The sequence below is a fragment of the Apodemus sylvaticus genome, chromosome 21, assembly GCF_947179515.1.
Source record: "Apodemus sylvaticus chromosome 21, mApoSyl1.1, whole genome shotgun sequence".
Lineage (NCBI taxonomy): Eukaryota > Metazoa > Chordata > Mammalia > Rodentia > Muridae > Apodemus > Apodemus sylvaticus.
The window spans coordinates 9,833,795-10,114,399 of record NC_067492.1 but is presented as its reverse complement, the minus strand read 5'-3'; the positions used below and the strand labels follow the sequence as shown (position 1 = coordinate 10,114,399).

Below are 280,605 nucleotides of genomic sequence, written 5' to 3'. Positions count from 1 at the left end.
ATCATCGTGAGGCCCTATTGATCTGTGGCATTTTTCAGGAATAGATTTTTTTTCATGGCCCTAGAATATTCTTTTGTAAGACAGTACCATCATATTTTAGAGATTGAATTTTAGAGAATAGTTTGCTTTCATGGTCTTTCTCACCTCTATCTCTCTGTCTCTCTGACTCTCTGTCTCTCTCTCATACACACACACACACACACACACACACACACACACACGCGCAAACACAGGATAAAGACATACACTATGCATAGTATACACGTGGGATTCCCTGCTTCCGCATCTGACCCTCACTTCGTCCTCCGCCTCCTCCTGGGTCTCCATCTGGCCTTCTTGTGACAGAATGAAGTCGTTTTGGTCCTGGCTAGCTGAAGCAACTGACACCCAGCCAGTTATCCCCTCCCTCCCATTCCTGCCTCCCAAGGGAACTTGTCCCTCTCCTAGGAGGACAGGGAGTCCTGTTGGCCATCTCTCTCTAAAATGCCAGCAGGGTAACTTTAGAGGTCTTGTTTAGGATCCTGGAGATCCTACGACTGACCGGGCATCTCTCTGAACCCTCTTGTACCCTGAAAGTGCCTCTGTCTGACTAACCTCTCAGACAGCCCATGACCTCAGGCTTGTTTAGCATCTCTCTCTACCTGGGAATGAAGGAGTCAGTAAGACTTAACCTGCTTCCAGATCCCTCCTCTGCCCACACTGAACCCGAGGCTGTTGGAGGACCTTGCTTGTGGCTACTGTGGACCTGCTGGGGTGGGGTGGGGGGAGTGTCTACCAAGGTCAAAGGGAGGGAGATCAGTGACTGTGTGTGTTACCCACATCTGCCAGACTCTCTTGCCAGTCACCTAGCCTGTTGTCCTCTCCTGCAAGCCCAGCAGGCCAAGGACTCCAGGCCCCGCTGACCCAGACCCACAGTGTTCTTCCTGACTTTTGCAGTCCTCCTCGAGTATCTCAGGTTCCTGCTTGGGCAACCATATTTCCTGCCAGGAGCCTGCAGGGTCTTTAGGATTGCCTGGCATCACCAGAACTTCCCCTACCGTGGCCAGAGCAGCAAACCCCTCCCTCAGCCTCCCTCCTGTCTCTCTGAGGAGGACCTGCTGGACAGCTCTGTGCTTAGCTCCCCCTACCCTCTTTCTCAGGTTGGAAAGTCGGCAGAGGACCCTCTCCCAAGAGCCCTTGGTCTGTGCTACATCTCTGAACAATGCCCAGCACTGTGGCTCTCCCTCAGACACATCACTCTGACCTGACAGGAAATTGCTATAATATACTTATTGTGGGTCCAGAAAACTGTCAGAGTAAATCTACATTATCCACTAGGAGTGACAGCCACCTCTCGGGCAGGAACCTTGAGACGTGCACAGCCTGAGCTCCCGTGCTTTCTGAGATAAATCATGTGTGTATCCTTACCCACCCCCCATCTACACACAACTAAGCCCTAAGCACTTGGGGACACATCTTGGGAGGGACTCTGGGGTCAAATGGCTGAAGCCAATGTCTTGTTAGAGAGATGGAGTATCCACGCGCTCTCTCCTCTTCAGGGGCGATACTCTTTCCTGATTTAGCTTAGGAGACAAGCTACCTCAAGGAAGGCATGCTAAAGGGGAAAGGAGTTCATCTGGATAGTAACAGATGTAGTCTCTCCTTTACAAAGGAGTGGATCAGTTCATTGCCACAGGCCTGAGAGTTCCTTCTTTATCCTACATTTTAAGAGATAGGATCTCAGGGAGCCAAAGCTGACCTCAAACTCAATATATAGCCAGGCATGACCTTGACGTGTGACCCTCCTGCCTCTACCTCTTAGCAGTAGCTGATAAGCATACAGCACCACATCAGGCTTATGCTGGGAGTGGACCCAGGGCCTCCTGTGTGCTAGGTGATCACTCCACCCGCTGAGCCACATCCCCAGCCCCTTCCCCCATTTAACAGATATAGTGTGGAAATGGCGCTGCCTCCTGGCTCAGGAGACCCTTCTAGTGAACCCCTGTACTGTGTGGTTCGCCCCACCTTCAACAACAGTTCATATGCAAGAGTCCTAGAAACATGGAAGGCTTGTGTTATAGCATTCCCTGAGCTCTACTTTATATATATATATATATATTTGCAGTTACAGGCACTTTGGTCACCTGTGTTCTCAGGATTGTGAGCCTGGGATCTGTTTACTAAGACTGCCTCCAAGACTCTGTCTAATCAGCTCCTACAAGGAGCATTAACCAGAAATGCCACCGGCCAAATTGAGCAAAAACACGACAAAGGTTAACAGCGAATCAGCTCCCTTCAGCTCCTCCTCCAAGGGTGCCCAAGCTAATAGTTGGCTTTTTTTTTTCCTTTCTGCTAATCAGAAGAAAAATTGATTACCAAAATTATAATTAAGAGCTGGGAAAATATGCAACAATTTAGCCGCTTCGTTTAATGCGTATTTCAGGTTAATTGCGTGATTTCGCTAATGAAGATATTTGCATGAGTATTTTCGGTGGCTATATTCAACTTATTGTGTTGTGAAGATTCAATGAGGCAGCTGACTTCGTTTGCGTTTGGATTTAGAACAGGAAAAGAGTGTTGGGGTGGGGGTGGGGTGAGGAAAAGGCTGCCTGTGAGACACCTGAGGGACTGTCTCAAGAGGCCTGTTATGTAAATGGGGATGACCTTGAACTCCTAAAGTTCCATTGAAGGCCAATTCTGAGATTACAGAAGTGCACCACCCCTCCTAATGTAGAAAGAGCTAAGATTAGGGCCCCTTGCCTGCTAGCACCAGGTACCCCATTCATTGGTTGTCTTAAGACAGGGTCCTACTATGCAGACCAGGCTTGCTTCGAATGTGAGGTTCTCCTGCCTCAACTACTGAGTTAAGGGTGGAACTTAGCACCGAAAGTTGAACAAGCAGGCACACAGCAGAAATGGGACAGATTAGGGCCTGGTGAGCTTCAAAAGGAACAAGAGAAAGCCCAGAGAATCCAGACAGTATGCAGACTGTGGCCCGTTTGTGTTTTGTTTTGTTTTGTTTTTCCAGACAGGGTTTCTCTGTGTAGCCCTGGCTATGCCAGAACTCACTCTGTAGACCAGATTTGCAAACTCAGAGATCTGCCCTCTTTTGCCTTCCAGAGTGCTGGGATCAAAGATGTGCATCACCACTGCCTGGCACTGTGGCCAGCTTTGAAAGAGATTGAAAAGAATTAAAAGGAACAGTTACACTTCTCTAAGCAACTCAGAACAGTGGGCAGGCACGTGGTAGAGGCTCCACAGGCCACTCTAACAGGGCTGGTTTTCTGGGAAGGAGAACATTATATTATAGGGATAATTATTCCTCCCATCTGGGTGGTCTCTTCTAGGTGACTGGCAGGCCCAGCTAGATTAACACATGTGTTTTGTGTGGCTTACAATGTCAGATCTCCATCACAGCCAGAGGCAGAGTCCATTCTCTTTCCATTAAGGGAAATATGTTCCCCTTAATGGGCTTACCTGGAGCCCTGATCAAGGCTAGTTGTAAAGTAACCCTTTTTGTTGTAATTATTGTCTCTGAGGCTTACTGCCTCTGTGTGCTAACCTAGGTCTAGTCCTGGAAGCTTCTAGCCTCTGTACAATCCCATCTAGGTCTGGAATGTTTTCAGCATCTGAGACTTATTGCCAAATGAGCTTATCCTTCCTACTTCTCTCTGAACTCTGGCTGGCCGATTCAACTCAGCTGTTCCGGCGCCAACTCCTCTCCAAGCTGACTGATTCAATCTGGCTTCTCTTGGCTTCTCCTGAATTGCTCTGCTTAGCCTCATACTCATTGTGGCAATCTGTTCCGATCTCTGGCTCCTTCCCATTCCCTGGCTCATTCTGTCTTCATCTATGTCTAGCTTGTTCTCTCTCTGCTCTCTGCACAACTGTCCTAGCAAAACTGCCTCCTCTCCCTACACTGCTTTCTCTTAAGTAATCTCTCTTTCCTCTCTCTTCTCATGAGAGTTGGGCATATCCTATTCTGTCAAGTCTTTCTCTGATTTGTCACTTTGTCTGCCACTCAATTAGACATCACTTTCAAAGATGGATGCTTCCTTCTACAAACTAACTTTACCTTCATTGTTTGGAATTAAAGGTGTGTACTAGGGCTGAGCCACACCACAACTAGAAACAGGTTTTTTTTTTTTTTTTTTTTTTTTTTTTTTTTTTTTTTTTTAACAATAAATAACACAATCTCGAGGCTCACAGTGTGATCAAATATCCTGATAGGAATGTTAAACATTCCTGAGAAGGTAACACTAAAATCACTTAGAATATGGGCTAAGACTAGGAAATAGATAGAACCTATTTTCTCCTGAAAAATTTAGAGATCCAGTGCTAAAGTTGCTCACCAGGAGGGACTAGAATCTGGGCTGGAGTTTCAGTTTCATGGTTACATATGGCCTGCAGCAGGAGGATTCACTGGAGGGAGATAGGAAACCAGGGTTCTTCAGCACGCAGGCAGGGAAAGGAGGACTTCCCTGGAAGGCTACTGTGGGTCCCTGACCCTGTTTATATACTGTGGGTCTTCCTCCTGTTTATCACCAATTCTGTCCTCCAGTGGGGACTCTGCCTCCATGCACAGGCTTGACTTTCAAAGCATGCTCTTGCTTCTGTAAGAAAACAGAAGGGCTTCTCCTTCCTATAAACACTGTCACTCGGAATGCATGGTTCCACGGCTTGCTTTTCTGACTCCGTGCTGCTTAGGAAATGCATCCAACAGCCTGGATGTGGTTCTGACCGGTTGAATTCACTGCCCATGGCACACTCTAGGTGTCCGAAGACTGGTACGTGAACTCTGTTCTCCCACAGTTGGACATAGATGATAGTTCTGTTACATGCACAGCCAAGAAGCAGAGAGCAATGGATACATGTTGGTATTCAGCTCACTCTCCACTTGCAGAGACCAGCACCTCAGCCGGGGTGGTGCCACAGGCAATGGGTAGCCTTTCCCACCTCAATTAATATACTCAAGATAATCCCCCCACACACTGGCATGCTCAAAGGCTGGCTCCCAGGTGCTTCTAAAGTCTGTCAATTTGACAACTGAGTCTAACCATCAGAGCACAGCCATTCCTCTGGCTTTCCCCAACCAGCTCTCCTTTAAGTAGAAATCGATAGAATATTCTGAGGATCACCATGAGAATGCCTAGTATGGTTCCCCCCTGGGATTGCATTTTACAATGTAGCAATGTACTTCTTTTGAGAATGCCTAGTGTAATCTGCAACCACCCCATTGTATTTTACAATGTAGCAATGTACTTTTTTTTTAAAGATTTATTTATTTTATTTGAGTACACTGTAGCTGTCTTTAGATACACAAGAGGAGGGCATCAGATCTCATTGAAGATGGTTGTGAGCTACCATGTGACTGCTTGGAATTGAACTCAGGACTTCTGGAGTGCTCTGCAGTCAGTGCTTTTAACCTCTGAGCCATCTCTCCAGCCCAGCAAAGTACTTCTTAAAAAGCCCATTGGTCCCAAACATGGGGCAGGGAGTGCTTGCCAAAGAAGCCACCTTTGAAATAGGGGACCATTTTCCACTTCTTGGGTAAGAGCTGCACCATCGGTTTTCAAAGACAAGCTCTCTTCCCTTCCTATGGCCAGAAAACTGAAACATGAGACAGGGCACTTTCTGCCATTTGCAAATTCAACCCCGTAGAGAGGATGCAAGTTATCAATGCTACCCTCCCCCCCCCCCCCAGCATCAGTAAGCCCCTGCTCCACTCTCAGAAAGCTATGACAGTGTGTATGGTAAATCCAAGGCCCTCCCACCAACGTTGTTATTGACCTAGCTAGAAAGCCAGCACAAATCCAAGACTATGGTTTGTTAACATAAAAGAACTGGTAGAGAGACGAGTTCCCACTATTTTTTAAAGGAAAGGGAGGAGGTTAAGCCAGGATCTCATGTATCCTAGATAAGTCTCAAACTCACAATGCAGCTGAAGATGACTTTGAACTTACAATCCTCCTGCCTCCATATGCCAAGCACTACGATCTCAGGCACATGATACCTGTTTAGCCTGATGTGTGCAGTGCTTGGGATCGATATCTGAAGAATGGATAAAGAAAATGTGGTACATTGCCACAATAGAATACTACTCAGCTATTCAAAAACAATGACATCATAGAATTTTCAGTCAAATAGATGGAACTAGAAAAATCTCATCCTGTGTGTGTGTGTGTGTGTGTGTGGGTAACTTAGATCCAGAAAGACAAACATAGTATCACTTGTAAGTGGATATTAACTATAAAATAAAGGGTAATCTTGCTACAATCCACAGACTCAGAAAGACTAAGTAAGAAGAAGGGTGGGTGGCTGTGTGCATGCACATACACCTTTAATTCCAAACAATGAAGGTAAAGTTAGTTTGTAGAAGAAAGCAGCCATGTTTGAAAGTGATGAGTCAGGGAAACAGAAGCCAGATTGAATCAGTCAGCTTTTTCTTCTCCTTTCCAGAAAACCAGCCCTGTTAGAGTGGCCTGTGGAGCCTCTACCACGTGCCTGCCCACTGTTCTGAGTTGCTTAGAGAAGTGTAACTGTTCCTTTTGATTCTTTTCAATCTCTTTCAAAGCTGGCCACAGTGCCAGGCAGTGGTGATGCACATCTTTGATCCCAGCACTCTGGAAGGCAAAGGAGGGCAGATCTCTGAGTTTGCAAGTCTGGTCTACAGAGTGAGTTCTGGGATAGCCAGGGCTACACAGAGAAACCCTGTCTGGAAAAACAAAACAAAACACAAACGGGCCACAGTCTGTGTACCGTCTGGATTCTCTGGGCTTTCTCTTGCTCCTTTTGAAGCTCACCAGGCCCTAATCTGCCCCATCTCTGCTGTGTGCCTGCTTGTTCAACTTCCAGTGCTAAGTTCCACCCTTAACTCAGTGGTTGAGGCAGGAGAACCTCACATTCGAAGCAAGCCTGGTCTGCATAGTAAGACCCTGTCTCAAGAACAACCAATGAATGGGGCAGAGGCTGTAGCTCATTGGCTGGGTACCTGGTGCTAGCAGGCAAGGGGTCCTAATCTTAGCTCTGTCTACAGTAGGAGGGGTGGTGCAATTCTGTAATCTCAGAATTTCTGAGTTCGAGGCTAGCCTGATCTACAGAGTGAGTTCCAGGACAGCCAGGGCTACACAGAGAAACCCTATCTGGAACCCCCCCCCAAAAAAACCAAAACAAACAAACAAAAACAAACAAACAAACAAACAAAAAAGCAGAAGAAAGAAACAAAGAAAAAAACAAAGAAACAAGGGAAGAGGCCGGCCAGGAAAACATGGAGAGGGAGGACAGGAGGGGAGAGGAGAGAGGCAGAAAGGGGTTGGAGAGAGAGAAGAGAGTCAGGAAGGGAAGGAAGGCCAAACAGTCCCCTCTTTAGCAAGCCAGGCTACTGGCTGTTGCTAGGTAACTGCTGGGCGGGGCCTAGAAGGAATGCTAAGGATAAACTCTTTGTCTCACCAAGTTGGACTTGGGTGCAATTGTTTCATTGATCTGTCCCGTCTTCCCCTGCTGAGCTGAGCAGACCTGCGTGATATATATATATATATATCTCCCTAGGAAATGTCTGTCACACAACAGAACGCTAGGATGGAGTCTTCTGGGCGTGGCCTGAGTCTTTAGCCCATCCCTGAGGCAGATGGGGCCTGCAAGCAGAGTAGGCAGTTTGGCTGGGCCCAAGTCACATGCTCATCTCTGGCTCAGATTGCTGTGAGTTTTTGTATTGGTTACTCTGCTGTTACTGTGGTTTTGGATTTTTTTTTTCCAAGACAGGGTTTCTCTGTGTAGCCCTGGCTGTCCTGGAGCTCACTCTGTAGACCAGGCTGGCCTCGAACTCAGAAATCAATCCACCTGCCTCTGCCTCCCAGAGTGCTGGGATTATAGGTGTGTGCCACCACCGGCCGGCTGTTACTGTGTTAAAACTCCATGACCAAAAAGCAACTTGAGAAAGAAAGAGTCCTCAGGCAGAACTTGGGAGGTAGAAGCAGGCGGATCTCTGAATTCAAGGCCAGCCTGGTCTACACAGAAGTTCCAGGATAGCCTGGGCTACACAGATAAAGTTAATTTTAACATGCATTCCTTGAAGGCTGGAGTCCATCATGGCGGGAAGGACGGCACTGGGCAGGAAAGGCATGGTGGCAGGGCAGGAGGCTGGCTGATCAGAGTTTCATCACCGTACAGTAAGGGGAGAGAAGGGGAGGGGGAGGGGAGGGAGATGGATGATCCTCAAAGCTTGCTTTCAGTACCTTACTTCCTCCAGCAAGGCTCCACCCTCTAAAGATTCCATAACCTCCCCAAACTGTGCTAGCCACTGGGGACCATGTATTTAATTATATGAGTTTATGAGGGAAGGGCATTTTTCATTCAGACCACAACAGCGCAACAAAGAACTCCACGTGCCAGTGGTAGAGATGAGATTTCACCAAATTCGACGTAGGAGCTGAGCAGTCACTCCTTCTCCCTGCGCAGGTCAACCAACTTTGCGCCAGGATGCGTCAGCCAGTGAGCATCAGTTCTGGCGTGATCAGAGCATGATGTCAGAGCCACCTCGGAGTTTTCAGCGGTGTATGAAAGGTGTATAAACACTGGCGCTGTTGAGGAGGGCGCTTTACAGGGGGGAGGGGGGCTCTACTGCAACTGATTGAAGATGTAAGAAAACCTCTGCAACTTCTTAGAGGACACAAAAGAGACAGGTGTCTCTGGGGGATGCCCGAGCTTCCTGTAGGGAAAAGCTGGGTGAAGAATGTAGAAAGGGGTGGCAGGGGTGGTGGTGGGGTGGTGAGGGAATGGAAAATGTGTTTTCTTGCCAGTATTACCGGTGGGGAAGACAGAAAGCATCAAATGCCTGGAAAAGTCCGAGCAGGAGAACAGCAATGTGTGGGCGTTTTCTACACAACCCTGTACTGAGCTGGGCCTTTTCATTCTTGCATAAGAAAACATGTCACAGCTAATGGTATTTGCTAGATTTTGTTTCAGGAGAGAAATATGCAAAAGAGCCACTTTGTGAGCCACTTAAGTGGAAGCTATCTAAGGGAATATGTAGTCTCAGTAGTACATTACCTTTTTAATAAGAATAGACTCACAGAAAGGTTGCCCAAGTTAGCTAGTGGTAGACTAGAATAAGAAACTCCAAAGCGTGTGTAGGTGTGTGTAGGTGTGTGTGTGTGTGTGTGTGTGTGCCTGTGTGCTCTAGAGCATGTCACACGATGGATGAAAGGCAAGTTGCTTAACTAAGGGGATTAGATCATCTAACCAAGACAAGATTCCTCCATAACCTTCTTACAGAAAAGGGACCTCCAATAACATGTGCTAAAGGAGGTAGGATGCGAATAGAAGGAACAGGACAATATCTTTGGGCCCCATAGAGATTCTCAAAAATAAATACTTTTTTTTTTCCCTAAGCATAAACTGAAAGGCAAAGGACAAGGTCTGAATCACCTCACAGGGAAAGCATTCTTTAAAACTCAGCACACGAAGCCGAGCAGTAACAGCACTCAAGAGGCAGAGGCAGGCAGGCAGATTTCTGAGTTCAAGACCTGCTTGGTCTACAGAGTGAGTTCCAGGACAGCCAGGGCTACACAGAGAAACCCTGACTCGAACAAACAAAACAAAACCAAAAAACTTAGCACATGGGGCAAGAGATGGCTCATCAGTTAAGGTCGCAGGCAGAGGACAGGAGTTCAACTCCCTGCACCCACAAGGTGGCTAAGGACTACTTGTAACCTCATCTCCAAGGTACCTTCTGAGGCCAGCAGAGGGCGCCATCTACCACAGTGACCGAAGACCCAAGTAGCTAGGTTGAATTCCTGTGATGTAGTCTTATTTTGTCTATTGTCTGTATCTTTTGGTACACACATACACACACCACTGCCAAAAACAAACTCAAGGTACTTTTCCCTTGTGTTTTTGTTGGGTCTAACTTTTAAGAGTTTTACCATTTTTAAGGGTTTTAGCCATTTTTAATTGGTTTTTGTGAGACAAGGGTCCATCTGTGTGGATATCAAGTTTTCTCAACATCACTTACTTTTAAGATTTATTTATTTATTGCATGTATGTGAGTACACTGTCACTCAGGCATACCAGAAGAGTGCATCAGATCCCATTACAGATGTTTGTGAGCTACCATGTGGTTGCTGGGAATTATACTCAGGACCTGTTGTGATCATAAAAAGAGAAAGAAGTGTGAGAATATGGTATACGGCGGTGTGGGGGTAGGGGGGTGCCTCAGTGGGCCCACGCTGAGGCATCCCTTCCCCCTGAGGGACCAGACACACACTAGTATAGTATAGAAGAGTTTATTCAGGGCATGGGGAGGGGAGTTAAGAGGGTAGTAGAGGCAGAGAAAGGCAGAGAGAGGGAGAGAGTAGAGAAGCAGAGGCCACCATGACCACGTGGAGAGAGGGGAGAGGGGGGAACCCAAGGGGGGCAAGAGAGAGGCTGAGAGTGAGAGATTAAGAGATGCAAGAGGTGTAAGAGAGAGAGGAGGGTGAGCAGGCCTACCTGGCTGTTGCCAGGTTACGGTGGGGAGGGGCATACCTGGCTGTTGCCAGGTAACTGTGGGGTGGAGTTTAGACAGAATCCTACCAGGACCTCTGGAAGGGCAGTCAGTGTTCTTAACCACTGAGTCATCTCCGCAGTCCTCAACATCACTTCTTAAAGAGACTGTAGTCCCGGGCTCTCTCTTCCATTCCATCAGTCTGTGTGTCTCTTTCTGTGTCCCTGTTGTACTGTACACTTACTGAAGCTTTTCGTTATGGGGTGGGGGCAGCACAAGTGCAGTGGAGGTATGCAGCGGTCAGAGGACAACTATGTTAGAGCAGTTCTCCCCTTCCATCTTTATGTGGGTCCCGGGTGTTGAACTCAGGTCTCCAGACTTTCACAGCAAGTGCCTTTAGCCACTGAGCCATCTCACTGGCCCCAGCTGTGAACCTTTTGGAATAACGAATTATGGTTCATTCAATTTTGTTTCACTTATTCAAAATTGCTTTGGCTTCTCGTGGTATTTTTATTTCCATATAAGTTTTAGGACTCCTTTATTTCTACAAAGAATGTCTTTGGGGCTTGGGTACAGATTACACGATCCGTGAATCACTTTGGGGCTTATGGGAATTTTAACAGTATTAAGTCCAATCCACACACACATGACATCTCTCCGTTTATCTAGGTCCTTTGCAATTGACTTCATTGGCGGTTTCCAATTCTTGTCATGCAAGATTTATGCCTCTTTAGTCAAATTTATTCCTAAGAATTTTATTCCTTTGTTGCAGTTGTAAGTGGGACTATTTTCTTAATTTCCTTTCTGGAACGCTCACCGTCTGTAGAAAGGAATGGCGCTTTTTTGTATATTGACTCATATCCTGCAACTTTATTGTATTTGTTAATCATAGCAACTTTTGTTGAGTCAGTGTATGTATTTGTGTGTGTATATGTATATGTGTGTGTGTGATCATGTTATCTGCAAATGTCTGTTGCTATGACAAATGCTAACAGAAGAACAGCTCAGGGAGGAAATGGTTTATTTTGCTTACAATCCCAGGTTAGAGCCTGTCACTGCAGGGAAGTCATAGCAAAAGCAGAGAGAATAAGGCTGAGCGTGGTGCACACGCCTTCAATCCTAGCACTCAGGAGGCAGAGGCAAGTGGATTTCTGGGAGTTTGAGGTCAGCCTGGTCTACAAAGTGAGTTCCAAGACAGCCAGGGTCAGAGAGACCCTGTTTAAAAATAAATAAATTTAAAAAGCAGAGGGGATAAAAAAAATACATGGTTCTTGCTAGTTCTAAGTTAGGTTTCTCTTCCCTTTTACTATTCATTTATACTGCCTACAGGATGGTGCTGCCCACAGTGGGCTGGGTCTGCCTACCTCAGTGAACAATTACAGTTATCCCTCATAGACATATAGGCCTGCAGGTATGAGAATCTAGATTCAGGTAATTCCTCACCAAGACTCTTCACAACAGTCACGGTGATAGTTGGAACTAAACAGCACAAGCTGCAGAGATGGCTCAATGGTTAGGACTATAGTTGCTCTTACAGAGGACCCAGGCTCAAGTCCCAGCACCGGAAAAACATGATAGTTTACAACCATCTGTAACTCCAGTCCCAGGGGATCTTTTCAGGTACCCAGACATGCACATACAAGGACCCATGCACACAAACTAAAATGTTATTATTATTTATTATTATTAATATTAATAATAATTTTGGTGTTTTTAAATCAGGATATCTATTGTATAGCCTTGGCTGCCCTGGATCTCAATACATAGTTCTTAACTATATCTGTGAGTCTTCAAACTCACTGAGCTCTGCCAGTCTCTGCTTCCTGAGTGCTTTCTTTAACTGACAGCTTACTACTGTCAGGTCTAAAGGAGACTCTTATTTTCCCAAATTTCAAAAGGCAGTCCAAATATCCAGAAATGGGCTTAACCTGGACTATAGTGGTTAGACAAAAGACAGCATTCCTCAGGAATTCGGGAAGCTGTGTCCCTTCTACCAAAAGGAGCTATTTCTCTCATCGCTGGCAGAAGGAACAATTGGCTTCCTGTGGTGTCTACTTCTATACCAAAGTGTATGCTGGTCCCTAGGCTCCTCTACCTCACAAGCAGCTGTTACTGTTTCTCAAAGTCCATGCTAGCCTCGTAGCAGGAAAGAACAGGGCCCCATTCCAGGATTCCTCCGGAGTGCCAAACCTGACCACGGACAAGAACCAGCCAACCAACCAAACAAACAAAGACAACCAACAAGAGGGTGTGGTGGGCCATGTGCAAAATAATTCCCCCAAGGCCCTTGGAGACAAAGATCTTGGGGGTGTAGCCTTACTGTGCCTATGTGTTTCCCCAACTTCTCTGCATGGGAACAAAACTGGGCAGCCTCCTCCCCCACCCTATACTCTCCACTTCTCCAAAACCACCCATTCTCCTTACAGCCCTGCCATTTCAGATACGCCCACTGCAGCTCTCTTGTGCTCTCTCACTCCCCCTCCCCCACCCCTCACCCTTGTTCCCCCTCCCACTCCCCTCCCTCCCCCAACTCCTTTCCTCTCCCTTGTTCCCCCTCCCCCTCCCTCCCCCTCCCTCCCCTTCCCAACCCCGTTCCTCTCCCTTGTTCCCCTCCCCCTCCCTCCCCTCTCTCCCCCAACCCTGTTTCTCTCCCTTGTTCCCCCTCCCCTCCCTCCCCAACCCCCGTTCCTCTCCCTTGTTCCCCCTCCCCTCCCTATCCCTCCCTTCTACCAACCCTTCCCCCTCTCCCTCCCTCTCTCCCTCTCCCGCCCCCTCTCCCCCTTCTTTACTCCTTCCCCTCCTCCTCCCCCTCCCCCTCCCCTCATATCTACAATAAAAGCCTTAACCATACCATAGAGCAGTCCTAGTATCAGTTTATATACATCACTTGGGAAGAATCACTTGGGAAGAGAGCCTCAATGAGGGATTCTCTATGCAATTGGCCTTGTGCGCAAGTCAGAGGTTGGGGGCGGGGAGTTAGCTTGATTGTTAACTGGTGTGGGAAGGCTCGGCAACTATGGGCGGCACCATTCCCTAGGTACAGGGTCCTGAATAGAGAGAGAAAGCTGAGCTGAGCTGAGCTGAGCACGTGTGTGCCCTGTGCCCGCCTGTATCCGCTTCTCTCTCTGCTGCTGCCTACAGACGCTGACGGCTGTTTCAGGCCGCGATGAGCTGTACCCAGCACCAGCACCCTGAGCTAGAAACAAGTCCCGCGTTTCCTCTCCTGGCTGCTGTTTGTCAGCGTACTTCATCACGGCAACACGGAAATGAAGCTAGAACAATCTTTAAACTCCATTTTCAGATCCTAAGACAAGGACCTAAGTCGGGGTTTCAGCCCAGCACTCCCTGTCCTGACTGAATCTGACCCAGGGTTTCAGTTTGAATCTGGAACACAGAGGCTAGAAGGTTGGAGGCTTGGCTGCCAGATGATGGACTCGGGGGCGTGGCTGGACCTTCAGGGCTCTGACCTCAGGTATGAATCCCCGGGTGTGCTCTGCAAGGGACTTGTCGCCTATTTGAGATATGCAGTCTGCGGGGTGGAGTCCTCTCTCCAGGTGACAGCCTTCTCTGGGGTAGCATCTTCACACACACACACACACACACACACACACACACACACACACACACACACACACCGCTCCAGGGTGGGCACTGGCTACAGGCATGCTTCTTCAGCTTTCTATTCATGTAACAATACCCCCCTCTACTGGAGCTTGTGGATTTTGCTACAAAGAAGTATTAAGTAAAAAATCTAATTCTGGCTCTTAAGTTCTCACACGTGTAAGACTAGGCCAGGGTGGTGGTTTGGTTTTGCTGCTGTTATCTAACTGATGTACGTGTTCCATGATGTGTGCTACGTGTCGTTTGCCACCACCTAAGCCCTGCTGTCATCTACATGAGACAACTGCACGTGGCTTCAAGGTCTCAAGGAGGCCTAGAGTCTATAACCTGGGGAGGACTGGGGGATGGGGGCCAGCTCTTATGTTTTAAGGGCCATTTTAATTTCTTCCTTTAAGAAGGCTCTGGCTAGCCGGGCGGTGGTGGCGCACACCTGTAATCCCAGCACTCTGGGAGGCAGAGGCAGGCGGATTTCTGAGTTCGAGGCCAACCTGGTCTACAGAGTGAGTTCCAGGACAGCCAGGGCTATACAGAGAAACCCTGTCTCAAAAAAACCAAATCCAAAAAGAAGGCTCTGGCCACCTCCTTTCCCCATTTTCCTACTGTGTGGAGTCTTTTCCCTTAGGCCTTATCACCTTCTATGTACTGGGAAATCAGTTCTAGACATGTCATGGATGCTGAGAAAACTGTGTTTGTTTTAACAATGAAGTTTTGTTCAGAAAATTATATATACATTTACATATACATATATATTATTTACATATATATACACAAATATATACATACACACACACATACACATATGGGGTTGCTTTTTTCAAGACAGGGTTACTCTTACTCTGTAGTCCTGGCAGTCCTGGAACTTTCTCTATAGACCAGGCTGGCCTCAAACTCAGAAATCTACCTACCTCTGCCTCCTGAGTGCTAGAATTAAAGGGATTAAAAGTGTGCACCGCCTCCTGTGTGGCCTGCAGGGTTGTGTTTCTCAGACACAGCACTCCATTTGTATTTCACTTTAAATCACTGAAAGCCTCGGGCATCTCGGTTCTAATGTGTACAGTCCAAGGTTGGCGTCCAACTCTGTCCTTTCTCCCAAAAAACACAGATAATTTCTTCCAATTACACGCAAGACTTGTGTAACCACGAACTGGAGACAGGACAGCTCCTTGGGGCTCCATTCGCCTTTGGGTATGATTTCTGTCTCCCAGTGGTTCATACCCAGACATTTCAACATAACTGATCAGACCATCTGTGAAAAGAACTATAGCCCTTCCTCCCACTTCTGAGAAATGTCACCCAAGATTGCTATGATGCGACCTGGGCCTTCACACCAGTTTCCTCACGACTCCACCGAAGCAAGAACCTTGGAGTGAGTGCTCTCGCTCTGTCTCCTACCCTTCCCTCTCCTTGCATCCTCCCTGTGGAGGCTCGCCTTCAAGGACACAACTCCACGGATTTGGAACAGGATCGCACCTGCTCATAGCTTCCCTGCCATCTAAATGCAGCCCCTAGTCGTGCACAGAGCTGCAGCTGAGTCCCTTCTGTGCATTGAAAGGGCTTCAAGTGCTCCTCCTCTGTGCCTTGAGAGGGCTCTTCTCAAGAGCTCCTCTTCATCAATAAACTCGCTAACTGCCTAAGACTGGATCTGAAATTCTTTTCAGTGGTGGATGTCAAGGACCCCCAAGGCTGCAAGGTCTCCTCAGGCTGCACTGCCAGCAACATCAAATTCCATTTCCTAATGACAGTAACAAGCTCTCCTTCTAGAAGTCAGTGGCTCAAGGACAAGCTAGTATATAAAAAGGAAGACAACTATAGAAGATGCTGGCTGTCACCAGCAGAGTCCATCTTGCCTCGGGGATGCTGGCACAAGGTCTACATGGGAGACTGTGGAAGCAGGAGGGGGCAGCAGGCTGCTGCGTTTCTGATGCATGGGTTCTTGCTTTTGAAAGTTGCTGGAGGTTCTGTGATTGGAAGGAAAGGTTACTGATGACAAAAAGTCATCTTACTCCCCTTTCCACCAGAAACAGTTGGTTATATGGTTTAAACAGTAGGAAAGCTGGGCTGAGGGAGACGGCGCGGTGTAGCTAAGAGCACTTGCTCCTTTTGTAGAGGACCCAAATTCAGTTCCCAGCACCCACATCCAGCTGGCTCTCAACGACCTCTAACCCTAATTCTGGAGGATCTGGCACCTTTTTCTGGCCTCTGGGGTCACTTCAGCAAAGCCAGTGGTTTATTGAAGGTTTTCCTCAATAACGCACTGTTACACACTAAATACCCCATATTACTGGGCCTCTCGCTGAGATTTCTGTTGTGTTTTACAGCTCTTAGCTTACAGTTCTAATCACTGTACTTTTACCACCGTGGTAATTTGAATTTAAAAAATGGCCCTATGGGCTCATAGGCTCATATTAGGACGTGTGGCCTTGTTGGAAGAAGTGTGTCATTGGTGGCGGGGGTGGGGTAAGGGGTTGGGAGAGCTGGTTTTGAGGTCTTAGATGCTCAAGCCTGGATGGTATGTCACCGTCTCTTCCTACTGCCTGCAGATCCAGATGTAGACCCCTCAGCTCCTTCTCCAGCACATCTGCCTGCCTGCTGGCATACCTCCTCTCCATGGCGATAATGGACTGAACCTCTGATACTGTGAGCCAGCCCCAGTTAAATGTTCTTCCTTTATAAGAGCTGCCTTGGTCATGGTGTCTCTTCACAGTAATGAAACCCCTAAGACGCTCACTTTGTTTTACTTTATTCCTAGACTGGAGATTGAACCCAGAGCCTCTCTCTCATATGCTGGGCAGGTTGTTTACCACTGAGCTGTGCTCACCTCTATGTGGGTTCAGGGTTTTACTAAACTGCCCATGCTGGTCTTGAGCTCATCCTGTAGCCCAAGTAAGACTTGTACTGCGCAATCCTCCTGCCTCAGCTACTCAAATAGCTTGGCTCGCAAGCCTGTGCCACGGGGTCTGGCTCGCTCTATCCATTCTGAGGTCTGTTGAATATCCTCTCCCCTGGTAAGGTCTCAGCAGCTTCTTTCTTTGGTACCCAGCTGGGGAAAAAAGACAATATTCACCTATGGCCTCCAGAAAGAGGAGAGCTCTAGACACCTCACCTCAGAGAGGAGAATAAAGAAAGAGCTTTAGGGTCACCAGGGTCAAATGTAGACTGTCCTCCCGCCCACACATTTTCCTTGGTAAGTCAACTGACGCCATCACGTCCCCACTTTATCCACTGGCTGATGTAGCAGAACTGAGTATTAAAGCATGGAATGGGCTGATGGTGGAGATGGTGTCTGTTTGTGGTAGTTTGAATATGCGTGACCCTAGGAGAGGCACGATTTGTGCCGAGAGCCATCGAGGAGAAGCTAAAATCCAGCAGGTCTCACCTTCCTGACATGGTTCCACCATGGACTACAATCTATGATGGATTTGTTTCCCTAGGCGAGGCTGGGAAGATTAAATCTGAGGAAAGATTCCTGTTATTAATATGCTTTTCCTGTTGTTACTATTAAATATATAACACTCACTAGGTATAACCCACCCTTTTGAGCAGAGTTCTGCAGACCAACAAAGATGTATTATCTTGTAGTGATGCTGTATAGACTGATAATGATTCTATAGAATTCCTGACTTGATTCAAATAATTTTAGGAAGAAAATTTTTAGAGATTGTCTTAGTTGCTAGAAAGATGTAAACTTAGAATTAAGACTAGAATATGCCCACTCCTCATGATAGTAAGTATGCATAATCAGAAATACAATGAGCTTTCATAATCACACTAAAAAGAGAAATAGGCTTGGGACAATTTCCTGTTCAAGGAAAAACATTTAGGTTAAAGGATGAAGCCACAGGTTTGCACTATGATAAGGCAAGGCCATGTAAAAACTGTTGTTTTGAACTTACAATGAGCATATTAGAATGAAACACTGATTTGAACTTAGTATCAACATCCTTCTGTGACTCCCATTCTATGTAACAATAACATTTTATCGCTGAGGTCATTTTCTTTCCTTTCCTTTCCTTTCCTTTCCTTTCCTTTCCTTTCCTTTCCTTTCCCTTTCTTTCTTCCTTTCTTCCTTCCTTCCTTCCTTCCTTCCTTTCTTTCTTTCTTTCTTTCTTTCTTTCTTTCTTTCTTTCTTTCTTTTATTTTGGTGTTTTTCGAGACAGGGTTTCTCTGTATAACCCTGGCTGTCCTGGAACTCCCTCTGTAGACCAGGCTGGCCTGGAACTCTGCCTGCCTCTGCCTCCCAGAGTGCTGGGATTACAGGCGTGCACCACCACTGCCCAGCTGAGGTCATTTTCTAAAGAACTTTCTGTCTAAGAAGGTATAAAAAGACCAGAGAAAAGAAACGAAGTTGTTGGCTGAATGGTTTGGCTTGGGGAGTTTGCCACATCTACCCATCAATCCATCCAAATGTATATGTCTGTCTATATGTTTGTGTGTGAGTAGGTGTGTGTAAATGTGCATAAATAATTGTAGAATTGATTTTGATGGACGGTCAGGCCCGGCTAGAGTGTGGGTGTATGCATGTTTGAATGTGTACATGTCTGCGCATATTTGCCTATATAAAGCATCTTAATTATTTTCCTTTCATTCCTCTCTGGTTCACAAAGAGTTAACAAGCTTAGCCAGAGAGGCTTCTGGCAGATTCACTAGAGAAAGGAGCACCAGCAATAAATCCATTCACTTAATTCTCTGCTGCTAAACAGCCATGTGTTAATCACCAGATATTAGCACTTACTAAAACACAAGTAAGAAAGAGGAAAGAAAGAAAGAAAGAAAGAAAGAAAGAAAGAAAGAAAGAAAGAAAGAAAGAAAGAAAGAAAGAAAGGGGAAGGGGAAGGGAAGGGGAAGGGAAGGGGAAGGGGAATGGAAGGGGAAGGGAAGGGGAAGGGAAGGGGAAATGGAAAGGGAAAGGGAAAGGGAAAGGGAAAGAAGGGAAAGGGAAAGAAGGGAAAGGGAAAGAAGGGAAAAGGAAAGAAGGGAAAGGGAAAGAAGGGAAAGGGAAAGAAGGGGAAGGGAAGGGGAAGGGAAGGGGAAGGGAAGGGGAAGGGGAAGGGGAAAGGGGAAAGGGAAAAGGAAAAGGAAAAGGAAAAGGAAAGGAAAGAAAATGACCTCAGCGATAAAATGTTACTGTTACATAGAATGGGAGTCACAGAAGGATGTTGATACTAAGTTCAAATCAGTGTTCCGAGTTTAGTGCTTAATGAAGCATGGAACAGTAAGAGTTAAGTTCTTAGCGCAGATCAGTAAGAACGAGTTACACATAAAGAGTTAAACACAGAGAATTAATAATGTTTAATAATGTAGAGTTAAAGAGAAAAGGAGCCAGGATTTTTTAAATATAGAATAAGCAAGAAAGTTTTCAGAATCTTTTAGAAGGTATCAGCGAGCATTCAGTCTAGTTGAGAGCTAGAAGGCCAGAGACCACCAGTCTTTAAAACTGTGTTTGGAGACCATCGGTCTTAAAGCATCTGACGCTGTGTGCCCATGCCAGGATGGGCAGACTCCTGGCAACTTGGAGGCACTATTTAGAGCTTCAGTCATGTGGCTCTGGCTTTATAGTCAAGAGGAGAAGGAGACTACTGGGAATATTGATGCTGGCTAGCTGGAGCTAAGAAATTAGTGGTGATTAAGAAGAGCCCAGCATCACGGAGGTGGAATCTGGGAAGTGTTTTCTGAGAGCACGCAGAGAAAGCCAAGGTTGTACCTTGTACTGCAGCTGAACTTGGTAATGTGTAAGAGTTACCCAGATGGTACTGGATTTGAAGGCATGAAGGGGTCATGAAGAGCAGCTGAGGCTTGGCACTGTGAGAGCCCAGGGAAGGCCATTGGTAAAGGTGCACCCTCAATGAAAATAAATGGCCCAGGACTGAAGGGGTCCTGCAAAGAGGCCTGGCACCATGAAGAGAGCCTATGAGAGGCTGTTGGTGAAGCCTAGTTGCAGCGGAAGACCCCAGTGTATTGGAGATGCCAGTACCATGGGATGATTACCAAGACCAGCAGCAGCAGCAGAATGGAGTCAACCAGAGCCTAGCATGCTACAAAGGGCAGAGGGAGAAGTGATGCCAGTCCTTTGGAGGAGCCCAGAAGAGCATGTATGGATCCCAGACATTGAAACAAGAAGCTGCGAAGTCGAAGTTCACTTGAAGACCCCAAGATTTTAAAGATGCCAGAGCGGTGGGATCCCTGTCAGGAAAAGCTGCCAACAGGAGGGAAATAGGAAAAAGAAGTTTGTTGCAGTCAACAAAAGTGAAAAGGGGTTGGAGATGGGACGACCACTTTGACATCAGACATGGGGATGCAGCCGGGCGGCGGTGGCACACACCTGTAATCCCAGCACTTGGGAGGCAGAGGCAGGCGGATTTCTGAGTTCGAGGCCAGCCTGGTCTTCAGAGTGAGTTCCAGGACAGCCAGGGCTACACAGAGAAAACCTGTCTCGGAAAAAAAAAAAACAAAAACAAAAAACAAAAACAAAAAACAAAAAACAAAAGACAGACATAGGGATGCAGACTTTGGAGTTTGCCCAGCTGGTTTCCTGTTTTGCTTTGGGGATTACAGTTAAGTGATTGGATGAATCTCAAAAGAAACTTTGAACTTTAGACTTTTTAGCATTGTTGAGACTGCTATAGACTATGGGAACTTTGGAAGTTGGACTAAGTGTATTTTTTTATTATGCTATGGTTAGGTATGGCCCCCATAGACTCTTGTGTTTGAACAAGCCTATGGGGGCCAGGGGGTGGAATGTGGTAGTTTAAATAGGCTCGGCCCAGGGAGTGGCACTATTTGGAGGTGTGGCCTTGTTGGAGGAAGTGTGTCACTGTGGGTGTGGGGTTTAAGATCCCCCTCTTAAGCACATGGGAGCCAGTCTCCTTCTAGGGGACCTTCAGATAAAGATGTAGAACTCTCCGCTCCTCCTGCCATCATGCCTGCCTGGACTCAGCCAGCCATGCTTCTGCCTTGATGATGATGGACTGACCTCTGACCCTGTAAGGCAGTCCCCATTAACTGTTGACCATATAAGAGCTGCCTTGGCCATGGTGTCTGTGTACAGCAGTAAAACCCTAAGACACTGTTATATTCCCAACTCTTTGTGTTTCCCTCAGCACTGTAGCACAAAAGCACACTCAAGTCTCACATTCAAGCAAATGCTCATTTCAACGTGGAAAGCCATGTGGCAGATGAAGACCTGGCTGGGGTAAGGCAGGCCCTGCCTGGTTCAAGTCCTAACACTAACTGCAGTCTCAGTGTGGCCTAGGGGTTCACCTGCTGGGAGCATTCATGAAAGAACCCGTATCTCTCTGGGCTTCTGTTCCAATCTCCATCTCATGGGATACCAGGCCTTGCTGTGAAAGGTTATGGTGATATTAAATGTGCAAGAACTGTAGAAGACACATGCTGAAGTGATGATTCATATATGTAGGTACATGTAGGTGCTTCATGTGTGTAAGTACAGAAAGGGCTCAACTGCTTTGAACATTTGTCTCTTCGTGGCTGCTCAAGTAAGTGACTGACTACTGTGACTGCAGAACAGAAGGGCCCACCCTCCAGCACCCACAGATCCCTTCAGGGGTCCTGTTCCGGTGAGACCCAGAATCCTACTGTATCCATCTCCTCAGGTCTAAGCCTCAGCTTGGAGCCCGCTTGCCTATCTCACTCTCCTGGGTCCGTCCCCTCCCTGTTTTAAAATCTTTTTCTTTTTCTTCTTTTCTTTTTTAAATTATTTATTTATTATAAGAGTACACAGTTGTCTTCACACACACCGGAAGAGGGCATCAGATCCCATTACAGATGGTTGTGAGCCACCATGTGGGTGCTGGGAATTGAACTCAGGACTTAGGAGGCATCGAAATGCAAGGAGGGGCGGGGAGAGAGGACGAGCTGGAGAGAGCGTGACAGGAGCCCCAGAAGCAGTGGGCTGGAAAGAGACGGAGATCAGTGACATTCGGATACTGCCTGCAGGGCAGGGCAGGGCAGGAGTTACACACAAGTCGTGTAGCTGAGCTAGAAGAACAGAAGGGACGGCTTGCTTTGTTCCTGATCCATAACCAGTGTCTGCTCTCGACTTGTGCGATCAGCTGTTCCTGGATATCCTATCCACGATGGATTGGAAAACCCTTCCAAAATGGCAGGTCCCAGCATCCAAGGGCAGGCCTGGGGTGCTGTGATACAGGCAGATGAAGAACTGGAGAGTACAGTTTATTGGAGAACGTACTCATAAATTTATAGTGTTGGGAGACAGCACAGCCAACTGGATCCCACCATATGGGTCAGAAAGAGAGTCAGACTCTTTAGGATAAAGTGACTTCCCCCTGGCTGAGAGACACATGGTTCATCTTAAGTTCAAGATGACTGTGATCGTATCAAGCTGAATCCTACTGCAGCATTTTGCTTCCTTTTTGTTTTTTTCCAGTTATTTTAATGTGCCTCCCCTCAGATGGTAAACTGAACTAGAAAGCAGGGCCATTTCAAATGCAATCCTAGGGTGGGGCCTGGAACACACCAGAGAACTGAAAATCATTCCACTGAATGAACGAATGAATGAATGAATGAATGAGACCCAGCAAGGAAGCTTGTAGGGAACAGATTCTTCGTATACCCATTTCCAGCACGACCAGAAGAAGCTCTATCTAGGATGCAGCAGGAGGCATGGGCTGGGTCTCTGGTAGTTCTGTCTAGGTGGGATCCTTGACAAAAGCCAGACAGTACAGAGAATTACTCTGAGAATCACTTGCTTTGTGTGTGCATGTTCATTTTCGTGTACACATGTGTGGGGGTGCAGGTATGTACATGTGTGTTTCTGGAAGCCAGAAGACACCTCGAGTGTTGGCGCGACCCACTTATTTTTGTTTGTTTGTTTGGTTTGGTTTAATTTTGGAGATAGGGTCTCTGGCTGGCCTGGACTTACCTTGTAAGCTGGACTGGCCAGCCAGGTAGTCCCTGGAATCCTCCTGCCTCCACCTCCCAGAGGTAGGATTACAAGCGTTTTCCCACGGGTTCTGGATATAAGCTCAAGTTCTCAAGCACTTTACCATGTGAACTATCCCCCATTCCTAGGAGCCCTTGTCCAGCAGGCAACCTCCAATTTCTCAGCTCCTCGCCTACACTAGAACCGAACCATAGCCCAGGAGGCTGCGTACACAGAACGCTCCCGGGAAGAGCAGAGATGTCGAGCACTCAGATCAAGAGAAGCGCGTGCGTCGTGGGAAAGGAGGCAAGGGGCTGAGATAGTGACTCTCAAAGCAGGTGTCAGGAAGCAGGCCAAGGGGGCGAGTCAGGTGCCCTGAGTCTACTTTGTTACCGGGACCTTTGGCTGCACTTGGCCTCCCGCCAGAGAAAGCTGCCTCGCCACGCCCCACAGTTTTGCCCTCCCGATTGGCCAGTGCCCCCATCCGTCATCCCACCTCGACCAATGGGACCGGCGAGACATCGGAAGCCGGAACAGGAAGTGCGGCAAGGCCCCTCTCCCGTGGCGTCTCCCATTAGCAGCTGTTACGGGCTGTCATGAGAGGCTTCGGGCCAGGCTTGAGGGCTCGGCGCCTGCTCCCACTGCGGTACCCGCCGCGGCCTCCGGGGCCTCGGGGGACTAGGCTGTGCAGCGGGCACACGGCTAGCGCCATGGACGAGCTGCTGCGGCGAGCCGTGCCACCCACGCCAGCCTACGAGCTGCGGGAGAAGACGCCGGCGCCCGCCGAGGGCCAGTGCGCCGACTTCGTGAGCTTCTACGGCGGCCTGGCCGAGGCGTCCCAGCGCGCCGAGCTGCTCAGCCGCCTGGCTCAGGGCTTCGGCGTGGACCACGGCCAGGTGGCCGAGCAGAGCGCCGGAGTGCTGCAGCTGCGCCAGCAGGCGCGCGAGGCGGCCGTGCTGCTGCAGGCGGAGGACCGGCTGCGCTATGCGCTCGTGCCGCGGTACCGTGGCCTCTTCCACCACATCAGCAAGCTGGACGGCGGCGTGCGCTTCTTGGTGCAGCTGCGGGCCGATCTGCTGGAGGCGCAGTCCCTCAAGCTGGTGGAGGGGCCGCACGTCCGGGTAAGGCCCCGCCTGGGCCACCGCGACCCCGGGATCAGCTCCCCGGAGCCCTGCCCCTACCCACTTCCCCAGGCCCTTATCCGAGCCCCTGCAGCCCTCCAGCCCCACCTCACCGGCCTCAGGTACACAGTGCTTACTGCGTGGTTGGTAGCACTGTCCTCCGGGTAACTGTCAGGTGTGGCACCCTTTGCGCTTACTCCAGAATAGCTCTAGTTTTAATCGCGCTGTACTTGAACAAGGATGGAACACTGTATTAGGCAAAGTTTGGGCACCTCCTGCGAGCGCAGCACTGCCTAACAGATTGAAACGCACAAACTTGGCCAGAAGTCAAGGTCACCACCGGTTGGGTCTCTAGCGCCTCCGGCCCTCTTTCTGCAGTCTGACTCTGAACAAGAGATTCGATTCCGAACCCAGCCCCAGATGCAGTGATTCTAAGTTTACTTTTTAGTACCTGTGCCAGTCAGCAGCTTACCCAGCGAGATCACGTAGCGTACAGATAACGGAGGTGTATATAGCTGTGACCCAAAAGATTGTCTAGCATTGCTGCCAGTCGTTAATATTCGATAAAGGGGAACACTGACCCTGAGTTCATGCACAATGATAACCACCATTTCAGAAGTCCGAGAACTCTAAACTAGGCATGACCGTTTTTACTTCCATTCCGTCCTTTTGGTTGACATGTATCTCCATTACAGTGAAGGACATGACGTGCTGAGCTAGCTGTCTAAGACCTCCGATATACCTCCCTGACCCAGGCTCCCTTTGTATTGCCCACCGCCATGCTATGTGAGGGTTTACTGACTTTCATTTTGGTTGCTTAGCCCTGGGTGTAGTTAAGGGATTAATATGAATGCTAAACAACACTGAATATGACCAGTTTTTCCAAGATAGCTAGTTCATTTCTGAGGCTAGTACCCGGGGCTGTAAGCTATCATCCATACAAGTCTCCAGCTGGCAAACTGGAGGTGTTCATTGGGTGTTACAGAATCTGTCTTAGTTTCTGTGACACCTCCCCCCACCCAGGCTCTGCCACAGTCTGAATGGCTACTCCCTTGTATTCCATGCTCTGTGGTGTCTGAAATGTCCCCACAACTATACAGTTGGTTCTTTGAAGACTGGAACCTTGTCCTAAATCTCCTGCATGGTAAAATGATGCCTGAGTCCTTGGAGATAGGCTCCAGAGAAGCAGAGGTTTTTGAGGTCAGACTGCTCCATGCTTGACCCCAGGGTTCAGAACTAGAAAAGAGGTCAGGAAGGGTCTGAAAGACTCAGGACCAGCCGCAAAGTGAACCAGCAGCTCTTCGGTAGCTTCTAATCCCATCCAGTTCCAGATTCTTTGATTCTTTCCAACCAGAGTCACTAATACCAGAACACTGAGTCTGACTTTGGTGAGGAGCTTGCCTCTGGCAATCAGAAGCAAGCCATGCACAGACACGCATGCACGTTCCCTTGCTTTTTGGCCTGGCTGTCCTCCATGTAAGGGAGACAGACACTGCCTACTGCTGGTCCCAAGTCATGAATGAGGCTTAGCCATATTTGTCTACGTTGGAGGCCTTGTGTGTCTCTCTACCCAGATCCTAGGCTGACTGCCATGTTTAACTGCACACAGTTAAGCTGGTCAACTGTTTTGTGCTTCACATGATTTTATAACATTCGTCAGTTAAGTCATTCTGAGAATCGAGGTCTCAGTCCTCTCCCTAGCATTTGTCAGTCAGGTTCTGGTATTGTTACCTATCACTAGAAGAGCAGCAGCCATCTGGGTATATACATGCATATGCTCATGTGTGTGGAGGGCACAGGTCAGCCTGGAATATCATCATCCTCAGAAACTCTATACCTTTTTGGTTTTTGTTTTGAGGCACGGCTTCTCACAGAGACTTGGGACTCACCAGTTAGATGGACTGCTCAGTAAGCCCCAGAAATATTCCTGTCCCACCTTCCCAGCGCCAGCTGACAAAGTGCCTCACTGTATTGGCCTTGCTTTTAAAGATTATGTGTACTAGTGTTCTGCTTGCATATATACAGATGCATATAGTTCTTGCAAAGGCCAGAAGAGGGCATCAGATCCCTGAAACTGGAATTGCAGTCAGTTGAGAGCTACCCTGTAGATGCTAGGACCCAAACCCAGTTCCCCTGCAAGATCAGTCAGGGCTCTTAACCTTTGAACCATATCTCCAGCACCCTCCCCCAACTCCCCCCCTCATCCCACCCCTACCACTTTTAAATCACTAGTGCTAGGGATCAAATTCAGGGACGCTCTTAATTGACTATCTCCTCAGCCCTGCACAGTGTCTTTTTAAAAACAGACCATGTTTAGAGAAGTTTTAGGATCACAGCAAACCAGAGTATAAGATACAGCGCCCCCCCCCCCCCCAACCAAGTCTCCTCTGCCCTCTATGGCACAGACTCCCCATTATCAGCATGCCCAGCAGGTACCACTGTTAGGTGTCCTGTGATTTTAGAGTGCAGGTACCTGTGTTCACAAGGCTACTCAGGTGAGGACAAAAATACCAGTTTTGCTCACAAGGCTTTAGAGCTGACTGTGTAAGCCCCTAGGGCCTTGTTTGTTTGTTTGTAACAGGATTTCTCTGTAGCCCTAGCTATTCTGGAACTAGCTCTGTAAGCCAGGCTGGCCTCAAGCTGAGAGACCTGCCTGTGTCTGCCTCCTGAGTGCTGGAATTAAAGGCATGGGCCACCACCACCTAATTCCCAGGACCTTCTTAAATACTGTGCTTTCTTAGGAAGTGCCCCAATTTCCTTTCCTTTGCTGTGACTGAACATTCTAACCAAAGCAGCTTAAGGAGAAAAGTTTTTATTTGGCTTACAGATTGCAGAGGGAGGCCAAGGTGGGGTCCTGGAGCAGAGACGTGGAGGGATGCTGCTCACTGGCTTGCTCCGTTACCTTTGTTAAAACTGTTCAGGTCCACACCCACAGTGGGTTGGGCTCTCCTGTGTTAATCATCAGTCCAGAAAATGCCTCCCTGGCGGTCTGATAGAGGAGTGCCTCAGTGGTGTTTCCCTCTTCCAAAGTGTTTTAGGTTGACAGCTGAAGCTACGAAGGGCAGGAATGTGCTCACTGCTCTGTGTCCCCAGATCTCAGAGCTACCTGACAGGTTGCCTGACCTCCCACGTGACCTTCCTGTTGCCTGTATACTTGGATTCTGCACTTGCTCCTGAGGTCTCCCATCATATGGGTTCATGTCTGTGTGTCGGACCTGGCTGGTGCCATCACTTTAGAGAAAGCATAGCAGATGGCAACCCCCAATCACGTGATGATTCCGCATGTTTCCCAGGATGCAGTAGAAGCTCTGAGTGAGGAGACAAGTCTGTTCTAGCCATTGTCTGCTATGGCGTGGTTGAGATGATGTTTCACTAAGTTCCTTAACTCCATGGGACTTGGGCTGTACCACCAAGCTGATGCTGATCTCAGGGGAGCTCCAGGTCAGCTACATTGTAAGAAGCCAATCTGGGCTACATAAGGGTTTGATTCAAAGCACCAAAATGGCACCCCATAAAGAAGAAGGCATGAATGGATTATTTAGTGTGGGGACTAATATAAAATCCTAAAAGCAATGCTTCTGGCCAGGACAAGTTTCCCTTGGTTACAAGTTAAACAGTGTTGTTTAAAGAAAAATAAGATCCAAGTTCAAAGGTTCTTTGCTCTGCTTGGCTGGGGGGGGGGGGGCACTGAGGGCTTTGGGCTTAAAGAGGCACCAGTTCCGATCTGAGCCGGCAATGGGGCCTGGGCTCCTGTGTGTAGTTTCATCTCTAATATGCCCTTTGGTGACCAGGGAGCAGTGCACGAGGTAGTACTCAGTGTAGCCAGAGGGACTCTTAGCTGGAGCTGCGTCCCCAACAGAGGCCGATAGCCAGGTTCTGCTCCACCCCTGCGTGGTGGTGCCTGCCTGAGGCTGTATCTGTGGGTGTATGGGAGGGTGCCAGGGGAAGTACCCATCGGGTAGAGTTGGCAGGCTTTGGGTTTTCTCCACACACTTGCAGCAGCCTATGTGGTTATCAATTATATTTCTTTTAGGTAAAAGTGCAGCAAAGAAAGGGAAGTGTTTAGCAGTTGGCAGGCACCAGACCAAAGTTGGCGGTTAGAACCCCAGGAGGACTCTGGACTGGCGGTTTGGGATAGGATTCATAGGAAAATTGGGGGTAGTGACCCTTGCCAGCAGGAGAGCCGGGGGAGGAAGGAAACTGCCCACCCTCCCCCGACAGCCACCATGCTTAGTGTTTGGACAGCCTTTCTGCCTGTTAGCCAGTGGAGTATGTCCTGAGTACGCTAGAAGTTTTGTGTTGTGATAAGTTCTATGTTAGTTTTGTGCTTTTCTGTGTTAGACCAAAGGTTTTGTTGTTTGGTTTGGTTTGGTTTTGATAGGGACAGAGACTCCAGTATATCAAGCACCCCTCCCCAGATCATGGTCCCTTCTTCCCTGGCAGGCAGTAACTTCACCTCTGTCCTGGCTCTGGCTTCTATGCAAGGCAAATCACGCCCCCAGAAGGCCACTGTAGAGAGCCAGGCTTTTCCGAAGATGCTTTCTGCTGAGAGCAGCCTCCGTGAGCACTGTGTTGAATGCACCAAGCAGGTACAGGAGGATGGCTAACGCCTGTGGGCTTCTTGGGGCCCTTCAGCTCCTCAGCTTTCGCTGTGCCGAAACTGCTGTGTTAGTGAACAGAACGCACAAAAGACTGTTCTTGTTGCTTATTGTCTGTGACCTGGTAACCTGGCCACTTGCCGTGGCCACTTCCCACCGGAGCAGCTGTTATAGACCTAGACTTCTCACCTTTAGCCCACATTCCCTGCTCTTGTGTCCAACATCACATGTCACAGCTGTCAGCAGCCCAAAATAGAAGAGGTTCCCAGAGGAGAGGGGTCATCAGTGCAGTCAGGGTTCCTGGCCTTTTCCTGCTGTGAGTGTCAAAATGTAGCTCACTGCACCTGCACAGCCACTGTTGTAGCCCCACAGTCAGGCGCACAGAAGCAGATCCACAGCGCTGGAGGCTGGGGTGTGTCTGCATTTTAACTAGGGGTAGAGTTAGTGATTCTTAGTTCATGCTTTAAAAGTTGAGAGGTTCTCAGGACCATGAAGAACCATCATAGTCAGGGTATGTAAGGGCTTGGCGGTTTGCTTTGGAGACAGGGTCTTACTCTGTAGACCAGGCTAGCCTCAAACTGACAGAGACCAAGCCGCCTTTACCTCCTAAGTGCAGGCATCAAAGGTGTGTGCCACCAGAACCAACCTTTAAAAAAAAAAAAAAATCCTTGTGTTTGTGTTGTGAGTGCAGATGCACACTCCATCAGAGGACAGCTGTGGGGAATAGCCCTTGGCTTCCAGCTTGCTTAAGACAGGTCTGTTGTTCACTACTGTGACGCTGCAGGCCTGCAGGTTCCGGGGACCATCCCGACTCCACCTCCTAGCTCTCCCGAGGAGTGCTGTGACTGCAGGCGCATGGGCCATGCATCCAGCTTCCACTCGGGTTCTGGAGATCCACTCAGGTCCTTGGACTTGTGAGTGGGAGGCACTTGACCTGTTGATCCATCTCTCAGCCAAGACTAGGAGGTTTCATTTAAAAGCAAACAAAGCCCTGTCCTGAGTGACACTCATCGTTCTCGGCACCTTCTCCTTCTTCCTGGGTGTCGGGGCGTCAGCCCTGACTAAGGTGGACTTAGCCCTGCAGAGCCGTGGCTGAGCAGGGCAATGAGATTGAGAGCCTAAGGTCAGGGGCCTGCCAGCTTCCACCCAGCACTTTCCCAGTCTTGCCTCTACCCGGAACGGCTCCGTGGAGTTCTCCTCGCAGCCTGCGTGCAGTCACTCCTAGCTGCTCTCACACTCTCCATGGGCCTGAGAGCTGTGGGCAGCCCTGCCATCCCAAACGCCCTTCTCACTTAAACCAGATGCCTTGTCCTCTTCACCCAGCGAGGCTGCCCAGGGCCACACCATGCTGCCTCTGGCCTGGTACTTAACCACATGAATGAAAATGACATATTTATGTAAATGCCTTTCTTTAGAACCACTACCCACTCCTTGCCTATGGCTGCTGCCTAGTCACCTAAATTGGATACCATTTATCTTTTATCAAGAGTTAAGATGCATTTAAGATGCATTGTAAAGCTTTTTTTTTTTAATTTATTTATTTAATGTAAGTACACTGTAACTGTCTTCAGACACTCCAGAAGAGGGAGTCAGATCTTGTTATGGATGGTTGTGAGCCACCATGTGGTTGCTGGGATTTGAACTCAGGACCTTCAGAAGAGCAGTCAGTGCTCTTAACCACTGAGCCATCTCTCCAGCCCGCAAAGCTTTTCTATCTGTGAGAAAACTAATCTTCATAGATGCAGGTCACACCTGTATTGAACCTTACAAGGTATGTGAAAGGTCACCTCAGTGCTAGGTGCCCCAGGATGTTTACCATCTGTCTCTCAGAATAGAATTCACCTGGGAGTAATGGACCCAGAGTACAGAGGTCTGTGCAGTGAGCAGTCTCTCAGGGCAAAGTCTAGGAGGAAGCAGTCCCAGGCTGGACTGGGGGCTTATGTTATGCTCTGAAAACCCGTCTCAGTCATCACCTGGTCCAAAGTGTCTGCTCCAAAGTCATCCATCCTAGTAACTCACAGTGGAAGAGACAAGAGAAAAGGGTCAGCAAAAGCCATGTCCCCAATGCCTGAAAGGCTCTGAAAGCCATTTCAGGACCGCTCTGCATAGAGCTCATTGGCTGGAGGTCAGGTCCATGGTCTCCGCGTGTGCAGTACAGACTTGCTTCTTCAGCCGTGAGCCCAGCCGGACATGGACTACAGGACGTCGGCAATGGAGTGTGTGTCTTGGAGTGGATAGATCGATTACCGGGTGGATACCTGCTTCTCTGAGGCATGCCTTCCTCTCTCTCACCTAGGAAATGAACGGAGTGCTAAAAAGCATGCTGTCAGAGTGGTTCTCCTCCGGTTTCCTGAACCTCGAGCGGGTCACCTGGCACTCGCCCTGCGAGGTACTTCAGAAGATCAGTGAGTAAGTATGGCGGCTGTCACCAGCATGGCGGCCATCGCCAGCATGGCGGCCATTGTGTCACCTGATACTTGAACACACTGAATGTGTGGGTGCTGGGCTATTATCCCGGGAGGGATGGAGACTGGGGTGCACTCCAGGAAGACCCTAACTAGTCTGTTAGTTACCCAAGGTCTTACACCCTGTTATTTAAGGCATTCGAATGGCCCCATCGCCAGAACTGTAGGGTCTAGTTAGAGCAAGCATGGGCGTTGCTCATCCAGTTGTAAATGCTCTCAGTATAGTCAGAGCGTGCCCGAGGGTACAGTGCGGCACACACCCTGCCGTCCTGCCCGCATCCCAGCCTGGCCCATGGAGTCGAAGGCTGGAAAGCATTCTGGGATGGAAACCTCGCTAGTGTCTGCTGCTCCTCCCCACGCAGGCAGTAGGAGGTGCGGGATGAGGCTGGAGACTATAACCACCAGTGTCTGCAGTGTGGATATCTACTTCCAACTGTAGGGCCCAGAGCAAAGAGAAGACACTGATCAGAGTCAGGGCATTCCAGGAGGCTTGCATGAAACCGATGCAGACGTGCACCTGAGAGCCCCACCATGTCCTCTGGAAACAGGTCTGGAATTGGGCAACACACCCTGTGATCCCAGTATTTGGAAGACAGAGGTAGGAGGATCATCAAAAGTTCAAGGTTAGCCTAGCTTATATCATCAGACTAGGCAGGACTATAAAGCAAAGCCCTGTCTCAGATAGAGCAGACATCCCTAACATGAGCAGGACTGAGCGCTCGTCGGTGTGTGATTCTCCATCTGTCCATCCTCTGCATTGCTTGCTCAGGTGCGAGGCTGTGCACCCTGTGAAAAACTGGATGGACATGAAGCGGCGCGTGGGGCCATACCGGAGATGTTACTTCTTCTCCCACTGCTCCACCCCCGGGGAGCCCCTGGTGGTTCTGCACGTGGCTCTAACTAGGGACATTTCCAACAACATCCAGGTATTTACGAGTGGTCCTTTCAGGCCAACATGGGCCTATCATTGAGGTGTGCATGCATGCATACACACACACCTACGTATGGAACAGTGAGTGTGTGGACGTCAGAGGACAGCTGTTGGGGTTTGAGTCTCTCCCCACATGGGTCCATGGGTCATAAGGCTTGGCAGCAAGTGCCTTTACCCACTGAGCCTCTGACCCAACACCTTTTTTGGTGTTTTGGTTTGTTTTGCTTTCAAAAAGGTCTCATTAATAGCCCTGGCTGCCTTGGAACTCATTGTGTAGACCAGGATAGCTCTGAACACACAGAGATCTGCCTGCTTCTGCTTCTCAAGTGCTGGGATTAAAGTCCTAAGCAACCATGCGCAGCTTCTAAGTATTTTAATTGGTGATGTGGTTTTTTTTTTTAGTGTAATTTTTTCCCCTTTTAAGAAAGTCTGCTTTAAACTCTTGTGGATATTGTGACTGTGTAGATAAAATCTCCCAGTGTGTACTTAAAGATCAGGCCAAGATAAGCACTCACCTGCCTTGTGATTTCAAATTGAGAAGAGCTGAGGTCTACAAACAGGACCATGTGTGACAGGAGAGGGAGGAGGCGGGGCACATGTGCTGTGGCGTTTGAGAGGGCGCTTGCCAGCTGAGCGATGGGCTTACTCCGTGCGCTGCTGCTGCTGCTGCTGCTGCTGCTGCTGCTGCTGCTGCTGCACACTGGGAGCTGACGGGGAGCCGGGATTGTGAGGACTGGACCTGCCCCTTCCTGTGGAAGCTGGTCCTCCGCAGGCTGCTGTGGACAAGCTTGTGTGTTAGTCCACCGTCAGGGGCCAGCTCAACTGCAAGCAGGGCTGTCAGGAAGGCGCTTAAGAAACACACATAGACAACTTTTTCAGGTACAAGCTGATAGATAGACAAGTTTCAAGGCTTGAGGTGGTTGCTCTCTCTCTCTCTCTCTCTCTCTCTCTCTCTCTCTCTCTCTCTCTCTCTCTCTCTGCCTGAGGCTGTGAACGCTTTCATTCTCTCCTCGGGCTACAGGTTGTGTCTTCTCGTTCACTCCCTATCTCACACTCACAGACTCTTCTACCCCTCTGTGTGCTCTCCTTTCACACACACACACACACACACTCCTCACACTCTCTCCTTGTCTTTACCTTGCCCCAGTTTTTTATTGTTACTCCAAAAGGCAGGTAGGGGGGAAAAAAGACATTGTATTATTATTACCAAATCTAACTCAAACGAACACTCACATCGCACAATGAATTAAGAATTACAATTGTCATCCAAGGTTTTAATCTTCCCCTATTTCCAGGCTCATGGCCAAAATAATAATTGTAAACTTACCATTACTTAAACTTTAACTTTTGACATATTTATACTTTCAGAGCTTCAAAGCTTAAAGGTCCAAGTTCAGTTATATGCATTTTTCTGTGAAGCTCTAATGACAAATGACATGGGCAAAGCTGCCAGGTAGTGGCCAGAAGAAGTCAGGTTAACCCTTAACCCAGCAGTTCTGCTAGCTTCTGCTATTTCCTGCTGCACACAATGACTCAGTAGCCTTTCCCTTTCTAAACTAAAGCATCCCGTGCTTGTGTTCCCTTAGTCCACAGTTGTGTCTCTTGTACTAATAATTTTCATAGTTCTAGGAAATTCTTTTTCTTGTTAGTAATGGACCCTGTATGACTCTAACAGTACATGGCTCTGTCTCATTTTCTAATAATCTCTTTTAACTTTCTTTGCAAGTCAAACATTAGTCTGAAACTATCATTGTGTAGTTATTACATTGTTTCCAAGATAAGAGAGCACACAACATGCACTTGGGCCATTAGGACTGTGCTGTGCCCCATGCCTCGGTTTTTGATTGCGAATCATATATCGCCGGGCGGTGATAGCGCATGCCTTTAATCCCAGCGCTCAGGAGGCAGAGGCAGGTAGATTTCTGAGTTCAAGGACAGCCTGGTCTACAGAGTGAGTTCCAGGGCAGCCAGGGCTACACAGAGAAACCCTGTCTCGAAAAACAAACAAACAAAAAAACAACAACAAAAAACAAAACAAAACAAAAGAATCATTATATCAAGGAACATCTAGTTTCACAGAATTCACCAAAACAAAAAGAGAAAGAAATAGAAAAGTCAGATATAATAGAATAATTATGCACACCAAGGCCAACTGAAAAGCAGTCACACACAAATGAAATCTCTGAAGCCATGGTCCAGGGCTAAGGTCAAGAGAAATGGGAACAACATTTTTACAAATGAACTACCCGAGGGCTTCTGAGATGTCACCATCCAGGCCTGCTGCAGGTAGTTCCTTATTTCTGATGGCAGGTCCCCTGGAAAGATGTGCCTCTTACTTCTCAGGGTCCCAGATGCCATCTGTGTCATGGTATGCTGTCCCCAGTAGTCCAGTGTCATGAAATGATCTTCAGAGTATCAGCTTAAAACTCTGTAGTGACTTGGGCAGTGGTGGCACAGATCTTTAATTCCAGCACTCAGGAAGCAGAGGCAGCAGAGCTGTGAGTTCAAGTCCAGCCTGGTCTACAGAAAGAGTTCCAGGACAGAGTGGGCTACAGGAGAAACCCTGTTTTAAATAAAACAAAACAGGAAACACAGACACACACACACACACACATTTAGTAAAAACTGGGACGTCACAGCAGAAGTCCTTTCTTAGCTTGTTTGTGTAGTTGTCTGTGAATGTTTTCATTAGGAAAAATAAGGATAATGCATGAGGCTGAAGAGATGCACAGAAAACCCTTTAAAGGGTACATTTAGAGAAAGCATGCTTATACAGGACTGCCTGTGGCCTTCTGGAACAGAAGTGCAAGCGGAGCAAAGGGGAAGGTAGCAGGGGACTGAGCTCTTAAAGAAAATTAAAGCCCATGTCAAAGGGCTTTGTACCCTCGACAAAGGCTCAGTGTCCAGAGCAGCTTGGTCCAGCGGTGCCTGCAGAGCTGACATGGCGTCTCCAAATGACAGGCAGAGGTGTGTGATGGTCACCTCCAGAGTATTCAGAACAGGCCTGAACCTGAGCCACCAGGAGAGTAGGAGCAGGAGCTAAATCCTCCTGCAGTACTTTGGTGCTATGGGACTTGTCCTGTGAATGTGACGGGGTGGCCATCCGTGTGAGCAGTGCACATGGAGCCTCTGATGTCGCTGTTGGTGTTTTCCAGAGCATTGTGAAGGAGTACCCTCCATCTGAAACAGAGGAGAGGAACAGGATCGCTGCTGCCATCTTCTACTCCATCAGCCTGACCCAGCAGGGCCTGCAGGGGGTGGAGCTCGGGACCTTCCTCATAAAGCGAGTGGTCAAGGAGCTACAGGTGAGCATGCGGAGTGCCCGCCTGAGCTCCGCTCCGCGGGTCCTTGTCGTGATGGCAGGTGAGCCCCTGCCTCTCTGGGCTCACGGGATGCAGGCAGGAGGGATCAGAAGGAAGGGAGGAGGCAGAAGGGCCTCAGGTGCTGCTGGGCCAGGCTAGGAGCTGCAAAAGCAGGTGTGGGGGCGAGCGTCATGCAGGCTGTGCAGTACGCCTGTGTTAGGAGGATGGGAGCTCTGTGGAGAGACGGGGCTCTCCCCTGCACTCCTGTTGCACACATCTGGGCACATGTCGGCATGGCCACCCACCCACCACTCTCTGCTGCGTCAGTCTGTTTAGTACAGTTGACCATCCTCCCATCATGCTGTGCCAGACCCTCCCTCCCCACAGCCTTCATGGCCTTGTGAGGGGAGTTTCCAGGTTAGACCAGGCAGAATAAAGGTAAATGCATTAGTCTGGGTTAGTCTGGTTCCCTTTCCTTTGCTGCCTGGGAGAGACTCTAGTTAGGGTCTTAGTTGGGGTTTATTGCTGTAAAGAGACACAGTGGCCACAACTCTAATAAAGGACAACATTTAATTGGGGCTGGCATACAGTTCAGGGTTTAGTGGTGGGAAACATGGTGGCACACAGGTAGACGTGGTGCTAGAGAAGTGGTTGAGACTCTACATCTTGATCCACAGTGACACACTTCTTCTAACAAGGCCACGCCTCCTAATAGTGCCACTCCTTATGGGCCAAGCATTCAGACACTCCTGTCTATGGGGCCATTCCTAGTCAAACCAGCACAGACAGGTTACAGGTCCTAGACAGAGAAGCTACAGTTTCCCTGGGCACAGCTTTTCCAGGTGGCCACACTGAAGACTCTGGGCCGCTGAGAGCCCCTCTGGGCCAGCTGCTCCCTCTCTGACCTTTTCTGCTCAGGCACAGCACCTGGTGGCAGACTTGCCCTCACAGCAGCCAAGTGCAGCTACTGGCTTCTGTGCTTGCACTCCACTGGCTCAGGGTGGTAACTGGGTTTGATCATGGAGACAAGCAACCTGCAGATGAGCTACATCCCCAATCCCCTCCCCCATTCTACCCATCGTAATGCTTTATTTTGAGACAGAGTCTCTCAAAGTTTTTCAGACTGGCCTTGAACTTACAACCCTACTGTCTCAGCTCCGGAGTGGCTGGGATGACAGACATGTGCCAACCAGGTTTAGAGAACTTGGCATTCTGGGAGTCTGCTCCATCACCATTCTAACTCCCCAGGAGAGTGAAGACACACCCCCTCTCTCTCCTCTGCTGATGGTGGTAAAGTGTGCTGCACAGAGAGGGGACGCAAGACAAGGGACAGAGAGAGCTGGATCTAGGGTTCTAGGCGATCCACCCAAGACCCTTCATGGACAGAGATAGAAGCTTGACCCAGAAATGACCTCTGGCTCATCTGTGAGCCAGAAAGTCCCTCAGTGCCCTCCTCTGAAGGCTGGCAGAAGCCCAGCACCCTTCTGCACCAAGGGCTCAGTCCCCAAGGTTTCCAGGCAGCACCCTCGAGAGGCCCAGTGCCAGTGAGGAAAGTGTGGGAGCCACTGGCCCATCTTTCTGCATTGGCCTGCTGGCTTTTGATGGTGAGTAGAACGGGCACAGCATATACTCACATACAGGATGGAAAACATACCTCTGCTCTGGAGGAACCATAGGGAAAGACCAGAGGCACCACGCCATGCCGGACTCAGCTGTGTTCTCACAGCCATGGGATTTCCCCATAGTGACCTTACTACGTTTATAGCCAGGGAGAGCACATGCCTGAAGGCCATCTGTGACCTGTGTAATTTGTATACATACAAATTACCCTGATTAGGCTGTGCCCTATAGTAGTAACACATTTTTGCCTGACCCTGCTGTGCTCTGCTGAACAGTCATGAGTCACTGGGCATCTGTGTATCAAGCAAGCATCAGAGCCTGGCTCTCTGGTTTAAAGCAAGCCGCCCACTGCTGACCTGTGTTTCACTATCGTGGTGGTGGCGTGGCTGGAGATATCGTGGTTATAGGCTGACGTTGGGAATGCAAGGTGCTTCCTGGCCTTGACATCACCAGAGTCCTCAGGAATGTGCTTTGAAGGAGCGTTCAGTGATGCCGTTAGCTGGCCCTGCTGCCTGCAGCTGCACACATAGGCTGTGCTAGAGTGTTCCTGTGTGTCCTACCCTGCTGACCATGTATGTATTCTCTGCCTTCCCTCCTTCGCCTACCTGCTGTGCAGAAGGAGTTTCCTCATTTGGGGGCCTTTTCGAGCCTGTCACCTATACCTGGATTCACCAAGTGGCTGCTGGGCCTTCTGAATGTGCAGGGAAAGGAACATGGGAGGAACGAGCTCTTCACAGACTCAGAGTGTAAAGAAATCTCAGTGGTCACAGGCAGCCCTGTTCACGAAAGCCTCAAGGGCTTCCTGAGCAGTGGTGAGTGGGTGAAGTCGGAGAAGCTGGCGCAGGCGCTGCAGGGGCCACTGATGCGGCTGTGTGCCTGGTACCTGTACGGCGAGAAGCACCGAGGCTACGCCCTCAACCCCGTGGCCAACTTCCATCTGCAGAATGGGGCTGTGATGTGGCGTATCAATTGGATGGCTGACAGCAGCCTCAAAGGCCTCACCAGCTCATGCGGCCTCATGGTCAACTACCGCTACTACCTGGAGGAGACAGGCCCCAACAGCATCTCCTACCTGGGCTCCAAGAGCATCAAAGCGTCTGAGCAGATCCTCAGCCTGGTGGCCCAGTTCCAGAACAACAGCAAACTCTAGGGACATCCTTCCCAAAGCGTGGGCCCCTGCGCAGAAAGAAGGCTGTGTTCTGATGAGCCAGGTTCACTCCACACCGGAGCCTTCGCAGGGAAGCCACAGCTATTCTGTCCTCTGACCTCAGCAGGTGCTCAGGAGGCCACACCTCAGCTGTCACTGCACTGGCCAATTCACTGCTTGGAGGTGGTGGTGGTGTGGGTACACGTGCCCCAGGGATATCACTGTGCCTCTCCAGAAGCCCTTGCTGCTGCCCAGCCTGTGCCTTCAGAAAGCTCTGCAGATTCAACCACAGGCCACCCAGGACAGAGCCCAGAGCACAGACCTTTCGGAGTGTAAGAGCTGACAGTCATGTTCCCTCTCTTTGGTCTGTGCTTTGGCTGCTACCACAGCTTAAAGCTCAGACTAGGGAGAGTTTGTGATTTGTACAGGGTGTGTTTGGCACCCCAGCGATGCCTGCTGCTTGAGGCCAGGGTTGGCTTAGAGGGTGGAAATGAGATTCCAGTTCATAATGAACTGAACAATAAAGAACAAGTTTGTTCTGTAAATATATTAAACATGATTGTTCACTGCACATCTTTCGTCGAGTGGACTTCACTGTGTACTTTTCTTCAAGATTTGTGTCCTGGCAAGGCTCAGGCTCGGCTCTGAAATGTCCGTGGTATCATGTCCCCAGCCAGCCCACTAGGGACTGTGGATGAGATCATAGGTGCAAGACAAGGAGTGGAGGGGTGTGTGTGTGTGTGTGTGTCACATGTCTACACAGCTCTAAGGGCTTGGATACACTTGGGTTGTGTTGGCGGGCATGCTTGTGAGTGGGGGCAGGTGCAGTGAGTGTATCCGTGTGAGCATCCACATTCCTACAATCGCACTGTGAGTACATCAGGCATCCACAGGCACAGTGCTGCTGCTCTCAGTTGGACACGCTTGTCCCCTTGTCTTCCCTGCTAACATCTTCTCAACCTTCCCAGAGTGGCCTCGCTAGGTTGACTGGACCCCATGGCCCCAGGCTCAACATTGGCCAAGGTAGAAATGTCAACGCAAAACAGCTCTCATCTCAAAGGGTGAGAATTAAAGACTGTTTATTCTTGAGTCAAATGTAAGTGTCTGTGGCCCAAGGAACATGGCTTCAAGTTTTCCTGAATACACCACTGCCCTCAAAGTGTTTGTGTGTGAATTTATCACAGAGCTAAGTCATAAGGCAGTTGCCGAACACACTCCAGCAATGCAGGGAACCTGAGAAGAGTGGTGCGGGTGCTGAAGCCATTCTTGCCTTCTTGATTGGTGGGAGCTGGTGGTTTGTTATAAAGCATTTTAGGGCAAGACAACTCGTGGGCACCAAGGTTATCAGAACCTGAGTCCAGGACTTACCTGATAGAATCAGCACCTATAAGTTGTCCCCAACCTCCACATATGTGCACACACACACAAAAGAAAGAAATGCAATTTTAATGATATTTCTTAATGCATTCACGCCCCACCTAAACCTAACCTTGAGGGACCCTCTGTAGAGCTCTGGTCCTTACTAAGACCTATCACAGGAAGCTCTTGCTGACACTAAAAGGAAATACAAAAGAGACTTCTCAGTAATCACACTTCCCCTCTTGATCATTGGGCCACTTCCCACATCCCCAGACATTTTGTGGTGGAAAATGTGACCTCCGCATGGCCACTTCCGTCCCGAGTGGTGATCCTGTCATGCCCCCCACTCAGGGCTTTTTTAGGGAATCTAAATGAAATGGGGGTTGGTGGTAAGGCAGGGGCTGGAATTAACACAGCACCTGTGATAGCTCTGGCCCCTTCTCAGGCTAACTGGTTGTGGCAGGCTCTGTCCTCCCCATCACCATCAGGTGGCGCTGCTGCGGTTCGCGTGCCTTTTCCAAAGGGTGCATGCATAGGAGTGGGGTTTGGTTAGGAGATTCTCCCTCGCATGCGGCAAAACAAACTACCTAGACCCACATCGGCCCACACCGACCAACTCCAGGTTCCCAGAACACTGGGCTAGTGAGAGGCACAGAACTGGGAAGGGATTCTGAGCTGGATGAGGTGTGGAGCTAACGGGCCACAGAACTGTGGAAGAGCAGAAGCTGGGTGCCTCAGGGTTTTACTGCTGTGAACAGATACCACAACCAATGCAAGTCTTATAAAAGACATTTAATTGGGGCTGGCTTACAAGTTCAGAGGTTCAAGGTGGAGACATGGCAGCATCCAGGCAGGCATGGTACAGCTGAGAGTTCTAGGTCTTCATCTGAAAGTCACTAGTGGAAGACTGACTTCCAGACACCTAGGATAAGGGTCTTAAGCCCATGCCTGCAGTGACACACCTACACCAAAAGGCCACAACTCCTAATAGTGCCACGCCCTGGGGCAAGCATATAGAAACCATCACACTAGGGGTTCATGGAGCTGGGGACACAGAGCTGGGGACAAGGAGCTGCCACTTCCCCTCCTCCCAAATCTCCTTGGCTCTTCCAACACTGGTCCGCATCACCAACAGTGGCCATCTACGCATTTCAAAGGGCCCCTCTCCTCTCCCCTGCACTGATCTTATTCAGGCTGACTGAACAGCACGTTCAGGCCTGAGCGGGATCACAGACCCAAATCCAAGCGCACTAGTGGCTAGGTTCCTGGGATCAGCCTTGGGTGGTCATAGAGTTTTCACCTCACCACTGAGCATAAGGATTAAGTATTTCATGTCTTTGAATCTAATCTAAGACTGAAAAGTAGGTGATTGAAGACAATATTAATAAATTCTTGCTGTTCTCTCAGAAAGGGGTGGGGGTAGAAAATTTGGCTCAGTGGCTAAAGTGCCTGTCGTGTAGACATGAGGACCTGAATTTGGAACCCCACGACCTACATAAAAAACGAGGCATGATGACACACACCCGTTACCCTAGCGCCGGGGAGGCAGAGAGCCCAGGATTCTCTGGAGCTTACCAGTCAGCTGTCCAGCGAGTCAGTAAGCTCAGAGACCTCAAAAGATAAAGTGGAAGGCAGTAGTGAAAGATGCTCGCCAACTCCTGGCCTCCACATGCACACGTGATGCACACCTACAAGGGCCGTGTAAGTACACACATGAGAAAAACATACGAAGCCTCACATCAAGGCCAGTCGAGCCTGAGCAACTCTTGCACCTGACAGTTTGTGAAACAAAGGCTGAAGTTGACAGTGGTGCTGCCGCCAACAGAGGCAGACCCCTGCCTGAGAGCTTCTGCGTGTGAGGGTTGGAGGGAAGCCTGGGCCGGCTCAAGAGGAACTACACGTGTGGCCAGCGGAGCCGCTGGCAGAAGCCCAGAAGACACGGGGCAGAGCAGGGTGTCCCATCCGTGTGACTTGTGGATGACGTGTGTCTGCTCTTTATCCCAGCCAGATCTCACTGACCTCCAAGGAGCCTTTGGAGAAGCCATGTCCACTATCTGTGAATCTTGCAGCCTGTGGACATGAATGTCACAGCCTGGCCCAGCTTTGCAGCTTTGTGGCCTTAAGGGAGAGGGACTAGAATATATTTTATTAGAACTCTGTCATGTTGTATTAACTTTCCCAGGGAGTCCTTTTTTTTTTTTTTTAAAGTTTTTAATAAATCAGGAGCAAGACTTTTCAGAGCGATTCATATCTTCCATTTGCCTACGTGATCGGTGTGCTTTGTCTTTTATTTATTCTTCTATCTCTGCATGTGTGTGGGCGCTCAGATGCCATTACATTCATATGGAGGTCAGAGGTCAACTTGCAGAAATCAGTTGTCTCCTACCATGTGGGTCCGAGGGATAGAAATCAGGTGATGGGCGGGTCATGGCTGGGCCACCTGTGAGCCCTGATGTGCTCGCTGCCTGGCCTTTTTGTACACATTTTCTGGCACATCCTAGCTGGGCCATGACCAGGAGAAATTTGTAGGGAAAAACATTAACTGCTTTTATCTTATTTAATGTCAGTTAGCCAATGACAGGCTTCTATCAACTTGCAGTCAGTGTTCTTGAACTGTTTAACTTTGCCCTTTGAAATGTACAATAGCTTTTGTAATAGAAAGGGTACTACAAATAAAGCCCAGCTCTCCTGTGCTAGCCTGAAAGCCTTCCAATTCAGTAACATCTAGAACAGAGATTCATTTATTCCATATAGATACATTTTTTCTAGAAGGTATGTATATAAGAGCAGAAGCCATCAGTTTAATATTTTTAAGATATATTTATCATATACAAGTACACTGTAGCTATCTTCAGACACCCAAGACGAGGGCATCAGATCCATTGCAGATAGTTGTGAGCAACCATGTGGTTGCTAGGAATTGAACTCAGGACCTCTGGAAGAGCAGAGCCATCTCTCCAGACCCAGTTTAATGTTCTTATATGTAATGTGACATCTAGAGCCACATAGGCTGGATATCTGAGTAATACTTGGTGTGGGGGTGAACGGGTTGTCCTGAGCTTCCTCATGGAAGAGCTAGTGAGAGGCAGAACATATATGTATTCAGGGAGAGAGCACACACAGGCTGCCTAAGAGTGCACTCCATGTGGGTCCTTAGATACCAGGGTTCAGCTGAAGAGGAAGAAAACCTGCCATTCTTTTTAACCTCTGAGAAAATCTGCATTTTCTGCGATTACAAAAACCTGACCATTTTAAAAAGGTTTTAATTACAGTTTTGGTTCCCGGGAGAGGGTGCGGAGCACAGATGTAGCAGTCAGAGGACGCCTTGTGGAAGTCAGTTCTCCCCTTCCACCATGCAGGTCCTCAGGACTGAACTCAGGCCAGCAGGTGTGGAAGCAAGTGTCTTCACCCACGGAGCCTTCTCACCAGCCTGTGTTCCTGCTCTTCTCCCAGGACAGAGAGCGCCAGACAGAATCCATCCACATCCAGCGTCATGAAGCCCTCCCTAGGCTTAATGCCCTCCCTCCCGAGAGCACAGATGTGGAGTCACAGGAGCTGAGCTGAATTTAGCACTTCTGGTGCCCCTGAAGGACCACCGTGGCCGGCGCCGCGGGTCCCCACCCCTCTTCTTGGGCCTGCTTGGGCTGCTGACTCAGGCTTGCCTGAGTTCTGTTGGCTCTGGTGTGAACTGAGTTCTCCCTCGTTTACAGCTCCATCCCTGGAGAACAGTCAGCCTGTCCAGGCTGGAAGACCGGAAGCCTGAGCAGCCCAGGGTCCTTTGGTCCCTGCAGATCTAAAGTGTCCTTAGGGGAAGCTGGAGACTTTGCTGCCCAGCAGTAGGCCTGTGCCAGGTCAACCTAGAGGCAGTCACCACAGCAGCCTGGGGTCCCTGCCTGTGTCTCCCCGTCTCAGGGGAGGTCCCACTGGAATCCTGCAGACACAGCACTGTCCTTTGGTTCCAGTGCACCCCCAACCCCCCAACGCTCGGCCAGTCAGGGTGGGTGACTCTCCAAATCCCCTTCTCTGGAGTCCTGAAGGTAGCTTACAGGTTTCACACTGGAACCTCCTCTTCCCGGCTCCTCCACCCGCTAGCTGGAGCCCAGGACCCTCAGCAAACACCAGCAAGCAGTCTTCCACCCAAGCCACTGCTGACGCAGCAGCCACACAGCAGCCTGCCCGTGATGCCAGGGGTGCCCTGGCACCCACAAGAGCAGGCTTCTCCCCACAGAGGCTGCTTCCGCAGCCCCACAGTGGCCTGAGAGTGTGGAGAGCAGGGCCCTGCAGACCTGTCCCTGTCATTGACCACCCAGGTGCTCAGCTGACACCTGTCCCCACCCCCCCACCCCCGCCTCAGGGAGGCTAAGAGCCTCCTCAGAGCAAGAGAGCAGAGCCTCTCCCTGGCTCAGCTGCAAGGCCAGATGCAGCCCCAGCCTGAGAACACTGACCCCACTAACAGCCTCCTGGAGCCGCCCACATCCACTCTCCCTCCTCCCAGTCCCCCCTTCTCTCCCATCTGGTCCCCCATTCTTCCCTCCTCTGTCACTCCTCTCCCTCCTCCCACCTCCTCTCCCGCCCACCCTCCCTCCTCCAGTCTCCTCTCCCCCAAACCATCTCTTTACCCACATCCCTCCCACACCCTCCCTCTTACCAGCTCCTCTTCCTCAACCCCCCCCCCCCACCTCCCTCTCTCACGCCATCCTCTGCCCAACTCCGGTCCCACCCGCTCCTCCCCCACCTTGTCACACACCCTCCTTCGCCCACCTCTTTCCCACATACCCTCCCCTTCTTCCCACCTTCTCTCCACACTTGTCTCATCCCTCCTCCCCCACACCTTCCCTCCTCTCCCATGCCCTCCCTCCTCTCTCCTCCTCTCCACATTCCCTCATCCCTCCACCTCCCCCACACCTTCCCCTCCCACCTCTTCCACACCCTCCCTCCTCCTCTCCCATACCCTCCCTCCTCCTCTCACACATCCTCCTCCTCTCCCACCTCCTCTTCCACATCTTCCCTCCTCCCTCCTATTCTCATACCTCCCCTCTTTCTTCTCCTCTCTCATACCCTGCCCTCCTCCCTTCTGCTCTCATATACCCTGCCTTCTCCTCCTCCTCTCCCACATCCTCCCTCCTCCTTTCCCACATCCTCCCTCCTCCCTCCTCCTCTCCACATCTCCCTCCTCTTCACATCCTCCCTCCTCCTCTCCCACATCTCTCCTCCCCTCCCTCCCTCCCCCCTCCTCTCCTCCATATCCTCCCTCCTCCTCTCCCACATCCTTCCTCCTCCTCTCCCATATCCTCCCTTCTCCTCTCCCACATCCTCCCTCCTCCCTCCTCCTCTCCCACATCCTCCTCCTCCTCTCCCACATCCTCCCTCCTCCTCTCCCATATCCTCCCTCCTCCTCTCCCACATCCTCCCTCCTCCTTCCTCCTCTTCCACATCCTCCCTCTTCTTCCACATCCTCCCTCCTCCCTCCTCTTTCACATATTCCCCCCTCCTCTCACACCCTCCTTCTTCCCTTTTTCTCCCCCATACCCTCCCTCCTCCCTCTTCTATGATTATCCTCCATCCTCCCTCCTCCCTCCTCCTCTCCCACACCCTCTTTCTCTCCCATACCCTTCTCTGTCCTCTTCTTTCACATCTTCCCCCACCTCTCACACCCTCCCTTCTCCTTTCCCATCCCTTTCCTCCTCCCTCCTCTCCCACATCCTCCTCCCTCCTCTTTCACATCTTCCCCCTCCTCTCCCATCCTCCCTCCTCCTCTCCCACCTCCTTTTTCACACCCTCTCCTCCTTCTTCTACCCCCTCCCTCCCTTCCTCCTCACACCCTGCCTTCTCCCTCCTCCCTCCTCTCCCACACCTTCCCTCCTCTCTTCCTCTCTCACACCCTCCCTCCTCCCTCCTCTCATCTACTCCTCATTGCTCCCCCTCCTCCCTTTCTGTCTCCTCCCTCTCCTCCTTCATTTCTACCTCCCTTCCCTCCTTCTCCCCATTCTCTTCCTTTACCTCCACTCTCCCTTTCCTAGCCCATCTCTTTCCATTCCAAGTCCTGCCCCCTTCCCTTTTCTTTCCCAGCTCCTAAACCTCCTCCCTTCCCTCCCCCTCCCTCCTTTCTCTTCTACTACCTCCCCTTCCTCCCTTCCCTCCTCCCTCCCTCCACACTCCCTACTCATCACTCAACGTCTTCTTCCTCCTTCCCTCCTTTCCTTCTTCCTCTCCCCTCCTTTCCCTCTCTTCCCTTTGCCCCTGCCCCCTCCCGTGCCCTTCTCCCTCTCCCTTTACCCCACTCCTGTTCTCTCCTACCCATCTCTCCCCTCTTCCCCTTCCCAGTCCTCCTCCCACTGCCCTTTTCTCTACCTGTTCTTCTTCCTTCCCCTCCTTCCCTCCTCCTCCCAGCCTCCCTTTCCCCTCCCCCGCTTACCTCCCCACTCTTCCTTCTCCCCCTCCTTTTGCTTTTCTCCCCATCCCCTAGCTCCACACTGCCCCCCTCTTGCCTCACATTCTCTGCTGTTCCCCTCTCCACTTTCCCCTGTCTGCCTCCAGACCTGCCTCTGTCCTATATAGTCCTGAACCTGCCTGTCCCCACAAGCAGCGCCCGCGCACGTGGTGAGCTGGGGCCAGCAGTAAGGGCGGGGGCTGGGCCGATCACAGCAGGGCTCCCACCAGCCTCAGCTCCCTGAGCAGGATGCTTCATTCTCTAGAGCTCTGCTGACACTGTCCAGTGGGAACCAGCTTACAGCATGCCTTCTGGCGGGACTTTGTGATGCAACAAACAGGTACTTGGGTCCTTGTCCCCCAGATCCCTGTTGCCTCATGGGGGTGGGGTCCCCTGGGGGATGGCCAGCGACCCTGAGCCTTCTTCCCCCCACCCCCACCCCACCAGCAGTCCCTTCCAACAGCTCCGCCACCAAAGCAGTTCATCATAAGGTAAGCCGACCTGTGACGGGAAGGGCCATCGGGTCTACTTGGAGTCCAGGGGAGCAATAGAGCAGGAGGGCTCTAGGGAGGTGGTGGCCACGCCTGCTGATGAGTCAGGTGGCTAGATGGGGCCCCAAAGCAGGGCTTCTTGGACCATCCCAAGAGAGCACAGATAGTGCCAAGCACCTGTCTCCCCAACAAAATAGGCATGCTGGGGTCCCCTCAGGGGACCTCACTTAAGAATGAACTTAAAACCTGTGGCAAGGGCCTCGGCCCTGGAACTGACTCGCCCCATCCTCCCCAGGCCAGACTCCTCACATCACGGGACTTTATCTGTGCCCAATCTGCTGCCCAGCCTCATCTCTGGTTCTGTAGATTTTTGCCCAGACCTCAGGGGCAGCTTGGGCCCAGACAGTAAGGAAACTTGGCCTCAGGCTCTCGAGATTCAGCTAAGGCTGGCATTCTGACTGAGTCTGCAGGCAGTGACAGTGTGCCCTGTGAGGGAACCCCACCGGGGTGCGCCCTGGGACTCTGCCAGATGCCTATGGCCCTCCTAGCCTCCCTGGCCCTGTCAGGGCAGAACCCTTTACCCTGCCACACTGGGTAAGGCTCAGTTTATAGGCTGCCTACCTTTCCCCTTTCTCTATGCAGAGACCCACAGGGTCCTGCTAAACCCACCCCTAATCCACCCCCCAATTCCCGACTATCCCTTGAAGTCAGCAGGGAGCTTCAGCAGCAGGACTGTCACCACCGCCCCAAGTCCTGGGTGGAGTGTCCAGTGTCCAGGCTGCGTCTCGTCCCCCCTCCCGGACTGACTTCCCAGCAGAGCCTGCAGCTGAGCTCGCCATGCCCTTCCAGCCTGTCAGCCTCTTGCTTCCAAGCCTTTCCTGGTCCTGCCTGTTGGCAGCCCCAGGGTACCTTCAGCTCAGAGCACAGCTCTCTGAGCTGGGACCTGTCTCTATCATGAGTCCAGGCTTTCTGAAATCAGACACAAACATCCACTCCATGGATAGGTTGATTCCCAGAACACACAGAAGCCAGAGAGCTTGGGAGGCAGAGGCCTCCAATGTCCAGGGGACTTGGAGCTAGACCCTCCTTGGTATCCGGCTACTCCCGACATGCCTTTGATCATAGACCTCTGTGCACACACCTCACAATCTCTCCTCCTTTCAAAAGACCTCCAGGGCTGACAGCACAGTTCCCAAGCCTTCAAGTTGACAGCCACAGGCAAATGAGGCTGCAGACAGCTGGCTCTCACCTCTGATGTGACCCTCGGTTCCCATGCCTTGTGAGACTCTGCTTCTGGCAAAGGTGCCGCTGGGGATGGTCTCAGTGTGTGTGTGGAGGGGGGCAGTGGAGTGGAGTCCCGGGGCTGGGGAGGGCAGGTTGCTGCACATCACCCTCCTCAGTCCTACACTGTCCCTTTGTCTCCTATGCAAGTGTCCTGGGCTGCTGTAGCCCATAGTCACAGACTGGGGCTTAGGCCCACAGAGTGGCCTGCTGGCCACGTGCTGTCATCTCCAGGACTTCTAGCTGCCTCAACCCTGGCCGCAGTCTCTGGGTCACATGACCCTCCCACTCCCCACCCCTCACCCCTGCTCTGTCAGATCTCCTGGCCCCATTTCTTATAGACATCAGGCTCAGAGCTAGTCAGCCCAGGTCAATCCCATCTCAAGGTCCAGGATACATCTGGAAGGACCCTTTTTTCCAGTCACACTCAGGTTCCCAGGGTTAGGATGTGAGCACAGGACACATCCCATGTTGTCAGCAACGAACACTTAGTGACACCTGCTCACCAGAGTCACCAGAGTCACCACATGGGGACGGTGCCTAACATGAATGAGGCTCTGCTGTAGCTGTCTGGTCTAACATGGGTTGACATCACACACACACACACACACACACACACACACCCTCCCCTCCCCCTCACACTTTCTCCTCCCCTCACACTCTCCCCCCACCTCAGTCACATTTCCCCCCTTTAACAAGGGAGATACTAGATGCAAAGACACAGAATGTTCTAGATAGCCACCAGAGGAGAAGCTGATCAGTTGCCATATAGACCGTGGGCCAGGCTGGCGCCCTTAAGCCTCACTTGCTCCCTCACCCTGCACACCACCAAGCCGCCCCGCCCCCACCCTCTCCTCCCTGCCTCCTAGGGCTTTCTGGCCTTCCCTAGCCTGGTACCCAGCACCACCCAGAGGGGCTTGTTCCATTTCATCTTGCCTGCCTCTAGAATCATGGGGTGGTCGCCCCTGTGAGCTCTGCACCCCTCAAAACTCACCTGTATGCCTGGACAGCAGCTGAGCTCTGTCCCTTTCCAAGCCCAGCCAGCCCCCCCTCCTCCTCCCCCCAACCTTCATGAAGACGTTTCCTCCCAGGTTCCTCAAATCAGTTTTGACTTAAAACCTCCCTCGGCACCCAGGCAGGGTGGGAGGCTCCCTGTGGGCCCAGCATCCTTTGGCTCCCAGGAGCCTCAGTGCTGGCCAGTGCATCCTCTCTTCCATAGACCCAGGCCAGGGCTCTGGTACCCGCCTGTAGCCCCCAAGCTAGTGCCCTGCCAGAGCTGGCCATCTGGTTTTGTTTCTCTAGGGTCAGAAAGATCCATCCCTGAGAGGGGAAGAAAGGAGGACGCCCCACCCCCACCCCCCTGGAACTCACATCTCAGTGTGGAGGATTACACAGACACACCGGTAAGTGAACAGCACATGGAGGAACGGTGAGGGCTCTGGAAAAAACACAGATCCATCCCATGTGTGTGTGTGTGTGTGTGTGTGTGTGTGTGTGTGTGTAGCCACGGGTGCGCGTGCTCTATGGTTGTGCACACCCAGGCAAGTGCATGCTGAAGCCTGAGGAAGGCCTGGGTGTCTCCCTCTATTGCTCTCCGCTGTTTTTTGATCAGGCTCCCAAGGCCTTAGCCACCCTGCCCAGCCTTCCCGCTACACCTGGAGCTCGCGGTGTGTTGACCTGTCTCCACCCACTAACAACTGGATGACAGGCGTGCACAGCCATGCCCGGCTTCTATATACATTCTAATTCAGGTCCTCTGGATTGCCGCACAGCACGTGGAGCCACCTCTCCAGCCCCGGAAGGTGTGCACGGGCTGCTCTGGGCTCACTGAGTAGAAGCCTGCAAACTGAGGCACGAAGGAGGGGGGACTCTGAGAGCTTGTCCCTGGGCACTCATGCTTAGGCGACTGCTGCATCAAGGCCCTGAAGCAGGACTGTGAGGCAGGGAACAACCGTCTAACTCCCAAAGAGGTTTTCAGTTGGAGCTGGTGAGATTTGCTGTTGGTCAGGGTGAGCATAGAGTCTTTGGTGTCTGGGTGTGCATGGAGTTTGAGCCACTGAGATAGGAGAAGCATTTGAGGAAGGAACCGCAGTGGAGCTGCTTCGGCGTGGATGGACGGAGGTGGCGCTGGCTTTCTTTCTCGCATCTGAGGCAATCTGAGCCCAGCAAGAGCAGGGAGTGCTGGGCCTCCTGGGGTTCACTATATGCTCCTAGTGTCTCTCTCCCCCTCTCCTCTGCCCACCATCATTACTTACCCTGAGCATCAATCAGCCACTGCCAGCAGCAGCCAGCCACACCCAGTCATAGGCAGCCCTGGAGGTAGCTAGTGGATCAGCAAGGGGACATAGTGTCCCTGAGCCCCGGGGGCATAGTGCCCTCAGAGCCCAGCAATCTCCGTCATCACCAGCCCACTCTCCCTCACCTCCCTGCTGCCCAGAGTAGGACACGGGCATTCCCCTGCAGTGGGGAATGGCAGGTCCGAGCCCTAGGGCCCACATAGTGGGCATCCTGCTAGGCACGAAAGCTTTGGCTAGGACCCAGAGAGGCAAGGCCTCAGGCAGGAGTGCTTTCCAAAGCTGGGGTATGCAGGCAGGAGGGAGGGCGCAGTTGCAGAGAAGACTGGGAACCCAGCCCAGGCGGCCTGGAGCTCAACCCAGCTTTCTTCCCTGCTGATAATAATGGTGAGAAAGTGACTGCTGACACCTTTGCCCCAGGTATGGTTCCCGGACCTAGCCTCAGTCCAGTCCTGTCCTCAGTTGTTCCCTGGGCATACACAAACTGAGACTCAGAGGGGTTAGACCATTTATCCAGGGCAGACAAGCCCAGGTTCCCACATGCTCAGTAGAAAACTGTGGTCGCCACTGCCACGTCTCCAGCCCACCCCAGTTGACTGCGCAGCTAGGTATACTGTGGTCTTCAGACTCGCCCCTTCTGGCCCCAGGCCCTTTGCATACCCTGCTTCCCTTAGTGATTCCCTTCCCTGAAGTGTGGCTGTTCCTCAGGTCACAGGGCAAGCAGCCCCCTGCCTTACCATCCTCCCCAGATCTAGAAGCAGTCTTGTTCTCCTGATAACTCTGTATTCCAAGGCCCACATGAAGTGTTGCCCTTCTGGACTGACCAAGGCCCGGCAAGGAACAGTTCCGCAAGGCCAGGCCTGGCTAACCCATCCCACAGGGCAAGCCTCTAACCCTGCCTGTATTGCCCGCATCCACCCACATGACACCCCTTCTCCTCACCCGCTGCTTGTAACTATTCAGGAGTTCACCGAAGCATGCCTTAAGCTGGCTTGTCTCCCTATATAACCTTGGAGATGGTTCACCGTAGTTAAGTGAGGTAATGTTTGCCATTCCCCCACCCCGCCCGCAGCACCCCGTGAAACTTCAGCCCTTTGTATTCCTGGTCTGAAATTCCATCCTCAGCAGGCAGACAGAAAAATGACTGGCTTCAGAGACAAGCCATGCGCAGGAGCCGAGGGCTGGACATGACAGTGGTAATGCCCACTGTCATCCCAGTGCCATCAGGAAAGCCTGCTGTCACACCTGGAAATGGCACAGGGGCTGTCCAGCGAAGAAGCCGCCAAGCCAGCCGGTCGCAGCAATCAAATGTTTGTGTTTAAACTGTATATCGTTGTTTGACTGGGTGATAAGTGAAAATAAAGTCAATCCTAGTATTTGAGGCAGGAAAACTTCCACAAGGTCTAGGTTAGCTCAGGCTACATACATAGTAAGTGTTGGGCTAGCCTGGGCCATGTGTAAGACCTAGTAAAAAAAGACATGGAAAATGGAGCTAGCCTTGGCCACACATCCCACCTGACCCCATGCTACCACTGACCCTCCCCCTGCTGCCCCTCCCCTCCCCTGCCTAAGCCTCTGCACAGGGGACATGTTCTACCCATCATCCTGTTCACATGCAACCTCGGGCACCCTTCCCACCTGCCTTAGGGATTCTCCAACAGGAGAACATGCCAGAACTTCTTTAATGAGTCTCCATGATTGACAGTTGGCTTGTGGCCCACATGGGGCCTCCACACCGTGCATAGCTTCTCACACTCATCACCAAAAGTCTGTCGGTGTGTCAAATGCCTGACCATGAATGGCTATCTCCGAGCTCCATGGCTAACTGGAGACCTCCTGGAGGGCCTGTGCTGTCCCAGGTACCAGTCATGCTAGGGGCTGATGTCACCTTGATCAGCAGTTTCCTGTCCTCAAATTCACCCTGCTCTGTGGTTTCCTGTTGTTTGGTCTCAAAGACATTTAGTCTGAATGCTCCCAGTGAAGGCTGGGCTGTGGAGGAAGTGGCCACAGTTAGACGGTCAGGTGGGCTACCATCGTCTGCTCCCCAGCATGCTCCCTCAGAGGAGCCCACCAGGGCACAGAGGCAATGACAAACCAAAGGACAGCAGTCACAGGAAGCTTGAGCTGTCCTTGGGTTGAAGATCTAGTGAGCCCTGGGGACAGCCTGACAAGAGACAACCACAGGACTGAGCCCGGCTCCAGAGACAGGACTGAGCTGGCTCCTCTGGGAGCCTTGGCAGAGACCCAAGTGAGGAAGCACCGCCTCAGCCTGATGACAGTGCCAGCTTGTCCAGGCCCAGCATCCAGGTCCTGTTGTGAAGTGTCCGGGAATCTTTCGGAGTCAGTTGTTATGTGCACCTGCTATTAAAGGCTAAATGCACAAATCAACAGAAATCAATGGCCAGTCCCACCTATTTTCCCCCAGCCTGAGGTCTCCTGGTCTCTCAGGGCTGTCTGCCTTCGAGTGCATGGAATCTCTGTTCCCCTGCGCCCTTCAGAAGCTCCAAGTGCTACTCTGGTCATTTAAACTCGGCAGGGCAGTGGCTGTTACCCCACGGGAAGCAGCACACAGTACAACTGTCTTCAACACCCCAAAAGCCAGCTCTTGCTTTTCTAATCTTCTAACTGATTTTTATTGATTACTGCGGAATGGCACACATGTGTAAGTCAGAGGACAGCTCGCAGGAGTCCATGCTCTCCTTCCTCCATTGGCTCCCAGGGATCGAACTCAGGTCCTCAGGTTTGGCCACAGGCACCTTTGCCACCTGAGCCACCTTGTTGGCCCTGACAGCTGATTCTTAAGACTTTGCTAGCATCTTCCCTGGCCACTCTGGTCCTGTCCTTCAACCTCTGGCTGGCTGTGGCTGCCTTGATCAAATGCAACCAGAAAGCAAGCTTGTGTGGTGCTTGGGCACGGGGCTCCCCAGGGTTCAGCCTCTCGGCTCAGAGACAGCCGTGAAGGGGGAAGCATGTTGGGAAACCGGCGGAATGTGACTGGCAAGCAGCCTCTGTCCTTGGGCCTCCAGCCACACCCCCTTGCCCGTCAACAGCACATCACTGCTGACCTAGGGCCTGGCGTGGGCCTTCATGGAGGCTGAGGGGCTCTGTGACCATGACAGACACCATCAACCCAGGCGCTGTCTGCCTTTAAAAATAACGTGGATGAGTCGGATGGCGGTGGCACATGCCTTTAATCCCAGCGCTCCGGAGGCAGAGGCAGGTGGATCTCTGAGTTCGAGGCCAGCCTGGTCTACAGAGTGAGGAATGAGGCCTGCACAGAGAAACTGTCTCGAAAAAACACAGAGCAGCAGCAGCAGCAGCAGCAGCAACAAAACCCCTAAAAACCCAAAGGAAAAGAAAAAAATTAAAGATGACGTTCTTCTACTTGAAGAAAGGGACCTTCCATTTTGGAGTCTTCATCCCTTCCTGAGTGGCTCCTGGGTGACCTGGGACTGTGGGAAGCGTAAGCATCAGGCCCTGGGAGGTGTGGGAAGGCATGTGGCCTGCAGGGCAGAGCTCGGGATGCAGGGAGTTTGAGGCTGGTTTGCTTCTCCCGTGTGCTGCTGACGCTGAAGAAGACCCATAACCAGGGGTGACACACCTCCTCCAGCCTGCTCTGTGACAGACTCGGCGATGTTGTGACACCAGCAAGAGTGGCCCTGGGTGTTCTCCGCATGGAGTGTGGTGGACCTGTGGATCAGAGTCTGAGACCACAAAGTCAGCGTGCCTGGCCACAGGGTGATCCAACATGAGCGGCCCTGACCAGGACCGTGGCTCTGACTCAGTCAGTATCTCAAGGATGTTCTGACGGCTGGAATGTCAAGGGCGCCTTGCTGAGGACAGGAAGCTGCGGCCTTGGAGCCTGTCTGCAGAAACCAGGAACTCACAAGCAAAGCTGTGGAGAGGAAGGAAACAAGTCAGAAATCAGGACAAAATAGCCAGGCCAAGTCCAAGGAAGATTCCAGATGTCAGGCAGTGCTGGCCAGACCCAAAGGATCTGCTGCTCAGAGCAGGGCGGGAGCCGAGAAAAGCGCACACAGCAAGGGAACATTCTGGTCCATTTGTGCCAGCACTGAGAAGAGGCACTGCTTTAACTGGGAGGGTGAACAGCAGGAAGAGGTTAAAAACAGAGGGTCTGACTGGAGTCCTCCGGGGCAGGCGTTCCCTCCCCGATGAAGATGCACACACTTCACCCCATTTCCTTGGGCCCCTTCTTCCCACAATATACAGAGGAGGCATGCACTCCAGAGTGGGCTGGGGGACACACGATGCCAGCTGTGCCTTGGTGTGCAGCTGTCTGCAGAATTGGCTGCACTTCCTGTCCATGTCTCCCCAGCTGGCACCGCGCTTATCGGCCCAGGAGAAAGAGGAGCTAGATCACACAGGCCGGGTGGAGAAGACAGTCTCCATGACATCGGTCCCCACTGCACGTCCTGCTGCCAGAGCTGAGACACCGACACCGACAAACCACACGCGCTCTGCGTACACATCCAGGTGCATCAGTGAGCACACGCGCACGTAAGCACATGGAAGCCGGCCCTCCCTGGGAAGCCGGCTCTCCCTGGGAAGCTCCTTCCCCTTCCTCCCTGGGACAGGAAGTAGCTGTGACTTTGAGGCTTTCTTGGGACAATTGCCAAAGCTCATGACCCATACTTCCCCTCCCCCATGGGTCCCTTGTTATCACAACAACCCTCTCCCGCTGGCTTTACCTATCAGTCTCCCTGCCAACCACAGGGCCTTTGCGCCTACATGTTGTCCTCTTGCCAGCCTTCTCTCTCCTCCTCTCTTCTCTTAGCACAGTTGCTATCCCCTCTGGGAGAGCTCAGAAAGGCTGTTCCCAGCATGTCCAGCCTGGCCAGCTTGGGTATCTTTCCCATGCTTACTTGGGCAGTGGCCTCCCTAGGAATAAGGCCTGAGTCTCTCTCCATCCTCAGATCCCAGCACAGTACACCAGGTGTTGGACTCTTTTGTCCTTATCGGTGTGGTGAGAGCTTTAGACCCTTGTGTAGAGCATGTGGCTGTCACTCAGGGGAAGCACACAGGGCTGAGATTTGATCCCTGCTTAGACTCAGCTTCTCTTCCCAGGAAGTGAGGACTCTCGACTCCCCATGAGTCTAGAAGTCCCTGTGCCTAGGACTGTGTACCCCGACATTGGCAAGCTCAGAACCCCCAAGGGGAAGAAAGCACAGAGTGGGGGATCCAATCCTGTCCTTAGCTGGGGAAGATAGGGACAGCCCTCTTGACACAGGGGCTGGAGGGTGATGTTCTGCATAGGAAGCAGATCATGGAGACCTGGAGTTGACCCAGAGCCCCTGACAGCAGCAAGCAGGCCTGTCCTAGAGCACACACTGAGGGGAACAGAGCCAGGCCAGCAAAAGGAGTCTGACCAACATCAACTCTCTGAGCTGGGAATGGACCACAGAAAGGGATGTTTGGACCACAGTTCTCTCCAACCCCAAGGGTGAGGCTGCCCCCGCCCTCTACCCATACACCAACCCCACACAGCCTCCAAGCCTGCCCAGGCCCGACTGGGCCGCTGGCATGCATTTGTAGAAAGCCGCAGCAGCCAAGGCTGTAGGACAGAACAGGCTTGCCAGCACACTGGGGTGAGAAAGCAGGCCGAGAGCCCGGGCCTGCCTGGGCCTGCCCAGTGGGGCCGTGTCAGTAGGGCAGGGGGTTCCACTGCTCATCCAAGGGCCTCTTGTTCCTACAGTTCTCTACCTCACGCTCATCACACTGTCCCTGCTTAAAGATGGGTGTGCCCTTGGTCCCCAAGGGAACTTGGCAAATACAGCTCAGACCGGTTGGTCCCCAGAGTTCTGGGCTGCTTTGACAATGACCTCAACCGTGATCAAGGATGAGAGCCACAACGGCAGTGGGGGAGGGGTGGACAGCAGTGACAGCTACTTAGAAAGCTCTGTGGCCGGGTGGCTTCTGCTCAGGATGATGTGAAAGGAGACATGGTGGGTCTCATTTCCTCCCAGACCAAAAACACTCTCAGGGAGCCTCTCCTGAGCTGAGGAGCTGAGGAGCTGGGGTGGGGGTGGGGGTGGGGGTGGGGGTGGGCAGCCAGTCCCCAACTGGCCAAATCCACCCATCTCAAGTTTGATCCCATTTGGCGACCACAGCCTTGGTGGTGATCCTATAATCCAGTCCAGTTTAACCTGCACCATCCCTGTGCTTCCTAAACTGTGGGTGATGAGTCACCCTGGTCTGAGCCAGCCGGATACCTCTAGGCCGCTTAAGAGACATCACCACTGTGGCTATGAGGACCCAGACAATGCCAGGATCACAGCCAGAGGAAGTCCTAAGCCCTGAGAAGCACACCGAGGTTCCAGACAGCAAGAGAATTCCCCCGAGGTGTCAGGAATAAGCCACCTCTCAGTCCCATCCAGCCTCCTTGACTCTGAGAGGGCATTGTGCCCCATCTCTTTGCCAGTGACAAAGAACACTCCCAAGTCACAAGCCCTGTGCTCCCCATGCCCCGGACCCCTGGACTTCTGGACAGTTGGACAGGTAGACAGGTAGAACATGGTCCAACGTCAGTTCTCAGCCTCTCTTCCTCTCCTGTTCTGCCCTGCCTTGAGGGTACCATCCTGCCCACCTTGGCTCAGCCTCCCCTCTTCCTGCCCACAGCACCCCAAGAGACTCATGCCTGCTCCGCAGATGTCTCCACAGCTGACAGGTCGGTCACAGCTAGTGGAGCCTACACCACACGAGTCCATGGCAGCCAATAATCTGTGCTTTTCTTTGGGGACGCTGGTCTTCAGCATGTTGCAGGACACTACTACTGTTCAGGCTTGACCGTGTAGTCCATGCCCAAGTCCACCAGCGTGAGCCCGATCATTCTCTCACTGGCCAGCCGGAACCCACTCCTACTGTGTGACGCCGCCCCCACCTCCCCAGGCTAGCCCCCACACCCAGGCAGTCCAGATATTTCAACCTGGGAATCCCTGGCAGCCTCAGGCTTCCTCCAGTGATGTGCCTAGCCCCAGCTGGGCCTTGTCACAGAGAGCCTACCCTTCTCCCCACCCCACCCCACCCCACCCCCACTTAATTCTACACCTCCACCTGCTCCCTGCTACAGAAACTTCCCCAGGGCTTCCCACTAACCCTCCACACTACCCCTTAACTCTCTCCAAAGCTCCCTTTCGCTCTTGTTACCCCGGGCACACAAAACTTATGCAAGACACACTTGTTGGTGTGCATGGTTTGCCTGCCGAGTCAGCGTGGAATGTGCCGGTAGGTGACTCGGCTTGAGCCCAAGGCACAGGCGGCCACACCTGGAGCTGACCCTGCTCACCCTAACCAGAAAAGGAGAGATGGGTCCAGAGAGGTGTGCCCAAGCAGTATGTGTGAGGCTGGGCCTCCAGGTGCCATCCTGTGGACCGTCAGGCACCGCTGAACTGGAGATAGTCCAGGACAGGGGGATGCTGGGAGTCCTCAGGGTTGAGTGGGGAGGAGTCTTTTTCATATGTTTACTTGTTTTGTTTCAAGACAGGGCTTCTCTGTGTAGCCCTAGTTGTCCTGGAACTCACTCTGTAGACCAGGCTAGCTTTGAACTCAGAGATCTGCCTGACTTTGCCTCCCAAATACTGGGATCAACGGTGTGCACCATCACCGCCTGGTCGGGGTGAGCCCTCCGGCCTCCCACATCCTTCCACTGGAGCCTGTAAGCCATTCCAGTGCTTGTCATGGAAGCTCTTCTGCAGAGAGGTGGGAGAGGCCCTAGAGCTAGTTCCAGTCCTCTGTGACCTCCTGCAGGTCACTGGCCTCACCTGACCTAGATGGAAGGTCTGTCAAGTTTACAGAGGCTGATCAATGCAACAAACAACAGACTGTATTTAACCACCACAGAGAAGACCAAAACAAAACGGAGGCCAATGAGCAGCAGCGGTGTGGGCCACAGAGCAAACAGCTCGACGGCCCAGCTTCCTGGAACTCTCCAGGCAATGAACTCTTAACAGGTCACAGCTTGTTAGCTGAGAATGGAGGTGGGAGATTCTGGTCAGCCAGCCAGCCAGCAGCCTAAGGTCTGCAGACCCCTCACTTGCAAAGTGGCCACCAGTATACAGGGTACCTGGGTCCTCGCAGACCCCCACAGTGACTGTCCACTGAGGAGACACACACAGCAAGACCCACAAGGACAGAGGCTAGTGAGATCGAGGAGGCCCGTAAAACCTTCAGAATTCCTTCCCATGGCTAGGACCAGAAGTCATCACCCCAGGGCTTAGCTGATGTCCCCAGAGTGACTCGGACAGTCAGCTGTCACAATTTTGCCTTCTGTCACAGACTGAAGCCTGCGGTGTGGACAACCCAATCCCATTTAGCTGAGGCTCTGAAGCGCTCTGGGGCAACTGAACTGCTTGTGACAGTGTGAGCAAGCTTCCCTGGACCTGCCACCCTGCCGGGAGAGGGGAGGCCTGGGGTGGGGGCTGCCAGGGCCTAGGCTAGGTGTTGCGAATGGTAGGCTGCTCAGTGACTCAGAGGAGGCTGGGTGGAGTCCTCTGTCAAGGGCCTGCAGTGTGCCAGCCCCCAAATCACAGCGGGCAGCAGGGATTGCTATCCCTGTCTCATGGATGGGCACATGAAGGTTCAGAGAGTGGGCTGTCCAAGCGCATGCAGCTAACAAGACCAGAGCCAAGATGTACCCAGAGGCTCTGACCTCACAGACAGCCATTTCCACTCTCCTGTGGCTTGAACATCTGTCTTTTCCTAGAAGAAGGGTCTCATGATGTGCCTGCCACAGGACTGTCTTTGCCTTTGGGCCAATTCAAAACCATTGCCAAAGATTTAATTGCGGAAAACAGCCATCGGGTGCGTGTGATATGACACCAACAGGGTCATCCATATTCAGGAATGTTCCAGCAGTCAACCAGAAAAACGGAAATCCGCAAGACTTCTAGGGATGTGGCTCAATTGGGTGCGTGCTTGTCTAACGTGCCTGCACCCTGGGGGTTCCCTCCCCAGCATTGTATAAATGGGCACGGCGCTACAAGCCTGTGGTCCCAACACTCAGGAGGCAGAGACAGGAGGACCAAGGCTCTCCATGGCTCCCCCAAAAGTCAATACCAGCTGGGGCTGCATGAAACCGTTAAGGGGTTGAGGTCCAGAGGAGCAAGGCTCATGTATTCAGTGAGCAGTCGACTGAATATTTGATGAGGGCCTACTGCATTCCAGGCCCTCGGCTGGGCAGGTAAGACTCCGTGAATGAATCCTAATGGAAGGGCAGAAGATGCTTGTCCAGACAAACTGCTCTTGCCTTTCGTTTTAAAAATCTTTTTGGTCCTGGTGGCACAGGCCTGTGATCTCAGCCACTAGAGAGGCTGAGGCAGGAGGATTCCGAGCTCAAGGCTAGCCTGGGCAATTTAGGGAAAGCCTATCTCAAAAAGTTTGAAAAGAGGGCTGGGGGGTGTGGCTCAGTGGTCGAGCCCGGTCCAGCATGGCGGGACCCTGGCTCCCACCCTCGTGCCGAAAACAAAACAAGGCAAAGCCATCTGGGCAGACACTTGGCACCGCGATCAGCCCGTGGCTTGCCTCCCCGTCTGGCCCATGGGAGTTGGCAGCGTGCAGTTTCATGGTCTGCCCCTTTTGTTCCCATGGTGGACACTGTCCTGCTGCTTCTGCCTCTGCACTTGCATTTTCAATAGCTGCAAGATACCCGCATCCGGCCACAGCCAGTGGCGACTGACCTGCTCCCAGTAGGTACCAGGGAAGTGGCTTACAGTGTTAGCTCTCAGTGTGACCGCAGCTCCGGTAGATGTGTGTCAGATTAGGACTGCCTGGAGTGGTGAAGTAGATACCAGCGTGTAAATAAGCTCTCTACCGAATTCCCAATGTCTCCCACTGTCAGGAGAACCGAGCAGTTCTTGGGACTCCGCCCCCCAACACCCCAGGTCCTTGAGTGACCTATGACCCTGCTACCCACCTCACAGAACATGCTTTTCTTTTGGACCCCATGACTTCCTGTAATCAGTGTGTATGGTTGACAGAAGGTGGATGGCAGGAGGTGGACGGCAGGAGGATTGCCAAACTGTAGTTAATCATTCTCCAAAGCCCAAGCCTGAGGCAGGAGGACCCTGGAGCTCCTGAGTTTGGTAGCGCTGCCCCAGGGAGTCTCAGCACACCTCCAAATCTCTCCACGTGATTGGAGGTAGACTTCCATGTCACAGGCAGAATAGCCCAGAGAGGTTAAGCCTCTTGCCTGAGGTCACACAGCTTCAACAGATGGAACCAGAATACTGAGGCCACAGTGGAAGGCATTTGCACACCAGGCCTGGACTCCTGCACACCTGCTGCCTTCCAGACCCTAGAGCAAATGTCCTCACTTTCCTGCAGTATGTCACCTGCTGTTTAAAAGACAGGAAGGAACCAAGCAAGTGGAAGAGGTGGCTTCTGCTGCAAGCCCTGGAGCCTCCCAGCCTCTTCCCTGTGTGGATAGCCCCCCTGGGGTTCAGTTTCCCTCGTCCTCCCCTGTGGGGGCCCTGGGGCCGAAGGGGCTCACAGTGCTGATCCCTAAGTACGCTAGGGCCAGGCGGGCACTGATGGCCCACACTGGATCCCAGGTGTTGGTCAGAGCTCTGGCAGCAGGACAGCCTACAGTGGAAGCCCCTCCTCACCCCGGTCTTCATCTGTAAACTAGTCATTGCTGAACTCTCTGGCCACCTCTGGGATGATGAAGAGATTGAGGAATCTGAGGGTCAAGACCTCGTGAGCCTGAACAAATATTGATTGTGTGTCCTGTGCCGGAAGGGCCTGGGCTCTTTGTGCCAGAGCCCCAGCCTAGGTGGAGTCACAGCCCCAGCTCTGTCCCAGCCGAGCCTTCCCTTGCTCAGGGCCTCGGTCTCTTGACTGGGGATTAAGAAGAACAATGCCCCGGCTCCTGTTGTTGCTGGGCTGCTGTGCAGGCAGAACCTCCCTGAACCAGCCTGGAATGGGGGCGAGCATAGCCCTGCTCACCTACTGAGGGACTGGGTACTCCAGACCCATCTGTGCCTGCCTGCCTGAGCCTCTCACTCTCTTCCTGTATCTCAGCAATGCTCGGCCTTCCTAATGCGGCAACCCTTTAATCCAGTTCCCCATGTTGTGGTGATCCCATCTACCCAATTTATGTACCAGTAACTGCAACTTTGCTACCGCAGTGACTCGCAATGTAAACACCTGATGTACAACCCGGTGGGGGTTGCTACCCACAGGTTGAGAACCACTGCTTTAGTCACTGCCAGTCTGTCTTGGGAGATGCCCAGCTGTGCCACCACCATTCCTGCTGCGTAAGCTCAGGCTTGAGATGAACTCCTCTGAATAGCAGCCTTGCGTAAGAACTATGCAGTCACAGTGCCTGGTGCCTGGGAACTAGAAGAGAAGAGGCTGGATGGAGAGAGGGTCAACTGGGTGGTTCTGGGATTGGCAGGGGAGGGAGAAATGGTAGCACTTCACGGGAGTGACAAGAGCAGACCCCAGCCCCACCCCCATCGCCCTTTGTGACCTGGGAAGCTCCCTGCTGGCTGCGGTAGTGCCCAAGTAGGGAAACTGAGTCTCAGAGGTCTGTCTGCCTGGCCAGCCCCTTGTCATGTTCCAGGCGGCTCACACTCCTGGATGATGGATCCTGGAACGGACCAGGTGTCAGGCTTCCATCAGCCCAGGTCTGTCACCTGACAGTCGTGATGCGTAGGATGGAGGATCTCAGGGCAGAGGGAAAGGACAGGGTGTGGCGTGTTCTCCTTAATCTCGCCTGGGTGCCAGTGTTACCCTTATTTTATGTGAGCTTTTTTTTCCTGTGGCTGTAGGGTGCAGAAGCCAGGCCTCCAGTGTGCTGGGCAAACACTATAGCACTGAACTCCACGTAGTCCCAGCATTCCGTGTTTTCACTGACATGTAATCCAGAGGGGGAAGATGCCATGCCCAGCATCTACAGAGCCATGGATTTGAACTACAGCCTTGAAGGAAACCCTGGGAAGTCTTTATACAATTTACTAACAAGACATTCTATCCTACTGGCAGGCGAGGTGCAGAGGTGCGTGTGCACACACATGTGTGACAGGTCCGGAGGCCAGAAGTCAACATCAAATGTCTTTCTCCATTACTCTCCACCCTGACATGTTTTGTTTTGTTTGTCTGTTTGAGACAGAATCTCTCACTGAGCCCGGAGTGCACGTTTCACCAAACCTGGCCGACCAACAAGATCCCCCCTAGGATTGTCCCGTCTCTGCCACCACAGTGCTGGGATTGCAGGTGTGTGTCACCCAGTAGGGTTTTTACGCGGAAGCTGTGGAACTGAACTCAGGTTTGCATGTATGCCCAGTGAGCCAGCTTCCCCCCAGTCTTCCCTACCCAGTGCTCCCTCTTTGGTCTGGTGATGATTTCGTGCACATTTTATAGTCAGAGTTACAGAATGGGAAACAAAGTTCTCTGTGCGAGCTGAGTCTGAACCTCCTTCCCCATAAGCTTCTAGTGTGAGTGGGCCTCCCAGACACACCTGCCCTAAAGACTCATCTCTTGTGAGTGTGCAGTCTGCCTTTCCCAGGCACCTGTGTGTATTTGCTGTCAAGATGGCCTGCCTACCTGAGTAGGAAGGACCCTTAGGGATCCAGAAACAAGCCCCTGTCAGCCTGCAGAGACCGGCTATGTGGGTCCCCTCTGCACCCCCATACTGCCCTTTGGCCTGCTTTCTGTGGTGACTGTATCTATCTTCATCTTGATGGTTTCTGCCACTGATAACGGCTGGACAGGCAAACAAGGAAGGAGGAGAAAGTCCACAAATGCCTATCAGCCAGCTTCACCTACAGGGCCACGGCCATGGCCCGGGCCAGCCTGGAGAAAGGCCAGTCCCTCCTTCCTAGCTTTGTAGGCCCAGGTCTCTGGCCTCCTCCAATTTTCCCCTGAAAGTTGAGGCTCCAAAGCAAAAGTTCCTGACCCTGGGTTCTTGCTGTCTCTGCCTCAGTTTACATATCCAAACGAATAGACAGGTGGGATGTGAAAGTAGAGATGGGTGACCGGGAGGGGCGGGGAGCCACACCCACCTGTGCCCTGCAACCCTTCGCTAGCCTTCAGGGTCCCCTACGGAGTTCAGAGCCCACTCCAGGCCCTGGTGTGGGGGAAGGACACTGTTAGATTGCAGATGTCTGCAGAGGGAGTTCCCTCATCCCAGGACACAAAAACACACCTGCAGAGAGCTGAGGCCTGTGGCCGGGGTCTCTGAAGTCACTGTTACCTAGGCCTGGCTCAGTAAGCCTCTAAGTGTGCCTCAGCACTGAAGGGAGAATCTCAGCAGAAGAGCCAAACCCAGGGCGGCTCCCACTCAGGCTGGGGAAGGCCATCCAGCCTAGTGCAAAAGGAAAAGGCAGAATGCATGTTCCTTGTTTCAAAAATGACCGAGAATTTTAAGGAAGACACCCTGAGCATTGATCCAAGATTCTGACCACAAAGCCCTAAGCAAAACATTGCAGCCCAGGATCCCCCCCCCCCCCCAGGGCGAGGCCAGGAGGGACGAGGAAGCAGTGGTTTCCAAGACCTGGTATCTGAGCTGTGGGTTGCAGGTCCCTGGACTTGCCCTGACCCCAGGTCAGCAGCCAGCCTTGCCCACCCTGCCTCCTACCTACTCACCTACCCCTGCGAAACGTGCCCCTCTGCCAGGCTAGGGGTCTGGCGTTCCCTGGGGAGCAGACTAGGGCTCAGGCTTCTCTGTGTGTTGAGCAGTGGGGATTGAATCTGGGGCCTCATGCAATGTAGGCACAAGTTCTACTGAGCTATTCCCAAAACCTATATGTGGTATTGCGAATAATCCTTTTTTTAAAAAGACTTGTTTATTTTATTTTTATGAGTACACTGGAGCTGTCCTCAGACACACCAGTAGAGGGCATCAGATCCCATTACAGATGGTTGTGAGCCACCATGTGGTTGCTGGGAATTGAACTCAGGACCTCTGGAAGAGCAATCAGTGCTCTTAACTGCTGAGCCGTGTCTCCAGCCCGAATAATCATTTTTTTTTTTAATCCAAGAAAAACAAAATATGTCATTTTTTTTTTTAAATCAGAATGCTGTGCTAGCAGTCAAGACTCTGGCAGCTGGAGGCTATTCTAGGACGTGGGCCAAGGACCCTGTCTTTCTTTACAACTCTGAAGGTTTCTTTTTCTGGAATTTGTATTCTTTACTTAAATTTTTTTTTCTTTAGAAAATTGCACAGAAGTGTTACTTTCTTGTTTAATGAGTCCCTCTTTTTTTTCTTTTTTCTTTTTTTTTAGAATTATTTATTTCATATATATGAGTGTTCTGTCTTCAGACACACCAGAAGAGGGCATCAGATCCTGTTACAGATGGTTGTGAGCCACCATGTGGTTGCTGGGATTTGAACTCAGGACCTCTGGAAGAGCAATCAGTGCTCTTAACTTCTGAACAGTCTCTTGGGTACTTAGAGCAAGAGTCTGACACTCCCCGCCGGTTCTGGTCCTGCTGGCAGAGAGACCCACGAGAGTGGCAGGACAGGAACAATGGCTGCCAAGACGCGTGCACTGACCTAAAGCGCTGCCCAGCTCCCCTCTCCTGAACCAAAACTGCCCACCTATATGGAAAGCGCTATTCCAGACCCAGGGTGCAGCAAGTGACACCTCCCTAGGACCCAGCTTCCATTCAGGGAGCACAAGAACCAGCCAGCAGACGGGCATGACCCCTACAGGAAGAGAAATCTATAAGGGCCAGGGAGGACAGACGCATACTCACACGCATGCGTGTGCATACACACACACACACACACACAAGGGAGTCCAAATCAACCCCACTTTTCAGATGGGGAAACTGAGGTTTGTTCAGAGCCTCCAACCAGGAAGTTGCTGAGTGGGAGTTGTCAGGGTCAGACCAGTGACTGGGGTTTTTTTCTGCACACCCCCGTGTCGTGTCCCCTCACCCCACAAGGTGTGGTGGGAGGTGAGTGGAAGAGCCACCCTCTGTCGTTTAGAGGCCAGCTGGCCATCTCAGAAGTAGTAGAGTCGCACCAGTAAGGAAGAGACCTAGTGGTCTCTCTCAAAAGTCACTAGTTCCTCCTTCAGACAGAACCCAGGAAGCAGGGACTGGCCAGCAGGGGCCCTTTAAGACTGGCCAGGGGCAAGTTCATTCACCCAGGGGCCCCTGCTGACTCACGCTTATGAAAGTGATTTTCCTGGCCCCGCCTCTGCCTCCGCCTCCTCCCTTGCCCGGCTATGAAATACCCCTGCTAGCCTTGGGCCTCTCACAGCCTCTGGGATCCCCAGGGCCAATGGGCATACTGTTCTTGCAGCAGGGCACTGTGACAAAGCCTCTCACCGTGACCAAGTTCCTCTGAGTGTCCAGCCAACCCAGGCTCCACGGCCCGCTCCAGCTCCTGTCCATCAGGTGAGCAGTCTGGGCAAGGTTGTGGGTAGGGAATAATAGCCACAGGGCAGGGTGGCCAGCGAGTCGGGGAGACCCGGGCTGTGTGCAGCCTGGTCCTGAGGGGGACTCTGGGGGTCCTCCCTGATCCTCCAGCCCTGTTCATGTTCAGGTGTCTGGGCCCCTCTCCTCAGCAGCCCCTGGCCCAGCAGGCTCTTCCTAACTCATGAAATAGCTGTTCCGGCAGGAAGGCACGTCCGAGGCATCAATGGCCACTGTGTCTCCAGCCTGGTGAGGTGCTTTCCTGGGTCCTGTGTACCAGGCACAGATGGGCCCAGCTGAGGGTTCCTGGGCACTTGGTTTATGGAAGGTGCTGTGGGGAGAGTGGTGGGCAGGGAGGTTGGGCCATCAGGCACCCTTGGGCCAGGCTGAGCCGGTGCTTGGAGTGAGGGTTCACTGTGTCTAAGGCCAGGTGACACTTGGCTGACTGCACACTTCCTCCTCCTGCCCCAGGGCTTTGTGTCACTAGCAGCTGTCACTGCTACCTGTTGCTTTATCTGGGAATGGAGGAGAAGGGGTCCCAAGCTAGGCTGGCTGGAGCCTAGAAGAGGTGCTTCCCTCCCCTCTGCCTCAGTTTCTTTCTCCATGCAGTGGGGATAAGAAACCCCCAGCTCTCGGGGAGGGGGTTAGAGGCAAACGGTATATGGCTCCCAGCCCTCCCCAGCATGACGATTGCATAACCTTAGAAATGTCTGCAGTGCTACACCAGGGCGGCTAGGGCCACTTCTGAGAGACATTTCTTTTTATGTGCTCATACTTGTGGGGTCAGAGGTCGAGGCTTAGCATCTTCCTCAGTCACAGGCCACACCTTATTTTTCATTCCATTATCATCATCGTCATCATCATCATCATTATTACTAGAGAGAGAACGCACAAGAACGTGTGTGGAAATCAGACAGCCTCAGGGATCAGGGGTCAGCTTTCTCCTTCCATCTTTATGTGGGTGCTGCCCACAAGTCACTGTCCTTGTACAACAAGTTACCTGCCGGGCCGTTCCACTCCAGGTTTCCCTCTTCTGGACTGAACCTGGAGCCTGTCCTTTGGCTCTGGCGGGTGATCTCCAGGGCCCTCCTGTGTCTGTCTCTCCAGACCTAGGATTACAGACATCTGCTTCTGACAGGAGTGCGGAGACACTGAACTCGGTGCCTTGTGGCTAGGCAAGCGCTTTACCCTACAAGCCATCTATCTCCTGGCCCCTTAAACCAACAACTTGAGAACGTTATTTTTTTTTTTTTCTGTCAGCATTGCCCAAACAGAGAGGCTCAGAAATATGCCAGAACTTTAAAAACTGGTTAATCCACCCCGGAGGTAGTGGCTTTCTCCTGTAATCTGAACAACTGGGAGGTGCGGGCAGGAGGATTAGGAGTTCAAGGCCAGCCTGTACTGCTTGAGACCCTGCCTCCAACAAACCACGCAGCTCACTCCAGTTCTACACACTGAGGTGGCCCGTGGGTGGGACTGCAGGTTGGAAGAAGCTGTTTTGCCTTGTAAACTGGTAGCAGGTGCTTGCTGGTTGTTGCGAGGGTGAACAGCTTGGGGGCGGTGACCGCTGAGGGTCAGGCCTCGCAGCGTGTGACCTCATGTGTGTGGCATCCAGCAGTTCTCAGTGAAGCTTCTGCCAGCTGGGAGAGGGACCTGGTCTCAGAGTGCAAAGTCCTCCGGTGTATTAGCACATCCTACTTCCTGTGAAGCAACTTAGGCAGCCCCTTGGATCTGGCCTGTGTGGACAGGGCCTCCTGCTGCCGTCAGAGAGGAGCTGTCTGCTGGGATATCAAGAGAAAGGAGGAGTTGACACCTCAGGTCCCTGGGGATGGTCGCCGTGCTCTTTTCAGGGGTACTGGAATGTCTAGTAGGGTTATGCCCACGGAGATCAGATTTCTGTTCTGTTATGGGCCTGCTCTAAAATGTAGCAGGCATGACTTGATTTCCCCCTCACACATACTCAGTCTCCTCATCTGAGACGTAGGTTGTCATGAGGATTAAAAGAGACAAGGCACAGGAAAGCACCGTGCCAGGATGTTACCCTCACCGTGTGCCGCTGTGACTGGGTAATGAAGATGCGGGGTAGAGAGAGACCCCAGGCCTTTGCTGTGCCCTTCAGGCCCTGGTCCTGGGGACCACCACCCTCCAGGAATTGCAGCCTGAATTTCCAAGGCTCTGAGCATAGCTGCACCCTCTAGTTAGTGAGAAATTGGCCATCCTCCAGGACACTGGGTCCAGAATCTGCTTCAGGACAGAAGGGGACAGCTGCACACTGTGGAGGCTTCCAGTCCCCTACATCTGCAGAGGCCCGGAGAGACCTCTGGAGCAGGGTGACCCAGCCTCAAGTCCAGTCCAGCTGACTGGATGTGGAACAGGCTTCTTGCAGACTATAAAAGTCTGTGCAAAGCTCTCCAGCCCCTGTTTCTCAATCTGACACAGAAGTGACCAAAAAAGTACTTTAAGCTACCCAGAAACAAATTATAAGCATAAGTTTCTGTGTGTGGAAGGTTTGGAACTTGCAGGGCACCAGCTCAGCAGAAGTCTGGAAAGACATGGCATTGGCGCTATAATAATGGCCACCCACCGGTGTGTTACCTCAGTATCCTCTTAGGCTTGTATGGGAATGCCACATGGTCTCTAATAACAGCAGGAAGCCACCTGCAGTTTCCCAGGGAGGAGGAGGAGGACCCAGTGGGTGCTGGGGACACGGGAACCATCTTGACAAGTCTGCAAAGCTGTCCTAATGCCTGAGCACAGCTGCAGCTAGATAGCTGGTTCTTGGCCAGCCCGGTCGTGAGCCCACAGTGACGTGCAGGGACATATCCCACCGACAGACTGTTCCTCCCCTTGTGAGGCTCACCCCTCACAGAGAAGCACTGAATACCAGCACCAGGTGCAAGCTGCTAGCTAGGTCAGTTGTCCGGTCTGACTGGTTGGACTTGCCTGGTGGGAGATGCCGGTTTTTGTGTCCCTGCGTGCAAGTCACAGGAGGTCTCAGCTGTGTTTTGTTGGCCTGAGAAGTATTTGCGTAAAGGTGCGTCACTGGCTGCCCATTTTTCCAAACTAGAGAGTTCCCATACAACCCCCGGAATTCCGCCGCCTCTGTAAGTTCTACAGATGGGACCTCAGACCGGTGTGCTGCCACTAGGTGAGCCAGGGCTCTTAGGGACTCGCAAGATAGCAAGAGTCTTAGTCACCAGTTAGCCTTGAGTTAAAGTCCCGCCAACAGCTTCCTCCAAAGGTCATCGTAGGAGGGACAGGTCCCTGGAGAAGCTAGCTCATTGTCCTTGTTCTCCTATCGAGGGCCAACATTCTTTTGTCACCACCACCACCTGGGGAGGAGGCTGACACCAACCCTCGTGTTCAGCCATCACCATCGCGGTCCAGAATTGCCTGTGTCCCCGTCCCCCCCCCCCCCCCCCCCCCCCCCCCGAGGCTGCCCTGGCCCTGCCGCTAGCCTGGGAATGCGGTTCCGGTGCTTTGAGCAGTTAGGCATTGTGGCCATCAGGGGGCGCAGGAACTCCAAAACCCAGGTTTGCTGGCGGTTTCCCAAATCCAGCTGTCAGAGTCTTCCAAAGTCCAAGGTCCAGCCCCGCCCAGAGCAGGAGGTCAGGCAGGGCCTTCTTGGCAGTAAATCCACCCCAACAGGTGTTCCAGAACATTCTCCCACTTGCACAGCTTACTGAGGCTCTGGTCTGGGAACCAGCCTATGTCACTAGTGAGGAAGTGGGGCGGTGGCCCTGCAGCCGCCAAAGAAGTCTTGCCTTGCCCCGCCTCCTCCCACCGGGCAGGGAGTCCTGTCCTTAAGATGAAGTGGGGGATGGATGGCACGAGGCTCCGAGAAGGTGACGGTGCCTGGCTCTCAGGCAGCTGGAGAGGAAGGAGCGCAGGTGCCCAGTTTGACGAAGACAGGCATGCTGGATGCAGAGAAGTGGGTGGGTGGGAGGGAGGCGGGGGGGGGGGGGCTCATTGTGGCTGCCCGTAGGAGTCCTGAACTAATCCCTGAGCTCCACTGCGTACCAGAGATGAGAATTGGTGTGATGTCCCCCCAGCCCCCAAGCCTGACTTCAGGGGCTTTCCCTTTGCTCTGCTCTCCAGGTCAGCTGCCGGCCCCAGGCTGAACACCAACCCCAGCTATGAGCTCCTGGAGGCACGACTCCCTCAGGGCCAACAGCTCTGAGCCCCTCCCAGTAGTCATCATCGGTAAGTGTCATGCCCGCAAGGGCGGGGGTACACTGGTGCCCTGCGGCCCCCGGGGTCTGAGGCCAAGGCTGGCCTCTGGACTGTTGCCTTTAAATGAATGAAGCTCGCCTGCTTACTGTGGGGCCAGCACTATGCTGTGCGTGTAAGCTCTGCACCATTGCCCAGTGTCCACAACTGCCCAGATGCCCATATGGGGAACGCAAAGATAGGGCCCGTGGTTCCTGTCCTCGGATCTGCAACATTGAGAACGAAGGTGCAAGCGTCAGGGCGCCCCACACAGCGGACATTTTAAAAGGGAAAGATAGTGGTGGCCCAGGGAGAGCTGATGTTGGGCGGAAGACGCTCTGCCCCAGCTAGGAGGGGCTGCCAACACCGCGGGGCTTGAAGCAGTCCATCCTGCTGATGGACTGTCCCCTCCAAGTCTTTGTCACAGCCCTCCTGGCTCCAGCAAGCACCCTGCCCCTGAGCTACACCCCCACCCACCTTTTGCTTTTCTTTGGGCCTCACCATGTCGCACGGGCTGGCCCTGAACTTCAGATCCTCTTGTCTCAGCCTCCGTGACTGTAGGCTCTGTCTCCCTGAGTGTGAAAGCCTTTTGCCAGCTGCGTGGACACGGGGCACTTGCTTAGCCTCTCTATGCCCATCTCCCCAAGCACAAAAAAGAAAATACTAGTACCCGCTCCTTGACTGGCATCACACAGAAAGCCTTTGACCACTGTTCACCGGTCTACTTCTTGGTCATTACCGGTAACACATGGCGTCTGTCGCAGAGTAAGGGCTTGGTGAACGCTTCAGGGCATGAAGGAGTAGCCAGCCAGGCTGAGTGGCCCTGACCTCCCTGTCTCTGCAGGCAATGGTCCCTCTGGTATCTGCCTGTCCTACCTGCTTTCTGGCCACATCCCCTATGTGAAACCAGGAGCTGTCCACCCACACCCCCTGCTGCAGAGAAAGCTGGCCGAGGCCCCAGGTGTCTCCATACTGGACCAGGTGGGTCTGACACGGGAGCATGGGAGGGACCCGTAGGGAATCTAGCAGAAAGCCAGGGGTCCCTAGAAGATGGCACTCAGAACAGAGAAGTCCCCAAAACCAACCACAGCACAGGCAAAGGGCAACTGGGAATGTCTTCCGAGAGCCACCAATGCCACGCCAGCTGTCTGACCACACACTAGACCCGTGGTTCTCAGTGACAGACTCCCCCCAAGAACATTCACTGGGGTCCTCGGGCTCCCAGAGGGACCACAGTGACAGTCCCCGAAAATACTCAGCATAGAGGTCTCTGTGTGAGCAGTTTCCCTCAGACTCAAGGTGGGACTCTACTAACCCTGGGGGTCCCACTGACCTGTGCCCCCCTCTTCAGGACCTAGAGTACCTTTCTGAGGGCCTGGAAGGCCGAAGCCAGAGTCCCGTGGCCCTGCTCTTTGATGCCCTCCTGCGTCCTGACACAGACTTTGGAGGCAGCATAGACTCTGTGCTCTCCTGGAAGCGGCAGAAGGACCGCGCTGTGTCCCACCTGGTCCTGGGACGGAACCTCCCCGGGGGGGCCTGGCATGTGAGTGTCATCTTGGAGCACCCCCTGTTCTCCCTTACACCCTGGGGAGGAGGGAGGGACACTGCCATCCTGCCTGGGCCTGACAACTCCTTTCTCTTCAGTCCATTGAGGGCTCCATGGTGACTTTGAGCCAAGGCCAGTGGATGAGCCTCCCAGACCTGCAGGTCAAGGACTGGATGCGGAAGAAGTGCAGGTAAGGGGGACCTGGGAGGCTGGGCAGGCAGAGGAGACTTCCCTAGAAGCAGACAGATAAAACTGGCCTCTCCAGGTTCTGGCTCTGTCCCTGCAGATGAGGAGGGGGTGTCAGGGTTGTGTAGTGACAGAACGTGATTCACTTGTCTTTTTGCATAACACCTATGAGATGTATCTTATGGTGAAACCACAGTAGGTTGCCCTTTACATGGCTTCGTAATATTCCTAAAAGGGTCATGGCCCCGGCTCAGCAAATCCCCTACTCCAGTGATCCACTGCTAGTCTCTCACCCCCACCACTCAGTGTGCCTTATATTAAACAACCCTGCAGGTAGCCTCTGAGGACAGCTCTCTGTTACAGTTTTCACAAAAGGTAAAGAAAAGAAAGTGTGAAATGACAGACAGAAACAAAATCAATAGCTCCCGGTGGCCTTTGAGTGCCGCTTAGCCATATGTCCCTGCCCAGGGTAACTGCAGCTGTGTGGGCTCATACAATAAAGTTCAGGAAGTCTGAGGTTGTGAGCCACGGACTCCCCAACCAGTGTCACGGGCCCTGCAGCCAGTTTCCCTGGAGAGGGAGGAGAGGCAGTAAAACTGGCAGTGAAAACAGCAACCCCAGCCCCCCCAGCCACCATCCCCTATGCCTTTCCTGGGCTGCCCAGGACCCTCTAAGGGCTTCTGTGGGGTGTTTTTACGTCCACACTTCAATCAGAATGTAATTCACAGGGTGGGAAAGCACTTGCCAAGGAAGAGCAGGACCCTGGGTTCAGTCCTCACCTGGCAGGAGGGGAAGGGCGGGGTGGGGGTGGGGTGGGGAGAGTGACCCACACAGGAAAGGGTAGGGGAGCCCTGAGAACCTGAGGAGCACCCTGCCGTGCGGCACTCCAGGGCAGACTCTGAGGCTGCTATCCAGCTCCTGCTCCCCTCTGCTCACCCTCCCGTCTCTCCCAGGCTGTCTAGACCCTTGACCTCATCCTCAACAGATGTGAGACATTAGTGCATTCACTTAGACCTTTTGGGTTTTTGTTGTTTGGTTTGGTTTTTAGTTTTTGACGCAGGGTCTTGTCACGTAAGGCTGACTTTAACCTGATGATCCTCCTGCCTCAGTCTCCTGAGAGCTGGTAGTCGCCAGCTTTCAACCTGTTATTACCCGTTGGGGTAATGATGTGGCAGGCTAGCTGGCCAGCCCAAACATGTCACCCCATGCTCAAGTTCCAGTCTAGGCACTTGGCTTGTCCCCAGCCTTGTATGATCCCCCAAGACCTTCATGGGATGTTCCTGACACACTTGCTACCCTGCCTCACAAGTAGGGAAACTGAGGTACAGGGAGTACCCTTGTTTCTGCTTTACACTGGAGATGCCAAAGCCTCGCCTCAGAAGGGCATGCTGTCACCCTGCCGTTCCTATCTCCATGCCTGTCTCTGACACCCAGCCCCCACATCTGCTTCCTCTTCAGAGGTCTCCGCAACAGCAGAGCCACAGCCGGTGACATCGCCCACTACTACAGGGACTACGTGATCAAGAAGGGCCTAAGTCAGAACTTTGTGTCTGGGGCTGTGGTCACTGCTGTGGAGTGGGCTAGGCCTGAGCGTGGCAGTCCCGAGGCCCAGGCACCCAGCCCCCTCTTCCAAGTGACCGGCTACTTGACTACCAAGGACCATAGCCGTCAACCCTTCTCACTGTGGGCCCGGAACGTGGTCCTGGCCACAGGCACCTTTGATAGCCCAGCCATGCTAGGCATCCCAGGAGAGACCCTGCCCTTTGTCCACCACGAGCTGTCAGCCCTGGAGGCAGCCCTTCGAGCAGGCACCGTGAACCCAGCCTCAGACCCGGTGCTGATTGTGGGAGCAGGGCTATCGGCAGCCGACGCTGTCCTCTTTGCCCGCCACTACAACATCCAGGTGATCCATGCCTTCCGCCGGTCCGTGCACGACCCTGGCTTGGTGTTCAACCAGCTACCCAAGATGCTGTACCCCGAGTACCACAAAGTGCAGCAGATGATGCGTGACCAGTCCATCTCGTCACCCAGCCCCTACGAGGGCTACCGCAGCCTCCCTGAGCACCAGCCACTGCTCTTCAAGGAGGACCATCAGGCGGTGTTCCAGGACCCCCAGGGAGGCCAGCAGCTCTTTGGAGTCTCCATGGTGCTGATCCTCATTGGCTCCCACCCCGACCTCTCCTACCTCCCCAGGGGAGGTGCTGACTTGGTCATAGACCCAGATCAACCACTGAGCCCCAAGAGGAACCCCATTGATGTGGACCCCTTCACCCACGAGAGCACTCACCAGGAGGGCCTCTATGCCCTGGGGCCACTGGCTGGGGACAACTTTGTGAGATTCGTCCAGGGTGGAGCCCTGGCCGCTGCCAGCTCCCTGCTGAAGAAGGAGACCAGGAAGCCACCTTAACATTAGCCTGATGCCCGACACCCAGGCCCTGAAGAGGAAGAGGGCTCACCAGAGCCCAGTGGGACATGAGCCCATCTAAAGATTTTCCAAGAGGGGACCAGTCACCCCGGCAGGAGGGGAAAGACTTGAACCCTGTGGATGATGGATTACCCGCCCCATGGGCATGGGGAAAACAGGCTGCCCTACCCTCGGGCGAGTCAAGGCCCCGGTGGGAGCAGTAGCCGTAGACCAGAGGACCCCTCTTGGAGCTGTCAGTGTGTGCTGGAGTCACAGGGCCAGCTGAGTGTCCCAGGCCCAACTTTCCACCATCAGGTCTAATAAAACCAGCTGTGCCTCCACTGTGTCTGAGGATTCTGTGCTTGGGGCGTGGCTAGGCAAATGGACACTGCACTGGGCCCCTGGGTAAGGCCGGCAGCTCCAGGAGAACACACAACGGGACCCCAGGGTGGAGCATCTGTAAGCACAGTGCTCGACTCTAGGGAGACTTCCAGAAGCCTGCCGCAGCCCTGTCCACTCTGTCCGCTTTTCTGCCCATCAGTCTCACCTCCTGCCTCAGGGCCTTTGAGCAGACTGCTGTCCAGCCCCAGGCCCCCTATTCAGGTGTCTTGAGTCTGACTCACTTGCACAAGTCTGTGTCCTGCTCTGCCTCAGGACAACTAGCGTCCGCGGGTGGAGGAGGGGAAGAAGGGACTCCGGGAGAATCGTCCGGCAGAGGGCGCTCGGGGCTCGCCGGACACCAGTACCACGGGGGGAGGGGACCGGGGGTCAGCGATACCCTGGCGGGGACAGGGGCACAATCCTGGGGGCCCCCACCCTCCTCCACATCCACCCTAAGCCCCGGGTGAACGAAGCCATCCCCCTCTGCGGCCGTGCCAGGGTCCGGTCGCCGGGCCCCCGCCCCCGCGGGCAGTCCCCTGCCTCCGCTCTTGGCCGGCGGGGTGGGGGTGGCGGGCGCGGAGCACGTGGCTCGGGGTCCGGGGAGCCCCCCCACCCCCGGCACTGGCGGTCCCCGCGGTGTCCGGGCCGCGGGGCCGGCGGCGGGAGCGGCGCGCGCGGGCGGGCGCGGGCAGGGGGCGCGCGGGGGCGCGGCCGGGCGGGGGTCGGCGGGCGAGATGTGCGAGCGGGCGGCGCGCCTGTGCAGGGCCGGCGCGCACAGGCTGCTCCGGGAGCCGCCGCCGCAGGGCCGCGCGCTGGGCGGGCTGCTGCGCTGGGTGGGCGCCAGGATGGGGGAACCCCGCGCACCGCTCGTCCCCGACATCCCCGTCGCGGACCCCGGCCCCGGGCCCGCCGCACTGCGAGGGGGCACGGCTGTCATCCTGGACGTGAGTATGCGCGGGACCCTCCGCCCAGCGCGGCTGGGTGCCAGTCCGCACCCAGGACCCGAGGACCCTCTCCACCATTCACTCCCTGCCTGTTCCCGCATCCCCGCATCCTGTAGCCGAGACCCTCCTTGGCGCGGGGACCCCCCGAGTGCAAGCCCCAACTCTCATTGCTGCTGAGGCGCCTGTCCCCCAACCCAGACCGCAGGATCCTCTTCATGCCTCTCTCCACTTCATCTCATTTCCACATCCCATAGCTGGGACCCCTTCTCCCCGCAGGGACACCCCCTCCAAGCCCCCAACTCCACCCGGACCGTACGACCCTCACTTCCATCCGCTTCCTTGCATTCCCATATCCTATGGGACCCTCCTCTGCGCGGGGACCTCCATCGCGAGCCCTCCCACCACCCCATCGCGGCTGATGCTTGGGTCCGCACCCAGACCAAGGACCCTCTCCTCAGTCCCTTCCCTCCACATTCCCGCTTCCACTAATTCCACAGCGCAGACCCACCCTGGTCCCTCCCATCGCGGCTGGGGAGCCTGTCCCCACTGGGCCCGCACGACCCTCCACATCCCCTCCCTTCACATTCCCGAACTCCCCCTCCCCGCCCCCATCCATCCAACAGCCTGGTCCCCCAGAGCTGCCGCTATTCCCCCCTTGGGGTCCTACCCAAACCCTCACTTGAGTCCCTAAGACTGGGACAAGAGCTGGGCAGTGCCAGCCCCCTCCTCTCTATCCCGGATTCTTCCCTGCGCTGATACTTCTCTGACACCAGCCCCACACACAGCCCCAACCACCACCGCTGCTCTCTTCTCTCAGGAGGAAGTTGAGGCCCCGTGCTGTGCCACTTTGCAAATGAAGCCCCTTCCCCACCTTCTCTCTTTCCATAGAATGCTTGGACCTAGGGGTCCTCAACCCGCAGCTCCACCCTGAGCAGCTGTCCCTCACTCTTTTCCTGTTCTTTCCTCCTAACTCTTGGACCCCAGACTGACTCCTCACCCCACCTTGTTCCTCATGCCCCACACAGCTCTCCCCCGCCATGCCCCTGCCCCCCGCAGAGTGGGGGTGACATATAGGCAGGGGAGGGTTGGTGGTCCATGGAGGGGCTTCTGGAGGATGGCACTGGTCCCAGGAGGTGCCTGTACGTGTTACGGGGTTCTGAGAGAATCAGAGTGTGTTCATGAGTTCGTGTGTGTGTGTGTGTGTGTGTGTGTGCATGCGGATGTGTGCCACACACCCCTACAAGTATCAGGGGACTAGAAACCGTGTCCCACCACTTTGCTTTCTTTGCTAGAAGCTGTGGGTGTGTCTGGGCAGGAGGGCTTTGGAAATGGGTGTTCTAGTGCCTCTGTGAACACACACACACACACACACACACACGTGCGAGCGCACTCACACACATACAGATGTGTGCGCACACAGCAGGATCCAGGCAGAGTCCAGCTTGCCCCCTTTCAGGGAAGCCTTTTTCTCCCCTCTCTCTGCACTTACTGCCCTGTGCTGGCTGAGTCTTTCTTCCCCTGCGGTGTGGGTGAGGAGTAACGGGGAGGAGCCGATTTACCTGGCCTCACTTGGGGCCACATCAACCTAGTCATTCCGACACCCAGGCCTCTTGAGGTCAAGGGGTATCCAGAGAGCACACAGTTCCCTTGTCCAGTTGCTTGTGGGCTGTAGGTGAGCAGAGCCATCTGTCTTTTGACTCAGGGAGACTTGAGGAGTGGCATGCCTTGTCTGGCTTAGCAGATCCCTGACAGACCTCTCTGAGTCTGGGGAAACCCGGGGAGTTGGAGGACCTGGGCATGCTGTAGGCTGACTTCTCCTTCCGGATGAGGGAGCCAATTCCTCCAGGGCCCTGGGCCGGCTCAGACTTACAATACATCAAAGCCACAGGGGTTGATTAAAAGACAATCCTGATTCAGTCGGTCCAAGGTCGGACATCAAATCCCTTTTCTTATAAGTCTGGAGGTCTTAGCAGACACTTTGGTCTGTCAGGAGCTGCTGGGTTATGGTCTGAGCTGAGTGGGCTCTTGGAAGTGCCCTGCAATTATTAGAACAGCCTCTTGGCCCTGGGCACCCAGCCCCACCACCACCACCACCACCACCACCGCCATCAACTGATTTTAAGGGATTCAAATGTCAGCAAAGCAGGAAGTGATTTTGTCTCAAAGAGCAGGTCCCATGTTAGGACTGCTCCCCATCCCATCTCTGCAAGTTGCAACCAGTACATCCCTGCCTGCCTCTCCCCCTATCCCATAATGATGCCATACTTCTTGTGGGCTGATCTTGTCACCAGGTTTCAAGATCACCTCCTTCAGAAGGAACCCAGGCAAGCCAGAGCAAGGGGAGGTGGATCCTGGAAAGAACAAAAGGAAACGGTGGGAAGGCGTGGTGGAGCTCTCGTGGGCCTCTGAGCGTGGCTGGGTGCAGCTGTGTACTCAGCGATGGAGGAGTCCAGGGGGATGAGTGTGCACACACCTGCAGAGATGCATGTGGGTGTGCGTGAGTGTGTAGCACGAATGTGCGTGTCTGTCAGCGGCCGTGGGCAGGCTGGCAATGTTGTGGGAGAGGGATTGATAGCTTAGGAAGGGTGGGGAGGGCCTCTGCCTGCTGCAGTCTCTCTACCCTGGGTCCCAGCCTCGAGGTCTCCTGGGGAAGTCTGGGCGTCCAAGCCTCACCCGAGCTGCTCCTGGGAGCGAGAGCTCAGCTGGGTCTCAGGGCACCTGCCCAGGCTCATCTAGGGACTGACTCCAGCCTCCTCTCTCCAGATTTTCCGCCGCGCGGATAAAAATGGTGAGTTTCCTTCCAGGTGCTCTGCTGCCTACACGCTCTCTGTCCCGATGCTTCATGGGAAAGGGCTAGGGGGTGGGGGCATGGACAGCTATGGAGCTGAGGGTGAAGAGAACAAGAAGTCCAGAGGCCAAGTCCTGTCGCTGTTCTGTGCCTCAGTTTCCCCTTTTGTAAGCTGACGTGGTAACAGCTGTCCTATGTTGCTCAGAGCCTTGGGGCAAGGTGAAGAGATGTATGTGGGTGAACTACAACTTTTCAAAAGAGAACCAGAGAGTGCAGTGCTCATCTATGAAGGAAGTACTGACGAGGCCCCTCCCTATCACCTGCCCTGAGGCCCTTCCCAAGTGGGCTTCAATTCAAGGTGGCTCCAGCCTTGACAGCTCCTGTGTCCTTCCTAGGTGCCGTTGTTAACTGTCCCATGTGGTTGTGGAGTGGGGATGGAGCTCTTTGAGATATGAAAGGGCAGGGGAAGAGGCTTGGATTAGGATCATTACAGAGGACTGTTGCCCTCTTTGGGACTGTCCCAGGGATGATACGCAGCCTCCCAGGCCTTGCAGTGAAGGACCACCTGCAGAACGCAGGGATGTAGGGAAATCAAGTTGTACTGAAGATGTGGTACCACTGTGCAGAGCCTGTGCTACCCGGAAAAGAGGCCTGGCCTCCACCCCCGACACAGGTCACAGGAGTGTCAGTTTCAGCTTGCAGCAAGCCTTAGACTGCGCCCACCGGACCCCCCATCACTCCCACAGGCTGGGTATTAGGACTTGTGTTCTCAGTGAGGTCATTGTGCCCAAAGCACGGGGGGGGGGGGAGGCCCTCTACCAATGTATGCAAGATGCCTTCCATCATGAGCACAAGACTGTGTGTCTCTGGGAGGCTCTCATGATAAAGACTAGTTTGGGTGTGGTGGGCATGCAGTAGCTGAACCCCGAGGGAAGCCTAGTATGAGAGTCCTGACTGGCACCCCTGGGTATCACTAGAAGACTGGCACTGATGGGTGGCAGAAGGGCGAGGACCAGCCAGCCTTCCCATCCCGGGATGTGAGGCTCACAGGCTCTTGCTATTTGAAAGGTCATTGCGGCAGGCTGGGCTCCTGCTCATTAGCAGCACCGCCTGCAAACAGCCCTGCTTGGGTCATTGGCAGAAGCTATGAAGCCACAGGATAACTTGTCTTCCCTAATTGGACCAGAGGCCAAGTGGAGGATATTTTCCTCTTAATAGCTCATCTGTGCTCATTAGGCCTGTGGCTAGCACCCAAGGTAAATGTCAGAAGACTTGTGATCAGAGGATCTGCAGGCCCTGTCTTCCAGCTTCCTGTTCTCTCTGGGTACAGAGGACACTGAGGTACCATCCATGAGAAGCAGGTGGAAGCAGTCAAGAAGGAAGCTGGACCTGGTGTTGGCACACCCGATGCTATGCCCAGGACAGACATGACTAATCGATTGCAGCACACATTTGTTGAGCCTGTTATTGGCCTCAGTTTTCCACGCAGCCCAGCTACTCCATGACAGGAGGAGTCACTGACTACCCCTCACCAAAAGGGTGGGGGACTGTGCTGGCACCTACTATGTGATACAAAGTCCTACTCTAGGCTAGGTTGACTGCTGTTGACTTGAGGAAAGATGGAGTAGAGGGACAATCCTCAGATATCCCGGAGCCAGGACCTGGGGCCGGGGTTGAGCGTGATCCCTATAGGCTAGTGGCATCAGGTTAAGCACATTACTTAAATAGTGTCTGTGTCAGATGTCTGAGGGGAGAGCAGAAGGGGCGATTGCCTGGAAGAGAGCATGGGAGTGTTTGCTCCCCAGAAACCAGCTTCCATTGCCTCCGATGTTTTGGGATTACCTGACAATGGGGAGTTTGTCAGCTGAGTCATTGGTGCTGGGGACAGGCTGTGGGCTACCATGTGCTTTTCTCTTGGAGACAAACAGCCACTTGCTTCCTTGCCTATCTATCCATTGCAGATGACGGGAAGCTGTCCCTGGAGGAGTTTCAACTCTTCTTCGCAGATGGTGTCCTCAATGAGAAGGAACTGGAGGGCCTCTTCCACACCATCGATTCAGACAACACCAAGTGAGCCCAGACTACTGTAGGGCACCGTGGGGGTGTATGGGCTCCTCCCTTCTCCATAATGCCAAGGTCCTGTTTAAAGTGCAAGAGGCCCAGAACGCCTCTGACTCAGTAATCCAAAAGTCAGACCTGTTTGGCCCTCACTGCCAAGCTGCGTGAGCCTGATGTACATGTGCGTGTGCGTGTGTGTGTGTGTGTGTGTGTGTGTGACTGCCACAAAGTCTGTCCTTTCTGAGCCACCAAGAGGGGAGAGTCCCTGGGCCTGCTGTATACACAGGACTGATGGGAAATTGGCCGTGAGCCTGCCTGCTACCTCTCCACTCAGTTCTAATCCTAGTACTACCCCAGGATCAACTTTCTAAGATCCTGTCCCTGTGAAGCCCCCTGTAATGTGCAGGAATCCCAACTCGAGCCTGAACCCCACTTCTGACCTTGGAGCAAAATGAATTTTTTTTTCTGCAATCCACTCATGACTTGAACCATAGCTCAGTCTCACAGGACACCTGGTCTTCGGAGCCAACCTAAGTGTGCACTGTCCTTCCCTCATCTATGTCTGATGCTCCTGACTTCTGCCTGGGTGGGCAATGGCCACCTGGTTACCTTCCTCTGCTCCACTCCAGGGGTGCTAGGGCAGGTTGGATCACTTGGGGGGCCCAGAGACTGGTGGTGGTGTGGGTACAGTTACTGCCAGGTCAGTTTGCAGCTTGCTAGTAAAGTGGTAGCCCACAGCTGAGGCTGGGGACCTGACAGGCTGTGATTTTCTGGCCGTGCCTCTGTAGGAGTGACTTTGGTCTGCATAGCAGAGCAGGGATCTCTGTCTCCAGACTACCTGAGATCTCAGCTTCTGTGCAGCCTTCTGGGCACACACTGAATCACACATTCTTGGGATGCATAGACAGACAGATCTCTGAGTTCAGGGCCAGCCTGAGTGAGTTCCAGGACAGCCAGGGCTACACAGAGAAACCCTGTCTCAAAAAAAAAAAAAAAAAAAAAAAAAAAAAAAAAAAAGAGGTTGCCCTGGAGACTGGGGTGGTGGACTTACTTTAGGGGAGGGCACAGTTCTGAAGACATTCTGGAGTCTTGCCTCCGATTTCCTGAAGTAGAAACTACAAATGTTTAGCAGCCTCTTGAGTTGTTAAGCCTTTCTGACCCAGACAACTCCCACATCGGAAGCAACATTTCAGGCGGTCTGAGGAATTCCGGGGCAGTCACCAGCCTTGGAATCCACACAAAACTTTTACCCAGATGTCTGCTGCTGAGCATGGGAACTACTAAAGTCAGTCCTGGGCCAGGGCAGAGGCCAGGCCTAGAAAGGAGGCATGAGACCCCACCCAGACCCTGCCTGGTCCCTCTGCCGCAGCGTCTGGTGCTGATGCCTTCACATACCTCCCTCAACCCTGAGCAAGGACCAGCCCCTTCTCTGCTTTGGTCTAAGGAGTGAAGTTTAGGGCTAGAACGGAGGCTGACTCAGGGCCCCAAGAGTCCCAGGAGGGGTAACGGTATTGTTTTGGCAGGCCCCCTCTCCCAGCCCCACACCTGACTAATCCCATCTATTCGTGATAGGGCCATAGGCCCGGAGAGAAATGCACAGCCAGAGATGGTGGCATAGGTTTGTGACCGCAACACTCAAGACGCTGAGGCAGGTGGATCATGAGAGTTCCAGGTCGGCCTGGATTACATAATATAATCTTGTCTCCAAATAAGGAAAGGAAACAGGCTGGGTGGTGGTTGCGCATGCCTGTAATCCCAGCACTCTGGGAGGCAGAGGCAGGCGGATTTCTGAGTTCAAGGCCAGCCTGGTCTACAGAGTGAGTTCCAGGACAGCCAGGGCTACACAGAGAAACCCTGTCTCGAAAAAAAAACAAAATCCAAAAAAACAAAAATAAATAAATAAATAAATAAATAAAAATTTTTTAAAAAATGGAAAGGAAACAGATCGTGCTGGGCAGGCAGGGGGCTCACCCTCCATCTTTTTCTACCTTCTGGGAAGTGGGGCTCACATCAGTGCCTAGGATGATGTGGGAGAATGGGTTGCAAGAGTTTTAAGGACTGCACAGAGGACTGACTTCTCTCTCTCTCTCTCTCTCTCTCTCTCTCTCTCTCTCTCTCTCTCTCCTTTATTCCCTCCCTCCTTCCCCCCTCTACAGTCATGTGGACACCAAGGAACTGTGTGGTAGGTACCTGGATCAGCAGCAGCCAGAGGAGGGCAACGCAGTGTGGGGCTAGGTGGGGCTGGTGGGAGGGTCCCGAGGAGAGGGGTGGAATCCTCTGTGACCCCTGACCTTTGCAACCTCCCACCTCAGATTACTTCGTGGAGCACATGGGAGATTACGAAGATGTCCTGGCCTCCCTGGAGACTTTGAACCACTCAGTCCTGAAGGCCATGGGCTACACCAAGAAGGTCAGTGGGTGTGGGTCGTACCTTCAGGAAGCTAAGGCCTGAGTGCCAGTTTATTCTAGATCTTTCCGATCATTGTTGTCCAAGGGTGTCTGGATGGGTGGTGACAAATGTTGACCACGGGCTCGCTGAGGGGCGGAGATAAGTACTGAGAGGAACATCTTGGTGGATAGCCCTGTCCTGTGGGCTGTGCATCAGACTGTAGGGGCCTTTCCCAGGGTCAAGGCTGGCCTGCAGTGGAAGCCTTGTGAGGTAGGAGTCCCCGAGGGATTGGCTCCTTAAGGCACAGCACAACAGCACAGACCTAGGGATCCGGAAGTGGGGATTGCAGGTTTATCCATCTGAACTTGACCCAGGAGTGCAAAAGTATCTCCTAAGTGGCTAGCCCATATGCAGTAGAACACTACTTCATGGGTCTGGTCCGTGAGCAGGTTGAAGGACTGCAGTGTTGCTTTCTTTGTGTGAAGCAGGAGCGTCGATATTCCAGGCCTTGGAGGAACTGAAGGAAGTGGGTCCTCTGAGCTGCTGAGTGCAGGACTGTGTAGGTCAATACCAGCTCCCTTGGCTTCTGACACAGCCTGTGCCATGCCCCGCCCACAGAGGGCCGGAGGGCCCCTTCTTGCTGTGCACGCAGATGTTGCCGAGTCTGAACCCCCCATACACACACACACACACAGACACACACAGACCCACACAGACACACACACAGACATACATACACAGATACACACAGACGCACACACATAGACATACACACAGACACAGACACACACAGATGCACACACACACACAGACATACACATACACACACAGACACACACAGATATACACACAGATGCACACAGATACACACACACAGCTGCACACACAGTTGCACACACAGACATACATACACAGACATATACACACAGATATACACACAGATGCACACAGATGCACACACACAGACACACACAAACACACACACACACTGCCATTCCAGCATTATGCTTGCTTTGCACGTATTTGAAGACCCTGCAAGATCTCCTCTGGAGGGCTGTCCTGGTGGCAGTCTTGCTGACAGCCCCAGTGTCCATGGCGGCTGGAGCATTAGCAGGGTGTCCCAGGCAAGGGTGCTGTTGCCTGCAAGAGGGAGGGGAGATGGATTGTGTAGCAAGCCCTCCCTTGACCTCTCCCTCCCTACTAGGCGCAGAGCCCTGTCACCAGCAGGCTGTAATGAGGCACTGGGCCCTCGTTAGAGTGGTCTGCTTGCTCTTTGATCATGGCTCAAAGGATCAGAACCTCCCCATGAAGGAGAGGGGCTGAACTCCCCCCAGGAGGTTCAGCCTAGCCTCAGCCACTGTGGTGTCACGAGGACCCTGCACATGTGACCTCCGGTGGTCACGGTGGTCCTGGGTGATGCGGGAACATCCTTACAGGGCCTGATAACAGTCACTGAGTATTTCTCTTCTTCTCATCTGTCTCCTAGCTGGTCTGTTTGTAGAAAAGCAGCTCACGGGTGTTCTTCAGTGCTTTCTTTGCACGCTGACTGGTTTATATGTGAACTTGACATGACCTAGGGTTATCCACGTTGATCTCGGTTGAGAAGATTCCCCCAGCAGATTGGCCTGTGGCATTTTCTTGATGCATGGTTGATATGAGAAAGCCCGGCTCACTTTGGGGGTTGCGATCCCTGGGCTGGTGGCCTTCGATGCTGTAAGAAAGCTGGCTTGGGGTGCAAGTCAGTGAGTGGGCACTTCATGGCTGCTGCAACAACTCCTGCCTTGGGTTTCTGCCCTGACTTCTATCAGTGGACAGTACTGTGGAAGTGTAAGCCGAAAGAAACCCTTTCCTCCCCAGTTGCTTTTGATCATGGGGTTTTTGCATAGCAAGGGACACCCTAACTAAGGCACCGTTCGGTCCCTGGAGGTAGCTGAGTGCCTTGATTTCTGATGCAGTGACCTCTGTCATGGTTAGCTGGGTTAGCCTCCTGCATGCTGGCTAGCCTTGGCTCCTCTGGTGCCTGTGGTGCATGTGACATATTCCCCAGAAACGAACACACCACAAAGACGCCAGGCCCCAGTTTTTCAAGTACATGTCTCCGGCAGCATCTTTCCACTAATTGCAATATTAATGCCAGCTCTTATTTTAGAACGCTCTTCAGTTCAGCCTGTGCAAGGAAAAATATGTTGTTGCCTTCCCCTTTGTTCCGTCTTGTCTTGGGCGATGGTGAGGAATCTACTCAGATGCCTGAGGGTGTGTGTGTGTGTGTGTGTGTGTGTGTGTGTGTGATCTGATGACTTCACCTCAGCCATCGATGGGTGGATTCTATTTTTAGATTCCGTCATATTGAACAGTCCACGCTCGGCGATGCACTCGCATCAGAGCGCCATCCTTCATCAGCCCTCACTCGGCTCTGTCACCCACGGAGTGCCTTCTCTTTGCATTGGGAGTTGAGGTGGGACAGCGGCCTAGGGAGCAGGTCACATGACTGGACATCTTCTGTATGAGTCACCGTCCCTGGTACATATGGAAGTGGGGTTTTTTTTTCCTATTAAAAAAACAAAAATGGATCCAGAACTCTTGGGTCAAGGGACTGAAAGGGAAGGGGCTCTTGTCTTTTTTTTTTTTTTTTTTTAATTTGGTTTTTTTGAGACAGGGTTTCTCTGTATAGCCCTGGCTATCCTGGAACTCACTCTGTAGACCAGGCTGGCCTCGAACTCAGAAATCTGCCTGCCTCTGCCTCCCAGAGTGCTGGGATTACAGGCATGCGCCACCACCGCCTGGCGGCTCTTGTCTTATTATTGTGTGTGAGGGGTAGACATCTGTGCATTGTGTGTGCCAGGAGTCCACAGGAGCCAGAACAGGACACTGAGTCCCCTGGGATGGAGCCACAGAGGGTTGGGAGCCACCATATGGGTGCTGAGAATCAAACTCCAGGTCTCCTGTCAGAGCTCTTAACCACTGAGCCACCTCTGCAGCCCCTGTCGCACGTGGTTTATAGCCAACCCTAAGCTTAGCCATTTCCTTTCTGGAATCTTCCCTTTCCTCTTTATCGAGTCTGGACACATTTGCTTTCATGATCGATTATGCACGGCATGTTCTTGTGATTCCTTTAAAAAGTCTAAACTGTTATTTGACCAAGACAGACACTTTCTGCAGAAAAGAACAATTAAAAAGTCCTTAGGCAGTTGCGAGGTCGGGGCTGTCACAGTTTCAGAATACTTCAGAAATGGCTCCATTTCCTCCAAGACTTGACCCCTCCCTCCCTCTTTCTCTTCCTCCCTTCCTCCCTCCATCCTGCCTTCCCTTCCTTCTCCTTTTCTTTTCTTTTCTCTTCTTCCTTCTTTCTTTCTTCTTTCTTTCTTTCTTTCTTTCTTTCTTTCTTTCTTTCTTTCTTTCTTTCTTTCTTTCTTTCACTTGTTCATTTTCTTCAAGATGGGGTTTCTCTGTGTAACCCTGGCTGTCCTAAAGTTCACTTTGTAGATCAGGCTGGCCTCAAACTCAGAAATCCACCTACCTCTGCCTCTGCCTCTGCCTCTGCCTCTGCCTCTGCCTCTGCCTCTGCCTCTGCCTCTGCCTCTGCCTCTGCCTCTGCCTCTGCCTCTGCCTCTGCCTCTGCCTCTGCCTCTGCCTCTGAGAGCTGAGATCAAAGGCATGCACCACCACTCCGGGCTCTTCCTCCTTTTCTTTCATGTTGCTTGTTGACCCAGGGTCTTGCTGTGTAGACCAGGCTGGCCTCTAACTTACCATACTTCTGCCTCAGCTTCTTCAGTCCTGGGAGTAAGGGCATGTGACACTTCCAACTGTCTCTGACAGTCTTGTCTATTTTAACTAGCTGTTTCTCATAGCCAGCCCCCTACACTTATTTAATGTGTGTCATGTTTGCTAATTTATTTGTGCTTCTTCTTCTTATAATTCCTGTTCTCTGTCGGCTTGGGTTCATGGTCATGACTGGTCTTTTCTCTGTCACGTGAATGGAATGCTTTGGTAAATATGAAAATTTGAAATACAAACCATTGGCCTTAGGTATGTTCACGGCCATCACAGATGCTACCATGCAGTGTCTTTGTCCCCAGCATTTTCTGAACCATCTCTTGCATTCACTGTCAAGACATATGGCCAGGGTCATAAAGACAGATGACCAGTAAGCTTCCTCCCCATCATGTCTTGTGTGGACCCATATTTTGGCCACCTGACACTTTGTCACAGGAGACTAAGAGGAATATGTGGAGACTGTGGGACATCAGACCGGAAAAAAAAAATGTTGTGCCTTTGTTGGGAAACGCATGCAGCTAAAAACATACTCTTTAAAAATACAAAGCCAGTCTCTTCTGCATGTTAGAGTGACATCTCTGAGATGCTACAGCTTCCTTTGGAGAAGTCAAAGAACTGTGTGTGTGTGTGTGTGTGTGTGTGTTGGGGGAGGTGCCTGTATGCAGGTGAGTATGTGTGTGAATGCACGCATTCATGCTGGTGTGTGTGCATGTGCATACGTGTGTGGGTGTGAGTGTTGCTTCTCTCCTTCCACAACCATGGGTCCTGGGGATGGAACTCAGGTTGTCAGAATTGGCTACAAGTGCCCTTGCCTGCTGAGCCAGCTCGCTGGCCTTATTATGATTTTTCTAACACATCTTTCTTGTGGAACAGCAGAGAGCTAACTTTTCACACTAAATAGTATCTTGTCGTTTAATTATTGTTTATTTTCTTCTGTATATTTTCATCAATTTTGTTTGGTGCATTTAGACTTTTATTGTATTTTGTTATTATACCAAATCATAGGTATTCAGTAAAGCAAGGTTCAGAATACAAACTATGATGTGACAGGTTCAGGTCATTCACCCAGAACCTCGAGGACAGAGAAGGTTTTGGTGGATGATATTGGCAACTTTTAATGTGTGGTTCTTTAATTTCTTTAAAATTTTTACTTTAAGTGCCCTCAAAGGCCAGAAGAGGGTGTCAGGTTCCCCGGAACTAGAATTACAAAGGGTTGTGAGGCACCCTATAGGTACTGGGAATTATACCTGGGTTGTCTGAAGAACAGATAGTGATCTTGACCACTGAGCCATCTCTCCACACCCAATATTTTTAATATGCTGCCAGAAAATTTTTATTTGCTTCCTTTTACCAAATATTTTAACACTTTCCCTGTAATTTTTTATTTATTTATTTATTTATTTTTCAGGCAGGGTCTTATCCCAAACCCCTAGATGGCCTTGAACTCACAGAGATCCACCTGCCTCTGCTCCCAGGTACTGGGATTATAGGTGTGCCTCAGTCAGGGTTTCTGTTGCTGTGATGAAACACTACGGCCAAAGGCAAGTTGGGGAGGAAGTGGTTCCTTCGGCTCACACTTCCACATTGCTGTTCATCACTGAAGGAAGTGAGGACAGGAACTCACGCAGGGCAGGACCCTGGAGGCAGGAGCTGATGCAGAGGCCATGGAGGGTGCTGCTCACTGGCTTGCTCCTCACGTCTTGCTCAGCCTGCTTTCTTAAGGACCCCAGGACCAGCAGCCCAGGGGTGACAATACCTACATCGGGCTGGGCAGGTTTGCCAGTAGCCTCATCTTATGGAGGTGTTTTTCTCAGTTGAGGTCGCCTCCTCTCAGACGACTCTAGCCTGTGCCAAGTTGAGGTAGAAGAACAGAGCATGCGGTGTGTGCTACCACATGTGGCTGGGAGCATCTCTTTAATACTCCTACTTGAACTCACTTGTTTTTCATTTGTGACTGGGCATATTAGTTGATTTCTAAGACCTTACTGTTATAAATATATCCATATTATATATAAAATACATATCATACCATGGCTGACACCCAATGCTTACAGATCTGCTCCCTCCCTGCTGTAGCCTTCAGGGGCAGTGAGCAGGCGTGGAGGGTTACTGGGCTAAAGAATATGAAGAAGAGGCTGGGCAGATGGCTCAGTGGTTACAGATGCTGCTCTTCCAGAGGACCCGAGTTCAGTTCCCTGCCCACAACCCCTCTGACTCCCGCTTCCTCTTCTAGCCTCAGCAGGCACCTGCAGACACATAAAAATAACTCTTAAGAAAGAATACGAACAAGTTGGATGTAGTGATACACACCAGACATGCTAGCTATTCCTGGGGCAGGGGGATTGTTAGGAGTTCCAAGCCAGTCAGAGACCCTGACTCAAAAAAAAAAGAATATATGAAGAGTCGAAACCTCTTGATACTCAGCCAGCCGGCTTTATATGACAGCTGGGTCCCTGTCCCCAAGGTAAGCCAGGCTCACAACAGCCTCCACTCCAGCCCTGAAGAATGTAATAACAGCCTGGCCGCACACGGAGTCCTCCGCCTCCTTATCTCTTGCCGTGTTTTCTCATTTAAGCGCTATCGTCCTGGCGGCATTGCAGCTGGCCCTGTCTGCCTGATTGAGTGTGATTGCAGAACCTTCTGCTCCGGCTTCTCTCTGCAAAGCCCTTGCCGCTCTGATGGGGTGCGCCCGGCTGCCTCTTGTTTAATCAGCTCTGGAATGGTGGGGGGGCGGGGGAGCGACCGTGAACGCCTTTCTTCATAACGAATGTTCCCTCTCGAATGTTCGCTCTCGGCTGATAATTCTTGCTCTTCCTGCTCAGCTCTGGTCTTTCTTCACCTCTTTCACACTCTTCTTTTTGATAATGCTTCACGCTCTGCTTCATTGATTATGTATGGCTTAGAAGATTAAAAAAAAAAAAAACTTCACTTTTATCTCAGTGGCTTCTGAAGCCGGGCGTGGTGACATACACGTTTAATCCCAGCGTTTGGGCAGCAGAGGCAGGTGGATCTTTGTGAGTTTGTGGCCAGCTTGGGCTGCATAGCAAATGCGGGCTAGCCTGGGCTATACAGTGAGACTCTGTCTCAAAACAGACACATAAGCAAGCGCAAGCGCATGTACGCGCATGCACACTCACACCCACCGCCCCCAAGAAACATCTCTGGAAACATCCTAAATCCTATTCTTAGGCCATAAAAAACACTTCCTGTTCACTTTGGGAATTCTGGCATGCGAAGATAGAATCTCAATAGTTTATTGGCTTAATTTGGTCATTGAGGTGGCTCAGCGGGTCAAGGACTTTGTCGCCAAACCTAAGGACCTGAGTTCAATCCCAAGAACCTACATGGTGAAGCGAGAGAACAGATTTTCCCAGGTTGCCCTCTGACCACCATACAGGCATTACGGCACAAGCACACATGTGCGCGCACACACACACACACACATGTACACATGTAAATAAATAAGTCTGAGTGAACTGTTAGTGGCTAATAGGTCTCCTTCTTCGCCTCTGAAGCCACTGCTCACCTACAGCTTCCCTCTTGGGGGACACTTCCCTGTGGCTGAAGCATGGATGTGACTGGAGATTCTCAATGGCTGTCTGTAGAGCCATCTGGCAAATCAGAGTGTTCCACAGGGCATGCAGAACAGCCCTCCTGACCCTTCCACTGAGGAGCCGCTCTCGTGACTCTTGGCGGAGGAGAAAAGGGTAATGTCTTCATCAGCTCCCTAAGAAGGTGGCCGGTCTTTGGAATTCCCATTTATTGCATTTGGTGACTGCCTTGTCAGGCCCCCGTCTGATTGTTGTGAATGAGCATATGTCCCACTCCTACCCTATCCAGAGCCCGCCTTTCTCCTGTGGGTTTAGGGTTTTGTTGTTGTTGTTGATGTTTGTGGTGGTGATGGTGGTGGTTTTTACCCTGTTCTGTTACCATGATCATTTAGAGGTATTCAGTTGTTGGAGTCCATTGCTCCCTAGACCCATGGCTAGCCAGGTTGTTAGAAAGCCAGCTAGAAGATGCTTCTTCCTCAGGCTAGGATGACTTCTCCAACAGGGTGTGCCCACAGTGGCCCAGAGCCAGGCCTCGGGACAGAATGTCCACCTTCGCGTACCCTTGCTGCGCCGCCCCCACGCCTGTTCCTTCGGTTCTCTGTCTTCCTGCTTCCCAATGTGTAATTATTGTTAATTAATTCCCAGTCAGAGTGATGGATAGTTTAATTTGCTTTCCTTGAGAGCCCTGCTTTTCCCTGCTTTGCCAGGGACTGGGCAGCCTTCCAGTGTGCAGAGGGAGGGGTGGCTCCAGAGGAGGGGACGTCTCGGTCGTCGAGGTCCAGCGCCTCTCCCCAGTGCTGGTTACCTCTGCACTCCGAGGAGGCTAAGAAGTCAAGCTTCTCTCCGCACCTTCTGCAGAGTCAGGAATCACAGCAAGGGACGTCAGTGCCAGTCTGGCCAGGAGAGGCTCCGCCATGCACCAAATGGCAGAGCCTGCAGGAGAGCCCCTCGCCCTTCTCTCTCCAGAGCCTGCTCCTCACCACATGCACCCACCCACCCACTCCTCTGCTTTGTCCCTGATTCCTGAGCACAGGCTTTAGGGGATTTCCTGGGGAGCCATTCAGCCCTCTTACCAACATAATTCTCTTTAGTAGCTGTCTGAGTAACAACATGAAGACTCAGAGGCACTAAGAAGTTTTCTTGTAGAAGAAAGAAGGGAGCAGAGGCCATCTCTCATGGTGCTTTCTGCCTACTGCAGCAACCAAAACACCATCATCCATAATTGATGGCACTGTTACCTTCTCCCTAACCATCATCACCACCATCATCACCATCCCCATCCACATCATCATCACCACCACCAACATCATCCCTGCAACACTATTTATCATTAGCACCATTACCACTCCCCGCACTCCCTCATCAAAACTGTCATGACCAACATCTCTAGTGCTGTCTTTACCATTGGCAACATTATCACCACCATCATCACCACCACCATCATCACCACCACCATCATCTCCACCACCATCTCCACCACCATCATCTCCACCACCATCATCTCCACCACCATCATCACCACCACCATCATCTCCACCACCATCATCACCACCATCATCTCCACCACCATCACCTCCACCAACATCACCACCACCACCATCATCTCTACCACCATCATCACCACCACCATCATCTCCACCACCATCATCTCCACCACCACCATCATCACCACCACCATCACCACCACCACCATCATCACCACCACCATCATCACCACCACCATCATCACCACCACCATCATCTCCACCATCATCTCCACCACCATCATCACCACCACCATCATCACCACCAACATCATCTCCACCACCATCATCTCCACCACCATCATCACCACCACCATCATCTCCACCACCATCATCTCCACCACCACCATCATCTCCACCACCATCACCACCACCACCATCATCTCCACCACCACCATCACCACCACCATCATCACCACCACCATCATCTCCACCACCATCATCTCCACCACCATCATCACCACCACCATCATCTCCACCACCATCATCACCACCACCATCATCTCCACCACCATCATCACCATCACCAGCATCGGTTCAGCAACAGCAGTGTCACCATTATTAATCCTGTCACACCGCTACCACCTTCATGCCCAGTGTCCTCTCCTGTCACCAAGGGGTAAGATGTAAGATAGTACCACTGCTCTCTGGGCTTGCAGAGGTGATCCAAATGAAACCGGAGTTCCACCTTTGGCCTCTGGAGGTGGGGACCTTGCGGTTTCTAAGATGCAAGAGAACGTGCAGGTTCCCTCCGTGCAAAGGTAGAGCCATTAGGCCAAGGTGCGCCCGGCCCCTGAGCCCACTCACCTCTGGGTTTTCTCCTGATCCCCAGGTATATGAAGGTGGGAGCAATGTGGACCAGTTTGTGACCCGCTTCCTTCTGAAGGAGACAGCCAATCAGATCCAGTCGCTGCTCAGCTCTGTGGAAAGCGCTGTGGAAGCCATCGAAGAACAGACCAGCCTGATCCGGTGTGTCTGTGGGACATATTGGGGTACCACAGCAGCCTGATTCTTTGTGCCCCTCAGGTCTGGGTGCACACATCCCTGAACCTCTCCGTGGGTTCCCCAATTTCTCCTCCTGCAATCTCAGGACAAACTTGGGACCTAGAACCCGGGTCATGAGGCTTACGTGGGACAGGATGTGCTTAGGAGAATGTCTGGTATGGGACGTGCACGCCTGAGACGCACAGATCTTACCATAGTTTTTGTTCACATGGCAATGTCCTGCTGCCCCAGCTGCTTCTGAACACTGGAAACCAGTTTGGGAAGTGGGATCTGGCTGCTGCAGGTTGGGAACACAATGCCACATGCCGGAAGTGTAGTGTGTGAGGGAAGTGTCTTCCTATCAGGAACCCTGTGGGTCTCCAAGGGCTACCTTGTTACCTGTAGATCTAGGAAGGCTGAGGCAGCTACTGAAGGCAGGGTGGGACCAAACTAAGGAGACTCTGGAGAGGGATGGGGCTCAGAGTGTTGCTCTCCAGGTGTGCTGGCAGGCACCAGAGGTTTCTCATGGACACTGGGTGCTGTGTGTCTGGTGTCTGGACTGGAACACTTCAGTCTTTCTACCTAAGAAGGGCCTGCTCAGCTTTGAGCCCCGCCCCTGTGCTGCCTGTAGCTAGCTGAGCACACTCCTGTCTCCTCAGAGCACTAAAGGAGAAAGGGGAACAACACACGGGTGGGCAGTTGCCAGGAAGCCCAGACCCATGGCCTTGGCTTTCTCATCGTGCCTGGTGGAGAGTCACAGTGTGACCAGGGTGTCCTTTTTGCTATGGGGTAGGGGTTGAGCAGGTGAAATTTGGTCAGTGAGGACCTCCATCAGGTAGGGGTGTGAGGGGGCTCTTAACGATACCGTTGCCAAATATGTTTGCTCTCAGCACCCAGAAGTACAGTTCACGACCCTTCATATATGGGCAGCTTTGCCATCCCGAGTCCCCAGTGTCAACAGTCACTGTTCTGGGAACAGACAGCTTTCCCTTTATTGATTTATTATTTTATCATCTTCCTCACAGTCACCCCTTTTTCTCCTGCTGCAGACAGATAGCAGCGCGCCTGTCCCACAGGGAGGGAACAACCCTGGGGTGTCAGTGGAAGGAGTGGGTGGTGTGTCTCAATGGAAAATCTGTTCCACACCCACAGACACCTCATGCTGGCCCACACATCAACGCTTCTGGCTTCCAGGCCCCGAGTTCCCCAGGGCTGCCCTGTGTCAGCACCCCCAAGGGTGCTGTGTTCCAGGAAAAGCTTTTATGCAGACCCCCCGCTGCTTGAGGCGCCTCCCACTCAACCCTTCACGGTCTGAGGGACACCGCATTTGTCGCTGGCTTATACAGACTTTGTGATTGACAGCTCAAAGCCTCCACTAGCCTTGTCTCTCTGAGGGAGCTGAGACAAGGAGGCCTCAGTCCAGGAGACAGGCTTGTTAAGTTTTCAAGGATCCCAGGAGACAGGTTTTAAAATGCACCAGAGGGTTCAGAGGCAGGGTATGGGGGTGTCAGCCACACACCCTGTTGATTGGTAAGCCTTAATTTTGCAAGGCCCCCTTTGTGGTAAGGAATTGATTGGCTGCTTCCCCCTGCAGTTTTGGAGACCCTGCTGGGTGCCAGTCGCTGTGCTAGGGGCACAGCATGCCTGTTGAGTCTTGTACATTGGAGGAAGGATATGTAGGCTAGAGAGACCGAGTCTGACTCAGGCCAGGCTCCATTTTTTTGTTTTTTGTTTTTTCTTGCTGCCTTGTTTGGGGGTCGGGGTCTACTGACACAAAACCAGGTCTTCCATCACAGCACAGTGGCCTCTACTGAGATAGGAAGGGAAAAAGGTAAATGGTGTCTCCTCAGCCTGGGTGTAGCCTGGACGTAGCCTGTTCTGGCCGGAAGCTATCAATTATGAGGTCTGCCAGATAGATGCCTGGTCCAGCTCTACCTCAGCCATGGAAATGAACCTGTGAGGCACAGAGGCCTGGACTGGAGAGTCTGGCATGGAGCTATGCTATGGTCAAGTCACCTGCCTCGTGGATGGTTTTACCTCCTCTGAGAAAATGAAGGCCCCGCCACCCATCCTGCAGATGTAGGGTCCACAGGGCAGGTCCGGGCACATTTCAGGACACGGTCAATGCTTTGTAAGCGCACGGTGAAGGCAGTAGAGGTAGCTGTGGTCCCATAGGGTGCCCTCATCAACACCACGTTCCTCCCTCATGCACTACAGACAGGACCACTGCAAACCCAGCCATGCCGTCAACGAGAGCCGCTACGGAGGCCCCACTCCGCCCTACGTCCCCAACCACAAGCTTCCGGCCCCGGAGCCGGTGAAGAGCCTGCCTGTGGGTGAGAGAGCACCGGTGGGCACTGCCCTCCAGGGGGGCCCAAGTCATCTGCACGGGGACCTAGCCTGGGGGCCGGGGCTCTGCCCGCTCAGCACGGCCCCGCCCACCGCCAGGGTCTCTCACTCTCTCTTTCTCAGCCACAGGGGAGCCAAAGGAGGAGGGGCTGGAGAGCCAGATAAGCCGGTTGGCAGAGCTGATTGGCAGACTGGAGAGCAAGGTAGGCCCGCCCCACCCCATCGCACCTTTTTCCCAGCCTTATCCAGTTTAGAGAACGCCCTGGTGGGTTGTGGGTTGTAGATTGTCAGACTGGGGCCATGGTCCTTCCTGACTGTGGGAGGGCAGGCAGCGGAGAGTAACCCCGGGGGCCTGTGCTGTGGATATTTCCAAGAACGCTGGCAAAAAGCAGGTGCGAGAGGGATCCAGGGACGATGGTCCGGGGCACATTCCAAGCTCACCACTTACTGCACTATGGGAGGATGGAGCAGACCAGCCTTTCTAGAGACGTTTCTACGGACAGTATATGACCCACACACAGTATTCTCAAAGGGCTTGCAGACGAGCAGGCTCAGGGGTTCCTCTGCTGGAGCTGGGATTCTGGCTGCTGTCCCGGTTAGGATCTGACATAGTGCTGTTTTGCACAGCTAGTCACCCTTTACCAAATTCCCCACACATGTGCGCGCAGGACTCCTCCGCACCTGCCTACACCCAGCGACAGGTGTGTCAGAGCCCTGAGATTGAGGTAACATTCCTTCAGCTTTGGTGTATTTCTTTGGCAACGAACTCTGGCACTTAGCGGGGCTTGCGTGTTCATTCTGAGCGACTCATGGGAGGGAGCCACGGGCCTTCTCACTGGAAGGCGGTCTGATGGGAGGAGAGGCAATCCAGTCCGGAAATGTATCGCCAGCTGCAGGGCTGTGGCTGAAGCGAGGGTCATCCCTCCCACACCTCTTCTAAGCCTGCTGCCCCGGGTGAGAGCAGCGCGGTGGGGGACCTTGTGCCCGGTTGTCATAACAACTCAGTGGGGGCCCCAGGAGGGAGGCGCTTTGAAGCTTATTTTTAGTACCTCAGTCGCCCTAACAACGAGGTTTGCTGGTAACCAGGAGCACCTAGGCGTCCTGGAGATGGGGCGGGGTCCTCCGAGGTCTCTGATTGGCCTAAGCACAAACATGGGCGGATTCTGGCTCCGCCCCCCATGTGGCCAAGCACCGCCTCCAACTGAGCATGGAGGGCAGTGGACGGATCTGCATCCCACTGTAGAGAGGCCAAAGGGTTCCTGATGAGACTCCAGCCTTCCAGGAGCCGCCCGAGTGCCTGTTTAAGTGACAGAAACAAACCTGCACCTGCAAACAATTCTTGTCCACCGGGCCCTCTCTTGAGATGTGTGGACAAGCAGTCAAGGATGGAGATGTGATTCAGGGGCAGGCCCTTATAGAAACGAGCCCTCTTGCTTGTTTACACGCTTGCCGCTTGGGAGGGTAAACAGGCAGGGGGGTTGGGGTTGTTGGGAGATCCACACTGAAGGAAGAAGAATGGATGTCTTCAGGTGGCGAAGAGAAATGGTTTAAACCCAGAGCCTACTGCTTAGCCCTCTTGGGGGACCTTTGGGGCCCGGGGTTCTGTGCTATGATGTAATGACTGAATATCAGTGTGTGCGCTTGGGCGCCAGGTACTGGTGACCCGCGGAGCTGGCAAGGCTTCTCCGTCCCCAGAGCACAATCAGGCAGCAGCTGGCTTGGGGAGGCTGGGAAATAGGATGTAAGTGGAAAATTTTCGGTTCAGGGCTTTGTGGGAGGTGGCGGCGTGCAGGCCACCCTGTGTATACCATGGGTTTATGGGGAACCCGAGGTCACTGCTACGGGTGAGGTACGCGCATTAGGGGATCTTAGGACTCTTAGGAAATCATGGTAGAAACAGGGTCCTGATTTGGGGGGGGGGCCAGGTGCCTGTTACTAAGATTTTCCTGCCCCAGCCACATATGCCAAGTTTATTGGGGCCCATCTTTGTCTCTGAATCTCCCAGGCCTTCAGAGGCCTGGACCAGAACCAACTCTTCGCCATTATTTTAGTTCTGTGGTTCTAGGGTCCCCTCTCAGACTTGTCTATGCCTGGGAACTAAGTAGTTGTCCACTAGGCCTGGCCCTGGGAACCCCACTTCCATCCTGGGAGACTTCAGAAACCCCTACCCTGAGAGTGGTCTTGGGGGCCTTCCTGGAGGCGGCCTTCATCCCAGGCATGACTGCTTTGTTCCAGACCCTGGCGTTTGATCTACAGCAGCGCCTCTCAGATGAAGAAGGCACCAACATGGTGAGGCCCTCCCTCTTCACCCCTCTCCTCTGACCTATTCCTCTAGCTCTCTGGCCCCCCTCTCTGCCTGCCCCTCCCCAAGGGGCATGGTGAGCAGAGACTTCAGGACTGATTTAAAAAAAACAAAAAGCATCTGTCCCAGCTCTGAGTCCAGCCTGTCTGGCCTATCTGGCCTGTCCAGTCATCAGAAGGTGCATTTGTCAGAAAGGCAGCTTACTGGTCACAGGCTGTGCCTCTTGGTGGGGCTTCCTGCAGCCTTCTTACTTACTGCCCAATTTGTAGGGACCCTACGGGGACTTTACCCTTTCAGGCCTGTCACCTTTAGCTGATTTTCGCATGTGACAATAGAAAGTGCGGTGGGTTTTTTTATTTTGACCTCTCCGAAGCAAGGTGCAGGCTGCCGGGATTGGTTCGGTGCCCACGTGGCTGGGGAAGGGCCTGGCGCACGTGTTCACGCCCACTCTGGCTCGCAGCACCTGCAGCTGGTCCGGCAGGAGATGGCCGTGTGCCCCGAGCAGCTGAGTGAGTTCTTGGATTCCCTGAGACAGTATCTCCGGAGCACCGCTGAAGAAAGGAACTGCTTTCAGTAAGTAAAGAGAGCTTCCTGTGGGGGAAATGGGGGAGGCTAGGGTCTCTGGCTGGAGGGGGGTGGGGGGTGGGACATAGCAGAGCCAGCCCTCTCCTAGGGCGGGCGTATATGGAAAGTCTAGAAAGTGGGAGCTGAGCTTCATGCCAGCTGTAGGAAGTATGGGTAAGTCCACCCCCAGGCCTGGCTTCCTCATCAAGCAGTTTGTCGGGAGGGTAAACGGTGTGCTGGCTGAGGCCGCTCTGGTTCCCACTCCACTCACCCAGTGTGACCACTGTTATATAACACAGAGCCTGACCCAAGTCAGTGCCTGCTTGATAAAGGGGAGACGCTATAGCCTCCAGGAGTGACATGGCCTGCGTCTTCTAGACTGCAGGCCGCCTGCTGTTTGTTACCACTCCTGTCCCACTACCCTGGGCAGCTCAGCAAGGCAGAGCAGGGGACTGTGGCCACCAGTGAGGGGTCAGTACATTGCCCCCATCAAGAAAGGGTGACGGTGGTTTGACTGGCCAGAGGAATGGCTGAATGGCCTAAGGAGGGCTGCCAGAGGCCATGCATTGGAATGGCATCATCAGGGGCCAGGTCAGTCCTCCCTGTCTTGTGTGTGAAGATAAATAGCAGGGCGACAGGGAGAAACCACACTCAGGTGAGGAGGGGAGCCCTGGTCTGACTGATGTTGGGGGCAATGATGGCTCTTAAAGGAAGAGAGGGAAGAACTCCACCCTGTACTCCAGGCACCCCTTTTCCCTCACCTGGGCCTTCCTGCTTTGGTTGCACCCCCCCTCCCAAGTCCTTCTTGAAGGATGGGACCCTGAGCTACACCAGTGCACAAGGTTTCCTCTCCATGTGTCCACCATGCTGTGCCTTCCTGCCAAAAGTTCCTTCATGAGAAACCATCATCAGCCAGGCAAAGGCAGTCAGTCACCAGGCTGGCAGTCACCAGGCTGTGAGCCACACTCTTATGCAGCCAACTGTCCGTGGTAGCCAGAGACCAGAGCAGGCACCTGCACGGGCTGGCATAGGCTGATGCTGTCAGGCACACAGCTGCCCCTCCACTCAAGGACCCTGAGCTGTGCATGTGATTCTAGGCTGGTGCTTAACAAATGAGCCAACATAGGGGCAGCAGCCGGGTTCCCTCACAGCCTTCACCCTAAAGAGAGTCCCTTCTTGTGGGGCTCAGGTGCACTTCTGCCGCATGTGGGAAAGGCAGGCATCAGGGGGGCTGGGAGGATCTGGAGAGGACAGGGACTCCACCAGAGCCCACATGGTCACACCACTGCCCCAGCCCCCTCTGAGATGGAGTGACATCCGGGTCACTCTGGGGACATGCCTGGATGCAGGTCAGTCTGGGACCTCCCTCTTTTCAGTCCCCATCTGAGCTTCCTGGGGTTGTCTTAAGACCGAAAGACAGAAAAGAGACTAAGGCACAGACTGTGTGCTTTGGTTTAAAAACCCAGGTATTTTGTATGCGTGTGTGTGTGTGTGTGTGTGTGTGTGTGTGTCTGTGTCTGTGTGTGTCTGTGTCTGTCTGTCTGTCTGTAGGTCAGAGAGAGGTCAATGTAGGGGATTGTTCTGAGATGAGTGCCTGGCTTGTGTGCGTATGTGTACATACCAGAGGCTGGGGTGTGGAAAGTTCATGAGGTCTGTCTTAGGGTTGCCGCTGTTGCGATGAAATCCCACAACCAAAAGCAACTCGAGAAGGAAAGGGTTTATTTCATTTGCATCACTGTTCAGCATGAAAGGCAGTCGGAGCAGGAACACGGAGGCAGGCGCTGATGGCGAGGCCATGGAGGGGCGCTGCTTACTGACTTGCACAGCCTGCTTTCTTATAGGACCCAGCCTGGGGATGACTCCACCCACCGTGGGCGGGGCCTCCCACATCATTCACTGAGTAAGAAAATGCCTTACAGGCTCGCACACAGCCTTCTGGAAACCTTTCTTTTTTGTTTTTCGAGGCAGAGTTTTTGTCCTGGAACTCACTCTGTAGACCAGGCTGGCCTCGAACTCTGAAATCCGCCTGCCTCTGCCTCCCAAATACTGGGATTAAAGATGTCAGTTCTGTCCTCCACTGTGTAGGTCCTGGGGATCAAACTCAGTCTCTTGGTCAATGTTTCGAGCTCCTTTGCCTGCCGAGCCATCTTCCTGGCCCCAACATTGTTTTCTTGAGTCAGGATCTTTTCTTGAGACAGGATCTTCAGTTGTGTGCCAGCTGGACCATTTCTCCACCCCTCAAAACCAGGCGTATTTTGGGGGGGGGGGGTTTGGATTTGGTTTTTTCGAGACAGGGTTTCTCTGTGTAGCCCTGGCTAGCCTCGAACTCAGAAATCTGCCTGCTCTCGATGTGGACCATGGTGCTGAGCCAGGGGGCCTGGATGCTCCTGGAGGCTGGAGTCATGGTGGTCTCCGAGTCTCCAGCTCCCATTGCCCTGTGGAAGACCAGAAGGAAGAGGCTCAGGGCTGTGGTGTGCAATGGGCAGTCACTGGTGGCCACACATGTGCTTGTCACTTCCCCGCAGTGTTGCCGCAGTGAGGATGGCCGACGGCCTAACCTTCGTCATCTATGAGTTCTGGGAGACAGAGGAGGAGTGGAAGAGGTTGGTGCAGCCCTGTCCCTACCCCATGCCAGGAGGTGGGGCTGACTGTCTTTAGGCTCCTGTTTCTTGACCCTGAGGAAAGGGCGGGGAGGACAGTGAAGAGCTGTCACCCAGAGGCAGCCGGGTTCTGAGACACTGAGACCCCTGACCCAGGTTCTCCATATGGCACAGTACATGTAAATCTCCGCTCTAAGGACTGTCTCAGTTTCCCATAGCCTCCTTGCCTGTGTCCTGGAGTCTTGCTGTCAGTAGAGCTGTTGAGTGTCCTGGGGCTGGCTAGCCACAAGGCTGGTTTAGCGCACAACAGCCCAGACACCTCGCTGACCTCCCCAGATCGAGCCATAGTCCTGCAGGGGGTTCTAGTTTCCCACGTACAACAAGGACAGAGGGGGTCACTTCTGCCCCTGTTCTTGCCTTCAGGGAATACGAAGGGCCATGAGACTGAGGACTTTGGGGTGCAGTGAGCACAGAGGCTCACTCCTATGGCTACAGTGCTGTCTCCTGCAGCTGCAGCTGATCAGGAGGGGAAAGGCCAGGGCTAGAGGTCTAATCCTGTTCCCGTGGGCAGGCTAGGGGCAAAAGATTCCTGGATGGATGCCCCCAAGGTCACAGGCTCTCTCCCAGACAGAGCAGGACTAGATCTGGGCCCACACCTAAAGCTCCCCTCATCCCCACCTCCAAGACACACCCTGGACTAACCTGTGCTCCCGGCTCGCAGGCACCTGCAGAGCCCCGTGTGCAAGGCCTTCCGACACGTCAAGGTAGACACGCTGAGCCAGCCTGAGGCGCTCTCCCAGATCTCTGTGCCAGGTAGAGGGACAGAACAACGCGTGAGGGTGGGGTACCCCGTATCTCTAATCAACACCAGCCTCAGAGAAGGGCCTCCTGGGCCTACAGGGAGTTCTTGCTCCTATCAGGAATCCTGGTCCAGATGTAAGCCCCTGACCCAAGGCTTGGTGTACAGACAGGGACACCAGTCAATGCAGATGGGGGCTCACGGGAGAAGTTCACCGCACTCCTCCCTCTGGGGCCTGCGTGAGCAGCGTGGGGTGACAATGCCTGGCGTACTCTGCCCAAGGCTGCTTTTCTACCTCTAGCCATCCCAGCCTCCAGGGAAGGGACCCTGCTTCTCATAAGCCCAACCACTGACCGCCATTTTTCTCTCCCCTGCTCACAGCTGCCTGGTGCACCTCTGGCCGAGACTGAGCCCATCCCTGTTAAGAAGCCCTCCTACCACCCCCTACCCCTTTTCTAGAGACTTTGGTAAACAGCTGTCTTTTCAATATACTAATCAAAGGACTTATATTATTCCCCCCTGCTGTGGCATGGAGGCGGCCCATCCCCTGGCGTCCCCACACCTGACTAGACCTGGCAGAGTACTCCTGCAATGCTGGCGAGGCCACAGTTAGTAGGGATGGCTTCTCACCCCAGCCAGCCTCTGGTGTCCCGGACTCTGAATAGCTCAGGCCCAGCAAGGCCCACCTCAGGATAGGCCTGCTCCTCTACTTCTGTCCTCTTTGATGGCCTGCTACCTAGTAGGAGCTGTGACCCCGTAGTACCCAACTTAGGCTTGGGTAAAGCCCAGGTCCCCAGCACCACGCTAGGCCCACAGCCACACTACCAATAAAGTCTGGTTAGGAACAGTGCGTGTCGTGTCTCTGTCCCTTTCCCAGCTGCAGGAGTTGGGAATGCCATTGTGGGCGGTGCAGAGCCAGGGTGGCTCTTGGCTCTCCCTTAGCCTCAGCACTCCTAGTGGTTAGTGGAGCCGTGCTTCAGGACAGGTATCTTGACGAGTGAGTTGGGTGGTGCCCGGGCTACCTCCACTGTAGCAGCTCACAGGAAGGGTGCAGTGGGACAGGCGGGGTCATTTGCAGGTTGACAGCATAGGGCATCAACAGAAGTCAGTAAAGGAGAGAGCCTCCAGGCCACAGGGGCACAACTGCACGTGACCAAAGGGAGTCTGTGGAGGGTGGCCAACCTTCAATCCCACCCTCCATTGATAGGGCCTCAGTCTAAATCGAAGCATCATTACGACAGCAGGACTTAGAACTGGCTTCCCAGGAGCCCGGGACAGAGGCTGCCAACCACCTTTGCTTACCTGTCAATCAGGGACTCTCCAAAAGATCCTACGCTTACGGTGCCATCTGGCAGCACATTCCACTCCGCTTCTCTCCCAATCAGCAGGAAAGACCTCACAGAAGCCTTGAGCATCAAAGAAAGCAGCAGATCTCCCTCTAGCTTGGAAAGAATTGGGGGGAGAGGAGGGCACTGCCTGGTCTCTGCTGGGGACAGGCAGCACCACTACTGTGCCTTTCACCCCAGCCAACAGCCACCACCTGTAAAACCCTCTCCCCTCCCTCCCTCCCCCTGAACACCCGGAGCCTTGTGTCCTCTGCTCCCTGGCAGGTTCCACCCCATCCCGAGTCAGCTGCTAGCTACTCACAGACCACTCCAACAAACCCACTCCTAGGGAGAGTACGGGGGATTCAGATGCCAGCTTCTGGCTCTAACTAGAATATCCCACACCAGCCCTGAAAAATCAGAGGCTTCCTGCAGAGAGTGGGTAGCAACGCCACCCTGTGACGGGTCAAGAATTACCAGGCTCAGCACAGGGAAGGCTCCTGCTGGCACCCTCAGCCTGGGTAAATGTCGCCCTACCAGCCCAAGGCTGCCGCTTTCCCACACAGTTTGGTTGCTTTGTGAGGAGGCTACTGTCTTGGAGGTATGGCTGAAGGGTCCTATTTAGCAGAACACAGCACACCTTCTCCACTCACCACACTTTGCCCAAGTCCTCCAAAGTGCAGCACATTGACTGGAAGGCTTCAAGAACCTCGCTCTGGGGAGGTGGGATGGGCTGAGGAAAAGGTCCCCTGTCAGGTTGTCTGCCTTCCATTATAGTTGCACGGGCCAGGTACAGAGTCAAGCACCTGCCAGGCACCAGCACCCAGGAGACGACACACAGACAGCAAGAGGGCAGGCTACTCACCAAGGTCACACAGCATGGTAGTACGTCAAGAAGATCCGAGGACAGAGCCTACTACCCACAATCCTGTGCTCATACCACACCACGCAACAGTAGCATCTTGGGAGAACAGCTCCAGGGTCCTGTTAATATCTGTGCCTGCTTCCTCAAACCATTCATGACCCAGTGATTCTAGTCCTAGAAGATGCACAGAAGATGCCAACACGGGGTGAAGGAAAGCTTAGTGGGTAGAACATTGGCTATGCAAGTATGAGGACCCGAGTTCAAGTCCTCAGCACCTGTGTAGAAAGCATGGCCATGAATGCGTGTAACCCCAGCGTTGTGGAGGGAAGGTGGTACAGAGGCTGGCAGAGGGTAAGAACTCACTGGCCAGCCCGGCCTAGCTAACACAGCAAGCTTCCTGTTCAGTGAGAGAGTCAGGCTCAGGTATTAGGTGAAGAGTGAAAGAGGAAGGCACTGGAAGCTCTGCCCTCCATGTGTGCACTTTACACACACACAGGAGAGAGAGAGAGGGAAGAGAGAGGAGAAAAAATCAAGACAGAGAAACAGAGAAAGGCAGACGGACAGACGGACAGACAATAAAAAGATGGGGAAGAGAGAAAAAGGCCGAGAGAGACAGAAACACATACACAGAGGGGGAAGAGGAGCAGGAGGAGGAGAGGGGGGAGAGAGAGACAGAGAGAGAGAGAGAGAGAGAGAGAGAGAGAGAGAGAGAGAGAGAGATATGAATGCCTGGCAACATTCATGGGGAGAACGCTAGTCCAGTCCGTGACCAGATAAAACCCCATGTAGCAATTCCACAGCAAACTAGAGCAGCAGCCCGGACCCTGTCCATTGCTGTGGTGATAACGCACTTTGATCAAAAGTAAGTTGGAAAGGAAAGTTTGTTTTTTTTCTCAGCTTACCTTTCCAAGTCACAGTCCATGATGGAGAGAAATCAAGGTAGGAACTTGAGGCAGAAAGCACAGAGAAGGGCTGCTCACTGACTTGCTCCTCTCTGATGAAGCCCAAGACGGCTGCCTAGGGAATGGCACCGCCCACAGTCAGCTGGCCCCACCCACAGTAAGATGGCCCTGCCCACAGTCAGCCGGCCACGCCCACATCCATTAGCAACCAAGGCAATTACTCAGATTCCAGTCTCATCTAGTCAATCCCTCCAAAGAAGGTTCCTCTTCCCAAAGACTCTAGCATATCAAGTTGACAAAAACTAACCAATACTGCTCTCCCCACCCCCCACCCCACCCCCATCCCTGTCAGAGCCATCCCTGGTCTCTTGTATCCAAAGTTTCACATCCAGGATTCAGCTAACCGTGGGCCAAATAGAAACGCCTCTTTGTTGCTGACATGCTCTGTGTATGCAGGCTGCAGTGTTTGCCAAGTGTTTACAGAACATGCTTCCTAAGCTGTGTGACCGTTCAGGTGGTTCTCTGCGGGCAATAGTTTAAATAGACAGTAAGTAAGTAATTAGTGGGCATGCACTGTTGCAGGATATTTGATCACATTGCGAACCTGAACCCAGAGATTGTGAACTGGAAAAACCTGTTTCTTATTATCATGTGGCTCAGCCCTAGTGCACACCTTCGACCGGAGAGCTTTGTGTAAAGAGGATTAAAGAAGTCAACCACAGCTCAAGAAGCAGAGCGTGCAAGCAACCAGTGGACAGTGAGTGAACCTAAGAGAAGCCAGGAGAGCGAAAGGAAGGTCTGTGAGTTGAAGGGTGTTGAGGACAGTGTGGAGATGAAGATGAAGAAGGAAGGAGGAGGAAGACAAATAGGAGGAGGGGGAGGAGGAGGGAGAGGAGGGAGAGGAGGAGGGAGAGGAGGGAGAGGAGGAGGGGGACTAGGAGGGGGAGGAGGAGGGGGACTAGGAGGAGGAGGAGGGAGAGGAGGAGGAGGGAGAGGAGGAGGAGGAGGGAGAGGAGAAGGAGGGAGAGGAGGAGGAGGGGAGGAGGAGGAGGGAGAGGAGGAGGAGGGAGAGGAGGAGGGAGAGGAGGAGGGGGAGGAAGAAGGGGAGGAGGAGGGGAGGAGGAGGGGGTAGTTTTCCCTTATGGAACATGGTGGAGTAGGAAGGCCAGCAGGGCGCTCTTTCTGCCTCTCTGGGCTAGCAGGCATTCACCTCACCATCTGGCTCCTGAGTCTTCACTGGCAAAATCAAAAGTCTGGGATTTTGTTTTAAAACAACAGCACACAGGTCGTATTCTACACAGTACCTGTTACATGAGAGACTCCCAGTCCACAGACAGATCCGTGGGCCCTGGGACAGTGGACACAGAGGGATGGCTACATTCAGTCACAGTGAAACATGACACCTGCCCCAACTCAGATGAACCTGGTGAATACTGTGCTGGCAACAGCCACCAGACACAGGTGGCCACAGATTGTACAACCCACAGGCAGGTTGACAGGCTGTGGCTCAGCTGGGGAAGAGGATGCTCACAGGGAAGAGAGAGTCCCAGGAGATGATGCCCCAGAGGCCTTGGAGTGACAGGCTGTGTCACACGTGGTTCCTCAGGATGCCTTCAGCTCCTGAGTCTCCTGCCTGACTCCTGGCCAGGTGCCTTCCTGCTGGGCTGACACACACCACACCACACCACACCACACCACACCACACCACACCACACCATGGTCCTCTACAGGAGATGCTCGAGGCAATCCTGCTAGGATCCTGTGAGCCTGTGTCTTGCCTACTCCTGAGGTCGCAGGCAGCAGCCGAGGCTGCCCTGGCCTACAAAGAGGTTCCCCGGGTACACAGCGCCCCCATAGCTTGTGATGTTCCGTCTGGAACATCACATCCTCTGCATAGCAGTGACATGGGAAGAGCGTGCTACACACTCGGGCGCAGCAGTCACCTTTGATGGGGAGCTAGTGACTTCTGCTCTGTGCTGAAGCCACAGAGTGTGTCCCTGGGAGGGGGGAAGCATACTTTAGCTGCCTTTATTTCCCCTTGGCTGCCAGGAAGCTCAGAGTCTCCTCCCGTTTCTCACCCTCAGCTGGGGCCTCAGCATGGCATCGCTCCAGCTGATTGGAACAACTTTTATACCTTTATGATTCACACAGAACACTTCTCTCTCTCTCTCTCTCTCTCTCTCTCTCTCTCTCACACACACACACACACACACACACACACACACACACACCCCTGCTCCATTGTTCGAACAGGTGCACACTCTTTCCCGGCTCCAGAGCCTCCCCAGCCTCCTTCACCAGGCACTTACTACCCACCACCTGATATTACCTAGTACATACAGCAAGGGGTCTCACAGGGGCCCAACCCTCTGACCAGGCCCGCAAACCTTCACAACGATGACATAGGCAGCCTGGCCACTGCCTGTCCCAAAGAGCTAACAAGTCCTCAGACACTCTGCAGGGCTCTTTCTGAAAAGCCAACCTTTCTAGGACGATCCTGAGCCTCTGGGTGAGGGTCCGGCAGGTCACACGGGGCTGGCCATGGGATGGAGGCAGACAGGAGGCCCACCCCTCTGACCACTCCACAGTGCAGAATAGCAGAGAGGAAGAGGAAAGGGACTTCAAGGCCGAAGCCGTCTGCTCTCATAAAGGTCCTTGCAGGAGGAGGGGTGGCTTGGACTTTCCTTGCTCCAATAGATTCGAGGTTAAACTTACAGGTGAGGATTTGTGACATGACACCAGGGCAGCCACCTACAACCAACTGCTGTAGCGTCTGCTCATGGGATAGCTAAGCCAGTGAGACACAGGACAAGAGAGGAGCCTGCCCCCCCCCCCCCCAGCACCGCTGCGAGGTGGAGGAGTGAGCACTAAAGGGAGCACTAAAGGGCTCAGGAGTCTTTTGGAGGTGGGCAAACATGCTCACTGGAATTGGGCTGTGACAGAGGCTGAATTCTGAGTATGCTGAACTACTAAGGTCAGCATGTCTTCAAAGGGTGAGTCTTACAGTGCATGAACTGCCTCTCTATATTGAAACTCCATGCCTGCGAACAGGTGGTGGTGGGGATATCAAACCACACACTGGTTACACCAGCTTCATGAGGTCCCAGACACAAAACATGGCACAAATAGGAAGAGCCTGGCACAGAGATTCCACCGAACTGGAGAAAAGGATCGTACCCCAGCTGTACCAGGAAGCACTCGGGCCCAAGGAACAGCCAGGCTCCCCCTTACCTTCCCCTGGCACGCGTAGCTCCCCCCAAAAACAAGGTAAGAATATGCTGGAGGCTAAATTGAAGTTTTGGATGAAGATTTCAAGACAGCCCAGTACTGAGTCTGTCGTGTGGCTACAAGTGATCTGATCGTAGGCAGGTCTACAATGAAAAAGAGCAAACTGGACAAAAAGAAATAAAAAGTCTGAAGAGAAAAGAACACCAGGAAATCCCAAGTTAGAGCTGCGATGTGAGCTGAAAGAGAAAAGGAGAGGATGTTGTACCCTTAGGGTGAGGTTGTACCCCACCCAGATAATTCTGCGGTTCTCTGCTCCTACAGAGCAACAACTTATCAAAGATTATGCAAACGTGATCCACAGAGCTGGGCCAGGCTCCATCCCAAGCAGGCAGCAGCATCAGTGTGGTTCTGGCTTTAGAATCATAAAGGATACAGGAGCAAATATATGGGTGGAATCTTCTCCTGCGGAAAGGATGCTGGGGCCAGGTGTGTGGCAGGCACGGGAGTTTCTGCATGGAAGTCCTGAGAGGCTGTTGCATGAGGCTGTGAAAGTGAAACCTGGGTTGTGTTGGAGACCCAGGGCCATGGGTGCCTACCGGGGGGAGTGGCATGCTGGGCGTGGGACCAGTCTGATCAGAGAGAGCAAGGGGAGGGGGATGTGGCAGTTGGCAAAGCTGGAAGGATAGAGCCGCCTAAGCCTTTTGACATCAGACATGGAGTTACAGAATTGCCCTGATGGGTTTCAGTCTCGCTTTAGTGCAGTGTCTTCCTTCGTCCCTTTTCCTTCCTTCCGTGTGTATTTTGGAATGTGTATTCCGTGCCATTGTACCTTGAAGTACATACATAAGAGATTGTCCTGAGCCTCAGAAGAAACTTTGAATTTTAAACTGTTGAGCCTCTAAAAGAACATGGGTAGGAGAGTTTGTCTGGACAGACAGACACAAGGACACCAGGGGATTGGAGGCAGTCCAGAGCGATTTGCATGCACAACAAGACTCATTTTATTATTGTAGCTCCTTTGATAGCAGAGTTAGGAGGTGGCAGTTGCAGAGAGGCCTGCTTCGCAGCCTGGCATATTCAGGTTTACATAAAGCATGACAATATTATTTGTCTTCAGAAAAACTTCTTGAGGTGATATGGTTGACTATTTTGTAGAAACTGAGGAAGGTCACAAGGGTTTCTGTGTTCCCTCCCACATTTGTGGGCATTCCAAAATTACTTCCTGAGAGGCAGCATCATTAGTTCTTACACTTGTGTCTCAGATGCATCGTATCCTCACATAACCTTAAGTCAGACTCCAACAATGGGATCTTTCAGAGTTGGACTGAATGCATGTTGCATTACGACGTAGCTACATGCCTCTGGGGACTAGGGAGTGGACTATGGTGATTTGAATGAAAATGGCCCCCACAGGTTCACATGTTTGAATGGTTGGTCTCAACTGTTTGGGAAGGATTAGGAGGTGTGGTCTTGCTGAATGAGGTGTGTCGCTGGAACTGGGCTCTGAGATTTCAAAAGTCTGCACCATTTCCAGTGCGCACTCTCTGCCTCGTGCTTGCAGATGAAGATGCAAATGCTCAGCTACTGCTATAGCACCACGCCTGCCTGCCTGCTGCCGTGCTCCCTGCCTGCTGCCGTGCTCCCTGCCTGCTGCTGTGCTCCCTGCCACGATGGTCAGGGACTCTAACCCTCTGAAACTGTGAGCCCCCAATGAACTCTTCTAAGAGTTGCCTTGATTATGTGTCTCTTCACAGCAACAGAACAGTAACTAAGACACACATCTTTAGACATAAGCCAGTGCAGACAAGTTCTCACTAACTTGAGATGGGCTACCCTAGACTGGGTAGCTGGCATCCTGCTTGGGAAAGGACGCACAGGGCCAGTGTCGACCCTGTGACTACGGTGATACATCTATAAGCCAGGGACACTAAGGAGCTCCTGCCACCACCAGAGGAGGACAGTGGAAGGAACATTCCAGAACCTTCTGAAGCAGCATGACCCACCATTCTCTAGCCCACACTCCAGTTTTCAGTAGCAAGGCCTTCTATTGTCCTGAGTCACCATGTGGCAGTAACTTGTCACAGAAGTCTGTCCTTCCTCACCAGGGTCCCGTGAGTCGTGGGAGGAGCAGAGCTCAATAGACAGAGCGGCACCTTTGGGACGGCAAGAACCTCCAGGGGTCTTCGGGCCAGATGCAGGTGTGAGTGTGTCAGTCCACATCAGAGCAGCTCCACCATAGCCACAGCTGTGCTCTGCCCAAAGATGAAAGTGCCCACCAGCACGGAGAGGATGCCCCAGGCCTCCAGGCAGCACCTACAAAGCAACACACCTGGGTTGTGTGGCTGACAGTATACACGGCTAGGTAGTGCTAGCAGGCCAGGCATGCCATTGCGATAGGTCAGATTCCCTGTGCTGGAGAGCTTTGTCAACTTGGCACAAGCTAAAATCATCTGAGAGGAGGTGACCTCAATTGGGAAAATGCCTCCATAAGACTGGGCGTGGGTAAACATGTTGGGCATTTTCTTAATTGCTGGTTGGTGGGAGAGGTTCTGGTCGATGCACTTTGGGTGGTTCCATCCCTAGGCTGGTGGCCCTGGGATCCATGAGAAAGCAGGCCAAGCAAGCCAGTCAGCAGCACCCTCCACAGCCTCCGCATCAGCTCCTGCCTCCAGGTTCCTGCCTTACTTGAGTTCCTGTCCTGACTTGTTTCAGTGATGGATTATGTTATGGGAGCATAAACTTTCCTCTCCATGTTGCTTTTGGTCACGATTCATCACAGCAAAAGCAACGGTTACTCTAAGTGGGACATCCTCTTTCTCTTTTATCAGGGGGATATCGGGGGTGGTGGGGAGGAAGAACATCTCTCCCTGTGTTGCCTCATCCCTCCTTTATCAAAGAAAAGAAATGAGGCAGGGGAGGAACAACTTTAAACCTTCTTCCACACAGCATGTACTGGAACAGTGAGGAAGATACCTGAGGCCCTGAGCCACACACAATCAGAAAAGGAGCCGGTTAGGGTATAGGACCGGAGAAATGTGGGGCAACCAGGATTTCTACAGTCACTTAGAGAAAGAACCTCAATCCAGAAAACGTCTGCATAAGATCCATGAGGCTGTCGGCAAGCCTGTAGGACATTTTCTTAATTGGTGATCAATGGACCAGCAAGTGGCAGGGCCTCCAGAGACATCACTGTAGGATTAACCAGGGCCAGGAAAACCCGTCACCGGAGATGGACAGCTCTGACTGAACAGCATTAGCATCCCCAGAAGACCACAGGACACAAAGCCACTGGCCCACAGGTGGGAAGGACACAGGGCAGTTTCAGAAAACCATCTTGAAAGCCCAGGAATAATCTATAACGAGCTTGGCCATGCCAAGATTCCTGGGAATCTTGCTGCTCCAGGGAACCCTCCAGTAGAGAGAAGTCAGTTAGCAAAGAGAAGCACAAAGCAATTCCTGTCAGGACAAGAGGGGTCCATGGTCCATAGCTTCTCCCCTGGAAAAACAGACCTTGGGGCTTACCATGGCTGAAGGATGGGGTCACAGGCCTGGGGCAGGTACCCACACCCATGGCTATGCGAGCCAGGGGCATCCGAAATGGGCTCAGTGGTACCTCACACTGCATCCTTACATGGGAGCAGGGCCTTCTCCAGCAGGGTCCTAGGGTCTGAGGTATGACTGCAGGGTATGGGGCCTGGGTCCATGATCAAGTGTCTTCCTAAGGGGTTGAGTTGGGAGAGGCTTGAGAGCCACAAAGCAGGCCTGCCATTAGCTGATCTCAATCCACCTTCAGAGCCCCCAGGCACACTGGTGAAGGCGGCTGGAGAGCTGTGCGGTTCTCATGCGGGCCACACCCACCACCGGGCCACACCCACCACCTATAGTTTCCCAGGCCCCGAGAACACACCATTCAAGCTCCCAGCCTCTCCATACAGTCACGTTGTCACCCTCATCTTGCGCACACTCACTTGACTCTTGGTCCCATGGGCTCCGTGTCCACAGCACAGATGAGACACAAACCTGCAAAGGAGGCGTGAGGTCACCTTGGCTATCCCTTACTGAGCTGGGGGTGCCGAGAGCGCCAGTGTCCCACAGACCTCAGGGCCCCAATGGAAGACTGGCATACCTGGAAAGGTGGTATTGCCCAGTGGTTAGGGGGCCAGCCTGGAGTTAGTGAAGCCAATGAAGGCCCCAGCTAAACACCCCTAAAATGACTTGGCCGAACAGCATCGCCTCTCAGGCCTCCGCCTTCCAGGGGCAGGAACTTGGTTGATACCCAGGCCTGGGATGCACCTGTGGACTGTAGCCACCTCTAGTTCCTTTTCTTTCCCTTCTTTCAGATAATCTTGCTACATAGCCCGGACTGGCCTGGGATTCTCCAGCTCATCTCAGGCTATCTGTTGGGATGACAGACAAGAGCTGCTATTGTTCAACTTCCTCTCCCTCCCCCTCTCCTCTTCTACTCCCTTCTCTTCCTCCTCCTTCTCTTTCTCCTCCTCTGCTTCCTCCTTCTTTGTTTTTTAATATGTTTAGAGGCTGGGGAGATAGCTCAGTGGGTATCGCATTTGCAAGGCAAGCATGAAGACCATAGCTCAGCTCCCCAGGAATTCAGGACCTGGTGCTGAGGCGGCCCCATGGCTGCACAGGGGCTGTGGGAGCAGCTGAGGCGGCAGGCTTCAGGTTCAGCAAGTGCTGTAGGGCAGAGCAATTGATGAAGCAGCCGGTGTCAATCTGGGACCTCCACTTGCATGCACTCACACATATGCGCATGCATCCATGCATACATTATATGCAAAGGGGGCGGGGGCAGGAGTGTGGCCTAGGCAGGTTGCTGGCAGCCTAGTCTCCATGGTGAGTTCCACAGCAATGAGAGACCCTGTCTGGGTGCCTGAGGATTAATACCTCAGATTGTCTGCTGCCTCTAGCCCTTCCCACACATACACACATATACATGCATACATACATGTACACACATACATGCATATACACACATGCATACATGCACATATATACACACATACATATACATACATGTATACACACATACATGCACATACACATATATACAGACATACATGCATACACATACATGCATACACACAGATACATGCATACATGTATACATGCACACATGCATGCATACACACATGCATACATGCACATACACACATACACACATACACACATATATATACATACACACATGCATACATGCACATATGCATACATACACACATACATGCATACACATGCATGCATACACACATACAGATACATACATACATGTATACATACACACATGCATGCATATACACACATGCCCATACATACATATGGGCATATGCATATGCATAATACATGCATATACACATAATGCATATACACATAATGCATATACACACATACATACACACATGCATGCACATACACATGCATATACATATATACATGCATGCATACACACATAATACATATACACACATACATGCATAATACACAATACATACATACACACTGTACTGGCTAGTTTTGTGTGTCAACTTGACACAGGCTGGAGTTATCACAGAGAAAAGAGTTTCAGTTGGGGAAGTGCCTCCATGAGATCCAGCTGTGGGGCATTTTCTCAATTAGTGATCAAGTGGGGAGGGCCCCTTGTGGGTGGTACCACCTTTGGGCTGGTGCTCTTGGGTTCTATAAGAGCAGGCTGAGCAAACCAGGGGAAGCAAACCAGTAAGAAACATCCCTCCATGGCCTCTGCATCAGCTCCTGCTTCCTGACCTGCATGAGTTCCAGTCCTGACTTCCTTTAGTGATGAACTGCAATGTGGAAGTGTAAGCTCAATAAACCCTTTCCTCCCCAACTTGCTTCTTGGTCATGATGTTTGTGCAGGAATAGAAACCCTGACTAAGACACACACATACACATGCACACATGCACACATACACATGCATATACATACATACACACATACACACATACATATACATGCATACACATACATACATGCATGCATAATACATAATACATACACACGCACACATACACACATACACATATACATGCATATACATGCATACATACATACATGCACATATACATGCACACATGCATACACATCTACATACATACATGCATACACATATACATCTACACACATACAAACATGTACACACACATACATACACAGATACTCATACACACATATATATACACACAAACACATACACAATTATACATACACACATGCATCCACACATAGTATATCTGAGACTGCATTTGCTGCATACACACACACACACACACACACACACACACACACACACTACAGTATATCTGAGTCTGTGCATTATCTGTACATACACACACATGCGTACACACACAGTATAATGTATCTGAGACTGCATTATCTGCACACACACACACACACACACACACACACACACGTGCGTGCACACACACAGTATAGTGTATCTGAGACTGTACATTATCTGCACACACACACACAGTATAGCGTATCTGAGACTGTGCATTATCTGTACACACACACACACACAGTATAGCGTATCTGAGACTGTGCATTATCTGCACACACACACACACAGTATAGCATATCTGAGACTGTGCATTATCTGCACATACACACACACACACACACACACACACACACACACACAGTATAGCGTATCTGAGACTGTGCATTAGCCGGTTGCACTGGCCCGGCATGCAGCCCTGGGTTCCTCCTCCAGCACTGCATTAGTTCTGTCCAGCTTCAGAGCCTGCCAGCTCTGCCTGGAGCTCCCACGCAGCTGCTCCCACGCTGACTGTCCCCAGGCAGTTCACTTGAGCTGCAGCTTTGAAAGGCTTCCCTGGGACCTGAGCCACAGTCAAAAGAGGTAGCCTCAGCTGGGCGGTGGTGGTGCACACTGTAATCCCAGCACTCTGGGAGGCAGAGGCAGGTGAATTTCTGAGTTTGAGGCCAGCCTGGTCTACAGAGTGAGTTCCAGGACAGCCAGGGCTACACAGAGAAACCCTGTCTCGAAAAAAACCAAATCCAAAAAACCAAAAAACAAAAAACAAAAAAAAAAAAAAAAAGAAAAAAGAAAAAAGAAAAAAGAAAAAAGAAAAAAAAAGAAAAGAGGTAGTCTCAGACCAGGGCATCGAAAGAGGCAGGCGTCATGAAATCATCAAACTGTACCCCAAAGCAGGGTGAACAGTGACAGTCTCCCACCTGGCTTCTACTTGCAGACAGAGGAGCCACACCCTGTGGTGCTGTGATTGTCCCAGAGACAACCTGGGTTGTTGGGCACCAAGAACTTCTGGCCATGATCCCCCAAGTTCAATATCTGCCTAGTACAGATCTTCCCATAGCAGAATCGTATAGTCTACGCATAGAAGTCCTACTGTGTGCTGCGCACCTACTGTGTGCTGCGCACCTACTGTGCGCCCAGGCCCCTATTGTATGCTGAAGCCTGACGACTTCTCTGACACGTTTCTCCAGTCTTACCCCTGCTGGGTTTCCCATCTGGAAAATACACGGGCCATAGCTTCTGGAACTTACCACCTCAGCTCATGGACACTGTGAAGGGAGGCTTCTGGGAAGGAAGGCTTCTGGGAAGGAAGGCTTCTGGGAAGGCTTCCTCAGAAAGCCTCACTGCAGAGCACGGTACCTACCTTCCAAGTCTGCGAGGCCAAGAAGACTCTCATGGAATGTTCTTTTGCACGGTGGGCCTTACAAGTTTCACACAGACGGTATTTAAAAATGACCAAACCATCCATCCGTACAGTGGGAGGCACTGACAATGGACCAGGAGATAGCCTGTCCATTCTGCCACAGGCCAGGTGTGCCCTGGTACCTGAGCCTCTGTCTTCCCGTTTGTGGGATGGGACGACATAGTACATCCATCTAAGGTTGTAGAGCCACTTAACCAGGAAAGGTCTGGAAATCCTGGCCCATACCTGGCTCCGTAACCCAGGCCCTCATCCCACAAGGGTCCCACCTCCAGACCCTGAAGAGCAGTGGTCCTCAACCTTCCCGGTTCTGCGACCCTTTAAGCCAGTTTGTGCTGTGGTGACCCCCAACTCACAATAGTAATTTTTCTACTGCCATGAATCCTAATGTAAATATTTTTGGTTGCCAAACAGGTCTCCACCCACAGGCTGAGAACCACTGTTGTAGACCAAGGCCTCTTGCTGGATGAAGGCCGGAGGCTGGGGGTCAGCCTCCACTCACCTGGGAAGATGAAGATGAAGAAGGAACTGATGCCACCGATGATGCTAATGATCTCGCTGAGGTCCGGAAGGAACAGAGCCATGGCGAGTGTCACTGCCACCCACAGGGAGGTCAGTGGCAGCCGGACCCAAGGCCCTGAGGGATCAGCCAGCACTGGGGGGCCCCGTGCTGCCCAGGGGCTCTTTTTCCAAAAGTCCTGCATCACAGACCTGTAGTTACACAGATACCAGTGCTCGGTCTGTGGCTGCCGACCTCCTGCCTTCCGAGAACGCCGCTGCACGCGGCAGGGTCTGCTCCACACCCAGCCAGCTGTGTGTTCCCCCGGGCACCCCTCAGCCTCGGGGTCTGTGGGGTAAGGGTAGAGAAGACAAGGTCCCTCCTGGCCCAGTTCCGATGCTTACTTTCTGGGCAACACCTAAACTCGCCGTGCCCGTGTCCCTCACTCTGTCCACTGGAGGTGACGTCAGCCCCACTGTGCGCACTTACACACCCTACACACAGAGAACACAACCCATGGTGCACCCCAACAGACGCACCTCCCCAGGAACAGCACAATGGGGTACACAGTCACAATGGAGACCGCAAAGAGAATGCGTGCTACGACGATGGCCGTGTCATTGCCCGGGTAGGACATTAAGATATCGGCAGAAACATCGGTCCCGAAGGTCAGGAAGCCATAAACCCCTGCAGGTGGGGAAGACGGGCATGCGTCTGCAATGAGAAGATTCCCCCTCCATACACTCCCCCATCCGGAGACCCCTCCGGAATACCCTGAGGATATCCTTTGGTATCGTTGGAAGGTTCTGGAAGGGTTCCTTACTCTGCATCCTAAACTCCTGCAGACTGGTTGGTTGCTGATGGCTGGGGCCAGGGTGAGGATCATTGACGAGAAGCACCCAGAGCCCTGGGAAATAGACATGTGGGCACCCACGTTGTCACCTAGCTCCAGGCAAGAGCAGCCAAGGTAGCAGCTGGTAGCACATTCACCTTCCGGATGGGAAAGCTAAGGCCTAGACTATCCGTGATTGTCCACAGTCACACAGCTAGCCTGGGCAGAGAGCTAGCTAGCTCCTTCCCACAGCACCATACCACTTGTCACTCAGGTCCCTTGTCCTGTCCTGGGATGTTATCTCTGGCCTAAGCATGTAGGTGTCACTTAAGGGCCTATCTAGGAAATCCCGTGATCCTACTGACCCTGAGACTAGGGACATCTGGAGGAGATAATGCAGTCACAGCCTTTAGAGCCTGGGGTGGCAGAATGACAGATTCCCTCGCTGGCTGGGGAAAAGGTTCCTGTCAAGTCCCTCAGGTGACCGTAGGAGTCTAAGACTGCATAGCTGCTTCACACAGCCCAGAGCCTTCCAAGTAGGAGGCCCCAATAGATGAAAGCAGGGAAGGCCATCAGACAGTGCTGCTAGCATTCTGTCTAAGCTCCACCCCACAGTTACCTGGCAACAGCCAGGCAGGCCTGACCCACTATAAAAGGGGCTTCTTGCCCCCTCCTTCATCTCTCATTTTTTTCTTGTTTCTCTCTTGTCTCTTGGGCTCTTCCCTCCTCCCTTCCCTCCTCCCTTCCCTCCTCCCTTCCCATTCCCTTCCCCATCTCTCCATGTGGTCATGACCAGCCTCTACTTCTTTTCTCTCCTCCCCTCTCTCCTCTCCCCTCCTCCCTCCTCCCTCCTCCCTTCTCTCTCTCTCTCTCTCTCTCTCTCTCTCTCTCTCTCTCTTTCTCTCTCTCTCTCTCTGCCTTTCTCTACCTCTACTACCCCCCTTAACTCCCCTCCTCATGCCCTGAATAAACTCTATTCTATAGCTGGTCCCTCAGGAGGAAGGGATGCCTCTGTGTGGGCCCACTGAGACACCCCCTTCCCCCACACCTCACCCATAGAACACATTCTTTCTCTCTTTATCTTTTTCTAAACACATCAGTAGCCACTAAAAGTCAGCTGTACGGAGACCCAAGTCTGAATTCATACACACTGTTGACCTTGGGCCTCTCATGGCCACGCTCTGGGTCACGTGTTTACCACCCCTGAGGACCTCTGCCGACCTCACGAAGTGTGTGGGCACTCAGAATCCATGCATGTGTGCAAGCCACTTCCCAAATACAAGCACACCTCAGAACAGCAGGGGAGGCGCCCCACGTGAGAATGGAGGCTTTGGGACACTAGCTTGGCGTAGATTTGCATATCGAACTCTGAGATCAGGGGAAAGCCATGGAAGCTCCCCTGATCCTCAGTTTCCCCATCTGCAACTTTTTCCTACAGGATACCAAGAATTAATGAGCAAAGGTGTTGACAGCCCAAAGCATCCTGCCCACAGGATGGGCTCTCTAAACCCTTTGCCCCATTTACTCCCATGACCACTCCCCTCCCCTCTGGGGCGCCCCCTCAGGCCCTACCTGTCAGTGCGTAGACAAGGCAGCAGGCCAGCAAGGACAGCACAGAGACCAGGGTCCAGTGGGAGAGGCTCTGATTCCGCATGCTGCAGTAGATGGAGACCGCCGCCTCGTGACACTAGAGGAGAGAGCCTGCGGCTTAGACCCTCCAAGGATGGCTGGGGAGGTGCTAATCCCCAAGTCCGGGAAGTGCCTGAGTGTCCACTAACAGCATAGGCAAATGTCAGAACACTCGACGAGTGGAGTATTAGACAGCTCTCAAAAGGACTGCCCTTGATGCCCCCTCTCCCCCATTTCAGTGCAGAAGAATTTCATAAAACAACACAAGGCTGAAGGAAAGATGTTAAGCAAGGGAGAGGCCTGAAGTTCAGATCACAAGACAAATATCGACAGCAGGGTCGGGAATATTAGGATTCTGTCTAAGCTCCACCCAACAGTTACCTAGCAACAACCAGGTAGGCCTGAACCACTATAAGGCGGCTGCTTGTCCCCTCCTCCCTCTCTTACTCTCTTACTCCTGTTTCCTGCCTGCCTCTCTCTTGCCCTCTAGGGCTCTTCTCTCTCCCCCTTCCCTTCCCCCCTCCCTCCACGAAGTCATGGCCAGCCTCTACTTCTCTACTCTCTCCTTCTCTTTGCCTTTCTCAGCCTCTACTACCTTCTTAATCCCCCTCTCCATGCCCTGAATAAACTCTATTCTAAACTATACTGTCATCCTGTGGCTAATCCCTCAGGGGGAAGGGATGCCTCAGCATGGACCCGCTGAGGCACCCCCTTTCCCACACCTCACCACACCCCCCTAGAGTAGCCCTTTATCTTAATATCCCTTTATCTTTTTATAATCATAACGGGGGGGGGGTCCTAGCATCGGTGATGTTATTGATACTTGGAGAAGGGATCGTTCCTGCAGTGAGGGCCGTCCTGTATGTTGGAGGGCATCAAGCAGCAATCTCTGCCTGGACTGCTGGATTCCCATACATGTTAAAAACCCAAAATAGATCCAGACACCTCTGGGGCACCATCAAGCTGCTGGGACCCCGCATCTGTAATAAACAACAGAGGCCAGGGCGGCAGAGGGAGGAGTGGGTGTCAGGATGGAGAAGGTGGTGAAAGCCCTCTAGGGTGACTGTGTGGGAACACCCCACCTTCGTGATTGACACTTCAAACAGAAACAAGTTCTGGGTCAGCAAGGTGGCTCAGAACAGGTAGGAGCCTACGGTCAAGTCTGTTGCCCTGAGCTGATTCCCAGAACCCACAAGTTGTCCTTTGACCTCTAAACATTCATCATCACAGATAAGCACGCACGCACGCTTACACAATAATACGAAAGCAAGTAATGTTAAAGTTATATGCTATATCATGATGACGTAGTCACAGCCATTATAATTTGGCTTTCCTCACCTGGCACGGCCCTGGCCCTGGTATCTCACAAGCAGGCGAGGGACCCTAAGGAGCCCACAGGGTAGAGATGTAGGTCAGGATGCATCCCTCTTACCTACCTACCATCGTCATATCCTTGCCCTCATCCCGGAGTTCTTTCCTCCTGCATGGCCCCAGCCCTCACCACGAGTGTCCCTGACTCTGTCTCTTCAGCCTCTGTCAGCTATAAAGTCACCACGCCCAGCTCAGAACCATGCCTGGAAAACACACTAAGTCTCTTGACTCCACTGGTGGTCAAAGGCCAAGAAACGAGTCACCAGTTCCACCAGCCCTCCCATAGCCCATGCTTGGTTCCTACTTGGTGTGAGAGGGAGGGACCACAGTGCTCCCAGGGGCCCTGGAGCACGGGGACAATGTGGCTGAACATAAGCCGCCTTCTTCCTGGCCCAACCCAGGTACAGCACAGACACACTAACCCTGACCCACAAACCTGGGGCAGTGGTGCACCCTCACCATCTGCCCTGGGCATCTTTGAGGCCCTGGGAAGGAGGCACGCTCAGCCAGGCATTGGTGGCTGTGCCAGATCCCTGGCTGATAGTGTGGGCCTCGGGGTGGGCCTTCCTCCTGTGTCTAGCAGCACTTCTGTGCTTGCCCTGCGTACCTCTCAGCACAGACAATGGACCCTGTAGGGCCACTTAACACCCCTGGGACTCCTTAAGAGACCCTGCATCTTGGCCCTGTCATAGGTTATGCTTTAGGGAACCAGAGACAGTGCCCTGTTTGAGGGACCCATCTCCTCAGCTCTGCAGGTTGCAATGCAGCCAAACCCCAACACAACATGGATATGTTCAGGGGCACAGACACATCTGGGAGCTTGCCTTCTCTATGTGTCTATCTGAAGACAGCATCTGGGGACAGAAAGTGGAGTAAGACTCCCCAGAATCCCCAGAAGAGGGGACACATGAGCCAAATAGTGTGATAGCCTCAGTCCATAGAATCGAATGTCACTTGGCTTTTAAAAGGGTAGCACACACCTTTAAACCTGCACTTGGGAGGCAGAGTCAGGAGGATCTCTGAGTGTGAGGCTGGCCTGGTCTACAGAGCGCGAGTTCCAGGACAGCCAGGGCGACACAGGGAAACCCCGTGTTGGAAAACTAAAAGCAACCAAAGAAACGAAAAACAAAACCAGAAGAAATGAGGTGTGCAGTGATATCCAAGGCCCAGGCGACAAGAGGGAAGTATTGCACAGGGAGGACCACAGATGTCCCCGGGTGGGAAGATCCTCCGACAGAGGAGCCATGCTGGGGAGAGGAGGAGCAAGAAGAAGAGGGGGAGGAGAAAGAAGAGGAGGAAGGGAAGGGAGAAGAGAAGGAAGAGGAAGAGAAGAAAGGAGGAGGAAGAAGAGGAGGAAGAAAAGGAAAAACAGAAGGAAGAAGAGAAAGGAAAAGGAGGAAGAGAAGGAAGAAGAGGAAGAGGAGGAGGAAGAAAAGAGGAGGAGGAGGGGAGGAAGAGGAAGAAGAAAAGGAGGGGGAGGAAGAAGAGAAAGAAGAGGAAGGGGAGGAAGAAAAGGAAGAGGAAGTAGGAAGAAGAGGAATAAGAAAAGGAAGAGGAGGAGGAAGAGGAGGAGGAGGTCAGTTGTATGAGGTGAACCGACCCTCAGTAAGTCTGTTTAAAACAGAACCAGGGGTGCCGGATGGCCAGGATGACTGAAGACATAGTCTCTAGCCCCCCGATTTCCAAGCCTTGTACTGATCCAGTTCAGGCTGGGATGCAAGGTGCCTACTTTTAAAGGTGTTCAGAGAAAGGTGGTGTGTTTGGATCCTGTCAGAAGTCCTGACAGTCATGAGCCTGGCTGCCTTTATTTCCTCACAGCCCCAAGCAGCCTTCCTTTTCCTGCATCTCCTCCATTCCTGGATCTTTCATCCACCCCTGGCCTGTGCCCCACCCCCACCCCACCCCCACATGCTGTCCTCCCTGCTCCCCAAGCACAGTAGCCCTGGAAACCCTGGAAACGACAGCTTGGTTGCTAGGAGAACACTAGGAGGGAGCCGAGGTCAAGGCAAGGTCTGTGAGTATTCGGAAGGGGGCTTCCGCGGTCTGCTGGCCACTCCATGTAGGCCACACTGGGGGAACAGCTCAGAGAAACATCAGCCCCATGCCACTTTCAAAATATCAGACATGAGAGCTTCTTGTGAGCCAGTCACAGAGCCCCAGAAGTGGCAGCGAGTCTGTCACAGGCTGAGAAGTGGCCATGCTGCAGGGCCTATCAAAAACAGCTCTGAAAGCAAGTGGAAGCCAGAGGACGGAACGGGAGGGCAAGGGCAGGAGGCACCAGGGCCTTGAGGCTACCCCACCAGATCCCTGTGCTGCCCCTCACTCACCCTACGCTGGGTTCTGTGGGAAAACTGCTGATTAAGGTGAAAGTCCACCATGACCGGATAGCCTCTAGGCTGGGTGCAATATGGGGAGACTCCCTTCGTGAGAGGGGCTTCTCCTTCTCTGACCTTGTCTGGGGAACTCTAAGCCCCCACAATATGCCTCTACCTGAAGAATATCACGGCCTCGATTAGATTACAGGACCAGTTTCCTTTCCCCTGATAAAACTTGTTCAGGCAGCACCAGAGATTCCTGAAATGCTTCCCAATGCTAATGAGGCCTTCCAGGTACCCTGAGCCTCCAGACCTTTGCCCATCCTGGATGTGCCTACCCTCAGTCCCCCAGAACTTTACAAGCCTTGAACCACTCTAAGTAAAGTTGATCTGTCTCCTGATAGCTGGTCCCGGCGTGGTCATTCATTCTGCATACGACGAAGCACAGGGCTTTCAGGTTCCCCTTCCCTTTCCCCCAAGCGCTGCACGCCCTCTCCCCCCCGCCCCCCTCCCTCGGACCAAATCAGTCGACAATCCAGAAGAGTGGCCGGGGAGACCTACAGGGTTGTACTAAAATGGTGGCTTTGATCCAGTAATAATCTACTAGCAATTCTGCCTGTCTGGCCCCCTGTCCTGTTGCTTGCCCCGCTGTCTTCTTCCCATACCCTCTAGGCAATAAAGCCTCAGAAGGTAGGTTCTTTCTTCTCTTTATTCTGCAAGTATACACTCGAGCATATGTGGGTGGCTCTGTCCCCAGGCCTGGTGGTGGTTCTGTGATCACTCACAGAGAGGCGTGTTTCAGATCCCGCCCCTTCTCTGGACCCCACACCCAACCAACGTGATAACTCCTGATGCTGGGTGTGGGGGAGAAACTCAAGGACAGCCCACATCCCCTCTAGGTGGCCCAGATGTCCCAGACTCTGGAAGATAGCCCATAGGCAAGGTGGAGCCCCGAGACCTGAGCAAGCAGTCCGCCTTCTCCCTCCACCCCCATGCAACATCCCCCCCTCCAGGGTATGTGTGTGAGCGGGTGCTCTCCAGAGAGCTCAGAAGCCTGAAAATGTCACATTCTGAACGTACCTGAAATCCAAAGCAGATGGTAGGGAAGACGCTAAACACAGAGGTCCAGGGAGACGGGCTGCGAATAGACAGGGACAGGTGTTCATTAAGGAGCTAGAAACAACCTTCAACTCCAGAGTGCCTGTTTTAAATGAAATGAGGGAAATATGACGGCAGGGAGCTGCAGGGTGTGTTTTAAATGGCTGAGTCTGTGACCGTGCTCCAGGCCCGGAAGGAAGCCGGTTCAGTGCTGCACTTTCTAAATACATCTTTGTGGACACTTGGTGACATGACACTGCCTGTGTTGAGGGTGGTGGTGGTGGGGGGCAAGGTAATGGCAAAATAGACCCCCAACATCCCTCTAAAGGCTGTCTATTCCCAATATTGTAGAATTCTAGGTCACATGCAGCCCCTGTCCAATACATCTTCCCAAATGCAAGGTTGGTGGGTCTTGTATCCACATCACCTCAGTGAATGAGTCTCCCCTCCTCTGGTTTCTGTCTGGTGGACCCTGTTTGCTAAACAGCTCTTCACGCCAGTCTCTGACACCCACAGAGATACACAGCCCACAGCAACATGACCAGCAGCATTTTGGGCTGTGGAAGAGTTAACAGATCTCCAAGCATCCCCGTCCTGATAGTATCCAGGACTCTGCAAACACATTCCCTGGGGCAAAAGGAAGTTTGCGGCTAACGAGGCCACAGCCCCCCAGCCCAGCTGTGACGGGGAAGCCATGACCAGGGAGCAGATCAGAGCTACAGCACGCTGCCTTCAGAGGAGGAACAGCCACAGTTCAAGGACTGTGGGAACCTGCTGAGGGAAGGAAAAGCAAGAGGCTTTCCCTGAGGCTCCAGAAGCAACAGACCCATTTATACCACGGTCTGATTGAACATATGAACCGGATCTCTGATCCCGGCATTGTGAGGGGAAACACCCCTAACTGTCGGAGCTCCTTGGTTTGTAGAGGTTTGTCACAGGAGCCCCAGGAAACCCACCCGTCTTAAAACCCCACCCTACCCAGGTTCTTTCAACTCCTCCCACCCCAGTTATCACAGCTCCACAGAGCAGCAGCGCAGGCAGACATTGGCACGTCACCTACAATCTCTGCTTCCCCTTGCCTGGTTCCCCCAGACTGTAACCACACCCAGCTGACCAGCGACCAGGCAGATGTCCCCAAACCCCTTCTGCCTCAGCCTTTACCTCACCCTGCCTCTCAGGCTTCACCATCTGGGACAGGCATTCTCTGTCTCCCATTTCCCTGCTTCTTGTAGCCCTTGGCCAGGACAGCCACATCACTGTGGGTCCCGATACAGGATGGACTCCAGTTTAATCACTGAAAATTCCAAGAGCGGTGACTATATAGTTAAGTGCCCTGAGCTGTCCCTGACCCAAGAAACAGAGGTGCACACACACCTGGCATCTGACCACATCATGTCACCTGCCAGGCATGCTCCCCAGTCTGAGGCATCGGGTTGGGCTGGGACATCCTGCCTGGCCCCTATTCCTGCACCTGACTCCCATAGTTCACTTGGCAATTCTTTTCAGGAACAAGCCATACTCCATGCCCGCTGTACCCAGAATACCAAGGGTGCCCTGGTTTACCCATGGCAAAAACAACAGTCTTCAGAGCAACTCTGAGTCCCCACATGACACCCTACCTCACTCTCAGCCCCAGTAAGGGCTGCTCGATAGTTCCACTGTTCTCTAAGCCTGGGTACCTGTCAGCTTCCATATAAACAGTGCTCCAGGCTGCTGTGGTCTTCAGTGTCTTTTTTTTTCTCTCTCTCCTGAAGGAGAAACTTCCTTGGCTTTATTATACATCAGAGACAGGAGGGACCTCATGGGAAAGGGCCAGGGCTCAGCAACAAGCCCTAGAGGATTCCATTTCCAGAATCCTATTCCCAGCTGAGAAGCAGGAAAAACTGTTTCCGTAGACTCACCTCAGCGAAGGACCAGACTGGCGTATGAGGCCCTGGGGCAACAGGTAGTACTGCACGGTGATGACCAGAGCAAGGTAGCAGGCGGCCAGAGTACCTAGGATGCTGGCACACATGGGGGCAGAATCAGAGACCCTGCACCAGAGGCACACAGCCAGTGAATGCCCACACCGGCATCCCAGCTCTGCCCTGGCTAGCGGGAAGCTAGGATGCTCTACTCCAGAGCCACCAGTCCCTCTCCATACGGGGAGGACCAGGAGGTTGCCGTGCAGTGCTGCTCTGGTCCAGAGTTCAGAGGTGTGGGATCCAGGAGTCCTAGCATCCTTGGGGAGAGCACCTGGGAGAGCTCTCTTTAAACCAGAGAGCACCAGTCAGCTGCTGAAGTTTGACATTCAAGTCAGGACATCCTCAGGCTTGGCCCCAGGGGAGGGGAAGAGGAGCCTGGTGTGGCCTGAGGGCCACAGGAGCCTCGTGGCCTGCAGGTGTGGAGGGACTGGGCTGTGAGGCTTCTGCTCTCTCGGGGGTTACAAAGACTAATGTTATCCATGCACAAGGGAAAGGCAATGAACATGAACTTGGACCAAGTCTGTCTGCCACTGGGTCTTGGTGTTTTGGCTCCATTCCTAGGAGCTTCAAGGTCAAAAATGAACTAAAAACTGTGCCATCTGACTGTATAGCCTATGCAAGGCTGGGTGTGTGGGAAGCCTGCCTCTGTCAGAAGACAATGTGTCTGTTCTGATGGCATTTAACTCAGCTGCAAGGACATGCAGGAAAATGGACGAGACTGGAAGACATGGTGAGGAAGCTGACCCAGACCCAGGCAGGCAAGTTCTACTGTTCCTTCTCTCTCACACGGGTTCCAGGAACCTTGGTGGAGAAGGCAGTGGGCGAGCACACAGGATATTAAAATGTAGGAGGTGATACTGAGGTTAAAGGTTAAAACATGGATGGAGGGCTGGAGAGATGGCTCAGCGGTTAAGAGCACAGACTGCTCTTCTGGAGGTCATGAGTTCAAATCCCAGCAACCACGTGGTGGCTCACAACCAGAAACAAAGAACCTATGGGCTAGAGCGAGTGGGGCCAGAGCAAGAGGGAGAAAGGAAGGGGGGAAGGAAAAAATGGATGAAAAGAGGGGAGGGAGGAGAGAAAAGGTGTGAACTCTAACCAAAGCTAAGGACCCGTGAAAACGCCTTACAGAAGACAACTACTTTGTAAGCTAATTTTTAAAAAAATATTTGTAAAGGCATTTAAGTTGGGTGTAGTGGAATGTGCCTTTAATGCCAGCATCCAGGGGCCCCTCCCCCAGACTTCTGACGCATCTCTCGGGCCCTCCTGCTAGCTCAACTTGGCCCATGGCAGCCAGGAGCTCTGGAATCTGGGTGCTGCTAACTCTCCTAAATGCCACCCTGAGTCCTGCCTTGAGCTCTCTTACGCCACATGCTGCAGGCCATGGGAATGATCAGACACGTGTAGGAAATTATTGAAAATAAATGAAAATTATTGTTATTATTATTTTTTTTTGAAACAAGGTTTCTCTGTGTAGCCCTAGCTGTCTTAGAACTTTCTTTGTAGACCAGGTTGGCCTTGAACGCCAAGATCTACCTGCCTCTGCCTCCTGATTAAAGGCATGCACCACCACTGCTCAGCTCAAGTTATTATTATTATTTTTTAATTTGGATTGTCAAGACACGTTGTTTTTTTCTGTATAATTCTGTCTGTCCTAAACTCATTTTGTAGACCAGGCTGGCCTTGAACCCATTGAGAGCCATCTGCCTCTGCCTCCCAAGTGGGGAATCAAAGGCATGTACTACCAGGCCCGGTACTAAAATTTATTTTTTAAAAGAACTTTCTATCAGTATTTCTTGGCTTAGTTATATTTTCTACTATGGGTACACAGAACATGTAAAACTTCCAGTTTTCTTCTCAAATGGAAGCAAACCCTCCTTTATCTCTGACAGATAAACCCTCCTTTATCTCCACAGTGCGGCCCTGCCACACGGCTGGACTACCCGGAAGACACGAGGCCCCCATACCTGGTGTACTTCTGGAGGGCGATTTCCCGAAGTGCTGACAGGGGAAAGATGACCAGGACGGAGATCAGGGGCAGGGTGAAACTCTGGGCTGCATACCAGGGCTGTGGGGTGTCAGGCAGGAGGGAGTCACACACTGTGAGAGACAGGGATGGGAGTCAGGCTTGGCTCTCACAGTAACACTGGGGCACAGACACGTGGACCAGTCACTAAGTCAGTCTGGAGTAAAGAGATCAGAAATGGGATGGGGGCTGGGCAGCGGTGGTGGCGCACACCTGTGATCCCAGCACTCTGGGAGGCAAAGGCAGGCGGATTTCTGAGTTCAAGGCCAGCCTGGTCTACAGAGTGAGTTCTAGGACAACCAGGACTGGACAGAGAAACCCTGTCTCAAAAAAAACCAAATCCAAAAAAGAAAAGAAGAAAAAAAAAGAAATGGAATGGGGGAAATCCCATGCCCCCTTGAAGGAAGGAACCCCATTTTTCCATGAAGTCACTCAACAAACACACACTGAGCTTTTGTGGCACTGAGAACTGATCAAAGCCCCTTTCAGGCTGACTTGGAAGCACTCCGTGAAGAATGGGCCTCTCGGTTCTTTCTGCAGCTCTGCATAGCTACTCAGTAACTGCCCACGCCAAAGCTAGGAGTCTGAGGACCATAAATCTCACCCACATTGCCAATTGGAGGGTAAACCTTAGGGGGAGCTCAGCTGGCCCCTCTGTTCTACCGACGGCGGTTAGAACCCTTATGGCGGGCACCTGGCTGACGGACGACAGAGCTGGTCTGGGGGCCCTGGACTGTAACAGCCCACTCAGGTGCCTGCTGGAGAGCCTAGAGCCTTCCCCTTGGTTTTCTGTCTCAACTTAGGGGCCTCGTACTAGCTCAGCCTTGTTCACGGCAGCCAGGAGTTCTCCAAGGTGGACACTGCCAATCCTAAAAGCCACACTGAGACCTGCCGTGAGGTCACACGCTGCAGGACAGAGCTGTGAGGTCACACGCTGCAGGACAGAGCATGCCTGCCTCAAGGGCAGGGACAGCCTCTCAGTGAAAGTACCAGGGAGGGGACCAGCAAGATGGCTAATGTGAACTGAGAGGGAGAGCAGATGGGGGAGGATGGAAGCAGGGGAGTGGCAGACAGCCAGAGGCTGGAGTGACCGGGAGTCACAGGCAGGGTGACCACTGGACAGCGGCTCGGCTCGGGAGGGAGGCTGGCTGGCTGGCACTGTCCTGTGAGTAAACCCTTTTCTGAGCTCATCAAAGGTGGCCTCACGTAGAAATAACTGCCTTGGGAGACCAGCTCCCCCAGCTGGTGAGGTGAGGAAGGGTCCCACAGCCAGGTCACCCTGCAGAGAGCTGCCTCCCTTTCACCCCTGTGCCACCAAGAAGAGGCAGGTAATGAAGGGTCCATAGAGATTCTAGGTGGGCTTAGAATAGGGTGGGGTGCGAACCCTTCCCTCGCCCACCTCCTCAGCTACCTGCAGTCAGGAAACACCGCCCTTACATCAGCACGATGACAACTCCTTCTCCATCAACCTGAACTGACTAGAGAGCCCATGAGTCCTCCGCCGGTGGGGTCACCTGCGTACCTAACTCACACAGTGACTGTCCCCATGCTCTCAGACCACTTGTGGCATCTTCTTTCCAAGAGTGTGGGATGTCAAGAACTTTCTGATCCCCAGTGACAGACCAGAAAGAGACGTTGTGTGCTTTCTCTCTCCGTCAGTCCACTGAGACCTGGGGTAGCTCAATCTCTCAGTCAGGACTCTGGGCACAGTGCTCCATCCTGGAGACTCTGACTTCTCACCACAGCCTGGATCTGAGGTGGGAGATGGGTTCCTCTTTCTACTGCCTGTGTGCAACATTTTACTCACTGAAAGGTCTGGAGAGTCCATCCTCCACATTCTTAGGTATTGGACAGTGTCAGAGGTTCTAAAACCCTCTCAGCCAGGGGCCTCTTCAGGCAAGGGCATGGGAGAAAGACATGAACAACAACACAGTAGACTACCATCTAACCCTAGCAACAGATATAGTCCAATTAAGCCTAAAGATTCCAATTAAAAGCCTGAGGTTGTCAAGATAATTAAAAAAAAGAAAAGCCACAAGACTCAGTCATATGCTGTTTTCAAGGAGTGCATTTACCACCCCGAGCTGTAGCTAGCTTCAGGGAAGAACAGAAGGGCTGCCCATGGACGCTGATCTTGAAGCCAGCGGGTCTATTAATAGAGAGGGAGGCTTCATGCCGGAGATAAAGCAGAATATTTCATATTAATAAAAGATGTATCTAATCACGGGGCTTCAAAAGCCTTGGGGCAGCGTCTGGAACTAAAGGGTGCGAAAGCAAGGCTGGAAGTCACAGCTGGAGGTTGGACACCGGCTCTTAGACAATGGTAACCAGGGCACTTCGAAACTCAGAAAAAAAAAAAAGGCTGGGGATGTGGCCCCGTGAATGGAGCCGGAGTCCTAGATTCCATCCCCAGCAGTCCATAAACCAGGCAATGGTGGCACAAGCCTGTCATCACAGCACTCGGGGCAAAGGGGCTGGGGAGAGGGCTCGGGGGAAGGGACACGCACGGCCCTCACTTGGTCCAGTTTGGTTTCCAACATCTACATCCGATGGCTCACATCGCCTGTAACTCCACCTCCAGGGGATCCGACACCTCTGGCCTCTGAACACTTACGCACACTCACACGCACACTCACACTCACACGCACACGCCCCCCCACACACACACATACATTAAAAAATATTTTTTAAAAAAGAGGCGGGATGGGGGACTAGGAGCTAAGATCATCCTACGTAGTCCAGCCTAGGCTACATGAAACCCTGTTTCAAAACAGAACAACGTGGAACATTCACCAAGCCTGACCAGAGCTGGACCACAAGTGAGTCTCAAGACTCCCTAAATCTCTTAATTGTGCCAGAGGAAAGTCTCGTCTGTGATATAATTAAGACAGGAACCGGAGGATCTGAACAACAAAGAAATGGAAATGAAGCAAGGTGGTGCAGACATCCTGTGAGTCAGGGCGGGAGGCACAGCAGGTTCTAAGCCCACGCATGGCGTGGGGCAAACAGGAGGAGGGTGAACAGACAGGCCAGGTGCAGCTACGGCCACGCTTAGAGAAGCCTCAGTAGAGGACCAGAGGCCATGATCGTGTGTCTTCGCTATGCCCAAATCAAAGGTGCTACTGGGAAGCTCTCAGGAGAGTCTTCTGGCACTTGACTTAGTTTCCCCTTCTGTGAAATGGGCTGTCTCCATGAGCCATACCATCTGTAGCCATTGTCCCTCCCTCACCATGTTGGGTCCTCAGGTCAGTCCTCCACCTCCTCACTGGTCCTGCTCCCCAACTGGGGGCCCAAGAGTCATTTTAGGTCCTGTATCCTGGATCACCCTAATGCCGGGAAAGGAACTCACACTTCTCCAGTTGGTCCCCGATCACTCTGAGGAAGGCCACAGAGATCATGAGCAGGTTGATCAGGAAGCAGGCCTCACACAGCTGCCCCATGGCGGGGCCACATAGCTCACGGACCACACCCTGGTAGGTGGTCTGGCTACTGACAGATGCTGCATAGCCCAGGATGACCAGGCCGCTGACCAGGAAGACCAGAGATACCTGCAGAGGGGACCAGGGGGCATCACCTGAGAGGCGTGGTGACTCACAGGCCAGTGGCCCAAGAGTGCCTCTCCATGAAGCTTCTGCAAAGGGCTGTGCGTGAGCTCTACCCGGGAGCTTCAGGGGAGGTAGGCGCTGCCAGCTGGGAACCTGGCAGCTCTGCCCCACGGGACAGAAGAAACTTCACAAAGCCTCCTGGTGCACTCAGGTGCAGGCTCAGGGTGGGCTGTCTGTGAGAAGGGCAGGGTTGGTAGTCTGTGGGGTTGGGGCTCTTTATGGCCTTCCAGGGCGCTCTCCATCATTTATTTATTTATTTATTTAAAAGATTTATTTATGTATTATATGTAAGTACACTGTAGCTGTCTTCAGACTCACCAGAAGAGGGCGTTAGATCTCTTTATGGATGGTTGTGAGCCGCCATGTGGTTGTTGGGATTTGAACTCAGGACCTTCCAAAGAGCAGTCAGTGCTCTTAACCGCTAAGCCATCTCTCCAGCCCCTCTCCATCATTTAGAATGAACAATTTTCACATGCACATTGAATTAGGCTATGGCTCTGAACCCACAATTCATCCCAGATCTCTCCCTCCTGCGTCTACCGTGCTCAGACACGTTCCGCAGCGCACATGAGTGGCCTGCAGGGATTGTCAGTTCCCCAGGATGCTCTGGGTACCCACTGTTGAAAGCTCAGCATCTTGTACACCCCTCCTTCATGGGCTAAACATAAAGGGAAGGGCCTCTACTGCCCCAGGATACCCATCCCAAGACAAGCCGCTTGGCACCCAGCCAAGGCTCAGGACTAAGATCCCACAAGACAGCACACACACACACAAGACAGCCAGCTCTGCAGAAGCAATAGTAGGGGTCCCACCCGGAAGAGGCAGAGCCATCACCGACCTGCCTCCTCCCCCAACCCCGGACACCTCTGTTGACTCACCAGTGCCACCAGGAAGGTGGGCACCATGCCTCCTGCCTTGTAGAAGGCCCAGGGGAAGTTGAGCAGGCCGGCGCCCAGAGCCGACTTCAGGAGGATGAACACGGCGCCCAGTGAGGACAGAGAGGGACGGGCGGCGGCAGGGAGGGGCTTCTCCGGAAGGCCTGGGCTCCCTCTGCTCTGCCCTTCCATGACTGGGACAGCTGGGGGAGTGGGCTAGCATCGAACCTTCCCTTCTGATCCTTTAAACTCAAAGTCACAAGGTCAGCAGGAGCCAGGACAACAGTGGTACTCTTCACTCCCCCCACCTCCATCTTCTTCTGTTTCCTCTCCGCTTCCAAAGCAGGTCATGCTCGCCCACATGGCCCAGTAACTTAAGCTCTCTCTCCGGTCCTCCCTCTAACTCCGAGGCAACCCTGGTTTTATTTCTCCTTCCCCTTTCTAGCTGAAGCACTGGCTTCCTCCCCTGGTGGAGAGTTTCTCCCCAGCTCCCACCCACAACTGTGTTTCCACACTCAGCTCCCACAGTGCCCCGAGCTGAGCCCTAATCCTTACCAAACCCAGTAAGGTGGCCCACGGGCCTGGGCCAGCAGATTCAAACTCAGGCCTCCTTTTAGTGTTTCCGCCGCAACGTTGCAGCCCTGAGAAGCAGGTGGAGGGAGAGTCTATCTCCACAGGTCCAGGCTCTTGAGGGGCCCTAAGGTCATGTGTTGGGTTAAGGATCCCAGTCTGAGGGACGAAGACAGGCAAGGCCACCTGTCCCAAGAACGTGCAATTTTGGAGCTTTCTCACCAGATCAGGTTGTCTACATTCCTGTGGTCGGCCAAAGCCCCTCCTTGGGGTGTGGCTTTGTCAGCTGCTTGGTGGGCAGAGCTCAGCTGGGATCCATCTGGGTCCTCAGAAGCAGACCCCACCCACTGCCGGCCAGGGGTCAGTTCCTTCAGAGCCCCCGCCTTCCGCGGCTCCTCTAAGCCCGCCCTGGGCTTGGGAAGGGTCATGGAAGAAGGCTAAGTCTACCACCATTGCTGGCTGTCACTTGTCGGCAGTGTGTCTCGTTGACGCCCATCCGTGGAAGGGTCGCTAAACATCCTTGGTAGGTCCTCTCACTCCCCGTCTCTTAGAAGGCCAGGGGTGGGTGCTCCTCAAACTAACCCCGTGCCTCAGATGTGCCCGGGCCCTTGAGGAAAGGCAGACTGATCTCCTGCATGTTGGGGAGGCCCAAGGCCTTCTAACAAGCTCCAGGCAGGGGCCACACTGAGTAGAAGGCAGACATGGACGCCTTCTGAAGTAGTGAGTGGCTGCTAAGGCGGCAAAAGATAAAAACCCCTTCGCTGGCAGACACACGTCAAGATGTCAGGATCAACCTGGCTTCTTGCTAGAAGCCTGACCTCAAGTCGCTTCTCGGGAATCCCCTGGGGGACTCCTGCAGACAAGCGCCCAGTCCATCCCCGGAATTTCTGCCTCAGTGGGCCAGGCATAGGTTCTGAGAATCTGCCTGTCTCAGAGGTTTCCTGCTGCTGGCGCAGGGACCCCACTGAGAAGGGCTTTCTCTCAGATATGCCCCAGAGCCCACCCCATCCAATCAGCCTGTCAGGGGCACCCCCAAAGCGCTGTCTCCTGCGTTTCCAGCATCTCCACCCCGACTTGGTGACCTCCTTGAGGCGCCACACAGCTGGTGCTCACTAACTGCCTGACAGCACCTCAGCGTGAAGGCTGTGATTCCACTGGCCCCCCTGCCCTGTGCTGACAAGAGTCAGCACACAGGAAGTACCTGAGGAAAGAGGGGGGAGGAGGGATGAAGGAAGGATGAAAGGAAGGGGGAGGGAGGGACTCCAGAAAGAACTGGAAGGTCACTTTCACAGATCTCGCCCTTATTGAAAGCCCCTAACTAAATCCCACACGCTCAGTGACAGCAGGGACCCGGGTCTGAGGTCAGGCTGTGATAGGGCCATCCTTCCTCCACAGGATCTGAGGAATACTGCTTCTGGCCTCCTCATGGTAGGGTCACCCGCTTGCCACAGCTGCAGGCCGGGGTTTTCACACACTGGCCTGGAGTCTGGCGGTCATTGGCCCTGCTGAGCTGAATAAGGCCTCCTTTCAACTCCACCTCCTCCTCACCAGAGTGAGGCTATTAAATCTGGGCCAGGTAGCATCGGATGCTACAGGAGGCGTGGGAAGTGGGGCAGGGCAGGAGCGTGGGTTAGCAGGGAGAGGGACCACACACAGTAGCTTAGAGGTGACCCCGGTGCACACCCTCCAGGAGCCAGGAGGCTCGCCGCCCCACCTCTACCCACACTAATGGGCTCCTAAGGATGCCTGTTAAGTGCCTGGCCAGTTAGTGGCTAAAGCTTTGTAGTCCTTAATCAGGCTCAGGGGCTCAGGGGCTCAGGGCACTCCCCGGTCCCTGCCCAGGGACCCTCATTAGCTGCCCATTAGTGCGCATGACTTAGGAATTGGCCACCAGGCTGTAAAATTCCATGATCTCTTAATTCTTTGGGGCTTTGATATCCACCCCCTGCCGCCCTCCCAGAGCGCTGTGACCTTTCCCAAGCTGTGGAGGGGGCACCCTGCAGGGCTCCATCTGTAGCTAGGGGAGGGCAGGAGGCCACCCTCTGCTCAGCCCACTGCGGGCGGGGGGAGGGGGCACAGCACTGGAGGAGGAGACAGGCGGGGGTGGGGGGTGCACGGGCACCCTGTGGTGGCTCCCAGGGCACAGGTCTGGAGCACCCATGCCATCTCCCTTCATTCTCCTGCTGGCTTGGGTACCTGTCCCACCAGGGGCTTCCTGAGGGCTGTTCTGTTCCTCCCCACGGAGTGCATGCTGGGAACTCCCACTGATGCTTAGAAAGTTCTTGATCTTGTCAGGAAGCAGGTGGGCGTGGCCACCTTATTGGCACTGGGTCTCTCTGGTTTGACCTCACCTGTGAAAACGGTGTCTCCTGTCTGTAGTCATTCACGACTAACAAGGAAGAGCCAACATTGTTAGCAGTCACTGCTGAAAGCATGATGCAAGTCACATGACATTGGCTCCCCCGCACCCCCCACCCCTGCCAGGTTCTCATAGGGAGCCTCTAGGAGCTGCCAGCGCCAGTCCATCAGCACCCCAGGCTACACTGGTTTGATACAGGGCTCCTTACAGCTGTCCAAGAAAGCCTGATGTGTTGAAAAGGAGGCACACTGAGTAGGTGGGGCTCCCCGGGGCCCCACAGCCTGCAGAGGCAAACCAATGAGTGCGGGTGCCACAGAGCTAGGGCTCAGAATCCAGGGCAGGTCCCTTAGGTTTCAAATGCCAGTTCACAGGGATCCGTGGTCCCCCTTTGGTCAACATGTGACACCTTAGGGATCTAAAAAACCAGTGTGGCTGGCTCCATCCTAACCTGCAGTCTTTGTGATGGAACTGCACATGGCCGGAGGGGGTCTGCAGATGAGATAAAAGACCCTTGACGTGGAGAGGAGGGCCTGGAGAGGTCATGTGACCACAACAAGCGCCCCTCATGGAGGTCAGGCCTGCTGAGATCCACTTAGATGCGGTCATAAGACCCTTGTCTGAGATGCTAATACTCGCTTCTTCCTACAGGGGCACAGTGTGCAGAGGGTTGAAGGGTTCAACACCCACGGTGGGGTGGGCATCACGGAGTCACCCATGTTCCAATGGGGTCATGGTTCAACCAGGCCCTTAGTGTCCTCCCTATGGTGTACGGGTGGTTTTGTGTCTCTTCACCGACGTTCACTTGTAACAGGTCTCCTTCTAAGAGTACAGGAGGTCAGAGGTCATCACGGACAGAAGGGTCTGGAGTGGCGAGTTTAGAGTTTGGGAGATGAGGACGGCCATGAGCCAAAGATGTGTGGCAGCCACTGGAGGTGGGACAGGCAGGTGCGGGTCCTCTAGGAGCCTCTGTGGCATCCCTGCCACTCAGCGGGAGCTAACGTTGGGGAAGCTCCTGGACAAGGGCTGGGTCTGTGGTCACAATCCCGGGGAGGTTCAAGGACATCTTCTGAAATCCGCTCTCAAGTTTATCACCCTCTTGTAGTGTCTCCAGGAAAAAACTTGAAGGCTAGGTAATCGAAAGGCCTGGGGCAGGGCACAGCTAGGGCAGGGCACAGGGTATAGAGCTAGAGCCTTTGCCAAGCCCACAGCCTCTGCACCCACCATGGCCTGCTCAGGTCTGCAGAGCCAGAGACCCTTTTCCAGTGTCCCAGCTAGCTGCTCTCTGGAGCTGGCCCGATCACAAGGGCCCCCTGGGGAGGTCCGTGTGAGCCTGTGAAAGGAAGTGGGGACATAATCACCACACCGAGTGTACCCCGGGGGTGGGAGGGGGGGCTTAGGTAGATTCCCAGTACTGTGCCACCGTCACCACTAATTCCTGAGCATTTTCAACAGCTGCTCCCTTCCTCTCCCCAGCACCCTTCTCCTCCAGCCCCGGCAACAGCTAATCTGCTTTGGTCTCCATGGATGTGTCTGTTCCGGACATTTCACAACGATGCAGGCACAGGAGACACAGCTTTTCATTTCTCACCGCAAGCGGTTATGGCTGATCTGCGCTGTAGCATCCTTCGGGACGAGTTCGCCGTCTCCCTCCGCCATCAGCACATCATGGCCTCTGCCACTGGGCTCTAGTAGCACTATGCGTGTCTCCTGTGGCTTCGATCCGGCCACATCCAGGAAAGGGGCTGCAAGGTTTCACTACCTCCACTGATCCAGATCCTTCCGGATGGATTAGGACGGTGGGGGCAAGACCCTAGAACTAGTGTTTCTACGCTACCCCTCTGTGCTCTCTAGGCACCAGGGAATGAAGCCATCATCCTTAGGACGGTGCAGTAAGGGGAGCACCTGCAAGGTGTGTTCAGCAGCAGACCCAGGGCCTAGCCTGCCTCACCTCAGTGGCTTCCTTGCTCAGGCCAAATCAGCCCAACCCAAGGACAGCCCAGCACTGCAGGATGTTAGGCGGCCTCAGCTTGCTGCCCACTTCAGCTGGTGTTGGGGGGAAGGGGGGGGACGGGCACGGGCTCGGGCACGGGCGCGAAGGCTTGGCAGGTTCAGTCTAAGCTGCTGTGGAGCTGGCCCACCCCCAAGGCCTGTCTTCAGCTTCCAGAGTCACCGCATTTTGTATGCGTCCAGCATAGCCCGACCTGAGTGTGTAAAGCCCTGGCTACGGGTGTCCCATACAGAGATCACGCACCACGCAGGAACTGGCAGGGCTGGCCTTGAGTTGTTCAGGTGTCTAGAGCCACAGAAAGCAAAGAAGCCGTGTTAAGGTGGTGAAGTGATTTTGTGGCTTTTGTGGCAAGTGTGCAGGGATCGGCTGTGCGCAGGCAGGAGCTATCCCGGGTAATGAGCCTGCTGTCAGAGGGCTGAGCAAGCCCAGGGGCCCACAGCAGCTTACCTTCACAGGCCAATGCGAAGAAGCTGTGTCACAGGTCGTTTCACACATTAAACCAAGCTCAGAGACGTCACCTGCAGTCACGACCAGCGTCAGAGATGAGATCTGAGCTAGAGGATTTCACGCATTCCATACTTCAGGCTCAAAAGTCACCACACAACCAATGCTGCCTGAGACGAGGCTGGAGTGGCCAGACCTCCCTCAGCACCCGGCCCTTCTCATTCCTCCTCTGCCGATAGTGAACCCGTGCGCCCGAGAGTGACACAGAGACTCCAAACTAGTCACTCCTTCTTAGGCAAGTGAGCTACACGCCAACACGGTCCACTGTACACCTAGTCAAGGTGGCTTGTGACATCCTGAAGTAACTGGAACAGCAACCCTGCACTTCATGGGCCAACACCCCTCAGGCCAACAGCAGCCATGAGAGCAGCTGGAGCTACACGGGCAAGACACCCAGGGAATCCTCTTTCCTCCCTGGATATCCTCCTGCCCACGACCCAGTTGCTCAGACAGGGGTACCATGCTGAGGATGCTGGGACCCAGCATGCTTAAAGAAGCGAGTTACGAGAAAGGCCAAACCTGACCAAAAGTTAATAATGTTCATGTTTTCAGGCCACTTGGCAGGAGGGATGCACTTCAAGTCCAGTGAGGAACTCCTACCTGGACACATAAAGAAAGCTCACCAGTCGGTAACAAAGAGTCAAATGACCCCGACAAAAACCAAGCCCAGGGTGGAACCGACATTACTCCAAAGATGCCTAAAGGGCTATTTCGCCTCATTGTTCAGGACCACACAGTGAAACCACAAGGATGCCACTGTAGCACTGTAACTACAACAGCAGAGCTGTGCACAGGTGGGGATACAAAGAACTAGAATTCACACTGCTGGCAGAGGTGTGAACTACTACACAGGGAAGTTTGATAGTTCCTCCAAACGCATGATGTTATCCCTCCTAGGAAGACTCTCAAGAGAAATTCACACATGCTCGCTCCCCAGTGAATGACAACACTATCCACGGTAGTTGGCAAGCGGTCTACCCACTGGAGAATATTATTCTGCCATGAAAAGGAATAGCCTCCTTTCAGGGAGGGGGGGATCCAGGAAAGGAGAAATCATTTGAAATGTAAATAAAGAATATATCAAAGAAAAGAAAAGGAATAGTCTCTGATACCTGCTACGCCATGAAAGACGCTTCAAGACAGGATGCAAACAGAAAGAAACCAGCTGTGATGTCATTAACAGAGAACACCACAGCAGGCAATTACAGGAGCGAACTGGCTGCAGGGCAAGAGGTAAGAAATGGTGACTGCTGACAGGCCCATGGCTTCCTTGGGAGTTAAGAGTGGAGTGGCACTGGCCGGGCTAGCTAGTGAGAACAGCAGGGCTCACCCAAGCACTGCCTGACACGGACATTGTCACAGTGTATGAACTAGTTAAAGCAGACCCTACCCTGTCAGGGAGCATGGCAAGGTGCAGGGGTCTGGTGCATGGTGCAGATACTCCAGCTTTGTAAGGTTATGCATATTTATTGAAAATTTCCTTCACCAACAACGGTGAAGTCAAGACCCCAAATTACAAAACATGGTGGCAGTTGATAGTTATAAAAAATAAAGCGAAGGCCTGCATCTCTCCCACATCTGCAAGTTCCTTCAGTTCAGTGTGTCCTCTCATCAAAAAGGAGGTCACAGAATCTGATTCCTCATGATGTCAGAAACTGCAATCGACTGACAAAAACAACAGCTCTGCTTCCAACTAGCACAAGTCTTTAAAGTGACTCTCCCACAATAAATATAGAAAATAGCCTGTAACAAGCATGTCTTCGCTTGGTCAGGGTTGTAGAGTTACATAGAAAGTATGTCCCGACAGCTCTTCCAGGCTCTGTGTCTTTGGTGCACTGTCACTGGGCCTGATGCCACTGGAGGCTGAGCTACTGGGCCTTCTGCCAGAGCCAAGCACAGAGAGGCACTGCAGGATGTATCTCATAGATGCCTGGGCAGAACACACTAAGCCAGCCACAAGCTGGACATAGGGTTCCTTGGAAACCGGCACTTCCCAGGATGCTCTCTGATGCGCTGTGTGGCCACCAGAGTGGCTCAAGGCTTGTTAGCTTCTGTTTCTGGCCACAGTGATGATCACACTGATGGGGTCCTTGCGGGATGGGACTGCTGTGCAAGCTGTGGCCGTTTGGCCCTGGGCCTCCTCCGCTTCGGCCGGCTCCTGGCCTTGCTGATCTGTACCACGAAGAAGGCCAGGGCCACCATGGCTCCAAGGAAGGCGAAGACAGGGATGGTCTGTCCCACCTCCTGGTTGTAGCGGCCAGGCATGATCCCTGCAAGAGGACAGTAACTGGTCAATGGTGCCACAGAACTACAGCTACAGCCTTTCTGGGAATCCGAGACCAAACTCCATTGGCTGGGCTAGCAGGGTAGACATGCCCAGGCTGCTAACCGTGGTATGGGTGAGAGGCATTTTAGACTGTTTCTAACCCTGGCAGTGGGGGCGGGTGCGGGTGTGGGGGTGGGGATGGGGAGAAGGACTTTGATCAGCCAGCCACACCAGCAGGGTCAAGAGAAGCTTCTTTCCCCAGAGATCAATGGATATACTAATCTCAATCCAGAGAGGAAGAGGACAGTGCTAGAGGCCCACTGGCTGAGGAAGAGAGGCAGGGAGGTGCCAGAGGCCTGCGGCCATGTTCCCAGGGGCAATGCCTCCTGGAGGTGCCATCAGACCCTCAAGGTGCCTTGGCCTCCAAGGGCTGGGGTACCTTTCCCAGCCAAATTCTGAGACCCAGAGAAGACCTCCTCAGGAGCTCTGGCTCCTGAGGAGGTTGCAGGAGTTTCCAGAATAAAAGGAGCACATACAGTCAGTCAGCTGGAGGGACTGGGACCAAGTCTCCCAGCTAAAATATGGGAACCCGGAGTCATAAATATGCTCAGGCTAAAGAGCTCATCCAAACAGATGAGAAGATGGGTCACCTCAGGAGCCTGGTGCAGCTCAGTCAGGTGCCAGTCCAGCTGTTAGGACAGGCTACACAATATCAAAGACCCCAGGGGCCAGCATGACAGAAACGTCCTAGAGAGAAGTTGTTTACTGAGGTCCATAATACATATCTACTTGCAAAACTTTAACAAAGAGCATCCAAGTTATTCTAGAAAACTTTCAGTGTACCAAGTGGCCAGCACACTGAAAACCAGAATGTAACATGTGTGTGTGTACAGGAGGTGGCGAGGGCTCAGGGGTTAGGCACACCTGCTGTGGTTGTAGCTACAGAGCCTGGGTTTGCCTCCCAGATCCACATGGTGGCTCACAACCACCCCCCACCCCCCAACTGTAGTTCCCAGGGTCTGAAGGAGAGCGCACATAAAAAGAAACACTTTTATAAATTAAAATGTATATATAAAAATTCCTAAGAGAAATGGCACCTTCATTTCTAGGCCTGGCTTTCCTCCTTGGGGAGGGGAACACAGCAGGATCCAGCCCAGTAAAACGTCATGAAGGACTCACCTCCAGGAATGTCCCAGGCACCACTTTCCCCAGGTGACAAAGGTCTCACTTGAGGGCGATTGGATCGGAAGTTGGGTAACACTACTTTGTCCAGGTCAATGGAGAGCAGCTTCTGATGTTTCCAAAGGTTACTTCCGGAAATAGATTAAATTTTAAAAAGGTAAGCAGCTGTTCTCATCTAGGATGCTTAGCTGATACACAGCAAACTGAGCCACCTAAGGGCCACGTGAGACCCTCTGCCTCTGGTCACCTGGCCACCAGCAGAGCAGCCAGAGCAAGCGACTACTTCCTGGGGCTGAGGAAGGCCCAAGCCAGACCAGAGCAAGTGACTGCTTCTTGGTGCTGAAAAAGGTCCAGGTCAGATCCAGTGCTCAGATCCCAGTGCCCAAGGACGGTCTGTGCTATGAGATGTGTAACACAGTCCACCCAAGCCCGTTTCTGTTCAACACTGGGAACACTATCAAGCAAGGCGGGAGGACAGTCCAGGCTGGAGCTCTGGAAGGAGCAGAGGGCCTAGGGTGTCACAGAAGGCCTTTCTGAGGCTCCAAGTAACTGCAGCAATGCAAAGCAACACAGTGAAGGGAGTGTACAACCATGGTCAGAAATGGGGCCAGACCAACAGCCTGGAGGACTAAGAGACATCACCCGCAACAAGAATTGGACAGATCTGCAAGCAATTGGTACTGAAGTACATACAGGTGAGCACCAAACATCTGCCTACTCTGGTGACAGCCAACAGAACCTGGGTGCTGGAACTGTGGTTGCTTGGGTGGGAGTAACCGGGGAAGCTGGTTGGGTCAGTGAAACTAGAGCTGAAGAATACAGTGGCTGATGTACTGCGAACAGCAGTGGGCATCCTGCAGACATCTTAGGGAGAGCTAAGTACCCAACAGAAGGAAGGTGTCTGCAGATGAATTCCTTCTCTTCCTGCAGTCAGTCCTCTAGAAAGAGTGGCTGTGTCTTCTTTACTTTGCTGAAGGAAGGCAATCAGTCCCAGCAGCAGCAGTCAGGTAAGAGCATGTCACTGCTGAGGGGTGGGACACAGACCCCGGGGCTCCTGGCTGAGCACAGCTTGGCCAACTCTGACACAACTTCACCAGTCTGTTTTGCACAACTTAAGTGCTACTGCTCAGAATTAATCTGTCTGAAATGTTAACTGACAAAGTCATCAAACCGGGGGCATCTTAGGCTCCCAAATATGATGCTAAGCAGACAATCTAAAGGCACCCTGTGTCCTGGGGCTGGTAGTGGGCACTAACCCCACTTCCTAGCAGGGCACTGAGGTAAAAGCACTCATGTCACCACGGGAATCTCACAGCACTCTGATGAGGGATGGGGACTCTGCCTCGTGTCAATGTTCCCACAGCAACAACTGCTAAGAACACCTGATGCCCAGTCGAGACCTAGGGAGAAGCCTCACCTCACAGAGATGGGAACTTCCCTTGGTATGTCACCTGCAACTGTCTAACACTGGACCAGAATCTCCAAGGGATTGGAATCCCCCCAGCTAAGTCTCTGAGAATAATTTTCCTCCGGGTGCGACACGAGATAAGAGAGCAGTGCAGCGGTGTGGCATGGAGGGAGACGGCTGCCAGAGCAAGTCAGAATGAAATCCTAGGAGCCGGCAGGCATTATCAGCACCCTGGAGAGACTTAAAGTGGGAAGGATTATGAGATGTGGCCAGCCAGATAGCACAGGAGGCACAGTCCAGTCGTGTGTTCTCAGCTGTCAGCGTGCACTAGGGGAAGAGCTGGGCTCCTGGGCTCCAGCTAACATGGCTGCTCTTTGAGCATGAAGTGCTGATCACGTCTAGAATATAAAGTCTGCTGTGAATGCTAAGACACCAGAAGATTCTAGATAAATAAGGACTCAAAAATGAAATATATTATAAGTTTTAATGCTGCAGGGTGACTGGGATGGCAAAGCACTCCTCAATGGAAGCTGCAGGAAGAACACACCAAGCAATGCGTGCGACTGTGAGTGCACACACGTACCTAGGCATGCACAGCAGAGGGCAACCGTGGGTTTGCTCTTGATTGGTTTAGCAAAAGGCATCTCATGATGTGGCTACTGTTTCCGCTCAGCTGGCCGGCCAGCAGGCCCCAGGCGCTGTCTCCACCCCGACACTGATTACAGGGGCACGCTGGTGTTCCCAGGGTTTTTTTTTTTTAATTTAACAAACCAATAAACAAAGAGACCCTCACAGGCTCTAGGATCAAGCTCGGCACACAGCAAGCTCCTTACTAAGCCGCCTCGATGGCACCAACTTTCTTGTTTCCTGTGACATATTCTAAGACACGGTCCTTGCGCAGGCCACCCCACCGAGGACCTGAGCTCAGGATGGTGAGGAAAGCACACAGACTCACAGCAGGCCAGGCTGTCTGCGGAGCATGGATGGGACCCCACCTCTGGCTACGCCACATCTGCCTATCACTCTACCAAGCTTAGCAACAGCTATGAAGGGAGGGAGACGAGAGGAGAGGCAGCGTTCTCTAAAGGAAGCTTGTGTCAGGAGAGGCCGAGAGAGGAGTAGCCATGGCCCTGCAAGGGGAGGTCTGCAGGGCGCTGGGACACCAAGTCCTGTTAACCTTCTCCCATCTTGTCCTGCTTAAGGAAGACGCCAGAGACGGACAGAGGAGCAAGTTGGAAAAACAGCTTGGCCTGCCTGGCTGCAGAAACTGCAGTGGAATGTAGATCTGAAAAACGGCATGGGATAAGGCAAATATGATGGTTTGTATATGCTTAGCCCAGGGAGTGGGACAATTGGAAGGTGTGGCCTTGTTGGAGTAGGTGTGGCCTTATGGGCATGGGCTTTAAGACCCTCATCCAAGCTGCCCGGAAGTCAGTCTTCCACTAGCATCCTTCAGATGAAGATGTAGTCTTCAGTTCCTCCTGCACCACGCCTGCCTGGATGCTGCCCTGCTCCACACTTGATGATAATGGACTGAACCTCTGATCCTGTAAGCCGGTCTCAACTAAACGCTGTCCTTATAAAACTTGCCATGGTCATGCTATCTGCTCACAGCGGTAAAACCCTGACTAAGACAGCAGATGACATGTCAGGTGAGAGAGGGAGAGCACACGGGGCACACATGGGTGCAGCACCTGTACACACAGGCCATTGCCTACATGGTATGCACCTCTGACTGGATTGCCACGGCAGAAGCCATACCTCTTAGGAACAGCTTCAGCCCTGGGTGCAGAAGGAGAGAACGACCTGAATTCCATACACAACACCTTGGATGGGAAGCACAGCTACAAATGGCAACCTTCAAATTTTGGCTTAGCTCCTGCTCAAGTGACAGTACTTGGCTGGACAGCACTGTTCTTTCCAAGGTACTCTAGGACACCACCAAAGTACACTTCCAAAGATCAATACAATTGTCAGAAAATGAGAACTAGACCGGATCATTAACAACGATGTCAGCAAAAGTGCATTCTCTCCTATACAATAGGGCTGAGTCACGGCCCTGGGGAACAAGGACAACACAGCACACACTGACCTGGGCGCCGTCTCATTCAAAGGCTGTGGCTTGGCCCATGACAAATGTGGACAGGCTGGAAGGGGCCGAGGTTTCGGGTCTCCCAAGTGGGCCTCAAGAACTTTGGAGTACCGATGAAGGTGGTTTCCTGAAGTAAGCAGCAGTAAGAAACGGACAGGTGGTCACCATTGTAGAAATACAGGAGAAAAGGTGGCTTTGAGTGACGGTATCTTTCTGGTGACAGTTCACTGTGTTTTGCATGCTTCAGGGCTACTGTAGACAGGGTGCCTGGTTTCCTTCATCACAGCGCACTGTACTGCAGCCCTGGAACCGCCTGCCTCTGCCTCCCAAGGGCTGGGGTTGCAGATGTGTACACCCCTGTCCATCCAGCTGGTGTTTACATACTCTAACCCGTGTTCCCACACTACAACCGTCCACACACGGCTGCCGGGCAAATGGAATGGGTGCCACACCCTAAGGAATCCTTAAACATTTGGTTGAAATATAGTATCAAATTGAATTTTATCTATTCTATTTTCTTTTAAAGGTTTATTTTATGTCTATGAGTACACTGTAGCTGTCTTTAGACACACCACAAGAAGGCATCGGATCTCATTGCAGATGGTTGTGAGCCACCATGTGGTTGCTCGGAATTGAACTCACGACCTCTGAAAGAGCAGCCAATGCTCTTAACTGCTGAGACATCTCTCCATCCCTTATCTTTTCGACTTTGTGTGGTATGTGTCCATCGTGTTCGTGTGTTACATGTGTGTGTAGGCCAGAGTTCAATGTTGGAGGTCGTCCTCACTCTACATTATTTTCATGGGATCTGGAACTCAGAGCTAGACTGGCTGGCCAGCGTCTTGGCTCACGCAGAGCTGGGGTTACAGCCGTGCGTGCACCCAGGGTTCCGGAGGCTGCCGAGGGCGGGTCTGACCCAAGTTCTCAGGCTTTCCACCTCCCAGCCCTCCTTACACTCTCTCTGATGGAGCTGCTGAGCTTCCTTTCTTCTTGAGCTGGGGTCCCACTCTAACAGGCCAGTCTGCCTCCATGGAGTGTCTTCCCTTGGCCACCCGAGTGCGAGGACACACGGGTTGCTGCTCTAACACTCTAACTGGCATCTGTGGCCTACATCCTGATTCTGCAGACAGTGCTGTCAGGGAGGGAACATTCGGTTCTTTGAGGACATGAGCCCAACCCGCCCAGGCCTGCATGCTCCCCTCACATGGCCCAAGTGACCTGAGCTAACTGCTTAACCTCTCTACTTCCTGTTTCCTTATCTGCACACAAAAATTAATACTATCTCTTTTCACAGGATTACTGAGAGGCATTTGTGAGCTAATCCTTACAATGTACCCAGCCAAGTGCTTGTGCCCAGAGAGTACTCCGAAGGTACTGTGCCTTAGGGGTGGAATGACTCAGCAGCTAAGAGCGCTGCTGTCTTGCAGAGAACAGGAGTTCAGGCCCAGTACCTACACTGGACAGCCTACAACTCCCTGCACCTCAGGCTCTGTGGGGGAGCCAATGCCTTCTTTTGGTCTCTCCAGGAACTTGCACACATATGTATATATCCCCATACACAAAATTATTTTAAAAGATGCTGGCCTCCAGGAGAGTACCCACACATAGGACCCGCAACCTGCGCACCCTGGGAAGAGGTAGATGAGCCCCCTGATGACCTACCAGCAACCACTGGGAAGGATTCACAGCCCTCCCTAAAGGGCAGGTCCCTGGACTGCCAACACTACATCTCTTTTTGTTTTGTTTTGTTTATTTGAGACAGGGTTTCTCTGTGTAGTCCTGGCTGTCCTGGAACTCACTCTGTAGACCAGGCTGGCCTTGAACTCAGAAATCTGCCTGCCTCTGCCTCCCAAGTGCTGGGATTACAGGTGTGCGTCACCACGCCCGGCAACACCAGTCTTGATGCGGCAGCACTGAAGTGGCTCGTCTCTGCTGGGCACCAGGAGAGATGCTCACCTTCCATCCTTTCAGGAGGGGCCGAGCCAGCGCCGCTGGGTGGGCGCTGCCGATTCCCTGAATGGCTGAGACTGGGAGGGGTCACGCCGTAGGAAGTGTACTGAAGGAGCGCATCCAGAAGCCAAAAGCAGTCTGCAAAGTCAACAGACACACAGCTTAGGAACTGAGTTTTAAAAGAGAACACTGTTGTGGTTGCCCTGGTGCAGTTTGTGTTCTGATGTTAATTCTGCTTCCTCAAGAGGGGCTGCCCCCCATGGACAACAAGCAGTGGATCATGTACTCAGGTGATAGCTTGTGAACCTTTTTGCCCATTTTAACTGGTCAAATAAAGGCTAGAGGCTGTAACTGGGCAGTGGAAGGAAAAGGTGGGATGGGAGGTCTTTGGGAGTTGGGGCAGGTAGGAGGAAGAGAGAGGATGGAAGAGGAGGAGGAAGTGAGGATGGAGCAGAACGACGCAGCCAGGAGAAACTGCAAGCAGCAAGGCTCTCATAGCTGGGGACTAAGTCAGTGTAGTGATAGACCTGCCCAGTCTAGGCTTATAAATATAGTAACTGGATTGTGTGCTTTTTATACAGGTATATTGGGGTTGCAAATTCTTGCAACAGAACCCCTCCAGGAAAACTGAAGAACATTAGCTGCTCTGGAGAGGAGGCTCCAGGTAAGAAGTTCAGGTCAGTGTGGAGCTGACACTCCCACCAGGCTGTCTGACTTTTGAGAAGAGTATTTTCTCGACACCCAGGACAGTCTGTTCTGGCACCAGCTGACTGTAGGCGGATTTTACTCTATGTCCCAGGGCTCTGGGCAGCTCAGCACAATGTGACTGGACTGGACCACCTGCCTGAATGTCACAGCTCTAGACAGCTCATGGGCGAAGACAGGACGGCATTCATTCAGGGATGGCAAAACCATGTGATACCCATCGAAAAAGAATGGCCTCCACAAAAGAAGTGCCATGGACACGAGCTGCCAATGACCTGAAGCCATTGTGGGAACTATGAGGGAATATACCTGAGAAGGGGAGTCCAGGATCAGAGGGGAAAGTGTGTTATCTGAGTCAGTGGTCCTGACCAGGATGGTCAACTCTTCTCTGGACATCTGAGTCCAGGTCTGAGAATACAAGCAGCTATCACTCAGAGCTACCCAAAGCTTCCTTCCTAAGGAAGCTGTAGATGCTGGAGTCCCAGACCTGGTCTCTGTCTATTCCCTCCCTCCCTCCCCTATTTACCCAGTCCAAATCCCATTAGCACCTATTTGGATGACAGCAGTTTCATGAGTGGAAAGGTTGTTAAGTACTCTGCCCAGGAAGAGCATGCACTTCTGGCCAAGGGCCAAAAGCCCCAAGTCCCAAATAGCTGCCATCTGAAATGTACAGGCACAGACAGTCCCTTTAGGCACTTCAAATTTTAATAAAGACTCTTACCAGGAGAGCTCAGCTCTTAAAGAGAATTTCTGTGAAAATAAAACATTAATCTCCTATCTGCTATGACTTTAAGCCTTACTTTTAAAAACCAAATCACTCAGGATTTATATAAACTACTGAAATCCTGTCAACATCAACTTGAAATTGGGGAAGGACGCAGCATCCTTGCACGTGTCCACACCACCCCTGTCCTGAGCACTCTGCAGTGTCCCAGATGAGACTTGAGTCCTGATTTCCCAGCATCTTCCCAGCTGAGACCTGCAGCATTCCCACTGTTCTCTCCCTAAGGTAAGAAAATGGAAGTCCATACACAAATACATGAGCTACACACTTGGAGAATACAAGAGACAGCTGCAGAGGAGGCATAATAGAACTAAGTCTGACTTCTTTATGTTCTTGTCTTTGAAAAGATAACAGAGGCCCCTCACTGACAAAAGCTCTTAGCACCCAAACTCTCAGTCTTGGGGAGAGCACTACACAGGGCTCTAAGACATATGACTTGAGAGGCCAGAGAAGACACACATAGGTCACACAACCTAGCGGTAAGCCTGAGAAAGGCAGGACCTCGGTCAATTGGGTTAAAGGACTTTGTACTAAACAAGTGACAGTGACTCGTGCCTGGGATTCTGAGGTCTGTAGAGGTTTGTGTATCCTGTGTGTTAACCTTCAAGTACACGCAGAAATATTCAGCAATCAAAGTACCTGTTTATTCTCCAGCCTCTGGCCAGTATCATCCCAGGGACAAAGCAAAGAGGGCTGTGTGCACCAGTCTTCAAGCCCAGGAACTTCTTATTCTGGCCATGCTGGGTACTGAACTCAGGGCCTTGCATGGCTGAGGCAAAGCGCTGTGCCACCGAGCTACAACCCCAGCCCTCCTATGTGTTCTTTTCTTACCCTTCTGTCTGTGACTGTCATCCAAGCAGTTGGAGTCTCCATACAGCACAATCCGGCCTCCACCTTCAGATGGAATCTGATAAAGCCCCAAAATGGGAACATTTTCAACAACTGCTGTCTCTTGTTTTAAAACCTCCAATCCTGCAGTAAGCAATGAGAACAGCAGTGAGTTCTCATGAAAAAATTACTGATTTTCTAGTTGCCACTTAACCTGAATTTGACCTGCCTAAGACTAGCAAAATACAATATTCAATCAATCAAACAGTACAAATCCTTAGAACAGGGAAGCAGTATTTTAAGCATTATTAATTTTGAGTTTAACAAAATCCAACTCTCACAAAACTGTATTTATAAGAGTAGGACAAGCGCAGTTAACTTTTTTTTTTTTAATTTGGTTTTTTCGAGACAGGGTTTCTCTGTGTAGCCCTGGCTGTCCTGGAACTTACTCTGTAGACCAGGCTGGCCTTGAACTCAGAAATCTGCCTCCCTCTGCCTCCCAGAGTGCTGGGATTACAGGCGTGCGCCACCACCGCCCAGCTCGCAGTTAAATTTTAAAATGTGTGCCCATCCACACGCCATTTCAACATAAGATGTAAGCACATGCATTAGCACTAGAACCTCTGGCCTGCCAAACAGACAGCACAACTTGAAATGCTCAACGAATGTAGCCCTGGGCAGCTGCTAACAGTGGAGTTGCACTATTTAACCTAAGCTGCCTTAGCACTAGGTGCCACACAGCATGAGACTCCAGGAATGTGCCTGTATATCAGCTGAGACGCCTGACCTCTGTGTGAAACAAGGAGTTACCATGACAGATGTTTAGCCCCCACAGCTAGACAAGAGTTTGGATATTTTCCTATCTTTTCTCCCTGTCTTGTTCTGTTTGGTGAAACCTGGGCGCGAACCTAGGCCTAAGTAAGCACACTGCACTGCACTGCAGCCCCACCCCATCTCTAAGGTTAGATAAGACAGTGTCGGTCCTGCGAGGCCACACAGGCAGGCCTCAAGCTTGCAGTTCTCTGTCCCAGCTGGGTGGGACATCCTGCTCAGCTTTAACTTGCTGAGCTCTGAAAGGCAGGCCTCCTCTGCTCTGCCGTAACATGCTCTACAAGGGCCTTCCTTACAGCCAAACACTATCTGAGCTAACATCAAGCAGTTGACTTTTAGATTATATAAAACACAAGATAAAGTATGCATTACTAAATCTACTTCTGCTATCCCCTGCTCCCGATTCCTGAGCTGCAGGAGGCCACAGCCTGCAGCCCTGGAAGCGGCAAGCCTGTGAGAACAACATTCAGAAAGGCCTAATCACAATGAGCTGGCCCAGGCTGAGGAGACAAAATGAGTCATACAGTTAAACTGAGAAATGGAGTCTCACATTCCAATTAGTAAAACTGTCTCTCAATCTCAGAAAAAGAACCATCTCGATGGTGCCGTGGCTGGTCCCTCTGACGACAGGCTATCAGTTTTCAGGAGGAAATGGTCCTACCAGTCAGTTCCACAGGCTGACACGTGAAGCATGCCAGTTTCCTGGAACTTAGCAGAGATATGAGACATGCCTCACAGCTCAGAATCCCAGTTCTGGAGAGACAGTCATAGGAAAAACTTCCTGTGGTCCAGTCCCACTGCCCTGCACATAACTTTCAAAACTACAGGCTGTCTAGCTTGTCCCTGCTCCTCCAAACTAATTTAGCAGGTACGCTCTGTGGATTGGGTGGACTGTTCACGGGGATTTCATCTCCTCAGCCTACACTAGGGGCCTGGCCCAGGCTTGGGTTTGCTGTGGGCAAACACAGACAATCAGCAATGTCTCCTGAAAGGGAAGATGGTGTTTTAACCTTTGAGTGTTCATGAGGCTAAGAACTCCCAAAATCATCGAGACTATGCCATGGCAGCACACCTGTTACTAAAGAACCCTTTAATGGTGACAAAGGCCATTTTGAGTCCCATTCTGCACAGCCCCTCCCCCAACCTTTTTTCGGTAGACTATACACATATATTCAAATATTTGGCAAGAGTTTGTCTTGCTAATTAATCTGGGATCCCCAGAATTCATGCCGCAGTCAGCACTATACAGTAACACTGCAGTGAGTTTTACCAGGAGCCAGAGAAGACGGGAGGGAAGGCCTGACACTAACACCCAGAAAAGCATGTGTAAGTAGACTGTGAGGTGCACACAGGACACACCAAACACTACTAAACCCGACACAGAGAGGAGTAAGTACAGTAGGTAAAGACACAGAAAGCTGACAGGGAGGGAGCGAGGGAGGGAGGGAGGGAGGGAGGGAGGGAGGGAGGGAGAGAGAGAGAGGAAAGGGTGCCAGGGCCGTGAACAGCACCCTTTCTTTACCTTGGTCCTTGAAAGTCTGTGTGATCACGACACCATCTTCTGGAAACTTGGCGATGCTGCACCCCGACGCATAGTACACTGGAAGACAGTGGCTCACCATTAGAAGTGGAGTGGAGATGCCCAACACTCACTCACTGACCCAGCATGCATTTCACACATGGTCTCTACCACTTACATTTAGACATTTTTTAACCTGAAGAGACAAACTGTTATTGCCTGTTACATATCAACTACATTTCAAACTTCAAATGAAAAATGCTGGCAGTATGTGTTTGTTGAAGAGTTTTGTTATACATTCCAGAGTGGCTTCAAACGCCTGTCAGGCGCTTGGCTCCCAAGTGCTAGGATTACATGCCCAGTTTATGCAGTGGTAAGGAAGGAGCTTACCGAATGCTAAGTAAATACCAAGGGACATGCCCAGCTCATTTTCCTAGTGATGTGAACTGAACCTAGGTCCTTACAAACACAAGACAAGTAACCGCGGAGCTACAGCCCAGGCCCAAGTGTGCTTTTTGGAAACAATGACTAGGTCTTTCTACACTGCACATCATTTATAAATGAAACCTAGACTTCAAAAGCATGTAGCTCACACCCTCATTCCTCTACCCATTGTGTGCCTCTATACACAGACATAAAACCTTACTGTCATGGTTTGCCAGGGCAAACTCCCCTTCATACAGGCCATCACTGAACCCCATGTTCCACACAGACAGCAACTCATTTAGAGCTGGGATGTTGGCTCCTCCAGTATCTGGCATCCACCACTGCCTATAAAAGTGGCAGAAGGAACAGAGAAGGCAAGAATTAAAATCCTCCCATACTTTTCTTCTTTCCTTGACAAAATCCAGTCCACACATACATATAAAAGTGTCAACTTAAACAAGCTGTTTGGTTTACGAAAATATGCAAGCCTACTGCTCCAGCCAATTATATGCCTCTACACATAGCCACACTGAAGTTTTCTTTTATGAAATGAAAAGCACACTTCACTGGCATGCAATCCAGACAGGCCTAGTCTGGATCCAGCCAGACCAGTGAACCAGAAGCGAGGAAGGAGGCAGATACGCTAAAGAAAACCCACAACGTAAGACATGGTGTTTACAGACGCACTCCAGCACCCAGCACCACAGGTCTCTGAGAAACAGGTCTTAGGTGCACGAGAATCTTATGTTCAGTATGAAGGAGGCCGGAAGGAACATCATGTGACAGAAAGCAAAGAAGAGGTGTGTGGGCTCAGCGAGGGAGGACAATGACCTCTTAGTGAGCACTGAGTCTAGAACCCTGTCTCTCTACGAGTAGCTTCCACCCACACTCCACTACCTAGAAAGACAACCCCAATTTAGGACAGTCACACAACAGCTTGCTGGGGAGCTGCGACGGCATACTGCTGCGCAACCGTACCTCGTGTTTTCATCATAAAACTTCACTTTTCTCATAACAGAAGTGTTGTACCAGTCGCTGAAGACGACAAGGGATAGGCCATGGTCCACGTCCCTCCTCAGCTTAGCAATCTCCTCGGGGAAGTACTCTTCCTCACTGTCCACCATTAACAGAGTGCCTGACAGAAGCAATGCCACACTTTGAGAACTGTCACTTCTGAGTGGCAGGAGACAATTCAGCAGTGCCATCTCTCACTGGTGTCCTGCCTCTAGGAGTTTGGCTGCTGCCAGCCTGCAGCAGTACAGAAGGAGGTTAGACACACAGTGGCCAACAAGCCATGAGGGCCAGTTAACTGTGTGCTTTGGTTTTTACATTTGCTCAATATAATATTTCTTATTTACTTAGGAAAAAAGAGTATAGTTATAGCATTAAAAAAAAAAAAGATTGGGCCTGCAAGATAGTTCAGAGTATAAAAGTCCCTTCTACCAAACCTGATTTCAATGGACACACACACACAAGCAGTTCTGTAGTCAGCTGAGCACTCCGACCACTGGTAAGCATGAGCACCATGGGAAGCCTTGCTCTGCACCTCCACTGTGACACAGGGACTAGCCACGCTCCCTTATTGTCCTATCAGTGGACATCATGGGAATACTCGACATACACTCAAGGCTGCTCACCGTACTGCGTGGCGTCAAAGCATGTGAACGGGGCACCGAGCACCTCCACAAAGTAGCCCATGCTGCGCAGATGCTGGTACATGTCCCTGAAGTTGGTGTGGACGTGGTCGCCATTCCTGCAATGCAACAAGCACACTCTTCAGGTGACCACTCTCGGCAGGAAGTGACAGGAGCACAGGGCTGATCCTCTCCACAGTTCCATCACCTGGGTCAAACATGCTACAGCAGTGACAAGAGAACTGCGTGCATGGGATGTGACATGATAAAATGATGCAGGGACAAAGCTCACAGTGTCCTGAGCAGCACTTCAGAGGCACCCAGTAACTTAACAGGAGCCACCTGCATGTGACAATCACAATGGGGTGCAGAGACTGGCATACATGTCTGCCTATCGCCGTGTCTTGCCTTCCTTCCGAAACCTACTCCCTCGTCCTCTGCACAGCTAGATCAATTGTCTAAATTCTGCCTGGCAGAAACACCTCAAGCCCATCTCCTTGCAATGCCCGCCGGACAGGCTGCTGTGCAGGGCCATGGCCTTGCCTGGTGTCAGTTTCCCTATTTCTAACACCTGTCTCTGATCTGGGTCCACACCGCCTGCCTTTCAGGAAAATGTTAATCTATAAGGAAATCTGGGGCTAGAGAGATAGCGCAGCTGTTCTTACAGAGGACCCAGCACCCAGCTGCAATGCACAACCAGCTGCAACTCCATTTCCAGAGGAACCAATGCCCTTTTCTGGCCTCTGAGGGCACCAAGAATACAAGTGACACCCAGACATTGATGCAAATAAAACACCTATACACATAACATTTTAAAAATTAAAAATTAAAAAAGGCAAATCTGACCCTGAATCAGGATTCTGATTCCCAGAATCCTGGTCAAGCCAGAGTGCTGGCACATGCCTTTAACCCCGGCAAGGAGGCGGCAGAGTTCAAGGCCAGACTAGTGTAAAGACTGAGTTCCAGGCCAGCCAGGGCTACACAGAAAAACCCTGTCTCAAAAAATTAAAACTAAAGTAACCCAAACCAAGCCCCGTCAAGCGGTTTGAGAGCCTCTTTCCTCCATTGGAAACACCTGCCTCTGAGGCCGGGGCAGTGCGTGAGGGAAAGGCAGGCAGGCACCCTCAGCCTGGGAAGTCATGGCAGCCACACGGTCTGGCACGCACGAGAGGCCGAAGAGCTACGAGGAGTGACTGCTTTCAGATGACCACGGTGGCCAGCATACAGAGGATGGAACACAGGGACATAAGAGCAACAGAACCAAGACCTGTCGAGAGGAAAGACGCCACCCAGGCCTAAGACAGAGCCAAAGGACGGCCACACATGGGAGGATGGCGACAGCTGGACAGTGGGACTGACCAGACTTGCCGCTGACTCTGAAACAGGGGGCAGACAGGGAAACAGGACAGCAGAGGATAGCGCCATAGTTTCTGCTGCACAAGAGCATGTTTGGAAGTTGGTGTCCTCACGACGCAGGCTCCCAACAGGGCCAGGAGCAAGCACGCACAGCCCTAGGGTGGCGGCGTGCAGGCAGAGCTGCTGCTCACCAGTCTAGAGGATCGTTCTTCATCCGCAGGTTGTCCCTGGGGAAGTAGCCGGGCGGGTAGCGGAGGTTGTGGTACTGGTCCCAGAGGACCCTCTTGCTCCGAGGAGGGGTGGGAATGACCTTCACCTTGACCGGAAGCTTCACAGTGGAGGTGTGCTCGGCACCAGTCTTTAACTGAAAAAGGAAACAGATAAAATGGAAACTTGAAATGTACCCGCTTTCTGAAGAAGTCTTAGTCTGGGTTTTAAAATACCTTTATCTTTTCCCTCTTTCCTTTGTTTTTTGAGATAAGATCTCAAACTCAGGATGTGGATTCCAGATGCTAGGATTACCACAATAGTACCATACCACACTTAGAAAAACTGTTTCTATTTCCCAGTTTAAGTCACATAATTTTTTTAAAGATTATTTATTTATTATATGTAAGTACACTGTACTTGTCTTCAGACACCCCAGAAGAGGGCGTCAGGTCTCATTACAGATGGTTGTGAGTCACCATGTGGTTGCCAGGATTTGAACTCAGGACCTCTGGAAAAGCAGTCAGAGCTCTTAACCACTAAGACATCTCTCTAGCCCTAAGTGACATAATTTAAATGTAAGAATGTCTGGCAATAACATATATTAATTTCATGCGCTGAAATTAATTCTGTTCAAACCCAAGAAGAGTTGAAAACTTAAAATTCAGGCATTTTATTCCTAAAAGCCACTAGAGCACGCAAAGCCAACCCCAGAGGTCCTACCTGGAGACCAATTTCAGATGCACTGATTCTGGGTTTGAAATTAGGCCCACAAGTCCTGCCTGCTATGATGCAGTAGCAGAGCCTAAAGCAGAGTGGGCTTCAACTGCAGCTGCTCTGGAGACAAATCCTGGTCCACGGCTCATGGCCATGAGGCTGATCCAGTCAACCTCAGGTTTATTAAATGGAGACCCTCAGCACTGAGTCTGCTCCCCTCTGTTCTCTGGACAGGAGCTGGCAAAGGGTAAAGAAAAACAAACCACTTCCTGGTGCACCCTTACTTCCGTCTCTGCTGGGGAAGCCACTGTGATCATGATGTGGCCCTGTGCAATGCCTTCCCAGGAAGCTGCCTTCTTGGTCACAGAAATGGAGATGGCAAGGTAACCTGACCAAGGCCACAACACTGAGGAGTAGGAGAAGGCCACTTCAATGTTGTCTCCATTCTGGGGTAAATAGGGTCGCCACTCAGGCTGCAGGAAAAAGAAAGTAGGTCAGTAGTGCAGTGAGGAGAGTGGAACACAGCATGAGTCCTAAGTGAGCTAGCCTGGCTGCGCAGATGGAGTCTCAGAGACAGGACGTGAGCTGCGCGTGTTCCGCAAGGTTATAAAACTGCCATCCCATAAGAAAACAGGATGCACTTGTCCAGAGTTCTCCAGTGTCAGAGGAAGAAAACCAACACAATGACACCTTTAGACCTGTACTCAGTGTCACTGAACTGTCACTGATGCCAGCTGTCACCAGCCAAATCCTACAAGTACTGAGGGCACCTGGAGGAAGGTCTGTGAGCTGGCTGTAGATGACTGCCCTGCAGTGTGCTACGCACACCCTCCGTGGGCCAGAGGAGAGAGGGGTAAAGAGGGCAGTAAGAGAGCACCTGGCAACTAGACAGACCTAAGTCACTGACTCCCTCACATGCCACAGAGTCACAGAGCCAGGGCACCTGCCCAAGTGACTAGGCAGAGTTCTGGGAAAGAAGACCCTGCAGGGCATACCACCACAAGCCCAGCATTAATGACTACTCTTGGGCCACTGGTTAACAACTGTGAGAAAAATTCCATTAATCTCCTTTGTAACAGACTTCGACAGATGAGTAAATTCAATGTTTAATCACTGAGTTAGTATAGTATTAATATAAATATTTTAAAAAGTACAGAATTAGTCTAAATATAAGACTGACTTTATTGTACCTCTGTAAGGAGGAGTTCTAGTTTTCCAAACAGCAACAACAACCAACAAAATCACACAAGAAAAAAATGCAGGAGGCTGGAGAGATGGCTCAGTGGTTAAGAGCACAGGCTACTCTTCCAAAGGTCCTGAGTTCAATTCCAGCAACCACAATGGTGGCTCACAGCCATCTGTAATGGGATCTGATGCCCTCTGCTGGTGTGTCTGAAGATAGCAACAATGCTCTCATATACATAAAATAAATAAATTCAAAAAAAGGAAAGAAAAAATGCAAAAATATCAAAATAGAAAACTTTTACAGAAGTGAGGATTAATAAAGCCACCACAGAAAGTCTCATCAAGAACAAGAAAACAATGGCCTGGGGGTGGAGTGGTGAGGAGAACTCTAAGAAACAAAACAAAAACCCAGCAAGAGCTAGTGCACGCCTTTAATCCCAGCACTTGGAGGGGAAGAGGCAGGTGGACTTCTGAGTTTGAGGCCAGCCTGGTCTACAGAGTGAGTTCCAGGACAGCCAGGGCTACACAGAGAAACCCTGTCTTGAAAAGCCAAAAAATTAAAAAATTAAAAAAAATAAACCGAACAGCAAGAGTTATCTTTTCTAGAACATAGGGCAAGGTAACAGCAGAGGGGAAACTCCAATTCCGGTACAAAGTAGACAAGGAAACACAAAGGTCACTGAGACATAATCAGTAAACACGGAGGTGCCCACCCCAGATGGCTTTTATACAATCTTCACTAACCAGGTCATCTATCTCTAACACACACACACACACACACACACACACACACACACCCAGAGCATTACTCAGCTGTAAAAAGGAGCAGAACAGAGTGACGCAGGAGCCTTGCAGACATTCTCAGTGAGACAAGACAGTCACAGCAGGACACACGGATCGAGTATGGACTGTTCTGAGCAGGCAGACGGAAAGCTGACTGAGCAAGTGCAACCCCAACATTTGGGAAACAGAGGCAAGGAGATCTCCGTGAGTTGGATGCCAGCCTGGTTGATACAGCAGTTCTAAGGCAGCCAGGGCTACTAAAGAGATCCTGTCGAAGGAGTAGGAGGGACGGAGTAAATGCTGATGGACATACTATCTCCAGGGTGACAAGAAATGTTCTTGAATGCCATTATTGCTGACACGGCCATGAGAATACTCAAAATTTAAAAGAGCCTCATGAAATATAAAAAGGAGAAAGACATATCTGTCACCCAAGACAGGATGTGCAGACATTTCCATGAACAGCAGCAGCAACAGTCTAGTGGCTACACTTCTCTTGGAGAGAATTTAGTGTATGCATCGACAACTGCAGTGACCTCCACATCCAAAATGACTCAGGATTCTCAGAGGAACACATGCTGAGGACATAACTCAGAGACATAACATAGAGAAAAGAAAATTCTATGTGTAAGGGCAGAATCTTTATAGGCAAAGCCACATAAGTGCTCAAGTGAAGGCACACAATGAGCCAGTGATAGCCCAACACCATCATGCGGAGACACTAAAGCACACTGCTGTTTTCAGATGCCTACAGTGAATGGACTGAAATACATTTTTGCTCACCACACAATGACAACAAATGATAAGCAGTTGCAATAAGGTCTGGTAAAGAATGTTTTAAGGGCTGGAGAGATGGTTCAGCGTTTAAGAGCACTGACTGCTCTTCCATAGGTCCTGAGTTCAATTCCCAGCAACCACATGGTGACTCACAACCATCTGTAATGGGCTCTGATGCCCTTTTCTGGTGTATCTGAAGACAATGACAGGTATACTCACATATGTAAAGTAAAAAAATATTTTTTAAAAAATGTTTTAAAGTACCTGGTGATATCTAAACAGTGAGCGGTTAGAAGATCATAAAAGTCAAATTCAAAACAAGAAACAGGCCTTCTACAAGGCCTACAAGTGTTCAGCAAGGAGCAAGGTCATTGTCATTGGTCAGTAGCTGTGAAAGCTAAAAGGTGCTCCGATGTTAGGAGCCAAAGCCAGAGAGCAAACCGAGGCCTTGACTTTTCTGTAGAGGACGGTCTGTCTTTCTGTGGAGCAGCTGCCCACCACCATCTGAAGCTTGACCAGGTCAAAGAAGCCCACCACCTCTTCCAGACAGTTACTCTGTACAGCCCTGGATGACCTGGAACTTGCTCTGTTGACCAGGCAAGCTGTCTTTGAACTCAGAGCTCTGCCTGTCCCTGCTTCCTGAGTGCTGGGACTAAAGAACCGTGCACCACACCCAGCTAAGCCGTTCTCTCTTAACTTCAGGAGGCATAATAACTAAGGTACAAAGTCTGGGCCATGTGGCAGAGAAGTTTCACCTTATCCACAATTCTTCCTGTGACTCCCATGCCATTGAGGATGGTGACATTAACAATTGTTGGCATTCCTCCATAGTAGATGGGCTGGGAGCAGTAGGGCCACATGTAGGGACACTCAGTCAGGTCGATGTAGCTAGGACTCAGGCTGAAACAAGAAGAGAGTGTTACTGTAGACTGTATCAGAGAGTAACACGGAAGCAGGAAGCAAGCTGGGCACAGGGGACACCGCTGTAGGGTGCCCTGGCTGATACTGGGTGCTCCTAACTGCTCCAGTGCACAGCAGACGTGCAGAAAGCACCTCCACCTTCTGCATGTGGGCTCTGTCAGTTCGATGGCAGTAGACTATGGACCGAAGCTTCAGGAGGCTTTCGTGGCAGAAACACCCATTTACCAATGCAGCCTGCTGCTAGTCAAGGGGACAACTCTGCGAAACCCTGCTCAGGTGCTGGACAGGAGGGGACGGCACAGGAACTCCGAGTCTGGATTCCCCCAGATTCCCTGCACATCGGCAGCCTTCCTCGCTTACATAGGGATGCTCATGCTCACTCTGGTGCACCAGACACACTCAGCTGAGACCCAGGAAACATCCCCACAAAGTGCTGAGCCTGGGGAGGTGCACACCAGTGCTGACACAATGATCCTGCACGCTCTTTCATCTGTTGTGTCTGAAATGCATGAGCCAGGTTAACAGCATCCTAGCAAACACTGGGGTCAGATGTCTATGTGCAGGAAGTGTATGCAACAGCAGGCAGCGGCATGGGCTATTCCCCACATCACCTCACTGTGGCGCACTCACCTTAAACATATCTGGGCAAACTGAATTACTACATAAAATTCTAAAAGTATCTTTGTGTACAAATTTTCATGTGCAAGCGCACATATGGGTATACACATGAAGGTCAGAGGTCAACTTCAGATATAGTTCTTCAGAATGAATGTCCAACTTGTCGTGTGGGGTAGGGTGTCCCCCAGCAAACTACAAAGAGTGGGCTACTGCAGTTGGCCTTTTCTATGTACTCTGGGGAGGTGCTTCTGACCTCATGCTTGCACAGCAATTACTTTACAGACTGGGCAACATCCTCAGCTGAGCACCAAGAGCTCAGGGACAGCATGCGCGTAAACACATACTCGCGCGCACACACACACACACACACACACACACACACACACACACACACAAAGTCAAATAAAGCACACACGACACAAGCACCCCAATGGGAGGGCCTGCGTGGGAACACTGGTGACCCGCAGGCCAGTCTGCAATGCTGTGAGGTGTCACTCCGACCGGGCAGTTTGCTCTGGCCTATCAGCATGCCAGCATTAGGGAACGCTGAGAGAAGAACTTCTAGGTTCTCAGTACTATTTGTGAAACTTGGATATAAATCTAAAATCATCTCAAAATAGAAAGTAAAAAGCAGCCTTAGACCAATCATGAGTAACTAGCAGATAAACCCTCGTGAAGAGAACCGGCTCTTTATCCCATATCAAAGCAAGAATAACAAAACAGGCCAACTATCAGGGGCCAGTGACCAGAAACCAGGTTAAGAAATCACAATGTAGGGTTTGGAACCCCAGTAGGTAAAGGACACAAGGGAAAGGTACATTCTGAGTGGCTACAGAGGCCCTATCTACAAAGCCAGTGTTGTGTGACTTCCAATACTGTGTCAGGTCAGCTCTCATCCCTCCCTTGCTGGGGAAGCAGAGCAAACAGTATATGACAATTCTATTTTTACAAATGTTCTGCAAACTTGGACTGTTTCAAAAGTGTTAAATGAAAATCATTCTTTTTGCTTCATCCATTAAGGTACACAGACTCAGCAAACAGAAGTCAGGGTTTTGCAGGCAGCACCTGTAGACGTAGCTTACAACTTTACAACTGAACTGGTGTGGGGGCCAGGACCCCTGACGGCTAGCTCCAATGATGTGCAGGGAGCCCGGGACAGGGAAAGCCTGGAGAATGCCAGCACAGACCCACCTTGCCTGTGGCTTGTAGCTGCTGAGGATCTGATAGGCTCGCAGCAGATCCAACTTGCCATGGCCTTGCTCAAACATGTTGACACCAGGAAGTCGCCGGGCAGACGCTATCAGAGCTTGCTTCACACTAGCAGGATTCACCAGCTCCCGCTTCTGCACTGTGCTGGGGAGGAGAAGCAGCATTTGCACATTTTTCTCAGTATAGGATGAAAACTAAACAGCCTCCAATTGGTAACAGGCTCAGTATGTGGTCTGCAGTCTGTGTTATATCTAGTCGGACTCCCTGGTCCAGTGGATCACGAGATGAGAACGCTATGAACTTACCGGTCCTGTGGCAGGCTTTACTGACCACTCGGCAAAGTGCCACATGACCTTCCTTGGCAGTGACTTTGTAGGCTCATGCCTATTAATACAAAACTCATAAATAATAGTTCCCTGATATTCTGAATAAATCAGTCACACAGGTTACAACCTGCTGGCTGAGAGATGGAAAGGAAATAGGTGGAGACTGGAGATGAACCCAATGCAGGGTGGGCAGGAGGTGCAGTGAGGGAGACCACTGGCTAAAGGGCGATCCCTTGTCTTTGGGTTGGGATTTGGAGGCCTGGGACCACGGTGAACATGCTGCCAATAGACTGCAGCTCCACACTAACACAGAGCCTTGCTTGATCAGCAAGGCTCATTCTAATTCTGAAACGGTCACGTTTCCAATCTATGTACCATATACAAGTAAGTTTCAATAACTAGATTATGAGAGCAGTTGTCGGGCAAAACTGAAAAACATACTTCCCTACTTAGCCCCTAAATATTAACTAGTGATGGAGGTTAACCTGAGAGTCAAGGCAGGATTTTTAATGGGTAACCAGACAGTAAAAGGAGACAGTGGGGCTAGACCTTCATGAGGAAGACTCAAGAGTACTTCTAGAAGTTACAGGTAAGACTCCACTTCCTCACTGAACATCTACCACAGCAGTACAGGCTCCTGTCACCACCACAATTGTTCAACTAGTGCCATGGTATCTGACGTGAAGAGAGGTACGCCGAAGGCTCTGTCAGTGCTGAAACCACTTGTGTTGAGAGCTGTTACTGGGAATGGCAAACACAGCCTCCTCACCTTCCCACTCACTTGGCAGGAGACAGATAGGCTCTACAGAGAAATGGGAAGCCTGGCATCCTGCTAACAATTATGTGACAGGCAAAAACAGACCAGTAGTTCCTGTTTCTAGAATCCACAGTGCTAGGAACCAGGGCTTGCTGGTTTCTTTACTCAGCACAGAGCATACAGAAAAGCGAGTCTGCCTTCCCTCCTTTGCTGATTCCCAGGGAGAGCGAAGCAGTGCTCCCAGAAGGCACACACGGGGTTCTGAGCAACCCAGACACATTCAAGAACCTGGCTCTGACCTATAAGGGAAAGTCAGGCATGAGACGCACTGCTCCATCAGTGTTACCAGTGATATAATCTTTGCTTTTAGAGACTGAACGTGCAATTAGCTTGATTATGAAATGAGCATAGGATGCAAACTTCAAATATGTAGAGATGTGTGCTATTACAACACGGTAGGTATCTCAACAAAGACCTCAACAGAGGAGGAGAAAGCCTGATATCAGGGGAATGCAAGTGCTTCAAAGACACAACTGAGAAAAAGGGAACCCATCTGACACACGCCAGGCAGGCGTGCTTCGGTTCTGCTCTAGCACGTTTAGAAGTTGCATCTGGTTTCATCACCTGCAGGAAGAAGGGCCGAGGACTAAGGTCCACTCCAACTACAGATGAGAGTCAACAGAACAGAATGCGTGGCACAGAGACACCCATCAATCATCAAGGACACTGGCTGGCTGTCAGGACCTAAGTGGCTTCACAGCTTAGCTAAGAGCACGGAAACAAAACAGGTGATGGCTATGTCAACTTGCTTCACAGCAGAAACCAGTTATTTTCTGGGTCTCATGACATGTTACAGATGTTAACTTTTTGCACAGAACATTAATAAGGAAAAATATGTATTGCTAAAGAAACAAGGGGGTTCAGCAAGGAAACTTGCATGTGTTGTGTCCTCGCCTGATACACACATACTGTAAGAATGGCCTGGCCCAGCCCAGCTGCATCTCCAACAGAGCCACGGAGAGCCGTAGAAAAGGGTCCTGCAGGGCTTTCTGGTGTACTCCAGCTTCCAGCTGGCACAGAGGGAGCAGAGACAGCAATACTCACCTTACTAACAAGGTGACGGCCCCAGCGACCACAGGGGAAGCCACACTGGTCCCTGAGAGTGCGCGGCAGCCCCCCTTCACACCGGAACCACGCACCCCAGCACCGTAGGTGACAACATCAGGTTTCAGGCGACCATAGCCTCCTGGTAGCTCCTACAAACAAGGGAAGCTTGGTTTCTCAACAGCCCTTAGCCACAAGGGTTATGTATGAATAAAATCAGACAGATTTAAACAGTCATCTGAGAAGATGCTAGTTTGAGTCTGAAATACTCTGCAAACTGAAGACAAGCTTTAGTGGTAACATGAAAGCAAAACCGCTTTAGTGTTTTATAATACTAAAATAGCAAAACATGGAACGGCAACTTTGCTAATATTTTAATAATTGCTCAGATCAGAAAGCAGTCACTGACTTGTCACGGAGATAACAGCAGCAGCCTGCTCTATCTTCTGACAGTCAAGAAATATAGCAGAGAATTAGGAAACTAAAACCAAAACAAACAAACTACGAGTGTCTTCTTCATAAGGAAAAATAGTTATGGTTATGATTAGCTATTTCAAAGAGTAAGGCACCATTGAGGACTGGCACGCCTGCACAGACATCACTCTCTTCATATCCCTAAGAAGTGGACTCTGATGAGAAACACAAAGGGACTGCTTATAAATCTGGTCTCTTCCCCACACCCTGCTGTCTCTTCTGTTCTGTCTCCTTACTGCTGGGATTACAGGTTCCACTATACCGGCCCAAGAACGCAAATTATATTCTGCTGAGAAAAAAAAAAGTATACTTATTTGAAATGCAAATCTTTTCCTGACAATCAGTAATAAAAGGAGTGTAGACACACGGGCAAAGCGTGAAGACGCTGTCGGCACAGCTGTAGAGACAGCTCAGGAGCATTGCTCCACAGCACTGAAGAAACAAGCCCTTGAGGAAGGCCGAGGACGCCACATCACACACAGCTGAAGGGAGCTACAGACTGATGCTGGCGGCTGCTCTGCTTGTTCTACCTGACAGCACAAAGGACATGTTGGGAACACATGAACACGGGACAGTGCAGGCCTGACTCAGAGGAGGGTCTACCACACCAGACCATGCATCAAGGCACTGAATGGGTCACCTCTAGAGATAGCATCCTATGTGCGAGGGACAGAGACTTAGCAGGTAATGGGGCCCACAATGTACAACTGAGCTGGCATGGAAGACTATTCTAGAGTGCTGCAGGGCGTGGGGTGGGGGCAGACAAGGCCTATGTGCTCCCAGGCTGTCTGGGCCCTTCTTGAGATATCTAAGAGCTTAGCAAATAGTCAGAGCAAGGAGACATATTCTAACTCCAAAGAACACTAGGGGCAGGTGCTTCCCAGTCACCCCTTGAAGGATGAAGTGACACACTCTGACTCCATGCAGCTTAATCCCTAACACTCTGCAATGACTGTGACAGAACTGACATCAGCTATTCATACTGGACTTTCATTTTGACTTCAGTGCTGGGGATGGACCTGGGATCTGGAACTGGCTAGCCAATGTTCTCCCACGGGGCTACATCACCAACCACAGAAGTTACTTAAGGCCAAAGATAATCTGTGCTCGTGCTGAGGAAAGTTGCTGTCTTCCTCTATTTCACCTACACTTGTGCTTCACAAGATGGTAAAAAGACATGAACTGGGAAACAACCCTCAGAATCCACCCAGGAGCTTCAAGACAGCTCAACTCACTGAACTAAGGTGGCTAACACCAAAGTTCCTGATCCCTTGTCCTCACAGGGGCAGATGAGTGTGTGTGTGTGTGTGTGTGTGTGCACGTACCCACAGCCCTGGCTACTTCTGTCTGTGCATTGACAAAACACTTGCTCTAAGTCTCTTAGAGCAAGGGCTAATTCAGAAAGCATACCCAGGTAGTCATTCCCCTGGAAGAAAAGCGGGCGATGTTATCTTCAAAGTCAATGCCACCCACTCCAATCACATCCATCTGATCAGCAGGGTTATTCAGAGTGCTGGATTGAGATACACAAAAGAAAAAGAGAGAAAAAAAGGGGAAGAAAAATAATTTTAAGTGAATAATTCAAACCAGGTCAAGCACTCCCAGAAGAATCTAAGGCCATTTCTTAGGTCTTCTGTAGGAGCGTGTGCAGCTTTGACAGGACACTGCTCCTCAGGTGTCCTGCTCCTACACCCTCATGCTGCAGCCTCACATCTAGGCCGTGTGCTGCGTCTCTCTTCAGCACCTCAGCACTCAGGGGTGGTCCAGCTTGCGGATTTCTCTTCCCTGGCATGGTGGCGCACACCTTTAACTCCAGCACTCAGAAGGCCTCTGTGAGTACGGGGAGCCTTCACTGCTTCTTTCTCCCAGAGGCACAGGTGGGACCACACCCAAGGAGGATGTACATGGGTCAGTGGTAAACAAAGCAAGCCAAAAGTTCTGTCAAGAACTGGCAAACTGCCACAGAACAAACCAGGTGCTGCACCTGGTTCCCTCCACGCAGCTTTAATGGGACCATCCGTATTCCCGTCTCCTGTGGCTTTTTCACTCACAAAGACAGAGCCCACCTGACCACATTGTCTACACTGTCTACTCTCCACATTTCAGGAACTTTGCCAGTTCTAGCTAGTGGATCAAACAAGAACCATGTGGACCTTTCCATTAGGTATATTTTCCTACCAGAAACTGCTGCAGTGTTGTCCTGCACAGTAGCTGCAGTCAAGGCACATCTTCATGGCGCTCCCCTGTGTGAGCATCACCTGCACAGCATCTGAAGAGCAAGCAGGCCAGAGCCCTGGGCCACACCATAGCTAAGGCTCAGAAGGGAAACTCTGCAGCCTGCACAGGCCCACCTGTCTGATCACACCAGATTCCAATCCTGCTCATGCTAACACAGCTAAAACAGCCTAAAGGCAGGATAAGAGTCTAGGGAACAGACAACCTGGGTGACTCTGAATTGAGTGGGGCTGTCAGAAATGGTAGATGCAGCATCAAGGAGAAAAAGTAAAAAAAAAAAAAAAAAAAAAAGGGACAAGAAAAGCTGACATCAAGATCTGATGCTTCCTCTAGAAGAAGCAGTTAGGAAGCTCATGCCACCTACAGTTATGCCACACAGCACAAGCAACATGTGCCCTCCAAAAGGATTGCTTTGCACAGCAGGCTGAACCACGGGCCCGTCACCCCAATACCAGTTTCATACTGTTGGCCTTGCCCTATGCCCTGGACGCTCTGCATACATTCGGCCTGTCCTCCAGCCAGCCTGCCTCCCCTCAGCAGGAGCTCCGAGGACATCTCAGAGAGGTACAATGTGAACAAGTGAGTGAATGTGTACACATAGCCAGCCCCTCCCCCACTGCACACAGCGTGTAGCACACATTCCCTGGCATCTTCTCTGTCCCCCGAGGTGACCTCACACTTGGTTCCAGTACAGAAATATACCTGTCCCGAGTCCTCTGGCCAAGTGACGAGCACTCTACTGCAGAGGCGTGCGTGCCTAGAGCTGGCTTAGGAATGCCATCTGACAAGGAAAGCCAGAGAATTGAGACCCGAAGTTGATTTGTTGGTTGACTGTTAGGTTTTGAAAGAGTCCTGGTTATGCTGGAACTCACTGTGTAGAGCAGGCTGGCCTGGAACTCACAGAGCTCTGCCTGCCTAGGATTGAGGGTGTGCACCACCATGCCCAACAGGTTGTTCTCCAGTGGGCAGTGTTTCGTGCCTCCCACAGCTTGAACTCTAACAGCTGGCAGGGCACATCCCGTAACTGTCTCCTGGTGCTCTCCTGACCTTGCCAGTCCCCACAGCACGGTCTGTGTTCCCATAGGCACCCAGCACGAGTCTCCCTGTGTTCATGCCTGTTCTTTGGGACAGGCAGACACGTATCCATTTGCATTTGCTTCTATTTTTGTTTGTTTGTTTGTTTTGATTTTCCAGACAGGGTTTCTCTGTGTAGCTCTGGCTGTCCTGGAACTCACTCTGTAAACCAGGCTGGCCTCAAACTCAGAAATCTGCCTGCCTCTGCCTCAAAGTGCTGGGATTACAGGCATGCGCCACCACTGCCCGGTATGTACTGCTTTAAATTAAAAACCTAATACCAAGTTTAAGACAGATATAAACAAGGACACACAGAGACACACAGACTGAAGACACAATTCAGTTATTCAAAGGGACTAAGAATCCCTCCCATTACCCTGCTGGGGTAACTTACCCATAGAGAGGTCCATCATTGCCAATAGCAGAAACCATGATTACATTGTTAGCTGTTAATTCCCACACCTACAAAACAACCAAGTATTAGTTAATGAGTGCTAACAGTGCTATGTCCCTGCCCCTAACCATGGACCTTCTGCAGTGTGCCCAAGAAAGGAGCCCTCCAAGGCAGCTAGGGCCACGTGACAAGGTTCTGGAGGATGAATGCATGCTCCCCGGGCTGGACAGTGCACAGCACACCAGCCCAGTGGCTAGGTCAGGCAAATAGAAAGGCATGAGGGCCCCAGGGAGGCAGTGATATCCCTTTTAATTCTCTGTTCCCAGGCTGCTAACCCACTGGGTTTGTGACATGCAGGTTTCTGAAGCTCCTGTCAGTCACCATGTCTCACAAAGCTGTCATTACCTCAGTAGAAAGGATGACCATCGCAGGTCTAAAAGCACAGGAGCTGTCACCCGACACACTACCCTGCGCAGTCACTGACCAACCTTGTCCACAAAGGGGTGATCCATGAAGTCGGGGCCTCCAATGCTGAGGTTTAGCACGTCGATCTTCTTCAGGATGGCGTAGTTGAAGGCATCCAGGAACCACGATGTGTAAGACACCTGCTTAAACACAAACCGTCTCCTGAGAGCCTCAGCGAGAGTGTAACGAGCGGTAACAGCTCTGCTTTCTAAGGACAAGCACGCTCTTCAAAGCTTGGGATAAATCCCAAGTGAAAAACGCTTTAGAATGCAAGCATTACACCCACAAATTAAGTTCTTGAACAAGAACCAGGGAAGTGGGCTGTGCTGTGTACTGTCTCTCCCCTTCAGTATGCCTTCGAGGATCAGCCCAGGCATCTGACTGCCCTTACAAAAGGACCCATTCTAAGACACTGCTGTGACATCGGCCACATCTACAGTTTACAGTATCTGTCTAATATCCTTCATTTCTAAAAAAAAACAAACAGGACCAAGTGCACCGGCTCACGGATCCTAACACCAGCGCTCAGCTCCCTCTCCTTCCCTTCTGCTATGTCAACTAAACTGCTTTTTGGAATACTTCTGTTGTTTTCATTTACTCATTTTTTTAAATACAAGCTAGGAGAGACATGGTGGCTTAGAATTGTAACCCCAACATTTAATGGGCTGCAGCAGGGTCAGCCTGGGCTACATAATGAATTCTAGACCAATCAGGCTACAGAGCAAGAGCCCGTCTCAAAAGCTCAAACAAAGAGCAACAACAAAACCACAACAGCGTGTGAACAGTGAGTAGAGTAGTAGAGTAAGGAAGTAACCCGGAAGGCCCCTCCGAGTTCAACTGCATGCTGACATGTAGGAGAAATCCTAAGAGACAGTATAAGCACAGAGAAGTGGGGAGTGAGCTGAAAGCCACTGCCTTTTCATGTGTTGGTGCTCAAAACTCAAATTTAAAAATGAGGGCTAGAGAGATGGTTCCTTGTTGTGACCACCAGGGTTAATTGTCACCTTGAAGAATCTAAAACCACTGGGAGATGGGCCTCCGGTCATTCCCAGAGCAGTTATCTTCGTTATGTTACTTCACAAAGGAAGACCTGCTTTGAGAGTGGGTCTACAGGCAGGGCTTCCTGGGAAACAGAGCAGAGCACTAATCTGCATTCATTGTTCTTCTGCTTGGCAACTGTAGATCCTTGTGACCAGCCACCTCAAAACTCCTGCCACTTCTAGTCCATGATGAACAAACCCTTGAATTGTCAACCAAAATCAATTCTTTCTCCATTAAGTTGCTTTTGACAGAGTATTTTGTTACAGCAACAGAAAAAAAATTAAGTGGGTCAAGAGCTTGCTACATAAGTATGAATTTGATGCCCACATTAGGATTTGGGTGTAGAGGTGCATGCCTGAAATCCCAGAAGTGGGGGAGCAGATCCCTGGAGCTTTCTTGCCAGCCTGATGGGCAAGCCCCAGGTCGCGGGTGTTTGGTTATGGCCCACATGCTTAGACTAGATCCCAGAGTCTACATCAGCTTAGACTAGATCCCAGAGTCTACATCAGCTTAGACTAGATCCCAGAGTCTACATCAGCTTAGACTAGATCCCAGAGTCTACATCAGCCAGCCTCCCTGTGCTCTCTGGAACAGGGCTGAGCAATCCACACAGTGGCTTAACAGCTCTCAAGGTAGGGCACCACGCCCTTTGCCTTGTATGCTACACTGAACTCAATCTCTTTGTTGTTAGGATGTGCTTATTGGGGAACTGGTCTGAAAGTCGCTCTAAAGAGGCTCCTCTGGCTTACCCCACCCCAGTAATCCCCCCCTATTTCTTTAGTCTCATTCTTAATAAGGCCACTCTCTAGGATCTAAAGCTAAGTCTCTTTCCTTCTAAGACCCTGTAATGCTGACATCTCCACATATCATATTGTTTCTAATGTTCTCCTAATGAATGGCATCTTATGAAGGACTGTGCGGCAGCCCCTTCTGAAACCAACTGTAGTTGCTCTTCATCTAGTACCAATGAGAGATCCTGTCTCAAGTAACAAGGTGAAGTCAGGCATGGTGGTGCATGCCTTTAATCCCAGCACTCAGGAGGCTGAGACAGGAAGATCTCTGTGAGTTCCTGAGTTTGAGGCCAGCCTGGTCTGCATAAGTTCCAGATCAGACAAAGAAAGATAAAAACAAACAAGGGGAACAGTATTGTTTAGGCTACCATGGTCTCTCTACACAACACACATGAATGACTACTATGAATTAAACTCTCTCTGCCTCTCTCTTCCCTCCTCCCTCCCTCCTTCCCTCTCTCTCAGCAGCCTCTTCCTTTTCTACTTCTAGATGAAATGAAAAAGCAAAGCTGTAAACCTTAGCTGCTGGGATACAAAGGTCAGTCCCACAGTGGTTATTCTCAGCAGTGGGAATGAATTGGGAGGCAAACGTGCCACGCACATGCCAAACCTCCATCCTGGAAGTCCTAGATGATGGCTACAAGGCTCAGGCAGGCCTGATGGGAAGGACAAAGACATCAAGGAACCATAGCAGCCTTGGAGAAAGGTCTTCAGGCTGGGGGAGGCTGTGGAGCAGTGTTGGGGGAAGGACAGGTGGAAGGCAGGACAGTGCGGACACTGCGGCCCACGTCACCACGGTGTACCGTCTGCAGGGGCTGTGCAATGGTGCTTTACTACAACCTCACCACTGACCACGCATGCGTCTCAAGGCCCTTCACACACATACCTGATTGTTGGTGAAGACCCTGAAGATGTGCAGCTCTGCATCTGGAGCAAATCCCTGGCACTCCCTCATGCTGGCAATCACACCTGCAACAAATGTGCCATGGCCCAGCCCTGAAGTCAGAAAAAAAGAAGTCCCATGAAGACAGCTGAGGACAGACAACAAGGCACAGCACTCAAAACCAATGACCACACATGCCTGGTCTTACAAACACCTCAGCAGGTCTGCTGTGGTTCCCCCACGCCCCCATACTCCAAACACCACCATTCTTGTTTCTTTTGTAGTTAACTCGACAGGTAACCCTTCTCAGCAGGTACCACCTTCTCTCCCAGCCCCTACTTCTCCACATCATCTGCGAGTTTCTGAGAAGACCTGGGCCTGTCTGTGCAATCAGAGGCTAACTCACAAGTACTGGCCTCCAGACCAGGAAGGAGCCTGGTCCTCATCTACCTGGGACCTACCATCATCCAGGGTCCGCTCATTGGTCCAGTTGGTTCGCTCCTTCACATTCTTGAAATGTGGATGCTTCTCACTGAGCCCGGTATCAAAAACAGCAACCCTGACATTAGCACCTTATCCCAAAAAGAGAAAACAACAATCACATTGGGAGAAATAATCTTTCTTGATTTCTACTCATAAAACACCATTCCTTTGAGGGAGCCACAGCAAAGTTCAAACCCAATGTCCTGCATTCCATTCCCAGGTCCCAGATAGTAGGGGAGTAGCCTACCAGTCATCCTGTGAGCTTAACATGCATGCCATGGTATACATTCTCTCTCTTTCTCTCTCTCTCTCTCTCTCTCTCTCTCTCTCTCTCTCACATACACACACACACATACACTCACTCTCCTGTATACATACACACTCATCATATACATACATGTATTCATGTATATACATTGAAGTGTACATACATACATACATGCAATACTGTACACACACAGATTTTTACAAGTAAAATAAAAGTCACAGAAACAGATGCTGGGCTAAAGAGGTAAATGCAGGGAGCGTTAACTGTACCCAGCTCCACACATGGTCAGAAGGACCGGTGGATATGGTGGCAGACCTGTGGCAGGGCAACCTAGCAGAAGGCCTCCCTGAATGCTGTCCAAGTTCCTGGTCTGCAGAGTCCCTGGTCTACAACACACACCTGTGTATCCCATCTGCCACAGCACATCTGCCTGCAATGTCTGGGCAACCTGGCGAGGAATGGCTCTCAGCAATCGTCGACTTGAATGTCTTCCTGTTGCATGCCAGAATCCGGAGCCCAGGGAGAGACTGGCTCTTTTGAGGGGGCGTGATGACTGCCACTTCTGGCTCCACCGGGTTTCATTACAGGGCACAATGGGGTCGGCTGGAATCAAGGCAGAATATGATCAGAGACCCAGAGAACAAGTACACAGCGTGCGCAGAGATAAGGTCACCCTGAAGTCATGCTTCAGGGTGTTCCTCAAGGCGGTGACAACTATGGGGCCGACTCAGTCGCCACGTATTCCCAAATGATTCTTACACTTCTGTAGCCAGGGGTACATAGAGAAAGACTTAGAGCCACCTCTACAGAAGCCCTATTGGGGGTCATGGGCTTACACCTGTAATTCCAGCACTACCAAGGCTGAAGAGGAATTCCAAGTTTAAAGTCAGCGCAGGCCGTACAAAAAACCTCAAAAAAATAAACCTTCTGTGGCACCAAGACACTAAAGACAAAAATCATTCTCCCCAGTGGCCCACCTCGAGATGACAGAAAAGGGGGAAATGGCCCAGGAGCTGGCGCTGGTGTGTACGCAGCTTGCACAGAGCTGTACAGGGCACACCTCAGGCCAGACTGCAGCGAGGACTTTAAGCTATGAATTGCCCAAAACTCAGTAACTTCCTTACTTTCCAATTTCCCCTTTCAAAGCTAACAGAACCAGAAGAACAAGGAGGGTCTGAGGTGACAGAATACTGTACCCAGCTTGTGTACTACTGCCGTGATCTGTCAGACTGAACACTTAAATGATGGGTTTTAATACCTGGAAAAAATGTCTTCGTTAAAGTTAAAAAATAAATAAAAAAATAAAAGGATGTTGGAGTGGTGGCACGCACCTTTAATCTCAGTACTGGGGAGGCAGAAACAGGCACATTTCTGAGCTCAAGGCCTGTTTGGTGTACAAAGTGAGTTCCAGGACAGCCAAGGCTACACAGAGAAACCCTGGCTTAAAAAAAACAAAATAAATACATTAAAAAAAAATAGAATAAAAGTAAGATATTCTTTTGAGTTTTCATTTTCAGGTCTATATTATAATGAAACACAAACCATTTTTTCAAAGCCGTAATTTCATTTATTAGTAGAGAAGCTCTCCTTACATGGCTCTCGGGACTGGACTCAGATTGCCCGACTTACACAGCACACACCTTTACCCACTGGACCACCTTGCTAGACCTCAAATCAGTTTTAAGATCAAGCCTGTCCTCTACTCCAACAGTACTGGTTCTAAAGCAAATTAACTCTTGTTCTCAAGGCTCCTAGACCGCACCCATAAAAAAGGGGGTCCCAGAAAAGAGACTTTCAGTCCCATGACGTAAATGTCTTGACAGTCCAACTCAAATCTATCAGCACTGAGTTTCCCTAGGGTGACTCTAGTCTTGACATCAATAGAAGAGAGAATTCCAGAATATCGAGTAAGAGTATTTCCATGAGCCAGGCAGTGATGGCACATGCCTTTAATCCCAGCACTTGGCAGGCAGACCTACTCACACTTCTAGGTAACAATCTATCATTAAGGGAAGTCAGGGCAGGCACTTGCGCCCCCACAAGCTGGTCTGCTGATGCCTAGAGTACAAAGGTACACACCCACAACACCCACTCTGGTCACGGTCAGGGAGTTCAGAGAGAAGCAGAGCCCAGGGAGAATAGATTTTGCAAGAGAGCTGTCAAAATGAAAGCCTGTGCTCGGAGGAGACAAAGGCAAGGCCTAAGGGAGGGGGGGGGGGACAGGCTCCTGTAACCCAGCACTGGTTAGGGTCCGGCAGCCAGCCTATGGAGCAGGCCTCAGACTTCCCACTCTGCACACGAGGCTGGGAGACTCAACGTTGGAAGTGTCTCAAGTGAACAGACAGAAACCAGCTCCCACAGAGACAAGGGTCACTGCCAGGGTACGGACCTTTAGAGCTCCTTCCGGGACAGCACGAAGCTGCTTTTCTCAAAAAACTGCTGTCCACCGGCATGGCAGTACATGCCTGCCATTACAGCACTTAGGAGGACAACAGAGGAGGAGCCCATGGAAGGCCAGGAGTTCAAAGCCAGCCAGTCTCAGCTTCAGAGCAAGCCTGAAGCCTGAGCTACAGCAAACCCTGCCTCAAAAAATAAAACAAACTGCCTGACAAGACAACATTCTTCACTGGAGAACTGTGGAAAAGGACACAGTGTCCCCAAATTGCCCTAAGTGTGTCTGTCTACAGTGACGCCCAAGCGGCGGTGAGGCTTGTGCCAACCGTACTCACATTCCGCAAACTTCAGCGAACGGAAGACCTTCCGCTGGGGCGTCACCCGCTTGATGTTTGGGTGATCCTCAAGTGTGAGCAGCCCCGCCTTCTGCTTCTCTTTGATCTGAATCACCTCGAAATCACTGGGGTAGTCGCTGGACGGGTTGTTCCGAGGTATGATCCTCCAGTTGTCCACTTCGATGCTTTTCAGAGCACTTGAGATAAATGAGTTTCTAGCTTTGGCTGTGAAGTATCCATTGAAAGCCACAATATATTCTGAAATCAATGCCCACAATAAAAGTAAGTACATATACGTGTGTGTGTGTAAAACAACACACACACACACACACACACACACATAAAACAGAGTGTACCTACTCTGAACCTTCTTTGGCAAAGGAACAATGCACCTCAGAGTCCACAGCGAAATAAGAGCAAGAGAGAGATGAACTGCCACAGGTGACAGCGTGCAGAGCTCTGGGTAAAGCTGACTCACACAACTTTCAAATCACACAAAAATACACACTTCAAATGCAGATACCTGTGGTTTTGGCTTTTTTGGTAAGTGAGGGTGTGTTGAGCTGGCTCAGTAATGAAGGCCACAGACTGTCTTTGCAGAGAACCTGACTTCAGTTCCCAGCACCCATGTCAGGCAGCTCTCAGTCACCAGGAACTCTATAACTTTATGTTTCTATTTCAGGAAACATAAAGTGGTGGGGGAGGGTGGTGGTGGTGTGTGTGTGTGTGTGTGTGCACAGATGGCTCAGGGTTAGGAGTGCTCACTGCTCTTGGAGAAGACCTTGGGTTAGGTTCCCAGGACTCACAGCGTGGCTCACAGGCACCTCTAACTCTAGTTCCACAGGATCCAAACCTCCCTCTGGCCTCTGCAAGTGCCAAGCACTCATGTGGTTCACATGAGTGGAAAAATATGCAGGCAAAATACTCACACACTTAAAACATTTGTAATGGAAAGAATAAATAAAGTAAAATAAGATAAAATCTCCATATTTAATTTAACCTCCAAATTCGACTACAGTAAAGAAATGTAGTTTCCTAACAGGGAAAAGAATTCAGAGAAATACAGTTGTTTGTTCTACAGAAGGTGAAGACAGAGTTCCGGATCATGTCACAGACTTCCTGCTCCGCCCTCTACCTCCAAAATGTCAGCTGAGCACCTGTATCACACCCTCCAGCTACAATGGCTCAGTCAGTTCTAGTCCAAGGCAAATACCTCAAGCAAAGGTTAGTGTCTACATGATATGCACTCAGCCCATGTAAAAGGAACCACACACGTGAACAGAAGCCAGGATATATATTTGCTTGAAAACAGAAAGATGGGAGGCCAGACACTGAAGACAAGTCATTACCATATTCCACCACAGTTGAGGAGAATTCCACCTTCAAAGTCAGGTGAGAACAGCTGGGGCATGGGGTCTTTTCGAAAACTTTCTTCCCCAGCCTGTCACCCAGATGCTTTTTCCCACAGAGCAAAACCACCAGCAGAAGAAGCCAGATGCTGACGAGCCTCATGGTCCGAAGTGAGTATGGTCATAAACTTGCATAAATTCAAACTGCACGAGGCTCTTCCTTGAGCAGAAGTGGATTTCTGTTTTGGCTGAAAACTGCAACCTTACTGATCAGCCATCCTACAGACTTGTCCAACGTAAAGAAAACCTCAGTCCCATGGTCACCCACGGGTTGGCCCAAAGAGAGGCTTTCATTTCTTTCTCCGCTTCTTCTCCATCTTGGACAGGGGCTTCTCTCATTAGGGCTGAGTCCACTGAGTCCTAAACTCCATTTGCTCCACAGACCCAAATCTAGCAGGATGTCCAATCCACTGCTCTGTCGCCAATCTGAAACAGAACAGCACACAGAGACTTCAGTAGCATCTGGACCCAGCCGGCTGCGACAGCTCCAGCTGCACTCAAATGGAAGGACAGACACTGCAGTTACAGACGGACAGCTGTGGATACAGCACGCCCCAGAGCTGTTTCTATTCCCTTACTCCTCAGTGCTTTCGTGGAAACGTTCAGACAACTCTAACAAGGAAAGGGAAAAATGAGTGAGAGAAGAGAAGAGACCAAGGACGAGAGCTGACAGGAGGAGCAGGAAGCAGGCGAGCCCCATCCCCGCAGCTAGAAAGGAAGGGCGAAGCCAGCCCTCGTCCTGCCCTTCACTCCTCCTCAGACTGTGTTTCCTGTCACCTGCAGCTCTCTATTGTGCAGGGATTGTCAACACTCAGCACCTACAGTTATTCAGTGAAAAGTGTAGTCTATAGGTCTTTACTTTCTGCTGTAAATTTACTTTCTGCAGTAAATTATACCTAAGACAATCGATTTTAATAGGTTTTGTAAGACATATTACTTTCTGCCAATTTTATAAAAACAGCACAGATATTTTCTGCAGCCTAATATTACATTTTTACCTGAAGCATCAAACTTAAACTGAAACAGTTTTATCTGTTATAAAATCAGATTAATTCTTTACTGAAAGTGGAACAGAGGACAGTTTGTGAGGCAAGCTACTCCTAAAGAGTCACTTGAGTGTAAGATTTCTCGTGAGCTCAGATCTCTCTCAAAATAACTAAACTAGAAGAGAAACAGCTGTTCTTCACAACAGTGGCAGTGGGGCCCAGCTCACCACCACACCTGTGAGGAACAACCCAGCTGGGATGGGGGCGGTGGACACAGAACAAGTGAGGCCCTTGTACTGTTAAAAATTCAGAGAAAGAGTGAGCCACCAGCAACCAAGATGAGTCAGCTCAACTCAATCCTTCTGACAGAAACTGCTGCTTAGAGTAATAAAGAGGTTTTGGTTTCGGCAACTGCCCATATACACTTCCAAAACAGCAAAGGAATGAACAGTACAGAGTGAGTGAAGGACCAAACAGCTGCCTAAACGTAACTGCAGCACCACCCTGTCTGTCAAACACACCAGTGTGGAACCCAACCAGAGACTGGGGCTGCTGGCATGTATCAAGGAGAAGCAACCATGTCTGTGTCAACAGAAAGACAGTGAGAATGTCAACCACAAGAACAAAAGAGTAAAACAAAGACCCAAGACTTTAGAAAGACCAGAGGTCAGCTAACACTCCGTCCACATTCTGCAGAGGCCAGAGGCCCTATCACAGAAAGGAGTCTCGGAAAGCAGCCCTAAGATCACTGGCCAAAGAATATACAGCCAGTCACTGGAGTAATGTCAAGTTCTAATTCTGGAGTAAGCTTGCACTTTACCAAAGGGGCTGAAGAGGTTTCTCAGTGGGGAGAGCACTGGCTACTCTTCCAGAGGATCTGGGTTCCGTTCCCAACACCCACATGGCAGTTCGTAACCAACCACCTGTCACTCCAGTTCTAAGGCCCTCTTCTGGCCTCCCTAAGCAGACTGCACATACATGGTGTAGACACATAAACAGGCAAAACACCTATACATACAAAATTTAAAACAATCTCTTAAAACCCTCTGCCTTCAGAGAAAGGCTCTATAGCCTAGTGGGGAGAGAGACAGACATACATACATACATACATACATACATACATAATGTGAATGTTAGTGAGCAACGCTTGGGAGTGCATCCTGACAAGCCTGCCTGCACTACATCACCTTAACACCGTCCTGGAGAACTCTTCCAGGTAGACAGCCAATTTCTATGAGATGGATTCTGTGCAGAAGATATAGCTGATGTTTACAAATTAGGCAGGGGCCTAATTCTAAAAAAAAGAAATGGAAAGGAATGAACTTCTCTGAAGAAAATACTCAGCTGGGCTTTGCAGCACATGCATAACAGCAGCACCTGGGGGACTCTGAAGCTAGAGTCATCCACAGAGCAAGTTCCAGGACAACTATAACAACACAGGGAACCTCACAGGGAACCGACTCTTCTCCAGTTGGTTCTTGGAAGTAGGACACAAAAATCCCAACACCTCAGGACTCATGCCTTCGTTACTCACTGTGCCAGGCCAGGTGCTGGGCCAGGTGCTGAGTGTGTGTGTGGGGAGGGGGGTTGCACTTGGGGGAGGGATCAGGGACACAATGCTCCCTGTGAGGAAGCAAAGGAGACAACCACAAACCAACCACCAGGCCAAGTGCAGGAAAGGAAGGTGTCAAAGTAGAGGCCACCTAAGCTGAGTTAGAGTCCCTTCAGGAGTGACAAGAAATTTAGCTGTAGGGGCTGAGAGATGGCTTATTGGTAAGAGTACTAGCTGATCTTCCAGAGGTCCTGAGTTCAATTCCCAGCAACTACATGGTGGTTCACAACCATCTGTAATGGGATCCAATGCCCTCTTCTAGTGTGTGTCTGAAGACAGCTGCAGTGTACTCATATAAGCTAAATAAATAAAAAAACAAATAAATAATTTAAAAAAGGAAGAGGTTAGTTGCACAGAAGGCACAACGGAGGGAGAAGTGGTGCATCTGGGGACGAGGAGAACAGAGAATATATGTAAGGACCAATAGGGCATCCTGAGTGAAGAGGGCGGGGACAGATGGCATGGCGGAGAGGGTTCGAGCAGGTACCAGGCTGGAGCAGCCACTCGAGAGTGCAGACATCAACAGCCTCGGGCCGTGAGCATAAGGAACCAAGACAAGGCTGCTGGGCAAGTGCTTGGAACTTGGTGCTGTCCACTGAGCCCAGGGCCCTGGACAACCAGGGTGGAAACCTCTGGCCTCGCACAGCTTATCTTCCAGTGTGGGGAGGCACAGAAGAAACAAGTAAATGCAGCTTAGCTGACGGTGCGTACTGTGCTTGGGAACAGAAGACGGACAGGAGCAGGACAGCTGAGAGGGTGGCCTCATTAGCTAAGGTGCCACAGAGGCCACGGAGAAAGGCCTTAGTGGACCTAAAGGAAGCAGTGTGGACTGACAAGCAAAGCAGGGGCTGGTGTGGCTGAGCAGAGTGCAGGAAGGTAAGGGAGGGGAGGTCAAGAACTGCGGCCAGCCCAGGATCAGCCCTGGGTCATCAGAGAGGAACTGTCTCCTCTGAAAGGGACCAGAAGGCACAGCTGACTGCTCAGCCTCCAAGGAGAATGAATACAGGGAACAGGAAACAGGAAACAGAGCTATGGAAAATCATGGGTTAAATAACCCAGGGAGAGAAGACACTCGCTTAGACCTTACAGATACGTAGGTGGTGTCAACAGCCTTCTGATGACCAGATGCGGGAGGATGCAGGCGAGGACTAAAGCCACAGGTAACCGTGCCTCTAACGAGATGGAGAAGACTACGGAAGGTGCGGGAGGAGACCCCGCGCTCACACCCCCATGGTGTGAACTATGTGAACATCTATGGTAAGGATGTTCACCAACACTGGGAAGCAGCCAGAACCTGTCAGAATCTTGGACTACCCTCTTCTTTGGTTTAGATGACAAGGAACAGAAAAGGCCAAAAGAAAAGGAAAATCAAACTTCTACAAGGAGAGTCTGGCCACTGGATGAATCTAATAGCTTAGATTTTAGCAGGAGAGGGAGATGGCTCAGCAGACAAAGGCACTTGCTGCCAAGCCTGCCCAGCTGAGTTCCATCTCTGGCACCTCCATGGTAGAAGGCACAAACTGACTCCCCACGGGTGCCCACTCTGATCTCCACACTAGCACCCACTCACATACACAAAGTAAATTAAGTGTTTTTACATTTTTTTAATGTCACTGATCCCTTACAGCAAAAGGTTACACTAAGTGAGCAGGTGGCCCTGGTCTGACTGCACTCTACCAAGCCCTGTCTACTCCAGCAATGGGCTCGCCATACCCACCAGTGCTAGAAGGAAGTAAGGAAAAAAGGAAGCCACTTCAGGTACAAAAGTCTCCTGGGATAAATGAGCAGGCTGGAAATGATAGAAAACTCAGGCAACTCTGCTGTAGAGCTAGCTAACCTGTTTACTGTCCTCAGAGGTGAAAAGTCCAAGCTCTTAGAAAACCTGCAGTGACAGGTCTGTAGTGGAAAAAGACAGAGCCTGAGGTTTCTACAGGTTCCCAATCCTGAAGGCTCAAATCATTTTCCTTTCTGGCTTCTAATTCCCCACTCAACTGTCATAAGACAGAGCACAGGGTGGGGTGCAGGGTGGGGCACAGGGTAGGGTGCAGGAAGCCAAGCGCTCACCACTGACCCTGCGCTTAGAGAGATCCTGAGATACACACACACACACACACACACACACACACACACACGTCCAGTACAGCCTTTAAAGGACAGATTGCACTTTCAGGGCTGTAACACACACATCCACCTGTATCAACAACCCATGGAGCCCATGACACGACCCCCAATCAGTCAACATGAGCTACTAGACATGCTCACTAGCTAGTGACAAGCAGCACAGCCACAACAGACATTAGTTACACAGACAGGTCTATGTACACAGGCTCACACACAGAGAAAGAAAGTCACTAACGTGTCCTTCCTTTCTGAGTCAGTATGCTGAGGACAAGGAGGCCCTGAGAACAGAGGCTAGTGGGGAAGAAAGCGTGTGAGGAGAGGGCCACCAAAGAATAAAACGAGCCACTGAGTAGTGAGCTGAAAGTGAAATGCTGGTTCACAGTCCAGGTTTTCAGATGTGCACAGAGCGATGCAGAAATAAACAAGTGCACGTCTGAATACACACCTCACCCAGCACGAGGACACAGCAGCAGTGCTGTGCACTGTATCCCGCAAGTGCACGTCTGAATACACACCTCACCCAGCACGAGGACACAGCAGCAGTGCTGTGCACTGTATCCCCGGAAGGAGCTCTACCACGTGCCCAGATGGCTGAGTACCACTCTCCAGGGAAAGAAGTCAGGCTCCTTGAGGAGTAAGCTCGAGGGCAGATCGCTAGATGAGATGACTCTGGAGCCCTGGACACAGAGAAGCAATGCTCCCTCAGAGAATGGGGATATGCTGCCAGCAGCCAGGGTGGAGGGACTCTCCCTAGCCAAATCTGGGACAATCTAGCTTCACAATATCTAATGAGTAACAGATCACAACTCCTTGAAAATTGAAAATAGGAAAATGCACCCCAACTCAAACAAAGTGGAAACTTAAGGAAACTTCTGCTGTTTACACAGTTTCAATATGCCGCCCATTAAAATACTTATTTACAAAGGGGAAGAGTGACTTCATTACTCTATACAAGCCAACCAGCCACAGACAAGGGGCCCAGCCCTCCCCCTCCCCTGCAGAAGCACTGAGAACACTGTCTATTTCTGAGGTTCCTACCAAAACTTCACAGCAGTCAAATCATGAGGAGGCATCAGGGCCATTTCATGAAGCGCCCTACCAGTCATCAGTTGTATAGTGACACACAGTAGACAGCACTGACTAAAATGAAACGGGAATGTGGCTAGCCATGGTGATCTACTGATGACCAGGTCCCATCCCACAACCCCACCCATCTAAGAATATGTAAATCCTTTACATAAAATGGCATAGCACTTTCATAGAAACTGTGCACATCTACCCATATACTTTAATTTATACCAGCTATTATAATACCTAAAAATATAAATGCTAAATGGTTAGGCCATATTGTCCAGAGAACAAGGCATGTTCAGTATATACACATCCTGAATATTTTGTTTTTTGAGTGTACCACGTGCGTGCAATGCCCACGGAGGCCTGAAGAAGATGTGGGATCCCCTGGTGCTGGAGCTGCCATGTAGGAACTGGGAACAGAGCCCAGGCCCTATAAGAGCAGCAAGTCCTCTTAACCCCTATCTATTTCAATGCCCCAAACAGTTTCAATCAGCAACAGGCTGAATATGTGAATGTGGGACTGGGCTATTGGGGCGAAGGGGAGCACTCTAACTCCCATTCTACAGAACAGTCATGTTTTCTGAAAGGCTTCAGTTAAAAACACTCTGTTCGGGCTGGAGAGATGGCTCAGCAGTTAAGAGCACTGACTGCTCTTCCAGAGGTCCTGAGTTCAATTCCCAGCATCCGCATGGTGGCTCACAACCATCTGTAATGAGATATGATGCCCACTTCTGATGTGTCTAAAAGACAGCTACAGTGTACTTATATATAATAAATACGTTTTAAAAAAAAAAAATTCTGTTCAGCTCGGCGGTGGTAGCACACGCCTTTAATCCCAGCATTTGGGAGGCAGAGGCAGGTGGGTTTCTGAGTTCGAGGCCAGCCTGGTCTACAGAGTGAGTTCCAGGACAGCCAAGGGCTACACAGAAAAACCCTATGTCGAACCCCCCCCCCAAAAAAAATTCTGTTCAAATTAGCTTTAATGCTTTTATCACTTATATTGTAAACAAATAAAAAACAAGTAACATTCTTTCTGGAAAAAAAGGGGAAGCACCCAGAACATAACTCAAACTTAATAATTCAACAAATCTAGTAAGTATTCTCATGTTATTTTTTTAAATATGTACTAAAACCCTTGTAACTGTACAGAAAAGATTCCTCACCAGGAAGAAAAACTTAACCCTTACTTAGCATTTCTTGGTAGCAGGTAGGATTCACTGTCTGTGAGAACTCACATAACCCTCCTAACATCTTGTTACTACCCACAGTGGGTGAGAAAACAGGCCTAAAGGAGGGACGTCCTCGCTGCCCCTACACTCTGTTGCTGAGTGTGGAAGCTGTCTGGGAACCCCGGTGTCTGAGTCACATTCTTCAGAGGAAAGGAGCCTGATGTTTTAAAAATGCCCCTTGGAATTCAGTCCTACATTCGAGAACCCGAAAGCACACTATTTATATCCAAGGATATCCAGTATAGCACTGTAATGGGAAGAACTAGAGACTACATAACCATGCAATAATAGGGGACGGATGGGGAAATGATTATAGTTTGTTTGCACTACAGACTGCCCTGCAGCAACTTTTCAAACTAAGTCTTGAACAAGACTGAATCATGGTCCCCAACAGATGTCCACATCCTGACCCCCAGAACCTGTAGACGTGACTGTATACCAAGACTCAGCAGGATCTGAGCACCCTAAGCTGGGGAGGACATCCTCCACCCTCTAGTCACTATACGGTCTCTATACAGCTAAGTGAATGGTTCAGAGGTAGGACAATAAAAGCCAGGGTGTGGTTTTTGTTAGAAAGAAATCAAGGTGCCAAGGAATTATAGGTGGCTTCTATAAACAGAAGGAACCAGATCCCTCCTGAGAGCCTCCAGAAAGAACCAGCTGTCAACAACGACTCTGAGACTCACTTTGAACTTCTGACCTCTAGAATAATAAAACAGTTTGTGCTAGTACTAGAAGAATGAGCAAATGAAGTATTAAGGAAATCAATTCATGTACAGAATGATCCAAACTTTGCACACCCCTCTGTGAGACAGGGTCTTGCTACATGGTCCTGGCTATCCTGGATCTCACTATGTACACCAGGATAGCCTCTCAGATCTACCTCCTAAGCGCTGGCAAACTTTGACTTTTAAAATTGCACCGTGGGGTTGGAGAGATGACTCAGTGATTAAGAGCACTTGCTGTTCTTGTAGGACACAGGTTCGATTCAGCACCTACATGGTGGTTCACAACGAACCTGAACCCCAGTTCAAGGGGATCGATCCATCACTCTCTGCTTAACTCTGTGGACACCAGTAAGCACATCATGAATATATATACATTAGGCAAAATAAAGGTTAATCTATAAAGTTTTTTTTAATGTATCTCTCTCTGTACACAGGAAAAAACAACCCTGAAAGGTAACTAATGAAACAGTGAAAGTGCCACACCAGGTGACCCACTCTGCTCCACTTTATCACATTCCTTCAGTTTACAAAGAGCTTCTACTGCTTTTATAATTAGACAAGTCATATTGTTTACTATGTTAAATAAGTCCTTTAAAAGAAATTTTAAATGGGGAGGTTACATTTTCTGGTCAGACAGCAGGACGAAAGTTCAACTGTGAGCCAGGCATGATGGTATATGCCTTTAAACCCAGCACACAAGAGGCAGAGGCAGGAGGATCTCTGAGAGTTCAAGGCCAGCCTGGTCTAAATGGTGAGTTCTAAGACAATCAGAGCTACATAGTGAGACCCTGTCTCAAAAACAAAATAACAACAAAAATCACCATGTCAGACTTACTGATTTTGGTATACAGTGATCTTAAGCTATTCCTCTCTGAGTTGTTCCCACACATCTGTCTACAGTGACCTTCCCATCTATAGGAGAACCTGCGGCTCTTCATGGTTCCTTCCAGAAACTCCACAGGGATGCCACTCTACTTGCAGGGCCTCTTGAGTGTACCATGTCGTGATCAGACTTCATTCCCAGGCATTCTTGTAGAAGACCTGGTCATCTTCTATAAAAAGCATACCCTAAAGAAGGCCTTCCCACTAGTGGCTTCCCGAGTGTGACTGCACTGCTCAAAGGGGCAGCCTCAGGATGAGCCTGACATCAAATACTGCATGGGAAAGAAAGACACCTGCACATCAGGGACAGATACAATGGCTGCAGTGAGAAAGAGAGCAGCAAGGCCGACTACTATCCCTTTCAGCTCTGAAATTCTTTTTACAATGTGCACATTGCAAGAGAACACCACCAAGATTACACTTCTGAGCATAATTTAAATATATAAAGTTATTTGCTTGAATATAATTTTAAAATCTAATTCAGGTGAGAGGAAATGGCCCATATCACAGTCATCTAATTATGCCACCATGCCCTGCCTCTTCATAAACGAGTTTACTGAAATAACTCCAGTGAAGGCTTTTTAAACCATGAAAGGGTACTATTCAATTTAATTAAAAGTTGGCCGGAAAATGATCTCTTTTGAAACTCGACTGCACACTTGGCTGTATTCCCACTGTTTAACAGGCTAACAATTAAGCAGTGCCAGAAGGTACTCTTAAAATAAAGGTGCATATGGAGGCCTCAATGAGCCAACACTGTTCAGTGCTTCAAGAACAGAAGAGCCAAGGGATTTGCTGCCTGTCCCTGCAGAGTTTGCTCTTGGTTCCTAGTCTCTGCACATCTAACAGGTATCAGCCAACCACAGACCGGGCCACCAAGCTTCTTACTTTCCTCATTTCAGTTGAAATTCATTTCCTTATCAGGAGAAAATACTGTTAAGATTAATAGGAGCGGTGACTAGGGGTTAAGAGCACTTACTGGTTTTCCAGAGGACCAGGGTTCTAGTCCCAGTACCCACACGCTCTGGTCTCCTCAGGCAAGAGGTGTGCAGACACATGCAGGCCACACTTTCCTATACATAAGAGAAATAAATAAAATGGTCAATCAGATGGCTCCATGGGTAAAGGCACTTGCTGTCTGGCCCGATGCTGATGCCCTGAGTTTGATCTCTGGAACCCTGTTAAAGGTAAGACAAGAGAACTGATTACACAGTTGTCCTCTGACCTCCACATGTGTGTGTGTACCTACACATATCATACATACATGGATTTACAAAACACATCAAAACAGACTGCACCACTAAGAAAAAAAAAAATCCACTTATCTGTCACCTCCTACAATACCAAATGGAAAGTCTGGATTCCTGAGCATTTCAGATCATTGGGTGGGTTCTGATCCCATCTATTCCACCCCCAAAGCAATCAAGAGTTGTTAATAAGGGGCTGGAGGGCCAGGTGGTGGTGGTGCACGCCTGTAATCCCAGGACTCTGGGAGGCAGAGGCAGCCAGATTTCTGAGTTCAAGGCCAGCCTGGTCTACAGAGTGAGTTCCAGGACAATCAGGGCTATACAGAGAAACCCTGTCTCGAAAAAACCAAATCCAAAGAACCAAAAAACCAAACAAAAAAAAGGGGGGGGGGCCTGGAGACATGGCTCAGTAGTTAAGAACACTGGCTGGTCTTCCAGAAGTCCCAGGTTTGAGTCCTTGCACCCATGTGGCAGCATAGAACTGTCTGTAACTCCGGTTCCAGGGGATCCAACAGCCTCACACTCATATACAGGCAGGCAAAACACCAATGAACTTGAACTAAAAGTAAATAAATCACTTTAGGGGAAAAAGTTACTAATAGTATACAACGTCCTCCTCAAAGAAACCACTAAAAAGACTCCTTGGAGGAGCTGGGAAGATGGTCTGTGGGGCATGAGGAGTTTAATTAAGACCCCAAAATTCACACAAAAAGCTACGGTAGATTGCCCCTGGAGCACAGTGACCCCTTGGTCTAGCTCAATCAGTGTGCTCCAGAATCAGTGAGTCCCTATCTCAATAAAAAAGACACCCACCAGAGCTCTGGTCTCCACACACAGGGGCACACACCTATACTTCCCTTTGGTCCTCCTAGTCCAAAGACTGCCTACCATCAGACAGAGGACAGAATCGGAGAGTGAAGCACATGATAGCACCAAGAGTGAACAAGATCTGACTAGGAAACAGGCTCCTTCCTTCCCACTGGGTGGGAGAGGGCCCTGCCTGCCCACACTGCGTCACTTTTTAAATAGTAACAGCAAACTGTTGGTTATATGGGATGTTTGGAGACTGCAGGAGAGTCCTAACGGGCAAAAGTGCAGGTTCAGGTAGCTACCTCTGCCCACACTCAAAAAAAAAAAAAAAAAAAAAAGAAAAAGAAAACAAAAAAACCAAAACGTCCACAAAAACCAGCTCTGTGGCCAAAATGTCACATTCCGCAAGATAAAACCTTGGCAAAAGGTATTCTACACGAACAGGAGTAACTGTGGGCTATTAAACGATGGAATCCAGCCATGAAAAATGAAATGCTGATTTACGCTACAGTCATAAAAGAAGGCACTGATTTACGCTACAACATAGATGAATTCTGGAAACAAGGCACCAAAAGCCACATGCTGCTACTGACCCACTATTCCCAAAAGGCAAACCTTAGGAGACAAGTCCATTGGTGGCTAAAATAGCAGACTAAAAATCTGCACTAATGACAGAAGGGTCCCGGGAGTCTTGGGAGTGGTTCTCGAACGGGATTGTGGTGCCGATTGAACTGCTCGGCAAGATGACACAAAGTCACAGGGCGGTAACACTTAATACAAGTGACCCTGTGATACGGGTATTTTATAGAAATCAAGTCCTTACGTTGAAAAAATAACGGTAAGTGGTGTGGTGCTGTACGTTTTTAGTTCCAGCACCAGGCAGAGAGAGACAGGAGGATCAGGAGTTCAAAGCCAGCTTGAGCTACTCAGACCTTGTGTCAAATATTAACTTTTTCCCCCCACTAGTTTTGCAGATTTAGTGCTTTTCTCTGTTTGGCTTTTCATTCGTTTCCAAACCTAGGGGTTAGCGAGGCTGGCCCCAGAATCAAATCTTCAAGTGCTCCTTCCATCCCTTCAAAGAGCCGCTCGAAAACACCTACAGTCAATGCCAAGTACGAGCCGCGCCGTGCACGGACTTGCAGGCCGGTTCCCCGGGGCTCGCGACCGCAGAGCCCTGCGGAGGCGAACGGCGCGTGCGCACCGCGGCGCGCAGGCGCAGGCCAGGCCGCTGCGCCAGGACAATTTCTGGTGAAGCAGCTGCGGTCACCGGCAGCCCCCGTGCGGGCAGCGGGCTGCGGACAGCTGGGCCTAGGGCGCGGCCGGCTCTCGCCCGCCACCGGCTGACGTACCTGCGTGCGCCTCAGGCTCGAGGTCGGCGGACCCGGGGGACCGGCGGCTCCGCCGCGAACACGCCTCGGGTCTCCATTCGGGGGATGTTTACTCGCAAGTCTCGCGAGACCACGCCGCTGTGGGGGACGGGAACGACGGTCCGACGTGCCCCGCGCGCCCGCGACCTGCGTGCGCGCTCCTGACGGCCCGGAACCGAGGCTAGAGGTTGTGCAGAGATCTCGCGACATCTGCAGCTTTGGGGCGGGGCCTTAGAGAAGAGGGCGGGGCCAGATCGAGGGGGGGTATAAATAGGGACCGTGAGGAGGACTATCCAATCTATGCGTTCTCCTGAACTACTCCCATGGCCTGGGCCTATGCACTCTCTTGAACTAACCCCCAGTACTGTTGAGAGGGCTTCCTAATGAGCTAAATCTATACGTTCTCCTAAACTACTCCCAATGGCCCCAGCTGCTGAGAGGGCCCTCTAATGGCCCAGTTTATTACTGCTGCCGGGTAGGTGCATCTACATCTTGAGAAACAGGAAGGGCGTTTGTAACACCAGATAGTTATCATTTGGATCAAACGAGGATCAATGTGAAATTCGTCCGGTAAAACGCCCTTGAGCGATTTAGACACCAATAGGATGGGCCCATTCTCTGCCTTAATACTGAGCTGGATCACACTTGTCTCCGGGCACAACCAGTGTGTGGGTGGCCGCAGCAGCTTGGGGAATGTGACTGAACCAAACAGGATGGAGGAGATAAACCTAGAGTCCCAGGCTCACCAGCTCGGGAGATGGGCCTTGGCTATCAAGCCTGTAGTTTTTCACTAGGACCTCCAGCTGAGCAAACTCAAGGAGGGGGATCTGGACCAGGGTGTAGAGGAGGCCTTGTGCAGAACTCTTGTTGCGTTGTTCCTCTGGTGTTGAGTCAGAAAAAAAAAAAAGGCAGATGGAAGATAGATGACTCGCTCATAAGAGTGCGTGTAAGAGGGGACACTACTCTTGTATAGCAGCCAAGTTTAGATCCCAGAACGCATACTGGATGACTAACTCCAGAGGGATCTTCTGTTTTTGACCTCTGTGGGCACCTGCACTCCTATACCTAAGTCTACACAGACATATACACAGATTTTACAAGGGCAGTTTTGAGACAGATGTATTGTATGTGCCTGTAGCCCCACACAACTTCAATCTTGCTCTTGGCCTGACGTCTCCCTGCTAATTCACCACACTCTCCCAAGGTCTTCTGTCCTTCAGCCACCTGGAGCCCAGTAATTAGAAGCCTCTTGCTGGCTCAGGAGAAACTGGGAGCAGTAAGTTGATGTCATAAAGGACCCATTAAGTCTGCTTAAGAAATACTAAGTTGCAAACAGTAGACGTTAGCTAAAGGAGTGCTCAAGGCTGAGTAGTGTTACTAACCAGACTAGGAAAGAGACAACTGTACCCTGAATATAATTAAAGTTTTGGTTTTCCGGGTGTTTCTGTTAAGATCTGTTCACTAAGATTGCCACCTATTAGGGACATAACAAAAGGAGACACCCCTGGCTCACAGCTGGCCATCAGGAACATTCCTACATCAAAGACCTTGCCTCTGTTAGAAAATTCAAAGGGGGCCACCACCACTGACTCCTGGTCCTTGTTAAGTCCAGGTTCTTTTCTTAGGAAGAACAGTACTCTGCCAAGCGGGCATGCTGACCCTGGCTAACAGCTGCCCAGGGGCTGTCTCAGAATAACTAGAACAATTACTTTATGTTGTAAACTCCCCACTTGTTCAAAAAACCAAACTTTGGAATTTCTGTGTCTGCGACGCAAATTTAACTGCTCAAAGTATAACTAGGGACCCTGAAACTCTTTAAACCGATGGGAATTTCTCTTCGGGGTTGGTTCCCTTTTGCGTAGTAGCCAGAACCAATCCCATGGTCCATTAAAGAGTTTCCCTTATTAAGTGCCGGAGTGACTTCTCACTGGGAGGTATTGGGTCTGTAATATCACCATGGTTATGTAGGGATCTGTGTTACAGAGAGGACCTCAGTGTACAGAGGACCCGTGCAGTCACGTACAAATATTATTTTGTTTGATCCAGGGGACTTAAGCATCTGCAGATTTTGGTGCTCTTGGGGCTCCCAGGACTGCTCCCCTCAGACACTAAGGGATAACTGTGTATTAACTGTATGACCACGGGGCTGCCAGAGGGAGGCTTGCTGTCACTGTCCACAAACACATCAAAACTCAAAGCACATAGGAGGAATGGTCAGTCCTGAGTCAGGAACTGTACCAAGCTCACTGTAAGTAGAGAAGAGCAGAGACTGAGGGCAGAGATGATCGAGATTGAGGAAACAGCACCAATCCTCTGGTCCCCAAATAGGGAGAGATTTTACATCACCAAGTAAGCAAAACAAAAATGGCTGATCAGGGGGCTGGAGAGTTAGTTCAGTGGTTACGGGCACTTATTGCTCTTCCAGAGAACCTAAGTTCCGTTCCAAGCACCCACATGAGGTAACTCACGACCAACTGTAACTGCAGGGATCTCTGACTCTCTTCTCTGGCCTTTGAGGCCCCCTGCACAGGTACCATACACTCACATAGATGCATAAATACAAAAATAAATCCAAAAAAAGGGGCCCGGAGAGATGACTCAGTGGTTAAGAGCACAGGCTACTCTTACAGAGGACCCAGGTTTGATCCCCACCGCCCACATGGTAGCTCCTAACCACCTGTAACTCTAGTTCCAGGGAACCTAATGCCCTCCAACGGCACCTGCATACATGTGGTGCATACAAGCTCACACAGCCAAACATACATACATACATACATACATATGTGCACATAATTAACCTAAAAAACACATCTTAGAAGGAAAAACCCTCCTTAGAACTCTGCCCTCTCCCACTGCTCCTCCCACTCTCTAAACCTACAATTGGCCTTTGTACCTACCACACAACGGAAACAGTCCATGATGAGCCACCCCACCATCTCCACAACACCAGTGCACAGCCCATCCCCAGCCACGCAGCCAGAGGACGAGAGCCCAATCAGGTGCCCAGTAGGCAGTAGGCACAATGGTGTGCACCCTGTTGTTTAACCAGTGACAACCATGGGTGTTGACAGGTCAACTTCCACTCATAATGTCGTCTGTAAGGGGGGGGGGGAATCTTTCCTGACAGTGACACCTGAAGGAAAGTGATGCTTTTATTGTTACATTCCAGTTCACAGGATGAGTTATAAAGGTTCCTCCTTCCCCTTACTTGGTAAACACCACGCCCACAGTGGGTGACTCAGAGAGGGTCGGCCAATGAAAGCGGGCAAGCCTAAGGGTGCCAGGTTCGGGTCTTCTGCAGCAGGATGGATCACTGTGCTCTGCGTCTGTCCACACTCGATCAAGTCCTAGCTGAGTCCCGCTGAGGGAACATCGCTGATGTCACAACAATGACTCCGCACTTGACCAGCAAGTCTGAATTCTGGACCACAGGGCTTTATACAGAACAGATGTACGGTGTGTCTCTGCTATTGTTTTTGTTTCCTGAACCAGAGTTTCATTATAGCCCACGCTGGCCTTGAACCTGAGTCTCCTGCCTTCATCCCCACCAAGGCGACCATGCGCGATGTTGTCTGCAAGGTGCTGTTGCCTATCACATATCCACGCAGGTTCTCGGCAGTAAGAGAGCCGTCCCCGCCGATGTTCCTCCTCCACTGTCTCCAAGCACGGCGTTCTGCACATGGTTTAAAGACGTAACTGAAGACACTGATCTTCCAGATCCGAGTCACAGCTGAAAATGCCACATCTGATGTCCTGGGAAATGTGCACTTGGGCCTTCAGGTGACGGGATGTCACTAGAGCAACTCCACACAAGTCCCAGCCTGCCAATCGGTTTCATGTCCCAGGTACAGGAGCAGCACCTCGAGGGTAAACGCCACCTCCTTCACTCTCCACAAGCTGCTATGACTTCCGGGTTCCCAAAGCCAGGAATGAGACCCTTCCAAGATGTTGGTTTTAATGAAAGACACTAAGTTTCAGTGTGCACCCATACTGTGGGATTTATATAAAGGACCTTCACGCTACTAAAAGCATTCCCTATAATGTACACATTCATTACACAGGCTAAAAATGAGCTTCTAGCATCACTTCAACAACTACCTTGTACCACACACAAAAGCTGCCCATATTTTAACCACTATTCCACAAACACGTGATGATTTTATCAACAATGCTCCTGGGGGTGAAATTGGATTACATAAAAAAGCGTCTGAAAACCAGCTCTAACAAGCTCTGAAGGGGTCAGCTAGAACACGGATGTGCTGAGGAGTCATCACTTAGAACCTGTTATGTGTCCCAGTCTAGGAACGAAAGCCACCTACAGAGTTAGAAAGACAAAACCACTCAAAGAAAGCAGTGTCAGACGTGGCAAGACCACCACTAGAGCCAGAAACGGTTCCACCACACGGAAAGGCGTAACCCAGACGTTTACTAGGGGATGGCTCCCCACTAACTTGTCCTGACAAAGTCTCTAGTAAAACCTTATCAATAACTCTGCTCTCAGACACACAGCACACACATGGTTCCAGGGAGACCTTAGGGAAAAGCAGTGTATACACACAGACGCACATATGCAGATATGTGGTGTGACACACGTCTACTGTTAACACCACCTGCACTCACAGTTCAGTTTGAAAATAACACTTATCTGTTGTCTTCCTGATGAACACTAATTTGTTTTATTTTTTTGCTTTTTTAAAGAGAAGTTTAACTACATATTCCTGGCTGGCCTGGACCTCACTATGAGGCTCAGGCAGACTCCTAGAGATCTACCTGTCTCAGCCTCCCAAGTGCTGGAGTTAAAGGCATGAGCTACCACACCCAGCGTGATGAACATTTTGAAAGTCAATACTATAATCAATCACCCATAAAAGGAAAGTAGGTGATTTCTCAAAAAAAGGAAAAGGAAAAAAAGGAAGGAAGGAAGGAAGGAAGGAAGGAAGGAAGGAAGGAAGGAAGGAAGGAAGGAAGGAAAGAAAGAAAGAGAGAGAAAAGAAGAAAAGAAAAGAAAAGAAAAGAAAAGAAAAGAAAAGAAAAGAAAAGAAAAAAAACCAACACAAGATGTTACTGGAGCAAGTCAAACCAAGCCAGGCACGCTCTACGTGTTGGGGAAGGTCCCATTCTGTTCTCAGGCTCCGTGGCTATGCACCCTGGGCCACCCATGTGGTCCCTGAAGTTTTCTCACAGACTTAAACGTCAACCTCATGAAGGCTGGCAACGCGCTAGGTACTCAGTACGAGACAACACACGGGTGAAGTGATGTGTTCTTCCAAATGCCAGAGTACCGAAGATGTCGGTGGCTCGGCCACACTCCTCCTGAGCTGCCCGGTTCAGGCCTGGCAGGATAAGGCCTCTTTCCGTAAGGCGCGGTTGAGGAGGTTTGCACCCCACACCCACAGCCACTCAGGCATATACTGTGCGAAAAGGAACTATAAATGAGAGAAAAAAGGAGACGTGGTTAGGATTCTGAGCCATGAAAGCTGAAGAAACAAGGGTGCGGGGGCTGGAGAGATGGCTCAGTGGTTAAGAGGACTGACTGATCTTCCAGAGGTCCTGAGTTCAAATCCCAGCAACCATGGTAGTTCCCAACCATCTATAATGAGATCTGATGCCCTCTTCTGAGGTGTCTGAAGACAGCTACAGTGTACTTATATATAATAAATAAATCTTTAAAAAAAAAACCCAAGGGTGCGCATCAGTGTGAGAGCCAAGGCAGCAGACAGCTACTGACCATGCCTATCACCTAGATGATAAGGAGGAAGCCCGAGCCCCTTCCATACCCAGACCTGCTCTGCACAGGACACTCAGCTCCATCATTCGAGATGGGGCATGGACACGACGCCAACCTCCAGCGCCTGCTCCTTCTGCATGCTCCTGGGAATACATGTCCTCAGAAAACAGTCTAAACCCAAGGAGAAGCTACGCTGAACCACCCTGCACAGGATGTCATCAAAATCTGAGATGAAAAGCGTGGACCTGGGTCGCTGAGACCCCAGGTGACCCGGGAGCCCCTTGGATTATGTGTGTCCCCATGTTTGCTTAGTGGGAAAGGACTACTAGACGACAGTTAGAACAGTTGTCCAGCGTGACAGCAGAGTGCTGGCACCCCCGGCAGCTGTCTGTGGGAGCTAGGGGAAGAGGAGTGGCAAAGCGTGTCCTTGGGGTGCAGAAGTGAGGTGCTGGGGCTCCAAAGGCACACGCCTGAGTCAGGATACCTTCAAAATGTTCTTTCCTTCAGCTGTATTTCCTGGTGAAAACTGAGCATGCCCAGAGCATCCCTGTTCATCACCTTCCCCTGTAACAGTAAACTGAGCACTCAGGAATGGACCAACCCCGTGAGAGTATGTACTGACTTCCTGAATAAACCCCTGCGCCCTCTTAGGGGAGGCCCTGCTGTGGAGACAATGCCTCCATTCTTCCTCACTCTGCGGTCAGTCTTTCCACTGGAGCCTCCCACCTAAACACCCGCCACCTCGGCTTCTCTGCACCAGTCCCTGGGAGTCCCGCAGTGAGCTGTACCACACCTGATTACCGCCACTGCCCATCCGAGGCAGTGTGGCACCAGTCACCAATCTTCCCCCCCCTCCCTGGCCCATCCACTACTCGGTTACACAGCTCTGCTGAGGAGGTGCGTCTAACGCAGTGTTCACTGCTGGGGCAGAAATCCCCCAGTGCACACACCTCGTCAGCCTCCTCTCAGCAGTGAGCACACGCAGAGCAGAGGCCTGCTCTACTAAACCCTCAGCACAGGCGTTGCCCATGATGTACTGAGGATAGAATCCAAGGCCTGTGCCCGAGAAGCCCTGGGCTACAGCTCCGGTTTGTTCCTGTTCTTATTCTCTCTCTGCCTGTTTCTCTCGCTCAAACTTTTTCTATTTTGAGACAAGTTCTTGCTAAGTAGTTGCCTGGGCTGGCCTTGATCTCTCTTGGAGCTCAGGCAGGCTCTGAAATCCTGCCGCTGCCTCCACAGTAACTGAGCTTCCCAGCCTGCACCCCTGGGCCTGCACTGAAAACCACAGTCTGTTGAACTCATGGACGCGGACACATGCGCCATGGCTAAACGCTGCTTTCACAGACACTGGGAAAGTGTCTGGCCACCCACCATCCTCACAGCGGCACCCCTGAGAGGATGCAGGCCCCGGAGCCGCTTCTCTGTTCTGTTTTTGAGAAAGAAAAGGTCTCACTCCGTAGGCCAATAAGAAACAAATTATTATAAATCATTTAGTTACTGGGCTACTGATCAAAGTCATGTTTTAAAATGTTTCATAAGTTTCAAATCTTTTTCAGATGTGTGTGGAGATCCAAGGACACCTTGTGGAGGCAGTTCTCCCCTACCACGTGGGTCTTAGAGATCAAACTCAGGTCATCAGGCCTGGTGGCCAGCACCTTTACCTGCTGAGCCACCTGGCTGGCCCTCAAGTACTCTTAAGATCTTTGTTCTGTCTGAACAAGAACAACAACAACAAAAATCTTAGGTTGGGTTCTAGGTCTCCTGAGGAATGAGTCTGAGCATAAGATGCGTGGAGACTGATCAGACACCATGGATAAGAGCCCAGGGCCCTGATGGCTTTCTGGATGGGGCTGTGCATGGCGGGAACACTTCCCCTTGAGGCCTCACCAGGACCTCTGCCCTGAAATCCCTGCGGAGCACCCAGTGTCCTCACGCTCCCACACACTCCAAAGCAGCCTGTTCTGTGTTTTAAGGGTGAACAAAGGAAATCTGAGAACTTTCTTGCATTAATCACCCCGGACATGAGCACCTCACACTGTAACCAAAAATCATGGCGATGTGGGACATGGGAGTGAGGATTCCAACCCCTCCCGCCCTGGCTGACGGGCGTGGCCCTACCTGAATAGAATGGGACCAGTAGCCTGTGGTCCTTTTTGAAATGCCCAGGGTCGACACGGCATGCTGTGCATACACTCTCGGCGATGGCGCCAGCCACGGGCATCTGTGCAGGAAGCTGCCAGGCGCAGTCACACTGCTGGTCACGTAGAAGGGAATCAGACTTTGCACAAAGATCCCTTTAGAGGCATACTCGTACTGCAGGGCTCGGCTGAAGTGGTCCAGATAGGCCTGTGGGGCAAAGGAGGGGGAGATAAAACCCGGAAGAACTCAAAAGAAACCCCAGGAGCAGAGAGACTCTGTTCCCACCTTGGGGAAAAGTGCCAGTGTAGGCAACTGGGAGTTGACCACTCCCCAACCAGCCCACGGGGACAAGAGCCTTACCTTGGACGCAGAGAAAGCAGCCAGCTGTGGGGTGGGCTTGCAGCAGGAGCCGGATGACACAGTGACAATGGCACCCTTCTTTCTCTCCACCATCCCCGGAAGCACTATGTGCACCATCTGGCTCGCGGCCGCAATGTTCACGTTCACAATGTCCCAGAGCGTGTCCTCGGGAATCTGGCTGAAATACTGCGGATAAGGGTAGAAGGCGCCCATGTCATTCACCAGGATGCCAATGTCTCTGTCTCTCAGGGCTTCTCGGATTGGAGCATAAATCTCCCGGCCTCTGCTGAAGTCCGCCACCAGGACAAGTGTCTCCACCCTGTAGGTGTCAGCTATGTGCTTGGCCACGGCCTGCAGCTTCTCTGCTTCCTGGCCGATCAGGATGACCTGGAGTCCATGGCTTGCTAATTCCTCAGCATAGGCCTTCCCGATGCCATCTGTGGCCCCTGCAAGGCAAGCCAGAAGCCCTGAGCATGTTGAAACATGGTATCCTTAAAGAGAAACAAACCACTCACTGTTGATCTCATCTGAGAAGAATGCACAGGGGGAAAAGGCAGAACACCTGTCAGTTAAGGACAATGGTGAATCCTAACCCTGTAGGCCCCCAGGCAGGGACTAGCCAGATGGCTCAGCCGGCAGAGGTGCTTGCTGCAGACAATCTGAGTTCAAGCCCTAGAACCCACCAAAGGGTTCTAGGACCCCCAAAAGTTGTTCCCAGACCATTCCACGCGCACAGTGGCACACCCAGAGACCTTTATGTGTGTGTGCTCACACTCAGCGCCCTGGAGTAAGTCACAATAGGAATCTGTTTCTAAGCTTGTTCCTGGCTTGCTCAGGTGTTGGGATGGGTTTTCTGGGACACAGAGATAATAAATCACAAGGCAATTCAAAATAGGTGAAGCATCTTTGAGAACACTGACAGCCTCAGAGGATAATTTCAAAACAGAGCAAGAAAGATATGTGTGTGGGGGGAATGGGGGGCGGGAAAGAGGGGTTGGGAACCCGAGCTGGAGAAATGAAGAGGAAGCCAGTCTGAGGGATGCCAATCTGAGGGCAGGGCTCCCTTAAGTGACAGTCTGAGGGCAGGGCTCCCTTAAGTGACAGTCTGAGGGCAGGGCTCCCTTAAGTGACAGTCTGAGGGCAGGGCTCCCTTAAGTGACAGTCTGAAGGCAGGGCTCCCTTAAGTGACAGTCTGAGGGCAGGGCTCCCTTAAGTGACAGTCTGAGGGCAGGGCTCCCTTAAGTGACAGTCTGAAGGCAGGGCTCCCTTAAATGACAGTCTGAGGGCAGGGCTCCCTTAAGTGACAGTCTGAGGGCAGGGCTTCCTTAAGTGACAGTCTGAAGGCAGGGCTTCCTTAAGTGACAGTCTGAGGGCAGAGCTTCCTTAAGTGAGAGTCTGAAGGCGGGGCTCCCTTAAGTGAAGTGAGAGCAGGAGGTCTCAGCAGGAGGCAGAAGACTCCAGTTCAGTCCTGTAGCACCCTCTCGAACACATTGCCTTAAAACACAACCCAAACAGAAAGGCCACTGGAGCTGAAGTTACCGCTGACGACCGCCCATCTTCCATACTGCTTGATCAGGTCGGGCCTGCTCCCCAGGCGGGGGATGAAGTGCAGCCGGACCAGGCTGTAGAAGTCACAGATGACTGTGATGCTCTTGCGGGCCGTGTACCAGGCTCCCACCAAGGCCAGAGCTTCCATGTAGCAATTGCAAGACCTGGCGATTTCCCTGTACAAGAGGTAGAAGCTGTCAACAGCAGCCATGGCGACCTGCGGGGACAGGAAGAGAGAGAGCACTGCTCTTTGTGAACGGAATAAAACCAGAAGGAGCAGACATCCTCAGCGGAATGGAGAACGCTGGCCTTGCAGAATGCTATTTCAAATATCATTAATTCCTGAGAGCAGCTGGGCTGAGACTGTGGAGGCATGACCCCCACCTGTGGCTTAGAAAGTTCTTGCCTTCCAAGGAGATTATGCAATAGAACTACTGAGCAACTGGATTCCTCCAAGACTCCTGATTCTGTGACCGGCAGCCTATACAAAGATCAACTCGGGTGCCCTACTTCAGAGCTGTCGGAGGCAGTTATCACTGGGGAGCAGCCTGGGATGTGTTCAGCTCCTGTCACCATTCGGTCAGCAAGTAGAGAGGACCTACGACCTCGACAGTGACTACAGAATAAACACAGTGTGACAGCTCACAACCTTGGCCCCAAGAAACATGCATATTAAATAAAGGTACACCCCACCCCACCCCCACCCCCACCACCAATGAGGAGATGGTAATCTTCCAGGACAGCACGGCAAGCACCCTCCCTTACTAGTTTGATTTGTTTGGTAATTTCCTTCCCAGCCTCTAGGTTCGAGAAAGTTCCATCCATGTCTTCTAAGTGCATACACAGCAAAACACGTACAAAAGGGCAGACATGTCCCAGGTATGGTGACAGGTGTTACGCATACATATAAGACACAGGTAGGCATTTAACAACTAAAAATCAACCCTGCCTGGGTACTTTAGCCTAGAGCAGAGGTGACCCTGGAGAGGTGGACAGAGGCCAGGCATGGTCCTGATGGCATCACCAAGGGCTATGCTCCACCCTGGACCACAGCAGAAGAGCCGCTGTGTCAGAGCCAGGGTACACACTGAACGGCCAGATGAGCCTGAAGGCTCGCACACACAGAGGACAGGTGAGATTACACACGGAAAACTGGATTTCTAGTACCACCCTAAACTCCCCATAAAGAAAATATAAATGGTGTGGGGATGACTTCTGGAAGGAAGTTCCACTAATGTGGGGGAAGGGGAGTCCTGAAAATAACGGGGAGGCAAAATTGGGAAGGAGCGCGCACCCTCTGTGTCTAGGGCACCCTCTCCATCTACCCTACCTTAACTCAAGCTCTGTCAAGCTTCCCAGAAGGAAAAATGAAACTAACCACCAAGCAGGAACCTGGGGGGCATGGAGGATGGAACCGTGAGAACTGAACCAGCAGAGGGGGTGGGGTGGGGCAACTGGGATTACACAGCCATAGACAGCAGAGAGGCAAGCGAGGCCCTGACCACACGGGCACTCTCCCCATGAAGCTCCTGATTCCTACCGTGTTCGTAATCAAGCTGGCGTGGCAGTAAGTAGTGAAAGGTCTTCTCGACCTGGAGTAGTGAGGTGAAGACATCATCTCAGAATCTGGGAGGCTGAGGGAGGAGGATGCCAAGTCTGAGGCCAAGAAGCTGGGCTGTACTCACAGGAAGCAGGCCCCAGCTGAACTACACGCCTTTAATGCCAGCACTGGGAGGCAGAGGCAGGTGGATCTCTTTGAGGCCAATGACAGCTTGGTCTACATAGTAAGTTCCAGACCAGCCAGGGCTGGGCTGCATAGTGAGACCCTGTCTCCAAAAGCCTGGCAGTGGTGGCACATGCCTTTGATCCCAGCCTGCTTCACTGTCACCTCTTCTTAATTTTTTCTTTTTTAATTAAACCAAAACTGAGGAATGTTAGGATTCTGTCTAAGCTCCACCCCATGATTACCTGGCAACAGCCAGGTATGCTCCTCCTCAGTTACCTGGCAACAGCGAGGTAGGCCGGAACCACTATAAAAAGGGCTGCTCAGCCCCTCCTCTCTCTCTTAGCTCTTGCTCTCTCTTTCTCCCTTCTAGACCCTCTTGGGCTCTGCTCCCCACCCCCCTCTCCACACGGTCACGGCAGGCCTCTTCTTCTCTACTCTCTACACTCTGCCTTTCCCTGCCTCCACTACCCCATTCTCTCCCACCCTCTGCCCTGAATAAACTCTATTCTATACCGTGTGTGTGTGTGTGTGTGTGTGTGTGTGTGTGTGTGTGTGTGTGTGTGTGTGGTGTGTGTGGTGTGTGCGTGTGTGTGTGTGTGTGTGTGTGTGTGTGTGTGTGTGTCTGGTCCCTCGGGGGAAGGGATGCCTCGGCACTGGTCCACCGGGGCACCCCCTTCCCCCACACTGCCCTAACCATATTCTCTAAAACGTCTTTCTCTTTTTAAGATCACAACATTGGTGCTGAAACCATAACAAGGTGGATTTCGGAGTTGAGGCCAGCCTGCTTGAGTTGAGAGTTGAGTTCCAGGACAGCCAAAGCTACACAGAGAAACCCTGTCTCAAAAACAAATAAACAAAAAAAGCAAAACAAAATCAGGCCCCATGACGCAGGTCTGTCATCCCAGCTACTGGACAGGCTGAAGCGGGAAGATGGAGGTTTAAAGCCAGCCTGGAACTTAATGAAAAACATCTAAGGGGGCTGGAGATGGAAGTGTGGTTCAGTGGCTTGTCCAACATGAGGCCCTGGCTACAAGTACCAGCAGAGAGAGAAAAGAGAGAAAGGAAGGAAGGGGGAGAAGAAGAAAGGGAGGGGGCAGAGGGGGTGAAGGGTTGGACCACTGAAGGTGCCTGACCTCAGGGGGTTCTGCTCTAGTCCGTGTCTACCCCCAGTCTTCTCTTACCTTCCTGTTGCCAGCGCGGAGCCCAGTGCTCCACAGCTCCTCCTCTCAATGCTGAGCTGTGAAGTAGAGCCCAGGACAAACAAACCGGAGCTCAGCTGGAAATACTTTGATGCAAAACTAAAAGCAAGGCTTTCAAAACAAAGTAAACTCTTCATGCATGAGTCCACAGCAAAGCAAAGAGCCTAGGCCTCAGGACCCTGGCTCGGAGGCACAGTTCAGAAAGCATGCCTTCCTTGTCCTGACTCTTAGGGACATCATCAAATAGGATGAAAATCCATCCAGGCCGGGCGGTGGTGGTGCATGCCTGTAATCCCAGCACTCTGGGTGGCAGAGGCAGGCGGATTTCTGAGTTCGAGGCCAGCCTGGTCTACAGAGTGAGTTCCAGGACAGCCAGGGCTATACTGAGAAACCCTGTCTCGAAAAAACCAAATCCAAAAAAAACAAAAAAAACAAAAAAAACAAAAAAAAAGAAAGAAAATCCATCCAGGAGATGGTAGGGATCCGACAGCAATCTGTACTGACCCAACCATGCAGGGGCCTGAGCGCCAGCCGGCCGCCCACATTAACTGCTTGCTCCATTTGTGAAAGGGTCAACCTCTCTCTCTACACTGCCTTCCTCCGGTCCTGCAGCACCCAACTTCCACACCACAGCAGCCAGCCTGTGGACTCCATGCCCAATGCCTGATCAAGCCTGGCTGGCCGGTCTGACCCCGGGTGCCCAACACTTTCTCCTGATCTGGCAGAAATGTCGGGAAGGAGAGGGACTTAAGGGGGTGAGGAGGCTGCGGGGCTTGGCAGGATTGCCCATTTTCCCCCGGAGACCGCTCCTCAGCTCCCCACTCTCATGAGCTGTTCAGACCATGGTTCCCCCACCTATGATGTGTTGACTTAGACACAGGCACTGGCAGCCCTGAGGCTCCAGGGTCTTTACATGAAGAAATGCCATCTCTCAGTCATCTCTCCGCCCGGTCAAGGCGAGCCCTGACTCATATCCTCCAAACTCACAGAAGCCTAAAGCAGTTAAACACCAGACTGAGTGTTAATAAAACACAGAGCTATCAAAAGACCTAAACGGACGGTCACTGGCCTCACATGGCAAAGTGCGTGCAAACCCAAACCACTCAAACAGGGCAACTAAGGGTGTTCAACCCAAGGCAAATCAGGAGTACCCTGGCCCACATGCCTGGGGACTCACAGAATGATGACTGGCCATCTGAGAGGTAGGGCATTTGCAGGGCTGTTGAGGAAGGGGGCATGCATGTGGCACTTCTAAGAGACCAGTAAGAACCCTAGGACAGGGCTGGAGAGATGACTCAGCGGTTAAGAGCACTGACTGCTCTTCCAGAGGTCCTGAGTTCAATTCCCAGCAACCACATGGTGGCTCACAACCATCTGTAATAGGATCCAATGTATCTGGTTTGTCTGAAGGCACCTACAGTATACTCTATATTTACACTATACAGTATACATAAAATAAATAAACCTTTAAAAAAAGAAAAGAACCCTCAGAGAAAGAGGGAGTATGGAGCAAGCCAGCCCCCATCCCAGTCTTGAGGCATGACTGGATATTTCCATGTGCCCTTCAATGGGGACAGGAAGGTCAGAGGCAGAGTGAGTGACATGACCACAGTCCCCACAGGGTCACAGTCAAGGGCTGTGAATGACTCTAGGAGGCAGCAAAGGTGAGCACAATCTTCACTGGGGCTCCAGAAGGACCCTGCTGGGGGCCGTGACTTTGGTGTGGTGAGGTGGGTTTTGGTCTCTAAACTGCTGAACTATGAAGTAACTTGTTAAGTCACTTCTGTGACTTGTTACCGAAGGAAGTATGTCAGACACAGGGGCAGATGCCAGAAAGAAGGGCTGGACAGATAATGTTAGTACTGCCAGCCTGGAAGACACTGCACCAGGCTCTCAGCCTCAACCATAGAGTTTATGGGGAAGCAAGCCCTGTGCTCTAGGACTGAAGGGTGAGCCTAAGGCTAGGAAGGGCTAAGGCCTCCTTGTCCTCCGCTCCACAGGGCGTGCAGGCACGCACTTGTCTTCTGGCTGATGTTTCCCTCTGAGCACTGAACAAAGAACCCCAAGTCCCATTTAGCCTTCTAAGCCAACTCCTTCTTGGTTCAAAGTCCTGGCCAGCCTTGAGGACCAGCCTCCTCTAAGCCGGAAGACCCTGCACCTCAATCAACCTAGCTCTACCCTCTACTACCACCTAACACCACATTTCCCTTCTGACTCTGCAACTGGAGCATAGGCTTCCAGAGGTCAGGAGCTGTGTCCAAAACTAATGTCTCCATCATTAAAAAGTGGGGAGGGGCTGGGTGTGGCGACACACCTTTAACCTCAGTATTCTGCAAGCAGAAGCAAGCAGGTCTCTGTGAGCTCAAGAACAACTGGTCTACAAGTGAGATCCTGTCTCAAAAAAAACAAATTAAAAAGAAAAATAAAACTAGAAATTAAATTCAAAACATATAAAACCTACTATGCATAGTTCAAAGGAAAACAAAGCACCTACTCAGTGACCAGCCCAACAAAGCTACATCCGTGTCTCCTCTTCTACAATGAAGGGCACACCCCTCCCAAAAGCTGGGTTTGTTTTTGTTGTTGTTTTGTTTTGAGACACAGGCTGGCCTTGAACTCGTGACCTTACCTCAGCATCCTGAATGCTGGCACTACAGCCTGTACCCCCAAGCCCGCTCCACTTCACATTACTGCTGAGTACTTCCTGTTTGAGTGGCTCATGAAGAATCCCCAGCGTCCTGAGCTGACCTGTGTCTCCTTTCTGGAGACTTCTCTATCCGCTGAGGTCTGAGCGTCCGTGTACGATGTGTCACTCCCACATATAATTCCTGTCCACGCTACCAGCAGCCCAGGGTGGTTTCATGCCCTCCTGTACAGGGCCACCACTCAAATTCTTAATCATGCCTCTCTTAGGGACTGGTGCAGGCATTCATGAAGGGATGTGCTGGGCCACAAGGCACTCAGGGCTCCCACTCTACCTTACCAATCCTTTCCACAGTGACAGGCCTGCCTCACCTGCCTCCCAGGTGGGCGTGCACACCGCCTCCTCTGTGCCATCTGCGGGAACACCCAACAGTTCACCCTCAAACAACAGGGCGTAGGAGTGGTTAGTGATGGGGCCAAGATTCTTTTGAACCACAAGTGCTGCTGTTTCTGAACCTTTGAAAACGCCTGTTCCCATGTCTGCCCCTCCTATCATATTATCTTCTTTTCCTCTCAGAAAGACAAGACTCCTGGACACACGCTCTCTCTACTATCTCTTGCTAGCACTGCAGAGCTGGACGCCTTTGTTTCCAAATCCCTTCCTGTGTGAGCGATGCTCGTCACGTTTTACTTCCTAGTGCAACCCCTGGCAGGGTATCTCCTCACAGCATCTTCTAGAAGTTCTTCTGATGGAAGGCTGTAGACCTGGCTTTTGTAATGGTGGAGACTGGTTTTCATTTCTCTTCTGCATGGCACCAGGGCACCAAAATGCTGTGTATACAATAGCACCTTGGTAAATACAATATTGCCTCGGTAAATCCCATTAGATACTGTTTGTGCCAGAGCTCAAGTTTCACTCTTGAAGGGAAAAAAACTTTGTATCAGCACTCAGGCAAGCCTTGCCCTTGCAAACCCTGACATTCCAAAGCTTCCTTACCCTCTTCTGTCTATTTTTAATCACTGATTGAACCAACAGTGAGATCGAGAAAAAAGAACAGCATCATGGGAATCGAACCCAGGACTCTTACCCAAGATCCAATACCCCTGAGACCCAGGTCTCCACTTAGGCACAGGGAACTGAGGCAACTGCAAGCCACTCCTAGGCACTCATCCAAAGTAACTGAAAATTTTTTGCTTGCATTAAAATTTTTCAAAGTGGCTGGGTGGTGGTGGCGCACGACTGTAATCTCAGCACTTTGGGAGGCAGAGACAGGCGAATTTCTGAGTTCGAGGCCAGCCTGGTCTACAGAGTGAGTTCCAGGACAGCCAGGGCTATACAGAGAAACCCTGTCTCTGAAAAAAAAATCCAACAAACAAACAAACAAACAAACAAACAAAAAATTCAAAGCAGGCTCCTATCAGCCTTCCTCTCACACTAGCCGGAGGTTGAAACTGCCCAAAGGCCCATAAGACAATGAACAAAACGTGGCCTGTGCACAACACAGTGGAGTATTACTCAGCTCTAAAAAGGAACAGGGCATCGAGTATATACTATGACATGAAAACATGAGAGTGGGGGGACACACAAAAGAGCATTCAGCATATGGTCACATGTATAAAGCATGTTTGCAGTAAGGAAATCCAGAGACACAGAAAACACAGGGGAGAGGGGCAAGATGGGTCCAAACTGCAGCTCATGAGGTGGAATCCCTTTCTGTGGTTGTGGAAATTATCTGGAATTAGGGTGGTAACACCCTGCCTAACGCTGTGAATATACTACAAGGTTCTGAATTGTACATTTCAAAATGGCTAAAATGATGGATTCCGTTACGTGAGTTTTGCCTCAATTAAAAAATACGCACTGGGGACTGGGAAGATGGCACAGCACATTGTTTTTTGCTGTGCAAGCTTGAGGACTTGAGCTGAGATCCCCAGCAGTATGTAAGTGTGGGTAACTGCAGACATTTGTAATTTCAGTATTGGGAAGAAAGGAGCGGACAAGAGGATCATGGGAGCCGGACAGCCAGTCTAACCTAAAGAAAACTGAGTTCAGTGGGAGACATTTTTCTCAAAAAATAAGGTGGCGAGTGACAGACACTGACCTGTAGCCTCTACACCCACACATAAATGAGAAACACTCCCTCCCCCCTAACACACACGCACACGCCCTCCACTGATAAAGTAATGTTAAACTCTGCGCTTCTGTAATATTTCCGCAATGACTAGGGTCACTCTGAAAAAGCCACCCCACCCCGGGGACTGAAGTTACAACACTACCACCTGTAAAAAGCGGCTAACACTTCTCCCCTACAACGAGAATTCGATGAGACATGCATATACAGCATTTGCAACAGTGCCTTCCCGCCACCCCGCAATAAACCGGAGCCACTAGCCAGGATTATCACTCAGGGTTCGATGTTAGCTACCTATTTGCACTGACCCGACTATATGAAAAAGCTAAGAGCGTTGTCCCCGCGGCTTCACTTTATCCCCTCCCTCAATCTTACGAGGTGTACTACAAAAGAGAAAGGAAACGGACGCGGTGACATCCCGGGGATCTCACAGCGAAGGCACGGCAGGGGGTCCCCGAGACTCCCCGTGGGAACCTGTACCCGCTGCGGTCACCGCCCAGGGGTGCAGCTGAGTCCTGGTGGCAGAACAGGGACTCCCTGCTAATGTCCCACGCCTCCCCAGCGGCGCCGGGCCCGGCCCAGCGACTTTACAGAACCCGCCCGGCTCTGCAGAATCTGCGCGCTTTCTTCAGCAGCGCGGCCATTCTGCATTAGTCCTGAATCTTAGAACCCACTCGGACCTAGCGAAGGGGAAAGAAGGATAGAGACAAGGGGGAAAAAGGGCGTTCCCGGGGCGTGTCGCCCGTGCGAGCCGCGGGTCGAGGACGAGATCCGGGACACCCGCTCAGGCAGCTGAGGGGCCGCCCGGAGCGCGGAACCAAGAGTTCGGGGCTATGGGGCGCGGCGGGGGGGCGGGGGGCTGGGGGAGGGCGTTCCCGAGGGTCGGGGTCCAGGGGGCGTGGCCATGGCCGGAAGCGGAGCGCGAGGGGCGTGAGGGGCGCGGGCGTGATACCTGCAGCGAGAGGCGCGGTCTCCGAAGCCCGTCCCGCCGGCCGCCCGCGCGACCGCCGCCCCGGACTCCGCCGCAGGTCCGCTAGCCACGTGATTCGCGCACGCGCCCGGGTGGAGCCCCCGCTAGGCCCGCCCTCGGAGGCGTAACCGACTGCGCATGCGCATTGGTTGCCGCGGCGACCGGGAAAGCGTTGGTTTACCAACGACGCTGACCGTAGTACTGGAGCTGAGTGGCGGGGCGAGGAGCGAGCATGCACCCCGAGGCCTCAGAGCCGCCGGTGGACAGCGCGGCGGAGCCCAGTCTGGAGGAGTCGGCAGGCGATCACGGCGACGCGGGCCCAGGGGTCCGCAAAGAAGGTGCCATAGCGCCGGGGAGCCGAGGGGGCGAGGGCTCCTGTCCCTCACACATGCCCATTCACTCAGCTGGGAACAACCAGCACCCCTCACACATAGTCATCCATACAGCTACAAGAACAGCTAGCCAACCTACTCAAACATGCCCATCCACACAATCATGGACCACCTAGCACCTGACATATATGCCCACACATTCATTATGCTAGACCTTCATTAATATGATCAATCCAGTACATATAGAACACCCATTATTTATCCCACGATAATTTATCGGGTACCTCCTGTGCCTGGGAATTGTTTGCAATGAGTGTAAGACACCGTTCCCAGTGTTCAGCATCATCCAACAAACCACAAATAGAGAGAGCTCATCAGTTCTTCAAGTTGCATTAGTCTGAGGTTCCTTACTGGGTGAAAGTGCTTGCAACATAATCCTCATGGCCTGAGTTTGAATCCCAGAAGTACATAAATGCAGTGGTTAGGATCTGTATCCCAGCATGAGCGAGATGGGAGGAATGATGGACAGAATTGCTCAGAAGTTCACAAGTAGTGGAAGTATGCAGTGCAGCAGAGAAATGAGAGATCTTGCTTCAATCAGATGGAAGGAAGGCAGGAACTGACTCCCAAGGTTGTCCCCTGACTTCCACACCCATATGTACACATACATTCTGGTAGTTTTTAAATTCTGTGCATTTGAATAGACCATGTTTTTTTTAATTTATTGTTGTATGTAAGTCTTCAGACACACCAGAAGAGGGCATCAAATCTCATTACGGATGGTTATGAGCAACCATGTGGTTGCTGGGATTTGAACTCAGGACCTTTGTAAGGCAGTCAGTGCTTTTAACTGCTGCGCCATCTCACGAGCCCAGAATAGACCATGTTTTAATGAACAACTTTAAATGTGTCTAAAGTGCTTGTTTTCAGGTTTTTTTTCTTTAGGGAGTTGGAGTTTTGTTTTATTTTTGAGACATCATTTGGAATTTCCTGTGTAGCCTAGGCTAGCCCTGAACTAGAGGGCTTCTCACCTCAACCTTCTGAGTGCTGTGATGGCAGGAATGAGCCATCACACTTGGCTGCTCCCATGGACCAGTGGAACTTTGACATCCAGCTTTGAGGGGGAAAAAAAGACCAAAGAACAAGGCAGCGTAATGCACACCCATGACCTGAAAATGATTAGTATTTTATCCTATTTAAGGAAATAGGACATTTCACATAAAGTCTACTGAAGCATCAGGTTAACACTCCACCCCAGTGAGAATTTACCCCAAACACCCATGGAATAAAATAATAAGGAAAATGCCTTTCATAATAGTGTGCATAAGGTTCTAACATCTAAGGAGAGAGCAGCCTAGCACAAAGCTCACTTCCTTGACACGGGTTTGGGCGATCACACCAGATCACACCAGGCTCTTGTGTGTGCTTTTGTCTGTGAGTTGTTTTTACGTTGCCATCCCTAAGTTACACTTTGTGCAATTAAACACGTTTACAGAAGTGGAAACTGTAGGTTCTCTCATCTGACAAACAGGAGGATTTACACAGCCGACTGCATCACAGTCATCTCTGAGCCAAAGTGGGGAAAGACAGAGATCCTGTCCTGTCCCAGAGCTGCCCTTCCAGGTGGCTCTCAGTCCGGGTCAGTCCCGGTCCAGTGGCTTCACGCTGTCCCTGGTAAGAGAAATGAAATAGGCTTGATGAACTCCTGTCCTGTTGAGCAGATTTTAACAGAAACATCTAAACCTGAATTGTGTTTAAGGACAACTCTACTTCTCTTCCTGGTTTCTGTGAGTCTGGTTTCTGATGTGTGTGGGTGCACAAGCAGGCCAGGTAGGGCATCCGGTCACCTGGAAGTGGAGTTCCAGGCAGTTGTGAACTGCCTTGAAGGTGCTGAGAACTAAATTCTCTGGTTCTCTGGAAGACTAACTACGCTCTTAATGACTAAGCCACCTCTCCATCACCCTGTATAGCAATTTTACAGCATTCTTAATGACTTTGTAAATGTCATTTTTAGGCTGATCCTCTATAAAAACTGCGCAGGAGAGCATAAAAATGTGGACAGAGATGTTCACTCTGCGTTGTTTGTAACAGCTGGAATCTGTTAGCAGTGCAACTGTTTTTAAAGGATTGTTTGCAGAGCACAAAGAATTCTTCTTCTGCCTTGAAGATAATGTACCAGCAGCCTCACCTGTCAGTAGGGATCTGTCTCAGGAACATCTGTGGGTATAAAAACTAATTCCACAGAAAGCACAGGTTCCCGTTTACAAACATCAAAAACCTAACAGCCCAGGTTTGTTTTTTGCTTTGTTTTGGCCCAGGCTGGCCTCAAACCCAAAACCCAATGGAGAGGAACATCTTCTTCCTCGGGCTCCTGGATGCTAGGATTACCATTCCTGCCCTTGAAGTTTATTTTTGATCTTTACAAATTGACACTTTTTTATCTTGCAGAAATTAATGAGACCAAGGAAACATGTGTGGGTCCTTGTGCAACATCCTGCCCAGGTCAGCAGCAACCGAGCGGTGACAATGGGTCAGATGGCCTCTTCGCCCACTCGAGAGATGACAGAGATGATCAGGGCCCCAGGTGTGTGTTGTGCAGAACATCGAGGAGGCTTCCAAGGAAGGCACATAGTGAGGAAGGCACATAGTGAGGAAGGCACACAGTAATGGCCGCTTAGCCCCTGGCACAGACAACATCTGAGGAGCCTGCCCTGTTACTTCCAGAGAAGGAGAGAAACCACAGTAGCTCTTTAATAGAGAGAGGAGGAGGTGTTATTCATATTTACTTATGTGTGGGTGCATGTGTGTGCAGGTAGCCATGGAGGCCAAAAGAAAGTGCTGGGATCCCTAGAGCTAGAATTACAGGTGGCTGGGAGCTGCCTGAAGAGGGCACCGGGAACTTGTCTCATGTCCTCCGCTAGAGCAGCAAACACTCTTAATCACTGAGCCATCTTATCATGTCTCCAGATGGACCCTAGGTCTTTTATGGGGAAAAAAACGTATTCACCATTAGTGTCAGGGAAGACTACGAAACAAGTGTGTGCAGACATGCACCATGGCACTCACATGGAAGGTCAAGGGACAGCTGAGTCCAGGGCTCAAGCTCAGCTCTTTAGGCTTTGATTTTACCCACTGAGCCATCTTGTCATCGCCCCTGCACCTGCGCTGAGATAGGGTCTCACTCTATAGCCCAGGCTGGACTTCAACCTCATGAGCCTCCTGCCTCAGTCTCCTGGGTGTTGGCATTATAATTGTGCACTACTGGGGCTGAAGACATGACTCAGTAATTAAGAGCCCTGGCTGCGCTGGGTGGTGGTGGTGGCGGCGGCGGCGGCGGCGCACGCCTTTAATCCCAGCACTTGGGAGGCAGAGGTAGGCAGATGTCTGAGTCTGAGGCCAGCCTGGTCTACAGAGTGAGTTCCAGGACAGCCAGGGCTACACAGAGAAACCCTGTCTCGAAAACACTAAATAAATAAATAAATGAATAAATAAATAAATAAATAGCGAGCCCTGGCTGATCTTCCAGAGGATCCTAGAGGTTCCAGAGGTTCAATTCCTAGCACCCAAAGGTGCAGATACTGTGCCTGGCTCACACCAGTCTTGTTGACGATACTTCTCAGAGTGGTTTTATTAGGCCAGACAGTGTAGGGCTTTTTAAAGGCCAAAAGCAACAATATTGGGTAAAGTCCTAAGAGCTATAAAAGATAAAGGAGGAGATGATGCTGGGATGGCATGGAGGAGGACTTAAATCAGGATCCCCAGTACCCATGGAGGAGGACTTAAATCAGGATCCCCAGTACCCATGCAACACCCAGGCACCTCTCTACATCTGTAATCAGAGAACTGGAGAGGCTGAACCAGGCCGGAGACCTGGGGCTCACTTGCCAGCCAGTCCCCCGAACCAGTAATCTCCTGGTGCAATGAGGTAGTGAGTTCATAGGTTATAGTTCAAAAGCTATGGCAAATATGACAGAGGAAGACAGCTGGTGTTCACCTCTGGCCTCCACGTGACCTTGCACACACACGACCACACACAAACAGACCAAAAGAGAAGGGAGGAGGAGGACCTAATGTGAGGCTTCAGATTGAGAACTTGTAGACAGAATGGATGAAGGAAAGAGCCCAGGCTGGTGCCATGGCTCACAGCAGCAATCCCTGAGCTGCCACAGGCAGGAGAGCCTCAAGCTTGAGGCCAGCCTCGGCTGCCGAGTGAGTTCCCAGTTGACCTGGGCTACTGAAGGAGACCCAGTCTCCAAACCAAACAGAGCCACACACAAACCCTTAACTAGTTTCTCACAGATGACAAGTCGAAATGAGGTTCCTGTGTTTGGCTTTTTAACAGGATGACAAAACAGTTCCTGCAAAAGCTCTGCAAGCAGCACAAGCTGTACGTCACCCCTGCCCTGAACGACACGCTGTATTTGCACTTTAAGGGTGAGTCCCAGGCAAGCAGCGGCCATCTTTGTGCTCAGACGCTACTCAAGTGGAGCTCGGGCTCGACTGAGTTCCTAGGGAGGCGCATGAGTACAAAGGAGCCGCCCCAGCTTCTTTGGTTGCTTGATTTTTTTTTCCTTGCAAAATAGGGGATGGACCCCAGAACCTCAGACAGGCTAAGCCACCGAGATACAATCCCAGATTGCCCGGGCTGACCTTGAACTCACTTTGTAGCCAGAGGGATCTTGGACTTCCCATCCTTCTGCCTCACTCAACCAAGTAGCAGGGATTACAGGCCTGCACCACCGGGCACATAACTAATTAATTTAATCACAATATTTCTCAATCACTCACTCTGCCCTCTCTGTCTCTTTGCAAGTAGGTGCTTGTTATACAGGCCATGCTAGCCTTGAACTTGTGGTCTTCCTGTCTCAGTCTCCTGATGCTGGCAGTTCAGGCTCTAGCCAGCACAGCTGCCTTGGGACTGTGCATGTCTTTTACAGCAGTAGGGGTAGTTGTGAACTATGGCTTGGGATAGGTGTGTTATGAAGGACAGAAAAGTAGAAGACAGGGCATGAGGTCTTCGATCCCCTCTGAATGCAGAGGCACTGAGAATGGCATCCTGGGACTTGGGCTTGGTGTCCAGCCCCACATCTGCAGCTGAGTGCAGGTTCATGGCCAGGACTATGCTGACCAGTAAGGACCAGGCTCTCCAGCGCTCTGTTGGGGCCCAGAGTGAAGTGGCTGACCTGCCTTATCTCTCATCTATTTGTTTGTGTGTTCATTTAGGAAATCTTTCCTGAGAGCCTTCCATGCATGGGACTTTCTTGGTGCTGGGAGTCCAGAGGTAGAGGTGGCAAGGATGGGTTAGGAGTCCTGTAAGGCAGCACTGGCAGGGGTAGGCAGCTGTAGGGAGGAGGATGCTGTGCAGGGAGACACACCAGGCTCAGAGGCCTCTCACAGAGCTGAGAGTTTGGAAGGACACCCCTCCTGTCTCCTCACTTCCACCCGCTCTGAAATTTTCTACCTGGCATCTGAGCAGAGCAGTTGTTAGAACAATAGATCCTGGGGGGCGGGGGGGGGGGGAGGCGGAGCAGATACTAAGGGAGAGGGAGGAGAAGGAGCCAGCATGTCAGGCTGAAGTGGTTTAGACAGAAAAGGGACCTGGGAGGAGAGGTGCCCACGTCAGTTATATGTCACTAGTTAATAAATCACCGGAAACTCAGCAACTTCCAATACATTATCTCACATAGTTTCTGAAGAACAATGGCGATCTGTGCTTTATTAGCTGGGTAGTTCTGGCTTGGGGGTCACCTCTTGAGGTATGGTGGAATTGCCAAGTGCCCTCAATTACCTGAACCCTGGGCTGAGACTGAAAAGTGGCTGTGGGTCTTTCTCACAGCCTTAGTTCCCACCATGTAAGCCTCTCACTGGCTGCTGGCTCTACACAGTGCAAGCTGCCAAGAGAAAGAACAAGAGGGGCATAGGGGTCCCAGGACCAGAGTGACTCAAGCCAGGCTTCTGCCTCATCTATTATCTAGGGGCCTCCCTCTTGTTGTATCAACACAAGGGCCTTTGATAAGGTTGGGGGCGGGGTTGGTGCAAGGTCAGAATGAAAAATTGGGTCCGAGGCCTTTGAGAGGTCAAGGAGAGAAAAGATTAACAATGGGACTTAGCCACAAGGATGTCGTGGGGGACCCCAGCCTCTGCTTGTAGATGGCAGGGACAAGAGAGAGGGGCTGGCCTGAGACAGCTGCTGGAGGAATGGGCTTTTCTTAGTGAGAAAATGGGTCAAGAACTGGAAAGTCGGCCAGAGAGAGACCAATGTCATAGGACAGGAAGAGACACATAGAGGCACAAAGACCAGCTCAGCAGTGACCTAAGAGGGCTTGGATGTGGTGCACACCAGGTGTGGGGCCTTGAGTTGAATCTTCCATACTGGAAGTAAAAAAAAAATGAAGGGGGGGGTGGCTTTGCAAAGAGAAGCTGTTACTAGCTGGGCATGCTGGCACACACCTTTAATCCCAGCACTTGGGAGGCAGAGGCAGTCAGATCTTCCCAAGTTCTAGGCTAGCCTGTTCTATACAGCCACGTTTCAGAATAGCCAGGACTACATACAGCAAATGGTTCTCAATCCTTTTGGGAGTGTCAAGTGACCCTTTCACAGAGGTAGACCCTTTCACCATTGGAAAACACAGGTATTTATATACAATTCATCACAGTAGCAAAATTATACTTATGGAGTAGCAATGAAAATAATTTTATGGTTGGGGGATCATCACAACATGAGGAGCTGTGTTAGAGGGTCTCAGCATTAGGAAGCTTTAGAACCACTGACATAGAGAGACCCAGACTCAAAAAACTAAAACAAAAATCATCTTAGAAAAACAAAAAGAAAGGAAAGAAACAAACAAACAAAGGGAAGAAAGAGATGTGGGTTTCTTTCTTTCTTGTTTGTTTGTTTTTTGTTTTTTTGAGACAGGGTTTCTCTGTATAGCCCTGGCTGTCCTGGAGCTCACTTTGTAGACCAGGCTGGCCTCTAACTCAGAAATCCATCTGCCTCTGCCTCCCAGAGTGCTGGGATTAAAGACATGCACTACCACCGCCTGGCGAGATGTGGGTTTCTTTCTTTCTTTTCTTTTTTCTTTTCTTTTCTTTCTTTCTTTTTTCTTTCTTTCTTTCTTTCTTTTTTTTTTTTTTGAGACAGGGTTTCTCTGTCTTGCCCTGGCTGTCCTGGAACTCACTCGGTAAACCATGCTGGCCTCGAACTCAGAAATCTGCCTGCTTCTGCCTCACAGAGTGCTGGGATTACAGGCGTGTGCCACCACTGCCAGGCCAGGATTACAGGCGTGTGCCACCACTGCCAGGCCAGTTTTTTGTTTGTTGGTTGGTTTGTTTGTTTTGGAGAAATGTGGGTTTCTTAATCTTTCAATTCTAAGACTGAGGTGCCAGCAGATTCATTGTCTCTGAGGGCTGCTTCCAAGGTCACAGATGGAGACTTCTGACTGTGACCTCAGTCTATAGTCTAAGATGGTCTTGAACTTGTGATCTTCTTGACATAGTCTCTAGGGAGCTGAGATCACTGTTGTGTGCCACTATGCCAGGCAGGCTCTCTCTAAAAGGGCACTAATCTCATTGTGCAGGCCCCACCCTCATAAACTCTTCACACAGACATACACACACACACACACACACACACACACAAGGTTCCTTCTCTTAACGCCCTGGAGGTAATGTCTTTCAACATCAGAATTTGCAGAGAGCCAAACGCACAGCCTCTGCCAGCAGGCACAGCCAGCAGGGTCCAGGCTCCCCTGAGTAGGCCGGAGCCTCAGCAGCCCCTCCTCACCAGGCTTTGACCGCATCGAGAACCTGGAGGAGTACACGGGCCTGCGCTGCCTCTGGCTGGAGTGCAATGGCATCCAGAGGATTGAGAATCTGCAGGCCCAGCGTGAGCTGCGCTGCCTCTTCCTGCAAGTGAACCTGCTGCACAAGATCGAGAACCTGGAGCCGCTGCAGAAGCTGGACGCCCTCAACCTGAGCAACAACTACATCAAGACCATCGAGAACCTCTGTAAGCTGGGCAGCCCTGCGCCGTGCCACAGCCCCGCTGAGAGTCTAGAGTGGGGGCCGGGAGCAGGTGGCACAGCTGCTCACCTGTGCCGCCTCCCCTCCAGCCTGCCTCCCAGTCCTGAACACACTGCAAATAGCCCACAACCGCCTGGAGACGGTGGCAGACATCGAGCACCTCAGGGAGTGTCTGCGACTCTGTGTCCTCGACCTCTCCCACAACGCTCTGAGTGACCCCGAGATCCTGAGCGTGCTTGAGAGCATGCCCTGTCTGGTGAGTACACGTCCCAGAGAGCGTGCTTAGGAAACATCACCCTCCCTCCCTCCCATCCCTCCTCCTCTTCCCTCCTTCCATCCTTCCCTCCCTCTATCCTTTCTTCTTTTCCTCTCTCCTTCCTTCCCTCCCTTTCTTCCTTCCTTCCCTCCCTTCCTTTCCTCCTCTTCCCTCCCTCCCTCTTTCCTTCCCTCCTCCTTTTCCTCCCTCCTCCCCTTCCCTCCTCCCCTTCCCTCCTTCCCTCCCTTCCTTCTTTCTGTCCTTCTTTGGAGTTGTGTGACTTCTCCTGGGGAGACTTGAACAACTTTCTAGATGTCCTTAATGGGGCACTGTCAAGCTATCAGAGAGCAGATTCCACCTAAATCCTAGCAAAGCCCAGGAGCTTACAGGAGCATGGGTGACTCAGCCTGTGTCCTGGGCAGCAGGAGTATCTTCCACATCACCTCAGGAGACAGCCAAGACCTTGTGCATGATAAGTTTCAGCGTTCTGAGATTTAGGAGTTTTAGTTTTGTTTACTCCTTGTGCCTTCAGGCACAAGACACTGCAGGCTTTGCCACTTAGCACATCCTCCAGGGCTCTGGTTACCTCAGCAGCACTCAGATGGTTCAGACACATTCTTCTCTGGGCCGAGAGTGTAGTGGGCGCAGAGCTTGGCCGCAGAGCTTGGCCTGTACCTCTGAACATTCTCAGATTAGAATGGGCATGCTGGGGTGTGCCTTCTTCGGCCCCATATACCTTTTCTGGATGAAATCCCTCACACCCTGGGTACTAGTGAACACTGGCATAGGTGGATGCAGGTTTCATGTAGCCCTAGCTTTGTACTGGCAGTGGAGGCCGCTGTTGTGGGTTGTGGGTTTTGAGACAGGTTTTGTGTAGCCCAGACTGGCCTTGAACTAGCTTGCTGTGTTGGGGAGATGGACATTGACTTCTCTTGACTTAGTGTCTCGGGTGCTGGGAATGTCTGTGCATCAATACACAGGTTAAAACTGGTTACCTGCCCCTCCCCCCCAGCACAAAGCAGCCCTTATCACCTACATCTGGGACACTTTACTTTTCTGCTTCCTGCCAGGAACCTTGAAAATACATCAAGGGCGGTGTAGGAGCCGGGACACCTGAGCGCGGTGTGGTGGTCTGAATAGGAATGGCCTCCATGGGCTCATATATTTGAATGCTTGGTCATTAGGGAGTGGCACTATGTGACAGGGATTGGAAGGTGTGGCCTTCTTGGTGTAGCTGTGGTCTTGTACTTTGGGGTTGCGAATGCTCATGCCAGGCCCATACCTGTGGATCCAGATGGAGTCTTCTCCAGCATCGGATCTGCCTGCACACTGCCCTGCTTCCTGTGGATCCAGATGGAGTCTTCTCCAGCATCGGATCTGCCTGCACACTGCCCTGCTTCCCGCCGTCATGACAATGAACCAAACCTCCGCTATTTTAAGCCAGCCCCAGTGAGATGCCTTTCTCTATGAGTTGCATGGTCACGGTGTCTCTTCACAACAATTAGCATCCTGACTAAGACACATGGCTAGTTCGATGCTGATTGATTTGTATGTAATATGGATATATTTCCCCAGCAACATAATCCAGTTTGGATATGAAAAGTATCTGATGTGATCAGGCAAACAGACTGCAAAACGATTCTTATTAGCCCTCTGGGCTTCCTCGGGCAGAGGCCAGAAGGTGCACATCTGGCCAGACGAGAGGGGCGCTGCCATTGCTGGGTCAGCTTTTCTTACTGGGGACCTGGCACCGAGTGAGCAAGAAAGACCTCTCAGCAACCTGTAAATCTCTTTGTGTGCTTTGTTATTGTCTGTCTTGAGACAATGTCTCATGTAGCTAACTAAGCCCGGCCTCCTTCAGCCATTGATTCTTATCTGTTATCCTGCAAATATTTCCTTGAAATGTGTCCCAGGAAGGAAGAACCAGAAACAACTAGATCCAAATGTGCTTCCCGAAGAGATGCTGAGAAATGGTGCTAATAGAGCCACTGAGCTGGGAAGGGGAAAGAGGAATACTCTCCAGTTTAGCTCCGGAAGAACCTTCCAGGATAGACAGAGGGGGCTGAGCGGTCTGTGCCGCTCCAGCACAGGGGACCTCTTCATGGTCCTGTCTCCGCACCAGGACATAGCACTGGCGCTTTGTTTTGCTCAAGAAAATTGTGTTGTTATTCTGAGGGCATGCGATATGATGATGCTATCATCTTAGGTTTTATTATTACTTATACTGCGGGGTGTGTGTGTGTGTGTATAGTGTATGGTGTTTATATGTGTGTAGGCACACATCTTGAACAGGGAATGCATAGAGAGGTGAGACGACATCACGAATTGCTTCTCTCCTTCTACCATGTCAGTTCTGGGAACTGCACTCAGGTCGTCAGCCTTGGTGGCAAGTGCCTTTACCCACAGGCCCTGGTTGGCTTTGATAATCAGTTTGGCCCTGCATATTGCTTTGCAGCGTGTGCTGAACCTGATGGGAAACCCAGTGACCAAACACATCCCTAACTACCGCAGGACGGTCACTGTTCGTCTGAAGCACTTGACGTATCTGGATGACAGGCCGGTTTTCCCCAAGGACAGGTAAGAAAGGACCTGGGCCATGTGTAAGTGAATGCTTGCAGTCAAGTACCCTTGTTAGACTTGCAAGTTTTCTGATTTTTGAGCATTTTCTCATCAGTAAATTCCCTCTGGACCCCATTAATGATATCATTAATGGGGTCCCCAGGGACACCACAGGAACAGGGGTGCATGCCCACAGAATGTTTCCTTTTTACTCCTGTACACTGTAGCTGTCCTTAGACACTCCAGAAGGAGGGGGGCATCAGATCCCATTAAGATGGTTGTGAGCCACCATGTGGTTACTGGGAATTGAACTCAGGACCTTGGAAGAACAGTCAGTGCTCTTAACAACTAAGCCATCTCTCGAGCCCACCCCCCTTTTTAAACAATTACTTGTGTGTGTGTGTGTGTGTGTGTGTGTGTACTGTGGCACACCTGCTTGTACACAAGGTCAGCTTGCACTCTGTTGGTCCTGGGGCCTGCACACTGACCTCAGGTCGTCAGGCTCAGGAGCAAGCTCCTTTCCCTGCTGTAGCTCCTCGCGGGCTCTTGTGAGGCAGCTTCTGGGGCATTTGCCTGCACTTCCTGTGTGGGCGTGGCTCGCTCCCCTTGGAGAGATAGACAGACAGGACTAGAAGTGATGGGCCAGATGGCAGCTTGGTGCTGGGCCTCTGAGGCGCCACCAGATGCTTTTCCAAAGCGGCCCTACTGTCTTACTTTCTCTTCAGAATTGTGAGAGGATCTGAGTTTTCTGCATCCTTGCCAAAGTCATATTTTTACTCCTGCTGCGGGAGGCCAAGTGCGGGCCTGTCATGCTTGTGGCCAGCACCTCCCTGGGGGCTCTTGCAAGGCAGGCTGTCCTTCTGCGTTGGCCACTGTCACCTGTTCTTTGGGAGATGCCTGCATTGTGCCTCTGCCCATTTAAAGCAATAGTGTACTTTTCTAAAGAAGCCGGTTTTGGTTGAAGGAAAAGCAGTTTCCCAGTATGAACATCTTGCATCCTTGGGGGCACTTGTTAAAACCGATGCACCAAGGTTCGCATAAGATTAGTAAGTGAACTACAACATTTTTTTTAAGGATTTATTTGATGTGTGTGTCTGTGTCTGTATATGTGTCTCTGTGGGTGTGTGTCTGTGTGTCTGTATATGTGTCTCTGTGGGTGTGTCTGTATATGTGTCTCTGTGGGTGTGTCTGTATATGTGTCTCTGTGGGTGTGTGTCTATATATGTGTCTCTGTGGGTGTGTGTCTGTATATGTGTCTCTGTGGGTGTGTGTCTGTGTGTCTGTATATGTGTCTCTGTGGGTGTGTGTCTATGTGTCTGTATATGTGTCTCTGTGGGTGTGTGTCTGTGTGTCTGTGTCTGTATATGTGTCTCTGTGGGTGTGTGTCTATGTGTCTGTATATGTGTCTCTGTGGGTGTGTGTCTGTGTGTCTGTGTCTGTATATGTGTCTCTGTGGGTGTGTGCCTGTGTGTCTGTATATGTGTCTCTGTGGGTGTGTGTCTGTGTGTCTGTGACTGTATATGTGTCTCTGTGGGTGTGTGTCTGTGTGTCTGTATATGTGTCTCTGTGGGTGTGTGTCTGTGTGTCTGTGTCTGTATATGTGTCTCTGTGGGTGTGTGCCTGTGTGACTGTATATGTGTCTCTGTGAGTGTGTGTCTGTGTGTATGTGCTCCATGTATGTACAACTGCCTGGTGAGGCCGTGAGAGGGCATGAGATTCCCTGGAGCTGGAGTTACATGCAATTGGGAGCCACGCAATGTGGGCACTGGGATCTGAGTTCTTATCCTCTGCAAGAGCAGCAAGCACTCCTAACCACTGACCACTGAGCCACCTCCAGATTCTTAATTTTGAAGAAGTGAGTTGAGGGGCTGAGGAGACAGCTCAGTCAGTAAAGCGCTTCTCTCATAAGCATGAGGACTTAAATTTGGCTCCAGAGCCCACATGGAAAGCTGGGCACGTGCAGGTGCCTGCTAGCCCAGCGCTGGAGAGGTGGGGACAGTGTCCCTGGGATGCCCTGCCACCCAGCCTAGCCTGCCCAGCGGGCTTCAGGGCCCAGGAAGAGATCCTGCCTCAAGAACAGGGATGGCGCCTGCAGAGGGAAGACAGCCAAGGTCATGCTCTAACCTCCATGCACACATTCATACATGTACGTCTGCACACGCATGTGCAGACAGGCACAAGATCAAGCAATGAACACATTTGGCCAGACAGCATATGTTTATAATTTTCTTTTAACTTACAAGTTGTAGGAAGCCTGATAGAGAGATGGCTTAGGAGTTGAGAATTTGCTGTTCTTGCAAAGCACTGTGGTTGGTTTCCCAACATAGCTTATAACCATCTGTAACTCCAGCTCCAGGTGACTCACTGCCCTCTTCTGGATTCTGATGTCACCTGCATTCTTATTCTTATGGTACACACGCGCGCGCACGCATGCACACACACACACACACACACAATGAAATATAAATACATCTTTAAGTAAAAGAGTTAATTCAGCCTATATCCTCCTCCTCTACCCCTTCCCCACCCACTTCCCTACCTCCCAGGGTCCCACACTTCCTGGAACTCATCTAGCCTTGGCTGGCCTCAAACTCATGACACTGTTCCTGCTCAGGTGTGGACAGCCCGTGCCCACACCCAGCCCCCAGTTCTGTCCTTTGTCCTTACCTAGGGCGTGTGCGGAGGCATGGGCCCGAGGGGGGTACGCCGCAGAGAAGGAAGAGCGCCGCCAGTGGGAGAGCAGGGAACACAAGAAGATAACAGACAGCCTGGAGGCCTTGGCCATGATCAAGCGGCGGGCTGAGGAACGGAGGAAGGCACGGGACAGAGGTGCGCGCTAGACCACAGCTGCACACGGTGCAGTGTGACTCTTTTCACATGACCCTGGTGTGTGGGCTAGGAAACCTACAAAGGTCAGACACTGCAGATGGATCACGGAGAAATTAACGTCAGAACGGTTCTTTGGTAGACATACAGTTCTCTCATTTAATGCTGATACGCATGCTAACGGAATGGATGTACCCAGCTTCTACATAAAGAATTAAACCCTGGGCGCTGAGGGATGGCTCAGCAGTTATGAGCACCCATTGCTCTCCCAGAGGACCCAGGTTTGATTCCCAGCACCCATGTGGTGGCTCCCAGGTAGCAATAACTCCAGTCCCAGGGAATCTGACAACCTCTTGTGGCTCCCATAAAGGGCATTACAGTCAGGTTTCCCTGTAGTCTCACAGTTGCTGAGGCCCTGATTGACAGGAGGACAGAGGATGAAAGGCAGAGGCGCTAGTAGGACTCCTTCAAATTGTATTGAAATTTCTGTCTTAGCCCCAAGCCGAAATTCATGGGATGATGATCACTGTGTGCGTACAGGATAGTGTAGTGTACCAGGTAAAGATATGTTGGGCAGGCTTAGGGCCTTTAACAAATTCCTGGGTCCTTCCTGAGACAAGGGCTTGTCAGCAGCTGTCAGCCTGTGTGACCCTGAGGCATACTCGAAGTGGTCTTTATCAGCAAGACTTCCTTCCAGTCAGCAGCACATCCTCGGACCAGCCCGGTCCTAGGCAGAGCTCCAACCTCCACTCTGGATTTACTTCTCTCTCTCTCTCTCTCTCTCTCTCTCTCTCTCTCTCTCTCTCTCCTCTCTCCTCTCTCCAATCTCTCTCTCTCTCTCTGGACTTCACTTCTTTAGGGGAGACACCCTTGCCAGACAGCGAGGAGAATATCCCCACCAGCCCAGAGACTCAGGAAAAGCCACCGATGGGTGAAACCCAGCAGAAGATGGAGTTGTTTGTGAAGGAGAGCTTTGAAGCCAAAGATGAACTGTTTCCAGAGAAGCCAGGAGGAAGAGAGAAGCTGCCTGTGGTGGTGGTGAATGGGGCAGTGGAAGATCCAGACCTGCCTGAGAGCCTGGCTCACACCCAGACACCTGTGGTGGTCACCCCTGAAGGTAAGGCTGAGACCAAAGAGGACAGCCCCTGACCCTGCACAGCTATGGCCCTTGACCCTGCACAGGGCTATGACCCCTGACCCTACACAGCTATAGCCCCTGACCCTGCACAGCTATGGCCCCTGACCCTGCACAGCTATGACCCCTGACCCTGCACAGGGCTATGACCCCTGACCCTGCACAGCTATGGCCCCTGACCCCTGACCCCGCACAGCTATGGCCCCTGACCCTGCACAGCTATGACCCCTGAGCCTGCACAGCTATGACCCCTGACTCTGTACACAGCTATGGCTCAGACTCTGAATCCACTGATGTGGTTCTCTTTCTAGAAGATAAGGTCCTTGGCAAATCTTTATTTCCAAGGGAGAATAGTGCACCTTTGGAAACACTAAATCACATTAAAACCAGATGAGATTATATAAGCACCATGGACAGCTGTTGGCAGACTATTTGACTTAAGCCAGTGGTCATCTTGAATCAACAGAAGGAGCAGTGATGTTTTCCACTGGGTTTGGATGGGGCTGTCCCAGCCAAGTGTGTTTTGGCACTCGCTGCACAAAAGGGTCAGTGCTACCAAACGAGCACTCAGGACCTGCTCACAGTCCAGGGAGGCCACTTTCATTATGAATGGTAGACTCATTAAACATGTAGAGCTGGAGAGAGAGACAGGTCGGTCTCTGGCACTCTCTGGCCAGCCAGCCTAGCATTACCCATGAGCCCCAGGTCCTTGAAGGAGACCCTGTTCTGGTTTGCGTTCTGTTGCTGTGATAAACACTGTAGAGGTAAATCTCCAGCCCGAATTACCCAGTTAAGGAAATTGCAACTCAATATGAATACGAGCTCTCCGCCTTGACTGGGCCGGTCTCCCACTACACTGCTCCACTCCCACCTGTGAGATCCCACCACACCACGCTTCTCCCCACTCTCTGTCCACCTCCTGTCAGTCCTCTCTCCTCCTTGTTCTCCTCCCCCCCCCCCCAAACCTTTCAGTTCTACCTCCCCCCCTCCTGCCCAATCATCGGCTCTAGCCTTTATTTGAAAAGTTAAGGTGGGGAGAAAGTTCACAAGGCACCTGCATGTGTGATTAGTGACTAACTCCTCATGTCTGCAGCCCCTCCCGGGAGTTTCCACTTTATGGAAATGTTAGCATTGAAACACAAGACCAGGGCTATCCACAACAGAACACTCTTGCCAAAATCAAATAGGGAGGAAAAGCGTTTACCCAGCTTACACCCCCAAGTCATAGTCATCCCCGAGGATGTCAGGGCAGGAACTGCAGAGGAGCACTGCTTGCTGGCTCCGTCTCTGGCCCATGCTCAGCTAGCTTTCTTACAGAGTTCAGGGCCCTACCCAGGGAATGGTGCTTTGCCGTGTGGGCTGGGGCCTCTATACCAATTAGGAAATCAAGACAACCCTTCACAGACATGGCCCCAGGCCCGTGTGATCTAGACAGGCCTTCACTGGAGGCTTCCCTCCCTCTTGGGCGGCTCTAAGGCTATAGTTACTGAGAGGTAGCCCAAGACTCCCCCAGAATGACAGTGGAGCTGGCTTGGAAGGTTTTGTGTCTACAACCTTCAGAGCTCCACAACCTGATAGGGTGTGAGGTCTGGCCCAGAAAATAGGCTCTCCCGCTAGAAGTCTGGGAGTGCTGTGTTCTCACTCAGGGACCTGTAAGGGATGAGGTGCCGGGGCTGCAGGAATTGCCATGGAAGTGAAGGGTCCTGGGCGGGGCAGAGCCTCAGCAAGCCACGGAGCTAGACCTTATTTTACTCTCGAGTCCGCACTGCCAAATGCCAAAGGTCTGAACTAATAACAGCCACCTGTCTTTGTTCCGCAACATCTTCAAAAAACCCCGAGTCCTTTACAGAATGGGGCTGGTGGGAGTCGGGGCAGGAGTACCTCTGGTTCCCAGGACCTTAGGATTAGTGGTTCCAGTGCGGGGACTCAGGTATCCCAGGCTTAAGAGAGGCAGGAAGCACAGGACAGAGTTCAGCAGGAGGCAGGCAAGGGCAGTCTAGAGAGGAGAATGAAATCCCACTCAGAAATCCCAGACTGTGTGTGCAGCAAGGGAGGCAGGAGCCAGGTGGGAGTGGTGGATGCCTTAAATAGGGAGGCAAAGGCAGAGGCAGAGGCAGGTGGATCTCTGAGTTCAAGGCCAATCTGGTCAACAGAGTGACTTTTAGGTCAGCCAGGGCAACACAGAGGAAACCCTGCCTCACAACAAGACAAAATAAAACAAAAATGGAGCGAGAGGGAGTGGGGTGGGGGTGGGGCATTGGAGAGCCACAGCCACCAAGAGAAAGCTGCATTGGTGGCCGCCATGTATGCGCATCAGGTATGGTGGCCGCCATGTATGCGCATCAGGTATGCTGTGCTTCTTCTGGTTTGACGGGGCTCTGCGCCAGAATGTGTCTGGGATGTACCTTTGGTCGTTGCTTACACAGCTAGGGAAGGCTTGCTGTCTCTGCAGCTCAGGGCACTTGGAAGGTGCGTTCTCAGACCCTTGGCCTGCCTGCCTTGAGCTTCTGGGAACATGTTTCTGTTCAGTCAGGGTCCTGCTTGTCCTATGACTTTCCACACATGGCTCTTCTGTGGCTGGTATTTGAAGGTTCAGGGCTCCTAGGTTCAGCATGGGGGGCTGTCTCACCACCTCCAATACCAATGTCACAAGATGGACATCCTGGCTCAGCCACCCCACCATGTGCCCAGCACATGTGGTGGCAGTGTGAGTGGATAGATTACACCGGGGCAAGACTTAGGAACTTTGCAAGGAGGGCCTGGCAGAGGAGGGCTCATAATGTTTCTGCCCATCCAGGCAGCCTTGCTGTGTTAGCTGTCCCAGGCCCTGACCCTGGAGAGCAGGCAGCCATGCACTTGGTGCACAGGCAGTGCAGGTTCACAGAGAGCCCTCCACCAGGGCTGGCCTCTCTGGGCTTGGAACCGGCACTTGTCCTGAGCACATCCCTTTCTTGCCTTTGTATCTGAAACCAGTGCTGGCCAGTAACTTCTCACTGTTCTTCCTCAGAGTCCAGATCTCCAGTGGCAGCTACTGATGGGGCCAGAACTGAAGACACAGAGGCTGTTGCCCTGGAGACCAAGGAGAGGCTTTTCATTGATGTGAGCAGGGGGCTTCATGCTGAGGGAGGGGAGGGTGATCCCTTTGTGGTCCTCACTGTATCAGGAGTCCTCCAGAGAGCAGGTGTAGCACAGCCAACAAGGCTTAACCCCAGCCACCCTGCTGAGACTCAGACTTGGGGGCCGGTCCATTTACCTCAGGGCTGTGAAAACCACACTGGAGGTTCCAGGGACACTACAGCGCAAAGTAGTTCTGTGGCCAGCCCTAGAGTCACAATGTGTCACTGGAGTCTGCTGGGCCTCACACCCACAGCCTGGTAGGTGGCTCTGGCCATTTATCGGCTGGTCTCCACTCTGCTTCCTGTTGGTTCGCCTTGGTGTGATTGTCCAGGGTCCCTCCAGCAAATGCTGGGTTACAGCTTTGTTACTGCTCCCCAAAGCTCCTCCTATTTGGGTGACAATACAGTGTATTTCCTGCTAGCAAGGCATGAGAAACTATATTGTCCCAAGATCTGCAATTCAGTGGAGCAATGGTTTGTGAGGCGTGTAAACCCATGTGAGCTGGGCCTCACTCTGCCTGCCTGAAGCCTGGGCTTCGAACTGAGAATGACTGTCCAGGGCACAGTGAAGAGTGGAGTGGAGTCTGAGACTGCCTTGCTTGAGGCATGGTATGGACAGTGTTCTGAGATAGGTGGTATTATCATTCCAATATTACAGAGTAGGAACGGGAGGGAGAAACAGGTTAAGCAACTTGCCCAAGGCCACACAACTAGGAAACAGTGGCAATGCGGTTTCCGGATTTTCGGGAGGCCCAGACTAATGTGTAACAGGTACCTTTGAGTTTGGGTTTCCTGTGACAGAACAGTGAAGAAGCTGTGACAATCTTACTGTGCCTAGCCTGCAAACTCTTCCATTACCCACACTTGAAGGGCCAGTGTGGTTTTGAGCATGCTGAGGCCTGGGCATGAGTGGGAGCTGCCGAGAGGCCTTGGTGACAATGTCCCTTGTCTCCTGTTGGTACTTTCCCCCACTGTGTCTCTGGATGACAAGGTGGTCACTGACTCTTTCAGGACCTGCCTGACTTGGAAGATGCTGATGGTTCGGATGTGTCTGCGGAAAACCAGACAAAGGTCGGCAGCCCTTCCCTAAAGCCCAGAATGGCCTCCACGGTGGCAGCTCTCGCCTGCCTCTACCTCCCAAGTACTGCGCTTACAGGAATGCACCGCCGTGCCTCTCCCTTAGAAGTGAACTGCCCTTCTGAGGAAGCTGCTCTCTGGTCCCTCCACAGACTTATTTCAGTGACCTGGGTGTCTTGCTGCAGGTCTCCTGGTGGCTGCATGAGATGAAGTGGGCGCACTGTGCTCTATGCTGTTTTCATGCACGCCTCCCAAGCTCTTCCACTAAAGCTAGACTTAGCGGGAAGGAACACACGGGTGAGGGGGTGAGACACCTGACTGTGCCCTGGGCATAACCAGGAGCCAGCAAGCAACTGTCAGACCTGTCCCCAGAGGCTTTGGAGGGAACCTCTTCATGGGTTCTCATAGCCCCAAAAAACTCTGGTCATGCCCTGTGGGGACCAAGGTTGTCCAGCAACAAATCTGAAGAGTTGCTGGGCTCCAGGGTGTGGCAGAGGCTAGAACCCAGTATTGGTGGGGTGGGGTATGTGGTGAGAGAAGCATGGAGAGGGCTGGCTGGGGTGTTCATCCCGAGGCCCTGTACCAGCCTGCTTCCTCCCTACCCCACATGTGACCCTTCTCCCTTTTCTGCACTGTGACCACAGGAATAACAGACACGGTTCACGTTCTCTCACCAGGAAACAGGCATCCCGAAAATCCAGGCCATTTCCAGCTCGAGTGACGACAGTGACCTGGAGCTGGATGAGCTGTCCCTCTCCATGTTTGAGGGCACTCCCATAGGCACCACAGGTGCTCTCTCACACATATTTGCCGTCTCCAAGGACCCCCCAACAGCAGCCACGGTGCCTTTCGCAGACATATGTAAGCCAACAGCAAAAACAGACTTAGAAACCCAAGGTCAAGACTCCAGCACAGCGTCTTCACGGCCCCTCATCCAGGAACTCGAAGAGGATGAGTTGGCAGAGGGAGAGTCAAACCAGCCACTGCCACCCCACACCTGTGCCAGTGACCCCGCACTTGCCCAGTCTAGTGAAGATGGAGACAGCCAGCTGCCTGCAGCCACTCCACTAGGTAACACTCTGTGAGGCTATGTAGGGAGGACCGCAGGGTGTGGGCAGCAGATGGGGCCTTCTGCCCATTCCTACGTCTGACTGTGGTGTGTCACATGGCCCCATGGTTCCAGGCCAGAGACTCCAGAGGAGGGGACCACAGATACTAGGGCTGAGTGACAAAAGCATTGATGCTATCTAGCCAGTGGAGGCGTGGCTAGCCAGTGGAGGCGTGGCTAGCCAGTGGGAATGTGGCCAGCAGAGGCATGGCAGCTTCAAACCTCACACCTGGTGCTGTGTGCAGGCACAGGCTGTCTGGACAGCACACACAGAAGAGTACCCAGGGTTGGGTGTGCATTTTAGGTACTTGCTTTTGGGGTGGCTTATGCTCCCCGTGTTCCCCTTGCACAAGGGGACACAAACACACACACACACACACACACACAAAATACAGTGGGGCGGGGTTTCTGATCTCATCAGAGGAGAACCTGACTGGCAGCAGAGTAACATGCCGACCGACTGTGTGGGTCTTAAAGTGTTCATGTAAGGAGTCTGTGCTGGCCTGGTGCTCAGCAAGAAGGGCAGTGTTACTCAAGCACGGATTTGTTCTCTCCCAACTCTTCAGGAGACGGAGCTGAGAATGACGCACAGTCTTCATCACACCCGGAGGAGCCCAGCACCCGGGTAGGCCTGGAAGATATTGAATTTGGCTTGGACTGAACCGCAAGGCAGTCTACACTGTTAGGCTAGCAGCGGCGCGGCGGATGCAGGGCACCCTCTCCTGGGTATCACTGCTGGTGCGCTCTGGCAGCCTGCACGGCACATGCCGTGCAGCTACCCCAGTGGGCCTTGTCCCCAACATCGGTTTCCCCTGGTTACAGATCCCACAACAACATAAACACTTTAAAACCCACACAGTCAGCATGTTACTAGACTTCTGATGAGGTCAGAAACCCCACCCCACTGTATAAAGTGTGTGTGTGTCCCCAAGGTAGAGAGAGTGGGCTTTACACATCAGACACCATCTGCTCTGCCCACATAACCATCCAGCTCAAGGCCAGTGGACAGGTTTATTCAGCCCCAGAGTCAAAGTGTCAACGCCTATTGAATCTATATGGCTGTAGCACAAACAACCCACAACAGCTGACTCACTGGGCCACTTCAGGAGGCACTTGGGCTGAGGTGTCCTCGAGGACAGGAGGCCAACACTGGGATGGCCCTACATTCTAGCCACACTGCTGCACTGAGGTGCAGGGGCAGCTCTACCCTGGAGAGTGTACCCAGACCCCCAGGCTCCAGGAGCTGGCCCTTTGCCATGGCTGCATAGAGTTTCTGTGCCATGGTCTCCTGGCTCTTCCTGCAGCTCCATGTGGCCCAGAGGACGGCAGTGGGAGAAGGTGGGAGACTGGGGGGCACTCGGGACTGCAGTGACCCAGCACTAGCCATCCTGATGCGGCCTCTGCAGCCGGCTCTCGGGAATAACCGACCATCAGATACACAGAACAGACTCATCCCCATAGCTTCAACCCGGCTCTAACCTGCTCTAGCTTCCGTGGGCACACCGTTCTCTGGGAGGTAGAGGCTCCGCCCTGGCGTGGCTAAGCTCAGTGCAGAGCTCCAGGAGGAAGGCTAGGCTCTCCGACGTGGCTTTCCCCACTCAGAAGCCCATCCGTGGTTTCTTCCGGGGACGCTGAGAGCCGGAGAGGACAGGTGTTTGCTGCCTGACAGACATGGTCTGGAGGCTGGAGGCCTGGGAGGGAGGGGTAGCCACCGGCCCGGGAGTGTCCCTCGGAGGCGGAAGCCTGGCCATGAAATCGCGGAGGGTCTGTCGCCGTTCACGCTGCACACCTTGGGCCCACAGCTCCTGTGTTGACTCCTGGGAGGGTGGAATCCCGGGAGGATGAGGACAGGCTTCTGAGGTAGAGAGGTCTTGGCTACGAGGGACACCGCTGGCATCTGGGGAGTCCAAGTAGCTTGTGAATGAGGAGAAGGTGCTAGACAGCTGAGTCCGGCGCTTGGGCCGCTTGGACTGTGTCTGGGGCTCAGAGGTCTGACTGTGATGTCTTCTCCACCAGGCAGCTGTCCGTCCTTCCCAGGCCTCTGCCAAGCGCTCAGTCAGCTCATCCTGCTGGCTGCACTGAGGTGCAGGGGGTGGCTCTGCCCTGGGGAGTGTGCTCAGGTCCCCAGGCCGCAGGAGCTGCCCCTTGGCCATGGCTGCTCGGAGCGTCTGTGCCAGGGTCTCCTGGCTCTTCTGAGGCTCCATGTGGCCCAGGAAACGGCGGTGGGAGAAGGTGGGGGCGGTCCACACTGGACAAGTGGGGGACAATTCCATCAGGGCTTCTAGCCAGCGGCTGCAACGGGCCCGGGCCCGAGAGCTCCAAGAGGGCTTGGGCGCCTGGTCCACTGGAGGAGCTGTCGCCCTGGGTGCAGGGCACTCTGGTGCTGGGTGACTGGAGGCTTGCTGGAGGTGGAGGTGCTGGTAGAAGACGTCTCCAGCTGCCGAGAGCTGGAAGAGCAACAACCCCGGGGCAGAGGCACAGGGTGGGGCTGCGGCCAGACCTAGACAGGAGGAGAAGAGCTGCAGAGCCTGACGCACCTCCCAGGTCAGCCCCAGGCCCCTTCTGCCCGGCGTACCTATGAGTGGTGCCTCCAGGCGGTCCTGCAGCTGCTGCTGCCTCTTGGGTTCCAGCAGGGGAAAGGCAGAGAGGGAGTCGGTGATGGAGGGCAGAGACTGAGGAGGCCCTGCCAGCTGGGGCATGGAAGTCCCCCCTCCTGGAGAAAGGATAGAGAGCTAGGCATGCCAGTCCCAGCACTAGCAAGTCTCCATGAGCCCCGCCCGACCCCCCTCACCCGCCCTGCCCGCCTGACCTGCTATATGAAGCAGCTGAAGCTGTCCACCCTGGCCCCCCAGGAGCAGGGGCCGAGGACAGCCCGGGCTAGCTGGGGGTAGCAGGCGGGCAAGCAGGGGTGCAGATGGCAGGCCATGGTCCCACTTAAGCATTGGCACCAGGGGGAGGCGCTCGTCCATCAGGTAGATCGAGAACTGAGGAAGAAGGGAGAGTGAGCTTGGCGGATGCCTGGTACCAGCCTTCCGATAACCCCGTCCAGGCCACACCGCCTGCAGGAGGTGCCCCACACCCAGAGGACAGCACTCCCATTAGCCCTCAAGTCCCTCTCAACCTGGCCTACTCAACCTAAAACAGGTATTTTCTAGGGCAGAGGGGCTCTCATAGAAGTCCCTGACATCCATCCCTGCACTCCTGACAGCAGACCCTTGTGCCAACTGGTGTCCTGAGCCAGAGTCAACCTCTGCCTCCTCCCAGATCCTCGTCTAGGTTTGCAGGGGACCCAGGCCACCTGCCCCTAGTAAGGTCACATGCTCGGGGACCCATCATTCTTTGGTTCCTGTGGCTGGGCATCAGGCCTGCTGGCAGAAGCTCTGGCGGAGTCAGGAGCTGAGCCCAAGGAGAAGGCTGCCGCTCACCTGGGTGCAGATGAGATGCAGAGCCGTAGAGGTGGCACCCGGCTGCCCCAGGTACTGGGCAAGCAGCACCCGTTCTCCTTTCTGGCAGGCGGCCTCTGCTCCAGCGCGGAACAGCAGCAGCCCACAGCCCGGCGGGCCCTGCAGAAAGCACAGCACGCTCGGCCTGAGTTTTCAGGCCGGAGATGCCTCCTGCCTAAGGCTTCCCCTCACCTCAAGCAATACCTGAATGTCAACCATTTTCACCCCTGTGCGGTCCCCCACAGTCAGCACCCGGGGGTGGTCGGTGAAGTCTGCCCAGCGCCAGGGAGACGGATCACGGAAGGCGAGTGTCTCAGGGTCCTTATAGACTGTCTGCAGCCTTGAGGAGGAAGGCAAGCCACGAGTGTGGGCCTGGTGGGGTTTGGGGGCACAAGGGTGTTGAGGGGCTGGGCTAGAAGACAACTAGGGCCATGGAGCGGAAGGCCATGGTTCTGCTTTGGAGAGGAAGGTTTTGGGGGGAAAGGGAAGTTACCCGTCTTGTGGAGTCCACAGACACACAGCTCCAGAACGGCTGCAGATGGCCAGCTCTCCTGACAGGTGAGGGCTACAGGCCACAGGGTGCTGTGTTACCATCCAGCAACCTGGCCCTTCTCCCAGACCCTTGCCCATGCTGGGATGTCCACATCCTTTACCTGAGGCTAATACCAGTGGCCCCCTTCTCCACCTGCAGCACCTGCAAGGGTGCTGGTGGCCCCTGTTTATCGATCTTCCACAGCGCACAGTGGTAGTCAGAGCGGACGGCCAGAAGCGCTGGGGAGGAGACTGAGGTCAGGCCTGTGGTGTGTGTGTAGCAGGGGGATGGTAGAGGACAAGAAGGAGGGAGGAAGGGAGGAAGGGAAGAAATCTTACTTTCTCCTTGGACAGTGCTGGTCACCACCTGCCGTACAGGTCCCCTCAGCTGGACGTGTCCAGGGTCCTCGAGGACCCGGGGGTTGCCACCTGAATTCACACTGACCTCCTGGAAATCTGAGCCGCTGGTTAAGGACTGGGGTGGACTCTGGTCGCCAGCTCACTCTTCCCGACCTACCCTGTGGATGGCGTCAGCTTCCCCACCAAATGAGAAAGGATACACAGCTTGTCCAAGGCACCCCCGCTAGGGTAGACCAGCTGTCCGGCCCGCGCTGTCCTTCCAGGCAGCCAGGCCATCGCGCCCCCGGTGAAGGCCTCATCCATCAGCAACTGCTCCCACCGCAGGGCCAGCTCCTCATGTAGCAGCCTCCCCATGAGTGATGACACTGACCTGCTCAGGACAGGACCCCCCAGGATGGAGAAGCGACGCAGCCGGCGGCTGAGGGAAGCCCAGGGACACCTAGGACGGAGCAGAGGACAGCACTGGGATTAGCTGCCCTGAGTACGCCCTGCCCTGGTCCTGGACCCCAAACCCTGAATATTTCGGTGCCTCCTAGGAAGTGGCTCACAGATGTCCCCAGTCAGGGCAGCCATAGTCTCTTGTAGGCCTTGTGGTAGTTCGGATACCGACTCTTCCCTTGGAACAAGAAGCCACCCTGTTGCTACTTGAGTTAAGTCAGACTGGGAAGTAAGTGGACGAGACAAGAGAGCCCTGTCAACATTCTGAACACCTGGGTGTAGCCGGGCCCAAGGTTCACCAATGACTGAACGGTTTTTCCCTTACGCTGCTTAGAGCTGGGGATTTCGTGAGCTTGTGGCTCATGACTGTGGGGCTGGAAAAGCCACCAGGATGAAAACCTGGCCAGTGTTCCGGCTCCTTCCACATCCCACCACAGGCTTTCTCACTGGCTACTTGCCCCCAGGGCTGGTGTCCGCCGAGGTCCTGAAGCAGCCTCTTCGCGCTGACTATGGTCATCTTTTTCGAGTAGCCCTGCAGGGAAGGCCTGTCAGGTTCGTCCCCTCGGGCCTCACCAGGGAGGCGGCCGAGCATCCACCCGGCCAGTGGCGGCTCCTTACCCGGTTCCCCTCCAATCTGAAGTTCTCCAGCATGAGCCTCCCCAGGGGCGCGAAGGCTATATCCCCATGGTGCCACAGGAAGCGGCTGAGCTGTGAGGGACAGCTGTGTGAGTCAGCACAGCGCAGGCTGTGAGAGGCTGTCCCACCCAGGGACCATTTACCTGCTCAGTGACATCCAGCACAACTCGAGTCTGGTACTGGTAGCAGTGACCTCCCCGGAAAAGGAAGTCCTGAGCTGTCACACCAGGGTCCCAGGGATCTGAGGGGTTGGGGGGGGGTCAGAGAAGAACCTGAGGAGGAATGGGGACGGAATACCCCTGGAGGTATCTGGGGTTCTGGGATCCCCTTGTGCATGTGATGGCTGAGGTCCTTGGAGGGAGCCCAGAGGGGAGAGAGAGAGACTTACCAGAACCAGGAGGCACCAGGGGGAGGGGTCCTGGTGTCGACGGCTCCCAGAGCAGGTTCTTAGCAAATGACAATGTTGGATCCTAGGAAAAGGGCAGCAATAGCACGGCAGGTGTGCACTCCCTGGCAAGAACTACTCAGTCCTCGGGACAAGTGTGAAAAGCTGGTCACATCCGCTAATGGACAACCCAAAGCACGAGGCGGACATAGATGACAGAGTCAACAAAGAACAGCCATGGACTTGAACCCAGGCCACCAACCGTATCCTCGGCTCCGTTCACAGCGGCTTTCAAAGGAAGCACCTGTATCTTGACTGTCCCACCCAGAGCCCAATGAGCTCCAACTTCTTCAGCCACTTCCAGAGTCTGCCATTCAGTGGGGCCCCAAGTAGGTACCAGCACGGCTCCCAGCCCCTAGGGCCAAGATCTCCCCTCCCCCAAACCCCCCCCCCTCTATGTACTCAATACAAGGCAGCTGAAGATGGGCCTCCCAAGAGCAGACATCCTGCCCCCTTGCCCTGCCATTCCATTGACCCGGAGAGCCAAGGCCACACTGCACAGGGCATGTCTGCCCACTGACTCCGTGTCTCCCATCACTGGCAGTCCCTTAGGTGAGGTTGCCTGACTTCCTCATGCTGGGCTCCTGGGCCTGTAAGGACCCTGACACAGAGATGCTGGCTAGGGAGAGGGAGCGAGGGAAGAGGAGCCACAGCCTCTGTTGAGAGGCCGTCTGGATAGCAGGGCGGCCCATGCACAGCATGAGTAGCATCTGCCTGAACCTCTTTGCCAGGTAAGTGAATGATGAGACCAAGGAAAGAGCCTCTTTCCATCCTCACCCTGCAGTTCTGTGGCTGGGACCCTGGCAGGGTCAGTGCATCTCTCCAGCTGCACATGAAGGACAGGTCAGGGCCATCAGTCATGCCAAGTGGACCGGCCATGAACAAGGAAGGCCGCAGGGTGCTGGGGAAGTCCATCCTGGAGAGAATGTATCTAACGTTACACGTGCCTTCATTAGAAGTCTGAAGAGCGCCCTCAGGGGAGACCACTACAAGGCAGCAGATAAAGACCAGACTATGCCTAATGCAGGGCTGCCCAAGAACTGCTTCTCCCAATCACAGGGGAGGCTCCCCGAGGGCAGCGAGCGAGCAAGAGAGAGAGAGAGAGAGCGAGCTTTGCACACGTCTTGGAAGAGGGGCTGGGGAGAATGACCCGGGAGCACAAAAGGCCCCGAGGCAGGTAAAGTACCAAAGAGATAAGCAACCACAGACTATACAAAGGGGAAAGTGTGGAGCACCAAGTGGGATGCGGGTGAGGACTGAGCGTCCATCAACGCATCGCGCACGACGGAGGCAGGCAGGCTTTCTTCCACCCCGCTGTGGACAAGGACTGCGAACTATTCCTGCTTTACCACTGCCAAATGCTGGCTTCTCCGAAAATGCCCGTGGACTGAATAAAAGTGGGAACTCTCCAGAAGCAGTAACTGTCAATCAGCCCTTATTTTTTAGTAAAAATTGAATCCGCAGTAAGACTGCCGGCTGAGCGGTGAAGGCTCTGAATTTGGAGGCTGAACTGGAGACCGGCGTGGGGTAGCCTGCTCACCAGTGTTCCGGGACCACCCTCCCTACGGCAAGCATCTAGGACAAGCCTCCGCGCTGGAATCGGCCGTCGCTATAGCCACGGGGCCTGCCACGTGCTCTCAGCATCCGGCACGCGGGCCCGGCAGCGTCTCACCTGATCCCGGGGCCACAACTGAGCCGGAGTGCCGCTCCTCAACTCCGCCACCCACAACTGCTGGAGCACCCGGGCTGAACTGTTTTCCGGACCAAGCCGGAAGTGCTCCCGAGAAACAGGAAGTCCCGCCCGCCCCCGCTCACCGCTCTGGGTCCTCCAGCGCCGCCTGCAGAGCAGACGGCAAATAAGCCTGGTCCGTGGCTCCTGAGCTGTGAAATTCCCGTCGTCCTATCTCAAAAAAGTGCTTTGAAGTTTGAATTGATCCTCTCAACAACTGAGCATCTCCGATGAGCCACGCACTGTGTTGTCCACAAGTCCTAGGATCCACTTTATAGACACCTCTAGGTGCATGCGTGGTTTTAACAGGGGCCAGGAAGGAATATTAGCTTGTGGTTCTCAAGCTAATTAATAGTCTTTGTGTGTGCACCTGCGAGTTTGGGGGGGGGGTGGTATATATTCAAACTCACATGCAGCAAGTCCTCGGCGCTGCCTGTAAGTTGCCTTAGTCCTGTCACTATCGCGTGAAACTTAGGATGTGTGCCTCTGCTGACCACTCGCCTCTACACACTTGGAGGCTAAGAATGCCTTCAGATAGAATCTTGAGAAGGAACAGATTCTCCTGTTTCACTGCAACCTACCTACACGACATTCCTGCCAATGCGTTTGAAGACTTCTTTGGGTTACGACTTTCCTTTGCCCTGTAATTACCGAAACTTCATAAATCGGTCTCCAAGGTGGAGGTTATTCAGGGAGACCCGAATCTGTGTTCCTGAGTTTATTAGTAAGGGATCTCCAAAGGAACGGAACTGATTGAATGATAGGGGCGATTTTATTAGACTGGCTTACAGGCTGTGATCTGGGTAGTCCAATAATATCTGTCTTATGCCAGAAAAGGTAAGGAGAATTTCCATCCAAGAAGCTGGCTGTCTCAGCAGTTCTGATCTGGGGCTGTATGCAGTCCTGGACCATTCCTGGACAGCTGCTGACCTTCAGTCTATGCTGGCATTAATGTGAATGCTGGTAAAGGAAAACCTCAGCAATGCCATAAAATAAGTGGCGTTGCCAGTGAGGGTGAAGGCAAGGACAAGCAGGCACAATTCACGATTTCTTTTTTTCCACTTCCTTTATCTGGGCTGCCACCAGAAGAAGGTGTGGCCCAGATTGAGGATGCCTCTTCCTTCTTCAAATAATCTCATTAAGAAAATCCCTCACAGGTGTGCCCAGCACTTTGGGTCCCAGTTAATTCCAAATATTCAGTTGACCACTGAAACTAGCCAGCCTATGGGGGCATTGTTGGGTTTGGCTCAAGAGTAAGCATTATTATTATTATTAATGTTATTATTATTATATTTTATTTTATTGATTTTTTTGAGACAGGATTTCTCTGTGTAGCCCTGGCCGTCCTGGAGTTTGCTTTGTAGAGCAAGTCTGCCTGTCTCCCAATAATGGGGTTAAAGGCGTGTACCCCTCCGTCTGGCTGTCAGCTGCCTTCTCTGTGAGATGAGATCTGCGCTTGAGTCACCCTCTTTGCCATGGCCGGGAAATACAGGAATCCCCTGCCTGTGGCTTTAGCACCACCCTCCAGCCAGAAATGGCACCATTATCCCAGGTACCTTGATATCTTAAGTGTATGTCGGGGCCACCTGGAGGCGTGTTAAAACAGTTGGCTGACCAGCTGGGCGTGGTAGTAGACACCTTTAATCCCACCCTCAAGAAACACTGAAGCAGGCAGATCTCTGTGAGTTTGAGGCCAGCGGGTCTACAGAGCAAGTCCCAGGGCTATTATACAGAGAAACTCTGTCTCAAAACACAAAACAAACAAAGTTTGCTGGGCCTGAGCGTCTAATTTAGTGGGTCTGGGATAACCCTGCTGGCCCATAGCCCACAAAATGAGAAACACAGCTTTAAAGGACCAATTTGTGTAGGGTGTGGTGCTACAAGGCTTTAGTCCCAGCACTTGGGAGACAGAGGCAGGCAGATCTCCCAGTCTGAGGCCGGCCTTGTCTGCAGAATGAGTTCCAGGGTAGCCAGAGCTACACAGAGAAACCTTGTATCTAAAAAAAAAAAAAAAAAAAAAACAAAAAACCAAGTAACAAAAGATCCGTTTGCATGGAACCAGGGGAGCTAGCTGGCTCCCTCTAGAGTTGGCTTAGCATGCTCAAAGTCCTGGATTCCATTCCCAGCACCACTCGCGCCAGTGGTGACCCACATCTGTAATCCCGGCCCTCTGCAGAAGAGACAGAAGAGCCGGGAGTTCAAGGTCCTTTTTTTGGCTCGATAGCAAATTGGAGGCCAGAATGGAAGAAATGGGGCCCTGGTTTTTTGGTTTTTTTGTTTTTTAAATCAATTTGCTGATTGTCGGCTTCCAGCCACAGTTTATGTTTGGAAGGCCCCCGGGGACAGATGGCCTCCTTCCACCTTCCCTTTCCCAGTCACCATTTTCTCTCATGGTGTGCTGTCCCAGCCTAGGTGCCAAACAGGAGGACGCTAGGAGACAGCAGATGCCCTGCTGGAGGCCCCGGAAAGAAAGAAAGCCTCGTTAAGAAAGATAGGAGACTGAGGAAGGGCTCAGAGGGGTGACGGGTCTGCTTCCTCCTTGAGTGCTGCTCATGTAGTATTGTGTGACACCCCCAAGAGTGTGCACCTATTCACTTCAGTAAAGGAGGCAATGGGCGCCCAAAGAAAGGATCCTGTTCAAATCCGGCTCAGTGAACCAAGGAGTTCATTAGAGTTACTTATGGAAAGGTGGGTGTCCTGGCTGGGTTTGTATGCCAAGTTGACACAAGCTGGAGTTATCACAGGAGAAAGGAGCCTCCCTTGAGGAGATGCCTACATGAGATCCAGCTGTAAGGCATTTTCTCAATTAGTGATCAAGGGGGGAGGGCCCATTGTGGGTGGGGCCATCCCTGGGCTGTTGGTCCCGGGTTCTATAAGAAAGCAAGCTGAGCAAACCAGGGGAAGCAAGCCAGTAAGAAATATCCCTCCATGGCCTCTGCATCAGCTCCTGCTTCCTGACCTGCTTGAGTTCCAGTCCTGACTTCCTTTGGTGATGAACAACTGTATGGAAGTATAAGCAGAATAAACCCTTTTCTCCCCAACTTTCTTCTTGGTCGTGATGTTTGTGCAGGAATGGAAACTCTGACTAAGACAGTGGGTGATCCTCCAAACAGCAACAACACCCCCAAAGCCCCACTGCAGTATGGGAACACAGATAAATATTCTACAACCCTTAAGGTACACCATCTCTCCCCCTCCCATCTGCTACACACACTCCAGCTTCTGTTGAGACCATCCACAGCTGGACAGGGTTGTGTGCCCTGGGGTAAGGATAGGAGGGAGCAGCTATAATTTTAAGCGAGGGCCTGATGACTCTCCCTAAGCCTGCCTTCCACTGGTGCACTTTCACAGACTTGACCTAGGAAGTGAAATCGCAGTCCTCCTCTTCTTAAGACAGAAATGGCCATGCCTCGCCCAGAGGACTCATATTCCAAGGGTATGGTCAGCGTGAAGAGTCCCGACTGTTTTCTGTGGGTTTGTTACTGTTATGGTCTCACCTCCCCGGTCCCCAGAGTAGCAGTGGCCATTTTGTTCCAAGCCTGCCAACTACTTCATATTGTCGCTGTAACATGCCCGCCAGTCACTGACACAGAGAAGTGACTTGGCTCAAGGACATGCTGTCCACAGCCCGTTTTGTTCTGTATGTTCCGAGTGGACTGTATGAGGTTTGATAACCTTAGGAAATTCCACAAAGCTCTACATAGGACCCATCAAGTCAAAGGTCAATATGAACTGTTATGTCTAAAATACCTTGAGTAGGGCTGACCACTGGGTAGCCCTTCCTGCACGTACCTATGAACTCACTGTGGTTTTTGTGGCTGACACTGAAGAATGCTACTAATAAGCCAAAAAGTTGTGATTATAATACTCGTGCTCTGTTATCTCAGTGTTCTGAAATTCCCCTGCCCACCACCCCTCCACACACACGCACCCCTTTCCTTACTCAGGACTGTCAGCTTAAAGGTCAGCTGATAATGCTTTGCCAAGTGAGCCACCTGCTCCCCTCCTTGTCCTGGTTTCTCCTCTAAAAAAAAAAAGCCTGCCCTGAGAACACACTGGTGCCACAATTGGGTTTCTCCTTCTTGTGGTCCTGGACGTCCAACATTATGATGTGTATTCGATAAACTCTTGCTCTACTGAAGCTGGTGTGGGTGTGGTTTGTGTGCCAATCCCCAGACCCCAACAGTTATAGTTGTACCAGGGCCTTCTCCAGAAAATGAGAAAAAAAATAAAGAAATAGAAAAAGAAAGAAAGCCGGGCGGAGGTGGTGCACGCCTGTAATCCCAGCACTTCAGGAGACAGAGGCAGGCGGATTTCTGAGTTCAAGGCCAGCCTGGTCTACAGAGTGAGTTCCAGGACAGCTAGGGCTACACAGAGAAACCCTGTCTCGAAAAAACTAAATCCAAAAAAAAAAAAACAAAACAAAAGAACCAAAAAAGAAGGAAAGAAAAAGGGAAAAGAAGGAAAGCGAAGAGAAGAGGAGAGCTGTGCCAGCCCTGTTGTCCCATGTCACGGACGAGTTACTGATTGGTTAGGTCACAGCTTCAAACAGAATTTGAAAGATGAGGGCAGAGCTTCTGTCTTGCGTGACCCCCAAATGTCCTAAACATTGCTCCTTAAACCTTGAGTCAGCAAAGGAGAGAATGAGATGAGGTACTTCTCTCAGGCTCCTGTCAGCACAGTTATTCAAACTGAAAAATGAAGTCAGGCTTCTCCTTACAGGATGCGAGTCTGGCTTAGCAGACTGGTTTGCCTCTGAGGACCGGCTCTGCCAATTTGGTCATCTGAGGGCGCACATTCTTCATAAATGCGATGGCCTAACACAGCATCCCTATAGTTTAGGTGAAAGCAATTTAAAAGGATGTTTATACCATAATAAAAAAAGGTGATCTCCTAATAACTTTGGGATTAATAATTACGGCTAAATATCTTTTAAAATTAGCTTAAGGGTGCACATATGGAAAACCACTGGAGATTATTCATTGAGACTTGTAAAGCTCAGGTGGGCTCAGACTATCAAATCTCCTACTGATCCCAGTGCTCAGAGGATCTTCAAGTCTGTCCCCGCTCCTGTCCCATCGCACCCACCCCTTGCACAATACAACTTTTTACAGTTCTAGAGGTCAGAGGTCCAACACAGACCCATTGGTCCAAAATCACGGTATGAGCAGAGTCTTCTGGAGAAGGAGAAACAAAATAACTGTGTTTTTCCTTTTTCCAGCTTCTGGAAGCTTCTTGCATCCTATGACAACACATGTCTTTCTTCATCTTCAAGCTAATGATGACTGCTTGAATCTTCCTCATGACGCTATCTCCGATTCTCTTCCAATCAGGATAGATATGGTTACACTGTGTCTGCCTGGATCATCCAAGATACATCCTTTTAAAGTCAGCCAATTAGCCAGGTGGCAGTGGAGGCACACATCTTTAATCCCAGCATTCAGGAGCCAGAGGCAGGTGGATCCCTGAGTTCAAGGTCAGCCTGGTCTACTGAGCAAGTTCCAGAACAGCTGGAGCTACACAGAGAACCCCAATAAATAAATAAATAAACAAACAAACAAACAAACAGAAATAAAACCAGCTGATTAGAAGCTTTGATTCCCTTTATTAAATACCACCATACATTCCTCCCCTTTGGGGTCTAGGGTCTGTGGACATCTTTGGGTGGGGTCTAGGGTCTGTGGACATCTTTGGGTGGGGTCTAGGGCCTGTGGACATCTTTGGGTGGGGTCTAGGGCCTGTGGACATCTTTGCAAGGCCATCATTTTGTTCATCACACCAATAACTTACGTCACCCTTATAAGACAAGTATTTCTGCACAATGAGGTCAATCCCAGGTCCTCCTGCCTTGCTCTGAATAAGGTGCAGTATAATGTAGTAATATATACTCCACACTCCATAAAATGTGCAGGGCTAAAGTGTCAGCAAATATTTATATAGTTATAATCCCTTGGTATCACCTTCCACAGCTGATATTATGTAAGTCGACCACACCCGTGCCTTGATCTTATTTTTCCCCCTCTATCTTCCTTTCACTTTAGTCCCCTCATTTAAAATTACATTTGTGTGTATGTGAGGTAGCCTGTCACAACAGCTATGTAGAGATCACAGTAAACCTCTGGCAACTGAGTCTCTGTATTTAACATATGGGTCCCTGGAACTGAACTCAGGTCCCTGGGCTTAGAGGCAAATCCCTGCTGAGCCATCTTGCCAACCCTGCCCTAGTCATTTTAAATAACTGTCTTCTTGAGGTCCTTTAAAATCCAAATGAAAGTCCCTTCCGGGAAGGGAAGATAGGCAAGAGCTCATCTCATCTAGGGCTAGCTTGCACTTGGGATTGGCTTCAGGAAGGCCTACTAGGAGGTATGAAGCTAAGCAAGGGACAAGGACCCCGGTTCAGGTAAGAGGGCTAGGATGGCCTCCAAACCCACAGCCTTCTGCTCCCAGGAATCAAGGTTAGAGCAGAGGCTGATGCCACGAGCCCTCACGAGACCTGCCCTCGCGCTGCCCAGTTGGCGGGTGGCCGGTAGAACCCATGCCCTGCATCCAAGCCACAGCGCTGGGATACAGGCTTCCTCATTGGCTGGCCTCAGCATCCATCACAGCCCTGCAGTCTGTCATTGGCCATCTCCATGAAGAGGCGGAGTTCGTAGTTAGCTCTGTCCACGCACGTGCTCCACGTAAAAAAGAGCGCGGGGCGAGATCTGGTGCAGCCATGGCGAGTGTGGACGAGGGTGGGCGCAGGAGACCTCGACTGGCAGCGTCGCTGCAGATCAGCCCCGGGCCTTGGAAGCCCTCAGGAGGGCAGGAGCCCGCAGAGGCTGGGGATGGGGCTCCTGGGACCGCTGAGCCTGGGGTGGCTAGGGCACAGGAGGCCCACGGGAAGGCCTGTAAGGCCCTGGATGGCTCAGTTCTGAACCCGGGGCCCGCAGGCGACTTCCCCATGGCCCTCCGGGGACTCAGCCTGCTGCCCAAAGACCCACCCCCGGTCCAAGCCGTGGCCCTGCTCACCCAGTGCATGGCTAACCTGGGTGTCTCTCTCACCTTTTTGGAGGACCAGACTGCAGGTGAGGCCTGGTGTGTGTGTGTGTGTGTGTGTGTGTGTGTGTGTGTCTCCCCATCTGTCTGTCTGTCCGGGCTGTGTGTAGCAGTGTCTCTGTGTCTGTCTCTGCAAATTGGTGGATGAGGGAGCCACTAATTAATGCAGTAAGGTCAGGTTTCCCATTGGCCTGCTATGCTGGCCTTGATGAGCCCGAGATCCCCCAGTAAACTCCACCCACAAAGGGGCAAGGTGAACAGTCAGATGCCTACAAGGCTGTAGCCAAGCGAACATCTCTACTGGCTGCCCTGGTGAAAAGGGCCTGTTGCATACAATCACAGGTGCCTCTGCCAGAGGCCGTACAGTGCTAACTCTGCTCTTGCCGAGTTTGATAACATGTTCTTCTGATGTCATGGTGGGTGCCGAGATGGGCTGCCTTCCCAAAGGACTGCACACACTTGAAAGGAGCTTAAACATGTTCTTAGCCTGGGATCAGGTGACCCAGTTCTGGGATTTGAGGGTTTTTTTTTTTGTTGTTGTTGTTTTGTTTTGTTTTTTAACCTGCTCCTGGTCTATCACATCTGAATATTACATATTTTATTTTAAAGATTTTATTTATTTATTTATTTATTTATTTATTTATTTATTTATTTATTATATGTAAGTACACTGTAACTGTCTTCAGACACACCAGAAGAGGGCATCAGATCTCATTACAGATAGTTGTGAGCCACCATATGGTTGCTGGGATTTGAACTCAGGACCTCTGGAAGAGCAGTCAGTGCTCTTAACTGCTGAGCCATCTCTCCAGCCCCAGAAAGATGTTTTAAAAGGAGGGTCCCTGGAGAAGAAAAATAAAAGACTGGTGTCTGGTGGCAGGTAGAAAGCTGTCCCCTGTGGGGTGGGGGAACTTCCTCTAGGTGCTGTCCTACCACCCCCAAAGCCTGGCTCTCCCGTCATTCATGCCTTGTCCCAGAGGCTCTGTGAAAGCCAGGTTCAGTCAGCAATGGGAAAGCATGGAAGGAAACACACGCCACTTGCTGTCTGCAGAGTCCTGACTCCGTATGCTAGGACCTCCTTGTTGATCTGGCTTGGCTCTGGGGTCACACAGAGGCTTAAGTGGAGAGAGGAGGCTAAGATGGATAACCTCTGCCAGAAATGGTCCAGACGGGGCTGAAGGCCAGGAGACTCCTCCTTCCTCAAGTTCTCTTCCCCAGGCCCTGGCTCCTCCTTCTCTGTGTGTGCAGAGCTGGATGGGTTGGTCTGTCCTGCGGGAACCGGGAGCAGCAAGCTGGAAGCCAAACAGCAGGCGGCCATCTCTGCCCTTCAGTACATCCAGAAGCAGCTGGAAAGATCAGGTAGCCAAGGCATGAATGTGGTGTGTATGCATGCATGGTGTACGTGTCTGTGTGTGTGTGTGTGTGTGTGTGTGTGATGATGATGGTATGCGGTATGGATGTGTGGGGTGTATGTGTGGTGTGATGGTATGTGGTATGGATGTGTGGGGTGTGTGTGCTATGTTTGTATGGTGTGTGTGTGTGTGTGGGTGTGGTATGATGGTATGTGGTATGGATGATGGTATGCGGTATGGATGTGTGGGGTGTATGTGGTGTGATGGTATGGTGTGTGTGTGTGTGTGTGTGGTATGATGGTATGCAGTATGGATGTGTGGGGTGTATGTGCTATGTTTGTATGGTGTGTGTGTGTGGTATGATGGTATGCAGTATGGATGTGTGGGATGTATGTGGTGTGATGGTATGGTGTGTGTGTGTGTGTGTGTGTGTGTGTTGTAGTATGTATGTATAAGTATATGTTGTTTATGTGTCTGTTAGGTGTGTGTGTATGGTTTGTGTGGTGTATGTGTGTGTACATGTTATGGTGGTGTGTTTGTTGTATATGCATGTTGTATGAGTGTGTATGTGTGTGGCATGTTTGTGTGCTGTGTGGATGTTATGGTGGTGTGTATGTATAAGTGTATGTTGTGTGTGTGAGTGTGTGTTTGTATGTGTGAATGTATGTTGTATGTATGTGTGGTGTGTGTATAGCCCCACAGTGCCACCTGGGCATCAGCACGGAGGGCGTGCCGCTGCTGCTCTGGTGGCCCCCACGGGTGGCAGGGAGCATAGGAGCAGCTGCTGGTAGACTCTGGAAGATGGAGACTTCGCCTCCTCTTCTTGGCTTCCTGAAGGCTGGGAGGACCCAGCAGCCGTGCAGCCATCTCCGCTTGTCTCTTGCAGAGCCCCTGGCGACTCCCCGCCAGCCTCTGCTCACCTCCCTCAGCATCGGTAGGTGGGCTCTGGGCTCAGCCCCTGGTGTCTGCTCTCAGGAGAGGGAGAGGGTGGGGGAGGTGGCGTGGCTTGTGAGTCCAGCACTGCCCTCTGCTCACTGGACAGAGACTATCCTGACCCATGAGCAGCGCTGCGCGGCTGTGGTCAGCGCTGGCTTGGACCGACTCCTGAGTGAGAGCTCACCGTATGGGGCCTGTAAGGGGACAGTGGCCGCAGTCGTCCTGGAGAGGGGTAGGACTGGCCCCACCCCCACCTCAGCTCCTCCAACTGACTCAGGGTCCTGGGCTGAGTTCTTCTCTGTCCCTTCCTGCACAGAGGTCCACGGCAGCATTGGTCACTCCAAAGAGACCTATGAGTTGGTAGCCATGGGCACTGGCAGCAGCAGCTGTGCCGGCTGGCTAGAGTTCTCAGGCCGACGACTCCATGACTGTCACGGTCTGGTCATTGCCCGCAGGGCCCTGCTGAGGTGAGGGGGAAGGAAAGCGGGTTCTGAGGCAGGCAGGCCGCCTAGAACCACTGCCCCAGCCCCCCTCTGCCTGTCACTTCCAGGTTCTTCTTCCGCCAGCTCCTACTGGCCACACAGGGGGGTCCCAAGGGCAAGGAGCGGTCGGTGCTGACCCCCCAGCCTGGGCCCGGGCCCCCCTTTGCGCTCAAGCCTGGGGTCTTCCTGCACCTGTATGTGAGCAACACTCCCAAGGGGGCAGCCCACGACATCTAGTAGGTGGCCTGGCCCGGGAACCCCCCAGTCTCATTGTGGGGAGGCAGGGTGTAAAGGGTACCCCGATTCTGGGCTTTTTACCCACCACCCCTCACCTCCACAGCCTCCCACTGGCCTCCGAAGACAGTGTCCTGCACAGTCCAGCCTTCCGCCTGCAGGCCCACGTCTGTGGGCAGCTGAAGCCTGTATCCTACGTGGCGCCTGCCCTCCGAGATACCCACGTGGGCTGCCTCTCAGCCAGTGACAAGCTGGCCCGTTGGGCCGTCCTTGGGCTGGGTGGTGGGCTGCTGGCCCACTTCCTGCCACCTCTCTATGCCACCAGCCTTGTCCTAGGTGAGGGGAGCAAAGTGCCAGGGCACAGAATGGGTTCTAAGTGGCATGGAGGATGTAGTGACTCTGGCCGTGTCCTGTGCTTTCTGCTCACAGCCGACTCCTGCCACGACCCCCCAACTCTGAACAGGGCCATTCATTCCCGGCCCAGACTGGACAGTGTGTCAGGGTCAGGTCTTCCGTGTCCGTATGTCCGCACCACCTTGCACCTGTTCGCTGGGCCCCTGGTAGCCCCCTCTGACCCCACACCCAGCCCCTGCCATGGCTTGAGCCTCAATTGGAGCCTGGGGGACCCTGACATCGAAGTTGTGGATGTGACCACCGGACGTGTGAAGACTGAGTGAGGAGGGCCCCGTGAGACTGTCCCTTAGCGGGAAAGCTCTGGTGGGGAAGCCCATGTCCCTGCTCACAGGATAGAGCAGGGCAGTGGCTGGCGCCTCCGGTGCCTCTGGTAGCACAGGCACTGAGTGGGAGGAGCCTGTATGCTTGGTGGTGGTGGTGGTGGTGGTGGTGGTGGTGGTGGTGGTGGTGATGGTGGTGGTGGTGGTGGTGGTGGTAGTGGTGTGGTGTGGTGGTGGTGTGTGGTGGAACCGTTCTTTTCCAGTGACCACTGTTTTGTCTCTCACCAGCTCCAGCATTGGGCCCCCCTCCCGTCTCTGTAAAGCGGCCTTTCTCGCAGCATTCCGCCAGGTTGCCAGTGCTCTGGAGGATCCCCAGCTCCTGTCTCTGCAGACCTATGAGGCTGCCAAGGTAGACGTCTCTCCAGCCCTTTCTTCCCCTCACAACACTCTGAGTGAGTACCTCACCCACCCTGTCCTGTCCCCTCCCCTGCACCCTAGGCTGTCCCCTACAGGGAAGCACGCCAGCAGCTCTCTCTCCTCCTGGACCAGCAGGGCCTGGGGGCCTGGCCCTCAAAGCCATTGGTGGGTAAATTCAGACACTGATCCAGACTTCGAGGGACAAGGACCCTAATGGAGTTGAGCCTCAGGCAGTGGAAGAACATTCTGGGAGCAGAGTGGGGGGTGGGGTGGGGGTGGAGTGGGGGGCACGGAGCATACTGGGTGAGGGCAGGGCTAGAACTGGGGGCTAGGGAGTCCTGTAACACTTGGCTGCTGAGGAGTGGAGAGACTTGTATGTCTAGTTTTAATAAAGAAATTGTCTCTTGTGGTCTGTGTGTTGGGGTGTATTGAGCTGGTAGGTCATTGAGGGGAGCCTTTCGTGCCGCCACAAATGGATACTCATCAGGCTTAGAAGCAGGCGTGGGAGGGCCTGTGTGCTGAGGCAGGTCCAGGCAGGGCAGAGAGCAGGCTGGGAGCGTTTTATTGGCTGTGAGGCTTGAGTCCCCTTCCTTTCCAGGACTTGGGCTTTGGGAACCTAGGAATTCATGGGTCCTGTCATCCAGTCAGACTTGGCTTGTGCTGGCTGTTGTGTTTTGTGGGTTAAGGGTCCCTGTTGAAGGACACAGGGTAGGGACAGACGCCAGGAATCCTTGCTCTGCTGCCCACTGCGGGGAAGCCAGCACTTCCCAGTTGCAGGGTGGATATGACGCCCCCTTCCCTTCAGGGTGGCACACCACAGATATACCAGTAGATGTTGCATCTGCAAACCTGGAGCCTTGCCCCCCCCCCCCCAGGTGGGAGCACAGCAGCCTTGAAGGTCAGGGAGCTGTACCCTCATTCTGTAGTTCAAAGTTCCCCTGCATCCGCCTTCCTTTCCCAGATCATAATCAGAGTACTGTCATGGAAGAGCCTGGTGATCTTAGCCGGTACCAATGTCCAGTGCTCTGTGGGAACATGGCCAGCTAAGGAGTGCACACGTGTCCTGGGCACCTGAAGCAGTTCTGGGGAGTGGCATTTGAGTGGGTTGGGTGAAGAAGGCAATCCTCCCAGTGCTGGACGTGGCAGAATGGGGTAGCAGTGTTAGTAGGTATGACCTGGTACCCTCCCCCTTGACACAAGGGTTTTGGTTCCTGGGCATTGGCTGGAACCAGGGCTTAGATCATTGGTGCTCTAGTTCTGGCTTTGAGATTAAACTGGAGCAGTCCATACATTTAGCCAATTAGGTGACTCCCCAGCCTCTACAACAGTGTTGCTCCATTCTGACTGTGGGACTGTGTCCTGTTGGCCTCTTGTCTGGTTTCTCTATAACCCAATTCACATGTCTCCTACTAGAGCTGTCAATCAGGATTAGGCTGCGCGCTCTCTCTCTCTTTCTCTCTCTCTGTCTCTCTGTCTCTCTCTCTCTCTGTCTCTCTCTCTCTCCAATTTGTGTCCCCATGGTCAACCTCTGAGCCTGTGTGTACTCTGGTAGACTCTTGTGGAGAGAGATGCCAATCCACAGGTCACAATCTGCAGAGTCAGATGTCAGCAGATCAAAATACTTATAGGAAAAAAAAATCCATGCGTACTTTATTTGTAGATTCCATTATGTGGGGTTTGGGGGGCTATGGAGCCGTAGGGAGTAGTAGGCTTGAAGCAAGAGTGGGGTAGAGGCAGCACAAGTAGACCTGTACCCCCTCTTCCCCACCAGAAGAGGTCGCGTAGCTGGCAGCCAGGCTAAACTTCCTTTCCCCTTATAAGGTCATGTCCAGCAAGCAACTGGACTTCATTCTTATGCAAATGAGGCACACACACACACACACACACACACACACACACACACACGCATCCTGGCCCTGGACAGAGATTTACACTCACCCCAAAAGCTTCTACCCATTCCCCAAAGGTTTAAATAGCCCTTATTCCCTGCAATTAAACAAGCAGCTCAGTGGAGCCCGCCTCCCCTCCCGAGAAGCCTCATTCTTGCCACACTCACCTGAGGTGTCCAGCACCCCCATCTGTTCCTGCCTCATTTTCCCTCTCAGGCCACACAGGTCTGATTGTCTGATCTCAGGGGATCATGATGCCGCTAAGGGAGGGGGAGCGGGATGGGATCGACACCATTACTCCCTAAACGACCAGCAAAGGGCACCTATTTCTATGTTGTTCCTGCCTCATTCTGTAATGCAGATGTTTCTGAGAGGAGCTGAGGCCTATGGGAGGAAGGTCGGTGGTGGAGCCCCACCATGGCTCCCACCATGCCAGGCTGTGTATAAGTTATATGGGGGTGCTGCGGTGTGTTTTAAGGTGTATTTTAATATTTTTAGTTTAGGTTGCGATACAGAAGCTTTGTTTCGATTGATTGGTTGAGCCACTTCTTCCCCTCCCCCAGCCCTCTCTGTTCTCCCCTCCCCCAGTTGTTGGCCCCATCCCTGCCCCAGCCTCACTTCCTCCTCCTGTTGCTTGGATTTCGTTGCCTTCTTGTCTTTTTAACCCTTCCTTCCCCCTTCCCTAAGGAAACCTTTAATTCTTCTAAGATCCAAAAGTTCTATAGCTTCTACTGATTTTCTAATCAGTATGGTGGGTTTCTCTAAAAAACAACTCCCATGTAACCCAGCTGTACACCCCCGGAGTCTGAGTTTCACCACAGAGGGAACTGTACGCATGTCCAGGTTCACTAGTGCTCTATGCATAGTGTCAGGAAACAGCCCATCCAGATGCCTGTAAACTGAATTTGTGTGTAGCCGGAAGAATAGTAAAATGGCGTGTGAAGGAAAATGAATGGAACAGGATTATTTTAGAAGAAGTGTCTCCACCCAGATCTCAAAAACAAACACATGCTTTGTGTGTGTGTATGCATGTGTGTGCATGTTTATGCAAGTGTGTGCAGCTGTGTATATGTGTGTGCAGGTATGTGCATGTGTTTACATGTGTGTGCAGGTATATGCATGTGTGTGCAGATGAGACCAGACATTGACACTGGATGTCATTCTCAGTCACCTCCACCTTATGTTTTGAGACAGGGTCTTTCATGCAGTCTTGGGGTTCTGTGACTGGGCTGGGCTGGCTGGCCATTGAACCCCTAGGATCCTTCTGTCTCCACTCCCCAGGGTGTGCATCAGCACAAAGCTTTAATTTAAAAAGAAAGACTAAAAGTGTGTGTGTGTGTGTGTGTGTGTGTGTGTGTGTGGTGAGTGTGTAGTGCATATAACCTCCTACAGGTGGAGGTCAGGACAACTTTCAGGAAGTTGGTTCTCCTACCATGTGGGTCTGGGAATTGAACTCAGGTCTTGAAGTTTGAAGGCAGTACCTTTGCCAGCTGGGCTGCCTCACTGGTCCTGGATGCAGGGCCTGCTGCACTTGGGCCCTCGTGCTTGTGCAGAGCTCTGCAGGAGAGACGTGGTCATCCCTGCCTTTCCTCTCCCATCCCAGTAGCTGGCAAGGGCTGATTCTTTATTGTGACCTCAGATTTGACATCTCTGAGTCCTATAAGAAGAGGACCAGGTTGCTAGGACTTCCTCCTGGCTCAGCTGTTCCACAGCATCCCTGCCGATCAGGAAGGAGTGTGGGCCTGCGTGCTTGGGAGACCACCGGTAGAGCCAGAGTCATCAGGGTAAGAAAAGGCCAGAGCGTAGGCAGGGGAGTAGGAAGGATTGCAACAGAGAAAAGCTGGATGCTCAGAAGGTAAAGGCCTCGGTGAGCCTCTTGCTGAGAAAGGGGATACAGGGAGCCTGATAACTTTTTTCTTACCATTTTTGAGATCATTCCTCATGCTTATAGTTTTCCAGATCCGAGGGCTCTGGAAACCTTATAGCTCTTCATTAACCCACTTACCACACACTATTTACCCCAGGAGACAACTCAAGTTGATTAACTGTTTCTACCGCAGTAGGGATGGCAGCCAGGCCCAGAAATGCACCAGCTTCTATGATTCAGTTTTATGTCCCCGAGCTTGCTATATCCACCAATCACGTAATCACTGAGTAAACAAGTCACTCAAAATGACATTAACTCCGCAGCGATCTGCCAAGAAGTACTCTCTGTCTCATCAGTGTGCCCATGGCCTGCCCATCCTCCCCTCCCCGGCCAGCATTTTCATCACGCAGTACCCACCTAGCTCCCGTCCCTGGGCTGTTATCTCAGGGTGACGGAAGGCTGTTAATGTCTTCTTGGCCTGATTCCCCCGGTGAAGTTTTGCTGACTGTAGTGTATTTAAATCAGGAGCTGATGTAACCTATCCCCGCTCCCTCCTGAAAGGCTGCTTCTCCATTTTCCCACCCCACTTCCCTACAGCCCAAGCCTGTGGGAACTCTCTAGACCTCAGCAGGCTCCGCCCTGTGCTGCCCCTGGGTTCCATCTTCATTCCAGGGGCAGTGTGTTCACCTAGTATAAGCATGGACTCAGACCGAGGCTCTGCTGTGCCTTTCCAGTTCTCAGTTTCCCCATGTGGCAAGGGAACGTGAATCCCAGCCATTCAGGTTGCAGGCCAATGGTGCAGGTGAGACTGATCCTGGCTCCTGGCTGTCTTCCAGTCCTGCCTGTCACCAGTCCCGGAGGAGAGACATTATCTCCTCCTCTTGAGTCTCCTGCATAGACAAGCTATGAGCGGAAGTGTGTGTGTGTGTGTGTGTGTGTGTGTGTGTAGGGTCTCTTCACAGAAATGTGTCTGGCTGAGAACAGAATCCTGCTCTAAAAAGGACTCAGTGGGACCAGGAACACAGCTCCCTGGGCAAAGCGCTTGTAGCGATGGGGAGGTAGAAACGGGGAGATCCCTGCCTAGCCAGATCAATAAATGCCAGTTCAAGGACTAGACCCCGGATCACAATAAAACTAGGCAGGGGAAGACTTCCCAGATGTCCCTGCCCTGTCCCTGTTTCCTTAGGGAGGTACATGTCAGGTCCCACCCCCACCCCATGTCAAAGTACTGACCGGAGAGCCCCATCACCAGCATGGACCCCATCACCAGCATGGACCGGTGTGTGTCCTCCTGCCCCTGGAGGACGTCTCAACCATTCATTTAACAACCATGAAGAAAGCGCTGTAACGACCCGTGCCAGGGCCATGTAGAGATTTACATTTTCATCCCTGGGCAGACAGGTTGTGTTTTGTATTTTAGGACAGGGTTTCACTTTATTGTTCCAGCTGACCTCAAACTTGTGGTGATCCTCCTTCCTCTGCCTCCTGGTGCCAGGATTGCAGCTGTGAACCCTACAGCTAATTTTCACGGTTCTGGGAATCACACCCAAGGCTTTATGCATGCTAGGCAAACTGCCCATTGAGCTATACCCCAGACACAGGCTACATTTAGGAGCAGTCTTCGTTCTGCAGAAAATAGACGCTGACTTTATGGTGAGAGAACCATCTGGATGTAGAGAATCTAGGGGTCAGTAAGAAGCCAAGAGGGCGGAGCCACAAGAGCTGCACCCAATGACCTTGGGATATCTGCTTCAACTCCTTGTGCCTCGGTTTCCTCACAAAGGAGGCAGCTGTGGTGAGGTTAGGTGATGATTAGATGTGAAGGAATGTGGCCCAGCATTCCTGATGGGCACTGTGGTCCTTGTCCACAGACTCTCTCGTCTTCCCAGGGTCCTCACTGTCTCCATGGCCAGGTGTGTGACTGAGCCTGTCTTCTGATCCCGTGTGAGCCTGAAGCCTCATGAACCAATCGGTGCCACAATAGCAGGCTCAGGGAGTGCGTGTGACACACTCAGGGGTTCTGGGATAAAGGGAGCTGGGGCTTTTTCTTGTCAGGGCAACTGGTGGGATGAACACGTGAAATCTGGAGCTAGGGCAGCGGTCTTGTGGCCAAGAGGAAAGCCTAAGGGTAAAAGTGATTTACCCATAAAGACAGAAGGAAGACGCATTGCGGATGAGCTTGTTTGGAACTTCTGGAGAAAGGAAGACTCCTCCTTTTGTTTATTCATTTAATGACGTCTGAATGGGGCTTCTTCAACTTGGAATCAGCTCACTAACTGAGATTTCTGATGTGGTCTCAGAAGTGATCAGTGCTGTTACCATCGCTGACTGGGCCAGGAGAGCGGCTGAAGAAAGAAATCCAGCTTCGTCCCGCTAGCCCTGGGCTTTTCTGTGTCTCTGCAGTTGTTCCAAGGATATCCCACCACCACCACCACCACCGCCGCCGCCACCATCGCCGCCACCACCGCCGCTGCCACCGCCGCCACCACCATTACCATCACCACCACCACACACACACAGGGTCTCCAGCGCCAGCCAGTGACATGCAGGCTGGATCACACCACCGCATGGGCTCTGCTTGCCTTGTGGTCACACCTTCCCCCAACCTCCTGGAGTTTTTCCTGGGGTGTGGGGACTGTGAAGGGATCCTGGCTCTGCCTTTCCGCAAAGGCCAGGGGCTGTCCCAGTTCCCACTCTCGCTCAGGGCTTCTCTGCAGATTTTCTTTTTGGACATGGAGGAGCAGTTGGGATTCTCCATGTTCCCCAGGCTAGCCTCAGAGTCTCTATGCAGCATAGGCTGGACTCAGACTCCCTATAGAGCCCCATCTGGTCTTGAACTTACGACTGACCTGCTTCTGCCTCTAGAGTACAGGAATGCCAGGGATTTGCCATCATGCCTGACTCCCACCTAACTTCCGACTTAAGTCTTTGAAATGGTTGGCCTGGCTCCTACCATTTTCCTGTCAGAGGACTCTTCCATGCCCCCAAGGTCAGCACCCAGTGACCAGGCAGGCTATGATATACCGGAGGAGTCCTCTACCTTATTATTATTATTTTTTAGTGTCCTTTAATGTTTAATTCAGAGGGATGCAGGGTCCCTAAAGGCTCAACCAGCAAGGACAGGTAGCACCTTGAGCCTCCCAAGGGTCTGTATCAGGCAGGTCACTGCAAATATAATGAAAGCAGTGAGCTGGGCTATTTTTAGTTCAGGGCTCACAAAGTCCCAAGTCACGTCACATGACGCCGGTGCCCCCTTGACTGTGTCCTCCTTACATCAAGTCCCAAAGTGGAGACCGGGAGTTCTCTCTGTGTCCTCAGACGCAGGCTGCTGCAGAGAAGGCTGATGCCTTTTGTTTTATTTTTAACTGACATTGTATTCTGGGAGGTGCCCCGTGGCTAGATGTCAGAGCTGTGTAAAAACAGGCGTTGGGCAAAGCCAGGCCACCCAGAGCTGGGCTGGCCCCGATGGTGTTGATACCTCCTTCTCACACCTCCTCCTGTGCCCTTCCTGTCCACACCTGCACCGGCAAAGGTGGTTCCTCAGGTAGGTGAGGTCTGCTTTAGAATCTGTTAAGCTGGTCAGGGTTGAGAACGTTGCGTTGTCTTGGGGACTCAGTTTACTGGTACGAAGGATCTGCTCGAGACCCTTTGGTCTGGCCAGCCATGCTGGAACATTCCACCTGGCCTGGTGCAGGCAGTAGACAAAAGCTACGGTTACTGTTTTATTTCAATCATTGGACCAGGCGAGCTCTCCCTGGCCCCCTCCTCCCCTCTCTCAGTTTCTACTCTCCATAGTGTGTCCTGGCATCACTTCCCAAAGAAAGGGCCCTCCCCTCATTGATAATAACTTTTCCTCCCTCCTCCCTCCTCCCTCCTCCCTCCTCTCCTCTTTCTTTTAAAGGGGAAAGATTTACCAGGAGTTAATGGCATCTGAAGTGTTTTCCAGATTAACTCTTACAAACCCACAGCTCCTTGCCAGTGACCACCCAGAAAGCGCCCACTGTCACAAGTCTCCATTAAGAATGCAAGATGCAGAGAGTATCCACAGTAGGGCATGCAGTGCATCATGGGAAGGGTGGGGTGTGGTCCCCGAGCGACGGGAATCTGGTGACAGAAAAGATCTCTGTGGGCAGGGGAATCTGGAACAAGCCACCAGGTTTGGTGGTTGGCGAACGGGCCACACACTGAATGGTGCGTCCCTCTCTGTGTGGCCTTCACAGGTCACCTCCGGGTTAGAACTTACTGCACTGAGTTCACAGAAGCCCAGTTGTCCATGCTGGGAGGAACTATGGTGGCCACCTACAGGATTTCAGTGAGATCTGTGAGGAAAAGCAGGTCCAGCGAGGTGATTCCCCATGTCTGCTGCTGTACAATATGCCCAGGACACACCACAGTATTTCTGCCACCTAGCTTAGGACAGTGTGACAAATTGCTACTTTCTTTTCCTCCCCAAGGACCAGGCCCTGTTTCCCACAAGTCTAGGGCAGCAGGAGAATGCCCTAGAAAGAGCTCTGCTGGGGCGTCAAGATACTTGAATGTAAGGAGATGAGCTAGCTGTGTGGCCAAAGGCAGATGCCTTTCCCTCTCTGAGCCTTGATCTCTCCATCTTCCGTCAGAGGATTAACTGATGTTAGAAGCACTTACCCTGTTGGAGAGCCTTCCTTTGAGAAACAAATGAAGTCAGTGGAGAGGCTGCATGCCCATCAGATGATGCCCTGGTCATCGTTGGATGGGACTGCTGATGGCCATGACACCATCCGAGAAACCCTAGAGGTAGACCTGTGACCTTGGCACAGCCCCAAGTCAGGACCCCTCTCTGAGTCTCTTCCCATGTGTTAAAGAACTAACTCATTTTTCTACTTACTGTTGGGCTCAACTCTGCCTGGCTAGGAAGACCTTCCACAAACACTGTTCCTCCCCTGGGAACAACATCTGTGACACAGCCAGATAGCTGCTCAAAGTCAAGGGTCCCCTTTGGCTACAACCACAGCAGCTGGGGATCACTAGGCTCCTGTCCAACCAATGGGGATGGAAACACTACCTAGCAAAATACTTACTGCTCCGCCTCATCCAATCACATCAAAGGGATGCAAGTCCAGACCCGGAAACCTTAGATCCACCCTCCCTGGATGTCACCCGGAGAAAAGCCCGAAAGTGTCGCATTAAACCATCGCTTCCGATTTTTAAAGTCTTGATTAGTGAGAACTTAACATAAAGGAAAAACTGTTTAGTATTTTGCCCGATAAAAGCTGTAAAAACATTAGCTCAGGAACTAGGAGGCTGAGGCAGGAGGATGACATATACAGCGATAGCTCGGACTATGCTGGGACGTATACACACATCCCTGTCAAAACTGGAGACACTGACACTGGAGACATTTGATGTCTTTGATGGGTTCAGCTAACGCTGACTTTCGACTCCTCTTGTTTGCCCTGGTACGTTGCTTGGTGATGCTTGGAGATGCTTGGTGAGGAGCAGGCTGACAGCTAGACGACATCACATTAAGCATGTGGCGCAGATGAGGTCAGAAGAGAGGGAGAGATGCTAAGCTTGGTGAGGGGCCAGGTCCCAGTGGCTTCTTCATTGATTCCAGAATCAGCTCAAAGCCTCAGATCACGCTCTGTGGACAGCCCTGGCTTGAAAGGGAGGAGGTGTCTAGACATTTCTGTATTCTTCTAGACATCGTGTGACTGTGTGGTCATCGTTGGCCAATAGGACCTCTGCCTGTTTGGCTGGTCTTCCCCCAACAACAGCGGCCCCCAAGAGTATTAAGTGGAACCTTAGCCAGAGCCTCAAATCTGGAACATTACAGGAAAGCAAATGAACCTGCCCACAGTCAGACAGAGTGGTACCCGTGCTGACTCAGAGACTCAGATGGTATCCGTGCTGTCTGTCCTGAAGAACACAAAGGAAGGGACTGGAGAGATGGCTCAGCAGGTAAGAACACTGACTGCTCTTCCAAAGGTCATGTGTTCAAATCCTGGCACCCACCTGGCTCACAACCATCTGTAAGGAGATCTGACGCCCTCTTCTGGTGTCTGAAGACAGCTACGGTGTACTGTACTTGGGCACTGGGAGGCTGAGGCAGGAGGATTACATGTTCAAAGATAGCCTGGACTACACTGTGGGACCCTGTCTAAAAATAAACAACTAGCATGGAGCAGTAGGTTAATATAGCTTTTGGGGGGGGTGGTTTTTTTTCCAGACAGGGTTTCTCTGTGTGCCCTGGCTGTCCTGGAATTCACTCTGAAGATCAGGCTGGCCTCAAACTCAGAAATCTGCCTGCCTCTGCCTCCCAAGTGCCGGGATTAAAGGCGTGTGCTACCACCACCCAGCTTATATAGCTATTTTTTAATACGTTCTCAGAATATGTCCAGGTACCCCCCAGGACTCTGCTAGCCGATTCCTGGAGCAAAGCAGCACGCCATGGGCCTCATCGGGGCCTCGGCACTCCTGGTGTGACATAAAGGGCCTGGCTGAGACATGTGAGCTTGAGAAGGAGGAAGGGTGCTCCCCGCACCTTGAGGTCTAGAGGGATGGGGGCATGTGTGTGCATCTGTTCGGGGAGTCAGAGGATGTGAGAATTCCCAGATGGCAAGACGCACTTTAGGGTACATGCTGAGGCCTCGCTGGGCAGAGAGCCGTTGGCCATGTGGCTAGAGTCAGGAAAGTGGGAGCGTGGCACGCGGGCAGGGCTCAGCTTAATACTAGTGGAAAGAGCAATAGGCAGGCATGCGTTAGCGGGGCTGCCGTACTGACTATGCCTGCACATGAGCCTTGTCAGATTCACCTCTTGTACTTTCTCCTTACAGCCAATGTCAAATGATAACGGGACTGTATAACTTCTGAGAAGTGGCACAGAGATCTCTCCCAAGTGCACTGTGCCAGACTGGTAGTGTTGTAGAGGAGTCGAACCCACAGGTCACTCCTGGATGGCTATCACTCCTACTTCTGCTTGGTCTCACGACCCCTTGGACTGTCAACCTCGTACATCCACCATGCTCTGAGGTCCACCAGCTCCCGATCCTAGCCTGCCCTACTGCTCTGCCCACCCACCCACCCCAGCCCCACAAGCGACCCTCCAGCATTAGCCCGCATTGTCTTGGGAAACTTTGGGGCACCGGCCATGGCGATCTGCCCCCTCTGTGGATCCCAGGGCTGAGTCTGTGGACAGATGAGCTCATGGATGTGTGGACACACAGAGAGGACAGCACGGATGCCTGTCCTCCATCAGTGCGGGTTCCGTGCGGGGAGCTAGAACCAGGAAGGCTTAAGGCTGTCCTGCTGAGCTGTCAGCCATGGTTAACTGACTGAGGTTCCTTCCTGGTGCTATTGTCCTCTGAAGGGGACATTATACAGTTCTCAGAGTCCCTTTGTCAAGGCTAGAAGCTGGATAACTAAAGAATGTCCACCCAGAGTCCAGCTGGCCAACTGGGTACTTGCAGGTGACCGTCCTGCCCAGGTAGGTCCCCAGGCGTGTTGTAGGTGACAGCAGGCTTGCAGCCATTAGAGTCTGACAGGATTTTCTGGAGTGGCCAGGAAGGACTGCCTTCTTGCTAAGAGCTTCTAGGACAGTGGGTACTAGCTCCCGTGACATTTGGTAATACAGTTGGTGGTGGAAGGCAATAAAAGAACACAAAATCGTCCTGGAAGCCTCACAGGCCGCGTGGGGCTCTGAGCAGGTCTCAGTGCCAGAACTCTCTGATTCTCAGGAGTGGTGTGGCCCAGGACAGGGCGTCTGAGGGAGAAGATGGAAATCTGCAGACCCCGTATTTGCATCAGCGGAAGTCAGTTCTGTGAGCATCCAGAGCCCAGGGTAGAAGGGCATGGAGTTTGCAAGGAAGGGAAAAGAACAGGGACACCCATCCACTGTGGCAAGATGGGCCGTGCCCCGTGACTGGTAGGGAGCTGGGGAAGGAATAGGGGTGGGCCCAGGATCACAACAAAGATGTCGTTCGTGGCCTGGCACTTTCCCTGCTTTGGAAGTTAGTATTCTGAGCTCACGCCCCCATGTGGTCCATGGGAGAGATGCAGGAGTCGGTCTCAGCCTTGGGATGGATTGAAGCTATGGCACATTCCTAAGGTGGTGGGAGGTAGTGGACTGGGGAGGTCAGGCCCTCCGGGACCAGGTCATCTACGTCACTCAGGAGCTCCCGTTCGCTGGCCGAATTGGTGTTCTGAAGACGCCGGAGGCGAGCCTGGACCTGCTCCTGCTCCCGCTTCAGCTCCAGGTAGGAGTGAGAGAAGGTGTGGAAGATGGATGTGGCTGGGAAAGCCATGATGAGGATCCCGCTAAGGATGCTGCTCAGAGCCACCATCTGTCCCGGCACGCTCCGAGGGACCATGTCCCCATAGCCCACCGTGGTCATGGAGATGATGGCCCACCAATAGGACGCGGGGATGCTAGTGAACTCCAGGACCCTTCCGGACTCATTCTCAGCCACATAGACCAAAGGAGAGAAGAGGGTAACCGCCACACCCAGGAAGAGCAGCAGGAGGCCAAACTCTCGGGCGCAGCGGCGCACAGTGAGGCCCAGCGTCTGCAGTCCCAGCGAGTGGCGGGCCAGGCGCATCACGTAGAGGATGCGCAGCGCCCGCAGAACCCGCAGCACCAGCCCCACTTTCTCCAGGTAGGAGCTGCCGCTCGGCCTCTCGCCCGCCTCCGGGGACTCATCAGACACCGCGAGCGACACGTAGTATGGAGAGATGGCTAGAATATCGATGACATTCAGGGGCCCGCGGAAGAACTGACATTTGTTCGGGGCCTGGACAAAGCGCAAGCAAAACTCCAGGGAGAACCAGGCCACGCAGATGGTCTCCACCACGAAGATGTAGTAGCACTTTGTCGTGCATTCTCCCTGGGGTGAGAGCCACAGAAGCAATGGGTTAATCAGCTTTTCTCAAACCCTGGCACAAAGGCACAACGGCGGGAAGGAAGGAAGGAAGGAAGGAAGGAAGGAAGGAAGGAAGGAAGGAAGGAAGGAAGGAAGGAAGGAAGGAAGGAAGGAAGAGGAAGGAAGGATTTATCTGGGCTCACAGTTTAAGAGGGACGGCCATGGTGGAGGAGATACGGTGAAGTCAGTCGCTGCATGGTGGCTATGTTGAAGTGTGAGGAGATGATTTTCCTCTGAAAGCCTTCCCAGGTGTACTGTGTATGTGTGAAGGCCAGAAAACAACCAGGGCTATCTTTGTTCAGCTTCCTCCATTTTGGTGTGTGTGTGTGTGTGTGTGTGTGTGTGTGTCTGTGTGTGTGTGTGTGTGTGTGGTGTGCCTTTTTATTTTTTGTTTTTCTTTTGTCACGGGGTCTTTTACTGGTCTGGAGATTGCCAAGGCTGGCTGGCCAGCAAGCCCTCCGGATCTGCCTGTGTCTGCCTCCTCAGTGCTGGGATTACAGGTGCATGCACAGCACCAGGCCTTTCCACGTGCACACCAGTCTTCTGACTCCAGTTTTGTGCTTGCAAACACCTAACCAACTGAGCCATCTTCCCAGGCTCTAGAGCAGTGGTTCTCAAGCTTCCTAATGCTGCGACCCTTCAGTACAGTGGTGGTACTGATCCCATACCATTTTAAAATTATTTCATTGCTATTTCATAACTGTAGTTTTGCTACTTTGATGAATCATAATGTATACATAGATACATGTTCTGATTTGCAGGATGTCTGATATGTAAGCCCCCGTGAAAGGGTCTTCAACCCCACCAAAGGGGTCTCAACCTATAGGTTTAGAACCAATGCCCTAGAGGCACACTTTGGTCCTACTATGTGCGGTGGGCTTAGCATCATGTGATTATTAGGTTGTAGCTAGGCAGATCGACTTAGTAGAAACCTGGATTTCCTGTCTCTGTTGCAACTAGATATGGCCAAATATTTGTCACCTGTGGAAGGTGCTTTGCTGTTCCTAGGACATCAGATAGGTCTGCAAGCTCCTTATGCTGACCCCCTTTCTGGCACTAGGACAGTACACAACAGAGGACCGACACCCCAATGGAATGTGGGAACATTCAAGCAGATAGGGCCAGGTTCAGAGTGGGTGGGGGCTGCTGGTCTCTTAGCTCCCTCACTCAGAGCCTGGCACACTAGAGAGGAAACAACTTCCATTCTGCTTCAAGCTTCCCGCCCTGGGCCTCCGTTACAGCACATAATCTTCACTTTCCTCAACGGAAGCAGGAAGCATCGCTCGGGCAGGCACACAGTTCTGTTGTTGTCCCTTAAGCCACACAGCCATGTCCCGGGCAAAGGGTGTGGCCTCGGGTTACACTCCAAGAAATGGGTCACACCCATATGTGCGCTGCCCGTAGACGGTCCTGTCCCGCCCCACTCCAGGCCTTAGTCACCGTCTATTGTCTTGTCCTCTCTTTGTCCACTGCCACAATTCCTTCCTTCAACAAAACGGACTAAGGCCGGCTTGACCGAGTCCTGGAGGCAGGAAGCGGCTGGACAGAGGGTCCCGAGCTGCAGTCTAGTCTTTAAAAGGTGCAGTCATAACCCTTGCCCAGCCATTGTCTCCTATCCACAAGGGTCACCTGCCCCTGCCTCCTGACATCTCTCAGCATCCCCCAGCCCCTCAGTGAGCTCCTTAACCAAACTCATCAGCCTCTCTGAGCTGAGCCTGGAGAAACAGAACCCAGCTCCACCCCACTACCACCAGATGCAAAATCTGCATTTAAACAAGACCCTGCTGGTGAACTTCCTTAGCCTTAGCCGACTGACCATCAAACCACTTGGGCAGCTGCAGACCTCATGCTGAGGACTGCCCCTAGAGACTAATTTAGTTGACACAGTAGTACCTTGAGTAGCAGTAGAATTTTCCAGAAGCCCCACAGATGAATCTAATGTTGAGAAGAGAACTCAGCTTTAAATATTTTACATGAATGGGTGTACACGCACATACACACACACTCTCATGCACACACACATACATGCACACACATGAACTCACACATGCACATACACATATACACACACTCCCCCCTCACACACACATGCACACACATGTACAAGTTGGGAAACGAGCAAGAATATGGCCACGCTGTATGCTTATGAGCAAAGGAAAATGTAAACAACTATGGGGGATTTGGATTCAAATGCTCTGAAGTGGAAAAAGAAATTGCTTCCAGTGTCCAAGCCTAGGCAAGTCCTAAACTGAATTGTTTTTATGTCTGTTCATCAGAAAAAGAACAAAGAAAATGGGGGCTGGAGAGATGGCTCAGCAGTTAAGAGCACTGACTGCTCTTCCGAAGGTCCTGAGTTCAAATCCCAGCAACCACATGGTGGCTCACAACTGTCTGTAATGAGATCTGATGCCCTCTTCTAGTGTGTCTGAAGACAGCTACAGAGTACCTACATATAATAAATAAATAAATTGTTAAAAAGAAAAAGAAAAAAGAAAAAAAGAAAAAAGAAAATGGCCATACCAACCCAAGCCCCGGCGACCTGCCCAGGACTGGGAAGCTTTCTCCCTGGCTTCTGATCGGTTCTCTCCAAGGCTGGAGCAGATGAGTGTGTGGCTCAGGGTCACATCCCAATCTAGTCTCAACTCAGGAACTTCCTGGTCCTCCCTGGACTTCCAGCCATCCCTAAAGGGCTTCTGTACGCATGGAATCGTGTAGTCAGTAGCTCTGCAGATGCTGAGTCCAGCAGACACAAGTGACATGCTGTCACAGATGCTGGCCCGCTTGGTCAGCAGGAGGCTACCATTCTGCAGGAAGTAGACACATTTCCAACCCACGGAGAGGGCTCCCTCCGAGGCTTGCCATCAGAATCCTGGATGGCGTCAGAGCTTTGGGTCTGGGCTCTCCAGGCTTTCTACAAACTTGCTGTGCAATCTGGAAGTGGTCCCTAGCTGTCTCTGGGCTCCAGTGTTTGATGAAGAGGGTGGAGCACAACCAGAATCCCCCAGGGTGCCAGATCCTTGGGTCCATCACAAACCCAAAGCCTTGGGGCCAAGCTCAGCCATGGGAGACTTGGGGGGTCTCTCCCCCTGACTTTAGAGCCCTCAGGAGTCCTAGAGTCTGGGCTGCCTTTGCTTCTTTGCTGAGATCTGGGAGCCTTGGGGAATGCTACCCAATGACCAGCAGCTTGGGAAGGTGACTCTGGAGGGCCCAGCAGGCCCAGCAGGCCATGCTTCTGCCTCTGGTGCTGGTGTTTGGCTATTCAAGGCATGTACACCCTGTCCTCCCTCCCCTGGTCTGGGCTGCCGGCCTCCCTGCACTGCAGCAGGCTAGCTCTGCCTAGTCACTCTATCCGCATCCTGCTCTGCGCTGCATCCTAACCAGCCTGGTGCCTGAGCTAGCATCTCTGCAGCCAGACAGGGATGCATGGGACAGAGAGATAGATGGGCTCTGGTAGAGGATGTAATGTCCAATGCATCCTCATTTGAAGGGAAGGGGTGTAGGGAGAGAAAGAAAGACACACACACACACACACACACACACACACACTCCTTTCTCTCTAAGGAAGACTCTGGCCATAGGGCCTGGGGCAGTTTGGTCCATGATGTTCTTATCACCCTGGATTTGGGCACACAGGGAAATCTGGTTTGGGGATCCCCCGATCCCAGCTGAAGTAGGGAGCTAGCCGTCTGGTGTGTGCCTTGTCTCTGGCAGTGGTGAGAGAGCACTGCCCCTTCCCGCAGTCGAGGTGAGCCAGCCCCAGAAGGCTGCAGTAGAAACAGACACACAAGGCAGGCAGATTTCTGAGTTCGAGGCCAGCCTGGTCTACAGAGTGAGTTCCAGGACAGCCAGGGCTACACAGAGGAACCCTGTCTCGAAAAAAACACCACCACCACCAACAACAAAAGAACCAGACACACAGGCGTGTGAGGCCTGGCAAGCTGGAGCCACAGACAGGTAACACTGGGAACTGGTGAGGGCCACCTCCAGGACTCTCTCCATCAAAGCAGGTGCTCGGGCCACCCTTGGTTGACTGGGAAGGGCCCGTAGGGAACTTTGAGGTGAGAGAAATAGCCTAGATTGACAGGCAGCGTTGTTTTTAAGTTTCTATGTGTATACCTGAAAACTGAACAATTAAAAGGAGGAGGGTTGGTGACATGGCTCAGGGGGTTAAAGCTGTTGTCACCAAGCCAGACTTGACAACCTGCTGGGTGGAAGGGGAAAACCAGCTCCTGAAAGCTGTCCTCTGACACATACACAAACACACACACACACATATTCATATACACACATACACTCATTCACACACATACACACATTCATATACACACCCATACACACACATACATACATACTCATACACACATGTACACACACATATATGCCCACATGCATACACACACATTCATATACAGACATACACACTCACACACACACATACATACATACTCATACAGACAGACAGACAGACAGACACACACACACACACACACACACACACACACGAAGCCTGCTGGGCTGGGTGGCAGGGAACTTGAATTTAGGGGACAGTTTCGCAGCTCCTCCAGGGGTTAAACTCACACTCAGGATTCAGCAAGGTCACACTTACCTATACACCCAAGAGGAATGAAAACACACAGCAAAATACAACCTATTCAAGAATGGGCACAGCCCCTAGACAAGAGGTGGAAAGGCCACAAAGGTCACCAGCCGACCTACAAATGGATAAGCCAACTCGGAACAGCCAGATGCTGGCTGTGGCAAAGGCAAAGAAGTCTGGGTTCCCATGGGTCACATCCCCAGGGTCCCTCGGGGTGTCATTAAATTACCATGTCCTATGGTTCTCCTCAGGACAGCTGGCTGGCTAAACAGAGCCCCTTCTCTGCCTGGCTGCTGTCCCCTGAGGACAAATGAGGAATGCAAAGCGTGTACTAGAAAGAACACTGGCTTTTTCTGTGAATGTCAGGGGAACGGTCTTGAAAGATCTAAGATCCTAAGGTTGCCTGTTCTCAGCCTCCCTGGCTCTCTGAATTATCATTCCCAACAGCAGCATAGACCCTCTGGAGGCTGCGACTCTTTGGGATGGGGCAGCAGGTACAAAGGTGGCTCTGGAGAATAAAGACGGGGACATGGTGGCTGTCTCTGAACATGGATTCCTCTTACCCCGTGGGACACAGTTGCCAGCTTTGGGCTCTCCAGGCCTGCAAACTGGTGACCCGCCTCTGATTGTTTTTCCGAGCTCCATTAAGCCCAGCCTGGGTTTGCACTCTGTAATTTTCAAAGCACTGGGCCCTGCAAATCCCTGACCCCTCTGCACAGGGAAGCTCCTGGCTCCCTCACACTCCTTTTTCTCTCTGAAGAAGAAAACCATCTGTGTGTGGAGACCAGGTTTGAGTCTTCAGCAACTGGGACCTGGTGTCCTTGACCGTGGACTGCTTATTCTGCCCTAATCCCCAGAAACAAAAAATAAAAATAAAATACTATAAATCCACATGTAGATATTCCCACGAGCAAACAAGCTTTTCCATTGCACATTTTCTGCCAAAAACTAAGGGGGATTGGGGTGGGGGTTCCTGATTGCAACTACAGTCTTGGGGGGGGGGAGCAGCTGTTTGAAAGACTAAGCAAAGAGTGCTATTATATCTTTTTCTTTCAGAGAAAATGTTAGTTGGTCAGATGAAACACATTTTGTTCAGCAACTATTTGTGGTGAACTTACTATGTTTGAGGCGCATACTGGCTCTCTAACTGGAATGTTCTCTGGTCGTACTGTATTGTGTGGGGCAACTCTGTGTGTGTGTGTGTGTGTGTGTGTGTGTGTGTGTGTGTGTGTGTTAAATCAGCCTCCCTTGTTTGTTGTCATCTGACGGTCAGGCAATGGGGAGCTGTGGAGGAGTGCAGAGGTGGAGAGAAGTTCTACCTCGGGCCACTGTCTAATTCTAGTGCCAAGCTCTCCAGCCAACTTCCTAACAAATGGCTCCTTTTTGGGTTTTTAAGACTCTTCTAGTTAGCTTCAGCTGTCAACTTGACAAAGCCCAGAGACTCTAAGAGAGTCTTAGTCTCAACCCGAGGAATTGCCTTGATCAGATTGCCCTATAGGCAGGACTCTGAGAAGGTTTTTCTTGCTTGCTAATTTATGTAGAAGAGCCCGGCCCAGGCCCACCGTGGGCAGCACCATCCTAGACTGGGAACCCCGGGCTGTGTGAGAAAGCCAGCCAGCAAGGAGCCTTCCCCTCTTTGTGGTTTCTGGTTCTAGTTCCTGCTTGAGTTCCTCCCCTGACTCCCTGCCTCTCCACCCCCCCCCCCTGGAAGTGTGGAGCCAAATAAACGCTTTCCACTCAAACTCGTGTTTTTGCCGGCATGTTTCTCAAAGCATCAGAAAGTTCCTGGGGAGTCTGTGGGGTCTCCCAGCTCTTTGCAAAGAGTAGGCAAAATGTATTCTCTGGAGCAAGGGCCCTTTAGGGCTGCCAGGGCCCAGGCGACCAACGAACCCAGCCAGTAATACTAGTGAATGGAAAGGCTTTAAGCCTAATGCCAGCCCTAGGAGGAGCGTGTCTCCTGGGGTGAGATTTCACATGCCAACCCCTTCAGCCTTCAGACCATGGTCTCCTAAGTGTGTCTGCGCTGCCTCGTGGGCCGTGATGGGCACCAACTCACCTTGTCCTCCTCAGCCCTGAAGTCGGGCATGGTGCTCACACACAGGCTGACAGCCGTGGTAGCCACGAAGAGAACGGAGAGGCAGGCGAAGACCTTCCCGGGCAGCCCTGACTGTGGGTCCTCCACCATCTCCCGCAGCCGGTTCATGCTGCGGGCCCATCGCGAAGCGCGCACCTCGGAGTGGCAGGCCTGGCGCTGCTGCTGGCGCTGGGCAGCCTCCTGCCGGCGCAGCTCGGCCGCCTCCTCCAGCTTCTTGAGTAGCTTGCGCAGGCAGCAACGCTCCAGGTTGGCTTCCTCGATGCCCCAGTAGCTCAGCTCCTCCCGGAAGGACAGAGCGCACATCTCCCTCAGAAGCACCAGCTTTCCCGCGGCCAGGAAGCTCACGATCACCCCGAAGGCGCTGGGGTTCCTGTCAAAGAAGAACTCCTGGCTCTTCTCATCGTAGTCATCACAGAGCTGCGTGATCTCCTCGTAGCTGCGGCACAGCCGGAGCCTGCTCAGGCGGCTCAGCGGGAAGGCATCCAGGGTGCTCCAGGGCAGTAGGTACCGCTGGCCACCCACGTTCACCAGGATCTCCTTCAGGTTGGCCTCTGGAGAGGCGTCCTGAGTGCCCACCTTCCGGGCCCTGCGGTAGTAAAGGCCCTTGACTGACTGACGCTCCGGACCAGGCCACAGCTGACTCAAGGGGCTACAGGAGCCAAAGTGATGGTGTCCAGGATGCAGGTCCGTGTCTCTGGAAGACATGCGCATTGCTTCAGACTGTCAGGCCAGGGAGCAGTGGGATCACCTGTCTGCCTCCGGAGGAAGAAGAAGAGAAGGAAGGGAGGATGAGTCTCAGCAGATCTGGCAGTATAAACAGTCCCATCGAAGCTGCAGCTGCTCCGGCCATCACTGAACCTTCCATTTGCTTCTTGTTTACTGAGCAGCTACTATACCCTTGGGCCATTTCAGTGGATACATCCCTAACCCCGTGGATGCACACACATCTATGATATAGATGTGCTGCCCACCACACTAAGGAAGTTCTGCATGTACATCTCTCTCTCCCTGACACAGACGCTTTGTGGATGGAGATGTGGGTAACGGGCCCTGTGCTATGTAATCGAACACTGTGTAGTCTTGGGCAAGAGGCTTCCCCTTTCTCTTCTCAAAGGATAAGACTTGTGTCAACCCTGTGGGGTGCCCTACATGGCCACATTCTTTGCAGAGACGCACAAGAGGAGCGACTCAGTCTCTCTGGACCCTCTGCTCCATCTGTGTGAGTGGCGAAGTTTGGGCTTCCGTGCTGTTGAGCACAGGACAGGTTGGGGAAATACCACCATGATGGTCACTTCTAGAAGCTCTAAGGCACCTAGTTCCTTTAAGGGACCCAGGCCAACCAACCCATGAAGCAGATAGGCACGGTTCACCTTTGCAGATGAGGGAACGGACACCCAGTGTCTCCCACTGTCAAACGCTCAGGAGCTAGGGATCAGGACAGCTCTGCAAGGCACTTGACTGTCAGGAGCTCTCCAAGAAGGCTTCACCCTGGTCCTCTGTCACCCTCGCTGTGTGACCTTGAAGTGGCCACTCCCCTCCCCGAGCTGCATAGCAAAGAGGCTTCTAATGCTCTCTGTAGTGCAGACCTATTTAGGGGCTTCGCTTAGGACAAGCATTTTTTTTTTTTTACTTTAGCTTGCTCACATAATTTAAAAAAAAATTATGATATGTTTCGTCTTCCGTATGGTGTGACCATTTCTTATGCTACCTCTTGCAGCCAGAACTGTCTCCAGGCACCTATAACCTTACATTGAGAAGGCATTCAAATCAGGAGCCACCAGAAATAAAAGTGCCTTTCCATCCCAGAGCCGGCTGGATTCCGGTGGCCAGCGAGGAGTGAGTGGGGGCCGCTGTGTCTCACACTCACGCTGCAGTGCTCTCTGCTATTCTGCATGCTACGCTGTTACTCGGTTCACAGCACAGCCAGGGGCGGGAGGAGCACAGCCTGCAGAGGCAGAGACAGGAAACCCAGGGAGTTCTCTCCAAGCGTTTCAATTTCCAGTGCAAAAACCAGGACCCAGAGTGCTGAAGGGACTCGTCCAAGGTCACTCAGCAAATCCAAACTCAGCCCCGGACACAGCTCCTGGCTAGGGGTCCTCTCCAGAGCCGGACTCTTGCCCCTTCTTCTTCCACTGAACAGATCTGATTTTGCAGTCTTTGTTTCCCCTCACAGCTGGCCAGCAAAAGTCCCCTAGAGCCCCGGGAAGTAATTCACTCCAAATATCCCTTCTGCCAAGCTGTTTCACTCAGTCACTGCTCCGGAACATCCCACCCCAGAACGAACAACTTCCTCTCAAGTTCAACTCACCGCTTGTTTTAGGAAGTGTGCTCCCAGCTGGTTCTCTGCCGGACATGGGGAGCCCATGTCTCAGTGACCAGGAAAGAGACAGGCTTGTGACAGAGAGGTAGGGGCAAATGAAAAGAAACCCACCCCCCAAAAAAAACCCCAAACCAAACACAAATCAGCATAGCAGCCCTGGCAGAGGATCAGCGTCCAAGCCTTCTCCCGCCTCCTGTGTAGAGAAGTTTATTCCCTCTGACTCTGCAGAAGAGCAGAGGTGCAAGGTGGCTCTGAAGAAGGGCTCTGAAGTCCTCCCTCCTCCTGGAAGCTGAAGGTCCGGATGCTGTAGGGAGCTGGGCCAGCTGTCCTGCCTCAGCATTGGACTTGGTGCTCCAAGTCCCATGGGGACAGCCAGCATGGTCCTGCCTGAGATGGGGGGTTGGGGGGTGCTGCCGGGAAGGGCTTAGGATTAATCTCTCCATCAGCCAGGCAGCAGGCGGGGAGCAGCAGCTCTGCCAACCACCAGGAAGGCAAGGAGAGTGTCTGTCCTTTCTCCTCTCTTGAGGAGGAGCTGAGCTCAGGCGGAGCGGGGGGCAGCTGGGCACCTGGGGATTGTAACCTCATGGCACACTAAGGTGGAGAAGCCTCAGTAGGGAGTGCAGGGGAGTTGGCAGACTGGGGCAGACTGAGCCAGCCTCGGAGCCTAGGGTAGGCACTGGGGAGATGGCGTAAGGAGCTGAGAACAGAGAGGCTTGGGGTGGGATCCCAGCCTCCAAGTGAATGAATGATGTCCTTAGGCGGGTGGCTCTGTGCCTTCACACTCGGTTTCCTTATCTGTAAAACGTAGATGAGTGGCGCGGGCCTTCGGGATGTGAAACCCAAGCCTGTGAGTGAGGGAGTGTCTCCTGGGAGCTCGGCCCTGGGTGTCGGTGGGGAGGAGAAGGTGCTGCAAGCCAGCTTTTTGCTGTGTGTGCTTGGTGAGTCACTTCACCTCTCTGGGCCTCGGTTTCCTCACTGGTCAAATGAGGACAGTAGGAACCATAAAGACTGAAATTGCACAAGCTTGTTAATGTAGGGCTGCCTGTCCCTGGGTCCTTCATTTCCTTAAAAGGTTTTGCAGCCGAGTGACCTTCACAACAACTCCATTCTGTCTCTGAGATCCCCAGAGGCTTGTTCAAAGTCACCGTTCTCTAATTGGTAGCCGGAGCTAGCTTAGGACAGGCACTGAATGCAGACGGGATCTGATGATGGGGTCCAGGAGCAAGGGGGTGGGGGTCAGTCAGAGCCTGGCTGTCCTCAGCTCTCTGGAAGGAGTAACAAAGTACCTGCAGCCTCACAGAGGGGTGGAGGAGTGCAGGCAGGAGTGAGAAGCTGGCAGGGGACAGGGGTTCTCAAAGGGTATTATGGGAACCCCAGGCTTCCGCAGAAATGCCCAGGGGCCTGGCCGGTACCAGGGCAAGAACTGGAGACACAGCCTGTTTTCTCTGCCTTCCCACAGGCCCTCCCTGCTGCCTGTACCACAGTCACTGCTGCAGAGGCTCGAGGCAGAGAGAGGCCTGGCATCTTTGTGGGGGGTGCCGAGGCTCCCTGTCTCTGACTCTCCAGTTATTTTAGCTCCTATAAGCCAGGCTCTAGAATTCTCTCCCTTTGGAAGGGGCTCTCTGTCCTCCATCTGATTTAGTTCGGTCTCAGTCAGGGTTTCTATTGCTGTGATGAAGCACCAGGACCAAAAGCAACTTGGGAAGGGAAGGATTTATTTAGCTTACATATCTGAGTCACAGTACACTGAAAGAAGCCAAGCAGGAACCTGGAGGCAGGAACTGATGCAGAGGCCATGGGAGAATACTTTTTTATTGCTTTGTTCCTTATGACTTGCTCAGCCCACCTTCTTGTAGAACCCAGGATCACCAGCTTAGGGAAGGGGATCTCTATCCACGGTGGGCTGGGCCCTCCCCTGTCAGTGACTGACTAAGAAAATTCCCTACCGGGTTGCCTATGGCTTAACCGTATCTAGTCATTTTTCTCAATTGAAGTTCCCTCCTCTCAGACGACTCTAGCTTGTATCAAGTCAACAGGAAATAGGCAGCACGAGTCTCTTAGATTAACCACCTTCTCCAGAGTCCATCTACCTCTCTCAGTACATACAAGGTCTCAGTGACGATCTAGAATCCCCATCAGCGCTCAGTCAGTGAAGCCCTTCTTGTACAGGCATTGCGATCTAAATCTGAGCCCTTAAAACCCATATAAGCATGGTGAAGCATGCCCGTGATCCCTGTGTTAGTGAGGCAGAGACAGGAGGATTCCTTGCTGATCAGCCAGCCTGACTTACTTGGGGGGTTCCAGGCCATTGGGAAGCCTTGGTGATGTGGCCTGGCAGATCTCCTTCAGGATTAGGATTAGGTTCATTGCAGGCCTGTTCTACCAGGGCTATGTGAGCCCAGGCAGGTTTTCTATTCTCTCTGTGCAGCAGGGCAACTGGGTGACTTGGCTTTTGAGCGTCCTGGTCTTTGTGAGAAGCAAGTGACTTAACTGTCAAGGTCAAAAAGTCACACCTGGCATCTCACCACACAGGTGCAGGAGTTTTAAGCCACCTTCTCTCTCTCTGCATTGGCTGTCTCTCCTCATAGCAAAAATCTCTAACAGAGAATGACCATACAGGGTCACCCAGGCTGAGGCTGCTGTTGATTGGTGGTGGTGTTTGGTTTACTGACAATGACTGGCTTTGGGGGAGACATCCTCCTCAGATATGGTGTTTGCCAATGACTGTAGTGTAAATATTCTGGCCATTATCAGGGGAACCGAATTGCTCTGCGGAGGGCTGAGGATAGACTCTTGCATGCCTGTGCTGATGGGTGCTGAGATATCACTGAACTTTCCAATATGGAGAGAAAGACTTCCCAAGGCAGGATTCTTAGTCAAACCCTGGTTGAGCATCAGCTCTCAATCCTTGACTTGAACACTTCTATAACTCAGTCAAGTTACAGGAGTACTCAGAGGCAGTGCCCTGTGGGGTTTCCCTGGCATTCTGATGGGCAGCTGGGATGATGGTATGGTTCCAGGCAGAACCCCGAGGGCAGTGTTCAGAGAAGGGTTGGTGGTGTTTAGCCACACCTTGGGCTTCTATGCAGGTTCCCTCCCTACATCCCCCCCTTTCTCCCAAGACCCACTGATACTCTCAAGGCTGTCTTCAGAGTCTACAGGCCTTATAGGATACCAGTACCATAGCACATCCATGCAGAGCGTGTCTGTCCGGTTTGGGGTGAGCACAGCCAGGCTCCCTTCCCGAAACGGCTGTCCACTCCAGCAGGTTGTATACAAAGTGCCTCTCCCAGGCCACAGTGGGCAGCAGGTGGACTGAGAACTCCAGTGTAGTCCAGCTGGGATCTATATCAGGCAGTGTCCCTTGGGTGGCTCTGGCCTTCATCAGGTTGTAGAACACAGACTACCAGGTAGCACCTGGCCTCATCAAGGGATGAATTAGCCATAACATGGTGGCAGGAAATTTCGACCCAATGAGAGTATCTAGGAGAAGAGTCTGCTCGTGGTAGGAAATGCTGGTAGTGGTAGTGTGGGGGTGGGGCTGCCACGTGGCAGGGAGAGAGAGCTGTCAGGCTAGGAGGCCAGTGCTATGGGCAGCAAGGGACCACCTCCTAGTGTGCACAGTGACAAGAGACTCAGACTTCCGTGGGGTTTGGTTTTGGCATTTCTCGAAGCCTGTTCAAGTTTTCCTATACCCGGTAACAGCTCATCAGAGAAGTATTTTGCTTTGTAAAGCTGTGGGGACATATTTATCATCTTGCCTTGGGAATCTTGGCCACGAGGTGTTCATTTAATCTGCAGTTGGCACCAGCTCTGCAGCAGACGCAGTACCTGCCCTGCCCGGAGAGGCAGCTACAGTGTTTCAAAACACCGACAGCTTGTTTGCACAGCAGTCAATTATCTACTGGGAACTGGGCCTGGAGGAAAACGAAGATGCTAAACACCTGTCTAGAGGAATCACATTGTTTATTTTCCCCCTCTTTACTTGAGAAGCTTTGGGGAGTTTATAAAACTTGTCTATCTTCTTTTGTTTTTTGTTTTTGTTTGTTTTTTTAAAGATTTATTTATTTCTACATATAAGTGCTCTATTGCATGCATGCCAGCATGATAGAAAAAGGCATCAGATCCCATTACAGATGGTTATGAGCCACCACGTGGCTGCTGGGAATTGAACTCAGGACCTCTAGAGGAGTCCACAGTGCTCCTAACCATTGAGCCATCTTTCGAGCCCCTTATTAATAACTTTTAATAGAGAATTAAAGGAGAAAAGTGCGTGTTAGGTGTTCCTGGTTCTTGACTACAGCACTGTGTGTGTGTGTGTATGTGTGTGTGTGTGTGTGTGTGTGTGTGTGTGTGTGTGTGTGGTGTATCATATATATCATCCTCCTCATGAACAAAAATCCCATTTTCTTGCTGGAAAAACCTCCTGGCTTGCTTTCACACTTTTTTTTCTCCAGACACATTTTGCCTTTGTGAAGGTTTAAAATCTAGGACAGAGCTTTTCCTCGGAGGGAGGGGGAAGGTCACAGAAAACATCTGCTGTCTTTGTCCTCAGTGTTCTAGATCGGGGACTTACTCGGACAAGACCAAGACACCAGCACAATAAAGTAATTGACCTGTTTCTCTTTTTAATACAGACTCTGCTGAGACACAGAACTCTTTATTGTTAGAGGCAATGCTTTGCCCCACTTGCTTTGCTGGCAATAAAAATGTTGGCTTTTGTGCCCAGTGTCCCTCCCAGTGAAATACATTGGAAGAACACACAGGGACAGTCTGGTGCAGGTCTAGATGAGGATCCAGCGGTGGAGGAAGAGATCCCAGCAGGACTAGTAGGCTGAGACACCCTAGCATGGGTGTGCTCTGGGGACAAGGTTGACCTGGGTCTGATCTAGCTCTGGTGCAGCAGGTAGATTAGAACCAGAGTCAGGATCTTGTTTTTATACACTTAGCATAAGAGCTTGTATTGACACTGGTGGAGGGAGAGATGGAGGGGGAGGGGGAGGACGGAAGGGTGGATGAAGCGATGGGGAAGGATGAAGGGGGAGCATGGGAGGATGGATGAGGAGATGGGGAGGGATGGAGGGGGAGGGGAGGGGGAGGATGGATGAGGAGATGGGGAGGGATGGAGGGGGAGGGGAGGGGGAGGATGGATGAAGTGATGGGGAGGGATGGAGGGGGAGGGGAGGGGGAAGATGGATGAAGGGATGGGGAGGGATGGAGGGGGAGGGGAGGATGGATGAAGGGATGGGGAGGGATGGAGGGGGGAGGGGAGGGGGAGGATGGACGAAGGGATGGGAGGGTTGGAGGGGGAGGGGGAGGATGGATGAAGTGATGGGGAGGGATGGAGGGGGAGGGGAGGGGGAGGATGGACGAAGGGATGGGAGGGTTGGAGGGGGAGGGGGAGGATGGATGAAGGGATGGGGAGGGTTGGAGGGGGAGGGGGAGGATGGATGAAGGGATGGGGAGGGTTGGAGGGGGAGGGGAGGGGGAGGGTGGACGAAGTGATGGAAGGATGGAGAGATAAATGGAAAGGGTGGTAGATGGGCACACTCAGAACTAGCCTTGTTTCTGATGTCCCAAGGTGCTTGACGTCTTGGGTTTTGAGGTTCTTGAGTTACCTATCTGCTGCTCTGTGCTTGTACAAATTGGCTGAGAGACCCTTTGAATCAAGCTAACAACTTGAATACAGCCTTGATATCAGACAAGATGAAAACTTGTGAAGGGGCAAAGGATGGGACTCACCGGATCAACATAAAAGCAAGCGTTAGATTTCTGCCGTAGACTCTTGCTTGGCCTCAAAAGAGCCGTCTGCGCACAAACTGAAATGCTCCTTTCACAAATACAGCCTGGGGGGGGGGGGGAGATGGCCCAGCGGTTAAGAGCACTGGCTGCTCTTCCAGAGGACCTAAGTTCAATTCCCAGCAACCACATGGTGGCTCACAGCCATCTGTAACGGGATCTGATGCCCTCTTCTGGTGTGTCTGAGGACAGCTACAGTGTACTCATATACATGAGATAAAAAAATAATTTTAAAACAATATAGCCTGAGTAAGTGACTGAGTTAGTCTTCTTGCAAATAAATCCCCAGGCTTGCTCTCTCTCTCTCTTGGTTTTTGCCTACAGGCTTACCTACAACCCAATTTTAAGGAGACATTTTTTCAACCAAACTTCCCTCCCTCCTCTCAGATGACTTTAGCTTGGGTCAAGCTGACATACAACGAGCTGCCACACTGTCTCTCTGTCTCCTGGGGAAACTGAGTCTGTGATGGAGATCGTGCCACAAGCTCTCAAACATTTATCACCTAATGGATCTAAACATTAGTTCACCACATTACTACATATTTATTATTTGTTGAGTTGAGTTTACCGTTAGTTAGTTAGTTAGTTTGTTTGTTTGAGACAGGGTTTCTCTGTGTAGCCCTGGCTGTCCTGGAACTCACTCTGTAGGCCAGGCTGGCCTCGAACTCAGAAATCTGCCTGCCTCTGCCTCTGCCTCTGCCTCCCAAGTGCTGGGATTACAGGCGTGCGCCACCACTGCCCAGCTCCCAGACTTTCTGTAACAAGTGTGAATTATCTTAGCTTGCCTTGACAGAACAAGTACCACAGGCTGGCCAACACGGAAACAGCAGGACTTAGTTATCACCCTGGATGTCCACGGTCAAGGCCCTGGCATGGCTGGGTTCTGGAGAGAGCTCTCTATAGACTGTGGCCATCAGTCCTTGTATGGCAGAGTCCAGGAGAACTAGGGCCCCTTTCATATAGGCATTAATCAACCATGCAGCCTCGGCCCCTCCCCACCCTGTCACCCTTGGAGCCTAGGGCGATAGCCTCTGCACCTGCCGGGAGGGGACGAAGGTGACAGGTCACAAACAATTCTCTTTATAGAGCTGTAAAAGATGTATCTGTATATATAAAAATCTAAATCTAAAGGCAAACTCTCAGGGCAGTGGTGGTGCATGCCTTTAATCCCAGCACTTGGGAGGCAGAGGCAGGCAGATTTCTGAGTTCGAGGCCAGCCTGGCCTACAGAGTGAGTTCCAGGACAACCAGGGCTACACAGAGAAACCCTGTCTCAAACACACAAACTAACTAACTAACTAACTAAAGGCAAACTCAACTCAACAAATAATAAATATGTAGTAATGTGGTGAACTAATGTTTAGATCCATTAGGTGATAAATGTTTGAGAGCTTGTGGCACGATCTCCATCACAGACTCAGTTTCCCCAGGAGACAGAGAGACAGTGTGGCAGCTCGTTGTATGTCAGCTTGACCCAAGCTAAAGTCATCTGAGAGGAGGGAAGTTTGGTTGAAAAAATGTTTCCTTAAAATTGGGTTGTAGGTAAGCCTGTAGTCTCAGTCAGTCTCAATCTCTCTCTCTCTCTCTCTCTCTCTCTCTCTCTCTCTCTCTCTCTCTCTCTCTCTCTGTGTGTGTGTGTGTGTGTGATCGTATTTTTAAGACAAGGTTTCTCTGTGTAGCTCTGGGTGTCTTGGAACTCACTCTCTAAACCAACCTGGCCTTGAACTCAAAGATGTGCCTGCCTCTGCCTCCCAAATACTGGGACAAGGGCATGTGCCTCTGCCACTGCCTGTGGAGCGTTTTCTTGATTAGTGGTTGACGGGGGAGGGCCCAGCCCATGGTGGGTGGGGCCATCCCTGGGCTGGTGAGCCTGGGTTCTATAAGAAAGTAGGCCAAGCAAGCCATGAGGAGCAAGCCAGTAAGCAGTACCCGTCCACGGCCTCCGCATCAACTCCTGCCTCCAGGTCCTGCCCTCCTTGAGTTCCTGTCCTGGCTTCCTCCAATGATGAGCTGTGATATAAAAAAAAAAATGTGAGCAAAATTAACCCTTTCCTCCCCAAGTTGCTTTTGGCTAATGTGTTTCATCACAGCAATAGAAACCCCCGACTAAAACAGACCGGAAAGAGGAACCCACATATTGTCTTTCCACAGAGAAGAACCACAGCCTTGAGGACATTGTCACCATGCGTCACTTGGCTTCCTTCTATTGTGACAAATCCCCAAGAGAACTTTTTAAAAGAGGAAGGGTTGATTTTCAATCTTCGGGGAAGACAGAAGAACATCAGGTAGTGTGTGAGGGAAAGGAAGAGAAGGGAGGCTGGAAGGGAAGGGAAGAGAGATATAGCTTTCAAAGAGATGCCCCGCCCACCTGCAAAATTACTCACCCCCCACTCACCCACGCACCCACTCACCCACCCACCCACCTACCTGCACTCCTACCCACACCCACCCACCCACTCACCCACCCACTCATCACCTAACCACCCACTCACCCATCCACCCCCACCCACCCACTCACTCACCCACCTAACCACCCAATCCATTCATTCACTCACCCACTCACCCACCCACACACTCACTCACCTACCCACTCACCCACCCACCCTCCCACTCACCCATTCACACCTACCCGCTCATCTGCCCTCCTACCCACACCCACCCACTCACTCACAACCATCCTCCCACCCACACTCAAGCCCACTCACCCATTCCCACCCACCTCCCACTCACCATCCTAGCATTGCCAACCAGGCTCCATCTTCTGAGACTTTTGTCACACCAAACTATGAACCACTGATTAGGTCTGTGCCTCCCCTCCCCCGTCAATGACTGATGTGCCAGCCAAGGACCAAGCTCTCTCTCTCTCTCTCTCTCTCTCTGTGTGTGTGTGTGTGTGTGTGTGTGTGTGTGTGTGTGTTGGGAGGGCACTTCATATCCAAGCTGAAACAGTTACGAGCCCCTGGTCAGTGTGAGTCTGAGTACAGGCACCCCAAGCTGGTAGCTGGGAAGACCTGCAGTGCCGCCTCATCCTTTCAAGGCAGGAGAATTAATTTGCCAATACGTTTGCTGATTTGCAAAGTGACCTCCCTTTCCGAGGTAGAGATGACAGCAGGCTGGCAAGTGCCCACAGGCTCCTGATGCCTGACCGGTTTATTCCTGGCGTCTGGGAGGATGACGGGGTGCAGCCCTGCCTGGCCTTCTGCACACCCCGGCAGGTTTTCTAAGGTCACTGCAGTAGTATGCTCTGGTCAACCGGAAAGATCCTTGCGTAGAATCTTTGCAAAGTGCAGAGGTCAGACCCAGTGTGGTGGCACATGCCTTCGATCCCAGCACTTGAGAGCAAAGACAGGTGCATCTCTATGAGTTCAAGGACACCCTGGTCTATAGAACATGTTTAAGGCCTTTTGTTTACATAGTGAGACCCTACTCCCCAGAGAAAACAAAGGTCTGGAGACCAGCACACTCTGGGCCTTTGGGCCTGGAAGACCAAGCTCTTCCAGAAGACCCTGATCTCCCTGACTTATTAAGCTGCTCTGTGTCACCTTTGGAAAACCCTCATGTTCTTACGGCCACCAAGTTATGGCACACAGTGTGTCTTTGAAGACCATCATCTCTGGTGGCCTGGCCCACAAGTGAGGAAGGCAGAAGTCTGGATGACAGAGGGGAGCAGGCTGACCTGAGCCAAGACTCCGGACGCTCTGGTTCAGGGTGAGCCCCAGCACACCACACACACACACACACACACACACACACACGGCTCCAGCAAGCCAGTTACCAGCTATGGTGGCCCTGGTGTGCCCAAGAGACAAGAGAAACAGGAGGTCCACGGCCACTGCTCAGCTCTGGACCCCAAAACTTGTCTCTGCCCTTTAGATTGCCTATGCCAGAGGCTGCTTGGCACTGGTCCGAGTTTACTTTCTATTGCTGTGGTAAAGTACCAGGATCAAAAGCAATGTAAGCAGGCAAATGGCTTATTACATTTTTAAAGATTTTTTTTATTATTATTATATGTAAGTACACACCAGAAGAGGGCATCAGATCTCACCATGGATGGCTGTAGGAGCCACTATGTGGTTGTTGGGATTTGAACTCGGGACCTTTAGAAGAGCAGTCAGTGCTCTCAACCACAAAGCCATCTCTCCAGCTCCGGCTTACTACACCTTATAACTAGCTTATAGTCCATTATCCAGGGAAATCAGAGAGTGGGGAGCTGAAGCAGAAGCCACAGGACGGTGCCGCTCACAGGCTTGGTCAACCTGTTTTCTTATAGCATCCAGGACCTCCAGCCCAGAGGTGACACTGCTTGCCACAAGCTGGGCTCTCCCACATCAACCATTAACCAAGAAAATGTGCAAGCCTTGCCTACTAACCCGTCTTGAGGGGGCGTTTCCTCAATTGAGGCTCTCTCTTTCAAAATGACTCTAGCTTGTGTCAAGCTGACATAAAACAGCTCCTCTGGATTCTGACCTCTAAGCTGCTAGCCCCCGACCGCCAGCCGCCATCAGCTCTGGGGAGAATGTAATTGCTTTCATACCTTGCTAAGTCTTCGGGCACTGAGGGCCTTTGAAGATTAAAGTTTCAAAAGCAGTTAATTATTTAAAGAAACACATTTGAAGTGGGGCAAACTGAACTTAGATTAAATACCTGGAGGTCTAAATTGCCAATTAGCGGTAGCTCGCGGCAGCCGATGAACAGCAGCTGATCTTCTCTCCTTCAGGTATTCCGAGTGATGTGCCTTGACTTGGGTGTGTCATTTCAGTCCTGTAGGGGGGAGGGAGTGTGAGGGGGGAACCTGGGCACAGAGAGGTTGGTTGCCTTGCCTAGGGTCACACAGTTTCAAAAAGCAAGAACAGAGATTTGAACCCACATCTCGGTCCCTTCCTCGGGATACTGCTGGGGTAGAAAGATGTATTCGTTCCTGGAGAAATCAGTCCCCAGGGCTCTCAATAGCTCTGGATGTCCCTATGGCCGTTGCCCCAATCTGAGGCTGAAAAATAACCCTTGTAGATGAGATGAGAGAGAAAAATAGGTTCTGCACTACCAGCGAGGACACTTAAGCTATCTGAAATTACAGGAACGGCTCGCCATGACTCTGGCTGGGCAGGGTCCATTAGTCACGGAATCAATTGCTGAGCACAGCACCAAGAGGAGCTAACATGGCACCTCTCCTCCCGGCGTCCTGCTGGGCCTCAGTCAGCGGAGCACTGCATTTCCATCTGGGCGCACCACCACCACCACCCCCCCCAAACCTCATTATGTGGTCTGCTTGATGTTATTAAACACCCGGCGTTGATGAGATTTCTTTGGAGGACGAAACAGTAACTGTGGCTTCATGGGGAGTATGTGCAATCCCGGTTAAACACCGAGCATGTGCAGACCAGAAGACCCGTGTGCAGCCCGTCTGCCTCCCCTGTATCGGCAGAGAGCTTTCTCCTCAATCAAAGCCCCTTTCTTAGCCAAGCCTTACACCTCCTGTGTGTCCCTGTGGAGGGGACAGCCTCATGACACCTTTCAGGTCAGCGGCAAGCATCCAGCAAACTTGTGACACTAGAAATGTCACAGATGGCAGTGGGTTAAAGGCAGCCTCCATAGGACGCGCTCACCCGGAACTGTAGTGTGTTTATCTCTCCCAGGAAATACCTCAAATAACACTTGACCGCTTACCCGGGGGCCCGGTCAAGTTGACACAAGTTGAAATTAGATGCTGTGCGATGGGCTACTGCACTGATGGAGAGGATAACACGCTAGTCTTCTCCTGAGCAGAGGTCTGTGTCTCTCCCTGTAGCACAGAGGCTGTCTCTGAGCCTCCACACATGTGCTGGGGCATGCATACACACACATGCACACGCACGCACACACACCCATTTGTCTGACTTCCCGGACAAATATATTGGAAACATCAGATTCAGGCCCAGGTCTGGCTGTGGTCTCAGATCCACACACATCCCGCATTATCTCAGACAAGGGCTTCTGAACGAGCCATCCTTGTAACATGCTTGTAATTTATTTTCTCTTTCAGACCCTTGCTGCCCCCATGGGGCTATATGAGGGAGTCAGGGGTCCACCCTAGTGGGGGGGGTGCTGATTGCCCACCCCATCTCCACAGGCTTCAGCCAGCTACAGCTGAAGCCAACTCTTCCGGGCCAAGGACTTGGGAGAGAGTTGAATAATCCAGGAAGTCCCCAAATATTTTTCCAGAGTATCTGACGTCCACGCTCCACCATGAAGGCTGATATCCTCTTTGGGTCCAGGCAGATTTCGGTGAAGGTGAGTTTCAGGGTCTTTGGGAATACTTCATTCCTTTTTCTTTTCTTTTCTTTTCTTTTCTTTTCTTCTTTTTTTTTTTTTTTTTTTGAGACAGGGTTTCTCTGTGTAGCCCTGGCTGTCCTGGAGCTCACTCTGTAGACCAGGCTGGCCTCGAACTCAGAAATCCACCTGCCTCTGTCTCCCAAGTGCTGGGATTAAAGGCGTGCGCCACGGCTACATTTTTTTAATTTACATGTATGCACTCTTTGCGTCTGTGTATTTGATGAGTGCAGGTAATCACAGCGGCCACAAGAGGGCATCAGATCCCCTGGATCTGTGAGCCAGGCATAGGTCCTGGGAACAAATCCCAGATCCTCCGCGAGACGAGTGCTCCTCACCACAGAGCCAGCTAGCTGTCCAGCCCCACTTAAGATAATTTTTAAAAATTGTGGTGACATATACATGACATTCCTTTTGCCTTCTCACCATGTCAGAGAGCTTCCAATCAGTGGCACCTGGCACGGGTCACTGTTAGATAGTCTGTGTCTGTGGCGTTTCTCATCTCCGTGACCAAAGATCTGATAAGCAGCAACCTCAGGGAAGAAGGGTTTGTTTGGGCTTGTGGTTTGAGGAAATACGGTTCGTCATGGAGGGAAGGCATGGAGCCACAGCGGGGACATGAGCAGCTGGACCTCTCCTTCTATTTTGGCAGAACAGGAAGCACAGAACACACAGGAAGTGGGGTGAGTCTATAAAACCTCAAAGCCATCACCAGTGACCTACTTCTCCACTCCTAAAGGCCTCACGACCTCCCACAATAGCGCCACCACCTGGGGAAAAGGGTTCAAACATGAGCCTGTGGGGGACAGTTGGCATGCAGACCACATAGCAGCTGCTCACCTCGAGAACTTTCCTTGCTTGTGAAACTGAAGGTCTATCGTCACTGAGTGATGACAGTCAGCCTCTGTCCCCCAAAAGGACCCCATCCGACTCTCTCTGTGGGCTTATATCACTGGACATCTCTGAGGTCCCTTTCAACATCAAATGGCCTTGAATGGAGTGTGATATGGTGATGATATATTTTTTATGAAATGCCTCTCACATTCTAAAAACCTGTAACTTTTTTTTTGAGACAATGTGTCTATGTAGCCCTGACTGTCCTGTAACTCACTATATAGATCAAACTCAAAGAGATCCATCTGCCTCTGCCTCACAGTGCTGGTATTAAAGGTGTGCACCACCATACCCAGCTACAATGCTGAAACTTCTGCTGGACCTCACAGCCAATAATATACTATAAGATCACTTATGACAGCCTGGGCAGGGTGATGGTGGCACACGTCTTTAGTCCCAGCACTCAGGAAGTAAAGGCAAGTGGATCTTTGAGTTCGAGGGAAGCCTGTTCTACAGCATGAATTCCAGGACAGCCAAGGCTACACAGAGAGACATTGTCTTGGACCCCCCTAAAGACCTAGCCTACTACCCTATGGTGTACTCATCTTTCTTGTTTAGCCTGCCTTTAAGAGATAAATGTAACACCCAACCTTGCTAAGCCCTGGGTTGCCCGCATAATCAGCTTCTATAAGCCAAACTAAGGCATAGATGTAATCTTATGTGCATTTCCATGCCCCAGCCCAGAGTGATATATGTGTGCATTGCTGTAATCACTTGCTGAAAGCAGCCAACAGACTAAAAGCAAGATTATAAAGCAAATATCTACCATAAATGTCAGCAACATGGCCGTAAGTTAATAATGTTTGTCTGTGTTTACAGCTCTGAATCAGTTGGGGTCAGTAAATGAGCTAATCTCCTATAAATCTCTGCTACAGAGTTCTGTAAAGTGCCCTTCCCTGTGTAATGCTTCCTGCAGTTCAATAAACAGAGAGCAAAGCCCTACACACACACACACACACACACACACACACACATATACACACATGTGCACACATACACACACATACACACATACACATATATACATATACACACACATACACACACACACACACACACACACACACACACACACACACACACGACACAGGCAATAGGGACAGACCAGACATGTGACACAAATGGAAGACACAAATGGGAGAAAAGTAGAAAATTAAATTTGGCTTGATCATGGTCAAATTAATCCAAGGGTGAGTGGGGACTTCTTCCTGACTGTGACACTGACACATTTTGGTGCCTCTGAGGCTCTCTTCAATGAGTTTAACAGACACAGAGCGCACATGTCTGTCTGACGATGAGGCGCTGCAGACGGTGCTCGTGGGAGAGGCTCAGTTCCGTGTGTCCTGCTCTCACAAGCTCATGTTCAGAAGGGGAATTGCTACAGAAGTAAGGATTCCATTTTTATTTTCATTTTATTTCATCTTTTAGGACAGAGTTTCTCTGTGTAGCCCTGGCTGTCCTGGAACTCAACCTGTAGACCAGGCTTGCTGTGAACTCAGAGATTCACCTGTCTCTGCCTCCCAAGTGCTGGGATTAAAGGCATACGCATCATTAGCACCATTTTATATTAAAAATTAGCAGTGGTGGCGCACGCCTTTAATCCCAGCACTCGGGAGGCAGAGGCAGGTGGATTTCTGGGTTCCAGGACAGCCTGGTCTACAGAGTGAGTTCCGGACAGTCAAGGCTATACAGAGAAACCCTGTCTCAAAACACCAAAATTAATTAATTAATTAAAAATTCAAAAACTTTATTTCGTGTGTGTGTGTGTGTGTGTGTGTGTGTGTGTGGTATATATGTGCATGGTGTGTGTGGTATGTTATGGTGCATGTTGTGTGTACATGCCTATGATGTGTTTATGGTGTATAGTATGTTTATGTTATGTGTATGTATGGTGTGTGTGTGTATGGTATGTGGTGTGTGTGTATAGTATATATATATGTATGATGTATGTGTGGTATATGTGTGTATATGGTATGTGTATGTATGATGTATGTGTGGTATATGTATGTAT

At 51.8% G+C, this 280,605-nt stretch overlaps 10 protein-coding genes across 17 annotated transcripts; 5 read left to right on the top strand and 5 right to left on the bottom strand.

The window, feature by feature from the left end:
- The first annotated feature begins 23,531 nt into the window (after positions 1-23,531).
- Positions 23,532-38,737, top strand: Mlycd (malonyl-CoA decarboxylase). Its single transcript, XM_052166723.1, has 5 exons — positions 23,532-24,103; positions 30,998-31,110; positions 31,936-32,092; positions 35,253-35,402; positions 37,636-38,737. The coding sequence occupies exons 1-5, from the start codon at positions 23,579-23,581 to the stop codon at positions 38,167-38,169; spliced, it is 1,479 nt and encodes a 492-aa protein (XP_052022683.1). The 5' UTR covers positions 23,532-23,578; the 3' UTR covers positions 38,170-38,737.
- Positions 38,738-54,075: 15,338 nt separating this feature from the next.
- Positions 54,076-74,088, top strand: Osgin1 (oxidative stress induced growth inhibitor 1). Its single transcript, XM_052167011.1, has 8 exons — positions 54,076-54,539; positions 62,149-62,252; positions 65,290-65,384; positions 69,501-69,605; positions 70,456-70,592; positions 70,963-71,154; positions 71,256-71,347; positions 72,802-74,088. Exons 4-8 carry the CDS (start codon positions 69,539-69,541, stop codon positions 73,748-73,750), a joined length of 1,437 nt encoding a protein of 478 aa, XP_052022971.1. The 5' UTR covers positions 54,076-54,539; positions 62,149-62,252; positions 65,290-65,384; positions 69,501-69,538; the 3' UTR covers positions 73,751-74,088.
- Positions 74,089-74,862: 774 nt separating this feature from the next.
- Positions 74,863-101,600, top strand: Necab2 (N-terminal EF-hand calcium binding protein 2). The gene is made up of 13 exons (XM_052166565.1): positions 74,863-75,072; positions 77,836-77,860; positions 79,822-79,930; positions 82,075-82,100; positions 82,231-82,328; positions 91,988-92,124; positions 94,357-94,475; positions 94,612-94,691; positions 96,724-96,777; positions 97,251-97,363; positions 99,880-99,957; positions 100,676-100,767; positions 101,135-101,600. The coding sequence occupies exons 1-13, from the start codon at positions 74,863-74,865 to the stop codon at positions 101,161-101,163; spliced, it is 1,170 nt and encodes a 389-aa protein (XP_052022525.1). The 3' UTR covers positions 101,164-101,600.
- Positions 101,601-108,059: 6,459 nt separating this feature from the next.
- Positions 108,060-131,816, bottom strand: Slc38a8 (solute carrier family 38 member 8). Of its 2 annotated transcripts, XM_052166522.1 has the most exons (11): positions 131,571-131,816; positions 131,019-131,257; positions 129,885-130,083; positions 126,477-126,609; positions 124,447-124,548; positions 122,528-122,585; positions 117,705-117,819; positions 115,840-115,987; positions 115,304-115,512; positions 111,042-111,093; positions 108,060-109,386 (listed from the first exon to the last, which is right to left on the bottom strand). In XM_052166522.1, exons 2-11 carry the CDS (start codon positions 131,205-131,207, stop codon positions 109,293-109,295), a joined length of 1,299 nt encoding a protein of 432 aa, XP_052022482.1. In that variant the 5' UTR covers positions 131,208-131,257; positions 131,571-131,816; the 3' UTR covers positions 108,060-109,292. The 2 variants fall into 2 exon arrangements, with proteins under 2 accessions (XP_052022482.1, XP_052022483.1); XM_052166523.1 differs by lacking the exon at positions 131,571-131,816 and having other exon boundaries at positions 131,019-131,295.
- A 6,087-nt stretch (positions 131,817-137,903) lies between these two features.
- Positions 137,904-186,416, bottom strand: Mbtps1 (membrane bound transcription factor peptidase, site 1). 4 transcript variants are annotated; one of them, XM_052166142.1, is made up of 25 exons: positions 186,326-186,416; positions 183,899-183,992; positions 179,522-179,683; positions 174,228-174,713; positions 172,879-173,136; positions 170,549-170,752; positions 169,860-169,970; positions 169,402-169,511; positions 166,707-166,823; positions 166,219-166,286; positions 163,926-164,028; positions 162,042-162,193; positions 159,837-159,998; positions 157,862-158,006; positions 154,646-154,834; positions 153,629-153,801; positions 152,085-152,200; positions 151,426-151,582; positions 150,668-150,792; positions 150,025-150,102; positions 147,675-147,815; positions 145,361-145,492; positions 143,405-143,531; positions 139,902-140,032; positions 137,904-138,726 (listed from the first exon to the last, which is right to left on the bottom strand). In XM_052166142.1, the coding sequence occupies exons 4-25, from the start codon at positions 174,388-174,390 to the stop codon at positions 138,530-138,532; spliced, it is 3,159 nt and encodes a 1,052-aa protein (XP_052022102.1). In that variant the 5' UTR covers positions 174,391-174,713; positions 179,522-179,683; positions 183,899-183,992; positions 186,326-186,416; the 3' UTR covers positions 137,904-138,529. The 4 variants fall into 4 exon arrangements, with proteins under 4 accessions (XP_052022102.1, XP_052022100.1, XP_052022103.1 ...); XM_052166140.1 differs by lacking the exon at positions 179,522-179,683; XM_052166143.1 differs by lacking the exons at positions 179,522-179,683; positions 186,326-186,416 and adding an exon at positions 186,077-186,095.
- Positions 186,417-189,477: 3,061 nt separating this feature from the next.
- Hsdl1 (hydroxysteroid dehydrogenase like 1) lies at positions 189,478-204,861 on the bottom strand. Of its 2 annotated transcripts, none has more exons than XM_052166741.1 (5): positions 204,771-204,861; positions 196,110-196,335; positions 194,571-195,016; positions 194,190-194,417; positions 189,478-191,769 (listed from the first exon to the last, which is right to left on the bottom strand). In XM_052166741.1, the coding sequence occupies exons 2-5, from the start codon at positions 196,327-196,329 to the stop codon at positions 191,671-191,673; spliced, it is 993 nt and encodes a 330-aa protein (XP_052022701.1). In that variant the 5' UTR covers positions 196,330-196,335; positions 204,771-204,861; the 3' UTR covers positions 189,478-191,670. The 2 variants fall into 2 exon arrangements, with proteins under 2 accessions (XP_052022701.1, XP_052022700.1); XM_052166740.1 differs by lacking the exon at positions 204,771-204,861 and adding an exon at positions 197,659-197,752.
- Positions 204,862-205,020: 159 nt separating this feature from the next.
- On the top strand, positions 205,021-226,056 carry Dnaaf1 (dynein axonemal assembly factor 1). Its single transcript, XM_052166707.1, has 12 exons — positions 205,021-205,126; positions 207,569-207,704; positions 209,463-209,554; positions 212,907-213,128; positions 213,232-213,398; positions 215,854-215,975; positions 218,629-218,786; positions 219,643-219,900; positions 222,926-223,017; positions 224,046-224,105; positions 224,789-225,182; positions 225,786-226,056. Exons 1-12 carry the CDS (start codon positions 205,021-205,023, stop codon positions 225,878-225,880), a joined length of 1,902 nt encoding a protein of 633 aa, XP_052022667.1. The 3' UTR covers positions 225,881-226,056.
- Positions 226,057-226,179: 123 nt separating this feature from the next.
- On the bottom strand, positions 226,180-232,834 carry Taf1c (TATA-box binding protein associated factor, RNA polymerase I subunit C). Of its 3 annotated transcripts, XM_052166705.1 has the most exons (15): positions 232,745-232,834; positions 231,850-231,988; positions 231,016-231,097; positions 230,771-230,868; positions 230,610-230,699; positions 230,450-230,523; positions 229,754-229,992; positions 229,533-229,649; positions 229,316-229,433; positions 229,156-229,227; positions 228,867-229,002; positions 228,645-228,782; positions 228,029-228,203; positions 227,795-227,932; positions 226,180-227,719 (listed from the first exon to the last, which is right to left on the bottom strand). In XM_052166705.1, exons 2-15 carry the CDS (start codon positions 231,985-231,987, stop codon positions 226,818-226,820), a joined length of 2,517 nt encoding a protein of 838 aa, XP_052022665.1. In that variant the 5' UTR covers position 231,988; positions 232,745-232,834; the 3' UTR covers positions 226,180-226,817. The 3 variants fall into 3 exon arrangements, with proteins under 3 accessions (XP_052022665.1, XP_052022664.1, XP_052022666.1); XM_052166704.1 differs by having other exon boundaries at positions 229,316-229,649; XM_052166706.1 differs by lacking the exons at positions 230,610-230,699; positions 230,771-230,868; positions 231,016-231,097; positions 231,850-231,988; positions 232,745-232,834 and having other exon boundaries at positions 230,439-230,509.
- A 6,682-nt stretch (positions 232,835-239,516) lies between these two features.
- Adad2 (adenosine deaminase domain containing 2) lies at positions 239,517-244,120 on the top strand. The gene is made up of 10 exons (XM_052167273.1): positions 239,517-239,868; positions 241,058-241,198; positions 242,078-242,125; positions 242,234-242,359; positions 242,444-242,594; positions 242,678-242,845; positions 242,950-243,179; positions 243,273-243,516; positions 243,806-243,926; positions 244,016-244,120. Exons 1-10 carry the CDS (start codon positions 239,517-239,519, stop codon positions 244,118-244,120), a joined length of 1,686 nt encoding a protein of 561 aa, XP_052023233.1.
- Positions 244,121-254,698: 10,578 nt separating this feature from the next.
- Kcng4 (potassium voltage-gated channel modifier subfamily G member 4) lies at positions 254,699-264,370 on the bottom strand. Its single transcript, XM_052167131.1, has 2 exons — positions 263,238-264,370; positions 254,699-256,548 (listed from the first exon to the last, which is right to left on the bottom strand). The coding sequence occupies exons 1-2, from the start codon at positions 263,985-263,987 to the stop codon at positions 255,769-255,771; spliced, it is 1,530 nt and encodes a 509-aa protein (XP_052023091.1). The 5' UTR covers positions 263,988-264,370; the 3' UTR covers positions 254,699-255,768.
- Positions 264,371-280,605: the final 16,235 nt, after the last annotated feature.

Coding starts and splice junctions, on each gene's coding strand:
- Mlycd (XM_052166723.1), top strand. CDS start 23,579: ATGAGAGGCTTCGGGCCAGGCTTGAGGGCTCGGCGCCTGCTCCCACTG. Junction 31,111..31,935: donor GTACTTCAGAAGATCAGTGA/GTAAGTATGGCG, acceptor TTGCTTGCTCAG/GTGCGAGGCTGTGCACCCTG. Junction 32,093..35,252: donor ACATTTCCAACAACATCCAG/GTATTTACGAGT, acceptor GGTGTTTTCCAG/AGCATTGTGAAGGAGTACCC.
- Osgin1 (XM_052167011.1), top strand. CDS start 69,539: ATGAGCTCCTGGAGGCACGACTCCCTCAGGGCCAACAGCTCTGAGCCC. Junction 69,606..70,455: donor CCTCCCAGTAGTCATCATCG/GTAAGTGTCATG, acceptor CTGTCTCTGCAG/GCAATGGTCCCTCTGGTATC. Junction 71,348..72,801: donor TGGATGCGGAAGAAGTGCAG/GTAAGGGGGACC, acceptor CTTCCTCTTCAG/AGGTCTCCGCAACAGCAGAG.
- Necab2 (XM_052166565.1), top strand. CDS start 74,863: ATGTGCGAGCGGGCGGCGCGCCTGTGCAGGGCCGGCGCGCACAGGCTG. Junction 94,692..96,723: donor TTGGCAGACTGGAGAGCAAG/GTAGGCCCGCCC, acceptor GCTTTGTTCCAG/ACCCTGGCGTTTGATCTACA. Junction 100,768..101,134: donor CTCCCAGATCTCTGTGCCAG/GTAGAGGGACAG, acceptor CCCTGCTCACAG/CTGCCTGGTGCACCTCTGGC.
- Slc38a8 (XM_052166522.1), bottom strand. CDS start 131,207: ATGGAAGGGCAGAGCAGAGGGAGCCCAGGCCTTCCGGAGAAGCCCCTC. Junction 126,610..129,884: donor CGGGGACCAACTGGAGAAGT/GTGAGTTCCTTT, acceptor TGTCTCTCACAG/TGTGTGACTCCCTCCTGCCT. Junction 115,988..117,704: donor CCTTGTCTACGCACTGACAG/GTAGGGCCTGAG, acceptor CCCCACCTGCAG/GGGTTTATGGCTTCCTGACC.
- Mbtps1 (XM_052166142.1), bottom strand. CDS start 174,390: ATGAGGCTCGTCAGCATCTGGCTTCTTCTGCTGGTGGTTTTGCTCTGT. Junction 169,971..170,548: donor GTGGCAGATGGGATACACAG/GTGTGTGTTGTA, acceptor TTTTGGGATAAG/GTGCTAATGTCAGGGTTGCT. Junction 145,493..147,674: donor TGACAGTCACAGACAGAAGG/GTAAGAAAAGAA, acceptor TTGACTTTGCAG/ACTGCTTTTGGCTTCTGGAT.
- Hsdl1 (XM_052166740.1), bottom strand. CDS start 197,736: ATGATGTCTTCACCTCACTACTCCAGGTCGAGAAGACCTTTCACTACT. Junction 195,017..196,109: donor AAGATGGGCGGTCGTCAGCG/GTAACTTCAGCT, acceptor CTTGCCTTGCAG/GGGCCACAGATGGCATCGGG. Junction 191,770..194,189: donor ACTGGTCCCATTCTATTCAG/GTAGGGCCACGC, acceptor TCTCATTTATAG/TTCCTTTTCGCACAGTATAT.
- Dnaaf1 (XM_052166707.1), top strand. CDS start 205,021: ATGCACCCCGAGGCCTCAGAGCCGCCGGTGGACAGCGCGGCGGAGCCC. Junction 219,901..222,925: donor TGTGGTGGTCACCCCTGAAG/GTAAGGCTGAGA, acceptor GTTCTTCCTCAG/AGTCCAGATCTCCAGTGGCA. Junction 224,106..224,788: donor CTGCGGAAAACCAGACAAAG/GTCGGCAGCCCT, acceptor TTCTCTCACCAG/GAAACAGGCATCCCGAAAAT.
- Taf1c (XM_052166704.1), bottom strand. CDS start 231,987: ATGGACTTCCCCAGCACCCTGCGGCCTTCCTTGTTCATGGCCGGTCCA. Junction 229,003..229,155: donor CTGTGGACTCCACAAGACGG/GTAACTTCCCTT, acceptor TTCCTCCTCAAG/GCTGCAGACAGTCTATAAGG. Junction 227,933..228,028: donor TCAGCTGCTTCATATAGCAG/GTCAGGCGGGCA, acceptor TCCTTTCTCCAG/GAGGGGGGACTTCCATGCCC.
- Adad2 (XM_052167273.1), top strand. CDS start 239,517: ATGGCGAGTGTGGACGAGGGTGGGCGCAGGAGACCTCGACTGGCAGCG. Junction 239,869..241,057: donor TTTGGAGGACCAGACTGCAG/GTGAGGCCTGGT, acceptor TCTCTTCCCCAG/GCCCTGGCTCCTCCTTCTCT. Junction 241,199..242,077: donor GAAGCAGCTGGAAAGATCAG/GTAGCCAAGGCA, acceptor TGTCTCTTGCAG/AGCCCCTGGCGACTCCCCGC.
- Kcng4 (XM_052167131.1), bottom strand. CDS start 263,987: ATGCGCATGTCTTCCAGAGACACGGACCTGCATCCTGGACACCATCAC. Junction 256,549..263,237: donor TCAGGGCTGAGGAGGACAAG/GTGAGTTGGTGC, acceptor CTCTCACCCCAG/GGAGAATGCACGACAAAGTG.